The following is a 288358-nucleotide window of genomic DNA, read 5'->3' as shown; positions in this document are numbered from 1 at the left end:
AAGGTGGTGTTAGGAGAGTGAGGCTAGGAGGCAGAGGAGCTGACCAGGCCCCTATAGCACTGGGTGTTGGGTGAGGGGTGGGGGAGGCTTCTCCTCTCTTCTGGGAGCCAAGGCAGTACACAGGCGATTCATGTTGGGGGAGGAAGAAAGAGGCCAGGCATAGGGAGAGGGAGAATTCAGCTTTATCTGAAATATTTTTACTTTTTTACAAGGAAAATTATTTCATGTAGTACTTGAGTGATGAGGTAATAAAATCATCAGAAAGGAAGGGGAAAGGCAGAAGTAAGAAAGTAAAGAAAGAAAAAAGAGAAAGACTGAGGCAGAAAGAAGGAAAATCAGAAAGAATATCATTTAGTAGATTCAAGAGTATTGTAGAGCAGGTTCACTCTGGAAATATTAACTGAGCACCTATTTTGTGCATAAAGCTCTTACAGGCACGAGGGTGGAAAAACAGATAAGCTAGAAAAGACTCCCTCCTTCATGAACCTCTGTTTAATAAAGGAGGTAGAAAATAAACAAGTTAAGAAACAAATAACTTTATTCCAAATAGTGGGCAGTAAGAAAAATAAGACACTATCAGCATAAACAGAGAGAGAATGTTCACCAGTTATCTTTTGCAGTATAAAAACCAACCAGGCCCTGGTGGTCCAGTGCTTAAGAATCCTGCTTGTGATGCAGGGGTTGGTAGGATCCTCACTCAGGGGCATGCTGGGGGACAACAAAGCCCAGGTGCCACAGCAAAAGATCCTGGGTGCTGCAACTAAAACCTGAAGCAGCAAAATAAATTTAAATATATATATATGCTTCTGTTGCTAAGTCACTTCAGTCGTGTCCAACTCTGTGTGACCCCATAGACGGCAGCCCACCAGGCTCCCCCGTCCCTGGGATTCTCCAGGCAAGATCACTGGAGTGGGTTGCCATTTCCTTCTCCAATGCGTGAAAGTGAAAAGTATAAGTGAAGTCACTCAGTCGTGTCCGACTCTTAGCGACCCCACGGACTGCAGCCCACCAGGCTCCTCCATCCATGGGATTTTCCAGGCAAGAGTACTGGAGTGGGGTGCCATTTTATATATAATCTTTAAAGAGTAATCATCGTTAGGTTTTGCTCTTGACTCTCCACCTTGGGCTGGGCTCTGTGGGGACAGTGTCTCCGCTCCACTCACTGTCACCGGGGAAGCTCCCAGGTGGGCGGCTGGGTCACCCCAGGCTGTTCTCCCATGTCTGGAGATGACGCTGGTTGCAGTTGCCACCTTGACTAGGCGCATGGGCTGTAACACCTTCTCATGGCTTCTCTTCATGTCCTGAGCTTTCCCACAAAGCGGTGGGAAGGCTCCAAGAGCAAGGGACAGAGAGTGGCAGGGAGAGAAAGAGCGCGCGAGACTGACAGTGTGTTGCCCTTCCTAACGGAGCCTCAGAGCTCGTGAATGCTATTCACAGAAGCGAGGCACTAAGGTTGGCTGGTACTGGAGGAGAGAGGACTTAGTCTCCGCCTTTCTATGAGAAGAGCATCAAAGGATGTGTAGACATCACAGAGAGCCATGTGGGAGGACAGCCTCTTATACCAGATGGTTGGTAAAGGGGGTGCTCCAGAATCATCAGTCAGGGTTCTCCAGAGAGACAGAGGGAAGAGATATACATATATGTTTACATAAACATGTACATATGGGCTTCCCAGGTGGTGCTAGTGATAAAGAACCTACCGGCCGGTGCAGGAGAGATGTGGGTTCGATCCCTGGGTCAGGGAGATCCCTTGAAGGAGGGCATGGCAACCCACTCCAGTATTCTTACCTGGAGAATTCCAAGGAGAGAGGAGCCTGGTGGGCTACAGTCCATAGGGTCACAAAGAGTTGGACACAACCAAAGTGACTGCCCACACACACACACATGCATATATATGCACATAACATATAAATATATACATATTTGTATTTATCATATAGTTATATTTATTATATATACTTATATTACACATGCATACACATATATGTACATACATAGGAAGAGATATTTATTTCAAGGATTGAAAGTGAAAGAAAGTGAATTCGATCAGTTGTGTCCAACTCATTGCATAATGGCACCCCACTCCAGCACTCTTGCCTTGAAAAACCATGGATGGAGGAGCCTGGTAGGCTGTAGTCCATGGGGTCAGTAAGAGTCGGACACGACTGAGCGACTTCACTTATACTTTTCACTTTCACGCATTGGAGAAGGCAATGGCAACCCACTCCAGTGTTCTTGCCGAGAATCCCAGGGATGGAGGAGCCTGGTGGGCTGCCTTCTATGGGGTCGCACAGAGTCGGACATGACTGAAGCGACTTAGCAGCAGCAGCATTGCAACCCCATGGACTGTAGCCTGCCAGGCTCCTCAGTTCATGGGATTTTCCAGGCAAGAATACTGGAGTGGGTTGCCATTTCCTTCTCCAGGGCATCTTCCACACCCAGGGATCTAACCCGGGTCTCCTGCACTGCAGGCAGACTCTTTACCATCTGAGTTACCAGGGAAGCCTATTTCAAGGACTGGCACATGCAATTGTGCCAATTCTGCCCACTGTGGGAAGTGGCAAGTCTGAAGCCTATAGGGCAGCTGTTAGCTGGATACTTGGGCGGGCCTTGAGTACCTGGAAACCACTGGAAGATTCCGCAGGGTAGTGCCGTTCTGACTCACCCCGTGTAAAGAGGGTGTAGGTTGGAGGAGGGCGGCCCAGAGTCATCAGCTCCCAGATCAGGAGTCTGGAGGGAGCGGACGAAGGGGCACAGGGCAGGGAAGCCCGAGCTTGCCAGGCCAGATGTACAAGCAGTGTCAGCCGTGAGACAGACATGAAGACAGCAAAATGGGGCTCCTGTTCTAAGAAAGTCAGGTCTGAGATGGAAACTGCTCAACCAGCTTGAATCAGAATATCAGGAGAGTCAGGACAGGCTTGACCCACGGGCCCAGGGCTGCACTGTCTGAGCCATCTGAAAGGCTTGGCTCGGCAGGTGATGCTGAAACTATGGGGGCGGGGGAAAGTTGGGGGGTTGTTGGCTGACCCAGAAAGAGAGGAAAGAGACCACAGCGCTCTCCATGACCAGCTCCTTCCAATCATCTAGTCACAACCACCAGAGCAGGGATTTGAGGAGCTGAAAAAAGAAACAGAAAACAGATTGAGAAGAATACTTCTCTGTTCTGTCTCCCAAAAAGGCCACGAATGTGCTGAGACATGAGGTGGCCCAGGAGACAGCTGGGAGGCGGTCGACATGCATTACTTATAAGACTCCACCGAAATGTAAATTGGGGTGAGTTTATTGGCTCCCTTGGTCTTAAATGGAATCATGAAGTATTCATCGGGCCTTGCCAAGGCCTTTTCAGATCTGGAGCTCCGCGAGAAATATGTAGCATGCTAAGGTTACATTAATAAAAAATAAATAAATCCGTGTCCAGGAAACTCGTGCTTGTGCACTCTAAAACTGCCCATTCTGTAGATATTAATGTTTAATGTGTTTGTAAAAAGCAGTCGGCTTTGCCGAGCACAGCAACAAAAACATCCCGCCATCCTCCGTAGTTAACATCTCAGCGCGGCGCCTAAGTGCCCGGGTGGAGGAGTTCTGAGCAGTGTCTCACAGAGACACATTAAAAAGTTGCTTCGCTAAGAGGAAACGTGCTTGCTCACTGCTAAGGCGAGTTACATTCAAACTTTCACCCACAGCTTGCCCTTCTCAGGAGAAAGACTGAGAAGTGGATGTTCACAGAACTGAATCCATAATGACCAGACACTCTTCAAGGAAAGATCACGGCATTCAAATCAACAGAGTTTGTTTTATGGGGGGAAAAACATCTGATAAACATTCAACTTAGAGAAGCAAAAATACTTTCTGGCTTCAGGCCACTTGTACCATCCCAGGTGTTTCCTAGAAATTTCTAGAAAGAGCACAGCGATCAATCTGACCCATCGCTTTCTCAGGAAGCAAGCTGCGCATCAGAACAGCAGTGCTTGGTAGCTGTTTTGTTTTCCTCGGGATCTCAAGTCAGTGCAGAGAAATCTCTGTTTCTCCTAAAACTGATCTGCAGTCAGAAAACAGCTCCTAGCCCCACCAGCCAAACCTTAGTCTCCCCACGTGCCTCTGGGTTACTTTTCATCTGGAGGCACCACTTGGAACCAAACAGTGAAATGAGAAAGGGTTGGTGCAGAGAACAAAGCTGACCACCCAAGAACAGGAATGTATGATATACTCAAACCAAGCATCAGGCACCCCCACCTTGCCGCTCACTGTCCAGCCAACTCAGCCAGCATCTGCAAAAAAGGAATGTGGACAGCAGAACAAGGTTGTCATTCTCCTTTGCCTCCACATCCTGGCAGTCAGCCGACCCAGCAGACCCATCCCTGAAGCCTGCAGAGAGAACAGGGGTACCCTAACTGCTTGAGAAATGCTGGGAGACACTGGGAGCTCTGCTTCTTATCCTGAGGGAGGGAGCCTGGCTTACGACCCTCCCAAGGAAGCTCTGCTTGTCACAGCCTGTTTGTGGGTTGAGTTGTGTCCCCCAAAAAGACACAGTGAAGCCCCAACCCCTGGTCCTTGGTCTCACTGGTGACTTCGACTTGAGAATTAGAATAATGATGTTAATGATGGTTAATAGTATTCTCTTCATCTGATTTAACAAGGATCCTTAGCTTCCTTCAGTGTTTTAGTGCAATTGAGTATTTGAAGCTTAAACTCAGAAATTTATGTTCAAGAAATGTCTTTTCTCAAGAAGACACTAGGAACGTAACACATAGCATTAATGTGGAGCGGGCATGTGTCTGCTGTGGGATTAACGGGGGATTTCCTGCACAGGAGAGGGGAAGGTGTACAGGTGCATCAGAGCCCGAATGTCTCCCTAAAAGATGTTGAAATCCTCACCCCCAACACCTGCGAATAAAGGCAGTGCTGTGACTGTGACCTTGTTGCTGTCGTCCAGTCGCTCAGTCGTGCCTGACTGTGACCCCATGGACTTCAGCATGCCAGTGTTCCCTGTCCCTCACTAACTATCTCGAGGAGTTTGCTCAGACTCATGTCCATTGAGTCAGTGATGCCATCCAACCATCTCATCCTCTGTCGCCCCCTTCTTCTCCTGCACTTAATCTTTCCCAGTATCAGGGTCTTTTCCAATGAGTCGGCTCTTTGAATCAGGTGGCCAAAGTATTGGAGTTTCAGCATCAGTCCTACCAGTGAATAGTCAGGGTTGATTTCCTTTAGGATTGACCAGTTTGATCTCCTTGCTCTGACCTTCCTTGGGAAACAGAATCATTGTGGGTGTAATCGAGCTAAGATGATGTCATCCTGGATTTGAGTGGGCCTTACTCCAATGACTGGTGGCCTAATAAAGACAGACAGATTTGGTGGCACTCAGAAACGTGGAAAAGACCACATGAAGAGAGTGGAAGAGTTGCCATTGAGCTAGCAGAGCCAGAGAACACATAGGGCTGTGAGAGCCACCATAAGATGGAGGAGGTGTGGAAAGATATTCCTCCAGGCCCTTCAAGAAAACATGGCATGCTCACACCTTGATTTCAGATGTCTGGCCTCCAGAACAGTGAGAAAATACATGTCTGCTGTTTTAACCCTCCCAGGTTGTGGTAATTTATGCAGCAGCCAGCCCTAGGAAATGAATATACCCCAAGACACAAGGTTGTAGCAGAGTGATAAGCAATGAAAATCTTGGTGCCAGTGCTGGCAGGAACCCTGTGGTAAGAATGGGGGTGTCCACACCTGCCCCAAAGGGGCTTCCCGACAGGAATGCCCTGAAGCTGCCTACAGAATCCCACCTGGGCAGGATGTAGTCAGGGCACGACCTGTTCAGGAGAAAAGCAAACCACAAAGAGACAGCTTGGGAGATTCTTATGACATGTTCCATCAGAAAGAGATACATTTTATAAACGAGGATACCGAGGTCCCAAGAGGGGCAGTGATTGGCCCGAAGTCATACTGCTGGATCCAATGAGTCCAGGTCCAGAACTCAGGTCCTGATGCACCTGTAGACCTCCTCTCCTCCCCACACAATCCTCTGTTAACCCTACATCAGGGGCCTGCTGCTGCTGCTGCTGCTAAGTCACTTCAGTCATGTCCAACTCTGTGCGACCCACAGACAGAAGCCCACCAGGCTCCCCCGTCCTGGGATTCTCCAGGCAAGAACACTGCAGTGGGTTGCCATTTCCTTCTCCAATGCATGAAAGTTAAAAGTGAAAGTGAAGTTGCTCAGTCATGTCTGACTCTTAGCGACCCCATGGACTGCCGCCTACCAGGCTCCTCCGTCCATGGGATTTTCCAGGCAAGAGTACTGGACTTACTAGGATCCACATTAATGCTCTTCATGAATGTCGACAAAAAAAGACGCTTCTTAAACATAAATTTGAATAAAACCTTTAAACACTCCATTGCACTAAAGCACTGCAGTAGGCAAAGTGTCCATCTTAAACCAGGTAAAGGGACTATTGTTATTATCATTATAATATTCAAGTCAAAATTATCAGTAAGCCCAAGAATGCCACTTTCCTCCCATGTCCAGTTTCAAGGAAACAACCCACAGAAATTGAATCACAATTTCAGCTAAATACATATTTAATTCCTTATATATTTTTTATATTTTGCTTTGTGCAGGACTATTTACCTAGTTAATGATGAAGTGAAATCCATTGTCACCAAGTTGATGAGTTTTTTCCTTACTCAGTCTTGAAGTGCCCCCTAGTGAAATGTTTTTGTATTTAACAAGCTGAGAAACTGCTGCAAAGATTTTCATAGAGCTGAAGAGAATTTTAGAAAGAAATAGGGGCAGCAGTGGAGGTGAGGGGAATTGTTCCCTTGTTTCAAGGGGATATGAACATGATTGTTTTAAAGTCTAGTTGGCAGCCCAATTCTGTTGATATACGCTCACTCACGTGGAGTACCTGCCAGACTGGTCCCTGAGACAGGCAGATTTCACCCACAGAGATTCCACCAGAGAAATCTTGCAAGCCTGCTTGCACCTAAGCAGAGGGAACAGCCAGCCCAGTTCAACACTGGGCCCACAGAGGAGCTGGAGATTCAGCCAGTCACTCAAGCAGTTGCCATGAAACTTCTGTCAATTTTGTGCCTGAGTGATTTTAGGAAGCATCTTTCCAGGATAGGAAATCTGAGAGTTGTCCTTTGGTTATTTAAAGTCTTGCAAATTTGTATCAAAAATAGCATTTGATGGGGGTCATGCATGTGTGGAGGTGAAGATCTATGGGAACTCTGTAATAAAAAATAAAGTGTATTAGTTAAATTAAAAAAAAAACCTGCAGCACTTGGTAAAGGAAAGAAATCACTCAAAGAACTAAACATCAGAGAGGCAACTAAACATCAGCTTCATCCAATCAACAGTTTACAACCTGGCCTCTGCAACAGAGTCAGCTAGAGGGTTTTTTAAAACACTCATTCCCTATCGCCACCCTCAGAGGTTCAAATCTGATTGGTTTAGGGTGATGTAGGCATCAGTCTTCTTTCAAAAGCCTCCCCAAAGCAAGGCGATGTGCAACCAAGACTAAAGAACACTTATTGAGATGATGGCCATTGCTCAGACTCTAGATCTCACCGAGGCACCTTCTGGCTGGTGATCTGGGTTCTCTTGGGGTCCACCCAGTATAGGCAGGAGGATAGGAGAGCCTCACCATGCAGAAGGAACGGGCCTGCAGGTTCCTTGCCCCCTGGACCCTTGTAGCAAGTCAGTAAAGTAGCACCTGCTACTGGATTGGCTTCCCAGATGGCTCACGGGGTGATTCAGATCCCTACGTCCACTCAAATTATTAGTGATTTCATTAACTGAAATGTGCCACAAAGCAATGCTGCTGTGCAACCTGCACCCCAGCCAGACCATGGTGCTACTGTGGGGGCAGAGTGTCCCCTCTGGGCATGGACTTGGGCACTTGATGAGCTGGCAATACCACCAAGGAAGGCTTCTATAAAATACAGATTCCCAGGTCTGCCTCCAAGCTTCTAAATCAGTCTCCAGAGAGAGGACTGGGGAGTTTGGATTTATTAATGCTCCCTGGGTTATTCAGATGTGTTTCCATGTACAAAAGCTACTAATATATGAGAAAGTGAGTCCGAGTTTCAATTCAGGGAATTCTGAGTTCAAGCCCTAGTTTCGCCACTTAAGAACTGGGTGGCTGAGCTGAAGTTGTTGACCTCTCTGAGACACAGTCTCTCTGTCAAAGACAAATGCCTTCCCTCATAGAGATGGAGTAAGACTTAAATTTAAGAGTGTATGTAGGTATCTGCCTCCACGTGCAGTGGGGCTCAGTCAACAGCAACAGTGCGGTATCCAAGCTTCCAGTAACTCAGAATAAGACACTAGACCCACTCACCTGAGCAGAGTTACTTAACTTTTCTTAAGTTGTTTTTTCATAAAATAGGGGTAGTAAAACAACATAGTTCTTTTGAGGATTAATGAGTTAATTTATGGAGAGCAAAACTCTTGGAACTCTCCCAGGTTACAGTCAGTGCTCAGCATTGACTGAGCTCATAATAAGCTGGTTCTTATTATGTCCAGCTTCTGTATCTTTGTTCATTTAATTAACCCCATTTTTAAGGCCTAATGAACATCCCACCTCTTCTGCTCCCAGGGAGCTACAAGAAATCATCAAATGCAGTGGGATAACCTGAGACTTTGGAAGGCAGTAGTCCTGGGGGGTGGGGCGGGGGTCACAGGACCTCTTGACATCATCCAGTGGCCCCATGTGAATACACCATCCCTCCCAATAGACCAAGAAAGTGTGAACCCAAAGGTTGATGGGAAGGGACATCCAGCTGGGAAAGGGGGATGCAGGCAGACTCCTCACCTGTTGCAGAGCAAACCTGACACTTCTCCAAGTGACCTCTTTTAGGGTCAGTGACACTCATCCTTATGCCTGAGAGCAGCTCTGCATTTCCCATTGGACAGAGACGAGCAACACTGTTCTCAGACAGCTTGACACTCGTGACCCCTTTGTTTAGCCCTTGAGGGCTCCACTAGAACCTGGGCTTGTAGGAGTAAATGCTCTGGGAGAATCACTGGCTCCCGTAGGACACTGTAAAAACCTATAGGACTGTAAAACAGAGTGTTGTTTGTTGTTTAGTTGCTAAGTTGTGACGACTCTTTGCAACCCCATGGACTGTAGCCTGCCAGGCTTCTCTGTCCATGGAATTTTCCAGGCAAGAATACTGGAGTGGGTTGTCATTTCCTTCTCCAGGGGATCTTCTTGACCAAGGACTCCAACCCAAATCTCGTGCATTAGCAGGCAGATTCTTTACCACTGAGCCCACTAGGGAGCCCATCAACACAGTGACCTTAATGTAAAATATGGACTTTAGTTAATTGGCTCAACAATTGTAACAAATGTAGCACATTAATGCAGGAAGTTAATCATAGGGGAAACTGTTGGGTATGGGACAGGGAATGAGTCTGTGAGAAGTTGCTGTACTTTCTGCATAGTTTTTCTATAATCCTAAAAGTGCTCTAAGAAATAAAGTCTGAGATGGCTGGATGGCATCACCGACTCTGTGGACATGGGTTTGAGTGAGCTCCGGGAGTTGGTGATGGACAGGGAGGCCTGGCGTGCTGTGATTCATGGAGTTGCAAATAGTCGGACATGACTGAGCGACTGAACTGAACTGAACTGATAGTATGGTTGTAGAGTCTTACTTTCCAATCATAGATATATATTTGGCGAATGGTAACATGAGTTTGCGGAGAAGGCAATGGCAAGCCACTCCAGTACTCTTGCCTAGAAAATCCCATGGATGGAGGAGCCTGGTAGGCTGCAGTCCGTGGGGTCGCTAAGGGTCGGACACGATTGAGCGACTTCACTTTCACTCTTCACTTTCACACATTGGAGAAGGAAATGGCAACCCACTCCAGTGTTCTTGCCTGGAGAATCCCAGGGATGGGGGAGCCTAGTGGGCTTCCGTCTATGGGGTTACACAGAGTCGGACATGACTGAAGTGACGCAGCAGCAGCAACATGAGTTTGAGTGAACTCCGGGAGTTGGTGATGGACAGGGAGGCATGGTGTGCTGTGATTCATGGGGTCGCGGAGAGTCGGATACGACTGAGCGACTGAACTGAACTGAACTGAACTGAAAAAAAAAAAAAGTCACCCTGTGAATCTCCCTTGTGTCAACCACAAATCAGCACTTACCGTGGGCTTGCCATCTACCTCTATAGGGATTAAATCATGTGCTGCTACAGCTTCGGACCTCCAAAACCCCCTGAAGGATTTCTGGGTGGAGAGCAGAACTGTGGCACTCTGTGCTCTTGGAAAACTAGCAGGACGGGTCTTTAGATAGTCAGATATTCTCAGGAGCTGATTTTATGAGCCCAATTCTTATATCTCCTCATATCTAGAAAAGCACTAAAATCCTTCATGGTGACAATTGTTTCTCGTGACTAGCAAAAGCTTTCATGAAAGCGTCTGAAACCAGCAGAAACTTTCTACAAAAATTATGTGCTTGATTGCATATACTCCCCCTTTGCCAAAATCACATATATATTGTCCTTTCCCCACTACCTCTTTGGAGCAGTTTCTCAGAGCTATCTGAGGTGCTGGTTCCCAGGCTGCAGTCCTCATACTCATGAGTGCTAAGTTGTTTCAGTCGTGACCAAATCATTGTGACCCTATGGACCAGACCATCAGAGAAGGCAATGGCACCCCACTCCAGTACACTTGCCTGGAAAAATCCCATGGACAGAGGAACCTAGTAGGCTGCAGTCCATGGGGTCGCTAAAGTCGGACACAACTGAGCGACTTCACTTTCACTTTTCACTTTCATGCATTGGAGAAGGAAATGGCAACCCACTCCAGTGTTCTTGCCTGGAGAATCCCAGGGAATGTGGAACCTGGTGGGTTGCCATCTATGGGGTCACACAGAGTTGGACACGACTGAAGCGACTTAGCAGCAGTAGCAGGACCAGACCATGGCCCATGCACACACCAGGCTCCTCTCATATTGCCCCAGATAAACTTCTTTTTTTTTTAGTTTTTTTTTTTAATTTATTGTCTTTTTTATTGGAGGCTAATTATTTTACAATATTATTATATTGGTTGATCGAAGAATCGATGCTTTTGAACTGTGGTGTTGGAGAAAACTCTTGAGAGTCCCTTATACTGCAAGGAGATCCAACCAGTCCATTCTAAAGGAGATCAATCCTGGATGTTCATTGGAGGGACTGATGCTAAAGCTGAAACTGCAATACTTTGGCCACCTCATGCGACGAGTTGACTCACTGGAAAAGACTCTGATGCTGGGAAAGGTTGGGGGTGAGAGGAGAAGGGGACGGCGGAGAATGAGATGGCTGGATGGCATCACCAACTCTGTGGACATGAGTTTGAGTGTACTCCGGGAGTTAGTGATGGACAGGGAGGCCTGGCGTGCTGTGATTTATGGGGTCACGGAGAGTCGGACACGACTGAGCGACTGAACTGAACTGAACTGAACCATACATTGACATGAATCCGCCCGGGGTGTACATGAGTTCCCCCTCCTGAACCCCCCTCCGACCTCTCTCCTCCCTTTATCCTCCCTCTGGGTCATCCCCACACACCAGCCCCTAGCATCCTATAACATACATCGACCCTGAACTGGTGATTCATTTCACATATGACAACATACATGTTTCAATGCCATTCTCCCAAATCATCCCACCTTCACCCTCTCCCACAGAGTCCCAAAGACTGTCTTATACATCTGTGTCTCTTTTGCTGTCTCATATACAGGGTTATCATTTGCATCTTTCTAAATTCCATATATATGCGTTAGTATAGCAATTGGGGGTAGGAGGAGACGGGGACGACAGAGAATGAGGTGGCTGGATGGCATCACCGACTCGATGGACGTGAGTTTGAGTGAACTCCGGGAGTTGGTGATGGACAGGGAGGCCTGGCGTGCTGTGGTTCATGGGTCGCTAAGAGTCGGACACGACTGAGCGACTGAACTGAACTGAACTGAACTGATACTGTATTTGTGTTTTTCTTTCTGGCTTACTTCACTCTGTATAACAGGCTCCAGTTTCACCCACCTCATTAGAACTGATTCAAACGCATTCTTTTTAATGGCTGAGTAATACTACTTTGTGTATATGTACCAAAGCTTTCTTATCCATTTGTCTGCAGATGGACATCTAGGTTGCTTCCATGTCCTGGCTATTATAAACAGTGCTGCAGTGAACATTGGAGTACATGTGTCTCTTTCAATTCTGGTTTCCTCGGTGTATATGCCCAGGAGTGCGATTGCTGGATCATATGGCAGTTCTATTTCCAGTTTTTTGAGGAATCTCCACACTGTTCTCCATAGTGGCTGTACTAGTTTGCATTCCCACCAACAGTGTAAGAGGGTTCCCTTCTCTCCACACCCTCTCCACCATTTATTGCATGTAGACTTTTGGATAACAGCCATTCTGACTGGTGTGAAATGGTATCTCATTGTGGTTTTGATTTGCATTTCTCTGATTATGAGGGATGTTGAGCATTTTTTCATGTGTTTGTTAGCCATCTGTATGTCTTCTTTGGAGAAATGTCTCTTTAGTTCTTTGGCCCATGTTTTGATTGGGTCATTTATTTTTCTGGAATTGAGCTTCAGGAGCTGCTTATATATTTTGGAGATTAATCCTTTATCAGTTGTTTCATTTGCTATTATTTTCTCCCATTCTGAAGGCTGTCTTTTCACCTTACTTATAGTTTCCTTTGCTGTGCAGAAGCTTTTGATTTTAATTAGGTCCCATTCGTTTATTTTTGCTTTTATTTCCAATATTCTGGGAGGTGGGTCTTGGAGGATCCTGCTGTGATTTATGTCAGAGAGTGTTTTGCCTACGTTCTCCTCTAGGAGTTTTATAGTTTCTGGTCTTACATTTAGCTCTCTAATCCATTTTGAATTTATTTTGGTGTATGGTGTTATGAAGTGTTTTAGTTTCATTCTTTTACAAGTGGCTGACCAGTTTTCCCAGCACCACTTATTAAAGAGACTGTCTTTTCTCCATTTTATATTCTTGACTCCTTTGTCAAAGATAAGGTGTCCATAGGTGCGTGGATTTATCTCTGGGCTTTCTATTTTGTTCCATTGATCTATATTTCTGTCTTTATGCCAGTACCATACTGTCTTGATGACTGTGGCTTTGTAGTAGAGCCTGAAGTCTGGCAGGTTAATTCCCCCAGTTCCATTCTTCTTCCTCAAGATTGCTTTGGCTATTCGAGGTTTTTTGTATTTCCATACAAATTGTGAGATTATTTGTTCTAGTTCTGTGAAAAATATTGTTGGTAGCTTGATAGGGATTGCATTGAATGTATAAAGTACTTTGGGTAGTATACTCATTTTTACAATATTTATTCTTCCAATCCACCAACACGGTATATTTCTCCATCTATTAGTGTCCTCTTTGATTATTTCACTAGTGTTTTATAGTTTTCTATGTACAAGTCTTTTGTTTCCTTAGGTAGATATATTCCTAAATATTTAATTCTTTTCATTGCAACAGTGAATGGAATAGTTTCCTTAATTTCTCTTTCTATTTTCTCATTATTAGTGTATAGGAATGCAAGGGATTTCTGTGTGTTGATTTTATATCCTGCAACTTTACTGTATTCATTGATTAGCTCTGGTAGTTTTCTGGTAGAGTCTTTAGGGTTTTCTGTGTAGAGGATCATGTCATCAGCAAACAGTGAAAGTTTTACTTCTTCTTTTCCAATTTGTATTCCTTTTATGTCTTTTTCTGCTCTGATTGCTGTGGCCAAAACTTCCAGAACTATGTTGAAGAGTAATGGTGAGAGTGGGCACCCTTGTCTTGTTCCTGACTTTAGGGGAAATGCTTTCAGTTTTTCACCATTGAGGATAATGTTTGCTGTGTGTTTGTCATATATAGCTTTTATTATGTTGAGGTATGTCCCTTCTATTCCCACCTTCTGGAGGGTTTTGTTCATAAATGGATGTTGAATTTTGTCGAAGGCTTTGTCTGCATCTATTGAGATAATCATATGATTTTTATGTTTCAGTTTGTTAATGTGGTGTATTACGTTGATTGATTTGCCAATATTGAAGAATCCTCGCATTCCTGGGATAAAGTCCATTTGGTCATGATGTATGATATTCTTATGTGTTGTTGGATTCTGATTGCTAGACTTTTGTTAAGGATTTGTGCATCTATGTTCGTCAGTGATATTGGCCTATAGTTTTCTTTTTTTGTGGGGTCTTTACCAGGTTTTGGGATTAGGGTGATGGGGGCCTCATAGAATGAGTTTGGAAGTTTCCCTTCCTCAGCAATTTTCTGGAAGAGTTTGAGTAGAATAGGTGTTAGCTCTTCTCTAAATTTTTGGTAGAATTCAGCTGTGAAGCCGTCTGGACCTGGGCTTTTGTTTGCTGGAAGATTTCTGATTACAGCCTCTAGTTCCGTGCTTGTGATGGGTCTATTCAGATTTTCTATTTCTTCCTGGTTCAGTTTTGGAAAGGTGTACTTTTCTAGGAATTTGTCCATTTCTTCCAGGTTATTCATTTTATTGCCATATAATTGCTGATAGTATTCTCTAATAATCCTTTGTATTTCTGTGTTGTTGGTTGTGATTTCTCCATTTTCATTTCTAATTTTATTGATTTGGTTCTTCTCCCTTTGTTTCTTGATGAGTCTGGCTAGTGGTTTGTCAATTTTATTTACCCTCTCAAAGAACCAGTTTTTGACTTTGTTGATTTTTGCTATGGTCTCTTTTGTGTCTTTTGCATTTATCTATGCCCTAATTTTTATGATTTCTTTCCTTCTACTGACCCTAGGGTTCTTCATTTCTTTCTTTTCTAGTTGCTTTAGATGTAGAGTTAGGTTATTTAGTTGACTTTTTTCTTGTTTCTTGAGGTGTACCTGTATTGCTATGAACTTCCCCCTTAGCACTGCTTTTACAGTGTCCCAGAGGTTTTTGTGTTGTTGTGTTTTCATTTTCATTCATTTCTATGCATATTTTGATTTCTCTTTTGATTTCTCCTATGATTTGTTCATTATTCAGCAGCGTGTTGTTCAGTCTCCATATGTTGGCATTTTTAATAGTTTTCTCCTGTAATTGAGATCTAATCTTACTGCATTGTGGTCAGAAAAGATGCTTGGGATGATTTCAGTTTTTTTGAATTTACCAAGGCTAGATTTATGGCCCAGGATGTGATCTATCCTGGAAAAGGTTCCGTGTACGCTTGAGAAAAAGGTGAAATTCATTGTTTTGGGGTGAAATGTCCTATAGATATCTATTAGGTCTAACTGGTCTATTGTATCATTTAAAGTTTGTGTTTCCTTGTTAATTTTCTGTTTAGTTGATCTATCCATAGATGTAAGTGGGGTATTAAAATCTCCTACTATTATTTCATTGTTGTTAATTTCCCCTTTCATACTTGTTAGTAATTATCTTACATATGGCGGTGCTCCTATGTTGGGTGCATAAATATTTATAATTGTTATATCTTCTTCTTGGATTGATCCTTTGATCGTTATGTAGTTTCCTTCTTTGTCTCTTTTCACAGCCTTTGTTTTAAAGTCTATTTTATCTGATATGAGTATTGCTACCCCTGCTTTCTTTTGGTCTCTATTTGCATGGAATATCTTTTTCCAGCCCTTCACTTTCAGTCTGTATGTGTCCCTCGTTTTGAGGTGGGTCTCTTGTAGACAACATATATGGGGGTCTTGTTTTTGTATCCATTCAGCCAGGCTTTGTCTTTTGGTTGGGGCATTCAACCCATTTACATTTAAGGTAATTATTGATAAGTATGATCCCATAACCATTTTCTTTATTGCTTTGGGTTCAAGTTTATACACCCTTTCTGTGTTTCCTGTCTAGAGAAGATCCTTTAGCATTTGTTGGAGAGCTGGTTTGGTGATGCAGAATTCTCTCATCTTTTGCTTGTCTGTAAAGCTTTTGATTCCTCCTTCATATTTGAATGAGATCCTTGCTGGGTACAGTAATCTGGGCTGTAGGTTAGTTTCTTTCATCACTTTAAGTATGTCTTGCCATTCCCTCCTGGCCTGAAGAGTTTCTGTTGAAAGATCGGCTGTTATCCTTATGGGAATCCCCTTGTGTGTTATTTGCTGCTTTTCCCTTTTTGCTTTTAATATTTGTTCTTTGTGTTTGATCTTTGTTAATTTGATTAATATGTATCTTGGAATATTTCGCCTTGGGTTTATCCTGTTGGGGACTCTCTGGGTTTCTTGGACTTGGGTGATTATTTCTTTCCCTATGTTAGGGAAGTTTTCAACTATTATCTCCTCAAGTATTCTCTCACAGTCTTTCTTTTTGTCTTCTTCTTCTGGGACTCCTATGATTCAAATGTTGGAGTGTTTAACATTGTTCCAGAGGTCTCTAATATTGTCCTCATTTCTTTTAATTCTTTTTTCTTTTTTCTCTCTGTTTCTTATATTTCTACAATTCTATCTTCTAGCTTGCTTATCCTGTCTTCGGCCTCTGTTATTCTACTGTTTGTTCCCTCCAGAGTGTTTCTGATCTCATCTATTGCATTATTCATTGTATATTGACTCTTTTTTATTTCCTCTAAGTCCTTATTAAACCTTTCTTCCATCTTCTCAATCCTTTTCTCCAGGTTATTTATCTGTAACTCCATTTTGCTTTCAAGATTTTGAATCATTTTCACCATCAAAATTTGAAATTCTTTATCAGGTAGATTCCCTATATATTCCTCTTTTGTTTGTGTTGGTGGGCATTTATCTTGTTCCTTTACTTGCTGGGTATTTCTCTGCCTCTGCATCTTGCTTATATTGCTTTGCTTGGGGTGGCCTTTCTCTCTTCTGGCATTTGTGGAGTTCTCTTTATTATGTAGTTTCCTCACTGTGTGTGGGGCCAGATAAACTTAACTCACAACTCTCACACTGTGCTTTTTTTTTTTTTAGTTGACACTTGGAATGAAAGAAATAAAGCCTAAAACACCACAGTGAGAACCAGTCAAATGTCAGCCTGGAAAATCTAATCATCTCTGTGCCTCCCAGGCCCCATTGTGGTGACTCCTCAACCAGGCCACCAGCCCCAAGTACCAAGTTCCCAAGGTGGAGCTGCCAGCACTCCGCCCCTGCCATCAGAGCACCCGGGGCCCCTCCTTAATCACAAAGAGCTTGCTACCTTCCCTCAAAGCTCATATTCAAGTGTAAATGAACCAGCCCAGTAGAGATCCCAAGTGGGGGCTTTGATTTTTACATCCCAGCTGCTCCCAGGGCTGAAAATTATTTGCTCACAAAGGTGAATCCTTTCTCCTGGGCTGCTTCTGCCAGCAACATTCCCCTCGCCTGCTCCCTGATGAATGTGTGCAGAGGAACAGAGGCGGAAATTCTGCACGCCCCATTGGGCCAGTCACCAGGAAATCTATCCAGGGCTGATGAGAGCTACATCTGCCCACCCTGACTTAGCCAATTTGTCTGCTCTGAAAAAAAAAATTACATTGAAAAAAATGTCCAATTTTAAGGCAGAGGTTGTTTTTTTCATTACTGTGAAATATTTAGTATAAAGGGGTATTTATCACCCTTTGCTGACTGCATTCCCCTCTGTTTACTAAAAATAAGGAGCCCAATGTTCCCGTTATCCTGAAGGTGATTAAACTTGTGCTAGCAAAGCTGCACCCAAGAGTGTATCAGGGGCACAGCCAGGTGAAACGTTTATATAGTGCTCCCAACAGGCACCTTAACAAAAACAAAACAACGACCACAGATCACAATAATGAAGGAAGAAAGAAGATACTGTGGTTTAAAAAAATAATAATAAAAGCATCCTTAATGTAAAAGTTTCATTCTGTTCAGGACACCAAAAGGAATATTCCCCAGAAGTTGAACCGCCTCTTTTAACCTTTGGATTATCCTCTCACCCACTCCTTGCCCTATTCCTCTCACATAATCCTGGTGGGTACAGAGTTCCCCGCTTTTCCTCCTCAATGTGTATCTTGACAAGAAAACTCCACTGATGACCACTCCCTCTCCCCTTCTATCTCCTGGAGGAGCATAGCACCCAGCTCAGATCCTGGCCTGAGATTTGTTGCCAGAGAAAAGAAAGACGGGCATCACTAACCCCCATTCACAGAGGGCAAGGAGAGACCAGAGAAAGAGGCAGCCCACTCCAGACTGGTAGGTGACAGTTTTAATAAGCAAGGGAATTTATATAGGAGACTTGACTGGATGCCACAAGTTGAATAGATCTCAGTACCCTCCAATCAGAATTTTATCTAGAGGCCTATCTAGAGGACTTCCCTGGTGGCTCAGAGGTTAAAGCATCTGCCCACAATGCGGGAGACCTGGGTTTGATCCCTGGGTCGGGAAGATCCCCTGGAGAAGGAAATGGCAACCCACTTCAGTATTCTTGCCTGGAGAATCCTATGGACGGAGGAGCCTGGTAGGCTACAGTCCACTGGGTCTCAAAGAGTCGGACACAACTGAGTGACTTCACTTTCACTTTCAGAGGGCTTAATGGGATTCAGTCATGTGTACCAAAAAGATGGCCTCAGCATTGCTTTTCTCTCTCAAGGCTGCATCTTTGCAAAGGGCTTCCACTGTGAGAACAGTGGGCAGGAAGTACATTCCGAGGACGGGTTCAACTGGTGAGGTCCAACCTGCAATTATGTTCTCTCCATGACCTCCTCCAACACTGTAAGTGATCCAGCTGTGGTAACAACCCGGGAAAGTAACAGAGAGACAGATACAACCAAGAAGAATGATCTGACTCTCCATCCTATGATCCTGCCACAGCATGGCTCTGCGACTGCTGGCGGGGGCTTCATGGTGTGATAACCCAGCTATTGGCTGATGCGTGGAGATCAGCCTAGATTAGCAGGCAACCTCTAGCCTGTGCTTAACGGGTCTTCAGCCCTGTTCCAATTCCTTGCATACATATATGAAACGAAAGTTTCTCAATTTGCAAGGAACCTCACAACTGGGAAAGAATGTCGATGTTTATATACCGTGAATGGAAAAATGCCACTAATTGTACACTTCAGTTAAAATGCTAAATTTTTTGTTATGCATATTTTGCCACAATTTTATCTTGTTTAAGAAAACATGACATGCATTAGCTTCTAACAGCATTTGACTCCCTTCCAAGTTACTTTTTGTCCCATCATTCTTCTCCAGTCCCTTCTTTTGCCTGAGAAGAGGTATTTCTGAAGGAGAAGCAGTTGGCCTCTTACCCAGGTGCCTTTTACCCTATTCTCAGTCATCAAGCCACTAGAAAGATGAACTGGGCGAGATAAATAATCATAACAGGAACCCCTTGACTTTCTTTTTAAAATGTTTGTAACCTGCTTCTTTGTTAATATACCACGAACATTTTTCCTATCCCTTCAGTATGATCTTCAACAGCTGCATATTATTCCATTTCTAGTTACTTCATCTTCATAAGAGCACTGCAGTGAACCACACCCTATGTACACCTTTGTGCCCTCCTCCAAATATTTTCAAGGTTTTTTGTTTTGTTTTGTTTAGAATTCACAGACAGAGCCATCTCCTTTGTCCCCACCACTGTATCCCACACTGCCCTGCAACACTCCCAGGATCTCATCTTGGCTCACTCTACCCAGCAGAAGATCCTGGGAGATCTTCCCAGTATTTCTCATCAACCTGACAAGATCTTCACTGGCAAATGTATTCATTTCTTTGTGGATCTTCATTTGCAATTTTAAGCACTCATTCAGAAAGCATTTACAGAGGTTGTTCTAAGACACAGGCATTAAACCAGGGCATGGGTGAGGAAGGTAAACCCAATATTTGATCAAAGAAAAAAGGAGGAAACACCTCAGAAGAGGCTCCCTCAGCACGCTGGACAGTTCTTTCCTAAGCAATAAATTCGTCTGAGAACTGTACTTAGCTCTAACCATTTTTCCAGCTCATTCTCTTTTGAAAAGAAAACGGTAAGGGACGTGTGTTTCATGCCATGAGATAGCTGCAGGAGGTTTGTGCTTCGTTTTGCTCAGTATTAATCTCCACAGTCAAGTCGACGCTGCTTTCGCTGAGTCAGCGCCGTTCCTTTAAGTGACCTGATTCTGTAATTCCATTATTAATATTATGAAAATGGCTTTCCTCTACTCTATTTTGTGCTATCAATGGAAAACCACAGTTCCAAAATGCATTAGCCATTGCCGGCTCCGGCAAGATTATTTGCATCAATATAAACCGAGTTAATCATCGGCCTATTTGAATAATCAGTCACGTGGCCCACGCACCTGCCTGGGGCTCAGCCGCACCTCGCCCGCCCAGAGCCCGGAATTTCATTTGGGTGCTGCGTTCTCCTAAGCGCTGCAAATTTTGCTGCTCGCTATCGCCCCGACATCTTGCCATTTACTTTGCCATTTTTCCTCGCCTTCCCCTGACAGTGATGTAAGCCTGTGCCCAGCCCTGTAATCAGCAGGTCGGAGGTAGTAAATGGCATGTGTTAAAACCGATAAGAGGAAGGACAGAAAGAAACGTTCATTAGGAAAAAAAAAAAATAATAATAATGAGCTCTGAAAGAATAAATGTCAGAATAGCAAAGACACCTCTTATTTTTCACAATATTAAATTGCCGTTGGTATCTTAGGCCTTGAGGTAAATAACAGTTTACTGACTTACAATTTGCAAAACCAAAATTAAGGCAGGCGGGGATGAGAGGTGGGGAGGTGGCACATTAGATGCTAATTAGGGGCTTTTGATAGTTTTCAACCTAGGCAGCTTCCCTTTCCTGAGCCTTTCTGGATTGTCATGGATTTCCCACCAGTGATGTCGTTGGCCATTGGCAGAAAATTAGGGAGTTGGAGGCTGCTGAGGAAAAGGGAAGGAACCAAGAAATCTCTTTACAAATGCAAATCAAGTCACTTTCCTCCGGATAAAGCCACAAGACAGCACTGAGGCTGTGCAGTGAAAAGGCACAAGCCTCTCCAGTCTATCTGCCTGCCCCACCCCAGCCACAGTGCCTCCTCTTTCTTCCCTGGCAGGTGCATTCTCTAACTCTCCTTCTTCCTTCCTTTGTGAGGCTGCACCCTCTGTAATGTTCTTCCTTCCCATTTCAGATGATGTCCCTTCCTCTGACAAGCTTTCCCGGTACCTCCAAAAAGTTGTGGCATCATTTTCTTGAGGACTTTACATGTTCCCTTTGTAACATGCTTCATTCTCCTAAAATTGGTTCACCAACATTGGAAGGACTGATGCTAAAGCTGAAACTCCAATACTTTGGCCACCTCATGCGTCAAGTTGACTCACTGGAAAAGAGTCTGATGCTAGGAAGAATTGGGGGTGGGAGGAGACGGGGACGACAGAGAATGAGATGGCTGGATGGCATCACCGACTCGATGGACATGAGTTTGAGTGAACTCCAGGAGTTGGTGATGGACAGGGAGGCCTGGCGTGCTGTGATTCATGGGGTTGCAAAGAGTCGGACACGACTGAGCGACTGAACTGAACTGAACTGAACTGAATCTGTAGTAGGTTGAATGGTAGCCCCCAAAATGTTGTGTTCATGTCTTAATCTCTGGGACCTATAAATGTGACCTTATTTAGAAGAAGGGTCTCTGCAGGTATAATTAACTTAAGGAATTGGAGATGAGATCAGCCTGGATTATCCAGACGGGCCCTACATCCTATGACAAGTGTCCTTACAAGAGACACTCAGAGGAGAGACACACTAAGAGAAAAAACCAGGTGCAATCAGAGACAGGGGTGTGGCTGTAATCCAAGGGATTGTTGGAGGCTCCAGAAGCTGGAAGAGGCAAAGAAGGATTCTCCCCTAGAGTCTTTAGAGGGAGTGAAGACTGACACATTTTTTTGGACTTCTGGCCTCCAGAACTGCAAGAGAATAAATTTCTGTTGTTTTAAGTGACCATGTTTGTATTAATAGTAACTTGTTAGCACAGCCACAGGAGCAGACCATAAGCTGCCTGAGGTCAGGCCCTGTGTCCATATCACTCATCAGTCCCGACAGAGCACATACCCAGTATGTAATACAGCTCAATATATGCTTATTAAATGAGTGAGTGAATGAATTAATCAATGGACAAATGATGAAGGGCACAATAGTACAGGAAGAACTATTTTTCTTCTATACAAGCCTCCAGCTTATATCTATCTAAATACCCTATTGGAAAGGGTCCTTTGTTAGTGATGGAGACTAATCAAAGCTATGTGGCCATGTCTGAAGTACAGAAATGTAGCCAAGCATCAGAGGACTCAAAAGGAAAAAGTGGGAAACAGTCATCTCCATCTCCCATCACAGCCCCACCCACAAAGCTACTTCATCCTTCTCCCTGTAGCACAATTGTTTCTGTTTCTGCCTGGGGAAATCTGCCCACATCTCCTTCAGGGCGGTCCAGCTACCTTAAAGAGTGATCTCTTTCTCCACCCTAACTCTGTTTTCCCACGGAAGTTCTATGATGAGCCAACCTTGAATCAAATGCCCACCTTTATCAGTCAGAGGCAAGGGGCAAACATGGCTGTAAGGAGTCACCTACCTTTGCGGTTCTTAGAGCAGAGGGCCGAGCAGATAACCCAGAGGGTACCTGCTGCAGCCACCCTGAGCTTGTCCTCTACTGTCGAATGCATCTGAATGACCCAGCATCTCTGGAACTGCCACATCCTCACTGGCTGCCCGTCTTGTGAATGGACAACCAGTCAGTGCATAAGAGTGGATTTTGAAGGTCGGACCCTGCTCAGTCCTAGTGCTCCCAGATTTATATGTGTTCCCCTTGAAAAGTACTAAGAGTGAAGTCAGTCCCATGAGTATATGCCAGAGACTCAGGCTCTTGCTGAAATGATTATACTACAGGGGAAAGCCACATTAAAAAAAAAAATCCCACAGTAAGAACAAAACTACTTAGAGGCACTTATCATAATGAAGCTACATTAAATTACAACAAATAAATATCCTCTTGAAAGAACTTCTGCAGATAAAAAGCTCCAACTGGCAGAGGAAGGCCAGGAGTGTCAGCACGGGAAGAAGAAATAGTTGTCTGATTCAACGGGCTCACTTGACTGATGCTTAATCAGACTCAAGGGGAAAAGGGATGTGCCCCCATCCCTCTATTAGCCGTGAAAAAGCCCTGGTTAGGATTAGCCCATCCCAGCCCCTGATTAGTGCTACTTTGTCTCCTCTCCCCTCCTGCAACAGTAAGTAAAGCCAAGAGGAGTAAATAAAGCAGGTCAAGGAAAAGAAAACACAGACACAAGGGGAAAGGCAAACAGACTCAACCAAACAAATCAGAATGTGGTCATGAAAGAATAATATCCCTCTTCTCTCTGAGACTGGGCTTCCCTAGTAGCTCAGATGGTAAGGAATCTGCCGGCAATGCATGAGAGCCGAGTTCCATCCCCAGGTCAAAAAGATCCCCTGGAGAAGGGAATGGCTACCCATTCCAGTAGGAATTCTCTCTTGCCTAGAGAATTCCATAGGCAAGGGGCCTGGTGGGCTATAGTCCACGGGGTCTCAAAAGAGTTGGACATGACTAAGCGATTAACACTTTCACTTTTCTCTCTGAAACTGGCCTGGGATATAGAAAGTGCTCAGTGAGTCACAGTTAGTGAATTGCTGGTTCACAGCCAAGCTCCTCATTTACAAACAGAAAAGGACAGCAGCCAGCTACAAGAACAGCCCATAAGATTATTTTCTCATTGCTTCTTTCCCAAAACAATTTTGCTCATTTGTGTATGAAGATGAAGATTAACCAACTCTTGATGGACAGAGAGGTGAGATTTTTATTCCTAACCCCCATTCAGTGCTGGAATTCATAGTGATTTAGGAAAAGCACTCATGGGAAGATAACCATCTCTTTGCCAAGATCTCCAGTCTTCAACATGCAGACCCCAACAGGCCTAGGGAGAGGAGGTTCCCAAGTCCTCCCCTCTTGAAACTTAAATTTTTGTGACTGTGATAGTGTGATTTTTAATGAGATATATGTATTTGAGGCTTCTCTGGTGGCTAAGACAGTAAAGAGTCTGTCTTCAATGCAGAAGATCCAGGTTCCATCCCTGGGTCAGAAAGATTCCTTGGAGAAGGGAGTGGCAACCCACTCCAGTATTCTTACTGGAGAATTTCATGAACAGAAGAGCCTGGTGGGTTACAGTACATGGGGTGCAAAAGACTCAGACACAACTGAGTGACTAACACTTTCACTGTCTTTCCTACCAAGCCCCAAACCCTTGGAATTTCCTATGATGAGAGTAATAAACATAACTTTCTATTTGGATGCAGTGACTTTGGAAATCACCTAGACCAGGGGCTAGGTGATTGACCAACCACCTAGCAGAACCAACCACTGATTAGAGAATTGGAACTTTCAGTCCCAGTCAGACTGCTGGGGAGGCAGAGGATGAATTCAGTCACCAATGGCCAATAATTTAAAGAGCCATGGCTACACAATGAAGCCTCCGTAAAAGCCCAATAGGGTGGGGTTTCGAGAGTTTCTGGATCGGTGAACATGTGGAGATCTGGGGAGAAGGCATTAAAGCTCAGCAACCCCTCTTCATGCCTTGCACTGGGCATCTATTCCAACTAGCGGTTCCTGAATTCTATCCTTTTTTAATAAAATGCTGATCTAGCAAGTATAATGTTTCTCTGAGCTCCTTGAGCCACACTAGCAAGTTAATTGAGCCCAAGGAGGGGGTCAGAAGAACCTCTATCTATACCAGCACAACAGAAGCACAAGTGACATTGGCATCTGAAGAAGGAGCGGATGCAAGTCTTGTGGTTCTGAGTCTTAAACCTGTGGAACCTGATGCCATCTCTTCAGTGTTAGAATTTAGTTGAATTGTAGGACACCCAGCTGGTATCTGAGAATTGCTTGGTGTAAAAAAAAAAAAAAGAAGAAATCACACATTGGACTTGGGAATAAAACTTGTAGTGACCTTCCTCTAGGAAGTTTAAGTGAAGTCTTCAGAGCAGAGGAATAGTTGCTCCACTTTAGCGGAATTAAAATAGAGACAAATCCCCCAAACCTGTTCCATCTGGTTGGTGCCATTGGAGTCATGGGTTGGTGCCATTGGAGTCATGGATTGGTCAGTCGAGTTGAGCAAATTGATGAGCAGCACTGGCCAGACGTAGACATGAACTGGAAAATATGTCCATGGAAATTCACAGTCGCCCTCTGCGTCTGCACGTTCTGATCAACAGATGGAGAGCCTGGGGATAAGGCAGGTGACAACTATCCTAGGCCTTTTTACTGAAGGGTCTTGAGTGTCCAAAGATTTTGTTATCAGTGGGAGGAAAGAGGGGCCCTGTAACCAGTCCTTCCCTGGATGCTAAGAGATGACCAATCAAAAGTTAGAAGTGTCACCGCCAGTCACCAAATCCTTTTGGTCCACACCAATTTCACTGTTCTCTAACCAAGCTGCCTTCACTTCTCTTCCAGTTTTCCACTGGGAGGAACTTTTGGGTTGAACATCAGAAAATCAGTTCCTTCCCAAAACCGAAACAAGACACAAGCTAAGCTCTTGTGGCCCATCTTGTGCCCCTAGCTTGCATGTCTAGGGGGTGAGTCTGCAAGTGTGGAGACCACAAGGAGAATCACACGGTCAGGTCCCGTCCTGCCTCATTTTGCACAGATGCTCATTAGAGTTGGATGTGAAGTGCACAAAACAGGACTTTGCCATCAGTGTTTTGTCAGGCACCCTGGAAAGAGGCCCCTCACTCTGATATTTTGCACCTCAATTCCTGGGCCCCATCCATTGACAGCTTCTTTCAATTAAATCACCAAAGCGTATTACGGAGGTTCTTAACACTGAAAGAGAGAGAACCCTGAGGGAAAGAGAAACAAAACAGATATATCTTGATGGGCAAAGAAAAGAAGGACCAGAGAAAGGAGGCCAGGAGCCGTGGGAGCAGCCAGGACGAGGGGTGGGCTGATCTTATGAGTCTACCCCAAGGCAGACCGAAGGGTCTGGGTGTCAGGAGACTTCCTCTGTGCTGTGTTGAATCGAGGTCATCACATCTGGCAACCCTGGAAGGACCACCCCCCGGGGAAGAGATGTATAGAATATGAGAATTACTAGAAACCTCTGAGCCCCCATGACCTCTGTGGCGGGGAACCACGGCAGGAGGTGACTCTGCTCAGTGACTCCCATAAGGTCACTCATTCTGTTTTCCCTGCAATCCAGTGAGCAGGGCTACTGTTATCCCCACTTTAGAGACTGAAAATAGTATCAGGAGAGCTTTGCAGTTTGCAATCTCACTGATTCCGGGTGGTCAACGTCCTGTTTGACAAGAGAAGAGCACTTTCACTTTTTTGCTATCCACAATAAGAAGACAGAAAATGCTTCTAAGTGCCGTGAAAACTCTAGGCTAAGTTCCAGCAGCCACAATCCAGGACCTTGACACCAGCGTCTTCCTTTCTGACTGTGCACCAGTCCAGTCCTTTTGTCCCAGATCTCCAGTCTGATGGTAAAACCACCAAGGACTCTGTTGGCCTTCACTGCCCCAGCCTTGGCTAGGATCGCCCTGTTCTAATGTTACCTTCTGTGCCTTAGTGGCTGAGACATGGGTTATCTCGTGTCCTGACTGCTCCTGGTTCTCCTAGGACCTGATGGGAGAGACAACATTTGTAAACCCACAAATAAGAGCTATACCCTCTTCCCAGGAAAATGGAAGCTCTTTGCTTTACTGGTTCTATGATTCCTGGATAAGTTCTCTAAGTCTGTTTTCTGCAAAATGAAAATCATAATAGTATCGACCTTGTGTGATTTTTATGAATTTAAATGACAGAATGCATGTAATGCGTGCACATGCAGATAGATAATCAATATTATGTAAAAGGTGGCTACCATAATTCACCTACATTTCCAAAAATTAGGTGTTTTAAATGACCCTCTGCAGAATGAACATCTGCTCAAACGGGCTTTCTGTCTCCGTCCACCCCTGTTGCAGCTGGAATCTTCTCTCAACCAGGGCTGCTCTCATCTACACATGCGCCAATTAACGGTCCCAGAGCCCTGGCTACATAAAAAGCTAATGCCGACCTTTCAATGCATTGAAGTTGTTCTCAAGGTTATTCTGCATATTGTTGCTCCTTGTCTTTCATTTCTCTCTGAGTCCCCTCCACATTCACACATACACGCCAGCTACTTAAAAAAGAAAAAGGCTTTCAGAAGACAGTAAAAAACATTTAATGTAATCCCTGTTCTATTCTCATGATTCCTCATACAGAGAAGTATACTGGAGGAAATGTTTAAACTCATTAAAATTAAATAATGCATCGCCGTGTTACTGTATCTCTTTAATAATAAAGAGTGTCACTGTCTCTGTTTAATAGTAAAGGTTGCCCACATTTTTGTAGTTCAAGTCCTGAGATGGCAATTGCTTTGCAAGTGCCCAGCATCACCTGTGCATTCATTTTTCTCCTAGAAAGTAAGTCCTTACAATTGTTGCTTAGACCTGATTAGGATAGGGAAATGAAATGAAACTAGGATTTTAATAGGCTGGTGAGCTTAAATGTGACTCTATCAAGCACACCAAATCATTAGTAGATGTGAATGTGACTGATGGAATATTGCATCAAGAGCTGTTAAGAAAAAGGTTCCCTTGGCATGTTCATTTCTGGGAAAGCCATTCAAATTCCTCCTTCCCCATACCTCTCCTCCTCCTGGTGCTGAAATTATCCATTTCAGTACTTAATCTGTTTTCCTTCTAAGATATAGATACAGGCAGAATCATTCGTTCTATCCAACTTTTACCAGGTGTCTATGCTGTACCCAAAACTATGTCAGCCACTGGAGACACAGCAATGATGGCACCACGATGCTGCCTTAAAAGGACTCATGGTACAATGCACAGCCGCACGAGGGAAGGGCTGTAAAAGAGAGAAAGGGAATGTGGGGGCCAGAGAAAAGGAAGAGTGCTGCTGACCTGGGCTTGCTGGGAAAGCATTACAGACAGCACTTTCCAGGAGGGCTTTTAAGGTTGAGGAGTTCGCCAGGACATAAGGGGCCTTGTATGTGGGGAAAAAGAGTAGAGATTTGAAGGAAAGTGCTTAGTGATTTTGTAGAATGGCAAGCCCAACACTAAGGGTAAAAGGAGAATGTCTTGTTGGGTTTTGCATCAACAAATACAAAGGAAGCATTTTCCACAAGTAACAGAAAGACAGACCACCAGTAGCTTGAGCCATGAAGGTAATAATTGTTTACTTCACGAAACTCTGTGGGTTCTGAATGGCTCAAGGGTCATTCTGTGACTTGGTTATGTCATTAGATATAAGACCTGCTTTGAACATTCTTCTCCATCCTCAGAGCACTGGCCTTCCGCCCTGGGGCTTGTCACCCCACCATGGTGGCTGCCACAGTAGCTGATATCACATCCTCATCTGATGTCCCAAGAAGGAAGGGAGGAAAATAAAAGTTTTCCAGAACCAAGTCCCCCAGCCGACCTTGTCTTAGATCTGAAAATAGGTCATGTGCCCAATCCCACACGTAAGGGAGAATCTGAGGGTTTAGGAAAGTGAGTCTCTGGCAAAGGGAAATGGAATGGCCTTGCCTGGATTAGCCCAGTGCTGATTTATCTCTGAGGATGGGCACGTGGTCAGGTCAATAACCAATGGGGCCACATCTTTTTATTATTAATGTTTGCTGCTGCTGTTGCTAAGTCACTTCAGTCGCGTCCGACTCTGTGCAGCCCCATAGATGGCAGCCCACCAGGCTCTGCCATCCCTGGGATTCTCCAGGCAAGAACACTGGAGTGGGTTGCTATTTCCTTCTCCAGTGCATGAAAGTGAAAAGTGAAAGTGAAAGGAGGAAAATAAAAGTTTTCCAGAACCAAGTCCCCCAGCCGACCTTGTCTTAGATCTGAAAGTGAAGTTGCTCAGTTGTGTCCAACTCTTAGCGACCCCATGGACTGCAGCCTACCAGACTCCTCCGTCCATAGGATTTTCCAGGCAAGAGTACTGGAGTGGGTTGCCATTGCCTTAATGCTTGACACACACACACAAAAACAGCATCAAGAATAACAACTCATAAGCCAGCTTAAAAATGTAACTCACTGCCAACATAGCTAAATCCCCTTTACATAGTTAAATCCCACCAAGATTCCTTTGCTCCCTTCTTCCTGCCCAGGAGGCACCCTCAGTCCAGATTTTGGAGATTTTATTTATTTATATTTATTTTTTTCCTTTGCATATATATTTCTTCCTGTTCAATTAATAGAATTATGGTGTGTATTGAGCTTTCTTGTAGATATCGTCCTGCAAATATTCATTTGCAAATTGCTTTCTTTTGATCAATATTAAGTTTGTGGAATTAATCCATATTGATTCATGTAGCTCTAGTTCATTCCTTTTCACTGCTATGTGAATTCCATTATAGATGTAACACAATTTATTTCTCCTCTGCATGGACACTGGAAAGTTGCCAATATTTTGCTATTATAAATAATACTTCTATGATTTCTATTTTTCATGTCTTCTAACATACATGTGTATGTACATGCCTGCATATATGTGTGTACATATGTGTATATGTTAATTCATCTAGGATATGTATATATTGGTGTTTTTGTTGTTTAGTTGCTAAGTAGTGTCTTGATTCCTTTGAAACCCCATGGACTGTTGCCCTGCAGGCTCCACTGTCTGTGGAATTTCTCCAGCACGAATACTAGAGTGGGTTGCCATTTCCTTCTCCAGGGAATTTTCCCGATCCAGGCATTGAAACTTCATCTCCTGTTTTGCAGGCAGATTCTTTACACTGAGCCACTTGGGAAGCCATCTCGTGGTATCCTTCTGAACAATAGTGTACATGCATCTTCAGCTTATCGATGCCAGTTTCCAACAGCGTGGGTAAGAGGTCCCATCACTCCACACCCTAACAAAACTTGATCCTGTCAGACTTTGCATTTTTGCTAATCTGATGGTGTGAAACAGCATCTAATTTTAGCTTTAATTTGCATTTCCTTTATTAATAATGAAGTTAAGTATCTTCTCACATCTTTTCGTGTGTTTGTTAGCAATTGATGTTTTCACTTCAGTAAATTTTATCCTTTCTGCCTGCTTTTACTAACCTGTCTTTTTCTCTTCAATTTAGAGAAGTTCTTTATGTAATCTAGATATTAATTCTTTATATCTTCCTAACTTTTTTTAAAGGTATCTTTTGATGGACAAAAATTTTTTTGTTTTAGCACAAATTGAACTTTTCGGTTTTTTCTATGGTTTGTGAGTTTGAAATTATGAAATTCTTTTATCCATCAAGTTCATAAAGATGGTCTATTTTCTTGTAAAAGTTTTCAGACTTTTATATTTTAGTCTTTCTACAATTAAAGTTTTAGCCCATATGATGCTGGGGATGTCACTGTATTTTTCTCCATAGTAATAACCAATTGCCAATATACAATAAATAAGCTGACTGAATAGTCTCATTCTTTTCACTGAGCTGCAGAGCCAGCCAGATATGCCTGGAGTATTCTGGGCTGTCTATCCTTTGCCAGTGATCTATTTGCCTGTGCCAGTGCCACTCTGTCCTCACTGCAGCTTCATGATCTGCCTTGGGAGCTGGCAGGGAGAATCCCCCATCTTGTTCTTCACTTTCAGAGGTGTCTGCTAGCACAGCATGACGTATGGGGACACCCCATTCCCATCTGGCTCCCTCCAGCCAGTCTACACAACACCGGCTGCTGCCTGACTCTGTAAACCACTAGTAGCATCTCTCCCCTTTCAGTTTGCAAATCCAACAAAGGATGGGATGCTTTGTACTTCTTTGAACTGAAAGACTCGCTTCCCGTTTGAAGTCCCATCTGAAAACAGATGCCTCACGGACCGCCCCAAGCTCACCTCTACACCCTACCCATGCTCACCCCCCTCCTTCTTTACCTGGTAGGGTAAGAAATAACTTTTGATTGTACCTCTCCCAGGCCTCCCAGCCTGTCCAAACTTTCAGAATCAAATTTAATGTTCAGACTTTTTCCCGTTTCCTTCCACTTGTCTTGTTCAAATATCTTACCGAATTCCTAGTTTTGTTTATGTATTTCTAAGTGCCATTTTACATGCATTTATATTTATAAGTGCCTTCAAAAATATTTTATGGAAAGGTGAAATCTAATTATATGTTCTGTTTTACCGAGAAGGGGCTACTCCTTGAGGAGATGAAGCAATGAGTTCAAGAATGTGTGGTGTTATCTGGGTTAGAAGTCAAATCCTAATGTTCACGCCAATGTCCTTCTCACTTTTTCAGTCTCCTCCTTCTCTTGAGGGGTAGAGGGGGGCCTTCTGGTTCAGAGAACAAAGTGTCCAGTGGCCAATGAGGCCGACGAGGACTTTCAGGTTCCTTTTAGCTGAGGGCTATCCAAGAAACCGTGATGAAGCAGAACTTGGCTTTAAGGAACTTGACACCTAGGCTCTGTGTGCATGTGTGTGCATGTGTGAGCGTGTGAGCATATGTGTGCGTGTGTGTGTGTCCGTGTGTGTGTGCGTGTGTGCGCACCTCTGTGCGTGCATGTGCATGTGCGTGCGTGTGCGTGTGTGCGTGTGTGCGTGTGTGTGTGTGTGTGCGTGTCCGTGTGTGTGTGCATGTGTGCGCACCTCTGTGCGTGCATGTGCATGTGCGTGCATGTGCGTGTGTGCGTGTGTGCGTGTGCGTGTGTGCGTGTGCGTGTGTGCGTGTGCGTGTGTGTGTGTGTGTGTGTGTGCGTGTGCATGCTGGTATACCCACTTTTACAATTAAATGTGTATCTGAAACTGTGCAGAAATTGCGGCTTCCTTGTGCCAATTCCTTTTTAATTTCTAATCCCTCAGCACTCCCCCTAAGGCATAGAGTTTTAAAAACTGCTAAAGAAAGGGGGAGAAATCTTGACCCCAACTTAAAAGCTCTATTTGCCCAGCAGGAACCATCATTTTTCTCTTAGCACAGAAACCTAAACGAACAAGCCAGAGGCCCTATCCAGAAGGCAGAAGAAAGAATTCAGCAAGTCGTGAGTGTGTTAGCATAGGTGAGGACAGGCCCAAAGGCCAGCTCACCCAAGCTTGGGAGCGGCGGGAATATTCCACCAGAGAACAAGTGGGTCTGGCCTGGTGGGGGGTGGGCAGGGAGGGAGAGGGGCACAGTCATTCCCTCAAAGCCTGGGTGGGCCATTCTCACTCCCCTGAGCATATGCCCAGGAGGCCCTACTCACACAGGTACATAGCTCCAACCTGGCAACTCTCACACTCAAGAGAGCATCCTCACAACCACCTGGAAGGCTCTTGAAGCAGACTGTGGCCCCAGCTCAGAGTCTCTGGTTTGGTGGGCTTGGAGTGGGCCCAGGGAATTTGCACTCCTAACATGCTTGCAAGAAAGTGATGCTTCTGGAACACAAACCACCCATGGGAACCATGGCTCCACTCAATTCAATTAAACCTGAAAAGACAACTACACCGTAGGTGTCAGGCGCCGTGGGGTCAGAGAAATAAATAAGACCCAGTCTGTCCCTCCGGGATTCAGACACCTTCCCTGCCTCCTGCCAAGATGCTTCTTATGCTTTTGAAATAAATTTGTGTTTCCAAAACCAGTTATTTAAAAAGAAACACCCAGGAAGCTTGGAATATATGGACTCCTAAGTTCCTCCCAGAAAATTTGGAATTAAGAATTTGCATTTTCCAATAAGCTCCCCAGATAATTCTTATGATCATGAAAGTTTAAGATAGATTTAAGGCCTGGTTTTCCAAAATGCCCAAAAGTTCTATCATAAGACGAGTCCCAAAACCTGCTAGTGTTCCCACTTCTGTTACCCATTATCTGTCACAAGTCATTCTAAAATAAGCTGGTTCTTCCCCATAAAAGATTTCAAATAAGTAGCCCGGAAGAACAAGGAGGGTGGGGATTAGTAAAAAGCAGTGAGACCAAGGATCAGTGAAGTGTAAGTAGGCTTGGATGGAAGGCATGAGATGTTGAGAGGCATTCTGGGGTTTATGAGGTAAATTACAAAATGGCCACAACACTTGATAGCTCCTCCCACAAAAAAAGTGGGATCTATTTCTTCTCCACTTCTTGGATCTGAGCTGGCCTGTGACCTAGTTTGATCAATAGAACATGGCAGGCTTATTCTAGAATATGCCTAGAATGTGGCATGACATGGTCAAAACTACTCTGATCCTTTACAAGCCAGCAAGCCCCAGCCATAGACACAAACACCTGAGCAAGATAGGCCAGGCCAGAATTGTCCTGTGGAGTTCAATCCAAATTTCTTGCAGAATGCTGAGCCAAGTGGATGGCTATTCTCTTAAGGCACTAAGATTTTGGTGGTTTGTTATGTAGCAAAAGTTAACTGAGACAAGAAAGAGGCCAGGGGGTGTCCAGGGAACCCTAAAACTCAATTCCATCATTTGAGAATTTTGCCCTAGGCCAGATCTAAATACTGAGCCCCTGCTGTGTGATAAGACCACTTTCTGGCTTCTTCACTCCTCAGCATCCCACTCAAAATTCAGAGCTTTTCACTGAGCAGTGAACAGGAAAATTCAGATCCTTCCATTATCTCAGCTTTGCTCACTGTCCCATTGCCCTAAACAATGGGTAACAGTTGCCATTTGCCTCCACTTGCCATCTAAGAAGGCAAAGTGGGTCAGACCCCTATTCATACCCATCTGAGGAGAATCTTGACACATCCTGGAGACAATGAACCTGGAGAACGCTCTGTGCTCTGGGTATCCACAGTGAACTAATTCTTAATAAGCAAGGTAGCTGAGAAGTAGGTGGCCAGGTGATGGACGGACTACACTTAGTGATGGCATGAGAGCCTGGCAGAGGGGCTCCAGCTCTGCCTGTTCTCACTGGGAAACTTGGGACAGGTGCTTAACCTCCGTGGACCCCAGGAAGTCAGTGGCTGCATTTGGTCACCCACAAGTTTCTAAGGTTCTATAGAACAGAGGATGAAGCTCAGGTAAGAGATCTGGGCCACATTTCTGAGACAGCTCGCTTTGGGCAGGTGCAACCCATGCAGTCCACGGGACCCAAGGCTCAGAGAGCCCCCTGCTTGGTTTAATGCTCAAGTGTCACCATCTTTGGATCCTTAATGATTTTCTCTCTGAACTTGGGTTTTGTAAGTGAAGTCTGATGGGACAATGGAACATGTACATGAGCAGAGGAGTTAGACACTTCAAGTGTGTCCATCTCTCTCCCCTGCCATCACACCCCCAGATGGTGTTTAGGCTCCCTAGGAACACAGAAAGCAGGTGGCCAACAAGGGGGAATTCGGCATGATTCATGTATATAACTGGGTAAGGGGTACACTGCCAGCCCCGAGAGGTCACGCTTTCTGTTCAAACCAGAACTTGCTCCAAATGCAGCTATGAGTTCTAAGAAACAACAACCAAGGAAACTGCTGTGGGTTGAACTGTGTCCCTGCCCACAGATTCATAGTCTGGAGTCCTAATCCTCAGCACCTCAGAATGTGACTTCATTTGGAAATAGGGTCCCTGCAGCTGTAATTAGTTTAAATGAGGTCATATCGGAGTAGGACGGGCCCTACTCCAATATGACTGGCATCTTGATACAATGGGGAAATTTGGACCCTGACATGTACAGGGAAAACGGCATGTGGAGATTGGAGTCATGCTGCCACAAGCCCAGGCATGCTCCAGAAGCTGGGGAGAGATCTGGAAGAGCCTTCCCTAGAGCCTTCAGAGGAGATGGCCCTGCCAGCACCTTGATCTCAGACCTCTCCCCCTAGAGCTGTGAGATGATACATTTCTGATACATGCCATGGCATGGCAACCCAGTCCAGTAGTCCTGCCTGGAGAATGCTATGGCCTGATGGGCTACAGTCCATGAGGTCACGGAGAGTCGGACGTGACTGAGCGACTAAGTTCCTCGGTTTGTGGTTCCTTGTTAGGGCATTCCTCGCGAAGGAAACCTGAGCCCTACCATATCTTCTCTTCCTCATGTTACTCACCTTTGTTAGTCACCCACAGATGCTGAAAATGATGACACAGAAGGACAAGGAAAGAGAGCTAACTCATAATCCCTTTTCCTGTCTGTCGTCCTTCCTGACTCATCGTCAGCCAAATATAGAGTCACGGTAGAATGTGCATGAACCCAGCTGTTTAAAAACTGTTTTAAATTTCACTTCTCAGTACATGCACATTTGGTGCAGCCAAAGTGAAAATTAAAACAGTTTTAAAACAGCTGGGTTCATGCACATATACACACACATATATATTTTATATGCATATATATATATATATTTATATATGGGTACAAGCTGCAAAATATGAGTTATGTAATTTAGGTGATTATATGAGTTAAATGCTCTTATGTTTGCATTTAAAAGAGGCATTGCAAATATACAGATGAATAGTAAAAGTCCTATTAATAATTAAATTTTTAATTTGTCTTTACTTAGAACAACCTTAAAGAGCAAATACAAAATGCCATCACAAATCAAAAAACATACAGACCATGGAAGAAAGGAAAAAGTTTTATATTGTACCACTTTTAAACAGTACTTGTTTTCCACTTTTTGAAGAAAAGGACCTGCATTTTCATTTTGTGCTGGACCCTGCAAATAACATAGCTGGCTCAATTCTAGAATAAGCCAGGAACTGCAGGAAATTATGTTTCTACTTAGGTGCTCTGAACTTTTGGCTTTTTCCCAACTCCAAAATCTGGATCTTCTTGATATTATTTCTTATAATGATTCATATGCACACAGCATCCACAGATTTTACATAATCGTAGTGCTCAGTGTGCAAAAATGTCACCTTTTTAATTTCCCCATGACTGATATAAGCTTAGTTCTTGAGATGCCATTTATCACTGATGGAGAAAAAAAATTTTCCAATTCAAAGAAGCGCAGTGATTTTGGGGTTTGAACTCAATCAATTCAGGATACTGTCCCTGTAAACTTTCTCTCTCTTTCTCTCTCAGACACACACACACAACACACAACACACCTCCCCAGGGAGGGATTAAAACCTGGGAAGAAATTCCTGGCTCCATCATGAACAGTCATCCACGCTGACTGAGATGAACAGTTCCCTTTTGTCTTTACCCTTCAGTCCTCATCTGTCTATAGAAGTTGCTGAAATGTGAGGGCCTTCTCTGCCCTCTGGTCCACACAGTTCCTTCTGCATCTCTTCATGATCACAGAGAAGCACTTCCAGGTCCAGGAGGCTGCCTGCTTTCCCTCTCAAGGGCAGAGTTAAGTCGTTGTGAAAGGGAATGAACAGCCCACAAGCAAAAATACTTATCTGACTCATTACAGAAGAGGCTTGCCATCCCCTGGCCGAGACATGCTGGCCATTACTTCTACTTTCTATTTCAGCACAGTAGATATTCTTTTCTCTTGTAGGAAGTCTTCTGCCTCCTCAGGAAGCAAGTCTTAAATCCTCACTACTTTGCAAAACCCTTCAAACTTACCCAGGGTTTCAACTAAGACAGGCATTTGTCGATGTTCCCAGATGGAAATCCATCATGGCCTTAACCCTGGTGATGTTCACTCTGCTCATCCGTTACCACCAACAAGCCAGCGATCTTTATCACCTCTTTGGAAGAAAAACTGATTTTATAATACCATGAACTGGCCACGTGTATTATTTATCTATTGCTGTATAATGGATGAGTCAAAAACTTAACAGCTCAGCAAAACAAACATTGATGATATCACAGTTTCTATGCGTCAGGAACCTGGGTGTGACTAAGCTGGGTGTCTCTGCCTCAAGGTGTTTCCTGAGAATAGGGTCAATCTTTCATCAGCTGGACTGCAGTTCTCTCAAGGCTAGATTGAAAGAGGATTCACTTCCAGGCTCCCTCATGTGATGTGGCAGGCCTCTGAAGTCTGCCTTCCAGCTCACTTACAAGGGCCTCTCTACAAGGCTACCTCACGATGTAGCAGCTGGCTTCCCCCAAAGCCAGCACGCTGAAAGAAAGTAAGGGACAGCTCCCAAGATGAAAGCCACTTTCTCCAAGTGACATCTCATCACTTCTGCCATAGTCTACTCTATCTGATTTAACATGCTGCATTCCATTTAAAGTGTGGCATTAAAACCATAACATCACTCTAAGACTTATGACAAACTCTGGCTGCAAAATACCTTTTGTCAAAAATAAAACCAAAAACAAAGTTCTTAATAGCCCACTCTATCAAGACAATTGTGTCTACCACTGACTCTTAAATTCCATTCAGAAACTTGTCTGAAAGCCATTGTTCAGCAATACCTTTGCACTCCCCTCATCTCATCCTATCTCTTAAATTCCATTCAGAAACTTGTTTGAAAGCCATTATTCAGAGATATCTTAGTGCTCCCCTCATCCCCTGGAGGCAATAAATACTTTGTGACCAAAAAAAAAAAGAGAGAGAGAAAAGAAAATAGCAAAACCCAAAAAAGGAACCAAGAGGCAAACCTTGGTTATTATCCTCTAATTTTATCCTATCATACTTACTTGACAAGGCATTTGAATGTCTGAAATTTATGTTTGAGCAAAGAAATCAAGCAGATAAAATGAACAAAATGAATGGGTTCAGGCAGCTCGACATGCCATAAAAACTGCGGAGTCCCAAGGACATGACTGTGTGAGTAAAGGTTTCAGTTCAGTTCAGTTCTGTCGCTCAGTCGTGTCTGACTCTTTGCAACCCCATGAATCACAGCACTCCAGGCCTCTCTGTCCATCACCAACTCCCAGAGTTCACTCAAACTCATGTCCACAGAGTCGGTGATGCCATCCAGCCATCTCATTCTCTGTCGTCCCCTTCTCCTCCCGCCCCCAATCCCTTCCAGCATCAGAGTCTTTTCCAGTGAGTCAACTCTTCGCATGAGGTGGCCACAGTATTGAAGTTTCAGCTTTAGCACCAGTCCTTCCAATGAACACCCAGGACTGATCTCCTTTAGAATGGACTGGTTGGGATCTACATAAACATAGGCAAGTCTCTCAGGAAGAGACCACTGGCTACCATCAGCTGAAGGATATCAAAGTCACTGTTCACTTGCAGTCCATCTTTACACATGTGTATTTCCTTCTCTCTGGCTAGTCCAGGCTCCTTATTCAACTCCACATCAGCGAAAGTTTCACAACGTCCACTGTGAGATCTCAGCCATAAGATGAGATTTAAGTGGTCTTCCAGCATCAGGTAGATGAGGAAAATTTCACTTTCTTCCTTCTAAGAGTAAGTAACAATTGTTTGAAGGTTTCTTAAAAATCTAAAAATAGAGTTACCGTATGATCTAGAAGTCCCACTCTTGGACATATATCTGAAAAAGACAAAGCTCTCATTTGGAAAGATACGTGTACACCAAGGTTCACAGCGGCACTGGTTATAATAAGCCAAGACATAAAAGCAACCTAAGTGCCTATCAATAGATAAATGCAAAAAGAATATGTGTGTGGCATATATATACAATGGAATATTCAGTTCAGTTCAGTTCAGTTGCTCAGTCATGTCCAACTCTTTGCGACCCCATGAATCACAGCACGCCAGGACTCCCTGTCCATCACCAACTCCCGGAGTTCACTCAAACTCATGTCCATCGAGTAGGTGATGCCATCCAGCCATCTCATTCTCTGCTGTCCCCTTCTCCTCCCACCCCCAATCCTTCCCAGCATCAGAGTCTTTTCCAGTGAGTCAACTCATCACATGAGGTGGCCAAAGTATTGGAGTTTCAGCTTTAGCATCAGTCCTTCCAATGAACACCCAGGATTGATCTCCTTTAGAATGGACTGGTTGGATCTCCTTGCAGTCCAAGGGACTCTCAAGAGTCTTCTTCAACACCACAGTTCAAAAGCATCAATTCTTCGGCGATCAGCTTTCTTCACAGTCCAACTCTCACATCCATACATGACCACCGGAAAAACCATAGCCTTAACTAGACGGACCTTTGTTGGCAAAGTAATGTCTCTGCTTTTTAATATACTATCTAGGTTGGTCATAACAATCCTTCCAAGGAGTAAGCGTCTTTTAATTTCATGACTGCAATCAGCATCTGCAGTGATTTTGGAGCCCATTACTTAGCCATAAAAAAAATGAAATAATGTCATTTGCATCAACACAGATGGACCCAGAGATTATCATACTAAGTGAAGTTAAGTCAGGTGGAGAAAGACAAATATCATATATAACTTACACATGGAATCTAAAAAAAAAAAAATCAGATAAATAAACTTCTTTACAAAACAGAAACAGACTCACAGAGACATAGAAAACAAACTTATGCTTACCAAAGAAGAAGGAGGGGTAGGGATAAATTGGGAGTATTAGATTAACACATGCACAGTACCATATATAAAATAAACAACAAGGATTTACTGTATTGCACAGAGAACTATATTCAAATCTAATAATAATCTATAATGGAAAAGAATTGAAAAAAGAATATAGATATATACATATATATGCATAACCCAAACACTTTGCTATATACCTGAAACTAACACAATATTATAATTCAACTCTATTTCAACTTTTTTTAAAGTATTCAAAAAAGAATGTGTGTATATGTTTTAATTACTAAGTCATGTCCAACTCTTTTGCGACCCCATGGACTATAGCCCTCTTGGCTCCTTTGTCCATGGAATTTCCCTGACAAGAATAGTGAAGTGGGTTGCCATCTCCTTCTCCAGAGGATCTTCCAGTGATCGAACCCATGAGGATTCTTTATCACTGAGCCACCAGGAAAGCCCCCCCAAAAGAATAAATCACAATAAAAATAACAGCTACTGTTTACTATGCACATATTATCACTAACTTTGTTAGACACTTTACATGCATTGTCTTATTTAATTCTTATTCTCGCAACAACCTTGCCAATGAAATATTGTTATCTTTTTCTCCCCGATTGAGATAATCAGCTCAGATTAATTAATTTGTTTTCCACAGCTCATGCAGCTATACATTGGGGAGTGCAGAATTCAAACGCATATCTGAGTCCATTCTCTTCACAGTATTACCACTCAAGACGCAAACCTGGCACACACTTCTTCCTGAAGTATCAGTTATCTACAAAGAGTTAGGGGGAAATACAATTTTTATATTAAAATAGATTATTACATCTAGGGGAAATTAATATGCATTACTAAGATCAAATAAATGCCATGGGTTTGTGGGCTGGACCACACGCACAGATCTCTGGGGAGATGAGTTTCCTTTCAATTGCACTTCAAGTTTCCTCCATAAAAATGTTCAAGAAGCCCATCACCCACACCCACCCCTGCCTCCCTACAAGTAAGCAAGCAACAAGCTAAAATAGCAAGACACCAGACAAAGTTTGTCTTATTATTTTGTTTCTAACTCAGCCTTGATTCCTTGTGGGCCTCTCACAACACAGCAACTACTATACAGTGAGAATGGATGGCTGCTTTTCTCATTCCTGCACCACCCACCTTGCCTTTGAGTTTTAATACAATCCTATTGAGATCCTTTCAGAGGAATGAGATATTTTGATTTGTTTGTTGATTTCAAATGCAAATCCCTGGGAAATATCACAGCAATTGCGTTCTAATTCACCTGAGTCGATGCTTTTGCTTATTAGCAAACAATCTTTGCAACAGGAGCAAGTCGTGCAAAAGATGTAGAGATCAGGAAGCAGAGAGGCCAACAGAGATACCGTGGAAGTTACTGAGGATTCCTTGAGATGCGCTAATGAGTCATGTTTAATAGAAAAGTGAAGGGAGAAAAATGGGGCCACTTGAAGAGTACAATTCAGTAACGTAGACTCCATTAATTGAACATTTGGACCTGGCCTGAACTAACAGACAAGTGCCATTTAGACAGCAACCATGTCCCAGAGATTTGCACATCTGGACCATGTCTTTTCTTCACAGCTCTTTAGGATAAAAATTGTCATTCCCATTTTACACAAGTAAAATGAGGCAAAATGTCCAGAAAGGTCCTCAGGTCCCTGAACTAAAAAGGAATAAGAGCTTCCAGGTTGGTGCTGGGAAGGGTGGTGTACCCCAGGAGGGCATAGAAGCTCCCTCTTCCTATAAACATCTCTCCCATTTGGCTCTTCAGTTCAGTTCAGTTCTGTTCAGTCGCTCAGTCATGGCTGACTCTTTGCAACCCCATGGACTGCAGCATGCCAGGCTTTCCTGTCCATCACCAGCTAACATTTGGCTGTTACTGAATTGAATCTCTTATAATTGTTGTTGTTGTTTAGTTGATAAATTTTGTCCAGTCTTCTGTGATGCCCACAGACTATAGCCCACCAGCCTCTGTCCATGGAATTTTCCAGGCAAGAACACTGGAGTGGTTGCCATTTCCTTCTCCCGGGTTCTTCCAGACCCAGGGATTGAACCCATATCTCCTGCCTTGTAGGAGAATTTTTTATACCTCTGAGCCACAGGGAAGTCCCTTATAATACATTAGTAAACATTTATTTTTAAAAGATAGCAAAGTAGAGCTTTTGGCTGGAGTGTGGTTCCCCTGGGCCATCAGCCACAGGCATGTGCTATACCCTAGAAATGCCCTTATAGCTGTCATCACATTCTAATTCCAAATGTAACTAGAAATCTCCCCATCAAAGGTTTACACACCCTTGAATGGTCTGGGGAAGAAATTGCCTGAGTTCATAAACCTAGAAGTAGAAGGACCCTGGGGATGATTCCTAGGCACTCACGCAGAAGCTGTTATAAAGTTCACACCAGCATCTGCCCAACTCCTGCTCACAATTACCCGAGGATGAAAGCTTCTTCTTTTCATTCACTTTCCAAATCTCATTCAAGTGGTTCTGATTGGCTAAATGCAACCCAGAACCATAAGAGGACAGGAACTGTGGGGCATATAAGTCCCTACTTCTTCCTCCAAACACAGAAAAAAATAGAGGCAACAAAGATCCTGAGCTGATCACAGCCAACACAGCCGAATGCTAGTCTATGCATTGCCAACTTGTAACTCCAATTTGTATCCCTGGGAATAGTATAAGGATTTTTTAAATGGATGCCACTATTGTATTATGACTCTATTGCTGCATACAAACCACCCCAAACTTAGTGGATTAAAGCAACACTAGTGGATCATCTGGGCTCGCGAGCCCAACAATCTGGGCTGTGTACCGCTAGTCACTCTCACATGTCCGTGGTCGGCTTCTTTCCACTAAGTTGGATGGCTCTGGCTGTTGGCTGGTGGTTGGCTGGACCCACATCTCTCTCATCATCCAGCAGAAGGGCCTGGGCTGGATCCTGTGGAGACTGGCAAGTTCTAACCATGGAAATAGAAGCTGCAAAACCTCCTGATGCCCAGGCTCAGAACTGTTACAATGTCATTTGGACACATCCTATCGGCCACAGTATGTTACCAGGCCTGCCCAGACTCAAAGGCACGGAAACAGCCCCACCTACTGATGAGAAAAGCCTCAAAGTCACGTTCCAATCAGGGAGGCACACAGCCTGGAATGTGCGATTTTTACAGACATCTACTAGACTTTATCCAATAATTTGAGGATCAGGATAAATAAAGTTCAACTTGTTCTAGGCTTATGGACGCAGGCGAAGGGGAGGAAGGTGAGGTTGGGATGAAAGGAGAGAGTAGATAGTAGCATGGAAACATATTACTGTATGTAAAATAGATAACCGATGGGAATTTGCTGAATGACTCAGGGAACTCAAACCAGGGCTCTGTAACCACCTAGCAGGGTGGGAAGGGGTGGGAGAGGGGGTACATATGTATACCTATGGCTGACTCATGTTGATGTATGGCAGAAACCAACACAATATTGTAAAGCAATTATCCTTCAATTAAAAATAAATAAATTTAAACAAAACAAACAAAAACTTCAACATGTTCTTATAAACACACTAGAGTGCATTATGTGTCGTGTCCTGACAAAGCCCTTTTGGTTCTGTGTGTCATGTGAGCCTGGTGCTCTGACAATTGGCCTTGGGAACTGCCGCACTCCCACTGTGAATTCAAAGCCAGAAACAAGAATGGTACCTGTTTTTATCATTTAGGGGATAAAATGCCATAGGGCAGAACATTTTTGTGGGGAAGAATGTCTTGTTTCATAGTAGGGTTGACAGGGAAATAAAGCCCCATTTAGTGCCTCCACCTTTGGTTTCCAAACTGGAAAGACCACATCGTGTGTTCCAGCAGCTTCCCCAAGGTCATTAGTGCTTCAGAGCCAGCTGAATTGCAGGATAATAACGATTCTTTGCATTTATGGAATGCCTGGACTCTGAGGAGTGCCAAGTAATTTACAATCACTTATTAATTAATCCTCAGCCCCCACATGAGATGACGATGGGTTATTATGCGCCTTTGACAGATGTGTGAAGTGGCCAGAGGGAGCCCAAGTGACATTAAGCTTCTGCCCAAGGTCACTGTGTTGCCAGACTCCCAGATCCTGTCCCAGCTCCATCAGCCCTGCTATCCATGCTGCAAGCCTCTGCCACAGGAGCACTGGGATTCCTGGGGGCTGGTGCCAGCCATTTCAGAGAAGTCTGAGATTTTTCAGATCAGATGTGAGGATTTTGCTGCTCCATTTTGTGTGTTATGGGCTGGGGGTGGGGGTGGAGGGGGTTCGTGTTTTTCTGTTCTGTATTTGGTTTTGGTGTTGATGTGCACAGTTTTGGGTCCACCACTTAGGTGTCCAAGAAGAGTTGGTTCTAAGCACGCTGCTTCCACACTTTGTTGGGACATGTTACTTACGCAAGAGAATGCAGGTTCTCCCAGCTGAAAGGGGACACATAACAGCTCACAGAGTGTGAAAGGGGGTTTGGGAGAGGATCGGGGAGCATGCGTCATCTCTGCCAGGGCCTCATACTTTCACAGCAATGTCTAATTAGGAGATAAACACAGATTTGCTTTTCTAAACAGACTGCACTTACACTAACACTCAGAAAACCGGAGTCCACATCCCTGAGCAGATGAACACATCTGCAGAAAAAGCTGCAGCTACAGAAGAGGCTTTGAGATTAATTTCAGGCATCCTTTCCAACTTATTTTCAAAAGGATCTCTTACCTAAGTGTATGTTTTTCCACACGTATAAATGCAACCAGCCAGAGTGGGATTGTTTTGGTACAAGGAAGTGAGAACCTTGTCGCATCGAAAAAGAGCTACACAGTATGTGGAAAACTCAGAAACCGCGAGGCAAACACTCCAAGGATGAGGCACCAAGAGCCATAGCCAGCCTTCTGAGCTTTTCAAGACCAGCTGCAGTCACAGCTGGCACATGAGATTAATCAACCTGGATGACAGAAAAACCCAGGGTCATGAAGGAGTCATTAAGCATGGTGGTTTCCAGGGTCAGTTTACTGGAACAGAGCATTGTAATATCAGGAACGTTGAAGCTAGGATACAGTCAAAGTTACGCCATCTGATGGAACTCCTCCCTTCCTTCCTTTTTTTCCTTCCTTCCTTCATCAAAGGTATATTGAGCATTTCTTCTTTTTTTTTTTCATTTTACTGGAGTATAATTGATTTACAACACTGTGTTAGCTTCAAGTGTACAGCAAAGTGAATCAGTTATACATACACTTATATCCACTGTTTTAGATTCCTTGCCCATATAGATCATTACAGAGTACTGAGTTCCCTGTGCTATACAGCAGACCCTTATTAGTTATCTATTTTGTACATAGCAGTGTGCATATGTGCTTCCCGCGTGGCACAGTGGTAGAGAATCCACCTACCAATGCAGAGACACAAGGGGAGGGGTTCTTATCCTCTCTGGGGACTGGCCTGCAGTTGCTGCTGTGGTTTCCTATCAGAAAGTTCCTGCTGGATCATGCCAGCACACCTTCTTATTTTCTCTCATTTCTTTCTTCTTTTTTGTCTCTGAGTCCCGAGATTAATTTTGTGTATCTGTGTGTGACAGGTGGACATATGTCCTTACATGTGTTTTAACTAATTGCTCATTAGTGGGTGAAATTTATTATCTTCAAACCATCCTTTTCCCTCCCATCTACCCTCACCTACTGAATTCTCTTGATTTATATTCCAAAGCCATATTTGGCTGGTTCCAATCTCATCTCCATCACTGCATGGCCCTGGGTGCAAGATTTAACTTCTGAGTCTTATCCCTGCATCTGATATCTGTTTTACAGGGTCACTGTGAACAAGAAATAAAATAACTTATGTAAAGCACTTGGCACAGAGTCTACAGTAAGTTCATTGTCTTTTTACTCCCTTTTCCAACCTCCTTCCCTGTGTTCCCAGGCACTTTGCTTAAACAACTCTATTTGACTTAGGTGATGGGCTGCTTACATAAAAGTTAGTGACAACTAGTCCTTTAAATTGATGATGAATAATATAAAGAAAATGGAAATAGAATCAATATTGACTAACAAAGGTAACAAAGAAAGAAGAGGCATAGGCTTAAGGGGCTCAGAAAATGGGGATAAGACAGAAATCATAATTGATTTTCATATGCACAGTCACCAGGAAGTCAGAAACATTCATTATTTACTATCAAACTCTATAATTTATAAAACTTATGTTTTCCAAAAATATTTACAAAACATTTATCAAATCAACACAACCATATTTCAAAAGATAATCTTCCAGAAATGTACCATGCAAGAAATTCACTCTATATTTAAGGAGACAAAAGGAAATGATAGATGATAAAATAAGTTGCTATCAAGAGGGTATACAAATATGATACAAAAGAACACAAGAGAATAAACATGTGATGTTGGTAAAGGATTTGCTTGCTTTGAGTAGATCCTTGAGTAACTGCCAACATCCATCTATGTGCAAACTAATAAAATATGTACCACATAAAGTGCAAAGTTTGGCAGACATCTGTGAAATAACAGCTAGTGGATAATGAGTTAACACATCCTCTGGAGAAAACCCTATTTTTTCTGACCCATTTGTAAATGAAGGATACAAAAGAAGATTCTATAAGACGTGAAGAAAAAAATCTAGCTGTTTACCAGTACAGTCTATGACCTGGTCTATATCACCACCAAGCACAGATGCTACACAAGGCCCAGAGAAGGACTGGCCGGCCCCTAAACTGTCCATCACCCACTTCCTGGGACCAGCTGGAGCAAAACCAGAAGCAAATTCTTCAAATATCTTCCTGCTTCGAGCCCTGCTCGACACAATAATATTTCTATTATTCCAAGCTCTTAGGGAAAGAAATGTACCTTTACCTGCATTTTATTTTGAGCCAAATACACTTTGGGCAAATCAAAAAGAGATGATTATTCACTGCTCCCCCCGTCCCTCAGCAACGTCTTACAGCTTAATTAAGACAGTAACGACTCCAGGGACAGACAACATGTTTGAATTCTAAGCCAGTCCCAGATTAGCACGTTCCCTCACCAGGCAGGAATCAGGAAAAACTGAGAGCAAGCAAGCCCAGCTGAAGGTCACCACACCAGGGAAAAGTGACTCCTCTCTGATTTTAAGAGGCAGGGAAAGCATGAAGCAGCAGCTGTGGGTTCAGAGAGCTGTGTTGGTATTTGACCAGGGAGAGAGGGCTAGGCAGATTACAAATGAAGTCACACAAGCAATACACTCGGTGGGCAGTGAGAACCAAAATGGGGTGTCCTTGTTGGTGCAATGGTTGGGACACACACAAACACACACGTACACACACTCACTCACCAGAAAGTATTTCCTTTAAAGAGATGTTCACAAATGAAGAACTATGATTTTTCTTGAATAAAAGTCTAACCTCTCTGACCTTCTGCCTTGAAGGCATCGTTTGACAAATCAGAGCAAGCCCAAACCCCATCCCGGTCAGCGGTGGGCGCCAGCTTTCAGTGGGAAGCCCTTCACGCGGCTCAGAATGATGGATGCCGGCATGGGTGCAGCTCCAGGTATTAGGCCTTGCGTCAGAATCCAGAGAAGCCCCCAAACGCCCCTCGACATCTATCACTGATTACAACATCCTAAGACAAACAACAGGTTTCATTCAAATCAACTGCTCAATCGGGAGGCAGTTTTCAATTTTATTCCCAAACGAAGGTGGCTTTACTATTGTAGCTGTTAGAGGAATACAAAGTGGCCAGATTTCTGGTCCATAAAAAAGCCAGCATTAGAGTCTGGAGGAACGTGAGGTCGAGAAGAACTCTTCTGAAGATTTATGTGTCAATAAAATTAAAGCACAGATCAGGGAAACTGGACTCTTTAATATGGCTCTTCTTTAGAAATATTTGTACAAGCCTTTGAACTGAGCCCCACCATTCAGTGTTGATATCGTGCAGTGTTCTCAAAGACTTATCAAATATTAAAAACCCTATTCTGCAGAAAAACAGCACTTTACATGCTGAAAAGACAGAGTCATAGTTATGCAAACTTCCCCTTGTTTTCCACAAAATAAACTCAAGCATTTTTTTTCACCTTGTACATTCGATGAAAGAGCTTTTCCTTTGTTGCAGAATCAGTAAGACGCTGCAAATCCAGTAATTTCAACTGTGTTCATCCTGGGCTCCCCCTACAGGACATCAGCGTCTGAGCAGTTCGGGAACATAGTCCTGAGGATTGGATCGATGTCAGAAAGGATGGCACTGGTCTCTTGGGGCTTCCGGTCTCCAAAGGCTTCCAGTCTCCAGGGGCTTCCAGTCTTGCTTTGTAGGGATGCTAGACAACCACAGTGAACATCTCTGTGGTCTGAGATTATCAGTGAAAGAGTTCTGAAGAAGATAGGAATTTAGTTAAGCCCTGAAGCTCAGGGGGTATGTAGTTGGCTGTTTCCTATTTCCGTATCTCTGCATCTTCTATTCCCTCTGCCTGGAACCCACTCTTCATCTTATCTTAGAAAACACCTATTTTTTCTTGAAGGATTTCAAAATCTAAAGCTGGGGCATACTCCCACCAGCCCCACCTCTCAGCTCAGCTCTTTCCTTTCTGCTCCCTCAAGTCGTTTAGTCTTTGCAAACTCTGTCAGTTACACGGTGAGCATTTTGACAGAGAGCCAGGTTGAGCACAGGACTTCCAGACCTGGGGCAAGATGAGATTGTCCCAAGGTGGAGATGCAGACCTCACACTTCCTATAACAAGATCCCATTAGCCAAAGGCTATGGTGTTGAAAATGCATGCTGCGTGTAAAAAGTGACTTGTCTTGAAATTTTTCTTGAAACTAGAAAGGTTGTCAGAATTTTAAATGCTCCAGAGAAGGGTGAATTTTATGTGCTATAATACTGATTCCATTTACCCAGGGTTAGAGCCACTGAAAATCTGGACAAAAAGACCACATATCTCTCTTAACTCCTTCCAAACAGGTGGACTGAGGATCTGGAAGTATTTAGAGAGAGGGAAAATTCTGTTGTGGAAACAGATGTGTCCAGGAAGGCTTAGTGAAAGATGTTCAGTCTTAACTAAGGTCCGGAAGACGGAAAAGAAAGAGAGAGGGAAAGAGAAGTCAGGAAGGGTGTCTGGGAGGAGCTGGTTGTCCGGCAGGGTAGAAGCGATGCCTGAGGAGGCCAGGCCACTGTTCTGACTTTACAGGGAGGAACCCGCTCATGCTAGCAAGGGTGTTTTTGCCTGAAAGCCAAAGCTACTGATGATCTTTTCTCTAAAGATCTTCCATGGGTGCTGCCAAGTTTGATCCAAAAGCCAGACTCCAAGAAGGATGTGGAAAAGAGTGTGCCACGTAGTGGAACAAACGTAAACTCCATCATTTGGATCTAAGAGTCAAGGCATTCAGTTCAGGGCTGGGGAGGAGTCGGGAGCCATAGAAGTAAGATAGTCTATACACAACAGAGAGAGGTCACAGTGGACTCTGCACGCTGCCTATAGAATAAGCCTGCCCAGTCAGATGGGTTCCCCCTCTGTGCCATTTCCAAAGAAATCATGATAACTTCCTGGAGGCTGTGTTGCCTGGGACCCGCACTCCACACGTAGCCTGCAGAACTCCCTGGGCGCAGCCCTGCTCACCTATCTGCCTGCGTCTCCTTCCTGCCGCTGCCCTCCCCCAGCTCAGAGTGAAGAAAAACGGTCCCCAGAGTCACCTCTGTCCCTCAGTGGGGCCAATACTGGCACAGCGCTGCCCAAGACGGTCCCATCCCTGCGAGGGCTCCTGCAGGGACCGGAGGACTCATCCATCAAGGAAACTGTGACCTTCAAACACTGAACGAGAGAAGCCCTCATGGAGTTCTTCCAATTCTAACCCTTCAGGGAATAATCAAGGTGATGACAACAGAAGGGCTTAAATCCTACTCGGGTTGGTCCAAGGTGCAATTGACCAAGCTTTTACAAAAGGGAACTGCGGGGTCCCTGTGTCACGCTCAGCTGTCAAGTGGATTAACCAGGACTAAAAAGATAGCACTTTGAAAACCTGAAACCAAACCAAAGAATTAAATCAGTGAAATATTAGTTGGTTGTACTTGAAGATAAAATTAAATACTTAATATCTGTCTGTGGCATACCAAAGCAAATTACATAAAATAACTCCAATGAAATATTTAATTAGTTGCTCTGAAATGGATTTGCTCCCAAACCATTAATCTAATTAACATACACAACTTTCCTTCTGCTCCAGTCGCCTCGTTTATATATGAGGCCGACACACAGCTCACATGTATCTACTTCTGTACGTGTATATCTCTAAGAGCTTCCTCCTTGTAGTACACACTATTTTCTGCTCCTTCGCCTCCCATATTTGTGGGTAACATTCAGTATCCACAAAACAAAATAAAGAAATTGCTCCAAATGAGAAACATTTGATGTTTCCAAGTGCACAGAGAAAGGGGCTATTTTTCCAGCATGCATTGCAGATGCGGCAGCTGAATTCATGTGCACACACAAACTCTAAATGAACAGCCTGCATAATCATGACAATTACACGTTGCAATATGTTCTGTTTCTACTAATCAACCCAGGAAGCTCCAAGAGGGGGGTAAAAAAGAAGATTGTCATTTTGTTCTTTTAAATATTGTAACTTGTGGACTCTACCTGCTTACTGATAAATTTTACATCATTGGAGAAATAAATTTAGAAACAAAAATTATTCGCACTGAAAAATTAGATAATTAACATTTTGAAGGCGGCCGGAATGGGGATAGCTGAGAGAATGTCAGTACAATACTGCCATCTAGTGGCAACTAAGGGAAACTACAGTTTAATTCTTTTTTTTTCCTCAGGTTGGTTTATTGCAGAGAAATAAAATAGCCGATAAGGATAGAAAGAGGAGACTTGGGATTCTAAATAATGAGATTCCTATTTTCCAACATGACTTAGAGCAGAGCTCTCCAAAGTTTTTTCACTTCTTTGGACTCTGGGGTATTTGGGAGGTTGAAGAGAAGGCGTGATTGCTGACCTGACGAGGAGGCTGCCGCCTGGCCCTTCAGGAACCTGAAGACGTGAGTGGGAGGAAGCTTAGCAATGACTCCTCTTCCTTTTCTGTTTTTATGTTTGTTTAAGGAAATCTGAAAATTTGTATTTGTATGTGAAATTTCCAGATGTTTTTAATTTGGCAACTAAAAAAAAATTTAACTTCAGTATGAATACATGTCTGGGGTGCAACTTTGGCTCAAAGGGTAGTGAGTTTGTGACATTTGGAATGAAAGAAAAAATATTACTGGTGAATTCTGATCTAAGGAGAAAGGAAGAGAGAACTTAGGAGGTTGTTGCCAGCTTGGAAATGTATTAAAAAGGATTTGGCGGCCACACCCTGAAACTCATCAAGTAGGAAGACAGTCTAAGGTAACAGTGGCGTTCCCTCTCCAACTCTGTAATTCAAGGACTTCTGTGGCATGAAGTGAAAGTGTTATTCGCTCAGTTGTGTCCAACTCTTTGTGACCCCACGGACTGTAGCCTGCATGGCTCCTCTGTCCATGGAATTCATCAAGCAACAATACTGGAGTGGGTAACCATTCCCTTCTCCAGAGGATCTTCGCAACCCAGGGACCAAATCTGGGTCTCCTGCTTTGCAGGCAGATTCTTTACAGTCTAAGCCACTAAAGCCTGACTGTTCAGAAGAGTGTGGGGTACAGAAATGGAAAGAAGTGTTTTGAGGAGGAAGGAGTATGATAAAGGCTGCTGGAAGTCTGAACAAGATAAAGAAAGTAGGAACTTTCCTGGCAGTCCAGTGAATAGGACTTGAGGAAATACGCAGTCTCACACACGCTAATGCAATGAGCTCTTCCCCCACCGCATCACACAGGGAAAAGTGTTCATAACACTGAATCATTCCTGTGTTAGGCCAGTCTTAACCCTGGTTACAGCTGAGAAAGCTCCCCCAAGAATTGTGACCCAGGAGATGGGAGATGCCAATGGAGAGAAAGGAAGGAGAGAAAGCTTAGAGGGAAATGCCCAAGGCAGAGAGAAACTGCCAGAGAAGGAAACATGAGGCTTCTGTTTTGATACTGTTTTCAAATCATTGCAATGAGCAAAAGTCATAACTAACTACAGGCTCGGTATCAAGTAACTCAGAGAGAGTAAAACAAAAAGTGGTATACAGAGTGAGGCGAAGCTCTGCGCTGTCTCTGTTGAGCAAATGCGTGTTTGCGGGTAGCCAGCAAAACACCAGGCAAGGTGGAAGGCTGCAGTTGATTTGCGCTGTTCAGTTATCTTGTACTGAGGAGATTTATGTGTTCTGTTTTTCCTCCCAATAAATAACAGCAGGTTTACACTGTCACAAAGAGAATCATGACATATGTTTCGTAATTTGTTCCGCTGATTCCACACACGTCTGCTAACAGAGGGGTGAGAGAAGGACATTTCAGAACTGTGTTCACAAGACCCTAGGAGGAAGCAGGGGCATGCATCGTCAGGGAGGGTGAGGGGGTTCATCTCCTTTCCAATTTTCCCTCCTCTATCCTGATTTTTTTAGTCTCCTTGTTCCATCAATTTATGAAAACAAGGTGTTAAAACCTCCATTTATAACTGTGGCTTTGTCTAGTTCTTGCTTCAATTCTGTGATTTCGCTTCGTGAATTTTTAAGCTGTATTATGTGTATCTCTATATATTTAGGAGTTCTGTGCCTTCCTGATGAATTAACTCATCATTATGAAATGTCTCTATTTACATGTAACAATAATCTTTGTCCGAAAGTTTCTCTGTGTGAAACTGATATAGGCACAGCAGCTTGCTTATGCTCACTATCCAGGGAACATTATTTCCCATCCTTTTTTCACTTTCAGACTACATGCATACATATATTTAAATTGATTCATTTGTAGGTAGCATATTGTAGAGTTTTCCATTTTTGTGCAGGCAGTCTCCATCTCTTAAATGAAGAGTTTAGTCAATTCATTTTAAGTAATTAAAATGATTGGGTTTAATTCTACTATCCCGCTCTTTGTTCTCTATTTTTTGAATCCTTCTTGTTAGTTCTTATGGTTTCTCCATTTCACCTGGCTCATTCTCTGAATTAATCATATTTCAAGCATTCTGTGTGTTACTTTCCCTGAAGTTTTAGCTATATCTTGGGATGACACTGCTCATCCTTGCTAATTACATACTGCAGAGCGTTCATATTAAACCACTTCTTGTGAAATGTAAGATCCTTGCAAGAGAATAATTCCATTCCTCTCCCCTGAGCTATTAGTGTCATATATTTTATTTTACATGTGTCATAAATTCCAAAATGTACCATTACCTTTGCTTTAAAGTGCCATGTTTTTTTAATAGTTTAAAAATTGCATCTTTTGTATTTATCCACATATTTATCATTCCCACTGCTTTTTATTACTTTCAGTATATCTGAGTTTTCATCAGTATCATTTCCCTTTAGACTAAAGAACTTGCTTTAGCATTTCTTATAGTGCAGGTCTCCTGGCAAGAAATCGTCTCAGTTTTTCTTTTATTTTAAAAATTTCTCATTTCATCCTAATTTTTGAAGAGTTTTCCTTCTGGATATAGAATTCTTGGTTTGCAGAGTTTCTGCTTTCTTTCAACATTTTTTAAATGTTACCCCGTTTTCCTCTGGACTTCATTGTTTCTTATGAGAATGAGTTGTCATATGCATGATTAATCCCCTTTAAGTATTTTTTCCCTGGCCATCTTTAGATTTCCTCCTTTATCTTTGGTTTTCAAAAGAATGACTGTGATGTGGCTAAGTGTGGTTTTCTTCGTACTTGTTAGGAATTTGCTGAGCTTCTTAGATAAATTAATTACTTTTCTACCAAATTTTGGAGCTTCCCTGGTGGCTCAGATGATAAAGAGTCTGCCTGCGATGTGGGAGACCCAGGTTCGATCTCCAGGTTGGGAAGATCTCCTGGAGAAGGAAATGGCAACCCATTCCAGTATTCTTGCCTGGGAAATCCCATGAATGAAAGAGCCTGGAGGGCTACAGTCCATGGGGTCACAAAGAGTTGGACACGACTGAGCAACTAACACACACACCAAATTTTGGAAATTTTCAGGTATTGTTTCCTCGAATATTTTTTTCTGAACCATTCCCTCTCTTTCTCAGACTCTTCATGGACATTTTAATCACTCACGGATCACCGAGGATCACTGAGACTCTCCATTAGTTTCACATTCAGACTGTTTTCTTTTACATCTTTCTTCTTCAGATTGGATAATTCTACTAATCTTCCTTCAATTTCACTGTCCTTTTCTTTTGAAGTCTCCAGTCGGCTGTTAAATTCATTCACTGAACCTTTCATTTCTGATATCATGCCCTTCAGTCATAGAATTTCCATTTGGTTCTTCTGTTTTATTGTATCTATTTCTCCACTGAGATTTCACATCTGCTGACTTAGTGCATCCATCTTTTTTAAAATAAGTCTCTGAACACTTTTATAATGGTACTTTTAAAGTCCTGATCTGCTAAGTACAATATTTGGGTCATATCAAAGTCTACTTCATTGATTGCTGTTTGTCCCCTTGATCAGAGGTAACACATTGCTCACATGTCTAATAACTTTTATTGTATGTTGGACATTGTGGATGATATTTAAGGAGACTGGATTATGTTCTTTAAAGAAGGTTGGTTTTGTTCTGCAAAGCAGCTAATTATTGTGAAACTTTCTTACCCTGGCTTGGTTTTATTTTTGTTAGGATGGTTCTGTCTCATATTTATTCTTAGTCCCAGCATATGGCTTTTACTTTATTGCAGGGTTTGGCAAATGTTATCTATAAAAGCCAGGTAGTAATTAATTCTTGTGAGCAATGTATGGCCTCAGTTTCCTTTTCCTTCTTTTCCTCTTTCCTTTTCTTCCAGCTCCTGCTGCTTTTGAACAACACTTTTAAAAAATAATAATCATTCTTAGCTCATGGGGGCCACCCTAAAACATGCTGCAAGCCAGATTTGGCCATAGTTTCTGGACCCCTACTTTGGGGCATGGTCCCTTAATCCCAGCATGTGGCCTGTATTAGTTCTCACCTGAAGCCCTGCAGTACTTATTGCAGACGTTCCCTTTGGGATTGGTCAGACTTAAGTGCCTCACAGCACTGGACACCTGCTAGCTCATCACTGTCACTCTCCCCTAAGCCTCAGGAAGCCTCACCTGTGGATGTTCAGCCAAGCTCTCAGCTAAAGATCCAGAAGACACCTTTATGGTTCACATCACCTTCTCATAGACACACTGACACACTGAAGCGTCACTAACTTCCAAGCTGACACCACTCAGACAACTGCAGATGGCAGCAGGGGACTGAGTCAGGATCTCCAGGACTTTCTTTCAGTGCAGAAGCACCCACTTTGTAAAAGCAGATTGCAGACCTAACATCCAGTGCAGCAAGTATTAGTTACATGGGAGTGAATGAACTGATTGGATGAACTGTGATTATTTGTGCTGGGATATTATTTCTTAGGGCTTCCCTTGTAACTCAGTTGGTAAAGAATCTGCCTGCAATGTAGGAGTCCCCAATTCAATTCCTGGGTTGGGAAGATCCCCTGGAGAAGGAAATGGCAACCCACTCCAGTATTCTTGCCTAGAGAATCCCATGGACAGAGAAGCCTGGCAGGCTACAGTCCATGGGGTCGCAAGAGTCGGACATGAGTTAGCAATTATTTCTTACTGTGAATTGGTGTTATGTTTAATGTTCTATTTTTTGTGAGCATATGATGATATAATATTCCTCTTGATCAATGTCTAACCTTTATTTTAAATTGGGGATTAGAAAACTCTGGTCCATGGATAAATCCAGCTCACCACAGGTCAAGTCTAATCTATGTGCCATTGCTAGTATGCTATCTGTGGCTTCTTTCAGGCTGCAATGGCAGATTTGAGCACAAATTTTGTGGCAGACCCATGGCCTGCAAAACTGAAAACATTTACAGTCCAGTTCTTTATAGAAAACGTTTGCTGATCCCATTTTAGACTACGTTTTTGCAAACTGAAATGAACCACTCTTTACAACATTGTCAAAGCTGGTGAGGCAAAATGGAGCAAGGGAATCAGCAACAAAGACACACAGGGCAGGTGGATGGTTCTGGATGATGACGAGGCTTCACAGTGTGAGCAGCATTGGTGTCTGACATTCAGTAAGTAAAGGCCTGGTGTCAACCTCTCAGAAGACTTTGGGGTTGGGTGTAGGGACAGGCTGGTAAATATAGCTTCACTGAGGAATATATATGTGACACTAGATTCTCGCACATTGGTAAAGAGTATGAAGTCCTCTTTTCATAGAACAGTGCTTGACCTACCTCAGATATTCTATGTGACCCAGAAGCTGAAGACCATAAGGAAGAGAAGAGATAACCAACAGGTACCCAGCTCAGTGATGGGGCCCTTCACCACCTCATCTCACTCAGCAAGAGGGAGGGGGGCATTAGCATCCACCCCAGCTTCTCAGGTGAGCTGATAGGCTCTGGGAAGATATGCTATTTGCCCAGTATCACAGGTAGGAAATGTAAGGGCTTATACTCAGAGCTATCAAGACTCCAAATCCATTCTCATAATTTCTACAGCATCATCTCTGGAAGGATAAGGAAATAAGGGAACAGGACTCAGGAGGGGGAAAGAAGTGGGAAAAGACACTTAACAATTTCTCAAGATGTGCATTCACGCACCTTAGTTTTTCCAAAGGGGGAGGAAGTATCAAGGCAAACCCTAGAATTGCCCTTTTTATTTTTTATAAGGTTGTTCTCAATTTTTTTATTTTAATTGGAGGCTATTTTACATTTATACCTCAGCTGTATATACCAATGCCCATATGGAGATAAATGCCCATTAAGACAAAAATAATAAGAACCCATAAAGCAAACATAGACTGGAGGTAGAACGAGGAATGCAGGGCCTTTGCATCTATCGTTCCCTGTTGCCTTGCCTTCGAGGCTCCTTTCGAGGTATTTATATTCCAAGGAATGTACATACCTCACGTCCTTCATGGTATGACTCACACGCCAGGTTCCAAACACTGGTCTTCCTGAGCATCCAACTGAAAACTGCAAACAACCACCTCCGTCCTCACCTACTCATCTAACACATTACACACTTCATTTTTTGATTGTATTCCCCACTTGCATGTAACCCCGTGAGAGGGAAGACGACTTTGTCTGGTTTTCTGTTTTGCCTTTTCATTTTTGTTTTCCCTATTGCACTCCCAGTATCTAGAACGGTTCCTGGCACATGACAGAAATACGAACATTTTGTAATCATTTTATTTATTAAGCTATTTTTGGTCCGCTGGGCCTCCATTGCTGCCCGAGGGCTTTCTCCAGTTGCCAGGAGCAGGGGCTACTCTCTAGCTGTGGGAAACTCTTAACATTTTAAAATTTATCTCAAAGTCAGGCAAGTGCCCAGTGACCTGTGGCAGATGTTTCTAATTCTTTCCTTAAAATCCAACCCCCTTCTCTGTCATTAGTAGAGTTGTGTCTGAGAGCAGCAGCAGCATACCAAACATAAATAAATAGAAGTTAAACCATTCTATTCCCCAGCTTCTCTTGTGGGTGATGCTGTGAGCCACAGTCCTGGCTGATGAAGTGAAGAGCAGTGTTACTGGGCAAAGCTTCCTGAAAAGCTCTTTACAAGGTAGTGGCGTCAACAGGCATACACTGCTTAGCTTTTTCTTCCTCCTGCCTGGCGTGGACACGTGATGTGAGAGGCAATGCAGCTGCCCTGGGCCATTAGGCAGCCAGGATGGATACAGTGGAAAGAGGGAAGGAGCCTCTACGTGGACCGTCTGGACCACCTTTCTCTGGACATCCAATCCTAGGAAGGAAAACAGAGCCTCAAATTGTTGAGCCATTGCTTAGTCATGTTTTCTGTGACTTGAAGCTGAAGCATTCCGGTTAAAAACCACTAAGGTCAGAATTGGGCTTCCTAGTTTCCCCTCCTTCAAATCTAACTTTGCCGTGACCCATTTGCGGGAAAGTCAGGTGTGCCTGGCACCCACTCAGCCAACAATATGGAGATTACAATTGCTGTTTAACAAAGCAGTCAGTCGTAGCAAGAAAAACACCACCAAGCACAAGACAGTGAAAAGCTGGCTGCGTTTCCTGTACAGGCCCAGCAAAGGTTGGTTTCTCTCAAATTTTTCTAATCAGGAAAAAATTTCAGAGAGAGGAACAGAGAGATTTAAATGTGAAGTCCTTCAGTTTACAGGCTAGGAATACAATACATAGATAAGTCATTGTTCCCTGATACAGTTAGACTCATCCCCGGGATATAGTTTTAAAATGTCAATTGAATCCCTAGCGAGAATTAAAAGAAACAGCAATTCCCAAGATAGGTCCCCTCAGCATTAACTTTGAGAGAACTCCCCTAGTGCTGCTGACTTGCATGCAGGTTGAGAAACACTGCTTCAGTGGTTTCACAGTATAAAACCTGTGAAGGATTGAGTTGTGTCCTCCCTAAATTCATTTGTTGAAGGTCTAACTCCAATTGTGACTATACTTGGAGACAGAGTCTTGTTGTTCAGACACTAAGTCATGTCTGACATTTTGTGACCCCATGGACTATAGCCTGCCAGGCTCCTCTGTCCATGGGGATTCTCTGGGCAAGAATACTGGATGGAGTTGTTTGCCATTTCCTTCTCCAGGGAATCTTCCCGACCCAGGGATTGAACCTGTGTCTCCTGCATTGGTAGGCGAGTTCTTTACCACTGAGCCACCAGGGAAGTTCAAGGAGGTAATTAAGGTTCAATGAAACCACACAATGGGATCCTAACCTGATAGAACCTGAGCGCTCCCCGTCTCTCGCTCCCCTCTCTGCCTTGTGAGGACGCAGCAAGAAGGCAGCTAGCTGTCTGCAAGCCAGGAAAAGGCCTCACCAGAACCCAGCCATGCTGGTAGCTTGATCTCAGTTTCAGCATCCAGAACCATGAGAAAATCAGTTTCTGTTGTTGAAGCCCCCAGTCCATGGTGTTTTGCCACAGCAATTCCAGCTATTATAATGCAAACTTCTAACCAAAGGGAAGAAGAACCAGCCTACTCCCAAGGCTCCCCATGACTCTCCCATGGCTCTTTCTAGTCCCTATCAGTCTCCTGAATTACCCTGCTCATTCTCACCCTTGCACTTGTCTCCCTCCACTTGGAAACCAAGTTGCTAAATATTTACTAAGTATTTGATTTAGTGACAGGTGCTAAGAGGGAATATAAGGATACATAAATCAACAGTGTTTACCCCTCAAGCTATCTGGAAGCAATAGAAATGTAAAATAAATTTAAGAAGAATCATTTTCCCCACACTTAACCCTTTCAATGATTTCCCACAGTCTTGGGAGCGGGTCTACCGTCTTAAACCTGCAAGGCATTGCTCTCTCTGGGGTCTCTTGCTTCCTCATTACAACCCAACCTTCCTTCAGTTTCCTGCACACACCTGACGCTTTTCCTCCCAAGTCTTTCTATATTAGCACTGCCTGGGCCATTCAAACACTTGGATCTCCTCTTCGTCTGTTTCCTACTAACTCTGCAGGGTTAAGCACAAAATCACTTCCTTAGCAAGGCCCTCCCTGCCTTTTAATGGAGTTAAAGCTCACTTAAATACCTGTCTGGCTCTGTGACCATTTTCTTCACAGCACCAATAACAAACTAAATGTGCTAAGTCACTTCAGTCATGTCCGGCCCTTTTGCAACCCTATGGACTGCAGCCCACCAGGCTCCTCTGTCCATGGGATTCTCCAGGCAAGAATATTGGAGTGGGTTGCCGTGCTCTCCTCCAGGGGATCTTCCTGACCCAGGGACCACAAAGCCCACGTCTCTTACATCTCTTGCACTGGCAAGCAGGTTCTTTATCAATTGTGCCAGCTGGGAAGCCCCCTAATAACAAACAGGGTGATTTAAACAGCTATTTATGAATTTGTTCAACAAGCGAGGTGAAGACTATGTTTATCTTATTGTCCTGTGCTCTGCACTCAGCATAGTATAGGCTCTCACTATATACTTACTAAAAGAGTAAGATCTAATGATACAAGAGCAGGACTGGATAAGCTAAGCAACTGCACAGAGGAAACCCCTGAACAGAGCCTGAAAGGAAAGAAGCCAGCCGTTCTGACACCATCTCTTTTAGGCCTATTCAGACAGCACTCCTCATTCAGTGCAACTCACTTAGCCGTGTCCAACTTTATGACCCCATGGGCTGTAGCCCTCCAGGCTCTTCTGTCCATGGGATTCTCCAGGCAAGAATACTGGAGTGGGTTGCCATTTCCTTCTCCAGGGGATCTTCCTGACCCAGGGATAGAACCCATCTCTAAAAATACATCTCACAAAGAAAACAGACTCATTACCCCCATGCCATCTTGTTCTCTTCCTTCTTTGGAACCTGCATTATAAGACAATGGAAATACAGCCACACCATGCTCATTTGTATGAGGTAATAGTCTTGAATCGCCTTTTGATCATTAAACTTGTGAATGCCCTAACAGTCTGAAACTTGAAGGCAGCAGTGATGTCTGTTACTTATTCCCTTGTCAGGCATGTAACGTATTCACTGACTGAAGCTCCAGTCCTCGGGACTTCAAAGCAAGATAAGGCAGAGTACTGCTCTTAAGCAGTTCAGTTTATTGGGAAAAGAAATCAAGTTCCATGTATTAATAATCTGATGTGACAAACACTGGAATAAACACCAAGTTTTGGACATTCACAGAAGTGGTCTATCATGCTCAGATCGGGGTGTGTATGGAAGGCTTCCTGGAGATACCTGAGCCAAGTTAAAACTTTAGAGTTTATGGCCCAAGACAGGAGAGGACATTCCAAGCAAAAGCAGTAGCCTGGCTTTTCAGAAACCTCCATGTGGTTCTGTGTAACTGGAGGTTACACATGGCTCTGTCCTCACGAAGCCATGAGGCGAGAGAAGCAAACAGGCCCAGAAGACCAAGGTCTTTTGCTAGTTTAAGTTTGTACTTTATCGTACAGGCAACAGAGAGGCATAGAGAGATTTTAATCAGAGAAAATTCCATCCTGTGGCTTGGAAAGCTCGCCAAGTGGATGAAAGACGGTAAAGCCCTTTAAAGTTAATAAGATGAGAAATGAAGAAAGCAAGGCCCCGGGGCAGCAGAGGCATTAGCTGAGATGTTCAGGAATTAAATGAACAAGATGTGGTGATTTGACCGTAAATGCACCTTTTCTCTCCCTACTTGTCCTCTCCTTTCCCAAGGTTCCATGCCCTGGTCGTATTCCCGGGTTCATTGTCTTACCTTTACATTATAGGCCAGAGGTAACCTCTGGGTCACTGCTGCACCCAGGCTTCATCCCCCACCCACCCTCAACCAGCCCCTCTTTAATTTCCTGTCACAGTACTTTTTGACTACAGATGCACATCTTGAGTGTTAATTGAAAGCTTTTTCAAGGAGAAGCACCAAAGTTGAAGAGCTGGTATTTCAAAAACAAAACAAAAAAGCCACATTCTTATTCTAGTAACCTTTTCCAGTTCCTAAGTGATACTGCCCTTCAATCTCCCTCTGATCTATCAAATCCCAGGGACTGGACGTATGTGAGAGATTCCAGAAGTAAATGTTCTCACTCATGGGAAATTAGCCCATGTGGATACTTTAGAACTAAGATGCTCCAATTAAAGAGGTGATAAGACCTCTAACCAGAAATAGACACCAGGTATTCTCAACAGAACCACAACACTGGAATGGCTGCTATGTCACACAACTATTTGAAACTAAAATGTGGTAGCTGGAAGCAAGACAAGTTTGACTCAAGTAAGATTTTTTAGAGCCCTGCTTACAGGGGACTAGAACCTGCCAGGCCAACCAGGCAGGATGTAGGAAGGGGAGGCCGCACCCTCCTGCTGCTTTAAAGACGGGATTTGGAGGGGCCGAGCCACTGTGACTCCCGCAAACTGCACAGCTGCTCTCCGTACCTGCTTGCTCTCTCATTTTTAAAGGCAAATGAAGATACTGCAACATAAGCAGTAAAAGATCAAACATCAGGATTATGGAGACCCTGGCAGTCAAAACTCTAACTCATGAAGGAATCCTGGGCATTGCCTCAATCCTTTCTCGCAGATAAGAAATCAAGATCTGGACTGAGTCCTCCCTACAATGTCCTACCTGGGCCCACAACACACATTGTCATGTATAGGACCCTGAGGGTCAGAGACCCGTAGATAACCTCAGGAAAGCCCAATGATGGGACTGAGGCAACATCTGAAAACTGACCTGAAGCCCTCCTGGTACCAGCTGAGAAGTGTAAATCAAAACTGCAATGAGGCTATCACCTTCTACCTGTCAAAATGGCCATCATCAAAGTCGACAAATAAAACCTGCTGGAAAGGGTGTGGAGAAAACAGAACCTTTCTACACTGTTGGTGGGAATGTAAACTGGTGCAGCCACTATGGAAAACAGTATAGAGTTTCCTCAAAAAAAATGAGTTACCGAAAGATCTGATCAGGCCTACTTGAGAAATCTGGAGTGTCTTTCAACAGACCGCTGTTTTAGGGGTGAGAAGGAGGGGAGGGAAAGTCTTTTACAGTATAATCAGGCCTCTTGTGCAGGAGCTCAGTGTTTCTCTCTGGTGAACAACTTATCCCAGAATGAGCACACTCACAGCTATCACAAAGTGTTTTGCTGGGACTCAATAATTGCAAGCTCAGTTGTTGAAACTAGACTACTAGTTAGCAGAAGCCCTAAAACTAACTTGCCTTTGGACTTGGCATATTTCAGCCATAGCAAACCTCTCCATATCTTAGTAAATTAACACCATCAAATAACCCTTGATCAAATAAATACTTTTGAGTTACATAATCCCACTTCCCAACATTTGGTTTATGTTTCTATTACTGCCCTTATGTTAGGGTTTATGACCTGTCTTCCCTATTAAATATCAAGTTCCTTTAGGGGAGGTACCTGTCACATTTGCCTCGATACCTTCAGAGCTTATCATAATGTTTGGTGCATGGTAAGCAATTAGATACTTGTTGAATGACTTAAGCAGATTCTGAATGCTTTTTATCTGCTATTTGGGGGGTGGGGGACCTAGTCTCTCATTCAACACCTAAAAACAGGACAGCAGTAAGGCTAAAACTTAAAGGTAGGTTTTCTTCAGCTTACTTTTAAAAATAAACATGTAAAATGCTATTTGATAAAAAAAAAAAATTCACTGTTCTAGTAAGTAAGTAAAGAATACAAAAATAGCATTTGAAGACTGTGTAAAAGATTGAGAAAAACACTAGGACCCCAAGCACTTAATGGGCAAAGGACATGAAGAAATAATTCACTGAAATTAAAACACATGGCATAAAAAAACCTTTCCATCCACATTAGACATTATTTACCTAGTAAAAAAAAAATACTTGTTAAAATAGTGAAGTTTTAACCAAATGGTAATTCAGAAATGATGATGTGAAGTAAAAAGGCACTTGTACACTCAGATATTAGGGAAATATAAACACAGCTACATGGAGAAAGAACTTTCAGTCACCCTCAAGGTTTACATGTAAGACTCCATGTGTATACATACAAACGTATATGCATGAACATAAACTAAGTTATTATGCTTTTCTAAAAATCTGTATTCCAAGGAATGAGAATGTTCTTTAGAATTTATGTAGTATGACTTAGAAGTTAGCGTAATTCTATCATTTGCTAATGATCTTCAGCAAATAATTAATTTTCTGGACTCAGTTTCCTCATCAGTAAAATGGTGATTTTAAAAAAAGAAAAAAAAAATCATACCTACCTTAGAAGGTTAGTGTAAAAATTAAATGAGAAAATAGAGTTTAGAACAGTGCCTGGCATACAGGGTGCTCAACAAATGTTAAACGCTAGCATTCCATATATCAGAAGTCTGGAAATAGCCTAATGTTTAATAATAAAAGAATATTTTAAAAGATAATGGTAAATCAATACAACAGCATATCATACAATCGTTAAAATGTTGCTCCTGAAATCATACAATCACTAAAATGTTGCTCTTAAAGGGTTTTTACTAATGATGGAGAAATGCTTATATTAAGTGAAAAAGTATAAAGATATATAGTATGATTTCAATCATGTAAAGTATGTATCAATACATAGAAAATGATCTAGTAGAAAACATGCCAAAATATTAAAAGGATTACTTTAGGCAGTAGAATTTGACCTGCCTGGTTGTTTTTCTTCTTCATACTTTTCTATCATGAATCATTTTTTATAAGTAATAACTTTTAAAATTAGGAAAATACCATCGTTTTTATAAGCTTAAAATAAGGTTACAAATAGGTTAAGTTCAAAAATTTATACTAACATCCAACTCTTCATGTGTAAATGATGTGATATGGGATTATTGTGGCTTTCCAAAACTCAATTATCTTTTGAATTTACAAATATGGAGCACTGTACTAATGCAAAGTAAATATTACAAGAAACATGGAACAGCAGCAAGTATTCCTTGGTTAAATCTATTTATAGAAAGTGTATGAAATCTAGCACAAACTATAAATTCTCTGACTTGGCCTCCCTCTCCCACTCCCAAACATAGATTCTAGCATGTAGGTGTTTCTGATCCAGGATCTCTTGCAACCCTGAGCAGGGGCCTTGCTGGGCGTCCCTAGAGCCCTTCCTGCTCCCAGCCCGCCTCCACACTCTGCAGCTTTTACCGTTTCTAGTCATAAAACTGAAAAGTTCTCATTCCTTCTGCAGTTTTCAGAGGGAAGAACTTCTGCCTGGTTCTAAGAAGAAAGAGGATATTCCCTCCATTCTGAAGAAACTTTCCAGAACGCTTTTCAATTTTTATGCAGTTTTTCCCCTTCCTCAACAGCTTTCGGGCCTATTTTCCTCAACTCTTGACCTTTCAGGTTAACTCACCTTATAATTAGTCCAAAACACCATGTTCATTTCAGTCAAATTATTTAACTTATACCACTGTCTACTAAATATATAAATATCTGTATATATAAAAATCATTCAAGACCTTAACAGTTTTAACAACTGCATTAAAGTACACAAAATTTACAGGCGTTGTTGGGAAACTGTTCATATTCTCACTAAAGTATTTCTTTGGAGTAAATCTCAAATGCTGATTGCTTAATCAGCATTTTCATCTAAACAGGACTGAGTTGGATATTACCAGTTAGAGCCATAAAGCTGAAAAACCATTCGAGTTAATATGCACCAAACATCTACCCACACAGCATTAACCAGATCATTTGGACTGAATTTTTAAAATAATTTGTTTAAGCAGAAACTCCTCAGATATTAATGTACTTTGTCGCTCCATGTGACAATCTTCACAGTAAAAGTTACCTTTATCATATGGTATCATTTTAACAAACTTAACAAATTAATACAACACAATCTAAATGCACCATAAATTTATATTTTGTTAATCTTGATATTAGAACATTTAATACATTTCAAACTACATAAAAATATGACAATATAAAATAGAAAGAAATTTGTTGACAACTTGCTTTCAGAACATCACTATTTCTTATATTGCAATTAAGCAAGAAGACAGTTTACACAGTTCTCCAGAAAACATATAGTGTTCTTAGTGGAGTGTTATCAACAAAAATCAGCACAGTCCCACACAATAATGTCTGAGATTTATTATCTTTTCCACAGTACAAGTTTTTCGCAAACCATAAATCCTTTGCAGTTATTAAGTCTGTAAACAAGTGCCTGAATTCCCACATTCCCCCACCTCAGTATATGCTTGTGAATGTTTTAAGTCCATCAATCAAGTTTTTTAACTCTTCTACTTGTGTAAGGAATTAAAAGCCTTCTCTCTTTAAATTATTTATATTTTATCATACAGCCTGCAATGCAGAAAATCACAGTGAAAGCCCTGGGATAAACAAAACAACATGATCTTTACAGCAGGACTTGAAACTTACAATGTTAAATGCATTTAAACAAGCGTCCCATAATAAAAGCACGGGTTTTCATTTCCAGAAATCAAGTCAATTAGAAATTCTAGGTTCTACTTAAAAACCCATTTTGATCTAAAAGTGAAAACAGTCCCCTATCCATAGTCATTTTATAAATTCTATACAGTTTCACTTGCAGGGATTTTTTTCCAGTCTGGAAAACAGTAGTGCAATTAGTTTTACTATTTTAAAGTTATTTCAGTCTAGGATGTAAATAGGTCTGTGGAAAGATAAGAAGATGCTCTGGTAAACAAATAATTTTTGCAAGCCCATGCTGGCTTACTAGTCCATTAAAGCTTGTAAGTCCATAGTGGCTTTCAACAAAATGTTGTCTATACATCACTAATAACAAAGCAGAAATAAATAGGCAAAAACGACTGTAAACTGTCTCATTTCTTAATGATTTTTCAGTAATAACTGGCTTGACAAATTGATTATATAGTCATTTAAATAAGCAGACAGCAGACAGTTGCCCTTAAGGACATTCCACTATGGCATCCAGTCTGGAAAGCCTCAACGGAGTTACATTCCTAAAATTAAAACAAAAAAAAGGGGAGTGAAGGATGGGAGATAAAAGTTTAAAGATGTCACTTGAATGGAATTCCACCAAGTCAGCCAAGCCAGTTCACTTAGATTTCTTCTTAAAAAGGCTTTTAATTTTTGATGGCTTTTTGCTTTTCTCTCCATTATGGCAAAGGTCATGTGGGATGCTGCTTATCCTGGCAACACTCGGGGCTTCCTGCACTGCCTTGCTGTCGTTGCCCGCAGAGGAACATGACGTGTGGCGAGGTTTAGGCACAGGGATGCCACTGGAGAGCTGGTTCATGCTACACGATTTTTCCAGGATGCCATTGTACACTTTGCTGGCAGGACTGAAGATCATGCTCTTAGTTTCTGTCAGACCCACGCAATCAGGAGAACCCCGCGAGATGTCTGCAGTTATGGGCGAATCTCCTCGCGATGAATCCTCTAGAGAGAGCTCATCTCTTGATATTTTTCGAGGAGACAACGTTTGGTATATCTCAAGGCTTGAAGGAGGAGACTGTTTCCTTCCAATGGAAGAATTTAAGGAGTCACATTCTGAAGCTGTATCTGGCACCTCCCTGGATGGAGAGAGAGGCAAAGGTAAAATTCTGTCAGTATGTTCTTAAGGGTACCAGCAGATGTTCCAATGAATCCTAACCAAAACAACTTCCATAGTTTAAGCTATCATTCTGTATACATTTCAACAAAATTAGAAAACTGCTACTCTAAATAATATGCTTATCAAAATTCAATGTTTAATTTTTAACATAAACTATGATAAACAATCTAGAAAATGTAACTGAAGTTACAACTCCTTCAATTGTTAGAGAAATGAAAATGTTTAATTTTTACAGGCTTTTATCATTTAGCTACTTCTATGTTTTATTTTCAAGCTGAAAACTTTTCTTACGAAATCATATATTTGACATATAGTTGAAAAGACGAATTATAGTCACTGCCGCTGCCTTTATTTTTTAGTCATTAAACTGACTGAATATAGCTTCCTAAGGAAGAAAGAAAAGAATATACTAAGCTAAAATATAACCTCTCCCAAGTTTGAAAAAGAAGGGAAGAGAGCTGAGGCACACAGAGTTTGGGAGTGGATGGCAGGTGAAGGGCAATGATACAGTGCTATTTAATAAATGCTCACTTTATTCCTCTGTAATTTCCTCACTTTCTCCATAGTTGAAAGAGAATTAAAGAAGACTAGGAAAATAAAGTTTACAACCCCAAAGCCAACAAACAGTAAATGCTATTTCTTCCAAATATGCCTCAAACCGACCTCTTTCTGCCTGTCCTGCTGCCACTACCCTCCTTCCTGCCCTACCTCAAGGACTGCAGTAGCTTCCTGGCTTCCATTCTTGCTCTCCCCTCACAGTTACTTCTCTGAACAGCACGTAAAGTGGTTTTTAAAAACTCAACCAGAGCACATCATTCCTTTGCTCAAGAAACTTTCCAATGCTTCCTCACTCACTTAGGCTAGAATCTAAAGTCCTTGACAAAGTCCACTAAGACCAGGACGGTTAGGCCTTCGGCTATCCCTCTGGCTGCACGCCGTACCATTTTCAGCCTCTGCCCTGTTCCTGCCACATGCCGATCCTGTGACTCCCTCAAGGCTGCTGCTCTTACTGTTCCCTCTGCCTCATCTTTCTCCCCTCTTCTTCTCTGCCTGGCTCACTTCTCCCTGTCATTCACATCACTGCTCAAATGTTCTCTCCCCAGAGATGTCTCAAACCCCAATCACCCTATTCACAGCAGCTTTCTCTCTCCTTTTACCTTTGTTTAGCTTCCCAGAACTTATCACGACCTAAAATATTTTATATTAACTTGTTTACAGTCAGTTTCCTCAGAAGAAAAGAGACTGAACGAACACAGGGAGTCTTACTAACTTGTTTTTTCCTGGAATAGTGACAAGCTAATGGGGATATTTAACAAATAAGGGAGGAAGGGAGAGAATAATAGGGATCGTGTTATATTCATTTTCATATGTACCATCCAGGTGAGATGAACAGCACTCACTCTATGAAAGGAATGACTACGAAATGAAAAGTACAGTCAAGGTAGGGTCAGAGTAAAAAAGTAACTGGCAAAAGAAATAAGGTGACAGAAGGAAAAGAACTGAAGACAGAAAGGCAGGAACACATATGATCATAATCCACCAGATGGAACTAGGCCAGGACCTTGTCTCACCCGTCTTGGCAGCTCAAGTTTTTAGCAAGTACACAACACACAGCAAGGGCTAAATTCATATTTACAGAGTAAATGAAGTGATCATCTCTCACCTTGGATGACCTATGATTATTATCATGATTCACATTATGAGATGCATGTTTATGGCTTCTGACATGCATTTTAATATCATACTTTACATATATATTAGATTGCTAAATGTATTAGTCTTTCTATGAACTTTACACATACGTGTATGTGCAAATTGTCTACCACACCACAAGCTCTCAGAAGGCAGAAAATCTCCTTGGGAAATAAGAGATTTAAATGGTGCTTTCATTTTATACAGTTACATGTACTACATACTTTTTCAAATGCTTTTACAAGTTGATAACGGATAGTGCTAACAGGGGGCAAGAGGCTGTTCAGACAGCAAGAAATGACTCAGAAATCAATCACTGGTAAGGACTTTTCTGCAAAGCTTCTTTCTGCAGTAGATGTCCATTAATCAAATAGTGTGTGTGTGTGTGTGTGTCTGTGCGTGTGTCTGTGTGTGTGTCTTTCTGCAGTAGATGTCCATTAATCAGAGTGTATGTGTGTGTGGCTTTCTACAGTAGATGTCCATTAATCAAACAGCATGTGTGTGTGTGTGTGTGTGTGTGTGTGTGTGTGCGTGTGTGTGTCATCATTCCTAGAAGCTGTTCAGCTTCCAGAATCAGAAGCTGATTTAGTTAAAATTTTATGAATTTACTCTTTATTCTGTTATGTGGTTTGGCTGTTTTGTGTATGAAATTCTAAACTAGGTTAAAAATATTCCAAAATCTAGTCTCTAAAATCTAAATAATGTGTAAAAAGAATATTGGTCTAAGTTAGGAAACCTAGATTCCTGTCCTGGTCTGGCCATTAATCAGCTGTACAACCTTGGGCAAATCACTTAATCAGATCTCAATTTTCCTGACAAAGTAAGAGAATTTGATTAACTTCTAATATTTCTTCTAGTTCTCATATCCTAATTTCAAAACAATAATAATCTGAAGTGTTGTTTCTTCTGTATAACTTAGTCTGATTTGGAATATAGGTCCAGTTCACCTTAAAATCTCCCATTTTTTTCTACAACATATATTCTTTGGAACATTGAACTTAATTGTACATACCATTTATGTCATTTTTCTACCTTTTTTCCCCCATATTGACATGTAGTTGAATTTATGTAAATTTAATGCATGTATAACAAGACTTAAAGTAAGGTTTAAATGAGTGTGTACATGTAATAATGTGTAGAGCATAAAAGATCAGTAAATAGTAAATACTTTATTTATTATCATTTTGTAACGATTCTGGTGGTTCAACACTTAAAAGACTAAAATAGAGAAGAGGACGTTTTCTGAATCTAAATTTTTCTCGTATTTATCAGTGAGCTGTGAATTACTGACAGTGCTCTTTGAAACAAGGACTGAACATTTCCATCACTGCAAAAAATTCTAGACAAGAATTTTAATTCTAGAGTTTTCCTAACAATTTCTGTAAGGCACACAGAATTAGTTTTGTCAGTAAAGCCATCTTACTGGTGACTACCGTTACACTGCAAAGGCTAGACAAAAAAAGCGAACTATAAAGTGTCAACCAAGCAAAGCTGCAGCAAATTCTTAGTAGCAATGAGGACACAAAACTAGTTCTATCTCCTTAGGAATATGCCACACTGATCACCTGCTAATCATACATTTTACTTCTGCTAGTAAATAAAACAATGATATGTTAAAGAAAAAAAAAAAAATCACAACAGAGAGCCACTGGGCTCAAGGAAAATGTCCAGCCCATTCCCTCGGGCTTTGTTTCTCTTAGGAGAGCAGTAAGAAGTCACGCCACATAGCTATCAAGTAGCAGGATCAGAAAATATTAACAGTTTTCCTGTCACTTATTCCTCCTCCAAAAAAAGAATACGGTTTAGAAAGAGAGATCCCCAACAACACAAGGTCTCACTGGACTAGAACACACTGCCACTATATCCATTTTATAGAAAAAGAAGCTGTTGTGAATATAAGTTCCTTCTTTTAAGTTCCTAAACCTTTAGCATCTGATACTGCATGCTTACTAGCAAGTACTAGCATGCAACAGGACAAATCATTAAGTGACAACAAATATTTCAAAACCTGAGTCGTTCATATTTAATATTTCAGTATGCTCAAGCATACTGAGGTTCATGCCTTTACAGTTTACATATAAAACTGTTCATCAGACAGGTCAATTGAGTCAATTGTGTTCAATGGCCTCTAATAGTTGTATCTCAAAATATTCTAGGTCTGCAGTGGGCAGATTTCTAAGATGGTTCCCCAGTTCCCAGTCCTGGTACATACACACATCTTCTCCCAGAGAGTTATTAATCAATACTACCATAGGTGCTGCTATGAAGGGATCTTGCAGGTATAATTAAGGACCAAATCTGTTCACCTTAATATAGAGAGATTATTATTCAGGTACGCCTTTTAAATTTGGGTCTAGAGATGAGAGATAAAGGCAGAGATTCAAAGCAAAGGAGGCACAGAGGCCACACGTGGATGGCAAGGAATAGCGGGAAGCCTCTGGAAACTGAGAGCAGCCCCAGCTGAGAGCACACACAGAAACCAGCACCTCAGTCCTAGCACCACAAGGAACTAAACTCTGCCACAACCAAGTGAACTTTGATGAGGCCCTGCAAGCTCCAGGTAAGAACAAAGCCCAGCCAACACTTTTAGATTTTAGCCTTGTGAGACCCTAAGCAGAAACCTAGCCACACCAAGCTTGGACTTTAGCATGCAGAACTGACAGCCAATAAATGTGGTGTTGTTAGAAGCCATGAAGTCTACGATAATGTGTTATGCAGCAACAGAAAATTAATACCACACACCACTCCTACCCACCCATCTCCTTCCTCCCACCCACCCAGCCAAACACATCCTGTGCTTCATTCATTGCCAATACCATTGCTTTTCTGCAGAGAAGTAGATGGCCTCCTCCTCCTCTTCATTTCGATAAAGAGCAGGGCAACTTGACACTGACAGGATATCTGGATCAGGGGAAGGCAACGAGTGCTGCGTGTGCGGCGGGTGGTGGGGGTGCCGCGGGTGTGACGGATGAGGAGTGTGTGCAGGAAGCTGAGCTCGCTGAGACTGGGGGGAGGACGGCATGATGCTACGGCGGGAGCGACACAAGCTGCTGCTTCTGGCCAGTGATGCAGCAGGTTTAGCCATGGTCCCTGAAAACCAAGCAGAAACAAATGACAATGCTCATAAAATCCAGTGCTCCTTTCACGCATGCTGCACAGACACACTGAAGGAACTGGTGGTCCTGTCACCAGTGAATCTACCATTACTGAAGTAAGTAACTGTGCACTTATTACCATCCTCTTATCACCTACGATTCTCAGGACAGCTAAGAAGTGAAAAAAGGTAACAAAAATAAAAACAGGTCTAAAAAATAAACAGAAGTGAACATAAACATTTGAGGTTTAATATAATAATTGACATTACTAACCTAAAAGCTTAAGTATTTACCTATGATAACAAATCCTTACATTTAAAAATCAACATAGCATAAAGACAGCACAACTTGTTTGAACATTGAGACATTTTAAATCAAGAATCATTAAATACTGTATATACAGTCTCACTACTTTTTAGGCAAAGGTTAGATAAAAACTTGTTTCTTAAACACTGACTATTGTGGAACTAACCAGAAGTCTTAGATTACCTCCTACCTGCTCCTAATCTCAGTCTAGACCTATGCTGATTGTAGACAAACTTCCCCTACATGCTTAAATCTTCACTGAATGGGCACCTCATTTCTTTGCCTTAATGGACACATAGCTCTCCTAAGAACACCCTGCTCAAGCTGAAGCTATTCATTCTTACACAACTCCTATCTGTGGCATCAGAACATCACACTGATGTCTGTCTCATTTCCCCAATATTGTCTGTAAACTCTCACTCCTTTTATAAAAACGTGTTCTTCACTGCTCACACTATTAAGCTCACACATGAATTTCTTACCTCCACTTCACTAGGCACTTAATGTTCAGTCATTCTATCCAACCTCTCATCAACTTGAGCCATCTCATCCGTAAGACCATCACCTAAACCCATCATGGTTCTCATCTCTTCTCACCAGACATTCACCTCTATTCTACTCCACCGCCCACTCTCATGCCTTGGTCTTACTATTATTCAAAACTCCAGTTTTGAAATAGTAAGTTTAAGGTATCAGATAATCTAGACTCTGATCATATTGCTACCTTTCAAGCTCACACGTTCTGTTCCTTCCACTACCTGTCCCATTCTCGACCCTCAGCTCCATGACCCTATTCTACTGGTTGTCCCTTCTGCTGCCTTTATTTTCATCTTCTCCTCTTCCATGTCCCATCAGCACTTAAAAATAAAAGTTGAAAAAACAAACCTGAGAAACAGATAAACCACAACAGCGACAACAAAACCTCCTCTACCCGCAGACTGCTTTCAGCTGACATCTTTATTCCTTTTTACGTAAATGATTAGTGTTGCTTTCTCCTCTACTTTATCTTCATTCACTCAGGAAAGAAATGGCAAAGTGCTTCCATATGATTTCGCTGTAACTATTGTTAACAAAGTTATGATAAACTTCCTCACTGCTAAGTTCAGTAAGCATCTCCATCCTTTCTTATCACCGAATCAGCAAGTGACGCTATTAGTCTGTCCTTTCCTCGACTTCTCCAACCATCTTCTCACCTCTTCCTTTACTCACAGCTTCAAAGTTCTATTCTAGACCTTGTTCTATTCTTGTTCCACTTTTTCTTCTCAACAAATTTCATCCACTCCCATTACTTCAACTATCCTTTGCAGTCAACAGAAATCCAAATCTGTGACTCCAGCTTTCATCTTTTTTCTAAACTTCGGAACTTCACATTCACCTGCCTACTGGACATTTAAGTATTCCACAGATGTCCATACTGAGTTCAACATCTTCCTCCCAAACACACTCCTCCTTCTATGTTCTTTACCTTGGTTTAAAAAAAAAAAAATAAGCCATCACACCTCACCTAGTTATATGAATTGGACACATCAGATATTCTTGACTCTTCTTCCTTCATCATAATCTACATCCAGTTAATCATAAAGTGTTTCCAATTCTACCTCCTCAATATCTCTCACATCTGTCCACTCCCCGCTTCACTACCACTGCATTATGCTGAACTACTGTACCGCACTAATAACTGATCTTTCCTCCTCCAACTTACTCTCCATGCAGCGGCCTGCACAATCTCTTTATGATGGAAAAGGAATATGACATTTTATTGCCTAGAATACTTGATTCCCATTAATTCTAGGATTAGGATAAAGCCAAACACCTTAACATGGCTTAGAATGCCCTATTTATCTAGCCTCTAATTTGGAACTGGTGTCCCTCTTCTCTGTTATAAGAATTCTAGGAAAAGATTCTCACTTCACACTCCCATTCCTCATCTCATCTCTCCCTTGACCTATTTCAGGTTTTTGCTTAAAAAGCAGCTCCTCCAGGAACTTTCCTAGCCCCTCCAAATTTAAGGTCAGCATTTCCCCCCTTGTTCTCACATGGCAATACCACAGTGTATTTCTGCATTATAAAACTTTTCTCATTGCATCACTCTTGTTGGTCTTCCATTAGACTGAATGTTTCATGAAGGAATTAACTGTATAAAATGTTCAGCACTGTATCACAACAACCAGCACAGAGCCAGGCAAAAAAGCAGATGTACAATAAGTATTTACTGAGTGAATCAGTAAGCTGAATGAATTCAGTGAGTGAATCAAAGAACAACTTAAACAGAAGCAGCCAATGAAATAGCTTGATGGAGTAAAAAAAAAAAAAAAAGGAGGTGAAACTGAAGGGAATATTTTCATAATATTTGACTACCTCCATAATGGACTACCTCCATACAAGGCTTTTTTGAAGAACAAATTATACAATATGAAAATACTTATAATTTAATAGGCCAACAGTTAGAATTTTACTAGGAGTGATGAGAAAAGAGTGGGAAGAATTAGGGTTCCCTGCTTGCAAAAAATGAGTATTACTCACAAATATGGAAAGATATGTCTCTAAGAAAGTTAAAGAAAAAAATTAAATATATTACATGAGGAAAACTGTAAGTAATCCAATAAAGAATATAACAAGGATAAGAACCAGTGCTTGGGTCACACATGGAATTGTTTCCAACTCTACAATTCTTTTGAAAAATTTTCTTCTCACATATGTTGCCATCTCTTTCACTTACAGAAATGTACAAATCCTTCCATTAGAAGTATATACACTTAAGAGTTGAGAGTCCTTCTTCCTTGTGGCTTAATGAGGTCTACAGAAGGCTGCACTCAGTTATAATACCACAAAACTCAAGTAGGATTAAAAAGCAGTTCACTTTGACCTTGGGTAACAAACTCTTCTATACATAGGTGAGTTTGTTTAATATCTCCAGGCAATTATTAATTCTCAATGAAAGTCTACAGCCATCCCATCCTGTGATTTATCAGAGTAGTTAAGTGAAACACTTAAGTTTACTATACAGAAATTTATTTCTGAGATAATTTTTCATTCTAGTACCAGTAATTACATACAGAAGCAAAGCGGTATAATATGATGCTATTTTGCAAATTGTACTTCCTTATGGCAAAGAAGGTAAAATTCTGTTTTGAATAAGGGGGTCCCCCTACCACCAACAACCAAAAATAAGAAGTAATATATGGACTTCTGGTTCTAGCAACGTGGCAGTCAAAGATAACCTGATCACCATCCCCAACCCCTCAGCCCCTAATCACACATTTTAAATATCCTCAAATACTTCAATATGTGGAATAAAATAAAACAATAGTTTTAAGTGCATAGCTGAGTTTGAAAGGGAAGAAGAGAAAATTCTCAGATGCCAAACAGAAAGACTAAAGCCAGAGCTAACAGGCTTGTGAGTGATGTTGGGAACTGCTGTGGGAGGGGCTCAGTCTCAGTAATTTAAGGGTTTGGGTTTTAATCTGGGGTTATAAATGACGGCTAAAGCCCACATAAGGGGAGGAAAAGGAATCAAGAGTGAGTGTTCTGGATAAAAGCTGGTCCTGGAAAGGCCAACACCCTCCTCAGTGGGAGGGTGTATTGGAAAAAAAATCTGACCAATAAAGTAACTTCCTTCAATGCATGTTCTGTCCATATAGGAATCTAAAAAGGTTATGGAGGAAACATCAGTACCCTGGGTGTTCAATACTCAAACTCAGTACAAGCTGACTCATATTACCTTGGAGATCAAGTTTTTACTACCGCAAAAGTCCATGAAACTCAAATTCAAGAAGTTAAACAAACCAAAAAAAAAAGGATGGTTCTGAGTAGATGAAGCCCTTGAAACTACTGCCAGAGCAAAAGAAATCATATTGAGGAGCTCTTCACAAAGTGTTTCCCAGGAGGAAGAAAAAAAAAGCAAATCCCTTTAAGATAGTTCTTACTCCTACTCCTTACAAATGTTTCCCGGGAGGAAGAAAAAAAAAAGGCAAATCCCTTTCAGATAGTTCAGTAAAACACTTTAAAACAGGAGAAGCCATCTGCTATGCAAACTCAAGAAACAGGTGCAATAATTCATCAAGAACACCAAGTAATACAATTATCAAATAAAAGTAAAAAATAAGATGTTTAAGATCATTAAATTATAAAATAAAAACTGAAAATATGAGAAAAGGAAAAGCATTAAAAAACAAGTAGATTTTATGAAGAATCAAGAACAGAAATGAAAAGTCACTGAAATTAAAAATTCAAGCAACAGGTTAAACAAAATTAGAGCTGCAGAAAGAATAAGTAATCTTGAAGACAAATCTAAAGAAATTTCTCTGAATGCAGCACAGTTAGATAAAAAGAAAGGTTAAGAGATATGGAATATAAAATAAAATCCAACATGTAACTAGAGGCTAATATTAGTCTTATATTTCTATCCAGCTAATATTACAGTAGGAGTAAACAGAGAGAAGAAAAATAATATTCAAAGAGAAAATTACTAATAATTTTCCATAACTGAAAAGAGATATATACATCTTCAGATTCAAAAGCTTACCAAGTATCTGGGGAAAATTCTATACTTAATTATATTGCAACAGAACTATGTAATAAAAGAAAATGAAAACATTCTCTAGGCAATGAGAGAAATAAGAGATTAACTAAAAGCCTGGTTGGCTGCTGTCTATGGGGTCGCACAGAGTCGGACACGACTGAAGTGATTTAGCAGCAGCAAAAAGAAAGGAGAACAATCTACCTTAATAGAACTTCTCAGCAGTAACAATAAGGGGCCAGAAAATGCTCTCAAAATACTATGGGAGAAACAATTATTTATTTAGAGTTTGATATCCTATTAAATAACTATTCTAAAGCGAAAGTGAAAAAAAAGACAATTTCAGGCAAAGACAAAAAATTTACCACTCCCAGTCACTCCCTGAAAGAACTTTTATCAAAAAATATATTTTTAAGGAAGAAAAGGAAAGAATGAAGAAAATACAATGAACAGAGAAACACATAAGTATTTCTCAACAATGATGGAATAAAAAAATAATGATTTTTGCAGAGTATTCAAAAGAAAATATTAGACAACATTAATATATAAGATGGGGAGGGGAGTGTCTAAAATTAAAGCATCTGAAGAACCTTAGGAGAATGATAGAGAAGCTGAGAAGAGGTGAAGAAAATAGACAAAATAATATGCCAGAGATAAATCCAAATGGACCAGCAAGCAGATTAAATGTTAACTGGATTAAGTTGACCATAGCTGGCAACACAGATCCTCACAGAGAATGCACTGGAGTAACAGGTACTGCTATTTCTTATACAGACATATTCTAGAGTCTGATGATGGAAAAAACTTTAAGTAAAGAAAGAGAAAAGATTATGCTGGGGAGGAGGGAACAAGATGCAGGAGGAATAGGACGGCGAGACCACTCTCTCCCCCACAAATTCATCAAGAGAACATTTGAACGCAGAGTAAAGTCCACAAAACAACTTCTGAATGCTGGCAGAGGACACCAGGCACCCAGAAAAGCAGCCCGTTGTCTTCGAAAGGAGGTAGGAAAAAACATAAAAGATAAAAAGAGAGACAAAAGAAGTAAGGATGGAGCACCGTCCCAGGAAGGGAGGCTTTAAAAAGAGAGAAGTTTCCAAACACCAGGAAACACTCTCACTGGTGAGTCTGTGGCGAGCCTTGGAACCTCAGAGGGCCACATAACGGGCAGGAAAAAGAAAGAAAGAATTAAAACCCACAGATTACCCGCCAATGGTACCTCCCAGCGGAGAAGCAGACACCTGCATCCGCCATTGGCTGGCGAGGGCTGGGCAGGGAGGAGCCGGCTGAACTGCTTAGAGAGAGGACTGGGCTTGAATGCCATAAGAACAATCTGAGAGAACTAATTGGGGATAGCAAAGCAGACTGGGACAGCTTCCCCACGAAAAGGCGGAAAGCCCTAACCTAAGACTCTGCCAGCCCAGCTCACAGAACAAAGGACTGAACAGAGCGAGCCGGCTGTGGTCGGCCCATCCCCCATCCCCCACCAAGACAGGCAGAGAGGTCAGCCAGAGCCGGAGGGGGCAACCGTGGCCCCAGAAAGGCATTCGATACAAACTGCAGGCAGGCGTCATTGCTAATCAAGACTTCTTGGGCTCGGGCCAGTTGATATCCACCTGAGAAGGTGCGCCGGTTGTACACCCAGAAAACCGAGTGGCAGGAACTGGAAGGCAATCAGTCGCAGCGACCACGCTCGCCAAACACCTGGTCACCTGAGCTGCTAGGACCGGAGAAGGCACAAAACGCAGACCCAGCCAAGTCTGTGCCTTTGTGGAGTACCCAAAAAACTGAACTTGAGACGCTCAGACCTGGGAAGTGCATACAACCCAGCGCTGGCCTTGGACAGTTCCCGGCAGAGCAACCTAGAGCCTGTGCAGTGTAGACTGGGACAATACACACGCTGTGAGCGGGGGCAAGCCCAGTGTGGCCGAGACGCTGCGAGCACTCCCCACAGACGCGAGATATTTGTCTGCAGCGTTCCTCCCTTCCCAGAACAGGACTGAACAACTGAGCCTTAAAAAGTGTCCACCCACCCCCTAGTATCAGAGTGGATATTAGACACTGAAGAGACCAGCAAACAGAAGCTAAAACAGAGGGAACCACCTTGGAAATGACAGATAGAGAAGTCTAAAGACTACTCTAAGAATAAGACCAAAAACCAGAGGCAAGAGGCTTAAGCCTGAATCCTGAGAACACCAGAGAACTCCTGACTCCAGGGAACATTAATCGATAGGAGCTCATCAAACGCCTCCATACCTACACTAAAACCAAGCACCACCCAAAGGTCAACAAGTTCCAGAGCAAGACATACCACGCAAATTCTCCAGCAACACAGGAAAATAGCCCTGAGTTTCAATATACCGGCTGCCCAAAGTCACTCCAAACCCACTGACATCTCATAACTCATTACTGGACACTACATTGCATTCCAGAGAGAAGAAATCCAGCTCCACCCACCAGAACACTGACACAAGCTTCCCTAACCAGGGAACCTTGACAAGTCACCCGTTCAACCCCACACACAGCGAGGAAACTACATAATAAAGAGAACTCCACAAATGGCCATAAGAGGGAAAGGCCACCCCAAGCAAAGCAATATAAGCAAGATGAAGAGGCAGAGAAATACCCAGCAAGTAAAGGAACAAGATAAATGCCAAACAACACAAACAGAAGAGGAAGATATAGGGAATCTACCTGATAAAGAATTTCGAATTTTGATGGTGAAAATGATTCAAAATCTTGAAAGCAAAATGGAGTTACAGATAAATAACCTGGAGAAAAGGATTGAGAAGATGGAAGAAAGGTTTAATAAGGACTTAGAGGAAATAAAAAAGAGTCAATATACAATGAATAATGCAATAGATGAGATCAGAAACACTCTGGAGGGAACAAACAGTAGAATAACAGAGGCAGAAGACAGGATAAGCGAGCTAGAAGATAGAATTGTAGAAATAAATGAAACAGAGAGGAAAAAAGAAAAACGAATTAAAAGAAATGAGGACAATATTAGAGACCTCTGCAACAATGTTAAACACTCCAACATTCGAATGATAGGAGTCCTAGAAGAAGAAGACAAAAAGAAAGACCATGAGAGAATACGTGAGGAGATAATAGTTGAAAACTTCCCGAAAATGGGGAAAGAAATAATCACCCAAGTCCAAGAAACCCAGAGAGTCCCCAACAGGATAAACCCAAGGCGAAATACTCCAAGACACATATTAATCAAGTTAACAAAGATCAAACACAAAGAACAAATATTAAAAGCAGCAAGGGAAAAGCAGAAAATAACACACAAGGGGATTCCCATAAGGATAACAGCTCAACAGAAATTCTTCAGACCAGGAGGGAATGGCAAGACATACTTAAAGTGATGAAAGAAACTAACCTACAGCCCAGATTACTGTACCCAGCAAGGATCTCATTCAAATATGAAGGAGGAATCAAAAGCTTTACAGACAAGCAAAAGATGAGAGAATTCTGCATCACCAAACCAGCTCTCCAACAAATGCTAAAGGATCTTCTCTAGACAGGAAACATAGAAAGGGTATATAAACTCGAACCCAAAGCAATAAAGAAAATGGCAACGGGATCATACTTATCAATAATTACCTTAAACGTAAATGGGTTGAATGCCCCAACCAAAAGACAAAGCCTGGCTGAATGGATACAAAAACAAGACCCCCATATATGTTCTCTACAAGAGACCCACCTCAAAACAAGGGACACATACAGACTGAAAGTGAAGGGCTGGAAAAAGATATTCCACACAAATAGAGACCAAAAGAAAGCAGCAGTAGCAATACTCATATCAGATAAAATAGACTTTAAAACAGAGGCTGGGAAAAGAGACAAAGAAGGAAACTACATAATGATCAAAGGATCAATCCAAGAAGAAGATATAACAATTATAAATATTTATGCACCCAACATAGGAGCACCGCAATATGTAAGACAATTACTAACAAGTATGAAAGGGGAAATTAACAACAATGCAATAATAGTGGGAGATTTTAATACTCCATTTACATCTCTGGATAGATCAACTAAACAGAAAATTAACAAGGAAACACAAACTTTAAATGATACAACAGACCAGTTAGACCTAATAGATATCTATAGGACATTTCACCCCAAAACAATGAATTTCACCTTTTTCTCAAGCGCACACGGAACCTTTTCCAGGATAGATCACATCCTGGGCCATAAATCTAGCCTTGGTAAATTCAAAAAAACTGAAATCATTCCAAGCATCTTTTCTGACCACAATGCAGTAAGATTAGATCTCAATTACAGGAGAAAAACCATTAAAAATGCCAACATATGGAGGCTGAACAACACACTGCTAAATAATGAACAAATCATAGAAGAAATCATAATATGCATAGAAATGAATGAAAATGAAAACACAACAACCCAAAACCCTGGGACACTGTAAAAGCAGTGCTAAGGGGGAAGTTCATAGCAATACAGGCACACCTCAAGAAACAAGAAAAAAGTCAACTAACCCTACATCTAAAGAAACTAGAAAAGGAAGAAATGAAGAAGCCCAGGGTTAGTAGAAGGAAAGAAATTGTAAAAATTAGGGCAGAGATAAATGCAAAAGAAACAAACGAGACCATAGCAAAAATCAACAAAGCCAAAAGCTGGTTCTTTGAGAAGGTAAATAAAATTGACAAACCACTAGCCAGACTCATCAAGAAACAAAGGGAGAAGAACTAAATCAATAAAATTAGAAATGAAAATGGAGAGATCACAACCGACAACACAGAAATACAAAGGATTATTATTATCAGCAATTATATGGCAATACAATGAATAACCTGGAAGAAATGGAAAACTTCCTAGAAAAGTACACCTTTCCAAAACTGAACCAGGAAGAAATAGAAAATCTGAACAGACCCATCACAAGCACGGAACGAGAGGCTGTAATCAGAAATCTTCCAGCAAACAAAAGCCCAAGTCCAGACGGCTTCACAGCTGAATTCTACCAAAAATTTAGAGAAGAGCTAACACCTATTCTACTCAAACTCTTCCAGAAAATTGCTGAGGGAAGGAAACTTCCAAACTCATTCTATGAGGCCACCATCACCCTAATCCCAAAACCTGGTAAAGACCCCACAAAAAAAGAAGAGTACAGGCCAATATCACTGATGAACATAGATGCACAAATCCTTAACAAAATTCTAAAAATCAGAATCCAACAACACATTAAGAAGATCATACATCATGACCAAGTGGGCTTTATCCCAGGAATGCAAGGAGTCTTCAATATCCGCAAATCAATCAATGTAATACACCACATTAACAAACTGAAAAATAAAAATCATATGATTATCTCAATAGATGCAGAGAAAGTCTTCGACAAAATTCAACATCCATTTATGATCAAAACCCTCCAGAAGGTGGGAATAGAAGGGACATATCTCAACATAATAAAAACTATATATGACAAACCCACAGCAAACATTATCCTCAACGGTGAAAAAATGAAAGCGTTTCTCCTAAAGTCAGGAACAAGACAAGGGTGCCCACTCTCACCACTACTATTCAACATAGTTCTGGAAGTTTTGGCTACAGCAATCAGAGCAGAAAAAGACATAAAAGGAATACAAAGTGGAAAAGAAGTAAAGCTTTCACTGTTCGCTGATGACATGATCCTCTACACAGAAAACCCTAAAGACTCTACCAGAAAACTACCAGAGCTTATCAATGAATACAGAAAAGTTGCAGGATATAAAATCAACACACAGAAATCCCTTGCATTCCTATACACTGAGAAAATAGAAAAAGAAATTAAGGAAACTATTCCATTCTCTGTTGCAACGAAAAGAATTAAATAGTTAGGAATATATCTACCTAAGGAAACAAAAGACTTATACATAGAAAACTATAAAACACTAGTGAAAGTAATCAAAGAGGACACTAATAGATGGAGAAATATACTGTGTTCATGGATTGGAGAATAAATATTGTAAAAATGAGTATACTACCCAAAGTAATTTATACATTCAATGCAATCCCTATCAAGCTACGAACAATACTTTTCACAGAACTAGAACAAATAATCTCACAATTTGTATGGAAATACAAAAGACCTCGAATAGCCAAAGCAATCTTAAGGAAGAAAAATGGAACTGGGGGAATTAATCTGCCGGACTTCAGGCTCTACTACAAAGCCACAGTCTTCAAGACAGTATGGTACTGGCATAAAGACAGAAATATAGATCAATGGAACAAAACAGAAAGCCCAGAGATAAATCCATGCACCTATGGACACCTTATCTTTGACAAAGGAGGCAAGAATATAAAATGGAGAAAAGACAATCTCTTTAACAAGTGGTGCTGGGAAAACTGGTCAGCCACTTGTAAAAGAATGAAACTAGAACACTTCCTAACACCATACACAAAAATAAACTCAAAATGGATTAGAGAGCTAAACGTAAGACCAGAAACTATAAAACTCCTAGAGGAGAACGTAGGCAAAACACTCTCTGACATAAATCACAGCAGGATCCTCCAAGACCCACCTCCCAGAATATTGGAAATAAAAGCAAAAATAAACAAATGGGACCTAATTAAAATCAAAAGCTTCTGCACACCAAAGGAAACTATAAGCAAGGTGAAAAGACAGCCTTCAGAATGGGAGAAAATAATAGCAAATGAAGCAACTGATAAAGGATTAATCTCCAAAATATACAAGCAGCTCCTGCAGCTCAATTCCAGAAAAACAAATGACCCAATCAAAAAATGGGCCAAAGAACTAAACAGACATTTCTCCAAAGAAGACATACAGATGGCTAACAAACACATGAAAAAATGCTCAACATCCCTCATAATCAGAGAAATGCAAATCAAAACCACAATGAGATACCATTTCACACCAGTCAGAATGGCTGCTATCCAAAAGTCTACATGCAATAAATGCTGGAGAGGGTGTAGAGAGAAGGGAACCCTCTTACACTGTTGGTGGGAATGCAAACTAGTACAGCCACTATGGAGAACAGTGTGGAGATTCCTCAAAAAACTGGAAACAGAACTGCCATATGATCCAGCAATCGCACTCCTGGGTATACACACTGAGGAAACCAGAATTGAAAGAGACACATGTACTCCAATGTTTATTGCATCACTGTTTACAATAGCCAGGACATGGAAGCAACCTAGATGTCCATCTGCAGACGAATGGATAAGAAAGCTTTGGTACATATACACAATGGAGTATTACTCAGCCTTTAAAAAGAATGCATTTGAACCTGTTCTAATGAGGTGGATGAAACTAGAGCCTATTATACAGAGTGAAGTAAGCCAGAAAGAAAAACACCAATACAATATACTAACGCATATATATGGAATTTAGAAAGATGCAAATGATACCCCTGTGTACAAGACAGCAAAAGAGACACAGATGTATAAAACAGTCTTTGGGACTCTGTGGGAGAGGGTGAGGGTGGGATGGTTTGGCAGAATGGCACTGAAACATGTACATAATCATATGTGAAACGAATCGCCAGTTCAGGGTCGATGCATGTTACAGGATGCTCAGGGCTGGTGTGCAGGGATGACCCAGAGGGAGGATAAGGGGAGGAGGGAGGAGAGAGGTGGGAGGGGGGTTCAGGAAGGGGAACTCATGTACACCCGGATCAGATTCATGTCAATGTATGGCAAAACCAACCAATATAATATTATAAAATAATTAGCCTCCAATAAAATTTAAAAAAATAAAAATAAAAAAAGATTATGTTGGCAAATATTAATGAAAAGAAAGCTCTATTAGCTATTTTAATATCAAATAATACAAACTTGAAGGCAAAAAGTACTGTTAGCTGTAAAGCAGTCTCTGCATAATCATAAAAGAATAGTTAATCTTCTAAAAAGATACAGTGAACTTGTATTTACCACATAACTTGGTTCAAACTATATAAAACAGAAATGAGCAAAATCATAAGAATAAACTGATAAATATGAGAGCTCTTAACACACCTTTCTGTAACTGATAGAAAAGTAGACAAAAATGTAGGTATACAGATTTTTCATAACTAATAAGTGATTTAACTAACAATGTAGTACCTTATAAATAACAACTAAGAAAACAGTTTTCAGATACGTGTGCAAAATTTTAAATATTCAATCAAATAAATGCTAGGTTATGAACCAAGTCTCAGAAGATACCAAAGAATAAATGTTATACAGATGCAAATTTCTAACCACAATACAATTAGAAATTGATAAGTAAAGATATTTTTAAAAAACTAAGGACCAAATAAACAACAAAACAAACACACTACATTTGGAAACTGAAACATATACTCCCAGGTAATTAATCTCTCAAGGAAGAGACATGTTACAAGTTGGAAACATTTTTAAAACTAGCTGACAATCAAACTACATATATCAAAACTTGTAGGTTCAGTTACAGTGGTTCTCGGAGGGAAATCTAGAGCCATGAAATCATATATTAGCAAAATGGGAGGACTGAAAATTCATAAACCATTTTAAAAACAACTTGGCAACAACTCTTTAAGAAACGCCTTCCCAACAGACTTAGAGATTTCTAGGTGTCCACCCAGAGCAACTCTCCAAGTCAGGAAGAAGGAGACAGAGATAAGGATACTCACTGTAGTGTTGTTTGCAAGAGCATTAGAGCAGAAAGAACCTATCTTGGCAGAAAAATGGATAAACTGTAGTTTACTACTGTGTGTGTGTTCAGTCATTAAGGTGCGCCCGACTCTTTTCAAACCCAAGGACTGCAGCATGTCAGGTTTCCCTATCTTTCACTGTTTCCTGGAGTTGCTCAAACTCATGTCCATTGAGTTGGCAATGCTATCTAACCATCTCATCCTCTGTCACCCTCTTCTTTTTTGGCCTTCAATCTTTCCCAGCATCAGGGTCTTTTCCAATGAGTCAGCTCTTCGCATCAGCTGGCCAGAGTACTGGGGCTTCAGTTTCAGCATCAGCCCTTCCAGTGCATATTCAGGGTTAATTTCCTTTAGGATTGACTGGTTTGATCTCCTTAGAGTCCAAGGGACTCAAGAATTTTCTCCAGCACCATAATTTGAAAGCATCGATTCTTCAGCGCTCAGCCTTCTTTACAGTCCAACTCTCACATCTGTACATGACTACTGGAAAAACATAGCTTTGACTACACGGACTTTGTTGGCAAAGTGATGGCTCTGTTTTTTGATATGCTGCCTAGGTTTGTCATAGCTCTCCTTCCAAGGAAAAAGCATCTTTTAATTCTGTGACTGTAATCACCATCCACAGTGATTTTAGAGTCTAAGAAAATAAAATCTGTCACTGCTTCCACTTTTTCCCCCTCTATTTGCCATGAAGTGATGGGACTGGATGCCACAATCTTAGTTTATTATTACAATACATAAATAAATATACTGTGGTTAACTCATATTAAACCATTTTAGTGAATTTAATTAATCTGTATATAAACATGGAAATTCTCTGAAACATACTGGTGAGCAAAAAGTTGTGAAATGATACCTACAGCTTGATAATATTTATGTACCTTTTTAAACAACCAATTGTATCTACTGCTTACAGCTACAGCTGCATGTAATAAAAGTACAAACGGCTTTAGAAGACACACAACAACACAACAACTTTAGTAGGAAAGGGAGACAATGTATTCTCTTTTTTCAGAGAAAAAGAAAGATGAATAAAGCAAAATGTTACCTTCGTAGTAAATAAGTAATTTATTTTCAGCATTTTAAAGCATATCTGAAGAGCTTTATGGTAAGAAATTTTAAATAAATTGCTACTAAAATCCCACAATAAATATTTAGTAGATACTATAAAGGTCATAGGAAAACAACTATTACCTGTTCTCCTATCCACACAGAGCTAACCTTTGATACTATTTTCTTTTTTTATTTGTACATACTTAAACATATACAATATTATTCTGGATATGGTTTTATAATCTTTTATTTGGCACTTATACCATAGGCAGTTTTCCTTGTCATTACTTCACACTTAGACAATTTACCACACATCCATGGTACAGATTTAAAACTGCTCTAAAGGATATATAATGAAGATCCTTCATTCACCCTAGACCCTAGTACTGCTGCCAAGAGTTTATCAGGTCTAGAAATTATGCTTCTGTCACTAAACAAAGTATTACTTTTGTGCCACTGGGTGGAGACAGAGCTCTCAAAGTGTAATCTCTGGTATTCTTCAGAGATAATAAATTTCAGCATTTCTAAAACATCATACTGAATTTAAAATCAGTTCTTGTACTTTCTTATTTTTAAAAGTCCAGATTTCTCTGTATATCACAATCATAAAGAAATTATTCACATTTAGTTGTAAGTTTTGCTTTAAATGCACATGTGGATATCTTGTCCTAATCAAAAAGTACTTTAAAAAAAAAGGAAAGGAAAAATCTGGTTACTTTTAGGGTATACATATATACATACTTTTGATATTGAATAATATTTCTAAGGAAAAACTGTAACTAAAAAGCTATCATTTTCAAACAAAACCATATACTTACGAATCAGTACTGCATATGGCAATCTTAAAGGCAGCCTATGGGCACATAATTCTGATAAACACAAGTTGACAGCAGAGCTGGCCCACATCTAGATAAAACTCTGCAATCATCACTCTTCTGCAGCACTGGGCAGGTGAAATGACTGAGGTCACACACTTGCAGTATGTGAAAGCAGTGAGTACTGCACACAATCTGCCCTCTCCCCTGTTCCTCGTGTAAGAGGTTAGTGTCTCCCCATCTGCTTGTATTACCTGTCTACCATTAAACTACGTAATTAAAATCACAGATATGAACACAAACAAATAGGTCACTGACCAATAATCTGCAAATTTAGGGCTTTATTTCATAAAACTGCTTTAAAATTAGAACACTTTCTAAATCTTAACTGTTAGGAAAGCTCTAACAACTGGACAGCAATATGTGAACCGTGAACTCCCAGATGTTCAAGCAGGTTTTAGAAAAGGCAGAGGCACCAGAGATCAAATTGCCAACATCCGCTGGATCATGGAGAAAGCAAGAGAGTTCCAGAAGAGCATCTATTTCTGCTTCATTGACTATGCCAAAGCCTTTGACTGTGTGGATCACAATAAACTGTGGAAAATTCTGAAAGAGATGGGAATATCAGACCACCTGACCTGCCTCTTGAGAAACCTGTATGCAGGTCAGGAAGCAACAGTCAGAACTGGACATGGAACAACGGACTGGTTCCAAATAGGAAAAGGAGTACGTCAAGGTTGTATATTGTCACCCTGCTTATTTAACTTATATGCAGAGTACATCATGAGGAACGCTGGGCTGGAAGAAGCACAAGCTGGAATCAAGATTGCTGGGAGAAATATCAATAACCTCAGATATGCAGATGACACCACCCTTACAGCAGAAAGTGAAGAGGAACTCAAAAGCCTCTTGATGAAAGTGAAAGAGGAGAATGAAAAGGTTGGCTTGAAGCTCAGCATTCAGAAAACAAAGATCATGGCATCTGGTCCCATCACTTCACGGGAAATAGATGGAAAAACAGTGGGAAAAGTGTCAGACTTTATTTTTTTGGGCTCCAAAATCACTGCAGATGCTGACTGCAGCCATGAAATTAAAAGACGCTTACTCCCTGGAAGGAAAGTTATGACCAACCTAGATAGTATGTTAAAAAGCAGAGACATTACTTTGCCAATCAAGGTCCATCTAGTCAAGGCTATGGTTTTCCCCGTGGTCATGTATAGATGTGAGAGTTGGACTGTGAAGAAAGCTGAGCGCCAAAGAATTGATGCTTTTGAACTGTGGTGCTGGAGAAGGCTCTTGAGAGTCCCTTGTACTGCAAGGAGATCCAACCAGTCCATTCTAAAGGAGATCAATCCTGGGTGTTCATTGGAAGGACTGATGCTAAAGCTGAAACTCCAATACTTTGGCCACCTCATGTGACGAGTTGACTCACTGGAAAAGACTCTGATGCTGGGAAAGGTTGGGGGCGGGAGGAGAAGGGGACAACAGAGAATGAGATGGCTGGATGGCATCACTTGCCGGGAGCCAGCGAGGGAAATCTTACCCGTGGCAAAGGTCAACTGGGGAAGAGGCCTGACGGGCAAAGGCTAATCAGGACTCGAGGAGCCCCCTGGACTTACCTGAGCATCTACCCCAAAGAAAACTGGAATCTGACTGCTTTACTATCTTACGCCTCTTACCAAGTCCTCTAATACTTACGGGGGCTTCTCCCCAACCACCTTTTTCTGAAAACATTAATTTAGAGCTGTAGTTTAAAAGTTCTCCTCGGCTTAATAGGAGCGTTCCAATCCAAGCCCCTCTGACAGCTTTTTAACTTGCATGACAAGTTTGTCCGGGCTCTTACAACTATGAGTGTGACTGTTTATAGCCTCCCAGCCATGCAAGGACAGAAAGCCTAATATTCTAAAATACAGGAATCTGTTGAAGAAGTTAAAATCATTAGAATAGTACTAAAAAAGATTTCATTGTTGAATCAATGCTTGCTGCAAAGTTTCCCCTATCTATTCTATCCTTGCTGCTGCTGCTGCTAAGTCACTTCAGTCGTGTCCGACTCTGTGTGACCCCATAGACGGAAGCCCACCAGGCTCCCCCGTCCCTGGGATTCTCCAGGCAAGAACACTGGTAGAAATATATTAATCACATATAGAGAATATAAGTAGTAGCCTTTGATTTAACCACATCAGATCTTAAGTTGATAAATTCCTTTCTTGTAGCTCACTACACCTGTGCCTTATAGGAATGTAACTTTGTCATGTGTCTAGCACCTGACTTTAGGAAAGTCACCTTAAAAGAATATAAGCCTTTTACTAGCTAACTAACCTATTGTTAGGATAGAGGGCCACAAACTGTTAGCAGGCCCCCTGGCCAGAAGAGGATGTAAACCACCTAAAACTTTTATCACAAGACACACAAAAATAAGCCCTGATCCTGATAAGGGTCAAGACTGCTGACCCTGCGTGATTTTGGCATCACTCTATACCTCCCTTTCTCTGTACACAACTTAGGGTATAAAAGCAGCACTGGAAAATAAAGTTTCGGGCCTTGCTCACTGAAGCTTGGTCTCCCCATGTCGTTCTTTCTCTTTTTCCATCCTTTTCTCTATTCTCCTTTTTCTGGTTGAGATCCTTGGAGCACTGGGCCCTCTGAGTTTACTTATCTGCCTGGGCTTCTAAGACCCACTCGAGGGGGTGCCCTGGTGGGGTGCCTCCAGTGATTCAAGAGGGCGCCTGCGGCCTACGTAAACAGAGCAAACCCCGTGCTGGGGTTTTATTGGTTTCCAGCGTAAACCAAGGAATCATCAGCCCCTGTCTCTCTCTCTCTCTCTCTTTCTCTCTCTCTCTGACGCCGATGCCATTCATCCCGAGGATACCCTGGGCCATATCGAGGCTGGTCCCCGATAATCACTGACTCGATGGACATGAGTTTGAGTGAACTCCGGGAGTTGGTGAGGGACAGGGAGGCCTGGCATGCTGTGATTCATGGGGTCGCAAAGAGTCGGACACAACTGAGCAACTGAACTGAACTGAAGAAATATATATTTTAAATTTAACCTCTGTAACTTTGCAAAAATTCCAAATATTAATAAATTATAAAATATTAAAACTTCACCTTTCTACCAAAATGTACTCTTAACATTGTAGACATCTTCAAAGAATAGAGCGTAACAAAGCAATTATAATGAAAATTGTACATGTTAAAACCACCTCTGGGAGAAGCAGCACTTTCCAGCGACAAAAAAATATATTTTATAAACACATTTAATTTTGTTGAAAGTTGAATGGATTTAGTGCTTTATGAGTTAAATACAGCAGGATAATACTCTCACATAAAAAGAGAGAATTGGAAAAGCAAAACAAAATACTATGAAACATGCCTATTGGATGAGCAACTCAATTTAAAATAAACTGACTGGCTCAGAGTCACAGAGTTGGTTAGTAAGTTGCATAGCTAGGATTGGAACTTAGGTTTCTAAGGTCTTCCACTAATTTTTAGTTTCTTCTATAGATAATGCTATCATATAAAAAGATGTTTTGCCTCAAAGTTCAGCATTTCATTCATACAATGACTTAGCATATATGATGTGCTATTATATATGCGTACATATATATGTGTACCACACATACCTTATATAGTATTCTCAAACAGTAAACACAATGAACAAAAAGAAAAAAAAATGAAGAATTCACTAAATTTTCACTACAGATTTCAAAGCAAATGATTCATAAAAAGTATGATACAAAGTTAATTTTTAAATTGTATCACCTGTTTTTTGAACTAACCACTTACCGGGAAACTGTGACACTATTGGGGGTGTGTCTTCATCTAAATCGTCTACTCCTCCAGCTATGGGATAGGGTGGAATGGAGACTCTGGGCATCACCACCCAGCTGTGATCGCAATAAAGGGACGAGGTGAGGCTGGGGAGTCCCGAGTTATGGGCGATCTGAAAGCCACAGATCTTCTCTATCTGTTGCCAGCGAAAAAGCCGTTCTCGTAAACAAGTCGTCAACTCAGAAAGAGCTTTCCTGGAAAAGTCAATACAGGAATTACTTCTTGCATCAAAAAGTCTTTACAGGCAACTATATGAGCAGACCAAGGCAGTTAACCAATTTCCAGAAGAAATTATCCCCTCTTAGAATGAGCATAAAGGATATAATAGTACATGATTAAATGACAAAACATAAATCGTCCATAAATAACAAATTAAAATTGAAAATTGTCTATAATTACAAATTAAAACAAACTGTCTATAAATTTTATTTCTACACAATAAAAATAGACAGATAACTGCAATAAGATTCTTACTTTGCTTCCAGAATTTTGTGGTCTACCTCATCTAAGGAGGAGCTGTGTGCAACATGTAGAGTTCCAAAGACTGTGCTCCTCTTCTTTTTAATTTTCTCTGCCTAAAAGCCCAAGGAGAGAAAAATAAGCCTCAGTTTGGGGAAAAAAACACACACTAATAAGGTTTATTTTGTCTTGAATATATTAATAATTATAAAATCAATAGAGAATTATTAGCCAAGACATAGCCCTATTTTCTAAAAAAGGAAAACAGATGAGGGAGAAAGAATGCTTTTCTAAGCCAAACTTTGTTCTGGAAAATTTTCTCTTTATTTCCATGGATCAGAAAGACTTGAATCTTCTATTTAAAACTAGAAGAACATAAACTATATCCTACTGCAATGGAGGTGTTAGTGAATGCACTGAGTTTTTTATTGTTCTTTTTCACTAGAAATCAGAATAAGACTCAATAATTTCACACAATTATTAATAGTCAGACATTAATTTCTAGTAACTACTAACCTGAATCAGATATGAAGCAGCAACCTAGAGGAGAAAAGCTCTGTATAAAACATTTATGATCATGATAATAGGGATGATTTTTAAATGATACTAAAGTCATTCTGAAAGGTGTACCCTTCTCTTTAAAAAGTAACTTTACTCTGCAGCCTATGATTAGAGTCAATCTACCCACTAAGTTCCAATTCATGAAAGAATCTGTGATACTAAAAATTTTATTCAGGCCTTTATACACCAACTGGTTAATCCCTTTAGAAATGTTAGTAAGTTTTGCAATATAGTCAAGTACCTCATCCTTAGCAATAGCTAGCTGCATTTCAGCATTCTGTCTTTTTATATTGTAGTACTGGACTTCTACTTCATGTGTTAGCTGAAGCCATTTTTGAAGTGCATCTGGAACAGACCAGCTGCTTCTAAGTTCAAATTCTTTTTCCGCCTTTTTTAGAGCCATTCGAACCTGGGAGGGAGGGAGGAAAACAAAAAGAAAAGGAGGAGGAGCGGAGGAGAGGGAGGTAGAAAGAGATGCAAAGGAAAGTGGCAGAGGTTGGAGAGAAAAAGAGAAATTTCTCTCTTTTAAAAGTATATAAATTAAGTTTTTTAAAAAAAGAAATTAAGATTTTTTTTTAGTACCAGAATTAAAAGAAAAAGCAATTTGAATTATACTCCTTGTAAAATCACAGTCTAAAATGATATTTCTAACATTAAAACAAAAGTTAAAGGTTTACGTACATCTTAAACTCACTAAGCAAGGTTCTAAAAAGCCAGAGGGTGAGAGGGCGCTTACATCTCTCTTAGGTTGCAATACTGCATTTTCACATTTTATAATAGACTCAACTGAGAGACAAAAACCCAGGCATGTACCAACTGAAATGGATTACATTTTCCTCATAATGTGTTTTTTTTGTTTGTTTATGGACAGGATATGAAGAAGTATCCAAAACAGGGTGAATACTTGTCCTATTACCCCTTCTAATGTTCCCAGAAGACTCTGCTGGGAACTATATACTATAACTACACACTCATTTTTTAAGTAATTACACCATTTTAAAAAAGGTTTTCAGACATCTTCTTTATGCTAGTTATTTCTCATTGTTATGAGCACATCTGCCTCTTATAGTCTGTTTTAAATCACCTCTAGTTAATTTTTTCCTGCTTCTCACATACCAAAAAGTAGATAAATTAACGCCTGCAGACCAAATATAAATTTCAAGAAAACACACTCTAAGTGATGTTCTTGATTTTTCCAAGGGAAACTATGAATAGCTTCGGTGTCAGAACGTGTAAGTTTTTCTTCTAGTCAGCTTTTAGGGGAGCCAGACAACAAACAGAAAACTAAAATGTGAGTTTGTGAGGTGGTATTAAGTGCTAACAAAAAACCTCTTAAGGACAGTCTAAGAAAATGACACAGAGGAAGAGACAACCCATTCTAGGAATGATTCATTTAAAAACTAGCAAGAGCTGAAGCTAAGGATGTGTAAAGATACATGATGAAATTTATGAGATTATGCACACATATTCAAGACCTTCAGACAAAGTGATGAGTGAACTATGGAGCATCGTGCTTCGGGAACACCAAAACTGCAAATTTTTCCAAAGTTAAGTAAACTGAAATTTCAATCCTACACTAACGTGCAAAGAAATGTCTGATCTGATAAAATCTAATTTATTTAAATGAACCTTACATGCCAGAGTAAACTAGAATACTAGACACACATTTGTGATAAACAGAACAGCTGTCAGATACTACAAGAAAAAAAAATGTAGAAAAATATTTTTTTTAAACTTTTTCAAGTTTTCTAAAACTTTCTAAAACTCTAAAACCATCAGACAGGAAGTAAATAATTCAAAATATAGACATTAAAAGGGAAAGTAAAACAACACTTACTTACTTAAGACAAATCATAAGCAACACTTGCCTGACGCAATTAGCTATGCAATATGCTTGGGACAATACTGTGCTTAATAAGACAGCTGGCAGAGCCCTGCGGTGTCCCTGCTAATCTCTCAAGAAAGAAGCTGAGCTCAGGTCCTGTGACACAGAGTTCTATGTAACACTACAAAGTGTAGGTCACACGCCCGTCTTCTTCTAAAGCTAAAATTTCTGTAAGTTTTCATTGTCAGCTAAGTATACAGATAATCTGAACAAATTCACTCATGTTTTTCTCATTAAGATTTTCCTTAATGTTGTGTCTATAAATGTATTTCCCTCAAAGAGCTCAATAAAGAGGGAAATAGATGCAGTGAAAACTGAATAATTGATAGTTTTTACAAATGATGAATTGTTTCAAAATACAATAATTACATAATTTTTGTGTCTTAGGAATAAAACAGTAATAACTAAAAACATGGTATCACACACATACACACAAAAAAACAACCTAAGTATCTGAAAACTTGACTTCTGGACCTGACTTCATGATTTATACCTCTGTAAGCTTCAACAAGTTCTTTCCTTTCTGAAGCTTATTGTTTTGTGTGTATAACAGGGGTATTATGACTTGTCCTGATTTTAAGTTCCTTGAGACTTTAAGAACAAAATAATTTATGCATTTAAACCACACAAAATATAAAGTGGTACTATTATTCATCCAAAAGCTCTTGTTTAACGGAAATTAACAAAATATGTACCAGTTTTTCTGCCTTTTAATTTTGAGGAGTTGATTACCCATCATGTAAAATACAATAAAGCTTTAAACTATGTGGAATTGTGGATTATGTGACATAGTATGTAAATTAATTTCCCAGTTAAACTTACTTCTATAAACAAAGCTTTTAATAGCAGTATAGGAAAACATGGACTTTGGAATAAGAAACATGTAATCTTCCCTTTGCCACATAATAGCTATGTTACCTATGGCAAGTTATTTAACCTCTCTACATACACATCTCATCTATAAATAAGAATATATCTATGTACAGTGAGGATTAAAATTTATGAGCAAACCATTTGCAATGATGTACACAGCATAAAGGTTTGGCACACAGTAAGCACTCATAAAACTGTGTTTCTTATTACTATAATCATATTGGACAGAGTTCCTTTTAAATACCCAATTCTCTCCTTTAAACTTACTGACTGAGGATCTCATTAGGTTTATTAAGTTTGTGCTGGGTTGTAATATCCTGGTAATCTTAGGGTCTACCATGGAGTGCAAGGCCTCTAGGCTCCAAACCCCAGACTAGAATACTTGTGATTTAGAGGTCCTTCTTTACATGGTGTCTTTTCCTCTTTCTGAGAGACAGTCTCCATTATAACATGCTATCAGTTTATGTCTCTACAGAAGATTTCCCTCTACTGCTTTCAGATTTGTTCTTTCTTATCTGCAAAGATCAGAATAACAGTTAACAAACTTTTTAGTTTAGTACTAGGAACAAACCAAGACTTGAATTCTCATTGAGAACAGGTATGGCGTTGTCACAGAAGTAAAGAACATAAAATTAATTCTCAAACACAGGGTAATTTTGGCTACGTCTTTTTTGTGAACTCCTTGCTTCTTTACTACATTCTGTATAAAGAAGGTTCTGTCAGGTAAACAGGACCAGACTGCAAAATAAGTCTAGGAGTCATTTTAGAGAACAAAGCCCTGACAGGGAAAAGACTCAAAAGACAATGTCTAGGGTGTGAGAGAAACAGCCATTAACAAAACAGATAGCTGTATTCAGTCAGACAAGTCCTACCAAAAAGGACAATCTTGAAGGAACTAGTACCATACACTGAACATTTTTTGATGAGTTTAAGTTTAAACCGAAATGCATTCATTACTTAATTTTTATTTCATATTTAGCACTTGATTGAGAAGGCAACAGTGCATATAGCAAAGCTGGAGGCAGAATACCTAAGTTCTTGGCCCTGTCTTACAAGTCACTCTCTAAACTTGAACACACTTTCTTGTCTTCATTTTGTTCCTCAGATTCTTTATCAGTAAAGAAAGGGTCAAAGTCAGAAGAAGGAGAAGAGATTATGGAAGCAGAGCTTGGAGTGACAGGCTTTGAAGATGAAGGAAGGGGCCATGAGCCAAGAAATGCAGGCAGCCTCTAGAAGTTGGACAAGGCAAGGAAACAGATCCTCCCAGAGCCTCCGGAAGGAATGCAGCCTTGTAGACCTATTTTAGACTCTGACTGCAAGAACCCTAAGATAATAACAACGATGTGCTGTTTTAAGCCACTAAGTTTGTGGTAAATTTTTATAGCAGAATTAGAAAAAAATACACCTACCAATGAATATATTCTCCTGCAACCTCCCCACCTTCTCTGAAGGATAGTGCAATGTCTGAATTTCATCCTGAGTAAATGCACAGTAGCAGATATTGGAAAGGACACCTTTTGGACAACTTCAAAATCTGTACCACAGAATGTTCTAGAACCATTTAACAGGATTCAAATGGATGTTTAATAGAGATTATTAACATGACCAGAGAAGTTTAACACTATATATACTAATACTTTACTACTAGGTTATAGTCAGAAACTCAGACATAATACAGATGTTAAATAAACATCTTAGGTTTACTCAAGACAACATGGCATGGGCTAGGACATCATGAGTGAGTGAACATAATGCTAACTTTATCTTTAAGTTGGTTCTTTGTTTTTTGCTGTATGAACTCTGCCCAATGCTGACAATATGGACAGGTTGACCCTACTACTGACCAAGGAAGAATATATGATGGAATAAAATGTAGCAGACTGAACAAAATAAAAAAAAATCCTCAAAGGAGCAATACAAATTTCCTCACAAACACTTCTTTAAAACGTAAATACCTGTTCCAATTCCTGCTCTGCATACTGACGTCTACTCAGTTCACATTCAGCTCCCTCCCTCAGCTCTCTCAGTCGACAAGCTTCTTCCTTCGCGTAATTGATTTCATCCATCATTTTGCGCTCCAGATTTTGCTTTTCTACGGCAACATTTCTGTTTTCTTCCTGTGCCTTTTCAAGCCTTACAGAATAAACATGAAAATTCCTCACAAAAGTTTCCAAAATTTCATTATTTTAGTGAAGAATAAATATGTATCAGGCAATAATATACATGTTTTTATCAGAATTCGCAGCAATTTCTATTAATCTTAAATTTGGACAACAAAAACATCAGGTAAGCTACTAGATAGCTATTTGGTTTATCTTGGGCTAAAAACACAGAAATAGCATGGAAACACTCTTCAGGAAAAAGACTTTTAAAAAATTGATAATTATTTAAGTCATGTTTAAAATAAAATTTAACTACACATGTAATTCTACCTACATTTGATTTCCACTTGTCTTCTACACATTTATTCCCTAATGCATACCTTTTTAATAAATTTGTAATTATGACCTTTCTAAAATTGTGAAATGAAGTGTACACACAATTCCTGATAATAGGTCTAAATACAAATGCATAAGCACGTGCCCATATTACATATTCACAAACTGTATGGTCCCACATAAATAACATTTACACCCTTTTTTACCTACTCACCTCTCTTGCAAGTCCATTAGACTTTGCTCTGCAGTTTGTAGACTCTCTAAGTCTTTCATCATTTTTGCAACATGCTCTTTTGATGTCTTATTCTGCGTATAAGCAAACCAACATCCTCCAACACCAATTACTATAGAAACCGTAAGGATAAAATCCTTCATCCAGTTATGAGGAGGGCCTATAAAGAGAATTACAGATGGCAAATTAATCTCTGAGTATCACAAAATCTCAATACACATGGCCACTTAGTTTAAAAAGTAGTAGATATCTAAAAACAAAACAAAATATGAAGATGTCCCTCCCATATATAAGCCCCAGCCTTTTACAAATTTTTTCTTCAAATAATCAATGAGTTTATGATAACTACCTGATATACTAGACCTACAGGAGGCAGGGGCTTCCCCAGTGGCTCAGTGGTAAAGAATCTGCTTGCAATGCAGGAGATGCAGTTTCATTCCCTGGGTCAGGAAGGTCCCCTAGAGAAGGAAATGGCAACCCACTCCAGTATTCTTGCCTGGGAAATGCCATGGACAGAGAAGCCTGGCGGGCTATAGTCCATGGGGTCACAAAAGAGCTGGAAATGACTGAGCAACTAAACAGCAACAACAGTAACAGGGGGCAGAGATAACCCCACATGGATGCACTATGCCCCTGCTGGTACAGGAGTTGGTGAGAAAAATCCTAGGGCATTCTGAAAAAGCATAGTATCTCCAACCACATATACAGAGAATGGTCCTCTATGGGGTGAAAAGAGTCATAACGAGTATCACCATCACCAGCCCAACTCCCTTCCTTCAGACAAGTTAGGTAGTGGCCATGCTTTAATACAAAAACTGAAACCTTAATCATTCACCAGAAAGCTTTCTTCCCAAGCATGTAGCCACGTAACTAGTTAGGATTAATTAGTGATTCTCAACTGAGAGGGACATTTCCCTCCAGCAGACATTTGACAATTTTTGCTTGTCACAATTCAGGAAGTGGAAGTAGGGCTATTTGCTACTGGTATCTACTAGGTAGAGGCCTGGGATATTGCTAAACACCCAATAATGTACAAGATAATCTCCTTCCTGCTCCCACTCTGGTGATAACAAAGAATTATCTGGGAATTATACAGCCCAGAATGCAAATAGTGGCAAGGTTGAGAAACCATGGGTCAAATGATCATGACACGCCATGTTTTTGGTGGTTTATTGCCAGAGAGATCTGGGTGACTCGAAGGAAACAGGTGTCAGGGATAGAAGTAACCCCCACACTTACTTGTTTCTAAACACTTACTTATTTCTAAAGTAAGGAGTAGGGAGCCAGGGCCTATTGTCTTCAGTAATACAAAACACAAAAACCACTAGTCAAATAATTTCCTAGTTTATCTCTGAATGCAGGGGCTCAATTGAGGGATGCAGGGTAACTAATGAAACATGATGTATTATTTCTTGTAAAGAGATTATAGGTTTTCAGTGAAAAATTGCCTAGCTGCCCATACCCCTGGCAGCAAGGAGATATTTTCCATGTTTGACAAGATGAAGAGCTCCACAGAAATGAAAAGTTCTCATGCTTACAAGTCTAGGGTTCGTGTATGTTTACATAGGGTGATAAACAGCATGCTCTATGCCAGAGACCCTCAGCGCTGCATATTTTCAGAGCAGATACCCTCACCTACAGTGAAAGAGATTCTCTCTTCACTCTTTGGCAGAAGGCTAAAGTCTCAAAAGGATTTATTTTTATTCTGCATCAGGCTGAGAGGTTCAGCTCAGGCTCCAGTTCAAATATGGGACTTATTCAGGCTGAACTTGGAGAAGGAAATGGCAACCCACTCCAGTGTTCTTGCCTGGAGAATCCCAGGGACGGGGGACCCTGGTGGGCTTCTGTCTATGGGGTCACACAGAGTCGGACACGACTGAAGTGACACAGCAGCAGCAGGCTGAACTATAATCACCAGAAATAATAATAAAAAGATGGACAAGTCTCAAACTATACAATAAATACCATGAACTGGTAAGGATTTCAGTGAAAACTCCTTTACAATGTATCTCCATTCACTTGATACTGCTAAGTTTTTTTTTTTTTAAATAATCTTAATGTGGGTGTTCCAACCATAAGGTTCATTCATTCAAGTAATAATTCTAAGACAAACACATTAAAAAGGTAATGCATCATTAACTTCTAAACTGGTTTGCTTATTAATACATTTGTTTTCAACATTCTTTGAGACTAGTTTGGTTTCTTTACAAATGATAATACTGTTTGGCTTACAGAGTAGTTTGTTCTTGGATCAATAAAATAAAAATATCAAAATAAAAAAATCAATCTGTATATAGAGACAAATGCTATCGTTTAATTCCTATTTGAACCAATAATTCGCATGAAAAAACTAGAGTGAATCTCACAGAAGACAATCCCCAATAGACTCAGTTGAAAACTCAGGACAAGGAAAAGGTTAGAAAGGGTATCATCTCCATGGAATGCTTGGCATTTCAATAGTGTTCTATTTCCTAGAGTTTGTAATTCCCACCAACAGTACATTTCCACCAACTCTCATAAAGGGGGGTTCCAGCTGTTTCACCAGCTGCTCTTTTAGCCTGAGCCAAACAAGAACCACCAGTAAACTCATGGAATGCATCCAACCTCTCCAGTAACCCTTTTTTAAGCAGGGGCACCCCCAACACAGAATCATAGAAATCTACAAGCCTCTTAACTGCAAAAACTGAGGTAAACATTAGTTTCTTCATTTATAATTTGTGAAAGCCATTTTTCTAGAATTAACTTAGTTATTCTGTTTTGAAAAATAAAATTCCTCTCAAATGTGTACTCTTCAAACAATTTTCCCCCAAAGCTTTCTGAAATCTGAAATTAAATGACGTAAACAAATTAAACTTCCCTTCTGGGAAGAAAGTATTCCTGTCAAGGTAAAGAAGAAGTTTTATTTTCCTTACAAATATGACAAAGCAATTTCTTAAATGTTCTTCCTCAGAACAATAAAATAATATTCTCCACCTTGTGCTTCTGCCAGAATAATCTATTACTTTATACAGTTTCAAACAGGCCTCTAGGGCCACTGTTTTTGACTGTATCTTAAAAATCCTTTTCCTGGTAACTAATAAAGTCCAGTTAGGATTTATTATTTCATGCCATCAAGACAGTGAGAATGCACCTTTTTTAAAAAGGATTCTAGGGAATATCGAACTATAATAGCAAACATTAAAACTGCTATAGTTCTAAATCTAGAAATTTAATCAACTTACATACAGTTTTACAACTTTCTACATCAGTAACCAGCTTTGAAACTACCACATGCAGTATTTCAATGACAGAAAATCTCATTCTATAAATCTTTTAAGATAGTATTATACTCTTTTATACCTAACAGAGCATTCTTCTGGTCTACTACCTTTCTTACTTTTTCCTTCTTTAAATAACAACAGATGATCTGATTATTCTTTTTCATCATATTTTGTGCGAGAGAATACTAACGCGTTAGAGGTCCGAACAAAACCACATCCAGCGCCTTGAGCTGAAGTTTTTGTCTATGACTCCGGTCGCTGATTTTCAACTGAGAGATCATAAATGAAAATTCATGCACTGCTATCCTGTTCATTTAAAAAATACATATATATTAAAAATATTACTAGGATGACATTTAAATATTTCAGCAACATACTTAATACTTATACATATTAGTGATGATTACTTTAAGAGTTCACCCAAGTACAATTTAATACTTCATTATATGCAACAAAAACCTTTTCAGTGCAAGCTTAGCAGTGCAAATACTTCTGTATGTCAATAATTTCACTGCTATATTGATGTTTTTGTTTTCTAAGGTTTCTTTATGCTATAAATTAATGTGATTCAGAAATTAATCAAATTCAAAATATTTTATAATTACTAAATTACCTCTGGTATTTTACCATCATTCCATAAACAACAAGAAAATTGTAAGCAATTTATTTAATAACACAGCAGACTTAATCATTCTCAATTTAGATCATAGTCATTTTCTTTTTAAATATCATTTTAAAAACCTGTACCTTTACATTCTAATATTTAAACTATTTAAAAGTTCACTGAAGTCATAAATGAAAAGTAAAAAGTCATCACTGGTTGGGGGAATAAATTGAGGAATATTTGTAATAAGAAGTATAGAACCATTTTACTAGCAATGAAGAAAGTCTGCAAGGTGCCCAAAGGCTCAGGTGAAATAAGGAAATAAAACTGCTTTGTTTTGGACTTCCAATCCAAGTAGGCCAGTAGTTAAGATTTCTCATCAACCAAGTGGATTCAAAGACGAATCTTATGACACAAAGTGTAATAATAATAATAAAACTGTTAATAACAATGACAATTACAAAAATAAGCATGTATTATGTGCTGAGTACTGTGCCAAGAACTTTTCAAACCCAAAAATTCTATAATATATGTAAAATTGCTATTTTATAAATGAGGAAACTAAGGCAGTTGTAACTTGTCCAAGATGACATAACTAGTAAGAAGTAAGGTAGGGAAAGGTAGGGATTCAAGCCCAATTATCTATGATTCCAATGACTGAACTCTGAACCTTTTATTTAGGAAGATTTCAGGTTACAGAACTCCTATGAGGTTTCCACAAAACTTTAGAGAGGAAAGAACTCTAACTTTCCCTATAGAAAATGCCTGCATTCATCACCTCTGTAGGTAACCTTTTGTGTGTAAGCTCCTGTCACATCTTTAATATGACACTTACTAAAGTGCATGAAGGCAAACTGTGTCTTATCTCTTTATCCCCAAACCTAGCATGGTGCTTGGCAAAAGTAGATGCTTGATAAATGTTTATGTAATAGATAAATGAATGCATGGATGGGTGCAAGAATGAATAGCAATACTATCAGTATACAAAATTTAAGAGAGACAACGAGATGTAGTAAAAACGAAACTATAAAACAGAATTTTATGCAAAGTTCAATATGAGTCCAGAGGTGGAAGGGATTCTACCTGAGTGGGTGAGGATGTCAGGGAAGTTCACACAGGTCTGAAAGGAATGAGGAGGCATGTGTCAGGTGAAGAGAGCCTTAGTATAAGCTCTGGTAACAGAATTACAGAATATAGAAAACACAGTAAAAGGCTTAAGATAACCATGACATGAAAACTAACATAGTTTTACCTACCTACTACAGATGTAATAGTATTTTAAAGTCACAGAAAGGAAACAAAATAATGAATTACTGTAGGTATGTGTACATCTGGAATGTGTAAAACATTTTCTTATACATGCTTACAAATAGCTCTTATGTCTACAGTTACACCACAAAAAGCTTTGTGACTTAGGTAATTAATTGCTACTGCCCCTTTGAATGGATTCATCTAATTTCTATCACCATATAAAAGGGGCTTGATGAAGACTATGCCAGTTTTTCTTTCCCCTCCATTCAAAAAGGCACCAGTAGGTTGACCTGAAAGTTGAACTTCTACATTTATAAGTTTTCTTCTGTAGTAACATGTTCACTATTTTGAAAAACTTATCTTGATTAAGTGTGATGTTATCTCAACAATTCTACCAGAATTTGAGGTTATCTCTGATAAACTTCAGGATTCCCAGATGGTTCAGTGGTAAAGAATCTGCCTGCAATGCAGGAGATGCAGGTTTGATCCCTGGATCTGGAAGGTCCCCTGGAGAAGGAAATGGCAACCCACTCCAGTATTCTTACCTGGGAAAGCCCATGGACAGAGGAGCCTGATAGGCTACAGGCCATGGGGTCACAAAAGAGTTTGATATGATTTAGTGACTAAACAACTGAAAACATTTACTTCACTAAAAGAAAAAAGTGGCCATAACATTTACAGTCAAAATATTGAGCTGCCTGTTTATTTCATGCTGTTATTATATGAAGAAACTTTCCAAAGGACAACATAAGAAAAGTTGTGTAAGTCACAGGGTTAACAAATAACTTAAAAAACCCTAATCCCACCTTAATGCTCTACTATCCTGTTTTAACTTAGAAATTTGTCTTCTTTAAAAGCAAGAACTCAATTTTAATTTTTTTCTTCTTTCCAGCATCTAGTTGCACCATGAATGTAAAAAATACTCAATATGCACTTACTAATTTGACTCTTAACCCCATTAATTTCATCATTGTAGTCACGTGCGCAGTAAAATCAGAAATACTGATGCTCAGAATACATTTAAGGAGATATGAAAACTTTCAACTTAATCCAAAAAACAAACTTCTAAGTAAAAGAAGCTGTGTACTTAAATAAGATATATGCAGGCACACTGATTAGAAATATGCATATAATAATAGAAAACATAATTAAAGTCTTTTTTGATACAGAAAAAAATCTAGGTTTGAATGGAACATGAGCAATCTTGTAAGGGTCAAATTTAAGTGAAATTTCTGCAAATTTTAACATTTAAATCTTTAGTGATTATTAGGTTAACTAATGCAATTTTAAAATATAATTTAGAAAAGTAGTGGCAATTAATTCCAGACATCTAAGGGATAAACTAGCATCTTATACTTTGGTATCAGATCTATCCAGGTTCAAATACTACCTTGGGCAAAATATTTAACTTCTTTCTGACCTGGTTTCTTCAATCTATAAAATGGGAATAATAGTACATAATTTTAACCTGAAGCTTAAATGTGATAATACAAAGCATCTCTGTGTAATATACATTCAAAAATAATTACTATCTTTTACCTTTTATTTATTAAACTTTTTTTGAGATTTAACTTATTGTCACTAATATTAAGTGGTTAGTACTGTTATTAAAAGAACAACAATTAAGAGGTATCTGTACATTAATCCATTCAAATAGGTTTTCTCATATCAAATGAATAAGTTTTGTTACTTTTACCAGAGGGTCAGAGGTTGGTCCTTTGATGTTATCTAAAAAAGATATAGCTGACCTATCTTCTAATTCTCAAAATTACTTTCCCTAGGAATAATTTTTTTTAAAAGACCTGATTATTCAAGCAAGAAAAACTGATTAAAACTTACAAATTCATACCTTACAAGTATCAAAGAATGGACATATTTATAATATTTTCTTTGAGTCCTTAGCCACAGAAGTAACTTAATTGAAAAGTGACCTTATTCTCTAGGAGTAGGAAAAAAAAAAAACACTTGGATAATAAAGACCCACCTGGGAAGCGTTGTTCCTTTGACATTGTTGTCTCTAAAATTCTTCTCATATTGGGGTAGTTCAACAAATTCTATCAACCACTGAAGTGTGTCCTCAAGGGTCCAATTATGAACTACAAAAGATAAAAAGCAAAAGACTATTTTAAACACATGTGCTTTCAGAATTCATAAAAATTATATATATTTATATACATACATATACAACACTACTGTAACTTCAGAGGAAATAACGATGTTAGATTGAATTTTCAATTCAATCACTAATAAGTACTAAAATAATGTTTGGCATTATATGAGAAGCTCAAAACAATGGAGACATACCTCCTACCCTTAAGGGCTTACAATCTAGAACAGAGAGGACACATAAGCAAAAAGAGAACAAAACGTTAGCATGTTTAATTCTAAAATAAGCATCTATGCAAATTTGAACAGGATGAAATAATCTACTATTTCCCTGGCTATAAAAAAACTTACCAGATATACATTTATTCATTCTTCCTTTCATTTAACCATCCATCCACATAACATTATAAACCTTCTCAGTATCAGATTCCATTCCAGGCACTGGGAATATAGCAGTAAAGAAGATGGATAAACTCCTTGCCTTCATAAAACAAATTCTTTTGGGAGTGCGGAGGGGCAGTTAATAAAAGGAGGAAGAAAAGAGGAAGAATTTCAGATAATGATCAGCTATTACAAAAGAAATGAAAGACGTCAGGGTAAGTTTCTCTGAGGAGCTGTTACCTGATTTAAGACCCAAAAATTGCAAGAAGCCAACACTGCGATGATCTTGAAGAAAAAACAATCCAAACAGACTTAAAAGCTGGTGTAAAAACCTCACAGAATGAACCAGCTGTGTATGAGGGATAGAAAGTAGTCAGAAGGGCCAGGTTAAAAAACATTTTCAAGAATTCTGGATATCTTTTAATAAGAAAAAGGAGAAGTAAATAATCTATGCTTTTAAAATAGCACTCTCCACTGTGGAGAATGAACTGTGGGAAACAAGACTGAAAACAAAGAGAAATAAGACCAGTCCTTATCCAAGCAAAAGGAGTTATTGTCTTGGACCAAGGTTCCAATAGAGGATATAATGACAAGTGGCCAGAATCAGGACATATTCTGGGGAAAATGCTTTCAGATGTTCTGATGAAATGGGTGGAAGCTGGCAGGCAGAAGAAAGTCTAAAGAAGCACAGAGAGTGCTTCCACTAATTAAGAGAGGAAAGAGTGAGGAGCACCAGACGTGGGAGGCAAGTAGGGGCAGGTGATAGAGATCGAAAGTTCTATTTTTAGACATTATAACATGTCTAAACATTTGAAGTATATATCAGATATTTAAGCGCAGATAGACAAGAGCAGTCTGACATACAAATCTTGAACTTAGGGAAAAGTAAGGTTAGGAATAGAGACATAAATTAGGAGTCATGAGCATACAGATGGTCTTTAGACTGAATGAGATCACCCAAAAGAGCTGAAGATAGCTATTACTGGATTCTAGGAGACTGGCTCCAAATCATGAAGAAAGACAACTAACGTCTCTTCTCCTAGACACTTACTTTGAATTAAGCCCTTTATATGCATTTTTCCCTTTAAGCCCTAAAAAGAAAGAAACAAAAACGTATGAGGCACTAACATGATGATCTCCATTTTGGAGATGAGAAACTGAGAAGTTAACGGGACCAAGACAGTCAGCAGCAGAAGTGGATCTCAACCCAGGCCAACTGACCTCAGGACCTGATTCTATGCCACTGTGAGAGGGACGATAACAGTAGAGACATAAACAAGCAGTTACATACTGGAAGCAGTAAAGACGTTTCCACTTCAACAAGAACAAAGACAGGTTTATCCAAAGGAAAGGATGTGAATGTGCTGGAAAAAAGAAGAGCTCCATATTCGTCTTCACATGTAATTTGAAGATGTGGAAAAACAAAATGCTTACAGATCACAGAAAAGGCCGAAGGAGAGAGAAGAAAACAAGTGAGCAATAAAAGCATCTGGGAATCCATCTGTGATAAACCTGAGATGAGATCTTCCTGAGTATGAATTTACTTTTGTAAGCAAAGCTGGATGTTCATCATCTGCCTTTTTCATCAAATGTTCTTTAGAAGAAAAGTTTAAATAAATCAGAAACAAAATATTAACAAAAATTAACTTTTACATAACATACAACATTTGATAATTTTATACTGAGACAGAGCTTTGACAATTTTTTTAAATGATTTCTCCTTCTTGTGTTCATGCTGTTAAGACTGGGCATGTGCCTGAGGCTGCTATATCCATTTAGCCAAATAACTTAGAATAAATATCAGCCAAAGGTTCAGGCCCTGGGTGCTTTCCACTGAATTTAACACATGCAAAGTAGCTTTTTTAAAAAATTTCTTCCTATTCAAGACAAACTGCACTGAGAAGTGCCTGGTCTGAGACTCTGCCAAGAAACCGACAGCACAGCTGCACCTCACACACCCACACGAAAACTTCAGCCAAGATAACAGGATAAGATGCTGTCATATCCATGGCTGTTCATCTGATCAACAGCAAAAGCCTAAACACTCCAGTGCATCAAAATACTCTCAATTATCAATGAAACAAGACAGAAAAGAAGAAAAATCGAAGAAGAAGACATGTTTAAAGTACCCAAATTCTAGTATTATTCTATCTAATAAGTAGAGAATTACACTGGTGCTAAAGTAATTTTCTTTACAATGAATCTGTAAAACTACAAAATTCTAACAGAGCACACAGTTTGCTTTGGTGTGCGGGGGGAGGGGGGCAGGGAAGAGGAGTTCATTTCATCGTCTTCTTTTTCTCATGCTATTTGGTTTCTTTGGTAATGCCTGGTAAGTATCTTCTCAGGACCAGGACCTGTACTGTATATTAGCTTTCTCAGTACTGGTCTTTTGATTCTCAGGACAGATAATACTATGCCCTTCCTCGGGGTCTCTGCACACATGGTGTTTCCTCTTTCCTTTTCTCCTCCCCTCTGACTCACCTTTATCTATTTACTTTATTGAGCCTTCATATAGCAGTTAAAACTTTAATTCCATGGGGAACCTTCTCAAACACTGCTATATGATCATATATCACACTGTACTTTTAGGCATGGCATTTAACATAGCATTTATGATTATTTGTTTCTATGATTATTGTTTTAACGTCTGTTTATACCTCTAAAGCATAAGTTTCTTGCTCACTCTTCTATCCCTAGCACTTGGTACACAAAAGGTGCTCAACAAATTACCTACTGAATTCTCTCAAATAAATGAAGTAGAATGTGTTTGTAACTGACAACTATTATGAAAATCTTATTTTCACATTTTAGAAAGGAGATTCAAACAGAAAGAGGAACTTTTCTGCATTAAGAAATTTTTGTTGATTAAAGCGTTATTAAGAATTATCTGGAAATCAACTATCCTTCAATTTTTAAAAAGTAAATTTTAAAAAATTATCCAGTTCTTTATTATCCAAGTCTCACTGCCTCTTTCACATGCGCTGTTGCTAAACAGCATTTCCACCAGAGGGCAGACAGAGAAGGATAATGTATTCATTTTAAAATATAGATTTTTTTTTTTAATCTATCTGCAGAGCTATGGAAATGTCAGTTTCTACACTGTCAAATTCTATTGTTTCTGCTAAAAACTGCGACCACTGCTACAGGTTGTTGTCTTCGAGTGATCTGGGACAATTTATTCCAATATCAACAGAAAGAACTCTGGAATTAAAACAGACCTGATTCCAGTCCCAGCAACTCAATTTCTCAGCACAAAAAATAATGAAACTGAGCTAGACCATCTTTAAAATTCATTCAAATTCTTTGTTTTTTATTTCGTTATAATAAATAAAAGATGATGTTTAAAATACTGCTAAACTGTTAACCTAGAACAGTAGATTATAGAATAATGAGAGGGGGAAAAGTAACTCTAAGAACTTTCAGGACAGCAACAAAACTGTTCCTAACACATACTAAGTGTTTATTAAACACTGGGAGATTTGCAAAGCTTATTTCCAAAAACCACTGCAACAACTCTTTGAAGTAGGTACTTTCATCATCATACTGAACCTGTTTATGAAGGTGAAGTTCTTAATTAGCTAAAACAGACTACTAAATGGTCAAACCAGGTTTCAGAACAAGTCCATGTCTAGAATTGTTTACCACTGTAAAGTAACGTTACCTCTTTAGAGTTAGTCGCAGGGAGTTGGACACGACTGAGAGACTGAACTGACTGACTGACTGAACTGAAATGGTCCTCATAATCAAATAAGGCACTTCAAGTAGACAGTTTATACTCCACATTTTCAACCATTTATGTAGCTTTCTAGATTACAGTTGCTCTTCCTCACGCCCCTGATCACATGTACATATATCTGCCATAGGATTTATCCACGTGCTCTAATGAAATTGTCCGTGCTTGTGTTACCCTCTGGCTGATGAGTTCCTCAAGGGCAGGAACTTGCTCTACCTAACAGTGATTATTAACACCATAATGCCACATACCTTTGATTAGGATTTTACATATTAATATACACTATATTTAACATCTCCAAACCACATCTGTGAGACAGCTGTTTCTCTACAGTCTGTACAGAGAACCTTGGCCAAGAGAGGCCATGGAACTGCAATGTAGTCACACAGCGAGAATTTGAACTCTAATCTCTGACCCCAAGTTCACTGCCAATATAGGTGGCTCCTGATTTAAAAGAAGTGCTCACTATTTAACTTTAAAACTCAAAACACGTTTTCTGTGAGAAACAAAGCTTCCAGACATATAGCATTAGTAGTAATTCAAGAGTTAAACATTGCAGATGAGCAATCTGCCACGGGTAACTGTGTTAATGGAGTCAGGATTCCACTAGAGACGTCAAGTAAGCACCATGGCCTACTGAAGGCCGGCAATAGTAACACAATAGCCCAGTGGAGCGATGCCAGTTCTTCATCATGGCACTGGCTTCTAGGACTTGAAAAGGGGGCTCTACCAGCCTGAAGGGTAAGATTTCAAAGAGATTTCAGGAGATTCAGAGCTGCAGCAGGGCTCTGGACCAAACAAAGTAGTGTGAGACAGGGGAGAATGGGGACAGGATGGTGACTAGAGGCAAATCTCCAGGAGATAGGAGGGTGTGGGGGGTGCACATTTATGAATTTTTCACAGGAACACAGGCAAGAGGAGTATTCTCCTTTCCATTATCTCCCTTTGCTGCTAGCTAAAGAGCCATTTCTGTAAGGGATGAGATTTCCTGGTTCTGTACCAAAACAGCTTCCCTTTCTTCCCCTGATCCTAACTGTTGCTGTCAATCCGACCTCCACAGACTTATTTTGGACCATCACTTTAAAGAGAAAAATTATAACTGTGCTTAAGTGGAGAAAGCTTTTAGACAGCAGTACGAGCTGTAGTAATGAGGAGAATGAAGAGATAGGAAAGGCTAGAAATACCAACTGAATAAAGAAAGGAACATTCCTGTGGCCATTCAGCAAAAGTAGACTTCCAAAAAAGATGCATGAGTCATGCATAGGTACATCCTCAATTGAACAAACGAGGTTATAAGTAGAAGAAACACCAACTGAAAGTGATGTCTCCCTCGCCTGAATTTCCATAGTACTTACTATTCCTACCAAATGGCATATCACATGTGCTGCCTTATTTTGTAACTATTTGCTTAATTACATCTTATGTTCCTACCATATTGTAAGTTTCCAGCAGCTCAGCATAAAGTTGCCATTTAAGTATTAGCTGAATATATAACTGACTTTTTTCTTCCTTAAAGAACCTATTTTGTTTTTAATTGTGTCCACTTGTTATCCCATAGTTGCATGAAAGACATATGATATTGTTTTCATAATATCACATTTCAAAGTAACACTGGAGAATCCCTGACTCCAAAAGAAGATCACAGGACCTTACAACATGAAGGAACTTAGAAGGTGCCAGTTTAAAGCCATGCATTTGACATTCAGCTAAGAAATTTGTGTGCTTCCTGTCCATTCCTGCCTCAAGCAAATGTAATAGAAACAAAAACTGTGAACGAGAAACTTCAGAAGATTAAAATACATGTATTTACTTGCTCATTTTCATCTATAAAATACAATCTTATAAAACTTTTTCCAGTGGTCATGTATGGATGTAAGAGTTGGACTGTAAAGAAAGCTGAGCGCTGAAGAATGGATGCTTTTGAACTGTGGTGTTGGAGAAGACACTTGAGAGTCCCTTGGACTGCAAGGAAATCCAACCAATCCATTCTAAAGGAGATCAGCCTGGGTGTTCACTGGAAGGACTGATGCTAAAGCTGAAATTCCAATACTTTGACCACCTGATGTGAAGAGCTGACTCATTTGAAAAGACCCTGATGCTGGGAAAGATGGATGCTGGGCAGGAGGAGAAGAGGACAACAGAGGATGAGACGGTTGGATGACATCACCGATTCAATGGACATGGGTGTGGGTGGACTCCGGGAGTTGGTGATGGACAGGGAGGCCTGGCGTGCTGCAGTTCATGGGGTCACAAAGAGTCGGACACAACTGAGCGACTGAACTAAACTGAATGCACCCAGTGCACTTAGCCATATACTTGTATTAAGTTATAGGCCTAAAAATACAAAACGGCTTTGTGAAGTACCACCACATAAGTTTTCATCTGTTATATTTAATATAAGTACAAGCTGTCCTAAAAGCCTTCAAATATGATTTGTGAAATCACCTAAATTCTGTGGGTGGCGGGGTACGAATTACAAAGCATTAGTGTGCATGTACAGACATGTTAATACAGCAGCACCTAACATTTTATAAGCACTTGGCAAGTTCCAGCAACGGGGCTAAATGCTTTATGTGAACTATCTCATGAAATCCTATGAAGTAGGTTTTAGGAGTAATATTACAATCTTGGTTTACAGATCACGAAGCTGAGGCTCAGAGTACGAGTAACTTGTCTAAATTCACACACCAAGTAAGCAGTGGAGATAGGATTCAAAACAGTATCTGTTGACTTCAAAGCCCCAACTCTTCACCATTACACTCCTTGTCCTCCTCTCCTCTGCATTAATGAGAACATTTAAAAAGACAGCCAAATTCACAATCAACTGTGTCACACCTTGGATATAATATGCTTATATCTACACCATGGATATAATACATACAATACATCATTTACATTTACTCTGCATTTCATTTCTTAATACCTCTCTTACTACTTTTTTAAAGGTGCTACATTCTAAATTTATGATACCATATCTAACGTTCTTAATATTAAGAAAGCAACTGGCCTAACAGTTTCTTTTGGCAAACTAAATATTTTAGAAAAATCAATTCCTAATATCTTAATACAGTACTGTATTAAGTACAGTACAGCTAAACACCTTACAGTTACTACACACTTACTACTTTCTAATAAAGTATGAAAACTTTTTTGTAAGTATCAAAAGGTATGGTGGGAGGGTCAGGAAGGAGAAAGTAAAAACACTGTTAACGAAAGTTAACTATCCTTAAAGCTGGTTGTATGAAATGGTTAATGAAAGAAGTTCTATATTTTGAAGCTACTCAGATTAACACAACCTAAAAACTATTTGTCATTTGAAAAATATCTCAATTATTGCCATGTTTATGTGAAGTGCTAATTTCTAAAATATAGGTACAACCAGTATTTACAACTTTTCCAAAGCCTATTTCAACTAAGAATTTCAAGTTACGAAAGTCTCAGAAGTTCTTACAGTGACAGTCGTAACTTATCATGGGAATATGCAACCAACTGAAGGTTCAACATAGCAAGACTTTGGTGAAAAGCAACTTTAACTAAATGTAATATAAACATAAAAAATAACTTTCTAAAATATAAAAAATGAAAAAATTTAAAATCTTCCACACTCCATCTTAACTCAGGCGGTTTACAGACTTTGCGGTGTCCAGAGCTCAGAGTGAGATTTTAGCTGGTCAGCTGCTCAGCACCATCAAGAGAGGCTTATCTTTAGAACAGAGCCAGCATGTGAGCGCCTCGGATGCATGGTGGTCAGCGGGGCATGTCTCTGTAACATGGACTAAATTCCTGCACTATGCTATATTTGGACACCTAAGAGCCACACCCTGAACTTGGGAAGCCTAAATATCAGTAGTTGTATCAAAGAGAAATAACTACACACTTTCTCTCAAGAGCTCCTTACCTTTCATCATTCAAGAATTATATGTAATCTTTAGGCATCCTAGATCAATATTGGAAAATGTCTCAATGCTCAGAGTTCAAAAATTACTAGGGTATTGTTCTCTTCCCAACAGTGGTACAATGGACACTAAGAAAAGACTTTAATACTTTTCCTATTGTCAACTGCATTCTTATCATTTAAACAAGAGTATGCCATCAACACCTATTTTCACGAAGATAATGGAAGATAACAAAGACATATCTAAAAACAGAATCTGGAGAAACACTGAATCTCAAAGTTGTGTGACTGTTCTGAAGATTAACAAAACATATGAGGAAATAACTCTTAGGAATGGTAAAAGTGCTTCACAAATATAAATTATTATCAAAGTATAATAAATATTATTACTTAAAATAAGTTCAAGGAATCTACTTACTTTATATATCAGTCAATAAAATCAGTGGACTCAATGGCTATAAAGGAACTACATGTTTAATCAAGTTTTCCTAAATATCTCATCATGGCATCATTAAAGACATCACCTTAGGGACTGAGTGGATGAATTTCTAGTTATGTATCTTCCATTGTACACTCAGCCCTTGACCTTTTTTTTTAAACCCCAAACTGAAACTATAAAGAGTAATTCACATTAAAGGAAAATAAGTTCTTTAAGGGCAAACAATATCTCTCATTCATTTCTATATTCACAACACATTATACAATGCCAAAAATATAACGTGCAAAAAACAAATGTGGAATGGCAGATGTTTCTTAGGAACTCAATTAATACTCGCTGGGTAAGTGAGTGAATAATAAAATGATTTATTAACCAAAGCTGCCAGGAAAATGTCACCTTCGCATTCACTCTTAGAGTGGCATTTCTAGATAAAGCAACAAACTTTTCAAAAGTATGGTTAAACTTCATAAAAAGGAGAGGATAATACTTTTCAAAGAATATGTTTAACAAAAACAATTCTAAACTACAGCTTTACAAATGTTTGGTTTATTTTCTGCTAAGAGTTCAAAAGTGCTCAATTTTTTTTTCTCTCGTGGAATTTGAAAGTCTATTCAAAAGATGACCTGCACGGTTGACCTGGGATTTTTTTATTCAACAAATATTTACTGAGTGCACAGTAATTACTAGCGGGCACTAGATAAAACGTCAGTCAAGAAATTATTACTAAGACTAACGTAAAGCTTAATGTAAGAAAACGTGTTGACTTTAAGGAGTTCAAAAAATGATGAACACAAAGTCCAGTTAATAAATACTTTATTTCTAAAGAGTATTAAATCAAAGGCCAGATAAAAATTGAGCTTTCACAGTTTCATGTCACACATCTCCGAGCAAGAAGAGACCTTACATGAGAAACGTGTTAATCCTTATTTCTTCCAGAATAGAAAAATTCACCAATTCCAATGGTAAAAGCATTTTCAAGATACTGTTACTCAGGAAATTTGTTTGATATGACTCTTTCTAGTACATCTAGCATCTGAAGCAATTCACAAATTATATTAGCTGCATTTGGTATATAGCATTTTCCAATTTAGGCTTCATCTACTATATACATTACTAACACCAAAACAACTTTTAGGAAAAGTTTACTTGTTTTTTGAGTACTACTGACACAATGATTAAAATATTAAAATACTAAATGGCACCCCCATTTACAGGGGACTTTTTCAATAGCTTGAGTTATGTGATAAAAGGAAAAATGTGAATAATGTGCGTTAGTAATAAAAATAAATTCATAAAGATGGACTCCTTAACACAATGTCACTGTATAGTGCTCACTCAACTTCTCTCCAAGGTCTTTTTTTTAACTCTCAAATTGCCCAACAGTAGCTGAGTTCCATATGAGGATGAGATGATAGACTAGTAGTGGTCAGAGTCTGCATAATGAGGATATGGGAATACTAGGTCCATACAAGGCACGCTCCTGAGTGAGGTTAACAGCCCAATGGTGTCAAGAGACTGAACACGTACAGGGGAATTTAGCTAACTAGAAAATATATTGATGATAACAGAACTAGGTTTTTCATGATTGGTGAAAAGAGATAGCTTAGTTGGTAAACAATCTGCCTGCAATGCAGGAGACCCCAGTTCGATTCCTGGGTTGGGACAATCTGCTGGAGAAGGCTACCCGCTCCAGTATTCTTGGGCTTCCCTTGTGGCTCAGATGGTAAAGAATCCGCCAGCAATGTGGGAGACCTGGGTTCAATCCCCGGGTTGGGCAGATCCCCTGGAGAAGGGAAAGGCTACCCACTCCAGTATTCTGGCCTGGAGAATTCCATGGACTGTACAGTCAATGGGGTCGCAAAGAGTCAGACACAACTGAGAGATAAATAGGGCAAGAAGTCAACTAAATAAACCAGCTAGAATTAATCCAGTAGTGTTAGACTGCTATCAATGTGAACTAGTATCAGGTATCAGTGAGAACTCATGACTTTTAATGAGAGAAGTAAATATAGGGGTGTGTGTTTCTTAACTCTCGCTACTGAGAGGGCCTGGGAATAATACCGCAATCGCAATGAGAAGACCTAATGTGCAAATCTTGGTTTCTAAATACTACCTCAACTAGAAGTAACCAGAACTCCTTGGAGTAATGGTTGTTTCCAGGGGTAGAGCTAAGAAATAACAAAATAAGCCTAGAACAACTTTTTGAGCCAGAATATAAGGAAGGCTCAAAAAACTATGAAGACACACATATAAAAGAATAGAAAAGTCAGCTTGAAAGGTTTACAGCAGTCATATCTGGGGCATCAAAATAACAAGAGCAACAAACTCACTGAATAAAGTAGAAATCCAGGTGCAATGCTGATATAAATGAATAAATGCAGAAGATCAATCTTCAGATCAGTCATAGGATTTTGAGATTCACTATTTCTCCCACTTCTATTTTCAAGATATGCTTTTTATCTCCCACCATCTTCACAGGACAAGATGTCAATATACTGTTTAATTTTTCCTTACAGTAGAATGTAACTAATAAATAGAAGGAATGACAGAATTCTAAAAACTATAAATGGCAACCATCAGAGTAACAATTAATTCAGGCAAAAAACAGTCACGGATGCTAAAATCAGTGGGTGAAAAGTGATGAGGGATGTGATGTTACAAAGTCTCTAAGTTTCTCTTCACGAAAAAAAATACTAACTACAAAGGGGGAAAACGTAGCTTTACGGTTACAAAAGCAGAATAGACATTATCTTAATCAAGTGATCAAAGGTAATGCTGCATAAGACAAACTAACACCATGTGTCACTCAAAAGGATATAATGAAAGAATCATTTCTGTGACAGTCCAGCCCAAAATGCCTAACATGGATCTAATCATAGAAAACTTCAAACAAATCCTAATTTAGATACAATCTACAGAATGACACTGTTAACGATTACTGGCCAAAGACATGCAAGGCCAGCAAATACTTTGGAGTTGTTCCAGATTAAAGACGACTACAAAGTGAGGACAACTGGATATACTTGCAAACTCATTATTAGGACCAAAAGTAAAGTTGGAATGAGGGCCTCTGGGCAGTGTTTTGGTCCTGAAGATTTTCACTAAATTTGAAGTTGCTTCCAATTAAGAAAATAAAAACTGTATTAATAATCTTTCTTTTTCAATTATATAGGCACAGAATTCTAATAATTGCTAACTTCTTCATTTCTCTGTGGTTTTCTTCAAGAAAAGTATGGCAATCTTTTAACACTAACTGGTTATAGCAAATCAGTTCAGTTCAGTTCAGTTCAGTCGCTCAGTCGTGTCCGACTCTCCGCGACCCCATGAATCACAGCACGCCAGGCCTCCCTGTCCATCACCAGGTCCTTATTAGGTGTCTAGTATTGTTCTAAGCTGTATATACTGATTAACTCATTTAATCCTTAACAGAGTCTTCTACAGAGGGTAGTATTACCACCTACATTTCACAGATGGGGAAAGTTAAAGATAGAAAAGATTAATATACTTGCCCAATGGGAAAAATCTATACAAAGACTTGAATCCAGGCAATCAAGTGCCACACTTTCTTTAGAATACTGTCTGTCTAGGAAAGGATAGCTATACCTTGGAGTTTTTCAAGATATCGGTATCCAAACGGTGAGAGACCTCAGTTTTTATAAAGACTCAGAATCTTTAAAAAAGCTAATTGTTCAACATTCACTTAGTACCAGGTTGGTATTCAACATTTACTTAGTGCCAGGTTGAAAAGATCTAAGATCCTATCTTCATAGTATTGGAAAGCTTGCCATATAGATTTATGCTATTTAGAATAGAAAAAAAAAAACTAATAATAAACTACTGCAAAAATATCTTTGACACTTTTAAAACGAGATTTACTATTGATCTACTATTAAAGCACAGCTGGAATTCAGTCACGACTAAGCGACTGAACTGAACTGAAATTGAAATAACCTTTCTCTCTCTTTTTTTTTACTTTTCTAATTGTCTACTCAATAATTCCCATTTATATTTTCTTGTTCTCTTGCAATTGACTTGTTTCCAAGATCCAAACGTGCTTTCCTGTTTTAATTTTTTTTTTCAGGCCCCAGCAGTGTCACTGGGGAAAAAAGTAATTATGCTTACTTTGGTCAAACAGTGTTGGAGACAAATGAACAAGTTATTACCAAATAATTAAATTCAGAATTCTTCTTAAATTATAAATTGTCCTCTTATTCCACGTAAACAGAATACTTTATTATCTAGTAAGTAATGATAATTTATTTCAGTGGAACTGTTGACAAACCAAAACCCTAGAAGTGACCTCTAAATCCTGCCTAGTCAATCTCCTTGCAAAACAAATGAATTCTTACATTCCTGAAGACAGTACATTATCTATTTTTTAGCTTATACACGTCTTCAGTCTACACAAATGTTACTAGTAAAAAATTACACCAATTTTCTATTTCAGAGAATTCTGCTCCTTGCTTCCTATTAATATAAAGAAAAGTGAAAGACGACCACAATGACAATTTTTTGAAAAAATACTGTCCAAATTTCTCATCAGAAAATACAGAAAATGAAAACAGCATTGTAAACTAAATAAAACTTCCATTTCCTCTAGTAGCCTAAAACTCACACAAGTATTGCGTTTCTTAGAATTGATAAAAGCAGGAAAATACCCATAACTACTAATAATTTAGTAACTCTTTGTAGTTTCACAAAAGCATATCTTTCCAGACAACTCACGAAGGATGACTTTATACACTTTATATTCATTGATTCTCCAATGTTATGTCTGTTCTTTTCCCTACTGAGAAGACCTCACTTGGCAAAAACTGATGAGTAACACAACTGACAAGAACTCTAGGACATGATGAAGACACAGCATGGGAAAAGGATTCCATATTCTTAAGCTTACAGCAGCTGCAAACAGCAGGCAGTATTTTTAGATATTACTGAAGTGTGATAAATACTATTTGCCTTTAGGGTGTGTGTCATGTGCCAAGAATAATAATAATTATTACTATTATTCCTTACACTGACAAGTATCTGGAGGGCATCCCTTTCTCAAGATTTTCAAACTAACGCGGAATGGACAGCACCTACGTTTTGACACCTCAAATTCACTTCTTTGATCCTCCAATGATGCTTTTAAAAACACCTATGTTCCCTCCTGCACAGTACAGACATTTCTGGCAATCCTAGGTGAACAGTCAGGGTTTCACCTCATCAATGAAAAAACTGCTGTGCAGTAATGAAAATCTGTAACAGCCAGAAAAATTTTGGAAAGGGTAGAGGTGGAGCAAACTTTACTGATAGTGTCCAGTGTTGACAGTTATATTAGCTCATTTAATTAAAATACCAAAATGGGATTTAATAAAGCATTTACATTTGGGAAATAACATGCTCTTACCATAAAATCCAGAGTGGGAAGAAAAGAGGTCTATAAGAAAAATCCATTTGTAATCCAAAAGTTTTCGACTGAAAATGTCAAGAACGTATCAGATTTTCTGAAGGAGTAACTATATTTTGTATCTTGTGACCCATGCTGCCAGACTCCACTCACCTACTTCCGGACCTAGAATAACCTTTTAAGCTATTCTTCAATCTACTCTTGTCAAAGTCTAGCTTCTCTTGCTCATCAATCTGTTACAGCTGTTTGTCAAGTAGGTACCCCTTTTCTCTCTGCTGCCTTCTGAGACAAGACTCATAATCACCAGGGAGAGGGGGTCGGAGAAGGAAGTAATCAGAGGGCATCATTCTGGAGGTCACACTGACAGGTCTAGGTTATGGCCACGTGACCTAAAGCCAGTTACTTCCTGAAATTTTTCTAACTAGAGTAGGCAGGAAAAATTCTTTTCTCTTTTGTCATGACCCTGGGAAAAGGTAAGTCTACAACTGCCCACAGTCACAGAGTTAGCCTTTAGGAAATATAATAGGAGAAAATAAAAGCAAAATCCAGAAAGAAACAGAGAAATACAGATGACCAGAATGGATTAAGCCCCTAAATACCTATACTCTCCTTAAATAAAGATGGCTTTAATTAATTGATTTTCTTCTACATCAATTATATCTCAACTGGGTCATTCCATCAATATGTAAACCCATTTAAAATCTTTCACCTTTAAAAAAAAAAATGCCCCTCACATCATATCTATTTTCAGGTATCATAGTCCCATTTCTCTTCCCCTTCTTTTGAAAGTCAGTATTTACTGTCTTCACTTCCTCTTTTATCCACTCTAATGCGACTTTCACTTCCATCATTACAGCGCAACTGCTTTGTCAAAATCATCAACAACCTCAACCTCTACTTTGCTGACCCAATCAATGGTGGTTCTCTGTTGTGATCTTATTCAAACTTCTGGAGCATCTGACACTGACTAAGATAAAATTGCCAACATCCGCTGGATCATGGAAAAGGCAAGAGAGTTCAGGAAAAACATCTATTTCTTTTTTATTGACTATGCCAAAGCCTTTGACTGTGTGGACCACAATAAACTGTGGAAAATTCTGAAAGAGATGGGAATATCAGACCACCTGACCTGCCTCTTGAAAAACCTATATGCAGGTCAGGAAGAAACAGTTAGAACTGAACATGGAACAACAGACTGGTTCCAAATAGGAAAAGGAGTACGTCAAGGCTGTATACTGTCACCCTGCTTATTTAACTTATATGCAGAGTACATCAGGAGGAATGCTGGGTTGGAAGAAGCACAAGCTGGAAGCAAGATTGCCGGGAGAAATATCAATAACCTCAGATATGCAGATGACACCACCCTTATGGCAGAAAGTGAAAAAGAACTAAAGAATCTCTTGATGAAAGTGAAAGAGGAGAGTGAAAAGTTGGCTCAACGCTAAACATTCAGAAAACTAAGATCATGGCATCTGGTCCCATCACTTTATGGCAAATAGATGGGAAACCAGTGGAAATAGTGTCAGACTTTATTTTTGAGGGCTCCAAAATCACTACAGATGGTGATTGCAGCCATGAAATTAAAAGATGCTTACTCCTTGGAAGGAAAGTTATGACCAACCTAGGTAGCATATTAAAAAGCAGAGACATTACTTTGCCAACAAAGGTCCACCTAGTCAAGACTATGGTTTTTCCCGTGGTCATGTATGGATGTGAGAGTTGGACTGTGAAGGAAGCTGACTGCCAAAGAATTTATGCTTTTGAACTGTGGTGCTGGAGAAGACTCTTGAGAGTCCCTTGGACTGCAAGGAGATCCAACCAGTCCATTCTAAAGGAGATCAGTCCTGGGTGTTCATTGGAAGGACTGATGCTAAAGCTGAAACTGCAATACTTTGGCCACCTCATGCGACGAGTTGACTCACTGGAAAAGACTCTGATGTTGGGAGGGGTTGAGGGCAGAGGGAGAAGGGGACGACAGAGAATGAGATGGCTGGATGGCATCACCGACTCGATGGACATGAGTTTGAGTGAACTCCGGGAGTTGGTGATGGACAGGGAGGCCTGGAGTGCTGTGATTCATGGGGTCGCAGACAGTCGGACACGACTGAGCAACTGAACTGACTGACTGATGCCCTTTTTAAAAAAAATATTCCCTTCATATACTTCGGCACCCTAGATTCTCCCAGTTCCCCTCATCTCATTGGTCACTTCTCTTTCTTCTTTCCAGTATCCCTCTCTGCGTTTTGACCTCTCAGCACTCAGTTCTTCAACTCTTTGAAATGTGACCATTATTGATCCCTCAAGTGAGCCTTTTTTCAATCTTTTTTCCCCTAACTCCCTCCAAGAAATTTTAACACCACAGGTACATAAAACCTAGGCACTGCATGATCCTTAATTCCTGTCTCCAACCCCCCTCCCCCCATCAACTTCCTGAATCCAATCCAACAGCAAATCCTGTCAGCTGGTCCTTCAAACTATGTCAGAATCAGACCCCTCTGCTACCTCCCTCTACCAGGTCACTGCAAGAACCTCAGCAGACCTTTTACTTCTACTCCTCCCTGCTTCAGAGTCTAACAGCCACACAGTAACTACATAATCTTTTCAAAAGACAGATCCCACTTCACTGCTTAGCTCAAAACTCCTAAATGGAGCTAGAATTGCAGTAAGTATAATGACATTATACTTAAATCCTGAACTCTATTAGGCCCTACAAGGTCTTCTGAGATCATGCAAACCTGTTCATTACCTGTCTTCCTAAGATTGCTTCATGAAGGTAGGATATCTGTTTTGATCAATGCTCTATTTCCAAAACCCAGAACAATGCCAGTCTTCAGGAGGAATTGAATCAATTTTTAATGACTTAATGAATGGAGCAAATGGGTATGCTTTTGTCACTTGCAATAAATAACATCTTTGATGATAAGCATTCTTCCAACAAATTTCCCATTACTTGAAGTACTTTGAGTCTCTTTATCTTCTGCCACTAAAAAAAGACTTAACTAAAATATATCAACTGCTCAAACTTTAAAAGAAAGCTCTAAAGAAGAAGACACAGTATACTGTAATTTCAAGCCAATCAACAAAGCATGTTGAACAGTTATGCACAGTAATTTATGAAGCGTTTAGTCTTGTGATAAATTCAGCCTCCAATATTTAATACAGTGCAGGTTCCATTAGAAACTAGAGTGATTACTTTGAGGGGACATTCTTAAAAACCACTCAAAGAATCTAGATACAGGCCTAAAAACATATATCCACTAACTTAAAACTTAATTTTCTCTTTTTCAAAATTACACATCTAAAAGAAAATGCAGTCTAAAGTCATGGTCAGATTCATGCAATTGGGCATGCTCATTACAAAACAGATGAGAGAAATTTAAACAGCTACCAAAGCAGATCAATCTTCAACTATCTCACACTGCAATCTGGGATATGCTTGCTTACCTTTGCTAGGGTCACAGGCTCTGGATCAGTGGGTATGCAGCTAGCACACAGAAACCTATTATTATTCACTGTAGTAGAGCTGTAGCACTATCATTAAAATCCTGCCACAGAATATTTGATACTGGTCAAAACACGGAAAATAAGGATGTTAGAACTCTATATTCTTACGATATATAACTCAGAAACCAAACAAACGAATAAGCATATTTTAAAGGTATGAATTTCTTGGATCTTCCCTCTCTAATTATTCATCCTCTCATCTTCCCTTCTCCCAGCCCAGCCCACCTCCATCCCCTTCCAAAAAGTTCAACGCATTGTTTTAAGAGAACTGTCACTCATATTCTTCATAGGAAGTAATTCTATAAAGGATTTGAAAATGGCTAGTGACACTGCCATCTAGCCATGGAAAACTATTCTGTCAACAGGTTTCTTGCCTGTTTTACACTAAATTCATTTTTCATTAACCTGTCTTTTCAAACCATAAACCAACATAATTACAAATAAAGAAATACTGACACATTACATTAAGATGTAATAAGGTATAGATTGTTGCTTGCTTATATAATTGTCAAGATTATAATATTTATAATAAAATTTGGGGAATAAAAAAGATGTAATAAGGTGTAATAGCAACTTCTAACTCTTACATTAATACATAGTGGTAGTACTTTTTGAACAAAATCCTTGTTGAATTAAAAAACTTTTTAAATGTTCAACTTTTTAACATGTCAGTAAAGTACTTCCTTTTTTCTTTAAGCGTAATCAGATCTACCAGTTTCTTAAGAAAGCCCTTTACCTGATCAAACTACATTCAGTTTCCTCCATTTTTTCACCTACGCCTTAAATAAGAAGTTACTCATTTTTCTATTTCATATCTACTTATTCTTATAAATCAGTTTTTATTGTGGCAAAATATGCATAACATAAAATTTACCATTTTATCCATTTTAAGTGTATAGATCAATGGTATTAAGTATTCATATTGTTGTACAACCATCACCACCATCCACTCCAGAACTCTCATCTTGAAAAACTTAAACTCTGTACCCATTAACCAATAATTCCCCATTCCCCTAGCCCCCAGCAACTACTACACTACTCTCTTTGATTTTGACTACTCTGGGTACCTCATGTAAGCAGAATCGTACTGTATTTGCTTTTCTGTGACTGAGTTATTTCACTTAGTATAATGTCTTCAAGGTTCACCCATGTTGCAACATTTGTCAGAATTTCCATACTTTTTAAGGCTGAATAGTATTTCACTGTATACCACATTTTGTTTATCCATTTATCTGTTGATAACCATTCGGGCTGCTCCATTCACACCTTTTTTAAGATTTATTTTGTGTGCAAATGTGAGTCAATTCCCCATACCAATGTTTAAATTGCTATCTGTAGGTTAATGACTGTCTTCTCGCCATATTTAACGGCTTTTTTCCAATATATCACACTTCTCTATTTAGTACTACTGGCCACTTTTCATCTCCTCTCTCTATCCCCCAGAGAGAAGAAATTACTTACAAAGATTCATATAATGTAAAGACATAAAATATGAAGGACATCAATGAACTAGAGAAATAAAGTGAAACTAAGAGGATACAAACTGAAGAGGATACACAAAATATACATGAGGACCCTTTAGAGTCGCAAAAAGTTGACAAGGAAATGAAATCACTGAAAGCATTCACAAAATAAGCACAAATCATCTCCTCATAAGTACAACTGTTCTCATTACAGAGAACTAAAAAAAGATTCTTCATGAGGGCTCTCAGCATACATATCCTTTGGTGGCAGAGGCAGACTATGCCCTCAACTATAAAACCATCTGTCACTTTCTGAAAACTCTCCTCTACAGACTTTCAAGAAACTGTACCTTCCTGATTCATCTCTCATGTCTTGATGGCCATTACTTATTTCATTAGCTACTCATCTGTTTTGTCTTATTAGCAGTATTCCCAAGGAGCTATTCTCTTTCCTTTTCCTTCTCTCAGTGAACTTTTAATTCATATGACTGAAATTATGATACCTTTATATGAGTGAATCACAACTCTCCATCATTAATTCTGTTCTGAAACACAGCCCTTAAGCAGCCATAAGTTCCTAGTGATAAATACCTGTTTGACACGTTTTTTTTTAGCTGATTAAATGGTAAGAAAATTGATAATGGAAGCAAATACTAAATTTCCTTCAATGCAACTGACATTTGCTGTTTCATTTTGACAGACTGATCTAGACTCTTTTTCTCAATCATGAAATATTTTAATTTCAAATGTGAATTTTCAATCCTTTTTGTACATCTTCTTCTATGAAGATACATAGAAATATAATGACCTCTAGTTTAATAACTTAAGTATGCAGCTGATTTTAAACAATTTGAATCAAAAGTTTCTAAATGATCCATCATTTTCAACTTCCTGGAAGAATTAATACTGATACAAAGAGAAAGAGAAACAGAAGACTAGTAAAATGTTAGAAGAATGTCTATTAAGGACCTCTTATTGAAGAGCACCCTAACTAGATGAGAAAGTTAGACAATTAACATAATTGTACTTAGTACTCTATTTCAATAGCATAGCCATTCATAGTGTAAAGATTTTTAAGTATAAGACATAAGTACTATATGATTTATCCTGTGTTTTATCATACATTCCCTCTGAAACATATTTATATATGTAATATATGTATGTACATATGTTCCAGAATTACAGAAATGTTTAGAATTTTTAGAAATAAGTCATGTTCATATTCAAGTTGAAATGGTTATCTAGTATCTTTGAAATCTTTATTTTCTCTGTATTTATAATTTGCATTATTTCTAATACAGTTGCTTCTAAATTGCTAATATTCACTGGAATTGAAAAAGAGACCCAAGTAAACATAAGACTTGCTTGAAAAAAGATTTTGTAAAACTAGCCACCTTTGAAGAAGAAAATACTATTACCAACTAACAAGTTCTGTATCCAAAAGGGCAGGAACAAAACATCTGTTCCACCTAAAGCAGAATTTGACATAGTCAATCTCCCAAAATCATATAATTTTAACAACCAGAACTTGAACCAGAGTCCCTCCTACCCACCCCTTTCCCAAAAGATTAGTAAAGCAAAATTTAACACACATCCATATGGAACTGGTTCCCAACTGGTGGGGTAAGGAAAGAAAGAACAATAAGATGTTCAAGAAAGCCTACTGTTTTCTAGATAGTCCATCACAGTGAAAAGTGGACAGCCCTTATTTTTACCTTCTGCAGAAGGTTCTGTTACTGTACTCCAAACGTGAGGTATCCCTTGAGTCTGTGAACATAGCAGAGGAGAAATGTAGAATAATTCAGGTATATAAAAAACCATAATAAGGCAAATTCACAAACAATTTTAGAATAGTACCGCCTTAAATGATAAGAAAAGCTCTGCTGCATGATGAATATATAAAAGTTCATTATTTGAGAAAAAAATGAAGCTCACAATATATCTAATTCACATATTCACGCAGAAAAGAAACGATCAAGCTTTCTAAAGCCCAGCATACAGAGAGATGTAATAAGCAGTGGGTCTCTGCAACTTATATTAAGATGTGGTCTCTATTTCAGAACAAAACCAAGAAAGAATGATAAAGGAACAAAGAGCTGTCTCAAAGTCAAGTATCTGCTATAGATTAAAAAGTCATAATTCATCCTAGCAAACTAGCAAATGCAATGACTGAGTCTCCAGAAGTCAAGTATCCTGAAGTAAAAGAGAGAGTTTCAACAAGAAAAGAGAAAGAGAAGACAACTAAAATAATTAAAACCAAAATAGTTAGCCCTGAAAGAGATCTGAAATTCAGGGAACAGAGACTGAAATACTAACACAGGATAAGATTAAGAAACATTAGCAACTTATTGTGAGTGCTCTGAACTCATTTGGATAAGTACACAATACAAAGAAACCTATTTGATTATAAAAGAATAAAAACACACTTTATATGAAGTATAAAAATCAATTTTGATTAATACAAAACTGTTTTTGCAAAATGATAAAGTAATTTACACACTGATCAAGTAATATTTATGCTAGTCTTATAAAAAAAGCCCATGTTAACACACTTGAATGTTGGTTGATAGAATAAATGAACAATATGCTTGTCTTACCTACTCTCTACATAAAAGAAACTTTGACTATAAAAGACTTTTGCTAGTGGTGCAAATAATGACATTTGTCATTCTGAAACTAGACTCTACCTCAAGAACAGGCCTTCCTTTGTATAAACCACTTTCTGTGGGCTATGAAAACCCAGTACCTCTATAGACAGGTAACAACAACTTCTCCTAGAACTAAAAGTATGATATAAAAGTTGTAGTGTTAAACACCTGGATTAATACAACAGATAAGCATTTGAAGCATATTAAGAGTCTTATGTTTTTAAAATGTGCTGTATTAATTACAAATATCCTGACCGCTATTAATCCAGCAGAGTGCCTCCCACTGAAAGAGTGACAAAAGATAAAAGATAAATGCCCCTTTATATGCAACTAACTCCTCAGGCCTTACCTGACTTCTGCAGGCAGACCAACATACTTCTTTTTCTATTAACTCACAGTGCCTACTGCCTATCCTGATTATAGACTACTGTAGTAGCACATCTTTTAATTACTTGTCAATAGAACTTTCTCCAATAGCAGACTGTAGGCAGGTGGAGGACTGAAAACATATTCTTCACCTGTGTATCTTCAGAACCTGTGTATTATCATTCCTCCCACTCAAATCCACATTAAACTCAAAGCAGGGTTTCTTGACTATAGTGAATTTATTGCCCTAAAACTCTTCTATATTATATGACTTTCTAAAACAAGAAGCTGTAACAGCTCCTAATTAGTGCAATGATGTTAAAAAGGTTAAAATATTGTAAACATTGCCAACTCGTAATTTCTAGAATAATATCCTTCTTTGCTATTGAGATCAGGCACATATCAAACATCCTTAATACAGTGCTCCACGTAATCAGTATCATTTAGTAAGTGATGCTGCCCCCAACTCAGAAACGTTAATCTCCAGTGTCCTGTGTATGTGTTGTGCTCACACTTATCTTAGTCTCTGAGCACGTGCTAGGTGGCAGGCACTATTCTAAGCACTTTACATTTACAAATTCATTTCATCTTCAACATTCTGATGCAGTAGACGGCCTTACCCATATCTAACAGATGACAAAACCAAGACACAGAAAGGTTAAGCACAACATGTTAACAGCAAAAGACAAATATTAAAACAGTGATTTATTCTATCTCATACACTAAAAAATTACATTTCTGACTTAAAAACTGTGCTTATTTGAGGGATTTAGGACTCATGTCGGGAATTACAAGCACTCATTTTAATGTGCTAACCTGTATGTATATCCCTCTTTTTCTCAATTCTAGGAGAATTTTATCTTTCAAAATCTTGTTAAAGAGTCATCCCCTAATGAAGACTTCGTCATAATAAATCTATCCATTCTTTTAAAGTCCCACAATAGAACCACTCACCTACTATTTAATCAAATCTTCTTGTATTGTTGTTTAACGTTTCATCTGTGCACAGGTAACAATATTGTAAACTTCGGGAAGAAAAAGGCCTTATCTTATGCTTGTACCCTGCCATAGTGACTGCTATGCATACCGTAAACATACAATATTGAGTTGATGGATCCCACAGATATAACTGGCTACCTTATTATCCATAAGGCCTACATTTTGAGTTCCTCTGCTGATAATGTCAAACAATATGCATTGATTGCTTTACATTTTATTTCACTCCAGTCTCATTGTAACCAATAGCATACACATGAAAAAGCAATTTTACTGACATTTAGAGATCCATTTGTACTTTTACACCCAGAAAAAAATCCTTAGGAATATCAAGGATCTACATAAAGAAAGAGTTAAGATCCTCCTTACTTTTAAAAATTTAACACCCATCATCAGGAATTCTTTTCCTTTATATTTTCTTCATTGACATTTTTGCTTTCCTAAACAGAAGGAAAATGCTCTTGTTCATTTCTCTCTAGCTAGATTTTGGACACACTTTAAAACATACATTATTAAAGGCTGACATCTTTCATTCTCTCCAGCAATTTCAGATTCTTTAAATTCCTAATCAAAAAAACAACAATAATAAACCTTCAGTAAAATTTCCAAATGTCTATTCAATGTGTAAAGAGCAAAATTATACAATGACCTTATGTAAGTAAGACCATACTGAACATGAACAGGATGGAAAGATTACCTCATGGTTGTCACATGTTAAAATAACTATTTAACCCAGTGAGTTATTTTTAAAAACAGTATATTACTTAATCAGTTTTATATCTACCATGAGTCCCTAGATCTCATACATAATCAATAATTTTCTATATATATTTTCCTTCATTAGGTATCTGGCTGCTATCTAATTGCTGCATTCATTAGTTTTAACAACTGACCCAGTTTATCAAAATCTGTCTGAAATCTAGTATTAGTTTTTTAAATGGCTTTTATTTATATCGGACTTTTGCCATGTGCAAGCTAACCAAGGATTCTCTACACAGACACACACACAAGTACATTCAGGTCACACTGAAAGTTTTCTATATGAGATCAGTATCAATTTTGGAGGAACACAATTCTACATTTTCCCCCATCTGACAACATTCCATAAAGATCTTAGCTACATTTCACCACCCATAGAATTGTACACTAAAATGGTGAGTTTTTAGCCTAATATATCTGTTCATTTTACTGATGAATATTATGAGACTGAAGCCAAAATCTTAAAAAACTTTAAAGAGAGCTGAACATTTTTGTTCATTCAGCATTATTACAAAGGTAAGTAAGTCAGCACTTACTAAGTGCCTATCAGGTGTTGCCAGGAAGTATGCCAGGCACTTTTACTGCTACTGCTAAGTCACTTCAGTCGTGTCCGACTCTGTGCGACACCACAGATGGAAGTCCACCAGGCTCCCCCATCCCTGGGATTCTCCAGGCAAGAACACCGGAGTGGGTTGCCATTTCCTCCTCCAATGTGTGAAAGTGAAAAGTGAAAGTGAAGTCGCTCAGTACTGTCCGACTAGTAGCGACCCCATGGACTGTAGCCCACCAGGCTCCTCTGTCCATGGGATTTTCTAGGCAAGAGTACTGGAGTGGTTTGCCATTGCTTTCTAGAGATCCATTTTACAAGTGCATTTTAAAATGTGCCAGATGTCTTAATGTTTATAAACAGAAGGGCTGTGATGTAAATTTGTACAGCTTGAAAACCAACACACCACCTTAAGCAGGCTACCTCCACTTCCAGCAAATTTTCAGGTAATTGAAGGAGGAGCTATAAGGCAGCTACCATATATGGTCTACCTCCTTATTGCCTAGGGCTTCCCTGATAGCTCAGCTGGTAAAGAATCTACCTGCAATGCAGCAGACCCCAGTTCAATTCCTGGGTTGGGAAGATCCACTAGAGAAGGGAAAGGCTACTCACTCCAATTCTTGGGCTTCCCTTATGGCTCAGCTGATAAAGAATCCACCTGCAATGCAGGAGAACTGGGTTCGATCCCTGGGTTGGGAAGATCCCCTGGAGAAGGGAAAGACTATCCACTCCAGTGTTCTGGCCTGGAGAATTCCATGGACTGTATAGTACATGGGGTCACAAAGAGTCAGACACGACTGAGTGACTTTCACTTTCCTTACTCCCTTCCAGAACTCCCGGCCAATCCTCACAGCTGATTGCAAACACCCTCTTCTGGGTATAATTCTATCAGAGTTCATTCGTCCTTCCAATGAGCTACCATACACTATCACCATATGTTGTAATTATTTCTTCACTTTGTTTTTTCCACTCAGCTACTTACTTCTAATATTAATAGCTCAGAATGCATTTAACTTATCTTTAATACTCAGGATCCACTGCCTGCTCAACAAAAAATAGATACAACCTATTAGGCTACACTGCTTCTGTAACATGAATTAGCTTACCTGCAACTGATCAAAAGATATCATGTTAACATAAAAGTCATACCATCTCACAGGTGACTTTTCCTCACATGTTATCATTTTACACCACCAAGTAACAGGAACTGGATACAAAGTATAAAGACAGAACAACAAAGCTATGAAAATGATGTCTGTTTGCCATTCCTTCTTCCTCTTAGCTCAGCCTGGCCACGGTCTCTTAGAAATGCTTGTTGTTTAGTTCTCATCTTTGCATACATTGCCTTTAACGTCATTATTTAGCAAGTTCAACCCTATCTAATACTCCTTTTATTAAGTTACCTTTATGTATTATTAAAGGTAAAGTTCTATAATGAGCACAGTATTTACTGGTTTGAAATTCAACACCTCTTTTTTTCACCTGTGCTAGTATTTTTATTAGCACTGTTAGTGCTCTGATTACAAAGCTACATAGGTTTTGAGTAGTTGGCTCCAACCCCAATTTTCTTCCATAAATTCCAAATATTAAGTATAATAATTGAATAACATAAGTTTTCCAGGAATGCATATATTTCATTACAATAGAAATGCCTGTACTCAAAGTATGAACTGAATTACTGAGCATCCAGCGCTCATCAGACATTATACACTCATTCATTAAACAGATCTTTACTGAATATCAAAGCAAATAAGGCACTGTTCTAGGCCTTGAAGACACAAGGATGGGCACAGGTATGACTGTCTGTGTGTATGTCCATGTGCGTGTGCATGTGTGTGTGTATCTGTATTCATATTCAACTAAACAAACTTAAGTTACATATTATTGCATTCTAGTCACTTTATCAGCAGTTTCCAAAACTTTTCAGAAGAATTACTTCTTGTTTCCCAAAAGAAATCTTTAAGAGAAACAAAATATACCAGATAAAAGCTGAACCCTACACATTTAGCATGCCCTGTCCCCCGAGATGCCTCCAGGAAACCAGGAGCTTGTCAGGTTATGATTAAAATCACTGACTTAGGAACAATTCTCTGCCTTTTACATGAGCACTTTAATAAATGGAAATAGTCACACACGGTCAAATCAACTAAGAGAAATGACACTGAGAAAATCAATTAGGTCACTACAGAACTTCAAATAAACGTTTCTTTCATTTAGCTCCTCTCTCTTCCCTCCCACGCAGCTGTTGCAGTAGGAGCCTAAGACTCTTCCTCCCAAACGCTAAGCCCTAAGAGAGACTGGAGTTCAGAGAAAAAGCAGCATGGAGTAGATAATTTAGGACAACTCTTTGAAGAGTTAAGGGGAAAATCTTCACACCAACATGATGATAAAAACTCAGGGCATGGAAATTAAGTTGAAAGCCTAGGGAAAGAAAGATTTAAGAGGCTATTCAAAACTTAAAAAGATCTTCCAACTAAAACCAAACAGACATTTCTCATTTCTCACAAAAGATCCCTCACTAGGGTAAGAAATCAAAATAGGGTTTAGGGACAGAACCCCATCAAATCTGGGACACAATAATAAACAAAAATAGACCAAGATACCCCTTTTCTCTGAGGCTAACTTTTTTGGGGGCAGGGGAGAGAAGGAAAAGGAAAAGCAAAACAAAGTAATTATATCTTGGAAGCTGATACATGATGGGGGTGGTGGAGAAAGTCTGAAGCTACGGAAGAGGGATCAACAAGGGTACAAGAGACAATGGAGGTTGTGGACTGCAATTTGCTGTTTTAAATAAAGTGGTCAGGATGGAGCTTAAGGAGAGAATAGCCCAAAAAAACAGGTAATCAGGAGGACATCTGCATTCCTGCAGCAAGGAGTCCATCTAGGACAGAGCCCAGTGAGAGTGAGATGGACAGGACGAAAAATGAAAAGAGGGTCTAGGATAGGACAGATCACTGAACTTTAGAGGTCTTCCTACAGACTTTAGCTTTTCCAGTCAAAGATGGAGAAGCACTATACAGTCAGCAAAAATAAGACCAGGAGATGACTGTGGCTCAGATCATGAACTCCTTATTGCCAAATTCAGACTTAAATTGAAGAAAGTAGGGAAAACCACTAGACCATTCAGGTATGACCTAAATCAAATCCCTTATGATTATACAGTGGAAGTGAGAAATAGATTCCAGGGATTAGATATGATAGCCAGAATGCCTGAAGAACTATGGATGGACATTCATGACACTGTACAGGAGGCAGTTATCAAGACCATCCCCAAGAAAAAGAAATGCAAAAAGGCAAAACAGTTGTCTGATGAGGCCTTACAAATAGCTGAGAAAAGAAGAGAAGCTAAAGGCAAAGAAGAAAAGGAAAAATATACCCACTTGAATGCAGAATTTCAAAGAACAGCAAGGAGAGATAAGAAAGCCTTCCTCAGTGATCAATGCAAAGAAATAGAGGAAAACAATAGAATGGGAAAAACTAGAGATCTCTTCAAGAAAATTAGAGACACCAAGGGAACATTTCATGCAAAGGGGCACAATAAAGGACAGAAATGGTATGGACCTAACAGAAACAGAAGATATTAGGAAGAGGCAGCAAGAATACACAGAAGTACTATACAAAAAAGATCTTCATGATCCAGATAGCCACAATGGTGTGATCATTTACCTAGAGCCAGACATCCTGGAATGTGAAGTCAAGTGGGCCTTAGGATCACTACAAAGCTAGTGGTGGTGATGGAATTCTAGTTGAGCTATTTCAAATCCTAAAAGATGATGCTGTGAAAGTGCTACACTCAATACTCCAGAAAATCTGGAAAACTCAGCAGTGGCCACAGCACTGGAAAAGGTCAGTTTTCATTCCAATCCCAAAGAAAGGCAATGCCAAAGAATGTTCAAACTACCACACATTTGCACTCATCTCACACGCTAGCAAAGTAATGCTCAAAACTCTCCAAGCCAGACTTCAACAGTACATAAACCATGAACATCCAGATGTTCAAACTGAATTTAGAAAAGGCAGAGGAACCAGAGATCAAATTGCCAACATACTTTGCATCATAGAAAAAGCAAGAGTTCCAGAAAAACATCTACTTTTGCTGTATTGACTACGCCAAAGCCTTTGAATGTGTGGATCACAACAAACCGTAGAACATTCTGAAAGAGATGGGAATACCAGACCACCTGACCTGCCTCCTGAGAAATCTGTATGCAGGTCAAGAAGCAACAGTTAGAACTGGACATGGAACAAGAGACTGCTTCCAAATCAGGAAAGAAGTACGTCAAGGCTGTATATTGTCACTCTGCTTATTTAACTTATCTGAAGAGTACATCATGTGAAATGCCGGGCTGGATGAAGTACAAGCTGGAATCAAGATTGCCAGGGGAAATATCAATAACCTCAGATATGCAGATGACACCACCCTTATGGCAGAAAGCGAAGAAGAACTAAAGAGTCTCTTGATGAAAGTGAAAGAGGAGAGTGAAAAAGTTGGCTTAAAGCTCCAACATTCAGAAAACATCTTAGTTTTTTAAGATGTTTTCTTAGTTTTTTCATGATCTTACATGGCATCTGGTCCCATCATTTCATGGCAAATAGATGGGGAAACAATGGAAACAGTGAGAGATGTTATTTTTTTGGGCTCCAAAATCACTGCAGATGGGTGACTGCAGCCATTAAAAGACACTTGCTCCTTGGAAGAAAAGGTATCACCAACCTAGACAGCATATTAAAAAGCAGAGACATTACTTTACCAACAAAGGTCCAATCTAGTCAAAGCTATGGTTTTTCCAGTAGTCATGTATGGTTTTTCCATGAGAGTTGGACTATAAAGAAAGCTGAGTGCCAAGAACTGATGCTTTTGAACTGTGGTGCTGGAGAAGACTCTTGAGAGTCCCTTGGACTGCAAGGAGAACCAACCAGTCCATCCTAAAGGAAATGAGTTCTGAATATTCATTGGAAGGACTGATGCTGAAGCTGAAACTCCAATACTTTGGCCACCTGATGCAAAGAACAGACTCACTGGAAAAGAACCTGATGCAGGGAAAGACTGAAGGCGGGAGGAGAAGGGGACGAAAGAGGATGAAACGGTTGGATGGCTTCACCAATGCGACGGACATGAGTCTGAGTAGGCTCCAGGAGTTGGTGATGGACAGGGAAGCCTGTTGTGCTGTGGTCCATGGGGTCGCAGAGTCAGACACGACTGAGCAACTGAACTGAACTGACTGAGCCATTACAGGATATTGAGCAAATCTGATTTATATAGTAAGTAGACTACTCTCGGAGAAGGCAATGGCAAGCCACTCCAGTACTCTTGCCTAGAAAATCCCATGGATGGAGGAGCCTGGTAGGCTGCAGTCTGTGGGGTCGCTAAGGATCAGATGCAACTGACTGACCTCACTTTCACTTTTCACTTTCACACATTGGAGAAGGAAATGGCAACCCATTCCAGTGTTCTTGCCTGGAGAATCCCAAGGACGGGGGAGCCTGGTGGGCTTCCGTCTATGGGGTCACACAGAGTCAGACACGATTGAAGTGACTTAGCAGCAGTAGCAGCAGCAGCAGCAGACTACTCTACAAGTGAAGAACAGACTACCACAGAACACAAGCATCCACAAGGAGACGCTTAAGGACCTACCTATCAGAAAATTAGCGTGATATCTCGGAGAAGGCAATGGCAACCCACTCCAGTACTCTTGTCTGGAAAATCCCATGGACAGAGGAGCCTGGTAGGCTGCAGTCCATGGGGTCACTAAGAGTCGGACACGACTGAGCAACTTCACTTTCACTTTTCACTTTCATGCACCGGAGAAGGAAATGGCAACCCACTCCAGTGTTCCTGCCTGGAGAATCCCAGGGACCAGGGAGCCTGATGGGCTGCCGTCTATGGGGTCACACAGAGTCAGACACAACTGAAGTGACTTAGCAGCAGCAGCATAATATCTAGGAACGAGATGGGGGCTGAACCATGGTGAGAGCACAACAGGTGGTGAGAAGTGGTCAAGGTTTTTTCCTTCCTTCAAATACAGTTAAGTGGGCTCCAATCAACTGACCACAAACTCCAAATCTAAAAGATACTAGTAGCAATCGACTCCATAATGGATCACCATGTCCTTTACTAATATCTAGGTACTACTGAGATATCTCATATAAATTGATTAAATCTTACTTAGTTTGACCATTCTAGCACTTTCGCCCATGAAATTTATACTCATTTATTCCTTCCTGGTGGCTCAGATGGTAAAAAAAAAAAAAAAAATCCTCCTGCAATTCGGGAGACCTGGATTCAACCCTGGGTCAAGAAGATCCCCACTCCAGTATTCGTGCCTGGAAAATTCCATGGACAGAGGAGCCTGGTGGGCTACAGTCCACGGGGTTGCAAAGAGTAAGACACAACTCAGCAACTAACATTTTCGCTTTCATTCCTATTCCTACATAAGTTTGTATTACTTTAAAATGGCATGCGGAAGGGGAATGGAGACAAACTTTTTTTTTTAATCTATGTATCTTTCATTGAGGTCAACAGAATTTTTTCCCTTCTTTCATTTTCTTCTTCCCAGAGTATTTCATCAGAATTATTTTTAAAAATTGAAAAGAAAAATGTAAGCAACTCTGCTTAAGCATTAATAAAAATATGAAGTACTGATGGAAATAGTTTCCTGTATTTTCTGTTTTCCAAATGCTACCACTGACAGTCTAATAAACTTCATAATTTCTTCATATTCCTACTTGGCAATTTGTCCTAGAGTCTTTTAAATTTCATTTCACTGTTCAAACTTGAACAGAAAAGTATAAACTACAATATAATTGTGATTTGATAAGTGAATAAAAACATTATAAAAAAAGACATTTTATTCAACTATGTTACCAAAAAAAAAAAAAAACTTGGAAGACTTTTTTTATAAAGTAGCTTTCCAATACTAGAGATCTAGTTGAAATTTTATGTCACACATCTTTTCTGCTCTAAACAATTACTATCCAGAAGACAGTTTGAGGACTTACGTGTAGAGAAAGGAATAAAATATAAATTACACTTTACCAAGCAACTGTTAGAAGACTTCATAAAGAGTTTATTTAAGAAAAAGGTTAAAAGTTCTGTGCCTTCTAAAAACTTTAGGAACTGTCCTCCATAACTAAAAGGAAAACTTTGTGATCCATATGTTTATATGACGAACCTTTTATAATAACGCCATTTAATAGATGAAACAACACTCTAAAATTTTAAGCTCTCAGAAATGTATTATCTTTTTATTCTAGTATAAGGTGTCAATTATCTGAAAACAGGCTGGCCCTTAAGAAATCCAAGAAAAATGAAAATCATATTTCAAAACCAATAATTTATTAAAATATGAACATCCTCACAGAAATATGATTTAGATTTTTTTGTAAATCATATGTTAAAAATGGGTGAACAGTGCAGAAAAGCACCTGAGAGCTCCAGATCACTAAAACAGCCTTACCTTCTGATGTTTTCCACTGTTTCCATAAATCCTCAACAGTTATGTGCTTATCTTCTCTGTGCAGATGGCTGTGTTTATTAGTGGCATCTTTATATTTCATATCTTCTCTGATAAACTATAAAAAAGAAAACATTAAGTATACTTAAATGAAAACAAAAAATATAAGCAAATCTTCTCACACATTAATAAAAATCCTGAGCATTGATAGAATAGTTTTCTATATTTCTCTATAAACAGAAAAAAGTAAAATTTGAAGTCCAGCAATTGGTAATTTTCTGATAACAACTGGCATACTTTTGGTGTTTTACATTCATATTATTCTCAAATGCTTATCAAATTTACATAATAAGATATCTTCTAATTATAACAACAGCAACAGCAGTTAAAGTACGTATTTAATGCTCATTATTTATCAGGTGGGCTTCCCTTGGTAGCTCAGCTGGTAAAGAACCTGCCTGCAATGCAGGAAACCCCGGTTTGATTCCTAAGTCAGGAATATTCCCTGGAGAAGGGACAGGTTGCCCACTCCAGTATTCTTATGCTTGTCTGGTGGCTCAAACAGTAAAGAATCCACCTGCAAGGTGGAAGACCTGGGTTTGATCCCTGGGTTGGGAAGATCCTCCGTGAAGGAGGACATGGCAACCCACTCCAGTGTTCTTGCCTGGAGAATTCCATGGAGAGAGGAGCCTGGAGGGCTACAGACCATGGGGTCACAAACAATCAGACATAACTGAGCGACTAAGCACACACATTTATCAGGTACTGCTATATGTTACATAATAAACATGTCACATCAACACACACACACACACAGAGTCTTTTAACTATTTAACTTCATGATGGTTCTGTAAGCAAAGTATCAAGTATCACTATTTTATAGGTGAAGAAACCAAGACCCAAAGAGGTTAAGTATTTCCAACGTTGAAAAAAGAACATGAGAGTTGAGATTCCAGCCCAAGCAGTTTGGTTATGCTCAACAGTATAATATGCTGCCTCAATCTGACCAAATACTTAGTGACAGGGATATTTCATAACACAGTAAAAAGCCTGAATCACTACATCATATTTTTGTTCTTCTACATTTTAATTCATTTCTTTTAGTTGAAAGACATTCAATTACAGCATTTAGAACTAAAGTATTTTACAAAACTGAAGTAGACCCCCCTATTAATCTTACTTTAAAATATATAGTAAGAAAACACTAAAATTTTCTTTGCTAAAAACCAACCTAGTCTGTATTGCCTCATTATATAAAATTCTTCAATTGCCCCCCACTGTCTACCAAATAAAAAGCAACCTTTAATGAATTATGTACTACCTTCCCAATCTTGTTTCTGACCATCTTTTAGGCCTCATCTCTTGACAATTTCCATATATAAACCCATTACTCTACGTATGCAAGAAGAAAAGTTTTTATAGATTATTATGCTTTTTTCTATCTCAATATTTCTGATTTTTCTTGTTTGGTATTGTTTACTTGGCATCTTTATTGATTTTTTCCTGATTCTAAAATTATAAGGTCATACAAAAGATTATTTAAGAAATCCATAATGCAGAAAGTGGAAATCTCTTACAGCCCCAAACCACAGAGGCATATTTTTATGACTCTGGTGAAAGAGGAGAGTGAAAAGGCTGGCTTAAAACTCAACATTCAAAATACTAAGATCAAGTCATCTGGTCCCATCACTTCATGGCAAATAGATGGGGAAAAAGTGAAAACAGGGACAAACCAAAATCACTGCGGATGGTGACTGCAGCCATGAAATTTAAAAAAAAGCTTGCTCCTTGGAAGAAAAGCCATGAAAAACCTGGACTGCCTATTAAAAAGCAGCAACACCACTTTGCCGACAAAGGTCCATATAATCAAAGCTATAGTTTTTCAAGTAGTTATGTATGATTATGAGAGTTGGACCATAAAGAAGGCCTAGTGCCAAAGAATTGGTCCTTCTGAATTCTGGTGCTGGAGAAGACTCTTGAGATTCCCTTGAACAGCAAGAAGATCAAACCAGTCGATCCTAAAAGGAAATCAACCCTGAATATTCACTGGAAGAACTGTTGCTAAAACTGAAGCTCCAATACTCTGGAAACCTGATGTGAGGAGCAGGAAAAGACCCTGGGTCATTGGAAAAGACCCTGATGCTGGGAATGACTGAGAGCAAGAGGAGAAGGGCGCAGCAGAGGATGAGATGGTTGGATTGCATCACTCAATGGACATGAATTTGAGCACACTCCAGGAGATAATGAAGGACAGGGAAGCCTGGCATGCTGCAGTCCGTGGTGTCACAGAGAGTCAGACAGGACTGACAGAATGAACAACGTACTGACAGTGAATATCACCTTCCGACGAAAGGCCAACATTTGGTTTTGAGTAGAACTGTTCTCTACTGAAACTACAAAAGAAAAGTTAACAGCTATATAATATAGAGAAAATCATTTCACTTTTCTGAGCTAAATAACCTTGGGTGTAAAATGAGGAAACAAAGTTTTAGGAAAATAAAAACCACTAATCAACATGTGGTCAGCATACTAGTATCAGTCAGCAAATTGATAGCTGAATACAATACACAAAGAAATGGAGAAATTTCAGAATTTAGAATCCATTATAGCAATTATACAATGTGTTCAAAGAATCCTACCCAATGGTGTGGCAAATGGACTTACTAGATAGGCCCTAACCACAATGAATTGGCAACAAAAAATCTGGTCTCTCACCACAGGTTAGTACTAATCTAGATAATCTGGAAAGCACTATTCTAGAAGGTCCACTCTAGCACTTGTATATTCTATTGTTCTAAACAGTGCCTTACTCTCTTTTTTCTAAATGCTCCTTTAAAAAAAAAAAAAAGTTATTTTTAAAGCGACCTGCCTCATTGTCTCTACTTCTCTTGTCTGTTTCTATTTCCTATTTCCGTCCATCCCACTTCCTCTTCCTGACATTTTCAGAATCCTGTAGATATACCTGCAAAAATCACTGCTGCTGAGATGCTCAGAAACCATCCCTATCTTGAAAGAGATCCAAGAGCTAGAGAGAAATTCTAGACTGAAAAGTATGATGATTGACATGGCAGAGAGGAAGCCAGACTTGGAAATGGTCCAGTCAGTTGGAACAAATGGCAACTGTTTCATTTATGTGATACATTAAAAAAACAATGTTCTAGGAAATTATTCTTACCACATGAACACAGAGAACCCAGAAAAAAAAAAAAAAATAGTTCAGTGGCTTTAGGATCAATACACTTCAGAAAATAAAGCTATTTACCATATATAAACTAGATGTGACATTCCGAATACTAAACTATTTTAGAAAACCTAAAATGAGTGTATCTACCAAAATGGGTGCTTAACAAAATAAAATAAAGGGATCAAAATGCAATTGGACTGATGCTAAAGCTGAAACTCCAATACTTTGGCCACCTCATGAGACGAGTTGACTCACTGGAAAAGACTCTGATGCTGGGAGGGATTGGGGGTGGGAGGAGACGGGGACGACAGAGCATGAGATGGCTGGATGGCATCACCGACTCGATGGACATGAGTTTGAGTGAACTCCGGGAGTTGGTGATGGACAGGGAGGCCTGGCTTGCTGTGATTCATGGGGCCGCAAAGAGTCGGACAGGACTGAGCGACTGAAGTGAACTGATCTGGAGTAAAAGAACTATCTGGCTCCTAAATTGGGCAAAAACTGAATAAACAACACTGAATTATGTTTTCTCTGGAATTATCATTCAAACATTAATATATATTTCTGCTTTAAAATATGACCTTCAGGATAACACAGAAATATACTCATATAACAAAAGTATATTCTACATTTCATATATCGTCAACATTTTGATCATGAAAGATGATGAGAAAGCACTATATTTAGAATTACTTTATGTTGACACTAAGTTGGAAAATATTTAAACCAAATATACTACAAACCAACAGTTTCCAATAAACTCCTCGATATCCTAGAGAGGAGAAGACAATTCTGACTATTCACACTTTTCTAAAACTTCACAGAAAACTGCATATTTTCAAAATGGGGGACACTAGAAGAAAAAATTTTTAAAGAGTCACCAATAAGTGAAAATACATGTTGCTGTTTAGTTGCTAAATCGTGTTCAACTCTTTTGTGATCCCATGGACTGCATCCTGATGGTCTCCTCTGTCTGTGGAATATCCCAGGCAAGAATACTGGATGGGTGCCATTTCCAACTCCAGGGGATCTTCTAGACCCAAGTATTGAACCAAAGTCTCCTGCATTAGCAGGCGGATTCTTTACCATTGAGCCACCAGGGAGGTACTTCTTATTCAGGAAGATCAGTAAATTAAGAAATCTGAAAATAGAATTTGAAAACTTATGAAGTAAATCCTCAAATAACATATAGCAAATAATGTAGAGTTTCTTGGTACACCTATTCAATTATGTAAACCTACTTCAGGAAAGTCTGCATTGACAATACAAATAAAGGAGCGCTCAACAAATAAATGACTCAAATATTCTTTTCAAGAACATTTATAAGATGATTCTATTATATAAATCCTTCTAGTATATACCATTGAAGAAATTATATATGCAGTTGCAGGAAGCTATCTTTTCTTTTTTACTTTTTATTTTGAAATATTTTCAAAAACTTCAAAACAAACAAAAAGCTTTCCCCTACACACAACTTAATTACTTAGTAATAAGTTGTGGGCATGTTGTCCCATTACAATTGAATAATTCAGCATGTTTTCCTATAAACATGATTTCATCCTATATAGTATTGGTATGACCATATAAATTAGAAAATTAATACTGATACTCTCTATTTTGTACTATCTAATTCACAGAACACATTCCATATGTGCTGTTGTCCCAATGAAAATCTTTGCAGCTAAAGGATTCAATCTAGGACCATGTGTTATATTTAGTCCACATGTCCCTCCGCATCACACCTAGTCACTAAGTCTAGTCAGACTCTTTTGTAACTCCATGGACAGTAGCCCACCAGGCTGCTCTGTCCATGGGAACTCCAAGCAAGAATTCTGTATTAGGTTGCCCTTTCCTCCTTCAGGGGATCTTCCCAATCCTGCTTCACCTGTATTGGCAGGTAGATTCTTTACCACTGAGCCACCTGGGAAGCCCCACACATCCTTTCGTCTTCTTCAATTTAAAACAATTCATCAATCTTTCCTTGACTTTCACAATCTAAAAGAAAGCCATCTTTTAAAAAACTTGTTCCTAAAACATATTTATTATTTTGCATTTTATATTTGTATTTGTGAAGTTGTTTTACTTTTTATCACTTCATTTACTTTTTATGATGTGTTTATTGCATCTGTATTGATATTTATATGTGTGTAGTTAGTTTTATGATACTGCTTTAATAAAATCCAATAAGTACTAGTATAGACATATTTTGTGGCACTAATCTTCCCCTGAGAACTATCTACCAATGGTTGTGTAGACAGATCCCTGACTGTGTCCTGTCCACTCACCCGTCCTTAAATCTATCACCCCCACCACAGATAGGTGATCAAAGGATGGACACTTGACCCTGAAGAAAATAATCCAGGGCCTGACCAGGATGGCAGAATTCTATCTCACAAGAAACTATAAATCTGATCATGAAAAGTTGCATAACTTGGCCAAGGTTCTGCATTTTTAAGGTGGTAAAGACACTTGTGTTGAAGGTATCATTTTAGGAACAGTCAAGGTGAGCCAGGTGGTAAGGAGAAAGAAGGAAACCAAAATGCAGAGAGAGAAAGAAAATGATGAAGAGATGGGACTGAACACAGAGACAGAAAGAAATAGTGCCAGGACTGCCTCAGTGTCTCAGGAGGCGTGGGCTACACAACTCTGGCCCTGATTTCTATGACATACAATGACAGATCTGTGTTTTCTCTTTTATTTTTAAATGCACCACTTAAAGGTCTCAAACCCCAGAAGAGGAGATTTACCATCACAGTTAAGCACTCAAGACTCTCAAAGTTGGCAGACTATATTCAAAATCTGGCTCTACTACTTATGTTCTCTTTGATCTCAAATTTCTCCTCTATACAGTGAGGAAAACAAAACTGCCCATTATACACAGCTATGAAAATGAATAAATTAAAAAGGCATTCATAGTGCACAGAAGCATTAGACAATAAAAATATTTTTGACCCAAAATGACTGGTTTTTATATGTCAATGTTATTACTGTTGTTTAAAGCCTAAACAAATGAGTTTCATCCTGACTATATGTTAGGATTTGGGGGAATTCAGACATTTATGAGGAAAAGACTGCCCAATGCTATTTATTTTTAATTGAAGGATAATTGCTTTACAATGTTGTGTTGGTTTCTGCCATACATCAACAGGAACTAGCCACAGGTATACATACATGCCCTCCCTCTTGAACCTCCCTCCCACCTCCTATCCAAGACCAGAACTCTTAAAGTCTGATCTCAGATATTCTAAAATAAAATATACAACCTACAGGTGAAGAGGAAAACCATAGTTTTTTCAAAACAATGTAAGCAGAGACTTCCCCAAATGATACCTGTCATGAAAACAACCGTGTCCAAGGTCTGATATGTATCAGCCAAAGCAGATTCATTCCTTGAAAAAAAAAAAAATTCCAGGGTCTTCCTGTCTTGAAAATAATACTAATATAGCTTAGAATAATGTCTCTATACAGTCCATGGTATTCTCCAGGCCAGAATACTGGAGTGGGTAGCCTTTCCCTTCATGCTAATTAAGCATGAGCTGCCTATGTTTCTCTCTTCTTCCCCAAACTGTGAAAGCAAACAGCACAGTGAATGACAGCACACCCTGGGTCCGCAGAGCACACAGGTTTCCCAAAGCTACTATTTGTTCTTTGACCTCAGTAAGCTACTTTATCCTCTGTGCTCTTGCTTCCTCATCAGCAAATGGGAGTAAAAGTCATACACCAAAGGGTCATGAAATTAATTTATTTCATATGAAGTGCAAACAGTACCTGGCATATAGTAAACACTCAACAATGTCAGCCATTTATAGTACTGAAGACAGAACCTGTTTTAAAAACTGATCTTATTATCTAAGATGGATGATGACACTGATATAAAGACACAAGAGAACACAGGCAAAGTGGAATATGTTGTCATGCGACTAAGAATTTTTTTAAAAGGTAAATTATGCAACATCTGAAAAAATTTCTTCAGATCCTAAATTCAAAAATTTAAATTCTAGGCTAATGAAAACTGCAAGTTGACCTGGAAGAGTCTCCATTTTACACAAGAATAACTTTACACTTTGGCTCCACCTCCCACCACAGTAACTCCCTGCAGTGTTGCTATAGTACCATTTCAGCCCTTAATCCCATTCCCTGAGCTTCCAACATCAAAAATCTACCCATAAATTCCCAGTTTACCAATGGTGACCTCCTTAGGATTTTGTTCTCTGAACAACTCCAGGGTTCAATTGAGCTGCACAATTACTGTCAACACCATTTAACCTAGATCACAGCCTTTTTAAAGATAATTGTAGAACTTAACCATTATTTATGATACTGGTGCATTATTTATGATACAACTGACTGATCAGTTAATAGAGAAATGACAGACAGACAGAGCCAAACAAGTAATTTACAAAGAAACTTGTGAAACCCAATGTTTTTGTGAATGAAGTCGGTCTGCCATTTGTTTTACAAAACCAATGCATGACCTGTATCTTGGTTACTCTTCAGTATTATTATTGATTATAATCCAAAAATCTCTAATGAAATTATTTATGCATGATTTTATCAGTCTGTCCACTAGTTTAAAAAAAAGAAAAGGCATTGTACTATCATTTAAAACATTAAAATAGGGTCCAAATGACTTACCTTTTGGATCCTCATTTAGGAAATAAAAGGTAAAAATTATTTCACAAATTATAACGATTTAAAAAAGAAAAGAGGACAGCTTTACAAATATATGGTGAAAATTTATTGCTTTCACTGGAGTTAAAACAGGTATTGTGGCAACTAGATCACCAAAGCCAAGTTTTGGCCTTCATTTCCTCTGTCAATATCTACCATTAGGATATGGTCTCAGATTCCAGAACTCTGTACACCCAAAAAGCTACTTAAATGTCTTTCTGTCATCATGAATTTGTGTGTGTCCAATATTCATAAGACCACAAAAATTAAACTTTTATCCAATCAGCATAAAATCAATAATACGAAAGGCCAGTCAATCAAATTTAACATAAATATGTGAATTTCACTTTAAGTAGTGAGAAGCATTTAAGATGTAACAAACAAAAAATATCATTCTGTTTTTACTGGCTAAAATTTAGTAAGTCAGAATTTATGTTCCAGCCAAGATGAAATGATACAGACCAGATTTACCATCCTTTCCCCAAACAACTAAAAAATAAGACAAAACATAAAAAACAACAGCTTTCAGGACACTGAACATTAGGCAACAAAGTACAGTGATCTCTGAGAGATAAGAAACAAAGTACACCTTACAGTTGCCCTAAATTAGTTCCTGGAGAAAACTTCCAGAAAAAGGTACAGGAAAAGAGAACCCAGGCAGAGACTAGCGGTTCTGAGTTGAAGAGATGGAAGTAGAAAGTTGGGGAGACTAAGGGAAGCTAGAGAATATGGGTTCTAAGTACCAGAGAAGAGTGAGCTGCAGAGAAGAGAGAAGCCTGGATATCTCAAAAGAGTGCCTTGAGTCTCCAGCTGACTACTAATCAGCTCATGCATGCAAGGAAAAAAGACATGCAAAAGAATCAGAGAAAACAATCCCTAAAGATTATGCAGGGCAAGGAATGGTGCTTGTTCCAACAAGACAGAGTAGAAAACCATAACATGTGAGTCACCACGTAGGATACTAAGCGTGCCTCAGTACTGGGAAATAGTAACCCTACACTAAACACCACATTGGTCCTGTCTAAAGCTCAGAGTTTGGTCACTCAGTTGTGTCCAGCTGTTTGCGACCCCAGGACTGCAGCACGCCAGGCTTCCCTGTCCATCACCAACTCCCGGAGCTTGCTCAAACTCATGTCCATGAGTGGTGATGCCATCTAACCATCTCAATCTTTAATTGGATTAAAGATTTACTGAGCATGGCCCTGCCTATCAGAACAAGACCCAGTTTCCCCCACATCAGTCTCTCCCGTCAGGAAGCTTCCATAAACCTCTTATCCTTATCAGTGAGAAGGCAGACAGGATGAAAACCACAATCACAGAAAACTAATCAAACTGATCACATGGACGACAGCCTTGTCTAACTCAATGAAACTGTGAGCCATGCCGTGTAGGGCCACCCAAGATGGGACGGGTCATGATGGAGAGTTCTGACAGAACGTGGTCCACTGGAGAAGTGGCAAACCACTTCAGTATTCTTGCCTCGAGAGCCCCATGAACAGTATGAACTGTGGTATTGGAGAAGACTCTAGAGAATCCCTTGGATTGCAAGGAGATCAAACCAGTTAATCCTAAAGGAAATCAGTACTGAATATTCATTGGAAGGACTGACGCTGAAAGCAGCTTAAAAGTGCCAGCAAAAGGGATTAAACTGTTTCCAAGTAATTTCAACCTGACCTAGAACAAAGCTTAAGAACATTTACAGGAATAAACAGGAACAGCGTTAAGTGTTAGTAGCTCAGTCATGTCTGACTCATTGTGACCCATGGACTGTAGCTCACCAGACTCCTCTGCCCATGGAATCCTCCATGCAAGAACACTGGAGTGGATTGCCATTCCCTTCTCCAAGGGATCTTCCCCACTCAGGGACTGAATCCAGGTCTCCCTCATTATAGACAGATTCTTTACCATCTGAGCCACCAGAGAAGCCCATAAATAGGAATACTCAGACCCAAAAAGGTAAAATCTACAATGTCTAGCATCCAATGAGTAACTATCAGTCATGCAAAGATACAGAAAATTAAAACCCAAATTAGGATAAAAATCAATCAAAACCAATCCAAACATGGCACGGAGAATTAGTAAACAAAGATATTAAAATAGTCATTTCAGATATATTCTATATATTCAAAGTTAAGGTATATATTAAACACGTTAATGGAGACATGAAAAATTAAAGTTCTTTTTTAAAGGCCCAAATCAAAATTCTAAACATTAAAACTATGATGAAGGAAATGAATAATCTCACACTAAATGAAATTAATGATAGATTAAACATGACACAGACTATATCAGCAAACGTATAACAATAAACATCAGAAACGACGCAAACTGGATAATGAGCTGTGGGACCACCTCAAGCAGCTACAACTCAGGTATAACTGGAGTCCCCAAGGAGCCAAGAAGGAGGAACAAAAAAGTTTATTTGAAGAAATGATGGTCCTAATTGTTCCAATTCTTACTAATACTATGAACCTACACATTCCCTAAGATCAGTGAACCTCAAGACAAGGGACACAAACTACACCAATCCATATCATAGTCAAATAGTTTAAAATCAGGGATAAACAGAGTATCTTAAAAACAACCAGAGAAGGGAAAAAAGGGCACATTAAGTACAACTGGGGAACAGAGAAAAGGAGGACAGCAGATTTTTCATCAGACGCAAAGAATCCAGAGAACACTTCAGTAGCATATTTGAAGTAAGGAGAAAAAAAAATTCTTAACCTAAAATTCTCACCTAGCAAAACCATCTTTCAAAAATGAAGGCAAAATAAAAACATTTTCAAATATACAAATACCAAAAGAGCTTCTTCCTGTACCATCAGAAATGTTTTTAAAGCCCTATAAGCAGAAGAAAAATATCACCAGCTGAAAATCAAAATCTTCATAAAGGAATAAAGATTGTTGGAAATGTAACTACATGGGAAAATACGTGCAATGTATTGTAGGTCAACTTTACCTCAATAAAGCTGCTGGCTGGAAAAAAACATAGTCTACAGTACATAAAGGAAATGGCACATTCACGCAACTGTTAAAAAAGAGTAAAAACTAGTACAACCTTTTCGGAGGATAATTTTAGCAAAACAATTAAAATGTTAAATGGTAATTGCTTTCATCCCAGAATTTCCACTTTTCAGGAAAGGTAAGAACTTTCATTACAATACTGTTACCAATAATAAAAATTTGAAAATACCCTAACTGTCAACAGTTAGAATTGTTACACAAATTATGATACTACCATGTCAAAACTTAAAATGAGGCATATTTATTAATTAAAAAAGCAGTTTACATTTAATAAATCTGATATTTAATAAAATTATACCACTGAGTATGATTTCCTCGTATATTTTTATGCTGACTAGAAGCTATATATTGAATACATTAAAAAATAAAATTAAAACAAATCAATCAGAGCTTCTGATTACATTTTCATAGTATCTCTTAACTCCTATCCTGATGCAGAAAGGTGTTAACCTAGATTCACCAAGGCAGTGTTTGATAATTCCCAAGAACACCACAATTAAATTAGGCATTCCCAGAATCTTATTGAGGTTAAAATTCTCATATGTTTATTAACCATTGTATTTATTTTATGAAATATTATATACTGAATTTACAACTGGGAATATGTACTGGACTCCTCTCTCATAAAACAAAGAAAGAGAGACTGGGATAAACCTCCTCACTCTTGATATTACCATGGGAGGATACACAAAGTTTGGAGCTACACATCACTGAGCCCATGAACTAACCATGATACCATTTGGTCCGAGACTTATGGAAATTTTGAATACTAAACACCGACTTTGAAAGCTACTTTAATTCAGGTATTGAGTAACTCGAGGCTACATCACCCTAAAATATACAGTCCTCAAATAAAAAAACTTCTGTAGCTTGCAGGTCCATATTACCCAAAGTCTAGACTCATTTAATGACCAATAATAAGCAAAGGTGGCTTCTGACACAGGAAATAAAGCAAGAGACAAATAGGGAATTGGGTGTATCCGTTCATTTCAGTCGCTCAATCGTGTCTGACTCTGGGACCCCATGAACTGCAGCACGCCAGGCCTCCCTGTCCATCACCAACTCCCGGAGTCCACCCAAACTCAAGTCCATCAAGTCAGTGATGCCATCCAACCATTTCATCCTCTGTCATCCCCTTCTCCTCCTGCCCCCAATCTTTCCCAGCATCAGGGTCTTTTCAAATTAGTCAGCTCTTCACATCAGGTGGTCAAAGTATTGCAGTTTCAGCTTCAACATCAGTCCTACCAATGAACACCCAGGACTGATCTCCTTTAGGATGGACTGGTTGGATCTCCTTGCAGTCCAAGGGACTCTCAACAGTCTTCTCCAGCACCACAGTTCAAAAGCATCAATTCTTCTGCGCTCAACTTTCTTTATAATCCAACTCTCACATCCATACATGACCACAGGAAAAACCATAGCCCTGACTAGACGGACCTTTGTTGACAAAGTAATGTCTCTGGTTTTTAATACACTATCCAGGTTGGTCATAACCTTCCTTCCAAGGAAGGATTTCTTTTAATTTCATGGCTGCAATCACCATTTGCAGTGATTTTGAAGCCCCCAAAAAATAAAGTCTGACACTGTTTCCTCATCTATTTGCCATGAAGTGATGGGACCAGATGCCATGATCTTTGTTTTCTGAATGCTGAGCTTTAAGCCAACTTTTTCACTCTCCTTTTTCACTTTCATCAAGAGGCTCTTTAGTTCTTCTTCACTTTCTGCCATAAGGGTGGTGTCATCTGCATATCTGAGGTTATTGATATTTCTCCCGGCAATCTTGATTCCAGCTTGTGCTTCCTCCAGCCCAGCGTTTCTCATGATGTACTCTGCATATAAGTTAAACAAGCACGGTGATAATATACAGCCTTGATGTACTCCCTTTCCTATCTGGAACCAGTCTGTTGTTCCATGTCCAGTTCTGACTGCTGCTTCCTGACCTGCATATAGGTTTCTCAAGAGGCAGGTCAGGTGGTCTGGTATTCCCATCTCTTTCAGAATGTTCCACAGTTTATTGTGATCCACACAGTCAAAGGCTTTGGCATAGTCAATGAAGCAGAAATAGATGTTTTTCTGGAACTCTCTTGCTTTTTCCATGATCCAGCGGATGCTGGCAATTTGATCTCTGGTGCCTCTGCCTTTTCTAAAACCTGCTTGTGCATCTGGAAGTTCACGGTTCACATATTGCTGAAGCCTGGCTTGGAGAATTTTGAGCATGACTTTACTAGTGTGAGACAAGTGCCACTGTGCATTAGTTTGAGCATTCTTTGGCATTGCCTTTCTTTGGGACTGGAATGAAAACTGACCTTTGCCAGTACTGTGGCCACTGCTGAGTTTTCCAAATTTGCTGGGATATTGAGTGCAGCACTTTTACAGCATCAACTTTTGGAATTCCATCACCTCCACTAGCTTTATTCATAGTGATGCTTCCTAAGGCCCACTTGACTTCACATTCCAGGATGTCTGGCTCTAAAGAACCACAAAATTAAACTGATAAACTGACTTCATAAACTGATTATCCAACCACATTTTACTGTATCTCAATATTCTTTTAATTAAGAGACATGAAGCCATCCAAAATCTATTTCAGCTTTGGGGGAACTCGTGGATGCTAAGTCACTTCAGTTGTGTCCAACTCTTTGCGACCCTATGGAATGTAGCCTGCCAGGCTCCTCTGTCAATGGGATTCTCCAGGCAAGAATACTGGGGTGGGTTACCATGTCCTCCCCCAGGGGACCTTCCCGAACCAGGGATCGAACCTGGCGTCTCTTAGTCTCTTGCACTGGCAAGCGGGTTCTATACCATTAGTGCCATCTGAGAAGGGCTTATTTCCATATTAGAGTTAGATAAAAGGAAAAAAGAGGAGTGCAGAGAAGTGCAAATACACAGAAGTGCGCACGCATACACACATACAAGCATGCCAGGCAATCACAGCAGCAAACAGTGAGAGACCTTCCTAAGGAAAAAAAAAATCTAGAGATAAAAGTCAGTGCTATAAACTGAACAGTTCCTTCCATCTAATATTCTTTCTCCCTTGTCAAACTTAAAAACCTAGTTTTAATCAGACTAATTAAGGGAACTGACAGGTTCTTAGTCATAAGTTCTAGTGACTTCTGCTAAGTATTCATCTATATTTTCTTTTAATTTCAGAATGGTTTCACTTTTATTAAATTTTTTAATTTATTTTTGATGTAAGGTGAAAAGTTAGAATCTAGTTTTATTTTTCTCTAAATCTTAGTTATCCAAGTATAACTGACTGAAATAACTTTAATATCCCCAATGATCTACAATGCTACCTTTATATAATGCAAACAGATATCAGTATTTTCACACTGTTCAACTAATCATACACACAGTTGTATTTCTGATACACTTAGTCTATTAAATGCATTACCTGTTTCATTCTAATACTAATACTAGAAAAATGATGTTTTTTGCATGTGTGACTTATAATAATGATATCAGAGACAAATGCAACTATTTTATACATGGCTCCTGGCACAAAATTGATGTCACTGTAGCTTTTAAAATCTGCCATGGATTCCAATTAAAATAGTATTAGTAGTACTACATTAGTACATGATTTTTTTTAAGACTTTATTTTTTGGAACAGTTTAAGGTTCACAGAAAATTTACCAGAAAAGTATAGAGTTTCCAAATAACCTCTGCCCCTATGGTACATGCTTTTAAAATATATATATATATTTATTTTCAATTATTTCTTTGGCTGCCCTGGGTCTTAGTTGTAGTACATGGGATTTTCGATCTTCATTGCAGCATTTGGGATTATTAGTTGCTATATGTAAACTCTTAGTTCCAGCATGTGGGATCTAGTTCCCTGAACACGGATCAAACCTGCGCCCCCTGCACTGGGATCACGGACTCTTAGCCACTGGATCACGGACTCTTAGCCACTGGATCACCAGGGGAGTCCCAGTACATGCTTTTTTTTATTTAAACATTCTCCATACATTGTTAAGATTTAAAAATCTATACTGAGCCATATTACAAATCAGTACATATGCACACACATGCATAGAGTTAACAGAGTCTGAAAGTGAAAGTCACTCAGTTGTGTCTGACTCTCTGCAACCCCAAGAACTATACAGTCCATGGAATTCTCCAGGCCAAAATACTGGAGCGGGTAGCCTTTCCCTTCTCCAGGGGATCAGCCCAACCCAGGGATCAAACCCAGGTCTCCAACATTGCAGGCGGATTCTTTACAAGGGAAAATACTATTTAGGTTAATCAATGAGAAAAACATATTCAGTGATTGTTACTTACAAACAATGTCCTGTTACTTTTATTAAGAAACTGTTTTCACTAGTTACTGGGAAAAATTACTACACAAAAGTAAAAATAAACTTTCAGAATACTAATTTGAGCTCTTCAGTGTATTATCACTCTTAAATAGAGTATAAAGTAATATATTTTAATGAACACAGAAATTTTAATTTGCATTAAGATAAAATACCATGAAAACACAATGCAAACAATTATTCACAGAAAAATTTATTGAGTATCTATTATGAACTGGACTTTGTTCTGAGTGGTGAGAACATAGAAGTTTGAAACCACCAAAAATTCCTACCCTCAAAGAATATACTTCCTAGCATGTGGAACCCAGAAATAAATAGATAAATTTAAAAGTATACTGTTACTTGAAACAAGGTTGACTTTTTAAGAAGAGAATAAAAATACGTAACTATTTACTTATTATTTTTAAAAAATTAGAGGAAAAATAAACCATAAAGTCAGGGGGGTTACCTCTAAAGGAAATGGAAGAAAAATGATATATGACACAGAGATAGAAGCTATACTTTTTGCATAAACTTTGTTTTACAGATAGGACTGTAGAATCAAATAAATGTCTTTTATAATTATTAAAAAATGAATTTTAAAATGTAAACCCTAAAATCACAAGTAAAATAAAACAAATGAATCTGTTATATCTAGTTAGTAGCATAACAACATAGGAACTATCTTCCAATGATTTTAATCATGTATCTCCGGTGGGATGTACCTTATGGACAAAAACAAGAATTAAAAGAGAAAGGATTTAAACTGCTTTTAGTAATCACATCTTGGAGTTAATATTAGTACTATTATCCTGAGACTGGTGGGTACCTACTGCAGAATAATTCTAGTGAGTAATTATACTGGTATTAAGCACAAAGAGTTTCAATGGGATTACAGGGGTAAAATCAATAAAGTTAAATAAAAATCCCGTAGTACTAAATTTGAATCTTAAGTCTCAGGCTAAATTCATAGTATCACCTTTAGTTTAAAAAAAAAAAAAACAATAAAATGTTTCTTACTCTGTCCACTGAAAGAACATTTAGGAACGATGACTAACAGCACTGCTAGCACCTTAACTATTGTCTGTCAGAAATTGTTTTCCAATAAAAGCAATCAAGTCCCCTAAAGAAATGGCTAAAGAAAGTGGAACTCTGGAACCAGCTATGTACAAGCAGAGTCTGGAACAACTTATTACAGCAGAAAACAAGAAACCTATCAAAGTCTATTTGTGCACGTGTGCTAAGTCACTTCAGTCAATCCAATTCTGTGCAACCCTATGGACTGTAGTCCCCTCTGTCCATGGGATTCTTCAGGCAAGAATATTGAATAAGTTGTTGTGCCCGCATCCAGGAGATCTTCCCAATCCAGGGATAGAACCTATGCCTGTTATGTACAATCTGCATTGGCAGACAGGTTCTTTACCACTTGTGCCACCTGGGAAGGCTACTCAGGTTGGGGCAAAAAGACCCAGTGCAAGCTTAAATAAGCTTCAGATATTTATAAGGTCAAATATTTGCAAAATTTAAACAATAAAACAGATGATAACAATAATAACAGCCTGAAATTCATTTAAATCTATGAGTTCATGACACTACACACACACATACATGCACACACATACACACACATACTTCTCTTTTATCTCCTTTGGAGAACTCTTGGAAAATACCTCGTTATTTTTAAAATCTATAAATAAGAGGGAAGAATCAAGGATTTATCCATCCTTTTCCACATAAACAGGAATTCCAATAACTGATATACTGAAATTTTTCTCTAAAGAAGTATTCCAGCTAGCAAGAAAGGAGAATGGCATTAAAATATCAGCATTCTGCAGCCCATAATAGGTTAATGGATCTCAGATATGAACAGTAATAGTGAAAAAAAATCACATAACATTAAAGATGATACAAATTTTGGGAGGTCAATCAATCCTTCTTATCAGTTCAGTCAGTTGCTCAGTCATGTCCGACCCCATGAATCACAGCACACCAGGCCTCCCTGTCCATCACCAACTCCCGGAGTTCACTCAAACTCATGTCCATCGAGTCGGTGATGCCATCCAGCCATCTCATTCTCTGTCGTCCCCTTCTCCTCCTGCCCCCTAATCCCTCCCAGCATCAGCGTCTTTTCCAGTGAGTCAACTCGTCGCATGAGGTGGCCAAAGTATTGCAGTTTCAGCTTTAGCATCAGTCCTTCCAATGAATACCCAGGATTGATCTCCTTTTGAATGGACTGGTTGGATCTCCTTGCGGTACAAGGGACTCTCAAGAGTCTTCTCCAGCACCACAGTTCAAAAGCATCAATTCTTCGGCGATCAGCTTTCTTCACAGTCCAACTCTCACATCCATACATGACCACTGGAAAAACCATAGCCTTGACTAGACGGACCTTGGTTGGCAAAGTAATGTCTCTGCTTTTTAATATGCTGTCTAGGTTGGTCATAACTTTCCTTCCAAGGAGCAAGCGTCTATTAATTTCATGGCTGCAATCAGCATCTGCAGTGATTTTGGAGCCCCAAAAAATAAGTCTGACACTGTTTCCCCATCGATTTCCCATGAAGTGATGGGACCTGATGCCATGATCTTTGTTTTCTGAATGTTGAGCTTCAAGCCAACCTTTTCACTCTCCTCTTTCACTTTCATCAAGAGGCTTCTTAGTTCCTCTTCACTTTCTGCCATAAGGGTGGTATCATATATACTGCTTAAACAATAATTTCATTGTAGGAATGAAGACAACTGAGAAAAGATCTGAGTCAAGCCGAAAATCAGTAATAAATTTTGAACAACTGAAGTCTAAGAAATGCTGGGCCAGATGACTCACAAGTTAGAATCAAGACTGCCGGGAGAAACATCAACAACCTCAGATATGCAGATGATATCACTTTAATGGCAGAAAGTGAAGAGAAACTAAAGAGCCTCTTGATGAAGGTGAAAGAGGAGAGTGAAAAAGTTGGCTTAAAACTCAACATTCAAAAAACTAAGATCATGGCATCTGGTCCTATCATTTTATGGCAAATTGATGAGGAGAAAGTAGAAACAGTGTCAGATTTCATTTTCTTTGGCTCCAAAATCATTGGGGACAGAGTCTGCAGTCACGAAATTAAAATACGCTTGCTCCTTGGAAGAACAGCTATGATAAACCTAGACAGTGTATTATTAAAAAGCAGAGACATCACTTTGCTGACAAAGGTCTGTATAGTCAAAGCTATGATTTTTTCAGTAGTCACGTATGGATGTGAGGGTTGGACCATAAAGAAGGCTGAGTGCTGAAGAATTGATGCTTTCCAGTTGTGGTGGTACAGAAGACTCTTGAGAGTCTCCTTGGACAGCAAGGAGATCAAACCAGTCAATCCTAAAGGAAATCGACCCTGAATATTTAATTGGAAGGACTGTGGCTGAAGCTGAAGCTCCAATCCTTGTGCCACTTGGTGCCAACAACTGATTCATCAGAAAAGACCCTGATGCTGGGAAAGATTGAGGGCAACAGGAGAAGGGGACGACAGAGGATAAGATGGTTGCATGGCATTACTGATTCAATGGACGTGAGTTTGAGCAAACTCAGGGAGATAGTGAAGGACAGGGAATTCTGTCATGCTGCAGTTCATGAGGTCACAAAGAGTCAGACACAACTTAGCAACTGAACAACAACTTAAGTCTGAATGTACTACTAGACATCCAAATAAAGGTATTGATGCAGTTGGATATATAAAACCAGACCTTAGGATACCAATCAGTAGAAGGTATTTGAAAGCCTTGAAATGAGGAAGTAAGTATACTTTACCACCAAGGAGGTAAGTATAAACAGACAAAGAGGTTCAAACACCAAGTTCAGAGCACTCCAACATTAGGCAGTCAGGGAGATGAGAAAATCAGCAAAGAAAGTGAAAAGAAGCAACTAATGTAGAAGGAAATAAGAAAAGTGTGGCTTCATGGAAGCAAATGAAAATTTCATGTTTAAAAAGGAAAGCATGTTTAACTATATCATGATACCAAAAAGTTATGTAACGATTGACAACTGATCACCGCATAGCAATATAGACATCTCTGGTGAGCAAGAGGCTAAGTTCAAGAAACAACAAGATGAGAGAAATACTACACAAGTCCTTTCACGGGATCTTGTTGTAAAGGAAGGAGAGAGTAATTGAGCAGTAACCAAAGGGAAAAGTAGAGTCAAGAGAAGTTTTTATTTTCCTGTGGTTATAAGGTGGGAAAATAACGGCAGGTTTGAGTCAGATGAGAAAAGTCCAGTAGAAAATGGAAAATATGGTTCTTGAAGAAGAGAGAAAAATGCTGAAGTGACAAAGAGTAGATGAGATTGACAGCCTAAGTGCACGAATTCCATTTTTGCCAGGAGCACAAACAGTGAATCCACAGTAATAGGAGAGATATAGAGTTCGTGAATACAGGTGGATGAACCCTCCCCCGATGTTATGTGGTCGTTGACAAGAGAGGAAAAATCTTCCCTACCTGAATTCTAATATCTTTGGTTAGTCACTGAATCGCCAGAATGAGATTCAAATATACTGCAAAGTGTGGGAAATAAACTAGCAATGGGGAGTTAAAAGAAAATTACTGGCCAATTACACTTAATAGATTTAAAGCAGCACAAAGATTTCTTGTCTTCTACAACAGAAAATGAGAGTTTCAAAATTTGAGAATCAAAATGTTCTATATCTCACATGGGGTGGTAAATACAAGGGTGTACTTTTGTTGTTACTGCTCAGTCACTAAGTTGTGTCCGCTCTTTGGGACCCCATGAACTGCAGCATGCCAGGCCTCCATTTCCCTCAGCATCTCCCACAGCTCACCCAAGTGTGTGTCCATTGCATCAGTGATGCCATCCAACCATCTCATAATCTGCCACCCTCTTCTCTTTTTGCCTTCAATCTTTCCCAGCATCAGAATCTTTTCCAATGAATCAGCTGTTTGCATGAGGTGGCCAAAGCACTGGAGCTTCAGCTTCAGCATCAGTCCTTCCAATGAACATTCAGGGTTGATTTTCCTTAATATTGACGGCTTTGGCTCCTTGCTATCCAAGGGACTTGCAAGAAGAGTCTTATCCAGCACCACAATTTGAAAGCATCAATTCTTTAGCACTCAGCCTTCTTTATGATCCAACTCACACATCTGTACATGACTAGTGGAAAGACCACAGCTCTGACTCTATGGACCTTTGTGGGAAAAGTGATGTCTTTGCTTTTTAATACACTATCAAGATTTGTCATGGGCTTCCCTGGTAGCTCAGCTGGTAAAGAATCCACCTGCAATGAAGGAGACCCCGATTCAATTCCTGGGTCAAGAAGATCCCCTGGAGAAGGGATAGGCTAACCACTCCAGTATTCTTGGGCTTCCCTGGTGGCTCAGAGAGTAAAGAATTCACCTGTAAATCAGGAGGCCTGGGTCCAATCCCTGAGTTGGGAAGATTCCCTGGAGGAGAGCATGGCAACCCACTCCAGTATTCTTGTCTGGAGAATCTCCATGGACAGAGGAGTCGAGTAGACTACAGTTCATGGGGCTGCAGAGAGTCTGACATGACTGAGCGACTAAGCACCCACACATTAGGTTTGTCACAGCCTTCCTTCCAAGAAGCAAGCATCTTCTAATTCCATGGCTGCAGTCAACATTTGCAGTGATTTTGGAGCCCAAGAAAAGAAAATCTGTCACTGCTTCCACTTTTTCCCCTTCTATTTTCCATGAAGTGATGGGACCAGATGCCATGATCTTAGTTTTTAGAATGCTGAGTTCTAAGCTAGCATTTTCATTCTCCTCCTTCACCCTCATCAAAAGGCTCTTTATTTCCTCTTCACTCTCTGCTGTTAGAGCAGTATCATCTGTATATCTGAGGCTGCTGCTATTTCTCCCAGCAATCTTGATTCTAATTTGCACCCAGCCAGGCATTTCACATGATGTACTCTACATATAAATTAAATAAACAGTGACAATATACAGTCTTGTCTTACTCCTTTCCCAATCTTGAGCCAGTCAGTAGTTTCATGTAAGGTTCTAACTGTTGCTTCTTGACCCACATATAGGCTTCTCAGGAGACAGGCAAGATGGTCTGGTATTCCCATCTCTAAGAATTTTCCACAGTTTGTTTTGATCCACATAGTCAAAGGTTTTATCATAGTCAATGAAACAGAAGTAGATGTTTTTCTGGAATTCCCTTGCTTTCTCTATGATCTAACAAATGTTGACAATTTGATTTCTGGTTCCTCTGCCTTTTCTAAATCCAGCTTGTACATGTGGAAGTTCTTGGTTCACATACTGATGAAGTCTAGCTTGAAGGATTTTGAGCATTATCTTGCTAGCATGTGAAATGAGTGCAATTGTATGGTAGTTTGAACATTCTTTGGCATTGCCCTTCTTTGGAATTAGGATGAAAACTGACCTTTATCCAGTCCTGTGGCCACTGCTGGGTTTTCCAAATCTGCTGACATATTGAGTGCAGCACTTTAACACCATCATCTTTTAGTATTTTAAACAGCTCAGGTGGAATTCCATCACCTCCACTAGTTTTATTGGTAGTAATGCTTCCTAAGGCCCACTTGAATTCACACTCCAGGATGTATGGCTCTAGGTGAGTGACCACACCATCATGGTTATCCGGGTCATCACACATTTGTCAAAAATCATCAAAGTGCATATTTAAAATCTCTGCATTGAATGGAATGTAAAACATACCTCAAATATTTAAACCATCAAGAATGTTAGGAAACTCATTGTCTTATATTTATATGTACAGTTTTACTCACTTAGAAGATTTAAATGTACTGCTGATATCTCAGGATCATTAAGAAAACCAACCTTTAAGAGATTTCATTAATTTGCAATATATTAAAATTTTTAAACATCTTTTTTTTTTATCATTTGTGGTTTTCAACTGTAGAAAAGAGAGTAGAGGAAGAGGTAAAAATATTTCCATCAGTGAGACTCAGGGTCATAACTGTAATCCATTTCTTTTGACGAATACAATCCTATACTAGTACTCAGAGAATGCTGGGTTTTGGGCATCCTTTTATAGCCTACAGGAGGAGTTCAATTTTCCTCAACACACAGATGCTAAGTAACTAATATGGGACAGGTAAAACACAAGAAGAGTTGACTGAAAGAAGGAAATAAAATGAAAATAAGGGTCAAGCTAAACTATAAGCCAACAAACACCCCAAGGGAAAAACACAGTGCAATGAAAGGGATTACTCTGGCTTAGAAAACGGACAGGAAAAAATACAAAAAAAGGAAAAAAGAAAAAAAACAGGAAAGACTTTATATGGACTAAGTCCTATTTCAGCTAAATCTTAAAATTAATCTTAAGAAACTGGATATAATTTGACATGCAAAATGGAACGAGAGGACGTCCCTGGCGGTCCAGTGGTTAAGACTCTTGTGCTGTCAATGCAGGAGGCATGGATTCGATCCCTGACCAGAGAAATAAGATTTCACATGCCACGTAGTGCAGCCAAAAGATTAAAACAAACAAAAAAATGGAACAAGAAGAGACTGAAAAATCATGAGTGAAGTGCCTTGTAAGCATAAGAATACAGGATGTGTACAGACAGCTGTCTGTCAACAGTTCACTTTGGCAAGAGTAAAGAGTGTGTAAAGAAGTTGCATGGCAAATGGTAAGGAGAAAAGGGTAGATTATGAACAGACTGCAAAAGATCTTGAACACTATGCATCACCTAGGTCATAATCTTAAGTGCTAAAAGACTCCAGCTTTCTTCAAAAAGAATTAAATTGCACCAATTATTTTGTAGGTCCACAACTAAGGGAAAGATTTGTGGATTTCTAGGCTTGTTGCCATGGAGAAGGCAATGGCAAGCCACTCCAGTACTCTTGCCTAGAAAATCCCATGGATGGAGGAGCCTGGTAGGCTGCAGTCCGTGCGGTCGCTAAGGTTCGGACATGACTGAGCGACTTCACTTTCACTTTTCACTTTCACACATTGGAGAAAGAAATGGCAACCCACTCCAGTGTTCTTGCTTGAGGAATCCCAGGGATGGGGGAGCCTGGTGGGCTTCCGTCTATGGGGTCACACAGAGTCAGACACGACTGAAGTGACTTAGCAGCAGCAGGCCTGGCTGGCTACAGGTAGACTACGGGTTCTTAATTTTTCTGTATCAGCTTCCCCACTCTATGAACTAACTAAAATTTCAACCTCTAAATTCCTTCTTTGGGGAAGATAAATATGAGTAGGCCATCATAAGACTTAAACAAAGCCTGTAAGAACCACCTGCCCTAGGGCGACCTAACAATTCAAAGTCTTTCACCTTATTTGTACATGAACAAGACAAGCAAGCCCTGGAAATGCTCGTGAAAGACCAAGGCGATAAACACAGGCCTATTGCCTATTATAGCACAGAATTCAATGCAATTGTCTGTGCCTCTCCCAACTGCCTTAAGGCTACAGCTGCAGCAGTAAAGTCAGTACAAGCCTCAGATTTAATCCGAGGAAATGATATTTACTTACAAACTCCACATGCTGTCCAAAGTCTTCTTAATTCTGAATTGATTCAGCATTTCTCTGCAAGCAGTCTAACCATTTACAAGTGCCTTTTGCTTTCATCACCTAATCTGCATCTTAAATGCTGCAGTGTTATTAATTCTGCTTCATTACTACCCTTGCCTGATAAGAGTGAACCCCATGACGATGAGATAATAACATCCCATTTTGTGACAGCAATTTATGAGATGCCCCTTTGATTAACCTTGATCTAATTTTGTTTGTTGATAGATCATACTGTAAAAATGAAAGTGGGAATTTCCCAGCTGGCTATGCTACTACTACTTGATACGAACTACTTGAGAGGAGAAACCTCCCACAAGCTAAATCAGTCCAACAAGCAGAGCTCCAGGACCTTACCAGAAAAACACAAATTACCAGGAAGACAAGTTACTAATATTTATACTGACAGCTGGTGTGCCTTTAGGGTCATCTATGATTTGCGGATGTTATAGAAACAAAGGGGTTTTCTTATATCCACTAAGACTTCAATCAAAAATGGACAACAAGTAGATGACCTTCTTGTTACTGTTGTCTTACCTTCTAAATTGTATCAGAATTGAGGCTCACACTAAAAGGCCTAAACCTAGCTATTGGGGAAATGTCCTGGCTGATTTTCATGTTCAGGCAGCAGCAAGGTCTATAAAGGTCACGGTACATGTGGATAAAGTCCATTCTGTTTTTGCAAAAACTGACCACGTGCTGCTGTATTTCTGCCATCCTGATGTCCTTGCAACATAGAAACAATCTGTTCCTAAATAGGAGAAACCACAATGGGAAATAATGGTTACAAATTGAATGACTAGTTGGGGCTATGGAAACCCAACCAAGAACCAAAGCTGCTTGGTTCTTCCTGATTCCCTGGCGAACCCCATCTTTTGGTTTTTACATCCCTTTACCAACCATGGTACAATTATGATGACTCAAATTATGAATAAACATGCATGAGGACAGTTCTATAAAACTGTGAAAACAGTTTACCACCAGTGTCGGACCTATCAGGTCCACTCCTGGGAAACTGCCACCTTGAATGACTTATCAGTATGTTTTTGTTAGTGTATGTATGTTTTTCTGATGACTTGAAGCCTTCCTTAGCCACAAGGAAAATGTCCTCACAGTAGAAGAGAAACTGTTAGAAAACATGTGCCCCACTTGAGTCTACCTCCCACAACCTCCAGTGATCAAGGAACTCACTTCACTAGGCAAATTATACAACCCTTAACAAAAAACACTGCAAAACTCACTGAAACTACTGGTCTCCTTTGGCCTAAGGTCTTGGTCAGGGTCTGCTGTTGTACTCCTTTTAGGAAACAAACTACTCCATATAAACTATTGGTATACAACTTTTTGATCCCTTTATCACATGCTAATATGACTACCTACTACATTTATGCTAAAGCCTATTATCAACAGGTTAAAAAAGCTTTCCCAGATTCCAATTTAAAGGACCCTGTAGGTCATAGTCTGGAGCCTGATGACTGGGTATTCTGGAAATATCAGAGGAAGACAACACCTGAGCCCCACTGGAAGGGACCTTACCAAGTGCTTCTGAGCACTGACACTACAGTGAAACTAGAAAGCAGGAAAACTCAGGTACACCTTTCACGGCTGGAGGCTCCACCTGACATAAGGTCCTGTACAAGCACTTGGAGATCTACAAATCAAACTGACCAGTTAGAGAAGTTGCCAACATCAAGGTAGACTATTTCCATCCAAGCTGCTGGGTCAAGACTTCATACTTTACTGAACATGAAAGCCTTTCTTATTCTCTTTCTTTTCTTTACTCTGGTACTGGTCTGGAAAGATAAAGCCATCATCCATATCTCCCAAGCCACTGCTAAGAGAGGTAACCTTTCAGACTGCTGAATTTTATATCAAAAAACTCCAATTTGTCCATGATGCTAGAGACGCCCTCATCCTCCCAATTTTCTTTCTATTCCCAATGTCAACATAAACTACAAAAAAGGAAAGAAGGATGGGAGGAAGGAAGGAGGGAAGAAGGGAGGGAACGAACAAACTACAATCAAACCTCCTGGAAGTCAGAGTCCAAATTTTATAGCCAGAACATCCATGGCCCTGTTCTAACTTTTCTCCAATTATAACTGTACTTTCTCAATTAGACACAAATACCTAAACAAATCACAGTACATTTGCACCTGCATGTTCTTAGGATCATTTAAACAGGACCTACTCTCAATCACAGAAAAAAAACTTACCAGCAGCACCCATATTTGCAAGGAATTTAGAACTTTTTTTTTTTTTTTTTAATTTCAGGCTGAGATTTACTTCTCAAATTCACTGAAAACCTAACTGACCCATGGCTTGGAACAGACAAATCCAACCATGCCAGCTAATGGATCCATTAACAGTACCACTTTCACAGGAGTAGTCTGTACCTTGACAGGATTTATCTTTGTCAGTGGTGGTTATCATTCTCCTTGGACTTATGAATGCCTATATGACTGGCACATAACTTAGCAATGCCTCTTAGGTGATATAACTGCAGCCCTAACCGACCATAGTCAAAGTGAAATACCTCACTGGTCAACTCCCCTGAATTTATATCAACAAGTTACAAGGAATCTAACAAGAAGCATTCATGATCCAGGATTTGCTTCCTTTGGCAGGTCCCTACTTCCTTCCTTGGTTAGAAAGTGAAAGCGAAGTTGCTTAGTCGTGTCCAACTCTTTGCGACACCATGGACTGTAGTCTATCAGGCTCCTCTGTCCATGGGATTTTCCAGGCAATAGTACTGGAGTGGGTTGCCATTTCCTTCCCCAGAGGACCTTCCTGACCCAGGGATCAAACCCGGGTCTCCCTCATTGTAGACAGACGCTTTACCATCTGAGCCACCTTGGTTAGAAGTGAGTACAAAACTGAGGCTCTGATCAGGAACCTCTCTTTACTCTTGAAGATACTATAGAATCTGCTGCAAAAGCAACAGGTGTCCAACAAAAATCCTTAACTCTCTAGCCAAAGTTGTTCATGGTAATGGGATAGCCCTTGGCTATCTTTTAGCTGAGCAAGAAGGTGCCTGTGCTGTGGCTAACACCACCTGCTGAACCTGGGTTAACACTCCTGGGGGAGCTGCAACTCAACAATATAAGATCACTGAACAAGCCGCTCAGCTTAACGAAGTGACTCTTTCAACCGAGTCTGTCTTTGACTTATTTGAATTTGAGTGGTTTGGGTCTTGGGGACCATGGCTTCAAAACGAACTCCAGATATTAAGAATTATCCTTATAATAACCATAGAGTCTCCCTGGTATGCTGCATTCTCGCAAAAGCTTTAAGTGAATGTTCATAGCGGCTGCTAAGTCGCTTCAGTCGTGTCCGACTCTGTGCAACCCCATAGACGGCAGTCCACCAGGCTCCCCCGTCCCTGGGATTCTCCAGGCAAGAGTACTGGAGTGGCTTGCCGTTGCCTTCTCATAGCTACTAACTACTAAACAAGTGCTCTCCCTAAGACTGGAATATCAGAAAAGGAATGAAGAGAATGACCAACTTAAAAAATGTGAACCTGAAGTCATGACCTGTCCACATCACACAGAAGGTCAGCAAAAACTGCAAGAACTTCAGGCAGTAGCTGGCAGGGACACTAAAACCTTAAATCTTGATTACATCGCTCAGGCAGAAGGTCTTATCAAAAGGGGAGAACTGTTAAAAACAAAGACAACAGGCCTTTGGGCATTTTTCTATTACTTTTTCTTAGAGTTAAATGATTTTTCTCTCTCTCTATTCTTTAGAAATAATGTAGTTTAACCATATTTTCTGTATTAACTTAATACTCCCTGACCCTTTCACTGCTTTTTAGTTACTTTTTTTAGTAGTAAGTTTCCTGGCTTTCCCTCATTTTCATATGTGAAGAATTCAGTCTAAATTCTCCCATGGACCTATCCAGTGTTCAGCCTGCTATGCAGAAAGGAGCAGAACAAAGATGCGGATTGGTTGTGTCAAGATCACTTTCCTTTAAAAGGGAACAGTAGGAGTCTGTCAGACAGCTTACCTCGGTAGTGCTGACCAGGTGATTCCTGACTGAATTAAGATTCCATTCCTGGGAGAGGGTGAAACTGTAATTAAGTATTGTCTTGGTTTAGTGATGTGGGGCTTAGCGTAAGTGACTCCATTATCCAACACTGGATAGGTCCACAGGAGAATTTAGACTGCATTCTTCACATATAAAAATGAGGGAAAGCCAGGAAACTTACTACTAAAAAAATTAACTAAAAAGCAATGAAACGGTCAGCGAGTATTAAGTTAATACAGAAAATATTGTTAAACTACATTATTTCCAAAGAATAGAGAGAGAGAGAGAGAAATCACCTAACTCTAAGAAAAAGTAATAGGAAAATGCCCAAGTCTCTGCCATGTTACTAGAAAACAAATTATACCATGTAATAGGACTTAAGATGATAAACAAAACTGAAATAGATGCAATCAAGCTTTACTAACAGAACAAACCTTGGCACAAACTTAGATCAATTTAACAACAACTTAGTAAAGGAGCAAAACAAAGATAAAGCTGAGCAGTAAAACAGGAAACTGTGATAAGACACACAGTGAGGTAACTACACTGCCCCGTTCGCTGGGACACTCCTCACTCACAACTGCTGTCCTCGTGTAATTACTAATATGACCTCCTTTCACTCTGAAAAGTATTCCAGTTTGGATGATGAATCATATGGTCATCCTGTCCATAATCACAACAAACAGCAGACAGAGTTAATGTTCCAGTAAAGGTACAATTGTATCTAATCCATTTGTGAAATGGGAATAAATAGGTTCTGTACCCACTGGAACTCAGAGATCTTTTACAATAATGTGATGGGTGGTAAACTCTCAAAAAAAAAAAAAATTTACATAAATGCGGTGCCATGCTGCGATCCAGCGAGTGCCCAGGAAAGGAGGGGGACGAGAGAGCAGGACTGGCAGTACAGGCGGGCTGGAACTGAAGGAGCACAGATGAAGGTCCTGCTGCACACGCCCACGCTGCTGCCCCCTTCCAGTCTGGAACAGTACTCAACACGAAACCCTTGCCAAGGCATTTTAACAATTAACCAACGGGAACGAGAAGTCAATTAAAATGCAGAATTATCATTTGGTATGACTAAGGATACTAAAGCAGATATTATTTGGAGGAAAAGGCTAAAATATTTACCAGCTGAAGCAGGAGTTGTGGGAACTCCAAGAAAGAGACAAAAATTTCAAAAGTTTCAACACCATGAAATAATTCAGAAGTTTTGTGGTCTTTATATACAGATCTCATGCCACAAATTATTAATTCCCAGTTGCATGTAAGAGCATTTATTTGCCATTTGAAACCCACCTTTCCACAGAAATTGTTGTTGTATTTAAGGTCCTACAACAAAAATCTAATATTCAATCTATATATAACTGAACTACATAGGACCAATGGTATTCTCAAATGACCTGTGACTAAGGAATCATCAAGAAGAGGGAACCTACTATAATAAATCAGAGATGGAAGGGGTAGAGGTGAGACAGTCTGGATGGTTACAAAAGAGAAAGTCTTCTGGTTTCTATGGCACTTGTTTTGAAAGAGGAGGTTCGTGAATTGAAACATTCTACGAGAGTCAGTTCTTATCAACTATCATAAAAAGATAACAGCAGCAGCTGGTAAATTGCAAAAGCAAGAGACAGAAGAAGTCTAGTAGATAGGTAACATTAATATAATGGTCAAGAAAATATATAACAGCCCAAGTACTCAAGTAAACACATGCTGCAGCAGGATAGAAAATTTAGAACCTAAGAAACATTCTAATTATATTTATATAACTGTAAAATGAGACTTTTTAAAAGATGTGTCCAAATAATTTATACAATGATTCATAACTATTCTAAAGAACCACCTTACTTTTACAAAAGCAAAGAATCTCCCCAAAAAACACACACAGCCCTGTTTCATAGTAACCACAGGTCTGTAACTTCTGTAAGGTGGAATGTGGCCGAAGTGAAATCACAAAGTTCAGGGACCAAGACTACCACAGCAGCCAACTACAATGCCTGATATTATAAAAACTGTTACAAAACCACAGTGCAAAAACTGTCAGGATTTATTAAGTACAGAGTGCGCATCAGAATCATGGAAGAACATGTTAAAACAGATTTCTGGGCTCTATCCCCAAGTTTCTGATCCAGTAGGGCTACGATGGGGCCTGTAATTTTGCATTTCTAACAAGCTCCTGCTTATCCTGGGACACCCTTCAATCTATTCCTTACAGCAACCTTTCAAAAAGATAAAAAATGTTTTCACCCACTTCTCTCCCTTGAGGCCTGCAGATCCGGCTGCAGTGACCCTGTTTCCTGAGGGTTCACTGCCTTTATTTCCTCACTCTGCAGGCTAAACGCGAAGTAGAAGAGTGCCCCAACCTCATTTCTGCCTTGTTTCCAAAACATGTCTATAGCCTCCAAATTATTTCGAATAGCAAGCTATAGGTGGAGCTTTCCAGGTGGCACTAGTGCTAAAGAACCCACCAGCCAATGCAGGGGATGTAAGAGAAGTGGGTTTGATCCCTGAGTTCAAAAGATCCCCTGGAGAATCCCATGGATGGGGTGTCTGGAAAGCTACAGTCCATCGGGTCGCAAAATTTCGGACACAACTGAAGCAACTCAGCAAGCACATGACACCAGCTATAGGAACATGAGAACAGAGGAGAGATGAGGCAAAATCACAAACATATTTGGTACTTAACAGATTTTGATGTGTCACAAGGTATCAAAAACAGTGCATAAACTGATACAGCCACTATGGAGAACAGTACAGAGATTTCTTTAAAAAGTTAGGAATGAAACTACCAGATGATCCAGCAGCAATCCCACTACTGGGCATATACCCTAAGGAAACCATAACTCAAAAAGACACATGCACCCCAATGTTCATTGCAGCACTATCTGCAATAGCTAGGACATGGAAGCAACCTAGATGTTGCCAGATGAATGGATAAAGAAGTTGTGGTTCAGTTCAGTTCAGTCGCTCAGTCGTGTCCGACTATTTACAACTCCATGAACCGCAACACACCAGGCCTCCCTGTCCATCACTAACTCCTGGAGCATACCCAAACTCACGTCCATTGAGTCAGTGATGCCATCCAACCATCTCATCCTCTGTCGTCCCCTTCTCCTCCTGCCCCCAATCTTTCCCAGCATCAGGGTCTTTTCAAATGAATCAGCTCTTCGCATCAGGTGGCCAAAGTATTGGAATTTCAGCTTCAACATCAGTCCTACCAATGAATACCCAGGACTGATCTCCTTCAGGATGGACTGGTTGGATCTCCTTGCAGTCCGAGGGATTCTCAGGAGTCTCTCCAACACCACAGTTCAAAAGCATCAATTCTTCGGTGCTCAGTTTTCTTTATAGTCCAACTCTCACATCCATATATGACTACTTGAAAAACAATAGCCTTAACTAGATGGACCTTTGTTGACAAAGTTATGTCTCTGCTTTTGAATATGCTATCTAGGTTGGTCATAACTTTCCTTACAAGGAGTAAGAGTCTTTAATTTCATGGCTGCAATCACCATCTGCAGTGATTTTGGAGCCCAAAAACATAAAGCCAGCCACTATTTCCACTGTTTCCCCATCTATTTGCCATGAAGTAAATAGGACCAGATGCCATGATCTTCGTTTTCTGAATGTTGAGCTTTAAGCCAAGCTTTTCACTTTGCTCTTTCACTTTCATCAAGAGGCTCTTTAGTTCTTCTTCACTTTCTGCCATAAGGGTGGTGTCATCTGCATATCTGAGGTTATTGATATTTCTCCCTGCAATCTTGATTCCAGCTTGTGCTTCCTCCAGCCCAGCGTTCCTCATGATGTACTCTGCATATAAGTTAAATAAGCAGGGTAACAATATACAGCCTTGATGTACTCCTTTTCCTATCTGGAACCAGCCTCTTGTTCCATGTCCAGTTCTAACTGTTGCTTCCTGACCTGCATACAGGTTTCTCAAGAGGCAGGTCAGGTGGTCTGGTATTCCCATCTCTTGAAGAATTTTCCACAGTTTATTGTGATCCACACAGTCAAAGGCTTTGGCATAGTCAATAAAGCACAAATAGACGTTTCTCTGAAACTCTCTTGCTTTTTCGATGATCCAGCAGATGTTGGCAATTTCATCTCTGGTGCCTCTGCCTTTTCTAAAACCAGCTTGAACATCTACATATACACAATGAAATAGTACTCAACTATAAAAAGGAATGCATTTGAGTCGGTTCTAATGAAGTGGATGAACCTAGAGCCTATCATACAAAGTGAAGTAAGTCAGAAAGAGAAAGACAAATATCCTGTATTAATGTATATATATGGAATATAGAAAGATGACACTGATGAACCTATCTATAGTGCATCAATAGAGATGCAGACATAGAGAATAGACTTTTGGACACAGTGAAGCAGAGAGATGGTGGGACGATTTGAGAGAGTAGCACTGAAACATATATATCACCATACGTAAAGCAGATGGTCAGTGGAAATGTGCTGTGTGGGAACCCAAAGCCCATGCCCCGTGACCACCTAGAGGGGTAGGATGGGGAGGGAGGTGGAAGGGAAGTTTAAGAGGGAGAAGACATATGTAAACCTATGGCTGATTCATGTTGATGTATGGCAGAAATCATCACAATACTGTAATTATCTTCCAATTTAAAATAAAATTTAAAAACAATACTGTGCATAAACCCCAACAGATGACTTCCTCCTGATAAGAGAAGGGTATTTCTTGCACAGACTCCTCTTCAAAGGTGTTCAAAATCATTACTTCTTTTGTGATCTCTACAGATCAATAATAGACACATGACAAGTAAAAATTCAATTTAAAAATTAAAAGAATTTGCATCTAAAATGAAAAATCATAAATTTACAAAAAGCATACTGTTCAAAGGAAATAAAGTATAGATTTTAATCACTGATTCACTCATCAAAACAATATCTAAATTTTCTGCCTCAGTCATCCCCTGCCTTTTTCTAAATTAGTATAAAGAGTGTGACCTCTTCATTCTTACAATGAAGTGAAGTGAAAGTCGCTCTGTCGTGTCCAACTCTTTGCGACTCCATGGACTATACAGTCCACGGAATTCTCCAGGCCAGAATATTGGAGTGGGTAGACTATCCCTTCTCCCTAACCCTAACCCAGGTCTCCCACATTGCAGGTGGATTCTTTACCAGCTGAGCCACAAGGGAAGCCCAGCCACAATATAATTTCTTTTTTATTTATTTTTTATTGGAGGCTAATTATTTTACAATATTATATTGGTTGGTTTTGCCATACATTGACATGAATCCACACCGGGTGTACATGAGTTCCCCCTCCTGAACCTCCCTCTCACCTCCCTCCTCCCTCCCTTCATCCTCCCTCTGAGTGATCCCCGCACACGTGCCCCGAGCATCCTGTAGTATGCATCAACCCTGAACTGGTGATTCGTTTCACATATGACAACATACATGTTTCAATGCCATTCTCCCAAATCATCCCACCCTCACCCTCTCCCACAGAGTCCAAAAGACTGTTCTATACATCTGTGTCTCTTTTGCTGTCTCGTATACAGGGTTATCATTTCCATCTTTCTAAATTCCATATATATGCATTAGTATACTGTACTGGTGTTTTTCCTTCTGGCTTACTTCACTCTGTATAATAGGCTCCAGTTTCATCCACCTCATTAGAACTGGTTCAAATGCATTCTTTTTAATGGCTGAGTAATACTCCATTGTGTATATGTACCACAGCTTTCTTATCCATTCGTCTGCAGATGGACATCTAGGTTGCTTCCATGTCCTGGCTATTATAAACAGTGCTGCAATGAACACTGGAGTACATGTGTCTCTTTCAATTCTGGTTTCCTTGGTGTGTATGCCCAGGGGTATCATAGTATCAGAGCTAACTTCAGTCATAAGAAACAGGACAGTCACCATAAGAATATCAGTAACTGATGTGGCTATATAGTAAAGAGACCTGTACACAATGAACAGTGGAGAATTAGAGACAAACATTAGCATTATTAGTGTTCAGGAACTTGCTTTTGTGAAACATTCTCACAGTTTCTGGTTCTTACAAAAATGGAGTGAAGCCTATGTGACTGATAACAGACATTGCTTTACAAATCATTACTGCAGTGGTCTCCAAATTTGGTTGCCCAGATGCCAAAGGGATATAAAATCTAATCCACTTTAAAGGGAGAAAATATTAGAGCTTCCATTTGTATTTAATCTTATATCATTTTTAAGTTATATTTTTGTAAACATTTTAAAAACATAACACTGACATATTAGCATGTATGTATATACTTCTCAGTCACTAAAACATGTCCAACTCTTGTGACCTCACGGACTATATATAGCCCACCAGACTCCCCTGTCTATGGAATTTCCTCAGCAAGAATATACTAGAGTGTGTTGTCATTTCCTTCTCCAGGGGATCTTCCTGACCCAGGGATCGATTCCGCATCCCCTGCACTGGCAAGTGGATTCTTTACCATTGAGTCACCAGGGAAGCTCCTATATGTATATACTGTATAGTAAAAATATTTTTATACACATACTACTTATATACAGCTATTTATTTATAAATTGTATCAGGGAGGGCTTGATGATGGAGATTAATGATATACATTAACACAGAAAGGCAACACAGACTAGAAATCAAGAACATGGGTTCAGTCTGTTTTATCACTTTTAAGTCAGTGGCCCTGGGCATTTGCCAGATCTCCCTAAATGGAATTCCTTGTCGGCAAATAGATAATTATTGAATATTCTTAGCTCCTCGGGTTGCTAGGAGGAGTCCATACCAGAGTGTGTGTAAAGTGCTTACAATTGTGGAAGAAAGTAAATACTAAATAAATGTTTTCTATTAATTTAGTATATAAATCCACAAATAGAAGCTTGGGAATTCCTACAGTAATAAAAGCAAATTAGCTATTTCCCAGTTTTTCCATAGAAAACGCTTTTTCTATGGAATAACTATTCATGTTCTCCACTACTCTAGTTGTATGCTTATTGCTACTATTTTCCAGAAAGAACTAAAGCCTATTTTTATGGCATCAAGTCTTTAAATAATTGAACTATGAAAAATCTCAGCATACAGGAAAATGCTTCAATAATTATAATTTAACAGCAAGAATTGTTTCGCACCTACTCTCTTCAGTTTACTCTGTCCCACCTGTCCTTTTGGGTGAATGCCAAGTGATCCTTCAGTCAAATTATGTGTACTTGTACATTTGTGCAGGTAAAGCACTACTCAATAGATCATTTTAATCAAATTTAACGTGCTCTAAAATGTTCAGTTCAGTTCAGTCGCTCAGTCATGTCCGACTCTTTGCGACCCCATGAATCACAGAACGCCAGGCCTCCCTGTCCATCACCAACTTCCGGAGTTCACTCAAACTCACGTCCATCGTGTCAGTGATGACATCCATCTTATCCTCTGTCATCCCCTTCTCCTCCTGCCCCCAATCCCTCCCAGCATCAGAGTCTTTTCCAGTGAGTCAACTCTTCGCATAAGGTGGTAAAAGTATTGGAGTTTCAGCTTTAGCATCAGTCCCTCCAATGAACACCCAGGACCGATTTCCTTTAGGATGGACTGGTTGGATCTCCTTGCAGTCCAAGGGACTCTCAAGAGTCTTCTCCAACACCACAGTTCCTCGTATCCTATTACAAAGATGGGCTTCCCTTGGTGGTTCAGACGGTGAAGAATCTGCCTGCAATGCAGGCAACCAGAGTTCAATCCTTGGGTCAGAAAGATCCCCTGGAGAAGGGAATGGCAACCCACTACAGTATTCTTGCCTGGAGAATCCCATGGACAGAGAAGCTGTCAAGTTACAGTCCATGGGGTTGCAAAGAGTCAGACACAATTGTGAGCCTAGCACACACATTACAAAGATAAACATGAAAAGTCTTATTGTGGGTCACTTATAAAACGAAGCCTTTCGAAGGAAGTTATATATCTTTATTGTTTTTATAATCCTGTGGCTTGAGAAGTTCCTATCAAATATCTCCAGTTAGCAGAAAACAAAAGCAAACCATGGTAAGCAGCCTCTAACGCGGCTCATAATAATCCCCTCATCCTCTTATTTGTGCTCCAATGTAACTGCCTCCCCCGAGGATCAGCTGGGCCTAGGGCCTCATTTTAGACAAACAGAACACAGCAAAAAAGGGATGAAACATCACTTCCAAGATTTGGTTAGAAAAAAACTTTGACTTCCATGTTGTCCGCTCTTCCAGCTTCCTTCTCTGTCCCTACCCTACACTCGCCCTGCCCCTTCAGCTCCCTCTCACTCACAGAGGGAAACCCACTGCCCTATGGAGACAGCTATGTGACAGAGAACATCTCCAACCAATGACCAGTGAGGAACTGGGGGGTCAACAGCCACATAAGTCGGCCTTGAAGTGGATCCTCCCCAAATCAGGCCTTGAGATGACCACAACATCACCTGACATCTTTTTGCTTTATTTCTGTTTTATTCCTGCCACACCACTCAGCATGCAGGATCTCAGTTCCCTGACCAGAGATCAAACATGTGACCCCAGGATTGGGAGCATGAAGTCTTAACCACTGGACCTCCAGGAAGTACACCAGCTGACATCTTAACTGCAGCTTATGAAAGGCTCAGAGTCAGGAAACCCAGCTAAACTATACCTGGATTTCTGATGCATGGAAACTGTGAGATGGTAAAACCATGAGTGACTTAGTAAACCATTAAGTTGGGGAGACTTTATTAAATAATAGAAAATAATATATAAGTTGAAATTTTAACTTAGAAAACTTAAGAAGAATGCATCCAGTTATTCCTTCAGAAGACCTTCCCTGGTGGCTCAGTGGTAAAGAATTTGCCTGCCAATGAAGGAGATGCAGGTTCAATCCCTGGGTCAGGAAGACCCTCTAGAGAAGGAAATGGCAACCGACTCCAGTATTCCTGTCTGGGAAATCCCATGGACAGAGCAGCCTGGAGGACTACAGTACATGGGGTCGCAAGTGTCACACACAACTTAGCAACTAAACAACACCAACAACAACATTCCTTTAGGATCAGTCCTCCATGAAATTCAAAACTCAGTGATCCTTTTTAAAAATGTATTATCTACTATTTTTTTCTGACCCTACTTTTACCTGTTTTCTTAGGTTACTCTGCTTGTTTCAGATAGATCTGTGTGGTTAAAACTAAGTCTTCTGAGAGGGGTACAGATAAATGATGACAAAAGTGTTTTTCAGGTAGAATAGCTAAGAAAAACTGAAATACAAGGTACAATCAGATTTTTCACAGAAATGTATATGTATATATAAATTTATATATATATAAATTATTTATATTTATATACATATAAAACCAACTCAAGAACAAAAACAAACTATTCAAAATTACATGAATGAAAGGAAGAATAGATAAAAAGGAAGAGAAAGAAAAAGGGAAAAAAAACTTTTTAAAATATAAAAGAAAAAGGAGGAAAAGTAAAAACAGAAAACAAAGTTCATATACACCAGAAATTTAATAAAATTTCCAGCCACTTAGTAGGCAATTAGATCAGATCAGATCAGTCGCTCAGTAGTGTCCGACTCTCCGCGACCCCATGAATCACAGCACGCCAGGCCTCCCTGTCCATCACCAACTCCCGGAGTTCACTCAAACTCATGTCCACAGAGTCGGTGATGCCATCCAGCCATCTCATTCTCCGTCGTCCCCTTCTCCTCCCGCCCCCAACCTTTCCCAGCATCAGAGTCTTTTCCAGTGAGTCAACTCATCACATGAGGTGGCCAAAGTATTGCAGCTTCAGCTTTAGCATCAGTCCCTCCAATGAACATCCAGGATTGATCTCCTCTAAAATGGACTGGTTGGATCTCCTTGCAGTATAAGGGACTCTCAAGAGTCTTCTCCAACACCACAGTTCAAAAGCATCGATTCTTCGGCGATCAGCCTTCTTCACAGTCCAACTCTCACATCCATACATGACCACGGGAAAAACCACTGCCTTGACTAGTAGGCAATAATAATGTCAATTCTCACTCCCTGCTACTGCTGAGCTCAGGGCCACAAAACCATTCAATAATTTCATTTAAATTATCTGTTAATCAAGTACCTTCGCTGTCCAAAGTATCTTCAGTATTAACAGAACACACAAACTTAACTGTAATCAACACGTCAACCTAAGCAGGTCACAAATTCAGCACATACTGACACCTAGTCTCCTTGATCTTGAGTCAGAAGACAATGACCTAAACAGCAAAAGACATACAACCTGTTCCTAATCTAAAACATCCCCAGTCCTCCAATTTCAGTTTTAGAACAGCTCTGGAAAATTGCCAGATATTTATTCTCTCGTCCAAGCACTGCATACAGTATACACTTTAAGTATTACCTTCTTAATGAGTTCTGCCATGACATCCTATTTAAAGCTACAGCTATAGCTATCCATTATGTACCTGTCTGATCCCCCTTCCCCTGCTTAGTTTGTTTAGTCTGCCTTCCCAGAAGCCCCATTTGAATGTTATCAAGTGCTTGAAGATTTATATAATTTTGTCTGTTTTGTTCCTGATGTATTCCAAGGTCTACTTGAGTATCTGGCATATAGCAGATACCCAATATAGCTCAATATCAAATGAATGAATAAACTAGAAAAGAAAATGCTTTCTCATATGATCAAAAACAAAGGGCATGTGAGAAAAAAATTAAGCTTCCAATCAGCATTTTCAAATGCTAAATATTACGCTAAACTTTTTTTTTTTTAAAGCAATATTGTTAGTCTTTTAAGGAACCTGCATACTGTTCTCCAAAGTGGCTGCACCAATTTATATCCCCACTAACTCGGAACCACTGAGCGACTTCACTTTCACTTTCATACACTGGAGAAGGAAATGGCAACCCACTCCAGTGCTCTTGCCTGGAGAATCCCAGGGATGGCGGAACCTGGTGGGCTGCCGTCTATGGGGTCGCACGGAGTCGGACATGACTGAAGTGACACAGCAGCAGCAGTAGCAACAGTGTAGAAGAGTTTCTTTTTCTCCACACCTCCAGGATTTATTGTAGATTTTTTAATAACTGGCACTCTGATCAGTGTGAAGTGATACCTCATTGTAGTTTTGATATGCATTTCTCTTAAAATTAGAGAATTCCCTTCTCCAGGAATAATTAGTGATTTGGGGCATTTTTTCATGTGTCTGCTGGTCATCTGCATGTCTTCTTTGATGAAATGTCTGTTTAGGTCTTCTGCCCATTTTTGATTATTTTTTTTTATACTTAGCTGCACAGAGCTACCATATGACCCCGCAATCACACTCGTAGGCATATATCTGGAGAAAACCATAATTTGAAAGGATATATGCACACCGATGTTCACTGCAGCACTATTTACAATAGCCAGCATATGGAAGCAAATTACATGCCCATCAATAGAGAAATGGATAAAGAAGATGTGGTACATACATAATAATGGAATATTACTTAGCCATAAAAAGGAATGAAAATACTGCCATTTGCAGAGACATGGATGGACCTAGAGATTGTCATACAGAGTGAAGTCAGAAAAACAAATACTGTATAATATTGCTTATATATGGAATCTAGAAAAATGGTACAGATGAAAAAAAGCAGAAACAGAGTCACCAATGTAGAGAACAAACTCACAGTTATCCAGAAGGGAAGGGGGAAATGGGACAAACTGGGAGACAGGGACCGACATATATACACTACTATGTATAAAATAGGCTTCCCAGGTAGCTCAGATGGTAAAGAATCGGCCCACGGTGCAGGAGACCCAGGTTCAATCCCTGGGTTGGGAAGATACCCTGGAGAAGGGAATGGCAACCCACTCCAGTATTCTTGCCTGGAGAATTCCATGGACAGAGGAGCCTGGCAGTCCATGGGTTGCAGAGTCGGACACAACTGAGCAACTAAAACACACACGTGTAAAATAATAACCAATGAGGACCTACTGTATCGTATAGCACTAAGAACTCTATTCAATTATCTGTGGTGACCTAAATGGGAAGGAAATCAAAAAAAGAGTGGATATATGTACACACATAACTGACTCATTCTGTTGTACGGCAGAACTAACACAATACCATAAAGAAACTATACTATGGTAAAAAGTTTTTAATTCAAAATACTTTTAAAAGCAACACTTTGATTCAAAAAAATCACAAGAAATTTAGTATTTTAAAATTGCTGAGTAAGGTGCCCTAAGAAACTCAGGAAGTTTCCTAATGATGCCTACTGGAGACCTATAATAGTATTAATATTAACTTTAAAAAAGAGACACTGAAGAAATACAAATCAAGACACAGCTGTAATGAACTGAAGACACCAAACTGGTCCAAACACTCAGAATTAAAAACCCATTCCTTAACACTTGCAATACATTATAGTCTCTAAGATCAGTCCTGTCCAACAGAAATAAATTGTGAGTTAAAATTTCCTAGGAGTCACATTAAAAAGTAAAAAGAAACAAGTAAAACAAATTTTGTATTTCATGTAACTCAGTGTGCATGTACATAATATAACCATTTCAAACAGGTAATCAAGATTTCAAAGTTTAAATATTTATTTATATTTAAATATATATCTATATAAATCTTCCAAATTTGAAGTACATTTTACACATATAACACACTTCAATTTTAAGTGCTCAATACACAAACGTACTAGTAGCTACCATATTGTACAATGGATTTCTAGATTCTTTTGGGTACTATTAAAACACAGAAGCACGCTATATTTGCTTTTAAATATCAATATTAAAATAAACACAAAAGAGAAAGATATCATCTTCTATTTTAAACATTAAAGGTTAACTATCATACTAATAGAACTCTAGGTTCTTTAAATGTAAGCTTTGTTTTATAGTTTTTATTTTCATTACAAAATATTTGGAATTCCATTAAAATTTAAAAGACTGAATAAGAATTCCACTGAAGTATAAATTATACAGCCATGCATGCTTACTTTGTTTGGCACAGTGATAATGATAACACCTCACACGCTGGAGCACTTAATAATATCTGATGATGAGGTAAAAAGATTAAAATAACTTATAATTCCAGAAACTATTATGCAGTCAAATACATTCAAATAGGCTGTCAATTATCTGCATAAGCTTACTTAATACCTGCCTATATATAACACACTATTTGAACAGATCTTTCCCATTGAATGCACTTTTAATAATTAAATAATATGAGTTTTTGCTGCTTTTTCATATTTAAATATATTTATAATTGTGACAGAATACCAAATATATTTGTTCTTCATCCTGGTTCCTGGCATAGAGCTCTTAAAACTCTTGGAACCTCCTCAGCGATAGTGTTCTTTTCTCCTCTGATCACACCTGAGTTAATACTAATGAGATGAGTAAGAGTCGGGCCTCCAGGCAGCCTCAAGATGGAGCTGGTCACCAAAAAGACCACGTGATTAGAGAATTGGAAATTTTAGTACCACTCACCTGACCTCTGGGAAAACTGAGCTCTGAAAAAACTCCTGAACTTAGAGATTCAGAGAGCCAGTGAACACATCATGGGGGGGAGGTGCTGGGAAGGTGGCATGCCCAGAGAGGGCATGAAAGCCTCATGCCCCTTCTATCAAACCCTGTCCTGTACATCTCTTCCATTTGGCTATTCCAGAGTTGTATTCTTTTTAATAAACCAGTAAACATTGGTAAAGTGTTCTGAGTTCTGTGAGCCACTGAAGCAAATTTTCTTTTTTTATTGAAGTACAGATGATAAACATATTATCTAACTTACAGGTATACAATAGTGACTAACAATTTTTAAAGGCCCTAGTCTACTTATAGTTATTACAAAATATTGGCTATATTCCCTGTGTTGTACAATATATCCTTGTAGCTTAATAGTTTTTACCTCTTAATACCCTATACCCACTATATTGCCCCTCCCAGCACTTCCCTCTCCCCACTGGTAACCACAGTTTGCTCTTAATATTGTGACTCTACTTCTTTTTTGTATTATTCACTAACTTGTTGTATGTTTAGATTTCACAGGTCAGCAGTATACAGTATTTGTCTTTCTCGGTCTGACTTATTTCACTTAACAGCATAATACCCTCAAAGTCCATCCATGTTGCTGCAAACAGTAAAACTTCACTCTCTTTATGGCTAAGTCATCTTCTATTGTACACCACATCTTCTTTACCCATTCATCTACTGGTGGATGCTTAGGCTGCTTCCATATCTTGGCAACTTTAAATAATGCTGCTATGAACCTGTGGTGCATGTATGTTTTGAATTCATGTTTTCATTTTATTCAGATACATACCCAGCAAATTTTCAAAACTGAGGAAAGAGCCATGGGAATCTCAGATTCAAAGCCAGTCGGTTAAAGTTCATAAACATAACCAGAGATTTGTGGCTGGCATCTGAAGTAAGGGCAGTATAATGGGACTGAGTCCTTCAACTCATAGGATTTGATACTATCTCCAGGTAGAGAGTGTCAGAATTGAATTCCTGGAAATGCAATTGGGTGTTAGAAAACTGAAAAACTTCTTGCTGTCAGAAAACACACCAGAGTAATAATATTTATACCCTGATATGTCAATTAATAATAAGACTAATTTTATTATGTAGATTTTTAATATTAAAAAATTTAACCATTTTTAGGCTCAAAATGAACCAATCTTAATTTATAACTTCTGAAATGTAGCTATCTAAAACTATTCTAGCTTTAAAAAGTGAAAGTGCACTCTGATCTTTTTTGAAACATTTTATAATACCAAAACTTTCCAAATTAACCACATATGCTCTTCCAGTCCTGCCTCTAACTCTTCCCAAAATAATCCCTCTGAAATAATATACTTTTTAACCTAAAACAATGTTAAACAATGATTAGTTCCTCAGTAATACCAAAAATCAGAGGAAAACAGCACCATTAGTGTAATAACTTAAAATTATAACCTTTCAACACAGTACAAGGTTTAGTGTTAAAAGTTATTTCCAATTTAATTGATAGACTGAATTATCAAAGTGAGCAAGGCACTCATCTACTTAACACTAGACACTCTGAGCTGACATGGAGTTTGATTAAACTAATACTGTAAATGATTATGAAAATGTGTAACAATATTTTCAGGAAATCTATTCAGTCCAGAGAATATAATTTCCTTTACAAAGCGTATCAAATATATGAACATAAAATGTTATTTATTCCATAATTCATATGGATAGTAATAATTTATGGAGTAAATAAAACTTATGCTAGAATACTGATCTTCAAGATCCTAAGTAAATATACTGGACGAAATAAACCATTTAGACAATCTTGAGAGGATTAGAATGAACAATTTATCACTAATAATCTAGAGCATTACTTTTAAATGCTTTACTAAGAAACTAAAAGTAGTTTTATAGCTTGATTTTGTTGTATATATTATGTGTCTTTGTAGTGGAAGAGAGAAAAAAATGGTGATGATGCTGAGAGAATGAATTACTCAGTATAATAAAGTGACCCTTAATAAATGACAACTACTTTGTTACATTCCAGTAAGTAAAACTAACAATCCATCAACTTCATTTCATTTACTCTACTTTTTGACCAATACATTTACATACTTCAAATACTTCTTAAGTTGAGAAAAATGTAAAACAGGACTATCCTGTCATCTGTAGTTCTAAAAGTGAACAAATAAATTTGACTATTTTGAACTGAAGCCATGATTTTGGTATTACTGGAACTGAGCTCAATTAAAAATGATTTAAACCCAATGAGAAGAGATTATTATCTCAGTAAGCAGAAATCAGTTGATGCAGAGACAGTCAAAAAAAAAGACTTTAAAGAGTTAATATCTGATCTAATAAGTACTAAGAAATCACTGTTAAACTTCTAAGCTAGAGAAAAACATTCCCAAAGTGATATGCATGATGAATAGAGTAGAAAAATGTAGAAGTGATAATCTACCCATAAAATAATAAATAACCTAGATTAAAATGGAACAATAACTAGAACAGTCAGGGGAAAAGGCAGTGGGTGGGGGGCGGGGGAAGAGAAGGAATTAATTCTAAGAACACAAAATTTCATTTATAGCAGGGGTTGACACACTACAGCCTGACTTGTTTTTGTGCAAAGTTTTATTGAAACACAGCCATGACCATTATTCTATATACTGTCAGTGGCTGCTTGGCACTACAATGGGAATGACGAGCAGATACAACAGAGATTACATGGCCCACAAACATCTAAAATATTTATTAGCTAGCCTATATTAGTTTCCTAGGGCTGCAGTAATAAAGTACCATAAACTGAACGGCTTAAAATAACAGAAATTTATTCTTTCTCAGGTCTGGAGGCTATAAATCTGAAATCAAGTGTTAGCAGGGCCATGCTCTCTGAAAGGCTCTAGGGGACAACCTGTTTGATGCCTTTCTCTTGGTTTCTGGGGTCATCAGCAATCTTTGTCATTCCTTGACTTGTAACTTCTTAACTCCAATCTCTGCCTCCACTGTCACATGATAATGTTCCCCCCACATCTGCCTTTCCATGTGGTTTTCTCCTCTCTTACAAAGACACCAGCCATACTAGGTTAAGGACCCATCCTACTCCATTATCAGTTCAGTTAAGTTCAGTCACTCAGTCGTGTCCGACTTTCCGCGACCCCATGAATCACAGCACGACAGGCCTCCCTGTCCATCACCAACTCCTTATATGCTCCTCTTAAATAACTACATCTGAAAGAAACCCATTTCCAGATAAGGTCACACTATGAGGTTCTGGGGGTTAGGACTTCAAAATATTTAGGGAGTGGGATACATTTCAACCCTTAACCTGGTCCTTTACATTAAAGTCTGCCAACTCCTGACTTAGAAGACTTTAAAAAAAGGAGAAATAGGTCCACAAATACCGTTGAGGGATTTCAAAGAGAAGATCTTGGATTTTGTTTTAGACAAACTAAGCTGAACAAGAGTCCTCAAAAGACATCAGGCAGAAAGCCATACGTGTAGGTTAGAAACTGGATTGACTTAGAGATGGAGGAAATAAGAGTAACCTAAAAACAGATGAGGAGTTTCAAGGTAAATGCTTTATGAAAGTACTGAAAGTGTTAGTCGCTCAGTCGTATCCAACTCTTTGCGACCCCATGGACTGAAGACCCCCAGGCTCCTCTGTGAATTGAATTCTCCAGGCAAGAACATTGGAGTGGGTTGCCATTTCTTTCTCCAGGGGATCTTCTTGACCCAGGGATCGAAACCAGGTCTCCTGCACTGGAGGCATATTCTTTACCATTTAAGCCACAGGGATACAGCAGGTCAAAAATTGATATTTAGAGAATGCTACTGTTCATTGGAAGGACTGATGCTAAAGCTGAAACTGCAATACTTTGGCCACCTCATGCGACGAGTTGACTCACTGGAAAAGACTCTGATGCTGGGAAAGGTTGAGGGCAGGAGGAGAAGGGGACGACAGAGAATGAGATGGCTGGATGGCATCACCGACTCTGTGGACATGAGTTTGAGTGAACTCCGGGAGTTGGTGATGGACAGGGAGGCCTGGCATGCTGTGATTCATGGGGTCGTGGAGAGTCGGACACGACTGAGCCACTGAACTGAACTGAACTGAACTGTTACATAACAATGTGATTAGACAACAGTATGATGAGAAGATGTCACTGTTATACAACATTAGATAATAATGTAGAAAAAATGTAATTTAGTATTATATAAACTAAAAGAGAAGCAGGGTCAACAGTAACAAATACAACAAAAAGGTTGAACAGACCTAAAAGATGACCAGGAAATTTGGTAAGAATGAGACCATAATCAAATAAAGAAAACAATTTCTATGAAGAAAACTAAAAGGGACACCAGACCAGGGGTAAGGTGAGAATCCTTAAAAAATAAAGCATTATTTATTTGTACAGTGGTTACAGTAGACTATGACACTGGTGACCCAATAAACCACATATACTGGCATTCATATTTTCATATAATCCTCTCCCACACAGACTCTGAATTCAGCCAATTAACTTGCTTTAAGCCAATTTGATATTAACAGGTATTGGCAAGCAGGGGTATGATAAGCACTTTCACATGGGAACTTGTTTTCTTGGAACACTGCCACCTGGAAGGCCAGTTGTCATGCTATGAGGAAGTTTGAGCTAGACCCCTGAATGATGACAGGTTGCTGCTGCTGCTGCTGCTAAGTCACTTCAGTCGTGTCCGACTCTGTGTGACCCCATAGACGGAAGCCCACCAGGCTCCCCCGTCCCTGGGATTCTCCAGGCAAGAACACTGGAGTGGGTTGCCATTTCCTTCTCCAATGTGTGAAAGTGGAAAGTGAAAAGTGAAAGTGAAGTCGCTCAGTCGTGTCCGACCCTTAGCGACCCCACGGACTGCAGCCTACCAGGCTCCTCCATCCATGGGATTTTCTAGGCAATAGTACTGGAGTGGCTTGCCATTGCCTTCTCCGGATGACAGGTTAGTAATTGCCAAATAGAGACACTGAAGGGAAAAAAGTCATTTGAGATATTTCAGCCCAAAAGAGGTCACAACTGAATACAACTGCCACCGTGACCCTGAGCCATAACTACAGGAACAGAAAACATACCCAGCAAAGGCCAGTCAACCCAGAGAACCAGGACATATAACAAATTGTTGTTGTTTAAGACGACAAATGTGGTGGCGGTTTATAAAACAGCAATAAGTGACATAGAACAGAATGTATGTTTGAGAAACGCAAGTACATGAGGCCAAGGATTCTTATAAAACTGGGAAGACCTGCATATGCATGAAAAAAAGAAAAAAAAACATGCTGAAGACAAAGGGTAAAATTAAAACGTAAAGAAAAACACTAAAGACAAGGAAAATGGAGTTGAGTCATATAAGGAATAATGGGAAAATTCAAGACTATACACTTGGTCACACTGTTACAAGAGAATATCCGTGAAAAAGAGTCTCCACCTACTTCATCACTTTCATCTACTTCGATTCCACCATCTTTGTCATCATCCATTTGCTTATGTATTGTTTGAAGAGCTTCCAGACTAAATCTATCTTCCTCTGTGAAGCATGGTGGACTCAGTGACATGCATGGATCTGAAATAAAACAAAGGGCAATTACTAACCTGCCACCCCAAAACACAGGCTACAGTCAGGAGAGTTGAATTTCAAACAAAACCAACAAATTAAATTTCAGACCAAGTCAAACTAAGATGCTTTAAGAATTCTATCTAGTAGGGTATTTTTCACATCAAAAGTATAATATATGAACATATTGACTAAAAATAAATAAACCAACTTAATTGATATCAAACTACAACAAGTACTAAATTCAAGTTGTCCACATTCTTCCACATCTTCAATCATCTTCTTCTTATTCAACTCATTATATTTGTAAATTAACCCCCCCCAAAAAAAACAGATAAACTCCCTCCTCAAAAACTAAAAAAAAAAAAAAAAAAAATTACAGAGCACAAGGGGGTTTTTTGGTATAGTCCAGTTTAAAATGTAAGTCCTTAGGGCAACATCACAAAGAATACAAGAAAAAGAAATGTAGAATACCGACATGCTCCTTAGAAATGTCTTTATCATTTTTCTAACATTCTAAAAGTCCATCATATGACTCTCTAAATGTGTAACTTCTTAGATTCAACAAGGAAAAACTGAATTTTTAAAAACCTTGTTCTTCATATTTCTCTTAATATAAATTTACTGCCTAAATAATTTTGTATGGAAATGAGTGAATCCTCCCATGTAGATTGTAAAAAATAAGAATTTAGAGAGAATATGTAATTTTTCATGACTTAAAATGAGATTAATAAAAACTACCTCTTGCTGACCTCATATAGTAAACAGTCTATACACCAAAATGGAAAAGTACTGTCACAACTTCACTCACACCCAATCTGGCTGACTGGTAGACTGACAAATTCCAAGAACTGATTTATACCAAGTCACTAAAATAGTAAAATAATATCCTTTTAAAATGTCATCGAATTCACATGTATTTCCACAAATAGTGTGGTCTTAAAGTCAAAGCTATGGTTTTTCCAGTAGTCATGTATGGATGTGACAGTTGGACCATAAAGAAGGCTGAAAGCCAAAGAACTGATGCTTTTGAATTGTAGTGCTGGAGAAGATTCCTGAGAATCTCTTGGACTGCAAGGAGATCACACCAGTCAATCCTAAAGGAAATCAACCCTGAATATTCACTGGAAGGACTCTTGCTGAAACTGAAGCTCCAATACTGGCCAATTTTATGTAAAAAGCTGACTCACTGGAAAAGACCTAGATGAAGGGAAAGATTCAAGGCAAAAGAAGAAAGGGGTGGCAGAGGATAAGATGATTAGATAGCATCACTGACTCAATGGACATGAATCCGAGCAAACTCTGGGAGATAGTGAAAGAACGAAGAACCCGGTGTGCTGCAGTCCATGAGCTTGCAGAAAGTCAGGCATGACTTAGTGACTGAACAACAACAACAGTTTAAAATCGTTATCAACAACAGTTAAAAACCCAGTTTATCATCTGGTCTTATTACAAATTAACTGACTGTGGACAAATCACTTGTCCTTGTGTCTTAGTTACATTTCCTCTAAAATAAAACAAGTAGACTAGATATTTACTAAGCTCTATTGCAGTTATGATGGCCTGCTGCTGCTGCTCAGTCGTATCAGTCGTGTCCGACTCTGTGTGACCCCATAGACGGCAGCCCAACAGGTTCCCCCGTCCCTGGGATTCTCCAGGCAAGGACACTGGAGTGGGTTGCCATTTCCTTCTCCAATGCATGAAAGTGAAAAGTGAAAGTGAAGTCGCTCAGTCGTGTCAGACTCTTAGCGACTCCATGGACTACAGCCTACCAGGCTCCCCCGTCCATGGGATTTTCCAGGCAAGAGTATTGGAGCGGGTGTCTTTGCCTTCTCCATAATGGCCTAAGAGTATCTAATTCTGCACTGAGGAAAAAAAATAAGAAAAAAAGTCAGTCCTGGAGATTAACTTCCTTTAAAAACAAAACAATTTAAGCCTCTAACACCTACATGTTCTACTTACAGACCATTTTGGCAATTTAACAGTTTTAATAGTTTTAAATCAAAACCTAATTTTCATTCCTTTAGTCTTGAAAGAGAAGGAAACAGAAAAGCCTATAAAAATAAAAAAATGAAATTATAAGTTACGTGACATAAATGTGTAAATATTTAAAACTCTGATTAACATTTGCTAAAAATCTAAGAACTTATAAAAACAATGGTCAATTATAATGCCTAATTCACAAAACATCCAGATCCTGAGATACCCACAACTTTTCCTGAATTGATGCAAAATAAAATATAAGCTCTCAGGTATCACAACAACATATGGCATAAAGAAGATTATGTGTACAATGTGTTACTGCCTCTCACAGACATATTTTTATACATATTTTATTTTGCAAATAAGCATATGAAGTGAAAGTTTATTATAACTAGCACATAAGGAAAGGGTCAGCATCACTCACTCTGATTAAAAAGGCTTTGTTGTTAAACTATCTAAGCAGTCAACAGTGAGGAAGGTAGAAATGTTAAAAAGCAGAGAAAAGGAGGAAGTCTTATAATCTGTAAAAAAAAACTCATATGTAAAAATTGTATTTTTTAACTTAAATTAATAAAACACTATCTTTCAGAATCTACCTCTGAATTTAACTTCTTCATGAAGTATTTCATAAAAACCAACTCCTGAGTACTTCTTTCTCTGAACGCCATTCCATCCATTCAACAAATATCTACTGAGCACTACCGTGTCAGGCATTGGAAATAGCAGTGAACAACAGAGAGAAAAATTTCTCATAAAACTTTCATTCTCGTGGAGGAGATGCTGCTGCTACTGCTAAGTCACTTCAGTCGTGTCCGACTCTGTGTGACCCCATAGACGGAAGCCCACCAGGCTCCCCCGTCCCTGGGATTCTCCAGGCAAGAACACTGGAGTGGGTTGCCATTTCCTTCTCCAATGTGTGAAAGTGAAAAGTGAAGTCGCACAGTCGTGTCCGACCCTTAGCGACCCCACGGACTGCAGCCTACCAGGCTCCTCCATCCATGCAATTTTCTAGGCAAGAGTACTGGAGTGGCTTGCCATTGCCTTCTCCGAGGCAATGTGGAGGAGATGAGCACAAGATACATAAGCAAAATGAATAGCATGTTAGGAGTGGAAAATATTAAGGGGAAACAGAACAAACAGCAGATAATGAAATGACACAGAATTTGAAATTCTCAACTATATCTTTATTCTCAAATCATTCTTTAATGTTGTACCAGAATGGCCGAGCAGTTAAGGCACTGGACTTAAGATCCAATGGATTTATATCCTCATGGGTTCAAACCCCACTTCGGGTACAACAGGTCCTGCTTTTGGCTTCCCTGATAGTTCAGTTGGCAAAAAATCCGCCTGCAATGTGGGAGACCTGGGTTTGATTCCTGAGTTGGGAAGATCCCCTGGAGAAGGGAAAGGCTACCCACTCCAGTATTCTGGCCTGGAGAATTCCATGGACTGTACAGTCAGTGGGGTCACAAAGAGTCAGACACGACTGAGCGACTTTCACTTTAACCTCTAATTGCTTAATGTGATTTTGTCCATATGACTAAGCTTATGAAAAGGGCAGGGGCCATGTTCTTCCATTTCGCACATGCTCATAATACCCACAACTTAGTTGGACACATTCTGGACCTCTGTAAATTCCGCTACTTCATACATTAACCAAATCACAAAGTTCTAGTCTTCCGTACTGTGCAAACCACTGGCCAGCATTAGAAATTAAAGAGATAATAAGAATATCCTGTACTTGAAAAAGCTCACAGGCTAGGGAGCAAAAAGGCATGCTGTTGGCACTGAGTACATTAATCGCAGAGTGCTGTGACAGCATGGAGGGATGGCACCTACCCAGCCTGGGAAAGAAGGGGCAGAACTTTTCTAGAGGTAAACATGGGGAGTTTTAAAGAACTGTATTGATTAAATGCATGCATCATATAGTCAGTGGCATGAAAAGAACACGAAACACTCAGAGAAATGCAACTGGTTGATATGGCTGGCACAAATTACATTCAGAGGAAAAAAATAAACAAGAGATCAAATAGGACACTGGTAAAAAGGGATAAAAACTCTAAAAGTAGTTTTTCCATACTAAGGAATTTGGATTTTTTATCCTGAAAACTATGAGAAGCCCACTAGGGATTTCAAGGAGAAGACCAACAAAATCAGATTCATATAGAGAGTTTGTTCTGGTGACAGTGGAAGACAAATGGAGACAAGACTGGGAGGCACAATCATCAGAAGTGCTGCAGAAATCCTGGCAGCACTCAACAGCCCGTGTTCCCAAGGAATGGGAAGGTAAATGACGAAGACTGCTCTCAGGTTTGGTGTTTTGCCATGAGCAGAAGGAAAGGAAAGACAGGAGCTGAGGATACGGCAAGAATATCCTTCATTTCTCCATATGAAATTCTGTTTCCGTTTGGTACAGTGTCTTATGGCCTTTGAATTCTAACTTAGATGAGTTGTGAATTCTGAACTCTATTACCTGTTCCAGAAAAACATCTATTTCTGCTTAATTGACTATGCTAAAGCCTTTGACTATGTGGATCACAATAAACTGTGGAAAATTCTGAAAGAGATGAGAACACCAGACCACCTGACCTGTCTCTTGAGAAACCTGTATGCAGGTCAGGAAGCAACAGTTAAAACTGGATATGGAACAACAGACTAGTTCCAAATAGGAAAAGGAGTACATCAAGGCTGTATACTGTCACCCTGCTTATTTAACTTATATGCAAAATGCATGAGCCACTTCATTTTCACTTTTCACTTTCATTCACTGGAAGAGGAAATGGCAACCCACTCCAGTATTCTTGCCTGGAGAATCCCAGGGACACGGGAGCCTGGTGGGCTGCCGTCTATGGGGTCGCACAGAGTCAGACAATACTGAAGTGACTTAGCAGCAGCAGCAGCAAAATATATCAAGAGAAACGCTGGGCTGGAAGAAGCACAAGCTGGAATCAAGACTGCTGGGAGAAATATCAATAACCTCAGATATGCAGATGACACCACCCTTATGGCAGAAAGTGAAGAGGAACTCAAAAGCCTCTTGATGAAAGTGAAAGAGGAGAGTGAAAAAGGTGGCTTAAAGCTCAACATTCAGAAAACTAAAATCATGGCATCTGGTCTCATCAGTTCATGGCAAATAGATGGGGAAACAGCGGAAACAGTGTCAGACTATTTTTGGGGGGCTCCAAAGTCACCGCAGATGGTGATTGCAGCCATGAAATTAAAAGACGCTTACTCCTTGGAAGGAAAGTTACAACCAACCTAGATAGCATATTGAAAAGGAGAGACTACTTTGCCAACAAAGGTCCGTCTAGCCAGTAGTTATGTATGGATGTGAGAGTTGGACTATAAAGAAAGGTGAGCACCGAAGAATTGATGCTTTTGAATTGTGGTGTTGGAGAAGACTCTTGAGAGTCCCTTGGACTGCAAGGAGATCCAACCAGTCCATCCTAAAGGAGATCAGTCCTGGGTGTTCATTGGAAGGACTGATGTTGAAACTGAAACTCCAATACTTTGGTCACCTGATGCAAAGAGCTGACTCACTGGAAAAGACCCTGATGCTGGGAAAGATTGCGGGCAGGAGGAGAAGGGGACAACAGAGGATGAGATGGTTGGATGGCATCACTGACTCAACGGACATGAGTTTGGGTAAACTCTGGGAGTTGGTGATGGACAGGGAGGCCTGGCATGCTGCAGTTCACAGGGTCGCAAAGAATCGGACACAACTGAGTGACTGAACTGAACTGAACCTGTTCCAAGGTCTTTTTCATTTTTTTCTCAGTTGTTTTTCCTTCTAGGTTAATTCAGCACAACTGACCATTTTAACGCAAAGTAGGTGATCTAAATTTCTTTTAAAATATACAAACTGGTATAAAAGGACTATGCATATAATGAATCAGGATTAACAGACAAATTTCAAAGACAACTGCTAAAATACCAAAATCTGTCTCCTTTGCCAACATCATACAGACATCTACCTTAGCTACCCAAAATGCACCATGTACTCTACAACCAGTTTCTCACTTAAACAAAAATCACTTGTTCATTTACACATGATAAGGAGTGCCTGTGCAAACATCCACCGAAAATACTCCCTTTAGTGCCCTCGTGTGTGTGCATTTTAAGTCGCTTCAGTCGTGTCCGACTCTTTGCAACCCTATGGACTGTAGCCTGCCAGGATTCTCTGTCCATGGGATTCTCCAGGCAAGAATACTGGAGTGGGTTGCCATTTCCTTCTCCATGGGATCTTCTCGACCCAGAAAATGATCCTGTGTCTGTCTCCGGCACTGGCAGGCAGTTTCTTTACCACCAGCACCACATGGGAAGCTTTCAGTGCCCTCATCTTGTGTTAAATGCAACATGAAGTAATGTATCTTTTTAGCATTATTATGCTGAGCATTCCTTTCTCTTCTCTGGATCAAGAACAGCACATTCCAGTGAGAAAAAAATAAAAAAGAAATCAGGTGAAAGAGAGAAAGACTTAACCAACCAAAGTCAGCAATCAACACCATTGTTAAGTTCTATCTTGCTTTCCTTTACCCAAACAAATGCTCAGTCTGATTCTGCAGAAATAATTAATGAATTAAAATGCTTTCACCTAATAAGAAACATCTAATGTATTCTAGAAGCCAATGCTATTTTATGTACGTAATGTAATCCCTACAACGCTGTGTGAAGAACATATTCATTTTTCAGATGAGGAAATGAGACTTATGAGTAACCTGATAAAGATTACACCCCTAGAAATGACAGACTTGGGATTCACACCAGTCTTCAAGACTCAGGTTTGAGTGTCAGTATAATGAATATACATACATCAGTGTTACCAGTGTCAGAGAAGAATAAGGAATCGCTATCATAGATAATGCCCAAACCTGGCTGAGAAGCAGAGGAAATAAGAAGCACAACTGTGTCCCATGGAAGAGGATCATTAGACACCTCATGAATTACAGACACAATCTAAAATACGGCCTACCCTTCTTAGCTTTCCTCTCCTTTTGATAATAACATACCTTTAAGTCACACTCCCCTTGAATAAACCTTTACTATACTACCACAGTGATAGACATATATTCAAAGTTTGAAAATGAAACTGTTAGTTGCTCAGTCGTGTCTTGACTCTGCTATCCCATGGACTGTGGCCCGCCAGGCTCCTCTGTCCACAGAACTCTCCAGGCAAGAACACTGGAGTTGGTTGCCATCCCATTCTCCAGATGATCTGTCTGACGCAGGGATCAAACCCGGGTCTCCCACACTGCAGGTAGATTCTTTACTGTTTGAGCCACCAGGGAAGAACTGAAAGCTTAAACATATATAAATATGAGAAGCCAAATAAACTTCTGAATTTAAGTTATTCACCTGGAAAAATATATAAATGCCAGGCTTCAGGTTAGAAGCCAGGTATATAAAGGGTAAAAACAAAGTTAAACATGGCAAATGGAATGACAGACATGTAATAAATATTTAATGGCAGCAAAACTTCGAAAGTAGTCCTGCACAGCGAGAAAAAGATTTGAGAAGAAAGTGATATTCACACTGAATCTTGAAAGATGAGCAAGTGTTCTCTAGGAAGACATCAATAGGCAAGAACATAAGCTGCTAATAGTTATTATATAACAAACTAATGATGACAATAACTATCAATTATGGCGTGTCTATTATCACATAAATCTATATGTTATATATTATACATTTCACTTTGCCTATAAAACAGGCACTATTATTACCATTTGACAAGATAATTAAGACAGAAGACTGACATTATCAATGAAGGCCAGATTATGGAGGGATCTACAGATTACTATAAAGTGCCAAAAAGGGGAAAAAATACTAATAGATTACTCACTGAAACCCCCTATTTGCAGTTTCCCCAATCTGCAAAGCTCTTTTTCCCAAGTACACCCATTGCTGGTAACTCTTTTCATTCCAGCACAAATGTTTCTCCTCAGAGGTCATCTTCTTTCCTCATCTAAAATATTCCTTGCCTTTTCTATTTGCTATGTTTTTCTTCACAGCACTTAATCACAGTGCATATATTATGTATTTATTTTCTTACTGTCCACTCGTCCACTATCATGCAATCATGAGATTATAAGCACTGCTCTTCCTTGAGTCCCTAGAACAGGGTCTGGCACATAGTAAGCACTCAAAAAATGTGTTCACTGAATTACTTACCTAACTGGTTTCCAATACAAATGTTTGGAAGAGAAAAACTTTTCATGAAATTACTTGGCTGATAAGAAAACTAAGATGTAGAAACTGACAATAAAAATCCCTTACCTCTTTACGACACCAACGTTAACTCTAAGCAGTGAGTTGAAATCTATTAATATTACTCCTCCTCTCATGAAAACTATTCAGTAGCCTCCAAGAGCCTTAAGTATGAAGTCTTATCTATCTACTGTCAAAGACAGCTGTATAAATACTTAATGAACAAAATATATAACACATTATTAAAAAATTAATGGAAGGAGAACTTTAAAATATTTAAGATTCAAGGCTCTAAAACTTGAGCAGTAAAGATAAAATTTCATGAAGGCAAGGCCTAAGCTTGTTTTTACTGATTGTTGTTTTAGTCACTCAGTCATGTCCAACTCTTTGCGACCGCATGGTTCCTCTGTCCATGGGATCTCCCAGGCAAGAATACTGGAGAGGGTTGCCATTTCCTTCTCCAGGGGATCTTCCCAACTTAGTGATCAAACCCATGTCCCCTGCACTGGCAGACAGACTCCTTAGCACTGAGCCACCAGAGAAGCCCCATTTTATTGATTACATTACTATTATATGTTAGATGTATATTATTACTATACAGTGTGTGCATGCTCAGTTGCTTCAGTCGTGTCTGACTCCGCGATCCTATGGACTGTAGCCCACCAGACTCTTCTGTCCATCGAATTCTCCTGGCGAGAATATTGGAGTAGGTTGCCATGCCTTCCTCCAGGGGATCAGCACTCCTAATAAATAATTATGCCTGACTGATTTTTACATGCAAGCAATTGCATTTTTGGTGGTATTATGAAAAAGAAATTGGATTTTAATAAGCAGGGTTTTAAAAAAAGAGAAAACAACAAACCCAAAGAGGAAGTAAGATAAGATCTGGGACCTACAAAGAGCAGTCTGCTGGGACTGGCTCAGCAGAGAGTGCTACTCCGGGCTCCTCCCTGTTCACCTCTCCCCAGATGCCGCCTCTGGCCTTCACTAGAGTCGGGCAGGGACGTCAGTCCCACATTACAAGGAACTGTCCTCTGCTAGACAACACTCCTCCCTGAAAGGAGGAAGGAAACACTAGCAAGTGGAGAAGCAGTAGGATGTGAACCTAGTGGCCTGGGGCTATTAGTCAGTGAATGACAAGGAACCGAGAATTAAAATTAAAAAAAAAATAGAATATTCAAGAAGCTACTGATAAGTTTTAAGTGGCTGGGAAAGGTTGAAGGTGGGAGGAGAAGGGGACGACAGAGGGTGAGGTAGTTGGATGGCACCACCAACTCAATGGACACGAGCTTGAGTAAACTCCGGTGATGGACAGGGAGGCCTGGCGTACTGCAGTCCACGGGGTCACAAAGAGCTGGACACGACTGAGACTGAACTGAACTGTGACTTGCTGGTAACTGTAACAGAGATAAGTCACAATTTATATTTCATGTAGAGCTTTCAAGTTTAAAAAATGCTTTCCTATATAGTCAGTTTCATCTTAGTTTACAGAGGAAAACTACAGTCTCAGTTAACATGCGTGTCACCACCGAACGCCTATTCCAACTGCAGGCAGGAAGTAAGAGAACATAAAGCACAATCGCAGCAGTTGGTCGGATGGAAAAGGTCAGACTCAAGTGACACCTGAGATGCAGTCAGAGAAAGGAGGCAACTATGACTGACATTTCTGAACTACGAGTCTAGGTAAAACAAAGGTCCACCTCTATTTGGCGGAGTGTAACCAAACAACATAGTCACAAAATGCATCAAAAGTGATTTCATTAAGCCTTTGCTAGAGACCAATATTTATGCCATATTCTTTTTTTGTCCCAGTCAATTGATACAGGCAGGGATACAGTTCAGAAACGTAAGAAAATAAGAACTTAAGAAATAAATGAACCTGAAAAAGCAAATCCAGTCTTTAAAGCTAGTTTCCCTCCTATAAAACCTTTAAGGTCAGCAATTTCATAACAACCAAGAAGGAGAGCCAGCTGACTTTTAATCACAAACCAATGACTGAAGCCCACTAACAACGTCTAACATCATATACAGCCAAGAACTTGACTTACCACACTGGTGACTATTTATGAGTCTCATGATTAGGATTTTCTTAATTATTACCACTGAGAAAAAAATTTTAAACAAATATTGCTCATACTTAGTACTTTCATTAATGGTTCAAGCCATTTATCAAATCAAATACTGCAATCTGAGTATTTTGAGATATCTTCTCTAAAATCTTCAGAGATTACCATTTGGTGTCATTTTCCAATAAACCAACAATCTTATTCAAATTCAAAAAGAAAGTGAATAATGACTTCTTTCTTTTTTGATATCCTCTTTAAGGCAGAGTCTATTTTCCCAGTGTCAAGCATATAACCAAAACATGCCATATAGGAGGATTAATTTATTTTTTTGAGAAACATCCATTGATATTATCAAATTACGACTTAAGTGTTATACTGCACAGAAAATAAAGGGCCTGTTCTTTGAAATCTCTCCTGACTAATGACTGGAGCTCTGAATGACTTTGTTGACAAAGTAGTAGTCTGACTCTTGTAAAGAGAAAAAACTTTCCCCAATCTGTTAGCTAAAAATTTCCCTTAAAATCTGCTAAGTCCAAAAATACCTTCCAAATGTTTTAAAACAAACTATTGGATACAAACTCAGTTACTTAGGTCCATTGTCACTTTCCAGGGACATCTTTCAATTTACCATCTCTGATTATTTCACTCCCACTTATTCCCCCGCCCACACAAAACATGTTGTCCTTGTCACCTCAAGAAGTTCCCACTAATCTTAAAGGTAGGAGACAGAAGGTAATCCCCTCTGCCTCAAAACTCTTAATATGCAAATCACTTACCAAACATTCTTCAATCCAAAAATATCTACACTTATATTCATGGTTAACCAATATGTTCCTTTGATTTTAAAATATTAATATTAATAAATATTAATAAATGAGCAGGAGTATTTATACAGCTGTATTTATCTCTACATTCACTGACCGCTGCCTAATTTTTCCAATTGTATTTTATACTATAACCTCCTAGAAAGCAATACTATGTCTGTACATGACATTGTTGGATCTGTCACATGCAGGAAAATACTGCTGACTAGGTGGAAAAAACAGAAGAAAACTGGTGCATGTATGCACTTATTTACTGACTCCTGGTTTCCCAGGATGCTATGAACACTAATGATGATTAGCAATATTCTGTGCATAGAGCAATGGAATAGCTTTGCTTATTTTTGTTTGTTTTGGAGGGAAGAAAATGGTAACTCCAAATTACAAACAGAACACTGTGCATGTACTTTATGCCACTAATTCATATTCTTAAAATGGCTAAAATGGTAAATTTGATGTTATATATATTTTACAATTTTTTAAAAAGCTATGAGCAAAACAAGTAGCAAACAAAGACTATTAAAACCATTCTGCCTATATCAACACTTGGGGAAATAAAGAACATTACTGGTACTGCCAGGCACTGATCTAAGAGCATGACATTGTCTCAATTCTTTCTCAGCACAAGAAATCAACAACAGTAAGAAACTAAAAACAGTATTCCAATTTTACCGATGAGAAAGGTTGAGCATTCTATAGGGGAAAAAATAACTTTCAATTCATTCTCATTCTGCCACTTATTATACAACCTCAGGAAACTTATTTAACTTCTTTTGCGTTAACTACTTCATCTATAAAATGGGAATAACAGTATATTTACAAAGTTGTTGTTAGGATTAAATGATATATCAAAAACAAAACATCTAACACAGTGTTGGCACATACTTAGAACTTCACAAACCACACTCAATAGATACCTTTTATTATTATCCAGAAAGGTAAAGTGCCCATTGAAAGTAAACAGCACAGCAGGAATTCAATGCCAAGTCTCTTGCAATCTAAGTGTACTCTTCCTATTATACTGCTATTACCTTAACAGGTAGCAAAAACATTAGTTTTTAATTAGACTTAACTCTGAATATCTTTTGCCTGATCCCAAAACCAAATACACCCTAAAATATAAAATGAGAAGATAAAGAAGGACTAGAGTATTTGTTGGATAACTTACATGCCAGTTGCTTGGCTTGGCTAAGCAACTTCTCTCTACTTCTAAGAACTTCTACTTCTCTCAACAACCCTACCAAGTTGGAAACATACTAGAGCTTCTCACGATGAATTAGCCAAGACTCTCATACATAAAATAATTTACCCCCAGATCAAAAGTTTTAATCATTTTGCTGAAATTCAACCTAGATCTGTCCAAATCCAAAGAACTTAATTTTTCCCTATATCCCACAATCTGTCCAAAGAAAAAGACTTCACCATTTTAAAAACACCCAAAAAGAATATTTTGTGCAATATTCTCATCACCTGAAACATAACAAGCACTCAGTAAGTATATACCGAATGAGTGAATCAATACAGAAAGTTAATCAGTGGTCATGGGTTAAGCTGGCTTATATTTATATTTGCCTAACTTTTAATTACACTAGAAAACTTTCTCTTTTATATGGAACAATCATATCAACAAAGTATGACCAAACCACCAAATGTGACAAGAAACTGAGCACTTTAGCTGACATCAACTTGACTCTTACAAGTGCTAAGGGTCAAAAACTCTAAAGTCATTCTTGACGACACTCATACACATCACATCTGACCTCAAGAAACCTGTTGGTTCTCCCTCTGAAACATTATGTAGACTCTGACCTATTCAGGGTCACCATCTCTTGCATGGATTACTGTGCCTCATCTTTAATGTCTTCTCTCTCCTCCTGTTATAGCTAAATCCACGGACACCCACTATAACCACCCCTCTGTAAACACCCTCACCTCCTTCTCTATTATCTCACTTGGTTAGCCAGGCCAAAATCTTGATAAAAATCTAATTCTCCTCCTACTGTACCTCTATACCCATGCATCTAAACAAGGCTGATCATGATGCCTGAAATTCATAACCACAGACTTCAATGGCACCCTAATGTTGCCAGGTAATCATACTGTAACTATCTGGTCTATTCACTCTCCCAGTCTATTTCACACCTTCTTGATCCTCAACCCTTAATGTCTTATCCTCATCCTTCTTCATGGCAATGACTCTGTTTCTCATGCTGCACTGAAAAAAAAATTTTTAATGAAGCAATTAAAAGAGATTTTCCATAAACTCTCATGACCAATCAACCCCCCAGTGTCTGCACATCATACTGTGCCTCTGATCTACTGACACAGATGAATTATCCAACTTTCTATATAATGTTAACCTCTACCCTTGTGAACTAAATCTCACCCCACTGAACTCCTCAATAGCACTACTCCAAGTATTCTTAAGTATTCCTTAACATTTTAACATTTTGTTCTCAGCAGATCACTAGCATCAGAATATAAACATCCTTTTCTCTCATTCTTAAAAAAAAAAAAAAAGACAAAATACTTTTAATTTCACTTCACTACTGTAAAGAAAGCTGCTGCTACTGCTGCTAAGTCACTTCAGTCGTGTCTGACTCTGTGTGACCCCACAGACGGAAGCCCACCAGGCTCCCCCATCCTTGGGATTCTCCAGGCAAGAACACTGGAGTGGGTTGCCATTTCCTTCTCCAATGTGTGAAAGTGAAAAGTGAAAGTGAGGTCACTCAGTCCTGTCCGACCCTTAGCGACCCCACAGACTGCAGCCTACCAGGCTCCTCCATCCATGGGATTTTCTAAGCAAGAGTACTGGAGTGGCTTGTCATTGCCTTCTCCAGTGAAGAAAGCTGAGCACCAAAGAATTGATGCTTTTGAATTGTGGTGTTAGAGAAGACTCTTGACAGTCCCTTGGACTGCAAGGAGATCCAACCCGTCCATCCTAAAGGAGATCAGTCCTCAGTGTACATTGGAAGGACTGATGCTGAGACTGAAACTCCAATACTTTGGCCACCTCATGCGAACAGTTGACTCACTGGAAAAGACTCTGATGCTGGGAGGGATTGGGGGCAGGAGGAGAAGGGGACGACAGAGGATGAGATGGCTGGATGGCATCACCTACTCGATGCACACGAGTTTGGGTGAACTCTGGGAGTTGGTGATGGACAGGGAGGCCTGGCATGTTGCAATTCATGGAGTCACAAAGAGTCAAACATGACTGAGCAACTGAACTGAACTGAATTGAACTCATCTTTCAGAAAATCTCCTCGAAAACACTGTTAATTTACCATCTCTAATTTCTCTCCTCCCTTTCTGTGAAAATACACTCCAACCAAAATAATCTTGAGAAAGAACAGATCTGGAAGAGTCAAGTTTCTTGACTTCAGACTATACTACAAAGCTACAGTAATCAAAACAGTATATGGTACTGGCACAAAAAACACATACAGATCAACAAAACTCAATAGAGACTCCAGAAATAAACCTTATGGTCAACTGATCTCCAACAAAGGAAGGAAGCAAAAATATACAATTGAGAAGACAGTCTCTCAAATGAGTGATGCCAGCAAAACTGGATAGCTATATCTAAAATCAAGTAATCAGAACATTCACCAATCCATATACAAAAGTACACTGAAAATGGATTAAAGACCAAAACATAAGACCAGATACAGATACTATAAAACTCCTAGAGGAAAACATAGGTGAAACACTCTTTGACATATATCACAGCAATATTTTTTTGGATCTGTCTCCATAAAGCAAAGGAAATAAATGCAAAAATAAACAAATGAGACCTAATTAAACTTAAAAGCCTTTGCATAGCAAAGGAAACCATCAACAAAAAGACAACCTACCAAATGGGAGAAAATATTTGTGAATGATATGACCAATAAGGGATTAATATCCAACATATATAAAAAGCTCATATAGCCCAACATCAAAAAGAAACTCAATGAAAAAATGTACAGAAGAAAACAGACATTTTTTCAAAGAGGAAATGTAGACGGCCAACAGGCAGGCACATCAAAAAGTGTTCACCATCAGTAATCATCAGAGAAATGCAAATTAAATACACAATGAGATTATCACATCATACCTATCAGAATGGCTATCATCAATAAGAACACAAATAACAAATATTGGAGAATATGTGGAGAAAAAAGAACCCTCATATACTGTTGGTGGGAACATAAACCAGTGCAGGCCAGCATGAAAAACAGGAGGGAAGTTTCTTAAAAAATTAGAAACACAACTACCATTTGACCCAGCAATTTTGCTCTTGGGTATATATCTCCCTCAAAAAGAAAAAAACATCAGAATACTAATTCAAAAAGATATACGCACCTCAATGTTCAAAGCAGCATTACTTATAATTGCCAATATATGGAAGCAACCTGAGGATCCACCAACAAAAGATATGGTATATACATACAATGGAATACTACTCAGTTATTAAAAAAAGAATGAAATTTTGCAGCAATTTGGATACACTTGAAGATTATTATACTGAGTGAAATAAGTCAGAAAGAAAAAGATAAATACTGTAAGATACCACTTACATGGGAAATCTAAAAAATACAACTAGTGAATATAACAAAAAATAAAAAGGAAGCAGACTCACAGATAGAGAAAGCAAACTAGTGCTTGGTGGAGAGGGGCAATATATCTGTGGAGAAATGGGAGATTCAAACTGCTGAGTGTAAGATAGGATCAAGGATGTACCGAGTTGGCCAGTAAGTTCATTCAGGTTTTTCCATAAGATGTAATGAAAACCCCAAACAAACTTTTTGGCCAACCCAATACTGTGCATCAGAGGAAACATAGCTAATAGTTAGGAGTAACTGAAAATGGAAAGTAACCTTTAAAAATTGAATTTAAAAAATGTTTTAAAATACATTCCAGTCAGGTTTGTGCTCTTACCACTTCACCTAAACGGTCCTGGTCAAAATCATCAGTGATCTTACATTATTAAATTTGATAGTCAACTCTCAGTTCTCATATTACTTGGCCTATCAGTAAGTATCTGCCACAGCTGATCAGTCTCTTCTTTTTCCACATTTCAGGACAACATAGTATTGTTGTTCTCCTCCTCACGGACTGCTTTTTCTGTCTTCTCTTCCATAGGGCAAAAGAAATTTGGGGGGATGATGGCTATGTAAATTATCTTGACTGTGGCAAAGATTTATACATATATACTAACTGTGGCAAAGTATATATACATATACTAACACTTTGCCAACTGTACACTTTTAATAGAAACCATTTATTATACGTCAATTATACCTCAAAAAAAAAACCTGTCAGCCTTCACATACTATTCCTGGTCTCTAAGACTGCTCAGAGATCATGACAACAGGATTATTAAAGTTGTTTTTAGACCCTAGAATGAAAATATCCTGGCCACTGAGAACAGTTAGTTCCTTTCTCATCCTATTCTCTCAAAATAACTTGGATCTACCATTTTCAATCAAATTACTTTCCTAACAAAAGAGAGAGTCAAATGGGTGGTGAAGACTTTGACTCTCTATTATCATCCATTATGATTACAAGATCAGAAATAATGTGCTACTTGCCTTATTTTTCTCCAAACATTCAAAATGTCTTTTATTAATCTTAGCAGGGTCTGCAATCCTCAGCTAAATTTGGCCTTTAAGAACTATGAAGATGGTTGACAGAGATCTGTGCCACTTTCTTATTTACTGTCAGTTATGTGTCCTATTTTCTATCTTTCCATAATTTTATATCCCTGTCTCAACTAACATTAACCTGTATCGAGTATTTTAATAAATACTACCAATAAGTAATTAAATAAATAAGTAAATAGTACTTAAAACATGAAAAGAAACATATACATTAAAATATTTTACAAAAAATCCAATATGTGGGGGGGGGGGACATGTAAAACTGTCAGAGACAGCAATACTTCACGGAAATTAAATATTCAAGAAACCACTCTAGTTACGCCACAACTTCAAAAGTTCAGCAAACTCAACAGCAGTGAGAAACTTGTGGAGACACGGGTGGGATGGTGTCAGATTTACGTTTGGAATAGAACATTCAAGTAGCTCCAGTATGTGAATGTAAGGACAACCGATTAGAGGCAGAGAGACAAGTTATTTTATTATCCCAAGCCACAAGGTCTAAACTAAGGTTGTGCTAATAAGGTGAGATAGAATGAGGCAGATTACAAAAATATTTAAAAGATAAACTTCATTAATTCCTAGAGCTTTCATTTAATTCCACTGTGGTATGCAGTCTCCATTAAATAAAAGACTTTATTGACTATCAAGCATAAAGATAACGATGAATCATTTTCCTCTGTACTTCATAATTTTACAGAAAGACACATCTAGATGAATAAACTAAATTTCTGAATGATTAGAGACTAAAAACTAAGCTCATATAAACCTTTTTTTTTTTTTGGCACAGTTAACAACAGGAAGACTGTTCTGACAGAAAATCTAAGAAAACTCCACCACATGACAGATTGGAACACTGCAACAGGTCCCTTGCACTTCAGGATATGAAGAAAGGACAAGATGCAGGGTGGCATCAAATAAGTAGAATCTGGCTTAGAAGGATATGATGTCAAAAAGATGGACAATTATTGCATTCTTCCTGCCTACAGACCTCAGTCAGATATTTCTAAGAAATGATCTAGAAGGGAATAAAGAAGCCATTCATAAAATAATACTGATCACTTTAAGTAATGTGAGCTTTGCTTCCTGAAATGACTGTGTATATTCTATACTGAAAAGTCTTATTTACACTATTACCATAATCCAGGCATAAATTCAGCTTTCATCCAAAGAAACAGCTTTGTCACTAAAAGACTATTTCTATCCTAAACGTAGCTATACTCTTAACAATTTAGACCAAGGCTCTTTGCAAACTAGCAATCTGAAGATTGCAGAACTGGGTCAGTTTTCTAAACACAAACTTTTAGCTCTATTTTTGACACATGGTGAGGGGGGTAGTGGAATAAGTGTGAACAACAATTGTATGTCATCGGACTATCAAAAGCTCAAATCCATCTGTAAAGCAATTATCTTTCAATAAAAAATAATTTTTAAAAAAAAACCTCAAATCCTGTTTCAGCCTCTCTACCTCTCCATCACCGCCATCAGAGAGAACCTCACTGCTTCGCCCCACAGCCTTCCTGTAATGGTCTCCCTATCTCCAGGACCACCACGCTACAAATGTATCCCCCTTTATGGTAACCACATCTTTAGGATAAGATGATGGCCACATCTTCCCCTCCTGTTGAAATCCTTCAGTACTTCCCAGTCTCCCATAGAGTAAAGCTCAATCTCCACAACACGAAATACAAGACACATTCTGAACCCTTAAGAATCTCTTCACTAGTGATTAACTTCCTCTATAAAGACTTCCTAGTTGACTTCGTAACAGGTACTTCCTATTCTTCATTCTTACAGCGTTTTTATACATAACTATTATAATTATAGTGGTCCCATCACTTCATGGGAAATAGATGGGAAAACAGTGGAAACAGTATCAGACTTTATTTTTGGGGGCTCCAAAATCACTGCACATGCTGATTGCAGCCATGAAATTAAAAGATGCTTACTCCTTGGAAGGAAAGTTATGACCAACCTAGATAGTATATTAAAAAGCAGAGACATTACTTTGCCAACAAAGGTCCGTCTAGTCAAGGCTATGGTTTTTCCAGTGGTCATGTATGGATTTGAGTGTTGGACTGTGAAGAAAGCTGAGCGCCGAAGAATTGATGCTTTTGAACTGTGGTGCTGGAGAAGACTCTTGCGAGTCCCTTGGACTGCAAGGAGATCCAACCAGTCCATTCTAAAGGAGATCAGTCCTGGGTGTTCATTGGAAGGACTGATGCTAAAGCTGAAACTCCAATACTTTGGCCACCTCATGCGACGAGCTGACTCACTGGCAAAGAGTCTGATGCTGGGAAGGATTGGGGGCAGGAGGAGAAGGGGATGACAGAGAATGAGATGGCTGGATGGCATCAGAACTTGATGGACATGAGTTTGAGTGAACTCTGGGAGTTGGTGATGGACAGGGAGGCCTGGCGTGCTGTGATTCATGGGGTCGCAAAGAGTCGGACACGACTGAGCGACTGAACTGAACTGATTGTAATTACAAGTAGTAGTCTACCTATCAACGCAAAATTTCCTAAATAATCACAGTATCTTCAACTCCAGCATCAGACGTAAGCCATAATTTCAATTTTATCACAGTAACCATGTAACATTCAGCAAACCTCAACATCTCTGGTTCTTAGTTTCCCTAGCTGCAAAATTAGCATAAAATACTCATCCTCATGACTTCTTACAAGTAGCATTGAAAAATATAAGTAAAAAGCAATACTTCACTTTGGTAAACTTGGAGAACTACAGTGCAACTAACAACACTCATAAAACCTAAAAAGAAATTCACATTTATTACATAAAGGAACTAAACCTTCTCTGTGGAGGTATAAGCACTACCTTTGTGATAAGATGTATGTAATGAGTTTTATTTTAATAAAATGTCTTGTTTTTCAGAACAAAGAAGTCACAAGCTGTGTTAAATGTCACCTTCAACTTTAAATCAAAGTTACTTTAAACAAAATTACCATTAATTTTATATAAATCCTTATTAACTCCTCAGGGCTTTCCTAGTGGCTCAGACAATAAAGAATCTGCCTGCAATGTGGGAGACTTGGGTTCGATCCCTGGGTCAGAAAGATCCCCTGGAGAAGAAAATGGCAACCCACTCCAGCATTCTTGCCTGGTGAATTCCATGGTCAAGGGAGACTGGCAGGCTACCATCCATAGGGTTGCAAAGAGTCAGACACAACTAAGCAACTATACCTAACTCCTCAGAGAAATTTCTATTCATACAAAAGCAACACAGCCTCAGTTTCTAGAAAATTTTTACTCAAAATAACTATTAACAAATCTAGCATGTAATTCATTTAAAATATGGGTCACATATTTTTTACAAGACATTTGGGATTTTAAAGTTGCCTTAGCAAACCTGGGCTCCTCCCATTAATAAGTCCCCGTATGCTTCATCATTTCACAAGTAATAAGCTTCCTGGGAAAGAAGGGGTAAAAAAGAAAGGAAAGAGGAAATTCTCAAACAAGAACAGATAGCAAGAACTGGAAATAATAATTAGCAACTGAAATATGTGCTGTACTAATGAAGGAGAGGGGTTTCCCAAGTGGCGCTAGTGGTAAAGAACCTGGCTGCCAATGCAGGAGACATAAGAGACATGAGTTCGATCCCTGGGTCAGGAAGATGCCCTGGAGGAGAGCATGGTAACCCACTCCAGTATTCTTGCCTGGAGAACCCAAGGACAGAGAAGCCTGACTACAGGGCTACAGTTCACAGGGTTGCAAACAGTCCGACACAACTGAAGCAACTTAGCATGCATGCACAATGGGGCAAGAGGAGGGTAAGCTGGAGGAATGGAGAGCAGACTGGTCTGGGGTTTTCAGTTACTGTAGCAGTGAGAGAGAAGGAGGAAAAAGCTCCCATAAACAGGATGCTGTTGTTGTTGTTTAGTTGGTAAGTCGTGTCTCTTTTGTGACCCTATGGACTAGAGCCCACCAGGCTCCTCTGTCCATGGAATTTCCCCACCAAGAATACTGGAGTGGATTACCATTACATCTTCCAGGGGATCTTCCCAACCCAGAGATGGAATCCATGTCTCCTGCATTGGCAGATGGATTCTTTACCATTAAGCGTGTTCATTGGAGGGACTGATGCTGAAGCTGAAACTGGAATACTTTGGCCACCTCATGCGAAGAGTTGACTCACTGGAAAAGACTCTGATGCTGGGAAGGATTGGGGGCGGGAGAAGAAGGGGATGACCGAGAATGAGATGGCTGGATGGCATCACCGACTCTGTGGACATGAGTTTGAGTGAGCTCCGGGAGCTGGTGATGGACAGGGAGGCCTGGCGTTCTGTGATTCATGGGGTCGCAGAGAGTCGGACACGACTGAGCGACTAAACTGAACTGAACAAGGGAAGCCCACAAACAGGATACAATGTACAGAATCTTCAAAGCTCAAACAATAACAACTCTTCCCACTATCCGTTTCAACTTAAATTTGAAGGAAACAATTTTCTTCAAGACTGGTTTAGTGAGGGGCTTTCCAGGTGGAGCTAGTGGTAAAGAACCCACCTACCAATGCAGGAGATGTAAGAGACACAGGTTCAATCCCTGGGTTGGGAAGATCCCCTGAAGGAGGGCACAGTAACCCACTCCAGTATTTTTGCCTAGAGAACCCCATTGACAGGGGAGCTTGGTGGGCTACAGTCCGTGGGGTTGCAAAGAGTTGGACGTGACTAAAGCAACTTAGCACAAGCACATTTAGTGAGAATAAAGAATCAAGTAGACAAATTAGATTTCAAGAAACTATCTCTTATGAACACAATTGATTTGAAAGTCATGTTAAACATAAGGTAAAATTTTACTAAAATTATTCTGAAGTAATGGTTTTTTAAGTAAAATTTCAACTGAATTTCAAGTACAAAGTTATGCAGCAACCACTCAGAGCTTTACTTCTTACTGAATTACATCAATTTTAATCCCTGAAAAGTGTAACAAGGTTCTCTTTGTCTAAACTGTGGTGGAAAAAAAAAAAAGATCAATAACTTCTCTGAAGCAGTTTTAATTACTGGTAACTTAAGAAACTGAAGTCTTAACATTCCTTTTCCTCCCTAATATCACGTGTACTTTTCTACCTGACCTCTTAGGAATGATACAGTCATCTATGCGCCTAAAGAAGTCTGTCTCTCTCAAGTACCCAGTATTTAATTTGAAGGAAGACAAAATAGGAGAAGCCAGTAATTTGGAAAACAGGAAAACCAGGCCATGCAGAGAGCTCTATACATCCTCTAGGAGCTTCTATTATCTAAAAAATTGAGGGATTCAACCAGATCTCAAAGGTTACTTTTTTAACCAAAATCACACAAAGACAGTGCACACAAAAATGAAAAGTACACACCAATATCACTAACGAACAAAGATACAAAAATCCTCAACAAAATACTAGCAAACTGAAACCAACAATACATTAAAAGCATCATACCACCATCAAGTGGGATTTATCCCAGAGATGCAAGGATTTTTCAATAACTGAAGATTATCAATGTAATACACCACATTAACAAACTTAAGAATAAAAACCTCATGATCAACTCAATAGACACAGAAAGTTTCTGACAAAATTCAACATCCATTTATGATTTAAAAAAAAAAAAACTTTTCAAAAAGCAGGCATGGAAGGAACATGTCTCAATATAATCAAGACTATATATGACAAACACAGCTAACAACATACTCATTGTGAAAAGCTGAAAGCATTTCCTCTAAGATCTAGAATAAGACAGAGATGCCCACTTTCACCACTTTTATTCAACATAATATTGGACTTTTATTCAACATAATACTGGAAGTCTTAGCCACAGTGGTCAGAAAAGAAAAAGAAATAAAAGAAATCCAAATTAGAAGGAAAGAAGTAAAATCATCACTGTTTGCAGATGACATGAAAAGTAGAAAATCCTAAAACCAACACCAAAAAACTACTAGAGCTCATCAATGAATTTAGTAAAGTTGCAAGGTACAAAATTAATATACAGAAATCTTACATTTCTTAACACTAACAAAATACTATCAGAAGAGAAATTAAGGAAACAAACCCATCAAAAAGAATAAACTATCTAGGAATAAAGCTACCTAAGAAGGTAAAGGACTTCCTTGGTGGCTCAGATGGTAAAGCATCTGCCTACAATGCGGGAGACCCGGGTTCAATCCCTGGGTTGGGAAGATCTCCTGCAGAAGGAATTGGCAACCCACTCCAGTATTCTTGCCTGGAAAATCCCATGGACAGAGGAGCCTGGTAGGCTATTATCCGTGGGGTTGCAAAGAGTCGGACATGGCTGAGCGACTTCACTTTCACTTTCAAGAAGGTAAAAGACTTATACTCAGAAAACTGTAAGACAATGATGAAAGAAAATGAAGACAAGACAAAGAGCAGGAAAAATATACCATGTTCATGGACTGAAAGAAATAATATTGTTAAAATGATGATATTATCCAAAGCAATCTACAGATTCAATGCCATCTCTATTAAAATATCAAGGGCATTTTTCACAGAACTAGAACATATACTTTTAAAAACTATATGGACACACAAAAGACCCCAAATAGCCAAAACAATCTTGAGAAAGAAGAACAGAGCTGGAAGAACCATGCTCCCTGACTTCAGATTATACTACAAAGCTACAGTAATCAAAACAGTATGATACCGATACAAAAACCGACATAGAAGATAAGTGAAACAGAATAGAGAGCCCAGAAATAAACTCAGAGAGTCAAGAATATACAACATATAAAAGACAGTCTCTCCAATAAATGATGCTGGGAAAACTGGACAGCTACATGTAAAAGAATGAAATTAGAACATTTTGTAACACTACACACAAAAATAAACTCAAAATGGATTAAAGACCTACTTGTAAGACAAAACCATAAAACTGCTAGAAGAAAACATAGATGGAATACTCTATGACATAAATCACAGCAATAATTTTTGGTTCTGTCTCCTAAAGGAAAAGAAATAAAACCAAAATAATCAAACGAGATGTAACTAAATTTAAAAGTTTTTGCCCAGCAAGGGAAACCATTGACAAAACGAAAAGACAACCAGCTTAAAGGGAGAAAATAATTGCAAGTGATATTACCAATAAGGGAGTTAATATTAAAAATGTATAAACAGCTCAAACAACTCAATATAAAAAAATAAAACAACCCAAATGAAAAATGAGCAGAATCTAATAGACATTTTTCCAAAGAGGAAATGCAAATGGTCAAAAGGCACATGAAAAGATGTTCACCACCAGTAAAACTCAGAAAATGTAAATTAAAATCATAATGAGATATCACCACACACCTGTCAGAAGGCCTGTCATCAAAAAGAACACAAATAACAAATGCTGGTGAAAATGTGGAGGAAAAGAAACTCTCTCACACTGTTGGTGGGAATGTAAACTGGAGCAGCCACTGTGGAAAACAGTATGGAAGTTTCTCTAAAAACTAAATATAGAACTACCATTTGACCCAGCAATTCCATTACTGTGTATATATCCAAACAAACAACAACAAAAAATCAGAACACTAATTCAAAAAAATACATGCACCCCAATGTTCACAGCAGCATTTATACAATTTTCAAGATATGTAAGTAACAAGCGTTCATCAACAGATGAAAGGATAATGAAGATATGGTATGTGTGTATACACACACCCATATATATACAAACAAAATGGAATAATACTCAGCTATAAAAAAGAGTGAAATGGATGGACTTGGAGGGTATTATGCTGAGTTAAATAAGTCATACAGAGAAAAACAAATACTATATGATACCACTTCTGTGTGGAATTTTAAAATACAACAAGCTAGCAAATATAGCAAAAAGAAACAGACTCACAGTTATAAAGAACAAACAGTAGTTACCAGTGGGAATAAGAAGGTGGTAAGGCCAAGACAGGGGTAGGGGATTAAGCAGTACAAACTATAATGCATTAAATAAATAAGCTACAAGGATATATTGTACAACACAGGGGAAAAAGCCAGTATTCCACAATAACTATTAAGTGGAGTGTCAGAGAAAGCAATGGCAAGCCACTCCAGTAATGTTGCCTGGAAAATCCCATGGATGGAGGAGCCTGGTAGACTGCAGTCCGTGGGGTCGCTAAGGGTCGGACACGACTGAGTGACTTCACTTTCACTTTTCACTTTCACACACTGGAGAAGGAAATGGCAACCCACTCCAGTGTTCTTGTCTGGAGAATCCCACAGACGGAGGACCCTGGTGGGCTTCTGTCTGTGGGGTCACACAGAGTCGGACACGACTGAAGTGACGCAGCAGCAGCAGCATTAAGTGGAGTGTAACCTTTAAGAATGTGAATCACTATGTTGCACACCTATAACATACAATATTGTACATGAACTATACCTCAGTAAAAAGTTTCCTTCTCACGTCTCTCTTTGAACATATTATCTATATCCATGATCTTCTAAACTTTTCATATATATATATATATAGTGTATGGTTATAAAGCACTTCTCAGTTTTTCCTCATAAGTAGATACTTGTTTTACAAATGAGAAATCTGAAGCCCCAAAAGTAAGAGATATACTCAATGACTGTAAGTAGCAGAGGAAGAAGCTGAAGTTAGATATCTAGCTCAAAGTCCTCTAAAGATTCCTTGAAGATTCATTATTTAGAAAGCTTATAAATTTAAGAAGCTTAAAACACAAATCTAAACTGTATTAAAGCATAATATACTAGATAATCAATTGTAATGCAATTTTATTTAATATAACTGCTACTTACAGACAAAAAGCATGCAAGCAATACCTCAAAAAAGAGACAAAATAGCTCATCTCAAACCATTCAGTAAAAAATACTAATCAAAGAATGTTGAATCTAAAAAAAGAATCTTTAAAAATGAAAAAAACTTATCAGAACTAGACCCAGAGACAAAATAAACAAACATGTTTATCAAAGGTGAAAGGGGGAACAGATAAAGCAAGGGTTTGGGATTAACATATACACACTACTACATATAAAATAGATAACCATTAAAGACATACTTTCGTGTGTGTGTGTTTAACTGAATCACTTTGCTATACATCTGGTGGGGTTCAGATGGAGTCGGTCCATGGGGTCGCAAAGAGTTGGACACAACTGAGCAACTAACACTTTCACTTTCAAACATCTGAAACTAACACATGTAGATCATCTATACCACAATTTAAATAAATATATAACTGGAGTATAAACCACCAGGCTTCTCTGTCCATGAGATATCCCAGGCAAGAATACTGGAGCGGGTTGCCACTTCCTTCTCCAGGGGATGTTCCAACCCAGGGATCAAACCCACAACTCCTGTACTGCAGGCAGACTCTACCACTGACACAACCAGGGAAGCTAAATAAATACATATATACATAAAAAAATGAAAGTGAAAATCGCTCAGTCGTGTCCAACTCTTTGCGACCCCATGGACCACAGCACGCCAGGCCTCCCTGTCCATCACCAACTCCTGGAGTCCACCCAAATCCATGTCTATTGAGTCGGTGTTGCCATCCAAGCATCTCATCCTCTGCTGTCCCGTTCTCCTCCTGCCTTCAATCTTTCCCAGCATTAGGGTCTTTTCCAATGAGTCAGCTCTTCACATCAGGTGGCCAAAGTACTGGAGTTTCAGTTTCAACATCAGTCCTTCCAATGAACACTGAGGACTGATCTCCTTTAGGATGGACGGGTTGGATCTCCTTGCAGTCCAAGGGACTCTCAAGAGTCTTCTCCAACACTACAGTTCAAAAGCATCAATTCTTCAGCGCTCACCTTTCTTTATAGTCCAACTCTCACATTCATATATGACTACTAGAAAAACCATAGCCTTGACTAGACGGACCTTTGTTGGCAAAGTAATGTGTCTGCTTTTTGATACGCTGTCTGGTCCCATCACTTCATGGGAAATAGATGGAAAAACAGTGGAAACAGTGTCAGACTTTATTTTTTTGGGCTCCAAAATCACTGCAGATGCTGATTGCAGCCATGAAATTAAAAGACGCTTGCTCCTTGGAAGGAAAGTTATGACCAACCTTGATAGTATATTAAAAAGCAGAGACATTACTTTGCCAACCAAGGTCCGTCTAGTCAAGGCAATGGTTTTTCCCGTGGTCATGTATGGATGTGAGAGTTGGACTGTGAAGAAAGCTGATCGCCGAAGAATCGATGCTTTTGAACTGTGGTGTTGGAGAAGACTCTTGAGAGTCCCTTATACTGCAAGGAGATCCAACCAGTCCATTCTAAAGGAGATCAATCCTGGGTGTTCATTGGAGGGACTGATGCTAAAGCTGAAACTGCAATACTTTGGCCACCTCATGCGACGAGTTGACTCACTGGAAAAGACTCTGATGCTGGGAAAGGTTGGGGGCGGGAGGAGAAGGGGACGACGGAGAATGAGATGGCTGGATGCCATCACCGACTCTGTGGACATGAGTTTGAGTGTACTCCGGGAGTTGGTGATGGACAGGGAGGCCTGGCGTGCTGTGATTCATGGGGTCACGGAGAGTCGGACACGACTGAGCGACTGAACTGAACTGAACTGAACTGAACTAGGTTGGTCATACCTTTTCTTCCAAGGAGTAAGCGTCTTTTAATTTCATGGCTGCAATCACCATCTGCAGTGATTTTGGAGCCGCCTAAAATAAAGTCTGCCACTGTTTCCACTGTTTCTCCATCTATTAGGCATGAAGTGATGGGACCAGATGCCATGATCTTTGTTTTCTGAATGTTGAGCTTCAAGCCAACCTTTTCACTCTCCTCTTTCACTTTCATCAAGAGGTTTTTTAGTTCCTCTTCACTTTCTGCCATAAGGGTGGTGTCATCTGCATATCTGAGGTTATTGATATTTCTCCTGGCAATCTTGATGCCAGCTTGTGCTTCTTCCAGCCCAGCGTTTCTCATGATGTACTCTGCATATAAGTTAAATAAGCAGGGTGATAATATACAGCCTTGACGTACTCCCTTTCCTATTTGGAACCTGTTGTTCCATGTCCAGTTCTAACTGCTGCTTCTTGACCTGCATACAGGTTTCTCAAGAGACAGGTCAGGTGGTCTGGTATTTCCCATCTCTTTCAGAATTTCCCACACTTTATTGTGATCCACACAAAGGCTTTGGCATAGTCAATAAAGCAGAAATAGATGTTTTTCTGGAACTCTCTTGCTTTTTCAATGATCCAGCAGATGTTGGCAATTTGATCTCTGGTGCCTCTGCCTTTTCTAAATCCACTTTGAACATCTGGAAGTTAACAGTTCACGTATTGCTGAAGCCTGCCTTGGAGAATTTTGAGCATGACTTTACTAGCGTGTGAGATGAGTGCAATTGTGCAGTAGTTTGAGCATTCTTTGGCATTGCCTTTCTTTGGGATTGGAATGAAAACTGACCTTTGCCAGTCCTGTGGCCACTGCTGAGTTTTCCAAATTCGCTGGGATACTGAGTGCAGCACTTTCACAGCAACATCTTTTAGGATTTGAAATAGCTCAACTGGAATTCCATCACCTCCACTAGCTTTATTCGTATGATGCTTCCTAAGGCCCACTTGACTTCACATTCCAGGATGTCAGGCTCTAAGTGAGTGATCACACCACTGTGATTATCTGGGTCATGAAGATCTTTTTTGTACAGTTCTTCAGTGTATTCTTGCCACCTCTTCTTAATATCTTCTTCTTCTGTTAGATACCCCATGTCCAAGGTCTGTAGCGGCAGCTGTGAGGAGATACCCCACATTCAAGATAAGAAGCAGTGGCTGTGCTTTGCTGGAGCATCGTTAAGAGATACCCTACATCCAAGGTAAGAGAATCCCCAGTAAGACGGCAGGCACTGAGAGTGGGCATCAGAGGGCAGGCAGACTGAAACCACAATAGCAGAAAACTAACTAATCTAATCACATGGACCACAGCCTTGTCTAACTCAACGAAACTAAGCTATGCCATGTAGGGCCACCCAAGACGGACCAGTCATGGTGGAGAGTTCTGACAAAATGTGGTCCACTGGAGGTTGAACATTCATGAAAATCAATTAATATAATTAACATTAGCAGATTAAAGGCAGAAAACTCATAGAATCACAAATACAGTAAAACATTTCATAAAATCAGACACTAGTACATGATAGAATGAATAGGTATATAAGGGAACATCCTCAATGTGATAAAGAATCTACAGCAAAACACATTCTTAATAATAAAATATTCAAAATGTTGCCCCTGATATAAGGAATAACAGAAGGGTTATATTCTCCATTTCTATTCAAACAATAAGAGTACTATACTACCACTGTAAGGAACAAAAAATGGTATAAAGATGTGAAAAGCAGAATAAAAAACTTGTAATTATAAATCTAAAAATAAATTTAAATGAACAAGAATTTAGCAAGGTTACTGGATTAAAAGTTTCAGTGTACAAAAATCAATCACACTTCTAAACATCTATGGTTAGAAAGTGAAATTTTAAAGAAAATGATGGGAAGGGAAACACCTCATTGGTGTCTTCTGTAGATGACTTGGACAACAAGTCATTACTCTGAGAACTGATAATTAAAGAGGAGTGGGGGGAATTGAGCATTTTCGTACTACCTTTCCTCTATGAAATACTTCATGAAAATCAAAAAGTTGATATAAGTTCTCAACAATCCAGCAAACAAATGCAAAAACAACCGAATTGGAAAATCATTACTTTGTAACCCCAAATGAAATACTGGCAAGAGTCCTCAATGGAAGCCATAACCATTAAGTAAAGATAAATGAGAAATGCTTAAATGGAGGCCTGAGGCTGACAAAGCCTGAACTGATCGAACTTAGCAGTCTGAAAAGCTGAACAATCAAATGTTACGTGCCTTGTGATGTGATGCAATGGGGAGTATGCCACAGCCCTGTGAAGTACTCTTGTCTAAAAATTTGAACCTGTATCTAACGAAGACACTAAATTTTACTGTCGGTTTAGAGGAAACTGGGATAGGACAAAGAGAAAGAAATCAGCCAAATCCAAACTGGTCTAGAAGACAAATGACCCATCTTCTCCAACAAATCAAATGCTTGAGGGAAAAAAAAGCAAGGAGAGTGATCAACAAAGAATACGTAACTTAATGATCTTACTTGAATTCTGCTTCAGACTCACCATTTTTAAAAATATATTTTTGAAACAGAAAATGTAAACATGGACTAAGTATTAGGTATTAGATATATATTACTGATATATCCTAAGTATATACTATTAATATATACTATTACTAATATATAGTAGGTGTACACTAATACAATTAGGTATTAGTATTAGATACTAAGGATACAAGTGAGATGACATGAAACTTACCTATCTGATTTGCTTTGAAATATTAAAAAGAACAAAGTGCAATAACTGCTGAAACTCGGTAATAGGGATTCATTATACTACTGTCTCACCTTTATTTGAAAAGGTCCACAGTGAAAAATAACCAAAATCCAGTTAGAAAACAAGCAAAGACAGGAACATAGAGATTGCAGATAAACACATGAAAAGATGTTGAACCCTATTAGCAATCAGAAAAAGGCAAATTAAAATCACAGTGGGATAACACCGTACATCTATTAGGACGCTCAAAATAAAAAATACCAGTAGAACTAAATACTGGCAAGGACGCAGAGAAACTGCATCACTTATCCTTTGCTGCTGAGAATGTAAAACTGTACTCTGGAAATCAGTCTGGTAGTTTCTTTAAAAGTTAAACACATACTTGCCATATAGTCCATCAACTGCATTCCTAGACACTTATTCCAGAGAACAAAAACATATTTATACAAAATCCTGAACAGAAATATTTGTAGGAACTTGATTTGTTAACAGGGCCAAAGTGGAAACACGTATTTCATTTAATGGGTATGAATGGCTAAAGAAGCTGTGGTATATCCACACAGTGGAATACTACTCAGCCATTAAAAAAGAAATCAACTATTGATACATTCAGCAATTTGAATGAACTTTAAGAGCATTATGCTGAGTGAAGAGCATCAACCTCAGGAAATTACATAATCTAAATTTTCATTTATATAACATTCTTTTAATGACAAAAGTATAGAAGTGGAGAACAGAACAGCTGCCAGGGATTCAGAAGTAATGTGTTACTGTTTGCCTAGAGCACAAGGAAACTCCTTTCTGATGACAGAGCAGTTCTGTGTCTTGAATGAGATCGTTATTATATAATTATATTGTATCATTATACATATAATTATGCACAAAGACATACCAAAATTTTAAATTTTAAAAATTCATGACATAAAAACTGGTGAAACCAGAGTAAAGTCTATAGTCTATTTATTCATACTATGCCAGTATTAATTTCCTGAGTTTGATAATGTACTGTATTTATGTAAGGTATCACCACTGGGGAAATCTTTCAATTTTTAGATTGGAAGATTCAGTTTATCAGAATGGATACAGAGAACCTCTTTGTAAAAAGCTTGCAACTTGAGTCTATAGTTAGTTCAAAATAAAAGCACATTTTTAAAAAAGCTTTATGTGTGAACATAAATCATGTGTGAACAACAATCAAGGTATCATTTAATATGAGAAACTGGAAAGTTCTTGTATGAGTCAGACTGTGACAGGCATAATTCTAAGCTGTCTCCCTGGTGTATCAGTTCAGTTCAGTTCAGTCACTCAGTTGTGTCTGACTCTCTGTGACCCCATGAACCACAGCACGCCAGGCTTCCCTGTCCATCACCAACTCCCGGAGTTCACTCAAACTCATGTCCATCGAGTCAGTGATGCCATCCAGCCATCTCATCTCTGTCGTCCCCTTCTCCTCCTGCCCTCAATCTTTCCCAGCATCAAGGTCTTTTCCAATGAGTCAGCTCTTCGCATCAGGTGGCCAAACTATTGGAGTTTCAGCCTCAACATCAGTCCTTCCAATGAACACCCAGGACTGATCTCCTTTAGGATGGACTGGTTGGAATAATCTACTTCTCTCGAATGTGAGGAATTATGAATATAATGAGATATCCCTAGTGTGATTTGTTATATTACCTTGCAGAAAAGATTTTGTAGATGGCTTTAAGGTTAAGTCAATCAGTTGACTTTTACTTCACTTTAAAAGAGATTTTATCCAGGGTGGGAGTAACCTCATCACGTTAAAAAGGCCCATTAAAAAAAAAAAGTCAAAAAGACACAACATGTAAAAAAAGATTGACCTAGAAGGAGCAAACCATCATGCTGTGGAGAGAATAACAAAGGGCCAAAAGACATCAGGAGATTAAGATCCTTGGTACTATAACCACAAGGACCTGAATTCTGCCAACACTGAATGAGCCTGGAAGAGGACTCCAAGCTCCAGGTGAGAATGTGGCCCAACGAACACCTTGATTTTAACCTTGGGAGACTGAGCAGACTCCAGTTAACTGACGCCAAGATACCTGACCAGTAGAAACTCTAAGATAATAAATTCACGTTTTAAGTAGATGAGTTTGTAGTAATGTACTATGCAGCAATACAGATAATACACTGAGTTTGACAATTATTCCTCAAAAATGCTTAAAAAGACTATTACTTTGAGGAGTGGATAAAGCCTAAAATAGACTCACTTTTTCAAACTAATTCAAAATCTGTCTGAACCTTAGGCCCTCATGTTCTAGCTGAAAGTTTCATAAGAAGAAATTATCCAAGGAGTTACTTAGTTGGGATTACAACTTCAGTTGACCCTCATAAACAACAGAGCAAGATGGAGACTTTAAACTGAAATTTCAAATTTGGTTAAATTTGGTTAGAGTCAAGTTTCTGTTTTTTCACATTTTTCATACATAAAGGGTTTCCAAAACCCAATTTAAGGCCTAACTCTTGCCTTTTCCTACCCATGCTAAAAAATTTCAGGAAAAGAGAAAATTTACAAGTTCATGCTTCTTGAGGTACAAAAACAACCAATTCAAGACAACCATAAATCCATAATATTTGCTATCCTAAAGCATGAGAACTGACAATTCCATTTTTAAAATAGATACTAGAATATTTTTTTTAAATGGGGAGAATGAAACAAAGTACCTAGGAATAATTACAACAACATGTAAGACCTCTAAGGAAAAAATTTTTAAAGCTTTATGAGAGCCATTAAAATAGACAGAGATATATACCAAAATTTCAGATTGGAAGACTCAATGTTGTAAAGATGTCAACTGTCTCCAAATCAATTTGAAAGCATCAATGCAATTCCAGTCAAAACCCAATAGCTTTTTTTCCCCCCTAGAGCTGAACAAGCTGATTATAAAATGCATATGAATATGCAAAATGACAATGAATAGCCAGTTTGGGGGAAAAACATGCGAAAACCTGCTATACTTAAGATGACAGTAACTTAAAAAACTGTATTGTCAAAGTAACAGACAAACAAATCAGTGGAAGAAATAAAGAGCTCAGAAACAGATCCACACACATATAGACAGTTGATATATGGCAGAATGAGCAATGCAAATTGGTGAGGAAAACTGAAACTTGTAAAATAAATGATTCTGGAATTGGCTGAGGATCTATATACAGGAGGAAAAAAAAAGGAAATCAGACTGGATTCTCACAAAATACACAAAAATCAATTCTTGGCAAATTAAAATCCTCAACTGAAATACAAATTACACAGCTTTGAAAAGATAATGTAAGATTATATATCAGAGTGAGCAAGAATTTCCTAACTAAGACACAAAAAGCACTTAACAATAAAAGAAAAGCCCAGTTAATTTGACAATACTAACTATAAGAACTAATATTAAGCCCACCATAAGTAAATAGACAAGCCATAAACTGAAAAGAAATACTGCAATTGTAACCAAAGGATAGAAATACAAAGAATTACAAAATAGTTTGTAACAAAGGATAGAAATATAAAGAATTCCAAAAACATTATTAAAAAAAAAAAAAACCCAGTAGAAAAAAATAGAAGACCTGAATAGACAATCTCCAAAAGAAGAAATTGAAATAACCGGTAATATGAAATAATGCTTAATTTTTCTGGTGTCTTAGACAGTAAAGGACTGTGAAGAAAGCTGATCGCTGAAGAATTGATGCTTTTGAACTGTGGTGCTGGAGAAGACTCTTGAGAGTCCCTTGGACTGCAAGGAGATCCAACCAGTCCATTCTAAAGGAGATCAGTCCTGGGTGTTCATTGGAAGGACTGATGCTAAAGCTGAAACTCCAATACTTTGGCCACCTCATGCGACAAGTTGACTCACTGGTAAAGACTCTGATGCTGGGAGGGATTGGGGGCGGGAGAAGGGAACAACAGAGAATGAGATGGCTGGATGGCATCACCAACTCGATGGACATGAGTCTGAGTGAACTCCGGGAGTTGGTGATGGACAGGGAGGCCTGGCGTGCTATGATTCATGGGGTCGCAAAGAGTTGTACATGACTGAGCAACTGAACTGAACTGAGACAGTAAAGAATCTGCCTGTAATGCAGAAGACCTGGGTTCTATCCCTGAGTCAAGAAGTTCCCCTGGAGAAGGAAATGACAACCCACTCCAGTATTTTTGCCTGGAGAATTCATGAACAGAGGAGCCTGGTGAGCAACCATCCACGGGGTCACAAAGAGTCAGATAGGACTGAGCAACTACTTACTCAACAGTAATGAACAAATTAAATACACAAAAAGATACCATTTTTCACATCCACCCCAGAAACTCTTTTAAATATAATACCAATATTGGCGATGCTGGGAAAATAAACTAACATTTCTCTTTTGGCAAATAATTAGGTATTAACAAGTAAAGATGATATTATCTGACCCAGCAAACTAACTCCTTGATTACATCACCCTGAGAAACTCACATAGATGTAAATAAGAGGATATTCACAGAAGCACTGTTCACAAAAGGGCAAAAACTGGAAAGAAAAAATTTTCATTAAAAAAATTAAACGGTGGAGTATTCACACCTGGAATATAATACGGAAATAAAACGAAGTTACATACCATAAAATGAACAAAATATACTTCTCAGCACTGGCAAGAGAGACAAAAGGTACATGATTCTATAAATACATACTTCAAGACAAAACTAAGTAATATCGCTTAACAAAAGGAAGAAAATTATTACCATGGAAGTCATGTGTACATGTGTGTGCACATACATACTTGTTCTGTTTCTCTAAAGAACCCTATCTGATACTGACTTGGGTATCAAAAGTAGTTCTAGAACAACAGATGCTTAAACATGAGTTTTCTGAATTTGTTCTGGGGTTTATGAAATTGGTTCTCTACTCTGATTAAATTTAAAGGCACTAATGACTCCATTTCCAGTAGACAGGCAAAGAAGGCACTGCCAATCCATAGCGTGACACAGCAAAAGAGAAGCACAGAAAAAGATATATAACCACTGGATACTCTTAATCAAATACTTACAGAAATCAAGGTTCCAGGTGAACATGCAATTGATACCTTACAACACGAGTCAAACTAAAAATTACAATGAGATTAGTGGGTGACTCCTGTGCTGGGAAAAGTGGGGAAGTAAAAGGATAAGCTCAGCACTGAACATGCCTAGCTCAAATGCTATATAAATGACCTGAAAGTTTCTTGTCTTCCCTGAAAGAAACCCTTATCTACTGAAGCCTCAGAGCTAAGATTTTGGTAAACCAAACCCAGAATCATCTGGTGAGTGGCTGAATTCCAACACAAATTGAATTCTTGACCTCACAAGATACTGTCTTTTAAAGGGCACTGGGTAGGAAGAAATGGGGCCTTGCAAACTAGAGTGAGAACATGTACACAAATCTCAATGAAGCTGGGGACACTCAACCCCTAAATTTTGCTGGGTGTTCTTTACTATAAGACACAAACCCTTGACAGAGGTGAATACTGGTCTGCATGAAGACTCTGTAGTAACTTCTCCTTAGGTAGGTGCCTTGCCAGACACAGCTAATTCTCTTCAGGATCTACACAGACCCTTTCCTTCCAGACCCAAAAGTCCCAACTGGCCCTGAAAGGTGTGATACAAACAGTGACCCTGATGTCTACACCGCTAGTGAAGTGAGGCCGCTCAGTCGTGTCTGACTCTTTGCGACCCCGTGGACTGTAGCCCACCAGGTTCCTCTGTCCATGGGATTCTCCAGGCAAGAATACTGGAGTGGGTTGCCATTTCCTTCAATTCAAAAGAACAGCATGAGTTTTCCAATTTATACAGATAAAAACCTGAGTAATACGTGTGGGGTTTAATATTATGGATGTGGGATAATATGGACAAAACAAAATTGGATGAGGAGAGTTTGTAGTTATGAGAAAAACCAAAATGGATATTCTAGATTCAATATTGTACTTCAAGGGGCTGGTTAGAAAAGGCTCTGGGTCAACGGGATAAAACATGTGCCAAAAGGCAGTATACACTAAAAGAACTTGAAATGCCTGGACTGCCTCAGTATAATATGGTTCGGTTCAGTTCAGTTCAGGTTACTCAGTTGCGTCTGACTCTTTGCAATTCCATGAATCGCAGCACGCCAGGCCTCCCTGTCCATCACCAACTCTGAGAGGCCACCCAAACCCATGTCCATTGAGTCATCCCCTTCTCCTCCTGCCCTCAATCTTTCCCAGCATCAGAGTCTTTTCAAGTGAGTCAGCTCTTCGCATCAGGTGACCAAAGTATTGGAGTTTCAGCTTTAGATCAGTCCTTACAATGAACACCCAGGATTGATCTCCTTTAGAATGGACTGGTTGGATCTCCTTGCAGTCCAAGGGACTCTCAAGAGTCTTCTCCAGCACCACATTTCAAAAGCATCAATTCTTCGGCAATCAGCTTTCTACACAGTCCAACTCTCACATCCATACATGACCACTGGAAAAACCATAGCCTTGACTAGACAGACCTTTGCTGGCAATGTCTCAGGTTTTTTAATACGCTATCTAGGTTGGTCATAACTTTCCTTCCAAGGAGTAAGCATCTTTTGATTTCATGGCTGCAATCACCATCAACAGTGATTTTGGAGCCGCCTAAAATAAAATCTGCCACTGTTTCCACTGTTTCTCCATCTATTTGCCATGAAGTGATGGGACCAGATGCCATGATCTTAGTTTTCTGAATGTTGAGCTTCAAGCCACCTTTTTCACTCTCCTCTTTCACTTTCATCAAGAGGCTCTTTAGTTCTTCTTCACTTTCTGCCATAAGGGTGGTGTCATCTGCATATCTGAGGTTATTGATATTTCTCCTGGCAATCTTGATGCCAGCTTGTGCTTCTTCCAGCCCAGCGTTTCTCATGATGTACTCTGCATATAAGTTAAATAAGCAGGGTGACAATATACAGCCTTAATGGACTCTTTTTCCTATTTGGAACCAGTCTGTTGTTCCATGCCCAGTTCTAACTGTAGCTTCCTGACCTGCATACAGATTTCTCAAGAGGCAGGTCAGGTGGTCTGGTATTCCCATCTCTTTCAGAATTTTCCACAGTTTATTGTGATCCACACAGTCAAAGGCTTTGGCATAATCAATAAAGCAGACACAGATGTTTTTCTGGAACTCTCTTGCTTTTTCGATGTTCCAATGGATGTTGGCAATTTGATCTCTGGTTCCCCTGCCTTTTCTAAATACAGCTTGAACATCTGTAAGTTCACAGTTCACGTGTTGCTGAAGCCTGGCTTGGAGAATTTTAAGCATCACTTTACTAGCATGTTGAGAAGAGTACTACTGTGTGGTGGTTTGAGCATTCTTTGGCATTGCCTTTCTTTGGGATTGGAATGAAGACTGACCTTTTCCAGTTCTGTGGCCACTGCTGAGTTTTCCAAATTTGCTGGCATATTGAGTGCAACACTTTCACAGCATCATCTTTCAGGATTTGAAATAGCTCAACTGGTAGAATAATAATAATATGGTAGAATACCAGTATAATGTAGAATGTAGCATTCAAAGGCTTTGAGAACCTGAGACATTTAAAATGGTTTACCATATAAAACATGCTGAACCACCCCAGGATATTCCAGAAGACATATCTTTCAGGACAACTGTCAGAAATAAATGTGTGAGGTGAGCCTCAACATCAATAAAGAACTCCATGGTTGCTCTTCTCTGCAGGTCAGAAATTATAGTGGGAACTGCTACCACTGAACTGGGCTCCCCGAATGCAATGGACAAAAATGGATCCTGGGAGGCAGGGGCCTCTAGAGTATTTAATCACCAAAGACAAAGTGGTCTTGGTTACCACAATGCACAGCAGGGTGAAAACAATCAGAATAGTCTGACTCAGAAAACTGTTTAAGGCATTTGCCAGTTGATCATGGTACCTCTAAAAGAGAAACAGATCAGCAGTCTACTAAATTCTTAGTTGATCTATATGTGCAAAAGAGTTCTAGGTCAAGTGAACACAAGACTAACTTGAATTACCAAAACAGAGTCAAGGCCCTCCCAGCTTACAGACTTAGAACCTCTTGGCTGAAGGGGAGAATAGGTCCCCTTGAGGAAAAACCTTCCTACACAGCAAAAATTTCATTCTATTTATCTTTTTCCCAGCCATTCCCAAATGGATCCACAGCCTTTTAGCAAGATGACTATGCACTGGGATAAGAACAAAGAAAAGGAAAGAAGAAAGAAGGCAAAGGGAATTCCAGCTTAAAGAAAATTAAAAAAAGAAAACTCAAAAACTTCTTATTTATCACTTGTTAACTCTTTAAAAATTACCCCAATGGTTTATAAGGGCTTCCTCAGTGGCTCAGTGGTAAAGAATCCGCCTGCCAATGCAGGAGACACCGGCTCAATCCTTGATCCAGGAAGATTTCCTAGAGAAAGAAATGGCAACCTCCAGTTCTCTTGCCTGGGAAATCCCATGGAGCCTGGCAGGCTACAATCCATTGTATCACAAGAGTCAAATACAACTTAGAGACTAAACAACAGCAATGGCTTATACAGAAAAAAGAGGCAATAACCACTTGGAGGACTATTATTAGTACTACCAGACACAGTTATGCACTTCATATTCTTGGAAGAAGGCACTGTGTTCCCCATTTCACAGGTGTATAAGAAGGGCCCAGCATACCGTGCAAGTCTAATAAGCAGAAGAACCAAGATTCTAATTCATACTGGCCTGACTGCAAAGCCTGGATACTTACCATAGACTATAATTACTGAAACAGGCATATGTGTGAATTTTTAAGTGTATTCATGACATAACGAATACAGTTTGCAACAGATAAGTGAACCACGAACCAAATAACAAGCAACTAATAGAGTGAACAAGCAAAATGATATTGAGCATTTACTTAGTACATTTCTCTCTCTACCACCTTTTCAGAATTGAAAAAAGCTCCAATTATACAATCAAGCAAATTAACTTCAGGTTAGGTAGCAGAGACAATGATGTAAGTTCAAGAGAATTTAAAAGATCATCCAAATCAAGAAAGAAAGTCAAAAACCTAATTAACTACCAAAGGAATACTGGTTAAAGTATGGATAAATAAAAGAGATGAGGTATTTGTAATTACACCACCGCAGAAGAGGAAAGCTAAAAATCAGAAACAACAGAAATGAAAGCAAGATCAACAAAAAGAGTAACAGGAAACAACGATAATAGACGATGTTTTAAAGGGATCAAGGACACGGAGAGCAGTAAAAAGAAAAAAAAAAAGATTTGGCTTGGTATTAATGCTAATATACAACATTTGAAAAACTACAAAGTTTGTTTCAATCTCTTAACTCCTTCAATTATGTAATATAGCATAAGCTTTTATGTTTTTACATCACAGTGTTTATGTTACATGAACTTGATTTTCAGGGCCAGAGAACAGAAAGGCTTTCACTGCATTTAGTATCTGCATACAGAACCACCTATAGCACACCCCACCAACTCCACAGCTAGCACTGGAGCTCCACCACTCCCTCCCAGATGGACTAAAGCCTCCTAACTGGTCTCCCTGCTCCCTGAGACTAGGATCTTCTACAGTCTCATCTCAATGAAGTAACTAAAGGGATCCTTTTAAGACACACGTTAGACCATGTCACAACTTTCCTCAAATCCTGCAGTGGTCCCCATCTCAGAGAAAAACCAACACCCCTACATCAATCTATAAGATTCAACATTCTAGATTCATCTACCTCTCCAACTTAATCTCTTACTCCTCTCTCTATATCTCACTCCACCCACCAGTCCTCTCCTTGGAAGTTTCTGCAACATCCAAAAACACTCCATCCACTTCAGGGCCCATGGTACCTCCTGTTCCCTCCACCTAAGTAAGATTCACATCACTCTGTCCCTCTCTTCCCTCTTTTCAAATGTCACCCAAGCTTTCTCTGACCACTGTATACAAAACAGCAAATACACTCAGACTTTGCCCTGGCATTCTTCATTCCCTGTACTTAATTTTTCTCCAAAGAATTTATTACTGCCTGACTTAATACTTAGTTTTCAACAGTCAGAAAACTAAAACCATGGCATCTGGTCCCATCACTTCATGGCAAATAGATGGGGAAATAACAGAAACAGTGAGAGACTTTATTTTTCTGGGCTCCAAAATCACTGCAGACAGTGACCGCAACCATGAAATTAAAAGACGCTTGCTCCTTGGAAGAAAAGCTATGACCAACCTAGACAGCTTATTAAAAAGCAGAGACATTACTTTGCCAACAAAAGTCTGTCTAGTCAAAGCTATGCTTTTTCCAGTAGTCATGTATGGATGTGAGAGTTGGAAGGTGAAGAAAGCTGAGTGCCAAAGAACAGATGCTTTTGAACTGTGGTGTTGGAGAAGACTCTTGAGAGTCCCTTGGACTGCAAGGAGATCCAACCAGTCCATCCTAAAGGAAATCAGTCCTGAATATTCACTGGAAGGACTGATGCTGAAGGTGAAACTCACATACTTTGGCCACCTGATGTGAAGAACTGACTCACTGGAAAAGACCCTGATGCTGGGAGGGATTGGGGGCAGGAGGAGAAGGGGATGACAGAGGATGAGATGGTTGGATGGCATCACTGACTCAATGGACTTGAGTTTAAGTAAGCTCCGGGAATTGGTAATAGACAGGGAAGCCTGGCATGCTGCAGTCTATGGGGTCACAAAGAGCCAGACACAACTGAGCAACTGAACTGAACTGAACTGACTTAATACACACTTGTTTGTCTACTTCTTTAATATGTCTTAAGCTCATTGTTTTGTACTGTTCTCTTCTATTGATTGTTCTAGAGCCTAGAACAAAGTCTATAAATGCTCAATAAATATATGTTGATTTAACACATTAGCCTTAAACTAAAATTTAAAACAATCTTCTCAACCATGTGAATATGCTGTTAGGTAATAAAAGCTTTAAGCAGGAAAATGTGATATACTTTTCTAGTTCTCCTTCCACTCTTCTTACCGATTTGGTTTCACAATGAACACAAAAAGAAAGCGAATGTTCCACATGTCGTATTTTTCTTCTTTTCCACTTAACCACAAATTATGAGCTTTCAGTGTCCCAACTTCCTTATTTGTCAAATAAGAGGAACTGGCCCACGGTAATCAGTTTCGAAAACTCTAGCATCTAAAAATCAGGTATGAAGCAAAGTTCACATGAATTTTTCAATAAATTATCATGAAATCAGTACTTAGGATAAGTCAACACTGTAATATATATATGTTATATATATGCACACCCTATCTATAATCTGAGGTAATAATTTTAGCTACATTCTCATCATGCAAGTAACAGTGAACCTTACAAATTTTGCATTTCTCTGCTCCTGAACTCCTTAGTCTTATAAGCAGAATTACATGAAAGATTCCTTCTGACTTCACCTAGGCAAAACACAGATAAACCTGAAAAACTACAAATACATCCTCAGAAATGAAAAAGATATCACAAATATCACACGTTGAAAACTACAGCCTTTACTCAAAGGAGGATCCCTTACACTACCAACCGTTACGACAACTCAAGTTTTCAGACACCCATCTTCCAGCCTTTGCTGTTGTTCAGTCGCTAAGTCACGTTCGACTCTTTGCAACTTCATGGACTGTTAACTCCTCTGTCCGCTACTCCCAGAGTTTGCTCAGATTCAGGTTTCTCCTAACTCCCAGAATTTGCTCAGATTCAGGTCCACTGAGTCAGTGATGCTATCTAACCATCTCACCTTCTGCCATTCCTTTCTCCTTTTGCGTTCCAACCTAAGCAGCTAACAACAAAAATTTATATACAGCTATACAATTAATAAACTGTGATATAATCACATTTTGATAGGTCTACCTTTATTTTACATTCAAAAACAGGAAATCTATCCTGCAGTACTAAATTAATGACAGTAGCAGTTAACCACAGGCAGAGGCAGACAGTGACTATATGGGGACATGAGGGACATGAGTGAGGCAGCATTGTGCTTTCTTGTTCTAGGTACTGCTAATATGGGAGCATTCACTCTGTGAAATCACTTTTGAATATCACTTTGTGTAGTGATTTTGTGTCATTTTCTGTACTGTTCTACTTTAGTAAAAAGCTTATGAAGAAATAAATACTACAGCAGTTCAAAGTCATGAAAGATAAAGTTGAACGAATCTATACAAATCAACAGTCCTGAAAAATACCTGTGCTTCTGCATGCGCACTAACAATGTGCCCATTAATTTACATTCAGTACAAGGCAGAGAAGTAACAAATTTGAAAAATAATCTGCTTCCAAAACATTTGAAATAAAATATGCTTATAATTCAAGAGTTCAAGTGCAATTAATTATTCAAGAATCAAAAGAGGACTGATTAAGGGTAGGAGTGCTGTTGGTAGAATCCTGTCTCTACCATTTACCAGCCCTAAGAATGTTTTCTTTGTTATTTGTTTCTTTATATCTGTGCTGGATCTTCACTGCTGTTTGGGCTTTTCTCCAGTTGGAGTGAGTGGGGGCTACTCTCTAATTGCGGTGCGCAGGCTTCTCTTGCTGTGGAGCACAGACTCCAGAGTGTGTGGGCTTCAGCAGTTGCGGCTCCCAGGCTCCAAAGCACAAGCTAGTAGTTGTGGCACACGGGCTTAGTTGCTCCGTTACATGTGGGATTTTCCCTGACCAGGGATCGAAGCCCTGGCTTCTACATTTGCCAGCAAATTCTTTGCTACTGAGCCACCAGGGAAGCTCTATGAATGTCTTCCTAACCTCTCTGGGCCTCCATTACGTCACCTGTGAAATAGAGCTCTACCCTCGCAATCCTGTGGTAAAGACTAAATGAAGTACCCCATGTAGAGCATTCAGAACTACACCTGACACACAGTACATACTCAATAAATCCTGGCTTTTCACTTGAGTGGCATACTTAATCTTCCAATGATGCTAAACAAACAGGGTGTTTCCACCACAGTCAAATGACAGATGGGGGCTAGAATACAACAAAAAGCCCCTTCTTAAAATAACATGCACTGTACTCTTTCTAAAAAGCTGTGATTAGTTGTGTCCGACTCTTTGCAACCCAAATGGACTATAGCCCGCCAGGCTCCTCTGTCCATGTGGATTCTCTAGGCAAGAATACTAGAGTGGGTTACCATTTCTTTCTCCAGGGGATCTTCCCAACCCAGGGATTGAACCCAGGTCTCCTGCATTGCAGGCAGATTCTTTACCACCTGAGCCACCAGGGAAGCCCAAGAATACTGGAGTGGGTAGCCTATGCCTTCTCCAGGGGATCTTCCCGACCTAGGAATCAAACCGGGGTCTTCTGCATTGCAAGCAGATTCTTTACCAGTTGAGCCACCAGTGAAGCCCTTCTAGAACACAGGATCATTAACTATTAGCTTTCCTTGTATTTGAGTTTCCTAAAGAAGCTGGGATAGTAGCAACAAATTACACTCCAGTCCCATCCCAGTACTTTTTTAATCCTCTACTCCAAACAGCTTTAAGAATTAAATAAACCATTTAGAGCACTGTATCATCACAGAAAGAAACAGCAGGAATTACACACTGAGGAAACCAGAACTGAAAGAGACACGTGTACTCCAATGTTCATTGCAGCACTGTTTATAATAGCCAGGACATGGAAGCAACCTAGATGTCCATCTGCAGACGAATGGATAAGAAAGCTTTGGTACATATACACAGTGGAGTATTACTCAGCCATTAAAAAGAGTGCATTTGAATCAGTTCTAATGAGGTGGATGAAACTGGAGCCTATTATACAGAGTGAAGTAAGCCAGAAAGAAAAACAATACAGTATACTAACGAATATATATGGAATTTAGAAAGATGTTAACGGTAACTCTGTATGCAAGACAGCAAAAGAGACACAGATGTATAGAACACAGTCTTTTGGACTCTGGGAGAGGGTGAGGGTGGGATGATTTGGGAGAATGGCACTGAAACATGTATATTATCATATGTGAAACGAATCGCCAGTCCAGGTTCGATGCATGATACAGGATGCTCGGGGCTGGTGTACTGGGATGAAGCAGAGGGATGGGATGGGGAGGGCTGTGGAAGGGGGATTCAGGATGGGAAACACGTGTACACCCGGGGCAGATTCATGTCAATGTATGGCAAAACCAATACAATACTGTAATTAGCCTCCAATTAAAATAAATAAATTTATATTAAAAAAAGGAATTTAAAGTAATACTAACAGCTAACACTTTTATAAGTCACTATGTGGCAAACACTATGTCAAACATTTTTCCTATATTGCTCTCATTCATTCAAAACAATTCCACTAAATAAAACGGCACAAGACCATTTTACCTTTATTCATCCTAATTAAAACTGCCAAGGAGATCCAACCAGTCCATTCTAAAGGAGATCAGTCCTGGATGTTCACTGGAAGGACTGATGCTAAAGCTGAAGCTCCAATACTTTGGCCACCTCATGCGACGAGTTGACTCACTGGAAAAGACTCTGATGCTGGGAGGGATTGGGGGCGGGAGGAGAAGGGGACGACCGAGAATGAGATGGCTGGATGGCATCACCGACTCCATGGACATGAGTTTGAGTGAACTCCGGGAGTTGGTGATGGACAGGGAGGCCTGGCGTGCTGTGATTCATGGGGTCACGGAGAGTCGGACACGACTAAGTGACTGAAGTCCGTTTTATTTCATAGCCCATGTTATTACATTTATTTCCTTCACTTTACTCTCACAATTTTTTTTCTCACAAGTCTTTATATACACCTGTTAATCACAGTGTCTCATAGTTATATCCACTCTTCCTCACTAGGTTATAAATACCTCAACTCCCCATTCTCAGGGCTTTCCTGGTGGCTCAGTTGTAAAGAATTCACCTGAAATGCAGGAGACATGGATTCAGTTCCTGGGTCGGGATGATCCCCTGGAGAAGGGATAGCCTACAAACTCCAGTATTGGGCTCCCCTGGTGGCTCAGCTGGTAAAGAATCCACTTGGGTTCAATCCCTGGGTTGGGAAGATCCCCTGGAGAAGGGAAAGGCTACCAACTCCAGTATTCTGGCCTGGAGAATTCTATGGACTGTGTAGTCCACGGGGTTGCAAAGAGTCGGACACGAGTGAGTGACTTCCACGTTCCCTTTCCCCATTCCCAGAGCTGGTACACAGAACAGTCCAAGCAAGGGACTGGGGGGTGCTCTCCAGGAACTGTCTCATTACAAGGTGAGAAGCTGTAACTCTTAAGCCCAACTGCATGTGAGTGAACTCCACAGCAGCATCTTTTCTTCCAGAGGAATATAAAGAACTCAGGTATCTCATCCCATTATCCCAATCCCACTGGAGATACAGTAAGGCTTCTGGTTCACTCAGAGGGCAATCCATTTGCCAATTGTTAGTTCAGGTGACAATCTGATAATCCTATTTTAACAACTACTTTTCAGAGAATAAGATAAATCCTGAGGATCCATCTGATGGGCATCCAATATGAAATTACCAACATCCTATCAAAAGACACAATCATGCAGATTTTTATGACTCACCGTAAGGCAACAGTATTCCAGTATCCCACATGCTGCTTGCTTTCTTCAATTATAAAAAGAGCATTATTTGATAAAACATTTACGTCTTCTTCCAAAAAAATTAACAAACGTAGCAGGAAGTTTTCATTTTAAATTAAAGTTTAAAATTTTTTTCATACCCTATTTTAATTATACAGTTCTATTTCCACTACAGTTTGGTTACAGAGAACAAACCTGTTCAAGAGTTTTGCTCACCACAACGTAACTTACTGCATATGTTCGGAATCTGAAACAACGTCTTAACACATGCTCATACAGCTCACACCTGTGTTTGAACAATATGGTCTTCCCAGACATCGTGACAATCCCTCTATTTCCCAAGGGAAAAAAAACAACTATTTACTGAATGCCATAACATACTACACAGCACAGGAATATACATGCTATGTGTGTGTAAAATTTAATCCTTAATGTGACCTTAAGATAGAAATCATCATCTCCTTTTCTCCCCAAGAAAGAAACTGAGGCAGAGAAACTTCAAATCAGTAAATGGGACACAAAAAAATGCAGGTTTACATTACTGTAAAGGCTAGTTTTTCCTTTATTCCAAGCCTGTCTTCCCTTCCTACCCTCCCTGGTTCTCACTCTGCAATTTTCTCTGATCACCAGTTCCCATCGTGGAAGAGACACACAGTTCCCAGACTTACATATTATACTTCAAGCCATAAAAAGAGATGAATAACACAAACTTCAGACTAGCTATGCAATTAGGTACTATGGACATTACCATCTGAAGAAGAGTCAACCATCAAGGAGAACTTGCAACAGAAAGTAAAGGCAATCAACATTTATAATATTCATGGTAACTTACTGGTAAGAAATTTAAGTTGTTAAATTCAAGAAATTCAAGAAACTAAGTTGCTGGATTAAATGTGAATTAAGAGAGGGAAAAAACTACCAACAGCTGAAACGTCAACAAAATTGGAGAAAAGAAGCATAAATAATCTATGGAAAGCTCAGCCTTTTTAACATCACACTGTTACAAAAATCACAATAATGGAATGTCAGCAAAGAATCAAGCCTCATCCTCTCATTAGTTTAAGGTAAGAGATCTGCTGTCAGGACCATTCTAATCCCCCCCAGCCCTCACAAGGGACAAAGTGTTAAACAATACACTGTGGGGGAACATTCAAACTCTAATAATTATATAAATGAAACATGATATTTCACCCAAAATAGCAAAGATTCTTTTTCACTGTAAACACCAATCAGTTCAATTCAGTTCAGTCACTCAGTTGTGTCCGACTCTTTGGGACCCCATGGACTGCAGCACGCCAGGCTTCCCTGTCCATCACCAACTCCTGGAGCTTACTCAAACTCATGTCCATAGAGTCAGTGATGCCATCCAACCATCTCATCCTCTGTCGACCCCTTCTCCTCCTGCCTTCAATCTTTCCCAGCATCAGGGTCTTTTCCAATGAGTCAGTTCTTCGCATCAGGTAGCCAAAGTAGTGGAGTTTCAGAAAACACCAATGGGCACTCAAAAACACAATCCTTCCAAAATGCAATTTGGCAGTATATATGCATTAGGCAAAAACATGCCGGTAATTACTGCCAGTAATATATATTTTTAAAATCTTAAAACATTCATACCTTTTAATCTAATAGCATGCCTTTGGGAACTCACCCTTAATACCCAAAATGCCAAAACGCTTTATGCACATAAATGTTTGTAACAATATTTTTAATTGAAAAACTGAAGAGTCTATTTAAAAATGGGAAACTATCCAACAATAAGAACAAGCAAATATATCTTCCATTTCATTTAACAGTTAGGAAAAGCTCAGAATATGTTAGACTTTTAAAAGCAAGATACAAAATTGCATCTAGAAGAACTGCAACTATACATATACAGTAACTCTGTATATTTAAAAAGAACAATAACAAAGTGGTTCTGAGGGTGAAATTTATTTCTTTGTCTGTATTTTCCAAGTTCATAATAAAAAAAAACTGTATGAAAGAATGAAAACTGAGATAACACAGCACCCATTTTAAGTACCATAAGATCTAAACAGAAAGGAAATCATTTCTGAATGTTTAAATTAACATATACAGTTAAAAAATACATTACACATTTCCTTTAGCTTAATTCTACTTTGGCTTTCTAGCTTCAGAAAGGGAAAAGATCAAAATACAGAAAAAGACTTATGCACAAAAGGCATGAATCAAGACATTCATCTTCCAAAAAGTTTTATAGATTACCAAAAAGTTTTATAGATTATAGTGTCTAAGTAGTACTAGACACTACTTAGGATACAAATAAGACAGACAAGGGTCCAATTCTTTAGCAACTTACATTTCTATGGGCAAGTACAGATCGCAAGTTAATAAATATATTAAGATATAATTTCTAGTCATAAGTGTATCAAACTATTAAGTGATTTGTGTATATACTGAAGAGAGGAAGGAAACAGGCTGATCCTACAGGTGGTCACCGAAAAAGACACAAAACAAAATACTAAAGTCAGCCTTGCAAAAAGCTTATGAGTCCAGGTTGGATGCATGATACAGGGTGCTCAGGGCTGGTGCACTGGGATGACCCTGGGGAATGGGATAGGGAGGGGGTTTCAGGATGGGGAACACATGTGCGCCCGTGGCTGACTGTCAATGTATGGCAAAAACCACTACAATACTGTAAAGTAATTAGCCTCCAATTAAAATAAATTAATTTTTTAAAAAAAGCTGATGAGGAACAGGCAGAAAACCTCAAGTGCAAAGACTTAGAAACAGGGAAAGAGTTTGGCATATTTAGCAGCAGAAAGGAAATCAGAACAAGCAGGGATTTGCAGACCAGGGTAAAAAGTTGATATTTTATTGTAGTTACAAAGGAAAGCCACTGAAATGGGAAGGAAATTATCTTATGTGCATTTTTACAGGCTTCAGAGAGGAGAAACTGTCGAAGGTTAACAGCAATAACAAGAAGTTAGGAAGCTACTGCAGGAATCCCAGTGAGGGGTAATGGTGGCCTGGACTAGAGTGATGGCAATGAGAATAGAGAAAAGTAGAGAAACTCAAAACATATGTGGGTAGTTAGAACCCATAGTATTACTGACAGATGGTCAGGATGTGGGAAATGAAAAATCAGAACAATCAAGTACAGCTCCTAGAAGTCTGGCTGAATCATGATTTACAAAACTAAAACTTACAGCGTGTTTCTAATAGAGGAAGAGTTAAGTATATTATGAAAGAATCTATCAGATAAACATTACTAATGTTTGTGGAAGGTTTGCTTTCTCTTACTATCCAGAAGCAGTAGGCATGATTCTTAACTATCTGAGCCTTCAGTTTCCTAAAATTAATTACTCAATATTTCCTCAAATAATTACTACTACTACAAAAAAAAAACCTCAAATAATTACTATGACAAAAAAAAAACTACCGCTGTTATAGAATTGTTGGAAGAAGTAAATGTGAACCTATAAAAAGCACTTAACACAATGACTCTGCTCAATAAGTTAAAGTTGCCAGAAGTCACAGTAACGAGTCTGCACCCAGAATATAGAAGGCAGTCAATAAATATTTTATAGATAAACAGACAGGCAGATAAAAGAAATGGGGAAATAGGAATTAAAACCCAGGTCATCTGACTCAAACTCTACAAAACCATACACTCTATACCACAGGTGAGCAATGAAGAATAAAACCTGTAACAACTGTCAGATTGTGAAATCAACTAAGAAGAATGGATGGAATCCTCATTAGACTTTTTGGTACCAATTACACAACAGTCCAAGGTCCGAAGGGCTAAGTGTAATACACAGACAACTGGGTTAACTATAGAATAACTGGCAATTTCTGAATCACAAAATTAACTGAAACACTTCCTGGCTTTTCAGTAAGTATCTTACTTCAGTAATGTTGATGACTCAACCTGAAGACACTGCAGAGGAAGCACAAGACTAGGAATTCAGTTAGACCACGGGGGTCTGGGCAGCAAAAAATTATCACTAGAAGTCAGGACATAGAAAGGGAAGACAAGTGAGTACCAGGATAAGAGAACAGAATCCAAAACCTGGAAGGAAAGAATTAGCAAAGATACATATACCAAAAACCACTATTAGTCAGAGTCTGAGAGATAAGCATAGACAGGGAGAAGTAGGTAACTACCAGTAGGATAGTTGAGAAATCCTCCCATCCCCAGGGTCTAGGCAGATTCACTGCTCCTAAGAGAAGGCAGAAGTAAAATCCCACTACCTTAGGAGAAAGACAAGAAACCCACTTGGTGCAGGATCCCATGCTGCAACTAAGCAGTAAGCTACCACTAGGCAAAGGCAGGAAGCTCTCTCTAGCCTAAGTACTCCCTCAGACACAAGGCAGAGTTTAGCTTCCACTAGGAGAAAAGGGAGGAGAAGGCAATGGCAAGCCACTCCAGTACTCTTGTCTAGAAAATCCCGTGGATGGAGGAGCCTGGTAGGCTGCAGTCCCTGGGGTCGCTAAGGGTCGGACACGACTGAGCGACTTCACTTTCACTTTTCACTTTCACACATTGGAGAAGGAAATGGCCACCCACTCCAGTGTTCTTGCCTGGAGAATCCCAGGGACGGGGGAGCCTGGTGGGCTCCCGTCTATGGGGTCACACAGAGTCGGACACGACTGAAGTGACTTAGCAGCAGCAGCAGCAGGAGAAAGGGGAGAAGACTTAGAACGACCCACTGCCAAGGCCCAGGCTCACAGCCCTACCTAAAGCTGAAGGGACCTCAGGAGAATCAAGAATTCCTCCATTCCTACCGCAAACCCAGCACACACACACAGAGGGCCCCCTCTACAGCACAGTCGTGCTGCAGACAGTTGCCAGTGAAGCAGGAACATTATTCAGGCCATGCAGAACACCAAGTAACAGCAATATTCCACGGGGGAAATTCCAGGTCTGCGGCGCACTGAAGGTGACATTAGAAACAGAAAGCCACACCCAGCTCAACTAGTGACACAAACTACCATATAGTCTACTATAACTTAAAAGCTACAGAAGGAAATTCTGAACCCTTCCTTATAATGAAAAGATGATAAACAGAAATTCAAGGTGTTCAAGACAGTCGCTCAGTCGCGCCCGACTCTCTGCGACCCCATGGACTGTAGCCTACAAGGCTCCTCCGTTCATGCAATTTTCCAGGCCTCCAGGGGATCTTCCCAACCCAGGGATTGAACCCGGGTCTCCAGCACTATAGGCAGACGCTTTACCATCTGAGGCACCGGGGGAGACACTTTTCTGAATTACTAAGTCAGAACATGCAATGACCCTTTACTATGGCATTTTCTCTCAGCAAACATAAATACTAATAGACTCTGATGTGTCTATTGATCCTCACTTCAAAGCCCACTTTTCCCGTAAGATTTTAGTTCTTCAATTTCAAATTGTGCTAGAGTTAAGACTTTTCAGGACCATCTTCAGCATCATTAGAAAAGAATTATCTATAAACATACCATGTCTTGCTTTGGAATTTGTATTTAACAAAAAACAGCTGCTGTTTATCTGGAAATCTTAAAAAAGTGACTAAAGACAAAAAAAGACATCTTTTATTTCCTAAGCAGAGTCTATTCCCATGTTGTTTCATTATAAATTAGAGGTCCTAGAATATAACAATTTTTTATCCCTTTATTAATCTAGAATATGAAGAAAAAAGTCCTAATTACTAACAGTTCAATATTCAAGGCTTATGATGAATATATCATAACCACCAGTCACCTACCTGAAAACAAATTTTTAGACTTCAAAATGTAAAACTAAATTTTAATACACTATAAAAGCGAGTTGATAATTTTATAAACAAGTTTAAAAAACTTCAGAGATTTTCATATGTGTTTCGACTAAATTCAGAGGGCCAACATATCTACATGTTTCTAGGGGTTAAAAGTTTTAAAAAGTAAATTTTTTTAAATACACGTTAAGAATTTTTGTTTTGGTTATTTTTAAGATTTTACAAATGGTAACAAACATACAAATACAAAAAAACAAAGTTTAACGCAAGCTTAAAAAAAAAAAGAAGATATATAAATAAACTCCAAGAGCTGCAAATAAAAACACAAAAATTGACAAAGATAGGCTCAGAAAAGTGGATGCCCTAGGCTTACACACAGTTGGCACTACCCAGAAAGAGGCTCCCAAAGAGGCATCAAGACTGAAGTTAAGCACACACCTTTAAACAAGGCAGACGCATGAGCTGAGGGCAGGAGCAGGCACCCGGAGAGCAACTGGGGGCATGTCGGCCAGAGGAGGCAGCATCAAGTGAGGGCTGGACTGGAGCAGGAGGAAGCAGAGGGATGGGAGGGTAGGGAGAGCAGAGGACAATGAGAAACAACAGGTCCCATAAAGAAATATTATATGGCATATGGCAAAAAAAAAAAAACCACAGAACCAGGAATTAATAGATTTTGAATTCCAGTTCTAGATCTATTATATTAGAGTTGACTTTAGAAAACATATATTTATATATGCTTTGCATAAAACTCGAAGAGATTTATTATGACTTGTATAACTGATATTATAAATGAGCACAAATAGAATCAATGTGCCAGCCAGCTTCAGTTACAAAAGATTGTGGAAACCAGTGAACATTGGGATCAGTGGCAATCATAAAATGACGAAAGTGTCAATCTGTTCAAAGATCAGATACTGTACATAGCAAAACTACATGACAAGTGAAATCATGAGACCAGAGACTTCATTTGTTTACTTTCTATACTCCTCTGGCATGTAAAACATGTCTAGCAGTTTGAAGTAGGCATTCAAACATCTGCTGAATACACTCCCCAACTAAGTAACACACTGTAAGTCCCTGCCGAATGCTTACTGACTTTACTACTCTTAATTTCATATTAATCAGCACTTTTCAAAAGGTTTTAAAGTCTGTAAGGTTATAAACTGAATAAATTCCAATCTTTTTAATAACCACATCATTTTAATTTCCCTAAGATCCCGTGGAGAAGGAAATGGTAACCCACACCAGTATTCTTGCCTGGAGAATCCCATGGACAGAGAAGCCTGGTAGGCTACAGTCCACGGGGTTGCAAAGAGTCGGACATGACTGAGAGACTGAAAGGAACGGAACGGAAACACTTTCAAAAAGATGTGAAATTATCAATTAAAGAGTTCAAGAGTTAAGACAACTGAGTAACATTAATTATAACTGCTCAGTTTTTAAAAGTGAAAAGCAAAGTTAATCCTGTTAACATTTTTCCACTAGAAGTTACAGACACAAATAAAGATGTGCTATAATTCTGCCCAAAAATACTTGATACACAAAACTTTTCAATATCAATAAATACATGGTAGATCAGATGTCAATGATTAAATCATGCAGTATTCCAAACTATGCATATATTTTAAAGTGCCAGACCACAATGTAAAGTGATATTTATAAACCATAAATAACTATACAGATGTAAAGAATCAACTATAACAGATTACAAAGACAAAGCTTCAAGTCAAAAAGCATTTACAAGACTATGATACAACTTTTAAGAGAAAGATACCATAACAGATGCCTCTCAACTGAGTAAAAAAGAAAAACCACTGTAACACAATGTAAGTAGACAGATATTATCTGCAAGAATTGCAATAAGAAGGCTATAAAGAATCTGGTAAGAAAGTTTCAAGGTAGAAGAAGTCATGTCTTCAAATTGATGATGACTCTGAAAATACTTTATGACTAAAGAAACACAGAAGAGCAAGAACCACGTCAATTTTTGCCTGTATCTCTGACTTTTAAAACAGTGCGCTGAACACAGAATATTGTAATATTTACTGATTGAATAAAACATTTAGAATGGACCTTGAGAGTGAGAGGACACTCTAGCATAAGGGAAACATGTAAGGAAAAGAATAAAGGAGGAAATAAGATGTGTTTCAAAGAACAAGAATTAGCCTAATTTTGGTGGAGTATATTTATAATGTGCAAAAGATCAGGAGCAGTTTGTGTCCACTATGAATTTCAAAACAAGTTTAAATTTAATTTGGTATAACCAAAAAATAATAAGTTTTATGAATGAAACTAGAATATAAGAGAATATAAGATGAGTTATTATTGACTCCTCTAATACAAATGATTTAGTTCAGAACCACTGTGGGAGCAATAAGAATGAAAGGAGTGGGAGAAAGGTGAAATCTAATTCTAAGAATTTGAGTTTGGCTGATCAAAAAACAGTAGTATAATTAAAGGAAATACAAAGTCCAAAACACAATGGTGGGGGTGGGAGGAAGAATCACGTAAAGAAAATGACATTTGTTGAGAACGTATTCCTTGTATTTATTTAGTCTTCAAACAACTCTGTGAGATAGTTATACTCCCATTTTACAAGTGGAGCAAAGAGGTCAAGAGGCTTCCCCAAAACTCACAAAGCTAATCACTTATGTGTCACTCCCTCTCTTCTTCCTTCCTAAGACAACCTCCATTTTGTTCAAATATGGGCCAGCAATGTGATCAGGAAGGTGGGCCACTCCCCTAGCCCTGGGACAATGAATCCTGATTGTTCTAAACAAGGGAAATCCTATTTCCATTGTCCAATAACCCAGGCCTGACCTATGAGGCATGAGAAGAAATACATTGAGGGCTCTGGGAAACTTTTCTACCTGCATTAGCATTTCGGATGTCATTAGGAACCTTGAAGCTACCAATCTAACAGTTATCCCTGCTTTCCAATCTATCAGCAAGTCAAATGAATTCTAGGTTCAAAATATCTCGTCAACCCTTTTCCCCTATCATCCTAGTCCAGGCCTTTATTAACTTTCAACTGGACTCTAATAATTACTCTCCTAGTCAATCTCCCTGTCAAACTCTTGCTCCCAACAATTCATTCCCCAAAGAGCAGCCAAAGAAATCTTTAAAATATAAATCATGGAGCAACTGAACACACGCTTTGCTGCTGGGATTGAAAAATGGTACAATCACATAAAAAAAGAGTACAAAAGAAAGGAAACCACCATAGAAAAAAAAAGTTTAGTTTTCTCAAAACACTTATACACACACTCACACATCCAAAAAAATTGAAACCAGAGTCTCAAAGAGGTATTTGCATACCCACATTCACAGCAGCACTATTCACAATAGCCAAGAGGTAAAACCAGCAGATGAAAGGATATTTTAAAAAATGCAGCTGAAGGCTTCTCTGGTTAAGAATTCACCTTGCAATGCAAGGGACACCAGTTCTATCCCTAACCCAGGAAGATCCTACACGCGACAGAGCAAGTACGCCCACAAGCCGCCAACTACTGATGCCACACACTGTAGCTACTGAAGCCCAGGCACATACAGCCCGTGCTCCCCAACAAGAGAAGCACGCACACCACGGTGAAGAGTAGCCCCGCTGGCCACATCTAGAGAAAGCCCATGTGCAGCAATGAGGACCCATCCACAGCCAAAAAATAAAATAAACCTCTTTTTAAAGTGCAGTATAAACATACACTGGAATATTATTCAGCCTTCAGATGGAAGGAAATTCTGTATTATATACAAAAAGGACGAACTGTGAGGACCCTATGCTAAGCGACATACGCTAGTCACAGTAAGACAAATACTACATAATTCCACTTACAGGGCCTATCTAAAGTAGTCAAATTCACAGAAATAAGGTGGAACGGTAGTAAATATACTTAACACTTCTGAACTATACACTTAAAAATGTACACTTAAGATGACAAATTTTATGTTAAGCATTCTTTTCACAATATAAAAAACACACACATCAGGCCAAACAAAAATAAAGCCTATCACTTAACTCTTCTCCTTAAAATGCTTCAGCTGCTTCCTATCACCCACTGATAAACTTCAAACAGGTCTATGAGGCTCTGTACCATCTGGTCCTTCTTGCTTATACAGCCAGATCACGTGCTACTCTCCTCCTCCCTTCAAGATGCTCAGTCAAAATAATATTCTCTCACTTCTTCCAGACAATTCAGATTCTTTCTTGCCTCAAGCTGTTCATCCATTCTATTGCCCCTGTGCAGAATGCTCATCCCTAACCCTTCACAGTCTTGGCTCTCCATTATCCTTCAGATGTCATCTTAAATGTGACCTTCTCAGAAGCCTTCCCTAACCAGCTTGCTGCTGCTACTGCTAAGTCGCGTCAGTCGGGTCCAACTCTGTGCGGCCCCATAGATGGCAGCTCACCAGGTTCCCCTGTCCCTGGGATTCTCCAGGCAAGAACACTGGAGTGGCTTGCCATTTCCTTCTCCAATGCATCAAGGTGAAAAGTGAAAGTGAAGTCTCTCAGTTGTGTCCAACTCTTCGCGACCCCATGGACTGCAGCCTACCAGGCCCCTCCGTCCATGGGATTTTCCAGGCAAGAGTACTGGAGTGGGGTGCATTGCCTTCACCATCCCTAACCAGCTTACCTTATTTAATAGGTGTCCCCACACCATCCACATTATTTTCTGTCTTCTGTCTCTTTCACTCCTTGATGGCATTTCTAATTAACTATTTTTTTCCCTATCTTCCCAAACAAAATTCAGGCTCCATCAGGACAAGGACCTCATCAATCTTGTTCATCATTATGTCCCTAATATTTATCATATGCCTGTTATATACTCAACATTTAAATACTTATTAATTCCTAACCCTAACCCTCCATCGGGACAAGGACCTCATCAGTCTTTTTCATCATTATGTCCCTAATATTCATCATATGCCTGTTATATACTTAACACTTAAATACTTATTAATCCCTAACCCTAACATTTAAACATTTAAATACTTATTAAATACTTATTAATTAAAACTCAAAAACTTTGACTGTGTAGGTCACAATAAACTGGAAAACTTTTCATTAAGAAAAAAATCATTCTATGAGCCTGTTATTAAATATACACAAATATACATACAGATCTTTAAAAGGCTTTTACTGATGCTACAATTATTATTTCTAGTTACTGAGGTAAATACATTAACTATAATTTTCAACATGCTCTAATATAATATATCTTTACACTCAGAAATTTAAGATTTTTAAGACTGATATTTCAGCTGTTACATGTTTCAGATCTTTTAATTATATAAAATGAAAGTATAGAACAACTCAAGCTAACAATACAACCAACTTCTTAAAAATACCATAGTACTCCTCAATCTCTATCTATACTGAGTTTTCTATTTCTACAAAGTTTTAACTAATCTCAGGCCATGAAGGACAGGAAGCCTGGCATGCTTCAGTTCACGGTGTCGCAGAGTTAGACATGACTTAGCGACGGAAGAACAACAGGCCATTAATGGTTGCTGAGATTACAGAAGGGACTCACTACATCTTCTTACTTTCCTAAATGTATGTAAAACATCTTAACAATATGTAATAATCACTGCACACTTCTACAACTTTCCTACATCTCTATCTGTAGAGATCAACAATAACTCAACAATAACTGGACACTTACACTTGCCATACTCTAACCACTCTTCTACACATATTAACTCATTTGTACTTTAAAACCCATTTTAGAGATAAGGAAATTTAGGTACTAATAGGTTAAATCATCTACCCTAAGTTACAATACCACTGTCAGTCTGGGACTCAACCCCAGGAAATCATGCTGTAGTCTAGAGACTAGGCTCTTAACTACTCTTCACAAAAGCTGGAACTGACTTATGGCCCAAATAAAAATTCAAGATATAAAATGTTATGTTTATTAAAAATTACATTTCATCCTTAAAGAACGGCCATGAAAACAAAGCACAAACAGGAATTACCCACTTATTGAGAATACCAATTTTTTTTAAAGTTCTTTGTCTTAAGCCCCAGAAATGTACATTTTAAATGAGCATTTTTAAGAGCTCAGAATATTTAATAGCAAAACTTTAAGGAAGGAAAAATTGGTTATTTACCAAAGATAACACCAAAGCCTTTGACTGTGTAGATCACAATAAACTGGAAAACTTTTCAAGAGATGGGAATACCAGACCACCTGACCTGCCTCCTGAGAAATCTGTATGCAGGTCAGGAAGCAACAGTTAGGACTGGACATGGAACAACAGACTGGTTCCAAATAGGAAAAGGAGTACGTCAAGGCTGTATATTGTCACTGTTTATTTAACTTACATGCAGAGTACATCATGCGAAATGCCGGGCTGGATGAAGCACAAGCTGGAATCAAGATTTCCAGGAGAAATATCGATAACCTCAGATATGCAGGTGACATGACCGTTATGGCAGAAAGTGAAGAAGAACTAAAGAGCCTCCTGATGAAAGTGAAAGAGGAGAATGAAAAAGTTGGCTTAAAACTCAACGTTCAGAAAACTAAGATCATGGCATCCGGTCCCCTCACTTCATGGGAAATAGATGGAGAAACAGTGGAAACAGTGACAGACTTTATTTTGGGGGGCTCCAAAATCACTGCAGATGGTGACTGCAGCCATGAAATTAAAAGACGCTTACTCCTTGGAAGGAAAGTTATGACCAACCTAGACAGCATATTAAAAAGCAGAGACATTACTTGACCAACAAAGGTCCATTTAGTCAAAGCTATGATTTTTTCCAGTAGTCATGTATGGAAGAGAGTTGCACTATAAACAAAGCTGAACACCAAAGAATGGATGCTTTCCAACTGTGGTGTTGGAGAAGACTCTTGAGAGTTCCTTGGACCACAAGGAGATCTAACTAGTCTATCCTGAAAGAAATCAGTCCCAAATATTCATTGGAAGGACTACTGCTGAAGCTGAAACTCCAATACTTTTGCCACCTGATGCAAAGAACCAACTCAATGGAAAAGACCCCGATGCTGAGAAAGATTGATGGCAGGAGGAGAAGGGAGAAGGGGAGCAATAGAGGATGAGATGGTTGGATGGCATTAGCAACGCAATGGATATGAGTTTGAGTAGGCTCCAGGAGTTGGTGATGGACAGGGAAGCCTGGCGTGCTGCAGTTCATGGGGTTGCAAAGAGCTGGACGCGACTGAGCGACTGACCCGAACTGAACCAAAGAAAAATGAAGAAGGAATTTATAAAATTCCTTGAACAATAAAGATCTAGAATTTAACATTAATCAGAAAGTTTAATTCTGCTACTTCTCCAGCCTCATTTTCTAATTCACTTCCAATCACTCCCTGGGCTTTATCACAAAAATCCTTGACACTGGAAGATTTTTAATGTATAAACTATTTGAGAGCAATCCTAAATCTCTCCATTATGTGGAATAATTATCATAGAGAAGATAATAATTTCACAAGGCTTCTGTAAAGTTTAAGTGAGATAAAATACACAAATGCCAGGTAAAATTTAAATCTCACATTCAAATACAAATGTTGATACACTACAAGCTGGCTCACAACTGACTCAGCCATCTTGGGTATCTGGTAATTCACAATCTCCATGTAGCATTCTCAAATGCCAATGTCCATGACCAGAGTCATTTCCCACTCCACTCAGCTTATGCCTCTCACACTACTGTAAATTTCCCTATCTGGTAAACTCTCGTATGTTCTCAGTAAGGATACACCTCTACTGTGGAGAAGCAGGAACATCTTCATTAATAACCCACCTCACCAAATCAAAGTTAGGAACTCCATCTTTGTAATTCTATTAAATATAGTACATAGCCTAATGTTCAAATACCTCCATCACAATGGAGCATCACCTCTTCAGTGGGTATATCCCCTCCTGGAAAAACAGGAAGGACTGATAGCTTATTAATCCTTGGTGAGTGGCACACAAAATTCACTGAAGTTTTTTGTTTGCTAGCATTTTTCAGTTTCTTTGTTAATAAAGGATAAAAGTAACACAAAAAAGAGTAAACAAAAAAGAACGTTTAGTTATATAACTTTTCCCAAAGAAAGGGGAGACTTATTCTTAATACTGCAAATGTTTAACAAGTACCTATAACAAATATTCTAATATTTTTAATAAATGCAGGCATGCTACTAAATAAGCTACTATGTATAGTTATTTCATTTTAAAAAAACAAATACACAGACATCTGTTGCATTTCTACAGACTAACAAGACACTATCAGAAACAGAAATTAAGGAGGCAATCCCATTCACAATAACATCAAAAAAATAAAATACCTGGGATGAAATCTACCTGTGGAGGTAAAAGACCTGTACTTAAAAAACTGTAAGAGACAGATGAAAGAAAACTGAAGACAACACAAACAAATGGTAAGATACACTGTGTTCATGGATTAGATTAGATGAATTAATACTATTAAAATGACAGTACTACCCAAGGCAATCTACAAATTCACTGCAATCTCTATCAAGACATAGAATTAGAACAAGTAGTTTTAAAATGTGTATGGAAACATAAAAGATCCCCAATAGCCAAAATAATCTTGAGAAAGAACAGAGCTAGAGGAATCTGACTTCAGACTATACTACAGAGCTATAGTAACCAAAACAGTATGGTACTGGCATTAAAAAACAGACACATAGATCAACAAAACAGAACTGGGAGTCCGGAAATAAATCCACACACTTATGTTCAATCTACAACAAAGGAAGTGAGAATATGCAACAGAGAAAAGACAGTCTCTACAATAGAGATGCTAGGAAAACCCGACAGCTACAAGTAAAAAGACTGAAATCGGAACATTCCCTAACACCATATACAAAATAAATTCAAAATAGATTAATGATCAAAGTGTATGACCAGAAACCATAAAACTCCTAGAAGAATGTGACATAAATTATAGCAATAATTTCTGGCTCTGTCCTCTAAAGCAAAAGAAATAAAACCAAAAATAATCAAATGGTTCCAAATTAAACTTAAAAGCTTTTGCCCAGAAAAGGAAACCATCAACAAAATAAAAAGACAACCTACTAAATCAGAGAAAATATCTGCAAATGCTATGACCAATAACGGGTGAACATCCAATATAAACAGCTCATAAAACTCAATATCAAGAAAGCAAACAACCCAATTAAAAAATAGGCAGAAGACCTGAATAGACATTCTTCCAGAAGACAGGCAGATGGCCAATGGGCATATGACAAGATCCTCAACATCATTAATCATCAGAGAAATGCAAATTAAAGCTATAATTAGATATCACCTCATTATGAATGAGGTATCTATTAAGAATGGCTATCATCAATCAAAAAGAATACAAATAACAAATGCTGGCAAGGATGTGGAGAAAGGGAACCCTCTTACACTGTCGGTGGGAATGCACACTGGTGCGGGTACTATGGAAAACAGTATGGAGATTTTTCAGAAACTAAAACTAGAACTACCATATGATCTAGGAATTTCACACCTATATACATTAAAAAAAAAAAATTAATTCAAACAGATATATCCACCCCAATGTTCACAGCAGCATTATTTACAACTGTCAAGATATGAAGCAACTTAAGTGTCCACCAACAGATGAATGAATAGATGCGGCATGTATACACACACACACACACACACACACACACACATACATACATACATACATACTGGAATACTACTCAGCCATAAAAAGAACAAAATTTTGCCACTTAGAGGGTATTATGCTAAGTGAGGTAAGTCAGACAGAGAAAGACAAATACTGTATGGTATCACTTATTTGTGCAATTTTAAAAAAACAAAACTAGTGAATATTATGAAAAAAAAACAGACTCACAGATATAGAGAACTAATGGTTACCAATGGGGAGACAGAAGTGGGAAGGGGCAAGAAAGGGGTGAGGAATTAAGAGGTACACACTACTATGCATAAAATAAATAAGATACAAGGATACAAAGGGAATATAGCCAATATTTTACAATAACTATAAATGGAGTATAACCTTTAAAAAATTGTGAATCACTGTGCTGCACACCTGAAACTTATATACTATTGTACATCCATACCTCAATTTTTAAGAATGATAGAACATTTATAACATTTTTTAAAATTATGCAACACTCTGGCAATTTTCAAGTTTACATTGATTTTGCAACAACAGAAATGGTCAAATTTTATATCCCCAGTTCTTTGTATCATGTCTGGCACAAAACAGTCACTTAAAAATGTTCAAAACTTAAGTGAACACACACATTCACTGAAGTCTGACTTTCTCATTTTTAGCCTCTATGGGATTTTTTAGAATCCATTTTGACAGAATTAGAACCAAACACTGGATGCATAGCACAGGTGTATTTTAAAAAGCAAATTCAAGAAACAGCAAAGGAGGGAAGTTCCTGGCAGTCCAGCGGTTAAGACATCGTGCTTCCAAGGCAGGGGAGACAGGTACCATTCCTCACCAGGGATCTAGGATCCTATACTCACAGCAGCCAGGAAACAGCAAAACATAACCTATACCACAGTTGAACAAAGATTTTGAGTAGTTTTTCTGTTTTCTTTTTTTAATTTGGTACCCAGAAACACAAGAGGAAACATGAAGGATTGACACCATCTGAAGTTGTGTGACAAAGTAGAAACAGCTGAAGATGACAGACAGCAGGAAAACATAGGGAAAATAATCTATCTGTCATGAATGGAAAAGTTAAAAGATTTGTTGCTGGAGAATAGGAATAAAAAAGGAGGGGAACTAAGATTATCTATTACTCAACATCATATATTTTTGAAAGGAAAGAAAAACAACAGTGTAAAGAAAACATGAGTGCAATAACATGTACATTGTGAATAGCAGGGGAAAAAAATCAAATCAGGATTTTAAAAACCTTTTTCAATTACTGAGAATCACTTAAAAAACAATTATAAATCACCTTCATTAATGGGGGGTGGTTTCTCAGTATTTTTTAATTACACAAATAAGATATTCATTTCAAATAGTTTTATATTTTAATTTTATTTAATTCTGTAAAATGTCTTCAACATTTTCAGCTCCATATAACGTCACATTTAGGAAAATCAAAGAGAGGTACAGAAAGTGAAAATGACTAGAGGAAAAAAGTAAATTGAAAATTACAGAAGCTAAGATCCAGAGCACACAAAAACACAAATTCATTAGAAAGAAATACTGGGACAGATACAGGCACTGGTTTTGAAATGAATCAGTCCAAGCAAACTTTGTCAAACTCTAGCTCCCTGGTCCTGGGGTGGGGAAGTTGCCACTATCTTAAGAAAACACTGAAAAGGCACTGTTCTACAACTAATCTTAGCCTTAATCCTAAAAGTTGTTTCACTCCAGACCAGATGGCTGATGAAGCCTAGCAGAAAAGGAAATTCCTCTCAGGACCGCAACTATGATAACTGTGCAGTATCACCTCAAGGGCCAAATGAAATAAAGCCAAAAGTCAAATCAATCATTGGCTTGGGGTTCCCCACCCCCAATTTAGAACTTTCCTAGTAATGCAGTTCTCTGAGGAGGAAATGTTCAGCTCCACCAGAGGAACACAGGACTGGGCACACAGACTTAGTAGAGAACCACCCTTAAATCTGCAACAGTGAAACCAGTCAAGAATAGCTGCTGAAGGTAGGATTAGCAAGTGTCAAGAAGGATTGAATATCTAATACCTACTAATATAAAGATCTGGAAGAATATGGAAAAAAACAAATCATTTAGATTTAGCATGTGATCAAATGTGTAATTCACACAACGAAACTCAAAAGTTAATTCTGAAACAATATGTCAGCCTTCTGAGGCACTGTTATTCATTCAAAGAAGGGTGGGGGGAGGTTCAAGTCTGAAGCACTGTAATGTTAGTTCAATCTATAAATTATCCTATGTTAAGGAATAGACATTCCAATCATATACAAAAATGATGTTATATTTAAAAGGCATGTTTGAAATAAAGACGACCCTCTACAACCAAGTGTTTCTTCTTGCCTACCTTTCAAGGACTTGTACCAATTTAAATCATTCTACAAGCTCTAGGAGTTTAAAGATTAAAGGTAACTTTCATTTCTCAGACTTCCTATAAATAGATTCCTTTCTAATCTAACATTAAATTTTATAAAATTTCCTTTAAACGTTTTCACAGTCACTGCATCATTTAAACTCTCAAGACCTCCACTTCTATATAGCTTACTAATTGGCCTCTTTATTTATCTCTCTTATCTCCCCACTTTCATCCACCCATACTTCGCTTTTCAAACACTGAGGTCATGTTACTCCCATGTTTAAAAACCACAGGGCTTCTCAACCCGACAGGATGATAGATTTAGAACTCAGTTCATGAACAAAACATTCTGAAAGTTCAAGATACATTTTTAAGCCTTTTGTTCAACCTTAAAATTTATAATAAACCTATTGTTTCCATAACCTACACGTTTAGTACTGCTAAATGTTTTAAACTACTATTAAATATTTAACGTTTTGTTTTCAAAATATTAGTAAAATGAATATACCAAGAAAATGTATCAAAACTTCCCTGTGGCTTTCCATACTCCCCAGTACATGGCTGCATACCCCAGTTTTAGATGTCTTGACATTTCAATAGCCAGGGAATAAACTAGAGAATATTAAGTGAAAGTGGCTCAGTCGTGTCCAACTCTTTGTGACCCCACGGACTATACAGTCCATGGAACTCTCCAGGCCAGAATACTGGAGTGGGTAGCCTTTCCGTTCTCCAGGGGATCTTCCCAACCCAGGGATCAAACCCAGTCTCCTGTATTGCAGATGGGTTTTTTACCAGCTCAGCCACAAGGGAAGCCCAAGAATACCTGAATGGGTAACCTTTCCCTTCTTCAGTGGATCTTCCTGACTCCAGAATCAAACTGGTGTCTCCTGCATTGCAGGGGGATTCTTTACCAACTGAGTTATCAGGGAAGCCCTGACATCGGGAATATTAAAGTTCTTGATAATTTGGCAAACCTTCTTTCTCCCTGCATTTCTACTATTCTACATACACCCTATCAGTATTAGTCACTCACTCGCATCTGACTCTGCGATTCCATGGACTGTAGCCCACCAGGCTCCTCTGTCCATGGGATTTTTCAGGCAAAAATACTGGAATGCGTTGCCATTTCCTCCTCCAGGGGATCTTCCTCACCCAGGACTGGGTCTCCGGCATCACAGGCAGATTCTTTACTGTCTGAGTCATGCTTAAACATTAAAGAAAACTATTTCACTTATTATTCTTGTATACACCTCCCTCTTGAAAGCCTTTTCACTCATCTCCACAAGAAGTCCTATCCATAATACATCAAGGTCAAGCTCAAATCCAACCCTCCTCCAAGGCACAGTCTCCAGTAGCCTTACTTTCTCTAACATTTTGAGTCTGTTACAGTTAATCACAGTCTATTATTATGTCTACTTGAGTATATAATGATGCATACAACATACCAATTAAGAAACAAAGCTTTGGAGTCAGAAAAACCCACATCAATGTGTATCTCAGCTACTGTGATCATGGACAAGTTACTTAAGATCATCCTGCTTCAATTTTCTCATCTTTTATTTGAAGAAAGCAATTATCTAACAGAATTAATTTCACAATCAAAAACAGTGATATACATAAAGCACTTAGCAAAATACTGACCACCAAATAATAGTATTATTCCCAATGGGCAAACCCACATTTTACTCTCTTTTCTGTTTTCCCATTCCTACTATGTGGTGGGCTTCCCTGGTGACTCAGTGGTAAAGAATCCACCTGCCGATGCAGGAGACGCAGGTTCAATTCCTGGGTCAGGAAGATTCCCTGGAGAAGGAAATGGCAATACACTCCAATATTCTTGCCTGAGAAATGCCATTAATAGAGAAGCCTGGAGGGATACAGTCCACGGAGCTGCAGAAGAGCTGGACACGACTTAGCGACTATGTGGTATTCTGCATACGCTTGATAATTGGTTGATGAAATCTGATCAATTCAGAAGTAATCTCTCAGGCATTTCTTAATCAGGTAAGGTCCAAATTCTGGCAAAAATCAAAAATGGCTTGCTAATCAGCTAATCTTATTATTAGTTGTTAATTTTAACATTAGCTTATTGAGTTTATACTTTAGCTACCATATACATATACAATGGTGGGTGTTCACTGGAAGGACTGATGCTAAAGCTGCAACTGCAATACTTTGGCCACCTCATGTGACGAGCTGACTCACTGGAAAAGACTCTGATGCTGGGAGGTGTTGGGGGCAGGAGGAGAGAGAAGGGGACGACAGAGAATGAGATGGCTGGATGGCATCATCGACTTGACGGACATGAGTTTGAGTGAACTCCGGGAGTTGGTGATGGACAGGGAGGCCTGGCGTGCTGTGATTCATGAGCGACTGAACTGAACTGAACCATATACACAAATAAAATGTTCCACGCTGCATCATTATCAATGAGCAGGGCAATATCTAAAATGCTTGATATAGTTACTCAAAAGTCTTAACTAATCTAAAAACATTAGCATGTATCCAGTCACAAAGCAAGCCTTTAACAAATTAAACAATTTCTGTGTGGATCCTCCTACTGTTAAAATTAAGCTACATCCTGAACTAACTTTTCTAGCTGGCCCTCTGAGTTTTTCCTGTGCCAGGGGATTCCCAACAGAGACCAATCAGTTCTGCCACAGTATTCTCAAAGAGCATCAAGGGATGTAGTGTTTCCAGACCAATGAGATTACTACCAATTCTTAAATGGTCAGAATACACTAGATCAAAGGGATATGAGTATATTCTTTAATTCTGCAATCAGGAAAAAGAAAAAAACAACCTAGGGCTAAGGCCAAAGACTAGTCAAGAAAGGAATTGGTAAATGTTAACTATGGGAAAGGAAAAAAGGATACAGCAGAAGAGCTGGCCGTCAAAAGGTGGTTTCATGAAATCCTATGCTAAAGCCAAAAAGAGTAACTTCAGGAAAGGAGTAAAAACATTTTCTATTACTATGTGAGCTACACTATGAATTTAACTGCTGTCACAATGAAACCACTGACACGTGTACGTTCACAAAATATTACTCTGATGCTGGGAAAGGTTGGGGGCGGGAGGAGAAGGGGACGACCGAGAATGAGATGGCTGGATGGCATCACCGACTCTGTGGACATGAGTTTGAGTGAACTCCGGGAGTTCGTGATGGATAGGGAGGCCTGGCGTGCTGCGATTCATGGGGTCGCGGAGAGTTGGACACGACTGAGCAACTGAACTGAACATATATATATATATACACACACTACACTCGAGCCAACTGCTAATTTTCAAAAAAGTGACAGCATTTGCTCCCTCCTCCTTAGGGAGGCAAGGTGAAAAAAGTGAAGTTTAACATTTTCCCAAAGACAGTCATGCTCATGTGAAATATTTTCATCGAAGTGGAAGTCCTACAACATAGATATGTTGAACACTAGAAAGTAGTAGTGGCTCTTCTAAATGGCATTATACTTTAAAAAAAGAATACTTTAAATTTTCAATGAAATGTTAATACTTCCAAAAGACATGTTTAAAAATATGAATTTTATATTTTTAGTAGTATGCCAAACTAGTGAAAAGTATTACAGTTAAAACCTTTATATAAACACTAAAATGGGTTACATTAATTCATAAAAGAATGATAGAAGCATATACTTTTAAAGACAAAATTTGTTTTAAAAGACTCTGAAAATGTTCTAATAATTCAATTGTTCTGCATATTTTGCCAGAATAATTGTGTTCCATATACATGCAATATGTTTATGTATGTACATTATGCACACACAAACATACATATATGTATGTACATATATGTATATGCCCTCTGTCAATGCCCTTTCATAAACTGTTCCTCAGGGACCATATCTGGATGAGATCAATCACTTAGACTTGATTGCGATCAAGTCATTGACTGTCAATCTGTTAGGCAAAAGAGAAAAAAACATGATGTTTTAAATTATTCAAGCACTGCTTTAGATTATAATCAACAAGTGCATCCCTAACTTGCTTTAAATTTCAAAATTGCTTTCAAAGAACCCTAAGTATATACCCAGTTATTATTAAGTTAAAATTATTATTAATATCTGATATACATATACACATATATAACTTAAACCCTTACTACAAAGCATTGTAAACATTTAATGGTTCACACTAAATCCTAAAAAGGTAATATAAAAAAAGAAAAGAAATATTAACGCATATATATGGAATTTAGAAAAATGGTAACCTGAACCCTGTATAAGAGACTGCAAAAGAGACATAGGCATTTAGAACAGTCTTTGGGACTCTGTGGGAGAGGGTGAAGGTGGAATGATTGGGGAGAATGGAATTGTAGCATGTATATTATCATAAGTGACCAGTCCAGGTTCGACGCATAAATTTTCCTCTGTTCATTTCTTTGCAAAAAAAAAATAAAAATAAAAATAATAATAATAATAATAAAAAAAATATTCTTACAACAATGGGTCTGTTTATCCTGATGATCTGACATAGTCTTTCTCTTTCAAGGGCTTCCCCAGTGGCTCAGCATTAAAGAATCCGCTTGCAAAGCAGGAGATGGGGGTTCGATCCCTGGGTCGGGAAGATCCTCTGGAGGAGGAAATGGCAACCCATTCCAGTACTTCTGCTTGGAAAATTCCATGGACAGCAGAGCCTGGTGGGCTACAGTCTATGGGGCTGCAAAGAGTCTGACAAAACTGAAGCAACTGAGCACACATGCACACACACTCTCGAACGCCTGCTTGCTCAAAACTAAGCATGCAATAGATGACTGAAAGGCAACTTAAAATACACTAAACCTCTAAAGTAAAACTCCTGAGAGGAAAACTTCAGTGGAAGAGAATGCTCTCTAGATTCTACTAGTAAGAGAAAAACTCATGGTGTTGCTAAAGGTAAGTATTTAAAATACTCATCTGAAGAGGAAAAGAAAATAGTGACTCTGATTGTCATTTTCAGATCTACTAAGAATTCATGGTTAAATGACATCATTAATACAGAGTCAGACAGAGTAATTGTCTCCAAATTCTTACAAGAATTTTCCACTTTCAAAAGTCACATAAAACTCAGTTTTATTACTGAAACTCTCTACTCCATTTCTATCCATTAATACCGACTAGATTATGATAATGCTGTATTCTTTTGGTTCAGTCTATGGTTCTACTTCCTGAAGTGTACAATAGCAATAATTATGTTCTGAGTTTAGCACAACATTTACAAACGGAAACCATAAAAGTCAACACTATTCATACAATCAGAAGAATAGAAAGGAGACCCATACAGACCATATAAATCAATGAAATTTTCAATATTCTCTAACCTTCTTGTGGACTTTCAATTTACCTTTACCCAGCTACCAGTTCTGTTGACTGTATTTACATACTTATTAAAATGACAATTTAACTTGTGCATTGTGTAGTTTATCTTAAAGTTTAAACAGAAATGCCCAACTTTTCAAAATTAGTATTCTAACAAAGGGAAAAATATTAAAAACAAATTTCTGGGTTAATATTATTTTAGTACACTTACTTTAAAGCACTACCACTCAAACTCATTTTGTGTGATATATCATACTTTTCATCCAATACAAATCACCTTGCCTTTTTCACAATGCCATAAATAACTCAGAGGAACTTAAGTCTTCAAAAGGAAGGATTATTAACTGCTTACTAAAATTAAATCCCATCTTAAGTAATTTTCCTGATGTAATCTACATGACACACAAGGTTAGCCGTTAATTCTAAATTTTCTGAATCACGTGCCTCTCTACCAACTACATATTGATAAAACAGTAGTCAATTATTTATTAACCAAACTTTTCTACTCAAGAAAGCAAGAGTCACACTCCTATAGCTTCTAGAAACCCAAGGAATTTCACCCCCTCCCTTCCTGCATGAGGCATTAAAACTCCACATTCTAGTTTTATCTTGCTACCTTCTTAATGATTACTATAAGACTATTCAAGCATAAAAGTATCCAATCTATTCTCTCACTCAAACTCCATTACACTCCTAATACTGACCATTCTGTAATCTTTTTATCAAAATCATGGAGATCTGATGTTTCAAGTTCCATTTAAAGGGCCTGAAAAGTTTTAGGGTAAATCAAGTTAAATATTCCGATCATTATGTTTCATAAAACTTCCAAAGAGCTTGGAAAGTTTACCAACACCCTCCTCTCTAGAATAGTAAACATCCTGTCATGGAACCCAGAGAATTGCTGCTTTGCTCTGAACTCTACCTCCTGAGCACCACACACAGCAGCTGTTAGTAACTTTCAAACGCCTGTTCGACTATCTCTATGGTTAAATTAATGATGGGTCATACTGTTACACTTGACTGTTTCCTTTTTAGTCCTGCAATATAGAAAACCTACAAATTACTTTTAAAAATAAAGTTCACAAAAAAACACGCTGACTTTAATGCCATTACTTTTCCAAAAGAAATCATTTCAAGATCCTTACATCATTACTTAAACCACAATCTATCAGTAGCACACGACAACGGAAAGCTTTAAAGGATTTAATTTTCTCTCTCACCTTCCCATACGTGTTCGCAAATTTCAAGAACGTTCCATATTTCTAAAAGGTGCTATTGCAGTCTGTAAAGACTATGCTGCTCAAATACAAGCACCGAATATCCTACACTAGTAAATTTTCGCTATCTTGCTAGTTAGCTGCTGAGCTCTCTGCACCCTTTGCACCGTGATGATCCCACCAGCAAATACGATCTATCCATCCTTTAAAGCGGTCTTCCTCCCACTCCTCAAAAAGGGAAAAAAAAGAAAGAAATCCACATTAGACTAGAGGTTTGCCATACCAACAAGGAACCACTAATACCAGTAGGTATTATGGCTCTCAAAGAATCCGCTCTAGCAGTCTCCCCTGGGACATTTTGCTCAGCGGGGCTTTGAACCGGTGAGACTCGCTGCCAGCTGCCTTTGCAAAAGCAGCACCAGAGGCGGACTCCATACCGCATTGCTGCTGCTGACTACTACTAGCAGATTCAAAAAAAATCAGCCCAGTACCCTGTAGACCCTGCTGGCTCTTTCTGCAGCAAGGAAGAGAAACCACTGCATTGCTCAGCGTGGAACACCGGGGAGCAGACTTAAGGGCGGGGAAGCGAATGCCGTCGAGAGGCTCTGGCGAGGGCGGGGTGTCAAGGGGGAGAGGGAAGGCATCCGGGGTGCAGGAGACCGCGACCAAGCAGCGACCAGGGCGCCGGCGCCCGGGCATCACGCACTGACCCGGGCCGTCGAACTGCAGGCGTCGGGGAGCGGCGCGGGCCCCTCCCGAAGACCGGGGTCCCGCAGTGCCCGGCAGAGCCCCGCCCGCCGCCCCCCGGGCCCTCACCTGTCACGAGCACCGAGCCGTCGCCCGCCGCCGCCGCCGCCGCGGCAGGGGCAGGGGAGGCGGCGGCCGCGGCAGAGCCCGCCGCCCGCCGTCCGCGGAGGTGTCTGGGCACCAGCTCGCATCCGTCCGCCGCGCCGGCCAGCAGCAGCCCGAGCAGCAGCACCGGAGCCCAGAGCCGCAGCCGCAGCCAGCCCGAGGCCGCGCCGGACGTCGTGGCGGGATGAAGACGAGGAGGAGGAGGAGCGGGGGCGAAGCGCGGCGGCGCCCCGGCCGCCCGCCACTCGCCCGCTTCGAGAAGCGCCGCCGCCGCCGCCTGGGACTCCTCGGGCCGCCCCCGCCACCCCAGACGCGGGCTCCTGCCGGGCGCCAGTCTGGTCCCGTCGGCACCGGCGGCCTCTGGAGCTGGGGTCCCGGCTGCGTTCATTGGTTCCGGTTATTTAAAAAAAAAAAAAAGGTGAGGAGCAAAAAGGTACGGCGTCTTCAGGCCGCGCGCGACAGCCGCGCTGCTGCGGCAGCGAGACCGGGATCCGCTGCTCTGGCGCCTCCAAACAGCAGTCCCAGCGCCCGCGCCGCCGCCGCCGCCGCCGCCGCGGCGCATCCCCCCGCCCCCTCCGGCCCGCGCCCGCCGTAGTACCACGCTCGGCCCGGACGCCTCCTCCCCTCACAGATTCGCTCGGATACCAGTCCCCCGCCTCCTTCAGCTGCTCTGCTGCGCAGGCGCGGAGCGGCTGCACTGGGCCTGCGCGGCCCCCGAGCCCCGCCCCCGGGGCGTTCCAGGGAGGAAGAGGGCCGCCGAGTGGTTTCCAAGGCTTTCGCAGAGCCGCGAAGATTGGGAGTGTGGAGAAAGACCGGCTTGTCCTCCTCCTCCATTCACGCCCCCACCGCGACTGAGACGGCAGGGGACTGGGAGCGGGAACCAAGGAGGCGAGGAGCCGAGTACCAACATCCCAAATCGTTTGCGCGGGTTTTCGCCGAGCAGACGGCAGACAAATAATTGCGTGGGTCAGAAAACCTTGTAATCCGAAACTGCGGCGTCTCCAGTATTTTGGTACAGGTGGAGCTTACAGGAGGCTAGCAATGTGGAAGTCGAGGTCATCGCCTTTTACTTACTAAAGCTCTTGCTAAGTACTAGTCTGCCAGGGAATATCTGAGCGCTTTACAAATTTACACATTGTAAATACAAAATTTAAATGGTGGTATCGTTTTCATGCCCATTTTACAAAAGAGGAAACTAAGGCTCAGAAATGTTCCCAATTAACACAGCTAATAAATGGGAGAAAGGGCCGGATTTAGCGCTGAATGTAAATATTGAAAAGGATTTGGTCTAGCCTCTGACTCTGCTGTGCTCAAACATTACCTGAACTCATCGCCTCCCTAACCGCACCCCACTCCATGGAGTCTTTGCTGTCAGTTGAATAGACTAACAGAAAAACGGTGTTTCAGATTTTTTTGGCTTCTCCTACCTCAAACGAAGCACGAGACACACACACATGCACTCTCTCCCCCCGCAGACACCCCACTCTCTCCCAGCTCCCCCAACTCTCTCTCCCCTCCTCCCCGCCCCACTCTCCCCTCCGCGCCCGGCCAGCACCCTTCCCCCATCCCTACGGCACGAAGTTGTTTGATTTGCAGATGAGGTTCTTAAGCACAAAGGTCTTTTTTGGTATTGGGTTTCCGTTGTTGGGTTGGGGGTTTTATTGGTTTATTTATTTTCTCAATCAAGAAGATTCTCAAATTACACAGTCTCCCAAAGAATTTCTTGGGCAGCCTGAACATGAATTTCACTGTGGAAGGGCAGATGCACACTTAAAAAAGGAATTAAGAATTTCTTTGAGGCTAATCAATTTATCAACAATGATTTCTTGACAGACTTCTTGGGAACATGGTGTTTAGGTGCCAGTTCTTTATAGGGCAACAGGGAGATTATATTTCCCCTGCTGAAAGACACAGCAGTCAAGTCACATACTTGCTGAATGTCCTCCAAAAGGAGATAGTTCTGCTACAGGGCCAGCAAAATACAGACCTAACAGGCTTGTTTCCTGCTCTTCAGAAGGCAACGTTTCATTCATTATTAACTGAGTGCCTAGCGTGTGCTCAGTAGAGGAAATGCAAGGCGGAAAAAGTCAAAGTTAGTATTCAGATGTAAGAAAGAAAACACCGTTCCTGCCTGGGGAATCTTACAGTCTTGCTTAGGAGATAAAATTTATGCCCATTAAACAATGAAAGGTTAAGACAAGGTAGTAATCAGTTGTTAAATTGGGCAGAGCAAGCTGTTCCAGCAATAACAGCAGTATGAAATCACGAACAAATTAACAAATCACTGGGTCCAAGCTTCTTTTAAACAAAGATGATAAGGGCTTTTTCCTGTCTTTAAAAATAGATATTGGCACTGAGATGGTACTAGATTTGGAGTTATGATTGTTTATTCCTCTTACTGGAGCCACAGAAGAGTTATGGAGCTAGAAAACCTGCAAGTGTTAAAGAGACCTCTCTGAGGCAGATCAGAGTTCAGCAAGAAACCCTCCATCTCCTGTTATTTTTGTGATGGGTACCAAAGTTCCCCACTGTTACATGGGTGGCTGGTATGCATCTTCTGGATGAACAGAGGAATAGTTATCACTATGTATCTAGCATAAATCTAGGTACAGAAAAGAGTCCACTGCTTTGGAAGAATCTCTAGAATTACAGATGCTATAATTTGCAAGCCAAATGTAAACACACAAGGTTTCAGTTGAGGCAATTGTTTCCTTTTCTTCTCAGGTTTCCGGTTCCACCTCCAAATTTATGCTTTCCCTTTTTCCTTCAGTTCAGTTCAGTCGCCCAGTCGTATCCGACTCTTTGCGACCCCCTGCTGCTGCTGCTGCTAAGTCACTTCAGTCGTGTCCGACTCTGGGTGACCCCATAGACAGAAGCCCACCAGGCTCCCCCCGTCCCTGGGATTCTCCAAGCAAGAACACTGGAGTGGTTGCGACCCCTACTTCCAGCCAAATTCTATCCAAAATCCACTGTGACCCCTTAACCCTGACACCTAACTATTCCTACAGCCTGATTTATACCTTTTAACGTCCAAACCTCACGATTTACCACTTATTTACAGAATGTCTTTCTTGTCTAATTATCACCTATTCATGACTTCCAACTGTCTAATAGGCAGCAGGTGAGCTTTGGAGACAAACCTGGTGGAAAGAGCAACTCCATGAGTTTTCAGCTGTGCGACCTATAGACAACTTTATCTGTCCAAGGTTTCCAGAAGGGAAACTGGGGAGTAATGTAATAAAGCCTGCCCCGCAGTCGTTGGTAACAAGAGGCTGAAATAACAGGTCAGCTTTCGCGCGGTGCGGGCACACAGGTACAGAGTCATCCCGAAGGAGCACTATCCCCAGGATCTGGGCGTGAATCTGAGCGTGTTCCTGGCTTAGAAAAATCGCATCGCACCTTTGCAGAATAGTTTGATTTCATCTTCCGACAAATCCCTAACTCTGTAGTGCGCGTCCAGCACAGACGCACACTAGGATCCGTCCACTCGGCCCTTCCCCATCACAGAAGCAAACCCGCCCTTCTCAAGAGTTCGGCTCCAACCGCAGCTCCTTTTCCTCTGCCCTCTTCCCCCGCAGCCAGGACAACCCGCGACACGCCACGCGCTCCGACCCGGAGAACCAGATCTAGTCCCTCGCGCGAGGCCGGCAGCGCGCCTGCGCCGCCCGGCAGCCTGGCGCATGCCCGCTGTCTCCTGCCGGTTTTCCCCAGGTGCTCGCGCTCTCAGGCTCCCGCGGTTCCGGGACGCCGCGCGCCTGATCGCTCGGCTTCCGGCTCCCACGCCGTGGGCCGCGCGACCCGGCAGCCGGCCGCCCCGCGATGACGTTCCGATGCGGGCAGGCTGTGGGTGGGCGTGGAGCGAGAACAGAGATGGAGGTGGAGAAGCGGGGCGCTCCAGCCTGTCGTTCACCCAGCGGGGCTTAGTCTTGCGACTCATTCCACGCACGGAATTTCTCTCGTCCGCCTGTGAGCTGGATTTCTCAGCTTCCATTCCCTGTCCCTGGAATATGGGACTGACTGAACATCATCCGAGAGCTCGCTTCATTTGCTCATCCAGGTTAAGCCCCTCAGAGAAATTCAAAGAGTTTCCGTTGGTGGCAGCCCTTTTGCATAACAACTCTTTTTATGTTTTCCCACCGACTGCCCACACTAGCTTGCAAGGGAATCGATGTCCTGAGAACTTTGGAAACATGTCCAAAGTGATACTGCTTATGTGATGGCCCCAGGATCTGAACAGTGAAGCCTCCGCATATACACATGGGCTTCCAATTGATCAATAAATTAAAGCACTATAAAAAAAGGGAGGTAACTAGTTAGCAAGATCCTTTGTTTCTAAAGTCAATAAGTCCAATAAGTCAATAAGGCATGGAGTAGTACTCAACCAGTTCAGTGAAGGTGGTAAACCTTATTACATCTTTCTCCTTGAGTGGAGGAAGGAAGCCTCCTAAAAGGTGTCAAGCATCCAGAGTAGAAAAATCAAAAACTAAGAACTGTTAATTTATTAACATATTTTTTTAAAGCCACCCATCAGAGCAAAGGGACGACAGAGAACGAGATGGTTGGATGGCATCACTGACATGAGTTTGCATAAACTCCGGGAGTTGGTGATGGACAGGGAGGGCTGGCCTGCTGCAGTCCATGGGGTCGCAAAGAGTCGGACACGACTGAGCGACTGAACGGAACTGAATCAGAGCAAGAGCAAGTCAGCTTTCCCCACCAAAGTCCCAGGAGTCAGCGGGCTCTGGAGTCATTTTTTATTAAAGACGTTTGCTCTGTTGCTGCTTAATTTGAGGCGCTACATGAATAATAATGATCACATAGTATCTGATAGATACAAAAGCAGTAGGAGTGCTGATAGGTCCTGAAAAAAAGAGGAATAGAATTGTGATGGAGATAAAAGAGGATATATTCACAATTGAAACTGATGAGAATGAGTATGCTTCATTTGCACACAGATGACTCCTTGGATAGCACTGACAATTCTGAAGTGAAAAGCAAATCACGCAACAGGTAAAACATGATATGCCTATACTCTTGACAGCAGGAGACTGGGAAAGTGATTGATGGAATGGAAAAACCTTGAAGTATAATCCAAGAGATAAGCTTCTAAGTCAGATGCTTACTAACCTAATCTGAAGTTAGTTAAGACCAACTATTGGCTCTAGAACTAAAGTTTAAGATGGTAAAATTTGTGTTTTGGGGCAAAATGTGGTTCCATAGGCTCAAAGCACTAATCAAATGTTCAAAATATCTGTAGGCACAAAGCTGCTAAACAGTTCCTCTTTATACTTGAAGAGGTTATCTAGGAGGGAATTGCCTACCCTCAATGTCGAAGTATATGAAACATGTCTCCTTTAGAAAGAGACACTATTGTAATTCCCTGGTAATCCAGTGGTTGACTCCTTGCTCTTGCTGCAGGGGGCATGGGTTCAATCCCTGGTTGGGGAACTAAGATCCTGCTTGCCACATGGAGTGGCCAGAAAAAAAGAAAGAGATGCTGCCATTGGACATATATGAACAAGGATGAGAAAAGTAGACATCATCTTTTAAAGTTTCAAAGGGTTGCCCATCTCCCTTTCCTCTGGTGGAAAATTCATCTGGAGACTGGAAATGTAAACCCCTTCATGTTAAGTTTGAATGAATTAAAGCCATGACCGTAAGTATAGCCATTTGGAATCTAAACACTTTGTAAAGAGAGAAGCTCCTGTATCTTGGTTCCAGGAAAGCCAGGTCCTTGCTGGAGGCTTCTATGAGCTATGATGTCTTTAAGAATATGAATTCTGGAGTTTACATAACCATTTACTAACTGTGCGGCTTTGACCAATTTACTAAACACCTTAATCTCAGTTTCCTCTTTTGTAAAAGAAAAAAAATTCGTAATGCTAGTACCTAGACAGAGCTGTTGAGAGATAAAAATGGTTGTAAAGGTGCCTGGTGCATAATTAGCTGTTATTATCTAGGCCAGTGATCCCCAACTTTTTTGGCACCAGGGACCTGTTTTGAGGAAGACAGTTTTTCCTCAAACCAGGGTGGGAGGATGGTTGGGGATGACTCAATCACATTACATTTATTGTGCTCCTCCAAGAATCCAACGCCACTGTTGATCTAAAAGGAGGAGTAGTTCAGGCAGGAATAAGAGGGATGGGGTACAGCTGTAAATACAGATGAAGCTTGCTCACATGCTGCTGCCTACCTCCTGTTGTGCAGCCTGGTTCCTAACAGGCCACAGACCACTACCAGTCCGTGATCTAAGCCCTTAAGGGTGATCTAGGCCCTTAAGGATGTTAAGGATAAGAGCTTGTTTTCACTTGAATTGTGCAAAAGAGGAACATGGAAAGAAAGAACACAAGAAACATATATGAGAGCACATACCACAAAAGTAAACACATAACAATCTTTACAAGGCCTATGCCTGAGAAGATGTTCAATGGTGATATTTGAATCCTGGTTGTCTAGAAACAGAACCTGAGGTAAGGGCTTATATAACAGTTCCTTAGGCAGTGCAACCCCAGGAAAGCAAGAGTGAGGGGAAAGGGGAATTGAGGCAGGCAAGGAGGTTAAAAAAAAAAAAGAAAGATGACCAAGGTGATGAACTGAGATGGCCACAAAGAGGTCTGGCTGATCAGTCTAATGTGATTTCTCCACGGCAGACCTGGGAGACCACAATGTTTTAGAACGGAGGAGGAGAGAACAGTGGAGCTCCCTTTGGGCACAGGTTACTGCAGGAGCTGTGGACTGCCCCGTACTTCTGAATCATGCCTCCTGCCTCCCCAAGAAGCTCTAGGGAAGTGAGACTCTGAACAGCAGTGGCATTATCCATGCATGAGCTGAGCCGGCAAGTGAATGAGAGCCAATAGCACTCCCCAGCTGTCCACCCGCAGCCTGCAGCTTCCAGCAGTGCCTACCACCACTGTAGCAACAGAGAAGTTCCAGGAAAAAAGGCTGGGATTTCAAGGTATTAAGTAAAACGTTACCAAGTCATGTCCGAAAGCAACATGAGGAACCTGAACAAGCAGAGCAGTAGCGTATCTTGGCCACTATCACCATGGCAGCTACAGATTTCAACAAGCCTCCTTCCAAGGAAGACTGAAACATCCCTTTTGCAACCTAGAAGAGTGCTCTATAGTGGAGTCATGTTACTGGATGGTAAGCATAGCATCAAACAGAAGACTTTAGCCAAGCAAGGAGGCACATAACCTGGATTAGACATAATAGTAATAGCAGAGACATAGGAGGACTAGGCTTAAAAGGCAATATGAACTAACAGAAGCCCTTCATGATTCATGCATCAAACACTGAATTTATTTTAGGGGTTAGATGATAAATTAGGTGCTAGAATCAAAGATGAATAAAATAATCCTTAGGTCCAGGACTGAGGGAGCTCACAGTCACATAGCAGCAATAAAAAATAGATATTTCGCTCATTTATTCATGCTTTGTTAACTGTTTAATAATATCTGCCATCATTAAATACTGGTTCTACAATATCTGGTCTGGCTAAAACTTCCAAGAAAACAATTTTTTTTTAAAGTTCTTCACTCCAAAAAATTAATATCAAGTGAGCTTATGAATGATCTCTTACTTCACATAATACAACTGCCAGGAACTGGAAAATTAGGCATTTGTTGAATGTTTTACTGTTTACACAAAGGTGTTCCAGAATGTGTTTGCAATCAGGTGAGTGGAATGATAAAAGCCGAGTTTGGGAACAAGCCGCCTGACATGGAAAAGAATGAAAACAGCCTGAGACGTGGAGGTTCAGATTATGGAGGAACACGTTCTCATAGCATTATTGCAAATCCAGAAGGAAGAAGATGAGAGTTCAGTGTTATCTCTCTAAACAGGACAAATTAGTACTGTTTGTCCAAAATTTATTGAGACCTTGAAATATAAGAGGAAAAACACACCTCATGGGAATTATGTTCTAGCTGGGGAAGCTGACAATATGTGAGATAAATAAGTACATGTTCAGTGTTAGATGCTAATAAGTAATAAAGATGGAGGGGAAAAGTGAAAGATTTTTTAGCGAAGTCTCAAACAACATGAAATAATCACACAGATATCTGGGGAGAGAGGATCCTGAAGCAGGAAAGTTTGAGCGAAAACAATACATGTGGCTTGTTCCAGGAATAATAAGGCATAACTGTGGTAGAGTGGGCTTCCCAGGTGGCTCGGTGGCAAAGGATCCACCTGCCAATGCAGGAGACACAGGAGATGCAGATGCAATTCCTGTGTTGGGAAGATCCTCAGGAAATGGAAGTGGCAACCCACTCTAGTATTCTTGCCTGGGAAATCCCATGGACAGATGAGTCTGGCATGCTACAGTCCATAGAATTGCAAAGAATTGGACATGTCTGAGCATGCATGCATGCACACACAGTTGTGGTAGAGTAGAATAGGGAGAGAATAGTAGAAGATGTAAAAGAAGTAACAGGAGCCAGAAAATGCAAGGTCTCTCAGGTCATAGTAAGAATTTTAGCTTTTCCCTGTGAATGAGTTCAGAAATGAGTGGAAGGTTTTGAATAGCATGAAGAGATCCAACATACATTTTTATAGGATCACTCCAGTTGCTTCGTGGCAAGAGCAGGAACAATAGTTTGGAGTCTCTTGCAACAACCCAGACAATAGGTGATGGCAGTTTGGGCCAGAACAGAGGCAGACATGGTGGTAAAAATGGTGAAATTCTTGGTACATTTTGAAATTAGAATCAGCTGGCATTATTGAACCAACTGAAAATAATGTGTGACAACAAAGTCAAAGATAACACTGACATTTCTGCCTTAAGCGATGAGAAGAGTAGAGTTGTCATCAGCCACGATGGTGAAGACTATTTGAAGATCAGGTGGTATGTGTTGGAAAAGATAAGGAGCTCAGTTTTGGATCGGTTCAATTTGAGATGCTACTAGGTATCTCAATACAAACACCAAAGAGCAGTTGGATATACAGGCCTGGATTTCAGAGATCTACCTTTAGTGGTCATCAGCACATAGGCTGACTATAAAACAGTGAGATTATCCACACACACTTTACCAAAATACATCCATCCTGTCTTTTTTGTGTATGTGCATTAAACAGGTACAAATCAAAGAAAAATTACTTATTGCAGCAAGGAACTCATTTATAGTCTGTACTGCCCTTAGAAGCTGTATGAAATAAGTACTAAATAACTGCAAAGACTTTGTTAAATTAATGGCCAAATGGTCCAAAGTGAGCTTATTAAAGAAAATTCAGCAAATGAGGTTTATATTCTTGCACCACTCACCCAAAGTTTGAAATGCCAAGGAGTATATTTCACAATAAAAGAAAAAGTCTTTGAAACTAATCAATCCTAGAATCAGTCTACTCTGACTGTCATTGTGAAAATAAATATGTTTCTGTGTTTGTTCACTTGGGCTACCATAACAAAGTACCACATGCTGGCTTAAAAAAACAGAAATATGAGTTCTGGGAAAGAATTCTCAGAGTTCTAGAAGTCCAAAACCAAGGTGTCAGTAGGGATGGTTCATTTTGAGGACTGTGACAGAAAGATCTGGCCAGTCCTCTCTCCTTGACTTGTGGATGGACATTTTCTCCTAATGTCTCTTCGTGTTGCCTTCTGTCTATGCATATCTGTCTCCAAATATCCCCCTTTTATAAGGACACCAGTTATACTGGATTAGAGCCCATCCTATAACCTCACTTTAACCTGATGATCTCTGTAAAGACTTATCTCCAAATAACGTCACATTCTGAGGTCCTGGGGGTTAGGACTCTTATGGACTAGGAGGAGGACACAGTTCAACCAAATGCAGTGACTATTAACATAATACACCTAGGTTTCAATACTATCTTGAAGTTTAAATAAGTCCAGTATCTGATACAGTAACTGGCATATAGTAGGCTATCAAATATTGTCAGGTAACAGAAAATACAGTTTGGCAAACAATATTGACCTAAGTACAGTCCCTTAAACACACACATCCATACTATTAACATAGTACAGATTTCCTTGGTGGTTCAGTGGCAAAGAATCCTCCTGCCAATGCAGGAGACACAGGTTCAAACCCTGGGTTGGGAAGATCCCCTGGAGAAGGAAATGGCAACCCACTCCAGTGTTCTTACCTGGAGAATCCCATGGACAGAGGAAACTGGCAGGCTGAAGTCATGAGGTCGCAAAGATTCAGACACTACTAAAAAACAAACAGCAATTAGCATAGTACCAGACATGAGCTCGGAGAAGGCAATGGCAAGCCACTCCAGTACTCTTGCCTAGAAAATCCCATGGATGGAGGAGCCTGGTAGGCTGCAGTCCGTGGGGTTGCTATGGGTCGGATACGACTGAGCGACTTCACTTTCACACATTGGAGAAGGAAATGGCAACCCACTCCAGTGTTCTTGCCTGGAGAATCCCAGGGACGGGGGAGCCTGGTGGGCTTCGGTTTGTGGGGTCACACAGAGTCGGACACGACTGAAGTGACTTAGCAGCAGCAGCAGACATGAGCTGGCTTTAAAATAATGAAAATGTCACTCTCCTTCAGAGCTAACCAATAGTTGCAGCTATAAGTGTGTTAGGTTATCGTAAAACTTGGAAAATGATTTAGAAGCCCACCCAACAAGAGAACTTTAATTTTTCTGTGCAGTCATTAAGCTCTTTCATTTGCAAAGGGCCTTAACTTTGTCACCATATTTGTATTAACTGATTACTAATGCCAGTCACTGTGCCCCTAGCTGAGTATCAGAGATTAAAAAGATAGACTGCCTGCTACAAAGAAACTTCCTATCTAATGATGGAGACATATGAATAAAGATTTATAGTAAAAAGTGATAACAGGGGTAAAAATGTAGTAATAGGTGTAAGAAGAGAATGCTGTGTAACCACAGTCCAATCAGGGCACTAAAAAAAGACAACAGAGGGACAATTGTCCTACAGGAGACAACAATTGAGATGATTTTGAAGGTCGAGAAGCTGTTACCATACCATCTAAGGGTAACAAGACGAAAAGGAAGAAGACATTCCAAACGGAAGTACTAGCAGCTAAGTAAAATCTTCGTTACAGGAGAGTAAATATGCACTCTTTGGAGAAGCATTTCACTCAACATTAGCATGTAAATAACTGAATAATAGATCTTGACATCATGATGCCGCTGATCCATGATGCGCATGCGCACACACACATATGCGTATTTTAACATTGAGCAATTTGGGAAGTTCTTAGAATACCACATTTTACATGGAAAGATCTAAACCTAAAAGTTTATTTCTGCCTAATAAGCAGTGAAAACCACAGTCATGTACACCCACTGGAGCAGAAATGGGTGGGAGAAGATCTTTAGAAAAGCTAGCAGCTTATCATTGCAAAGTAAAAGAAGTAATAATGGCAATAAGACTTCTGAGAATTTGATGAGCAGTGTTATTCCTTGGCTGCCAGGAAGCTCAAAGCGAAATGTGCTGCGAAATTTCAGTAATCATATAGAAACTTAAATCTATGTAACAGCTTGCTGTTTCCCCTCAGCTTTTATTCCTCTGTTCTGTGAAAATTGTGATTTTATACATATACAGAGTGCCTAGAGCTCAGTGCGTAGAACGCTTCTCTAGCTATATTCATTCTTTAATAATTTCATCTAGTCTCATAGCTTTAAATGCCATCATATTTTATTGAATCCCAAATTTCTCCAGCTCAGAGCTGTCTTGTGAACTCGAGACTCATACTGACATCTCCACCTGGATCTCTAGTTAGCGTCTCCAGTCCACATGTTCAAAACCCACGCTCCTGACATTCTCCCCAGTCCTGCTTCTCTCTAGTCCCAGCTCAGAAAGTAACTGAGATCCTTCCTCACACTCCCACACCTAAGCACTCAGTAAGCCCTGCTGACCCTGCCAATTTCTCATCACCTCTACAGTTATCACTCTGGTCCAAGCAATCACCACCTCTTGCCTGGATTATTGCAACCAACTCTTAACTGGCTTCCTTGCTTTGCCGATGCTCTCCTAAAGTCTATTCTTGACACATCTGCCAGAGATCATATTATTTCTCTCCTTAAAACTCTCAAAGAGACAATTTTGCTTGGAGTAAAGACAATTAATGACTGACAGGTCCCAGCGTGATTTGGCCCCAATTGCATCTCTGCCCTCATTTCCTTTTGCCTTCCTCCTGATTCAATCTGCATAAGACTTTCAGTTCCCTCACTCCTTCTGGAACAAACTAAGTATAACATGCTTCAGGCTTTTGCATTTGCTTTTCCTTCTGCCTGGAATGTTCTTTTAACAAATGTCCTCAATGGTTGTTCCCTCATCTGTCTCCTTCAACTCCTTGCATATACGTCCCCTTCTCAGCCAGGCCTTCCGGGACCACTCAGTTTAAAATTGCAACCCTCACATCCACCCACAGGCACTTTTGAACTTCCTTGCCTGCATCAGTTCTCTATAGCCCTTATATACTGTATATTGTATGTACTTAGAATATTGTCAGTCTCTCCCTTGTAAGTTCCATTAGAATAGGCATTTTATCTCCTGAACCTAAAAAAGTGCCTGGTAGAGTAAATGTTCCAGTAATATTTGGTGAATATTAAATGATCTAATGACTGAACTTAGAGATCTGGGCAAGAATTTCTGCCAAAGATTTAAAAAAATGGGGAGAAGGTATCACTGAGGCTAATTACTCAGAGAACATGTACAGCATGAGAAGAACAAATGATTGAAATCAGTCTTAGGAACAGGTAGGAAAAAGGTGCAGGGAAAGAGCCTGAAAACCAATAGCAAGAATGTGGAAGAACCAGGAAAACAGTGAGCAGCAAATTGTAGACATAGTTTCAGAAAGAGTGATTAGCAGCCAGTGTAGCAGAAAGATAAGTAAGAGTGGCCATAAAAAGTGTCCACAAAAATTGCTTAGATCATCTTACATCATATATCCAACTCCAGATGGATAAAACGTTGAATGAAAAAAATCAGTGAAGAAATGTGGTCTTGATGGGGAAGACTTCTCTAAGCTTAAAATAAATTATATAATTTACAAATGTACTAAATGATTAATTTGACTACAATAAAATAAAAAATATTTTCAATATCAAAAACAAGCCTAATCAAAATGAAAATGCTAAATAAATTGAGAAAATATATACAGTAAATTTGACATTGGGGAATATTTTTAAATTTAAAAACTTCTTCCAGTTAGAAAAATCTTAAGACGATAATGTATATATATAAATATATGGGTGAAAAACATGAACAGATATTTCACAAAAGTGGAAGTATAAACAATTTAAAATGCTCTACTTGACCAACAAATGGAGAAATATCAATTAAAACAACGCTAAGACATTTTTATTCTATTAATTAACAAAGTTTTAAAATATTATGGCAACTAAGCTGTGAAAAAAATTACTTATATACTATCAATGGACCTAACCAGGTATAATTTATTTTAGAATGAAATTTAAAAAGAAAATGAGATATACACAATAGCCAAAAGGTAGAAGCAATCCAAGTGTCCATCAATAGATGAAGGAATAAACAAAATATGGTATATATACACAATGAATTATTATTTTGCTTTAAAAAGGAAATTTGATACTGCTAAATTGTGAATTACTTTGCCAACAAAGGTCCATCTAGTCAAGGCTATGGTTTTTCCAGTAGTCATGTATGGATGTGAGAGTTGGACTATAAAGAAAGCTGAGCGCTGAAGAATTGATGCTTTTGAGCTGTGGTGTTGGAGAAGACTCTTGAGAGTCCCTTGGACGGCAAGGAGATCTAACTAGTCCATCCTAAAGGAGATCAGTCCTGGGTGTTCATTGGAAGGACTGATGTTGAAGCTGAAACTCCAATACTCTGGACACCTGATGCGAAGAGCTGACTCATTGGAAAAGATCCTGATGCTGGGAAAGATTGAGGGCAGGAGGAGAAGGGGACGACAGAGGATGAGATGGTTGGATGGCATCACCGACCCAAAAGACATGGGTTTGGGTGGACTGCGGGGGTTGGTGATGGACAGGGAGGCCTGGCATGCTCCAGTTCATGGGGTCGCAAAGAGTCGGACACGACTGAGCAACTGAACTGAACTGAACTGATATTATGAATGAATTTTGAAAACATTATGCTAAGTGAAATAAGCCAGACATAAAAGGACAAATATTATATGATTCCACGTATATGAAGTACCTAGAATAGTCAGATTCACAGAGTCAGAAAGCAGAACGGTGCTTACCATTCTGGGGAGTGTCTGGGGAGAAAGGAGTGGGAGGTTATCAGTTTATGAGTAGTTTCAGTTTGAGATGATGAAAAGCTCTGGAAATGGTTAGTGATGATGGTTGTACAACACTGTCCATGTATCTAATACCACTGAACTGTACATTTAGAAGTAGTTAAAATGATGTTTAACATATGCATTTTACCACAAAAAGCTGAACATATATATACGAGACCCTGATAGGAAATGGTGTGATATAATAAGTGAAAAAAAGCAGAATAAAACTTGCATATACAGTTTGACTTGGACTATGCAAAAACAAAGATTCTTGTTATGTGAGATAATGAATTCCCCTATTGTTTAAGTCAATCAACTCAGGGGCTTTTTATGACACCTGAAAGCATTCCAGCAGATCTTTACACCCACACAAGAACTTTACTCATCTAGAATTCCTCATGCTTTCCCAGAACTTGTTAAAGAGTGATGTGGAAAGTAAAAAAAGTAATGGTACCATTAATAAAAGTTACCTACCAGCAAGGGAGAAAACTGAAAAAAATACCTAAACAAAGCACAAAAAAGTAAATGTAGTATCATAAAAACACAGCTGGTTGTAGAGTTTAAGGCAGGATCAGACAGTTTTATAGACTTCATAACTTTTTAAGCTATTCTTATAATAATGGATATTTGTAATAATGATCCTGAGTCATCCATAACGCTGCCTAATGTGTATAATATGTTCTGTTTGAGAAGATGGTGCATTATATAACACAGTTTAGAAGGATTTTCATTAAGATGTTTAAAACACTGAAACTTTTGGGGGTAAACTGAAATTAAATTATTTTGGGAAACTCAGCTGGAACTTCTCATTTCCCCAATATTGTTAAAGAGAAAAGAAAATTTATTTTATTTGACAATTTAAAATTCTTGTTTTTATGTTGGAAATTGGATTTTCCTAAAATCTGGAGTGCCTAATGATCACTTGAGATGGTGAAGAGGGCTTGTTAAAAAGGCAGTATTCTCAATTCCTTCCTCTGAAGATTCTAATTTAGCAAGTCTAGGATGGGACCTAAGTATTGGCATTTTTAACAGACACTTCAGATGATGTGGTCTGGACATCCTGAAGCAGTGGAATCAAGCTATGAATACTTAGCTTAGGAATTACTAGTGAGTTCTCCACTTTGTCAGGCCTCCAGCTCAGAACATATCAATGCTTGCTGCTCTGCACAGGAAGAGGTAGAGAACCTCACTTGTTAGATTAAAGGAAACTACTAACCTACCCAGAGTAACTGGCTGCATTTTTTAAGGCAGTTGAGGATCACACTTGCATTCCCTTTAATTAAGCTTTTATAATTTTGGGTTTTGCTAACTAAAGTATAGCTGATGTACAATATTATATAAGTTACAAGTATACAATATATTGATTCACAATTTTAAAGATTATATTCCACTTATAGTTACTATAAAATATTGGCTATATTCCCTGTGTTGTATAATATTTTTATAGCTTATTTTATACAACATAGTTTGTACTTCTTAACCCCCTACCCCTATATTGCCTTTCCCCACTACCTTCTTCCTACTGGGAACTATTAGTTTGTTTTCTATATCTGTGAATCTATTTCATTGTTGCTTTATTCTCTAGTTTGTGGTTTTTTGGTTTTTTTTTTTTTTTGATTCCACATATAAGTGACATCAGGCTTCCTAGGTGGCTCAGTGGTAAAGAATCCACCTGCCGATGCAGGAGACACAGGAGATGTGGGTTTGATCCCTGGGTCAGGAAGATACACTGGAGAAAAAAATGGCCACCCACTCCACTATTCTTGCCTGGAAAGTTCCATGGACAGAGGAGCCTGGTGGGCTACAGTCCATGGGGTCGCAGAGTCAGACATGAACGAGCAACTGAGCACATATGCACACGTAAGTGATATCATACAGTACTTGTCTTTCTCTGACTTATTTCACTTAGCACAACACCCTCCAAGTCCATGCATGTTGCTGCAAATGGCAAAATGTCCTACTTTTTATGGTTAAGTAGTATTCCATTGTGTATATATATATATACACCACATATTCTTTAGCCATTGATCAGTCGATGGACACTGAAGTTGCTTCCTATCTGGACAATTGTAAATAATGCTGCTGTGAGCACTGAGCACCATGTATCTTTTCAAATTAGTGTGTTTTTTTTTTCAGATATATATATATATATATATACACACACATAGATATATATATATATATATATATACACACACATAGATATAGATATATAGATATATATATCCAGGAGTAGAATTGCTGGGTCAAATGATGCTTTTATTTTTAGTGTTTTCAGAAACAGCCATACTGTTTTCCATAGTGGCTTTACCAATTTACATTCCCACCAACAGTGTACAAGGGTTACCTTTTCTCTGCACCCTTATAACAATAACAACAATTGTTATTTCTGTTTTGTTTTGTTTTTTTTTTAAGGATACCCATTCTGATAGGGTACAGATGTATGCAGAGTACATCATGAGAAATGCCAGGCTGGATAAATCACAAGCTGGAATCAAGATTGCTGGGAGAAATATCAATGAACTCAGATATGTAGATAATATCACTCTAATGGCCTAAAACAAAGAGGAACTAAAGAGCCTCTTGATGAGGGTGAAAAAGTAGAATGAAAAAGCAAGCTTAAAGCTCAACATTCAAAAAACTAAGATCATGGCATCTGGTCCTATCACTTCATGGCAAATAGATGGGGAAGACTGTAGAAACAGTGACAGATTTTATTTTCTTGGGCTCCAAAATCACTGTGAATGGTGACTGCAGCCATGAAATTAAAAGGTACTTGCTCCTTGGAAGAAAAGCTATGACCAACCCAGACAGCATATTAAAAAGCAGCGACATCATTTTGTCAACAAAGGTCCATATAGTCAAAGCTATGGTTTTTCCAGTAGTCATGTATAGATGCGAGAGTTGGACCATAAAGAAGACTTAGCACCAAAGAACTGATTCTTCCAAACTACGATGCTGGAAAGACTCTTGAGAGTCCCTTGGCAAGGAGATCATACCAGTCAATCCTTAAGGAAGTAAACCCTGAAGGACTGATGCTGAAGCTGAAGCTCCAATATTTTGGCCATCTGATGCAAAGAACTGACTCATCTGGGGGGACCCTGATGCTGGGAAGGGTTGAGGGCAGGAGGGGTGGGGACGACAGAGGATGGGATGGTTGGATGGCATCACTGACTCAGTGAATATGAGTTTGAATAAACTCTAGGAGTTGGTGATGGATGGGAAGTCCTAATGTGCTGAGGTCCATGGGGTCGTGGAGAGTTGGACATGCTTGAGCGATTGAACTGAACTGAACTTATATGAAGAGCCGACTCATTGGAAAAGACCCTGATGCTGGGAAAGACTGAGGGCAAGAGGAGAAGGGGGCAACAGAGGATGAGATGGTTGGGTGGTATCATTGACTCAAGGGACATGAGTTTGAGCAAACTCCTGGAGGTAGAGAAGGACAGGAAAGCCTGATGTGCTGCAGTCCATGGGATCACAAAGATACACAACTTAGTGACTGAATACCAACATTCTGATAGGTGTGAAGTGATATATCATTGTGGTTTTATTTGCATTTCCCAGGTGATTAGTAATATTGATCACATGATTTTCTTTTTAACGTTAAAAAACTCTCACTCTGCTATTACTAAAGTTTAAAGTTTGAGTTAACAACAGACCTTGTCCCAGAGTTCTTAGCTAATGTTGATGAAAATGTAATAGGTGTTAGCAATGGTCTTTGGTGTCAGTACATTTTATCATAGTGTTTTCACTGGAATGCTTTTGCACCATATCACTTTTCCCTAATTCCTTAATCCTAACATCTGGATTTGTAAAACACTCAGTAAGACTACATACTGAATATAGAGAAGGCTTGATCAAATACTATGACAAAATGTCTGGGGAGACATGAATTTACTTGTACATGGCATTGATATTTTTTCCTTGTGTGGACTTTGAATAAGCATGAAGCTTTAAGTGTCACGATACCAATTATGAGATGAATATAAAATAGTCAAACTCTTAGAAACAGAGAGTAGAATGAAGTTTGCCAGAGAAACGGAGGTATTAGCCAAAGGGTATAAAGTTTCATTTATACAAGATGAATCAGTCCTAGAGACCTCCTGTACAGCATAACACCTAGGGTTAACAATGTTAAACTCCATATTTCAAATTTTGCTGAGAAGGTAGATCTTATATCTAGTGTTCTCATCACATAGTAATATCTACAACAACAGTAATAAATACTTTTCAAGGTAAGGGACATGTTAATGGACAGATCACAGGGATGGTTTTATGGAGATATGCATTCCTGCTCAGTCGCTTCAGTCATGTCCGACTCTCTGTGAACCTATGGATGGTAGCCTGCCAGGCTCCTCTGTCCATGGGATTCTCCAGGCAAGAATACTGGAGTAGGTTGCCGTGCTCTTCACCATCACAGATATATACTTATCTCCAAACCCATCAAGTTGTATACATTAATTATGTACAGCTTTCTCTATATTAAAATTTTTAAAATGTCATATTAACATGATATGCTTTCCAAAAAATTTAATACAGGAATTATTTTATTACTCATCAATTTTCATTATGTAATGCCCATCACTTCACAGCAAATAGATGGGGAAACAATGGAAACAGTGACAGACTTTATTTTCTTGGGCTCCAAAATCACTGCAGGTGGTGACTATAGCCATGAAATTAAAAGACACTTGCTCCTTGGAAGAAAAGCTGTGACAAACTTAGACAACATATTAAAAAGCAGAAACTATTACTTTACCAACAAACGTCCGTCTAGTCAAAGCTATGGTTTTTCTAGTAGTCATGTGTGGATGTGAGCGTTGGACCATAAAGAAGGCTGAACACTGAACAATTGATGTTTTTGAACTGTGGTGTTGGAGAAGACTCTTGAGAGTCCCTTGGACTGCAAGGAGATCAAATCAATCAATCCTAAAGGAAATCAGTCCTGAATATCCATTGGAAGGACTGATGCTGAAGCTGAAACTCCAATACTTTGGCCACCTCATGCAAAGAACTGACTCACTAGAAAAGAGTCTGATGCTGGGAAAGATTGAAGGCAGGAGGAGAAGGGGGGCGACAGAGGATGAGATGATTGGATGGCATCACCAACTTGACCAACATGAGTTTGAGCAAGCTCAGGGAGTCAGTGATGGCCAGGGAAGTTTGGCATGCTGTAGTCCATGGGGTCGCAAGGAGTCGGATACCACTGAGTGACTAAACTGAACTGAATGCTTCTGCAAGTAACAATTTTTTTTCCTGCTTTTTTGCTTTTTCTTCTTCATGACAAGTCTGTGTTTTAAATGAACCTTTAGCTATGCAGATATGGGGTCTGTCTCCGTCTTCTGTCCACCGAGGCCCAGGTATTCGTAGAGAATAGCTTTAAAGATTCTGTTTTTTCTGGCGCCCATAAATTCTGTCGTATTTTTCCTGCACTTTCTAGTCATTTACTGAGAGTGTCCAATATACTATGCCAGACATAAAAAGTATGTGTGTGTGTGTGTGTGTGTGTGTGTGTGTGTGTGTGTGCATGCTCAGTTGTGTCCAACTCTTTCTGATCCCACGGACTATAGCCCACCAGGCTCCTTTGTCCATGGAATTTTCCAGGCAAGAATACTGGAGTCGGTTGCCATTTTCTACTCCAGGTGATCTTCCCAACCCAGGTACAGAACCTGGGTCTCTTGCATCTCCTACATTGGCAAGTAAATTCTTTATCACTAGCACCACTTGGGAATTTAGAGGTAAATAAATATATCCTGTCTTTGGCTTGCTCCCACTCCAGTAAGGGAGACAGATATATATGCACACATAATCATAATATAGCATAATAAATGTAAAAGCAGGCTATAGGATTACAGAAAAAGGAATGACTGATTCTTGCTGGATGGTTATGAAAAGGCTTCTTGGAGAGGGTGATATGTGATCTGGGTTTTGAGCCAGAATTAAACAGATATTGTGGGCAGCATGTACCATATGTAGGCACAGAGACATGAGAGGGAATGGAATGTTTGGTTGAACTGATAGAACTTGATGACCAATGGGATATTGGAAACTGAGAGAAAAGAGAGAATTTTAAATGCTTCTAAGATTTTATTCATTCTTTTAACAGTTTTAGGACTTCCCTGGTGGTGCAGTGGATAAGAATCCACCTGCCAACCCCTGGTCTGGGAAGATTCCACATGCTGCAGAGCAACTAAGCCCATGCACCAGACCTATCAAGCCCTTTTACCTAGACCCTATGCTCTGCTACAAGAGAAGCCACCAAAATGGGAAGCCTGCATACCCCAACAAAGAGTAGACCCTGCTCGCCACAACTAGAGTCCATGCCCAAAGAAATGAAGACCCAGCCCAGCCAAAATAAATAAATAAATACATCCAAAAAGTTTTATTACCTCCTCTGTTATAAGAGAATGAGTGGATGATATTTCATTAACAGAAAAAGGAAATGTAAGGGGAGAAGCAGTTTAAGGGAATGAGATCAGATGAGAATATGTTGAATCTGAGTTGCTTGCAAAACCTGCAGGTGCACTGACCAATTGTGCCCTCAGAAATGTGGCTCTCAGAGGAGGAGGGGTGCCCAGGCTGAAGACACAGGACAGCAAATGAAGGCCTGGACAGGACCAGATTTACGGTTTGTGGGGCCTGGTGAAAATGAAAATATGGGCCTCCTTGTTCACAAAGCAGGGAAAGGGTGCCATTAAAGTTATTAAATAAACTTGTACTAAAACACAAAGCATTTTCTTTTTTCCAGTGTCTTAGCATGTCATGGTGGTTTTTATTTGCTATTTAATGTTCTTCTAAATAAAAAAAAATTTTAATCATTGGAATGAATTTTACCATTCATCTTTATATTGTGCAATGCCAGTTCTAAATATAGATATCAGAATGTTTAGCTTACATGAAATCAGTGAAATTATGCAATTTATATTTCTGGCTGGACCCTGGAGGGTGCCTCAAGCTGCTCAGAAAAAAATAAATACTAGCCAGATTCAGGAAAGTTAAGAAGAAAAGGTTCCCCCAGCACAGTGTGGGCCCTAAGGATCTGGAGGTACTTGAAGGGTAAGTTCAGTGCCTCAAAGGTCCTGGGGATTCCGCCTTGGGACTGGAAAGTTCTGCGTCATGGCTACCATAGTCCCCTTCCCACCAGAGGACCCTCCCATCCCCCTGCTTAAAGGCCATACCTCAACAGGGAGCTGGGAAATCAAGTCAGGCATCACCCATTTCCACAGACCAACCCACGGCAGAGAGGCAACCCCACGGGTGCCACGGCCTTTGTGTCAGGATATGCTGGGCATTTGAATTACGGATGGCGAGAGGTTGGCTCTGGCCCGTCACCCACTGAAGGAGCTGCAGGGTTGTCAACCTGAGGTGGGCAGAGCCACCAGGCAGGCTGTACCCCTGAGATGCCACTGGTTGTGACCCCAACCCTCTTACACCTGTGCTCAGATCCCTGCCAGGGCAGAGGGCAGTAGCGGTCTGGGGAGAAAGGGAGGAAGAGGAGAGCAGGCAGGACCCAGGGTGCAAGGGTAGGGAGCCGGTGGCCAGGAACTCTTCCTAGGGAGGCTGAGGAGGAGAGAAGGCACCTAAACTGAGATGCCAAGCCCTCAGCACAAGCTCCCGTTGTCCCATCAGACTTCACTCCCAAACACAAATTCAAAAACGGCATAAGATTCTCAAGAGAGCGGTATGAAACCCCAAGTGGGGGACTCTTTGCAACTATACTATTAATAATTACAAACCTGTAGAGCCAGCCCTAGGCCTGTGGTATCACCCAAGAGGATAAGAAAATAGAAGAGAGCCAAGAAGGAAGACTGGGGAGCCCTGACATGAGAGAATAGGTGAAAATCAGACACAGAAACGAAAGTGGAAACAAGGCAGAGACAAACAAGGAGAGAGAGGTAAGCGCAGATGCCAAGGGCAGCAGAGGACCATCTCCAGTGGAGGCTTCTCCCGGGAGGTCTACTGATATGGTTGCTTGTTCCACACTCATTTTTAAATTTTGAGCCAATATTTGGAAATGGGAAGCATTCTCACAACAAACAAGTTTTTCTTTAACAAACTTAGAGCTTTAACAACACCGTGATTACACTCCACCATAGCCAAAATCAATCAACGAAGAGCTGAACCGCCCTCCAGGGAATCACTGGGCTCTACCTGTGCAGCCTTGCCAGGACCCACTTCCCCCAACCAATCACCGTGGGCTCTGAGATCAGAACCTCGGCTCCCACAGCCTGTCCAATCTGCAGAAAGGTCAAGTAGGAGGGGGCCTAAAAATGGGTCACTGGATTCGGCAAGTAGGAAACCGCTAGTGACATCTGCATCAGAACAGTCTGAATGGGGCCATGGGATGGGAGCCAGATGGCAGTGGGTTGTGAAGTGAATGGGAGGTGATGAAGTTGAGTCAGCAAGGCTAAGAACTCATTTTTCAAGCACTTTTCTTTTGTGTGTCATAAAGGAGGGTGATAGAAAAGTGGTTTGAACCCACCCAGCTCTCTATACCCCTCCCTCGTCCTCCTTCCCACACACTCTATATCTAAATAAAGAAGGAAAGCAACATGACATGAAGCAAGATCTCTGTTTGAAATTTTACACTTGGGGGGGAAAAAAATCACTTCAAGACCATAAATGGAAATTAACTGAGATTTCACTGCTCAGTGTTAAAATGTCATCCTCAAAGATACCAATCGTGAGTATTTATTGCTTCATATTGACAATTAGAAAAAATAAAATTAGGCCATTTGAGACGAAGGCAGAGGTTGTTTTTTCTTAAGTTACTTTACAATATTTTATCCCATGGCAACATAGTGTTGTATGGAAAAACCTGATTTTCTTTTTAATATGGCAGGACAACGCAGCGTCTAACATTTAGGCACTGCTTAAAAAATCTAGAAAACTATTTGATAGCCCTGTATTAAAAATGAAAAAAAACAAACAAGTAAACTACTCAAATCTTAAGCTGTTATGTAGAATAAGCAACATTCTCCCTTTCAATTGTTGAATAAACTAATCTTAAAATAAATGATGACATCTGTTTCCACCTACTGCACCATTGTTGGGATATTTTGCAGGCTTGTTTTTCCATACAGAATGAGTCTTAGAGGCTGATATTTTACCATGAACTAGTTAGGTTTGGATTTAGTGGGTTCTACATTTTATGAAAGGTCTAACTTGGGCAAGTATACTTTACCCCCAAAGCGGAATTTACCAGAATCATGAGGGTTGAATACCTCTGGCTCAGTGTTACTGGAGATGCTCTGATTTGTTAATGGACTTGTGCGAGGTGATTTATGTCAAGTTTTGGAATCCTTGCAAAGTAATCAGATTTTAACCTTGGCTTCCACTAGTCTCAAAATACAGGAAGCCTGCTCACTCCCTCCGTGGCCTCCTCTCACCAAGTATTTAGAGTGTATTCTTCAGAGTTCAGCCGGGTCTTGTACACAGGCAGCTTTCGGCAATTAAAAGTGTGTGTTGATGAGATTTTTGTGACTTTGAGTGGATGTCAAGTACATGAGACAAGCTACAGTTTATTCAAAAAACAAAGGAGGGGAGGGAGAGCTGCATAATTCTTCTGTTTGTTGTTTATGAAGTTGTGGAAGGCAACCAGTCTTTATTTAATAAACTATTAGTTATCTTTAGGGAAAACTCCTAAGCATAATTTTAAGGGTCATTAAACCTGTATGCAGGTCAGGAAGCAACAGTTAGAACTGGACATGGAACAACAGACTGGTTCCAAATAGGAAAAGGAGTACGTCAAGGTTGTATATTGTCACCTTACTTATTTAACTTATATGCAGAGTACATCATGAGGAACGCTGGGCTGGAAGAAGCACAAGCTGGAATCAAGATTGCTGGGAGAAATATCAATAACCTCAGATATGCAGATGACACTACCCTTATGGCAGAAAGTGAAGAGGAACTCAAAAGCCTCTTGATGAAAGTGAAAGAGGAGAGTGAAAAGGTTGGCTTGAAGCTCAACATTCAGAAAACAAAGATCATGGCATCTGGTCCCATCACTTCATGGGAAATAGATGGAAAAACAGTGGAAACAGTGTCAGACTTTATTTTTCTGGGCTCCAAAATCACTGCGGATGCTGATTGCAGCCATGAAATTAAAAGACGCTTGCTCCTTGGAAGGAAAGTTATGACCAACCTGGATGGTATGTTGAAAAGCAGAGACATTACTTTGCCAACCAAGGTCCGTCTAGTCAAGGCAATGGTTTTTCCCATGGTCATGTATGGATGTGAGAGTTGGACTGTGAAGAAGGCTGATCGCCGAAGAATCGATGCTTTTGAACTGTGGTGTTGGAGAAGACTCTTGAGAGTCCCTTATACTGCAAGGAGATCCAACCAGTCCATTCTAAGGGAGATCAATCCTGGATGTTCATTGGAGGGACTGATGCTAAAGCTGAAACTCCAATACTTTGGCCACCTCATGCGACGAGCTGACTCACTGGAAAAGACTCTGATGCTGGGAAAGGTTGGGGGCGGGAGGAGAAGGGGACGACGGAGAATGAGATGGCTGGATGGCATCACGAACTCTGTGGACATGGGTTTGAGTGTACTCCGGGAGTTGGTGATGGACAGGGAGGCCTGGCGTGCTGTGATTCATGGGGTCGCGGAGAGTCGGACACGACTGAGTGACTGAACTGAACTGAATCTACAGCTTTGAGCACCATTCTTTGATGCTAATAAATAGCTTTGGTGGTGGTGATTTAGTCGCTAAGTTGTGTCTGACTCTTCCGACTCCATGGACTATAGCCTGCTAGGCTCCTCTGTCCATGGGATTCTCCAGACAAGAATACTGGAGTGGGTTGCCATTTCCCTCTCCAGGGGATCTTTCCGACCTGAGTCTTCTGCATTGCATGCAGATTCTTTACCAACTGAGCTATGAGGGAAGCCCAATAAATAGCTTTGGCCTCCACAATAAACTGATACTATCTACATGAAGTCCAAAGTTGAAAGTCAGCAAGCTGGCTTTGTATGCATAATTCCTACAGTTGACCCATCCTAGACTTGGATGAAGGTGGTGTGGGGAGCTGTGGGCAAGGGGCTGAGGTGTGAGAGAGAATGGTTTCGTGGTAGACAGAGAAAATGGATGCAGAAGGGGTAGGAGGATGGTAAATATGCATTCTCACTGTCTGACTTCCCCATCGTTCAACCACTCTCGCCATTAGAAGTGGGCTTTCCCAGTGGCTCAGTGATAAAGAATCCACCTGAAAGGAAGGAGCCGCAGGAGATGCGGTTTTGATCTCTGGGTTGGGAAGATCCTCTGGAGCAGGGCATGGCAGCCCACTCCAGTATTCTTGCCTGGAGAATCCCACGGACAGAGAAGCTGGTGGGCTACAGTCCATGGGGTTGCAGAGAGTGGGACGTGACTGAATCAACTTAGCATGCACACAGCCATTAGAAATCTAGATTCTGTCCCTGCAACATCACTCAAACTGACATGTGCAAATCCCAAGGATTTTTCTTCAACCTTTATGCTTTTCAACACTTTGCAGGAGGTGACAGTCTCGGCAAGTCCCATTTTTCATCCCGCCTTCTTTCTTGACTTGCGTGGCACAGAACTGCCTTGGTCCTCCTGCCATCGACATGCCAACTACTTCCCAACCTCGCTTCTCTCATATCCAACACTTAATTCTCCTGCCCACCTGCCCACAGGCATCCTTGTGGGGCTGGCTTCTCCACTCTCATCTGTAGTGATCTCATCCAGCATTAGGGTTTTGATTCTCTCTTCTGTGCAAATGACTATCGAGTCCTGTCATGTAAACCCAACCTCTTTGTCAAGCTGTAGACTAAGATCAACAAGCAGTATAATGGAAAAGCAAGGAAACTGGAATTGAAACCAAATGCGACCACAGGTGAAAACTCAAACTGCTTTACAGATGCCAGTTGTCATTTTCTGCCTTCCACAGCTTCCCAGTCACTTTAATTCTGTCTTCTTGACTCACCTAATACCTCCCCTTTTCTCTTAATTAAATAGGGGTAAATTGTGGTGCCATTTGGTTTTTCCTCTCTCGTTCACCTCATCCAACAAAGCCTCACAGCCTCTAAATACTATTTAGTAATACTAATAGCATTTAGAGGATGCCAGTTTTTGCATTCTTTCCTTCTTTCCAACTCATCCCACCCACCACTAAGCAGAACAGTCGTCTCATGTCCATCTCCAATCAGAGCACTTGACTCAAAGCCTCAGTGAATCTCCTTGTTCACCAGACCCAGTGCAGACATTTCTACCAGTATCTGAGTTCTTCTACACCATAGGCTTTGTATGCCTCTGTGGCTTTTCTCCTTGCCATTCTCCCGTTTAATCACTATACCTCAGCCAAAAGAAGTGAAAGTCGCTCAGTCGTGTCTGACTCTTTATGACTCCATGGACTATACAGTCCATGGAATTCTCCAGGCCAGAATACTGGAGTGGGGAGCCGTTCCCTTCTCCAGGGGATTTTCCCAACCCAGGGATCGAACCCAGGTCTCCCGCATTGCAGGCAGATTCTTTACCGGCTGAGCCACCAGGGAAGCCCCAAAGTACTGGAGTGGGTATCCTATCCCTTCTCTAGCGGATCTTCCCAACCCAGGAATCAAACCAGTGTCTCCTGCATTACAGGTGGATTCTTTATCAGCTGAGCTATACCTCAGCCAAACTGGACTATTTTGTGTTCTCCAAAAGTTCCTCCAAATTCTTCCAACTCTGGACTTTTGCTCATGGCAATCGCTTCCAAAAGAATACCTTTCTGTCTTCACCTTTATTCTGATTTTTCGACAATATTGGTCTGGATCTGGACAGGAGAATGGAGACTACTCTGCTGCTGCTGCTGCTAAGTCACTTCAGTCGTATCCGACTCTGTGTGACCCCATAGACGGAAGTCCACCAGGCTCCCCCGTCCCTGGGATTCTCCAGGCAAGAACACTGGAGTGGGTTGCCATTTCCTTCCCCAATGTGTGAAAGTGAAAAGTGAAAGTGAAGTCGCTCAGTCGTGTCCGACCCTTAGCCACCCCACGGACTGCAGCCCACCAGGCTCCTCCATCCATGGGACTTTCCAGGCAAGAGCACTGGAGTGGCTTGCCATTGCCTTCTCCAGGAGACTACTCTAGGTGTTTCAAACACAAGGAATTTTAATACAGGGAATTGGTTGCAAAAATGCTGAAAGTGATAGAAGAGCAAAAGTTGAGGTGGGGGAAGCTGAAGGAATGAAAGAGAAGCCACAACTAGGCACCGTTGGTCTAAACCCCTCAGTCCACACCTGCTGCTGTGCTGCTTGTCAGTTTTGGGTTTGCCAAAGGGGTGCTGCCTGGACCAGTATGGAACTGCTGAAATGATGCTGCTGTCGTCTGGGCTGTCACAGTCTGGACCCCCATCCCTGCAGTGACCCCAGCAACCACCTCACTCTCAGATCCAGAGCAGGACTCCTCTCTCTCCTGCCTTTGGATTCCCTTCTGGGCTCTGCTCACAAGAGAGTCTAGGAAATATAATTTTCAGGCACTCAAACTTACCTCTCCAGAGCAGAATGGGGCTGTGAGACCACAGGCAGTAACTGGACAAGAGCCCGTGCAAACTCCATGCATTTCCTAAAGGAGTTCTTAATGCCTACCTCCCTGCCCCTTCACCATCCCTAGCTAAAAGAAACACTCCCTCTTCTGAATCTTGTCTGCATTGTATTTGTATTGAGTCTTTGACTCAATTTAAAGTGTATATACTGAGAAACCACTTTGTGCCAGGCACCATGCAAGGTGAAGAAGATACAGCTATGAGTAGGACAGCCTGCACTTTGGTTGCCTTGAAGCTCCATGGAATGTAACGTCTCACTGGGGAGACACACCATTAAATCTGCACTTAGCATACAATGTGGGCTTTCCTGATGACTCAGTTGGCAAAGAATCTGCATGCAATGCAGGAGACCCTGGGGTTGATTCCTGGGTCGGGAAGATCCCCTGGAGAAGGGAAAGGCTACCCAGTCCAGTATTCTGGCCTGGAGAATTTCATGGACTGTATAATCCATGGGGGTCACAAAGAGTTGGGCACGACTGAGCGACTTTCACTTCACTATCATACAGTGTAACTTGATGAGCACTAAGATAGGGGAAGTTCAAGTGTGGGAGCCCACACAAGAATGTTGTTTCAAGCAAACTGGAAGGGTCAGGAAATGCTTCTAGAGGAAGCCTAAGTTTGAAGCCAAAGAGGTAGGGGTCAGAGGAAAAGGCATTTGATAGAAAGAAACTCACATACAAAGGTCCAGAGGTGAGAGAGTGGACTGCGAGTGAAAGAACCAGTGTGTAGACAGAGTGGACGGCACAGATTCTGAAGTGGAGAATGGAAAAGAGGGGAATGGGGAAAGACGGCGCTGGAGGAGGCAACAAACGTCATCAGGGAAGGCCTATCAAGCCACGTTCTAGAATCTGGATTTTATCTTAAAAGACAACGGGAAACCATTATGGTGGTATTCATTTTAGGAAGTTTGTATGGAAGTAACATGCCTGCAGAAGTTCCGTTATCCATGGCAGATTTTATGGCACAGGCCACCTTTACCAACTGCCTCAACTGTCTTAAGATGCTTTATAGACATTTGATCTCTAAAACACTCCTCTTTGCTTGAGATTAAAATCTCACGTTGTCTGCTACCCATTGGATGTTTTCATTTATCTGATACTCTGGAAAAGGCAGAAACAGAGACCCCATATATATGTAGGGACACAAATCAAGTCAGTGTTTGGGAGGGGCTGGGACTCCGCAGAGGGGTTGACTACAAAGGGCACAAGAGAATATTTTATGGTGATGGAAATCCTGTTTCCTGATTGTATGTGTTTGTCAAAACTCACAGAATTGTACTCTCAAGAGGGTGATTTAACTGCTTGTAAATTATGCTTTAACAAGCTTAACTTAAAAAATCTTTCCTTCCTGCTGACTCTTGCACCTGCATTGCACCCCTAATTTCTCTCTTGTACCCTCTCCTACTTTGGCATGTGTGAAGTCTGGCTACTCATGTCAGCTTAATTCTGTTACTGGGCAGTGTATTGTAAAAATCAGGCTTCCCTGGTGGCTCAGACAATAAAGAATCCGCCTGCAATGTGGGAGACCTGGGTTCGATCCCTGTGTTGGGAAGGTCCCCTGGAGAAGGGCATGGCAACCCACTCCAGTATTCTGGCCTAGAGAATTCCCATGGACAGAGGAACCTGTCAGGCTACAGTCCATTGGGTTGCAAAGAGTCAGACACGGCCGAGAGACTAAGCACAGCACAGCATTGTAAAATCATCCCTTGCTTATCTCTTTGTGTGTTTGCAACTGCTGTTTGTGCCTGCAGACAGTGGGCCGCGCTTACGTACATTTTGGCTGTTTTTCCTGTAGGTCAGTTAGCACTCACTCGTTCTGAGGGAGTCTGTTTTCCAGAGAGAGTGATTTCAGTTTTGATGGGCTCTGTGATGGTCTTTGGATTGACTTGTCTCTGATTCATTTGGTGCCCATTCCGGCCCTTTCCCTTAACCTCTTAGCTCATTTGTTCAAACCTCACAATCTGCACAAACCTGTGCAGATATGAAATGTTCTAAACAGACAGCATGCAAAGCTAGATATTAAACAGGAAGATAAAATGACTCATTATTTTGAATGCAGAAAGTAAAAAGAGGTCCAGGGTTTCTGTCATCTTGCTTTAGAAATGAAAGAAACTGCAGACTTTGGGAGCATCACAAGGATTTCTTTTCTCCCCTGTTGGACAAGCAGCAGCCTGAAGCCTGGCAGGCACTGCCAGCTTGCGTTTGTGATGCCAAAAGCCTGTGATACTAAAGGATATCAGGTTTCTAGAAAAAACAGATGTCTACCTGTGGAGGATCAGGGAGGGATTTCCCACCTGGAGTGAAGCCTGAGGGTAAAAGGATTATTTTACTGTCATCATTTGCCAAAAATATAACTTCCTTGAGGTGCATGGAGACAAATCATGGTTTAAAGAATCCAGTTTTATTTTTGTCTTACTGCAATCCATGGGGTCATGAAGAGTCAGACACAACTAAGCGACTTCACTTTCACTTTTTGCTTTCATGCATTGGAGAAGGAAGTGGCAACCCACTCCAGTGTTCTTGCCTGGAGAATCCCAGGGACGGGGGAGCCTGGTGGGCTGCCATCTATGGGGTCGTACAGAGTTGGACACGACTAAAGCGACTTAGCAGCAGCATGCCCTGGAAAAATCAGGTGTGTCTAAATCTTTTGGTCTTTTTAAGCTATGTCTTTTATATATCTTATTTTTTAATTGAAGTGTAGTTCATGTACAATGTTATATTGGTTTCAGTTGTCCAATGTGATGGTTCAATATTTTTATAGATTCTACTCTATTTAAAGTTTTAATAAAATATTAACTATATTCCCTGTGCCATACAATATATCCTTGTAGCTTCTTTATTTTATACACAGTAATTTGTACCTTTTAATCCCCTACCGCTATCTTGTTCCTCCCCTCTTCCCACTCCTCACTGGTAATCAGTAGTTTGTTTTCTATATCTGGAAGTCCATTTCTATTTTGTTATATTCATTCATTTGTTTTGTGTTTTAGATTCCACACATAAGTGATATCATGTACACTACTATGTATGACTTATTTCACTTAGCAAAATAATTTCCAGATCCTTCTGCATTGTTGCAAATGGCAAAATTTCATTCTTTTTTCTGATTGTGTGTGTGTGTATATATAGCTTCTTTATCCATTTATCTCTTATAGCTCCTTTTAGTTTTTTGAAGAACTTCCATACTGTTTTGCACAGAGGCTGCACCAATTTACATTCCCACAAACAGTGTATGAGGGTTCCCTTTTCTTCACACCCTCATTAACATTTGTTATCTGAGCTCTTTTTGATAACAGTTAGGAGGCATGTCGTGAGGCATGAGGTGATATCTCATTGTGGTTTTGATATGCATTTCTCTGATAGTTAATGATGTTGAGCATCTTTTCATAAGCCTGGATTTCCCACATGGGCTAGTGGTAAAGCCAATGCAGGAGACACAAGAGATACGAGTTTGATCCCTGGGTCAAAAGATCCCCTGGAGAAGGAAATGGCAACCCACTCCAGTATTCATGCTTGGGAAATCCCATGGACTTAGAGCTTGGTGGGCTACAGTCCACGGGGTTGCAAAGAGTCAGACACAACTGAAGTGACTTAGCATGTACGCATGCATGAGTTTTTTATATATTTTGGATATTAACCCCTTATTGGTCATGCAAATATTTCCCCCCACTCGGTAGGTTGTCTTTTTGTTTTGTTGATGGTGGCATGTGGAGTTATGGATTTAATTGTCAGATGTTTAATGTAATGCATGGTTTGCCTGACTTGCAGAATAACTTGTTGAAATTACTTTCATTCCAATGCAATAATCAATATAATAATATAATCAGACTTTTCATTTTTTGCAAAGCAGCTTGACATTGGTATATATCATAAACCTGGCAAATATGTGAGCCTTATTATTTTTATTCAATAGCATCTTTAAACCTTTAAGATAGGGATCAGCAAACTGCTGCTATGGGCCAGATCTGGTCCACCACTTGTTTTTGTAAGTAAAGTTTTACTGAAACATCACCACTTCCATTTGTATACGTGTTGTCTATGGCTGCTTTCCACAAAGCAGCGCAACTGAGTAGCACAAAGTGGCAGAGACCATAAGGCCCCCAAAAGCTGAAAGCATTCACTACTGACTCTTTACAGAAATTGGACCACCTCTGTTCTTAGAAATATCATTTCCCAGAGTCAGGTTCAGAATCCTCCTTAGTCCTGTACTCAGGCCTTACTTTTGAAGTGAAGAATGAAAAGGTCACATCTGTGTTGTGATCAACTCTCTCAAGAATGAAAATATTTTGTTTTGAATAAAGAATGAGAGCAAAGCTAATAAAAATCACTGCTTGTTTTTCTAGAAAATATCTTAGGCAAAGTTTCCAGTTGGCCCTCTTTGTGACATATAAAATTTATGATTGTCTTTTCATTTATGTGTTTTCCAGAACATTCAGTAGTAAATAACTTAAAACATCTTATCAGAAAAAGCAATCATTCTTAAACTTTTGGGGGGTTACTGATATTTTGGGAACCAGCAAAGACCTAAAGTACCTCTCTTCAGGGCTAAAAATGGGCAAATGCATACAGACTCTGTGTTTAACCTCAAGAAGTTACAGAGGTCTGAAGTCTACCTGTACAGTCCAGGTAAATTACTCCTTTACTGACCAATGAGTCTTGACAGGCAGAACTTCAGGCATAAGCAGGTTTGAGGAGGGGTATGTGAAGGCTCTTGGGCAGTCCCAACATTAATGGAAAATCACACCTCATAGGCAGTTACTTTGTTTTATGAAACTAAAACCTTAAAGGGTTTTTAAGCTGCAGATACTAGAATCTGAATGCTTCTACTCTGTGATCTGAGGTACAAACAAAAAACTTTGTGAGCCCCTGAATTGCAGAAGTTGCAGTTTGGTGGTTAGGGAATCCCCAGTAATAGAAGGCAACTGCAGAAGTCAGAGGTGATAAACATCCCAGAAATATGCAAACACTGCACAGTTCTGAGAGTTGCACGTGGGTCCCATGCTTACCTGCAAAGGCCTGTCTCTCTCTTATCTCTTTCAGTTTTGTCTACCCATTAGCATACCGGGGAAGTCAGCTTGGCAGAAACATCTAAGCAGAGGTAGGATGTCACATACACTTAAAGAAATCAGAATAACTGGATGATAATCACCAAGTTAAAGATGGGAGACGGAAACCCTCCTGTGAAGTCTCCACTGGCATGAGACCCACACTGATCAGGAGTCCTGGTCAAACACAGGGTGTTCATCATTTGCATATAGGCTTTGTTTATTCACAGAGGGAACAGAGCAGGTGATTTGCAAGTACCTGCTAAGTTGAGTAAATAGTTATGTGATCTTCCCCATTGAATATGTGAGATTGAGTGCTTTTATGATAGGGTCTACTTCTTACAGAAACCTCTTTTGTGGATGGTGGACACCTGAGGTTGGGAAGCCATAACTTCCTTGGGATGGAACAACTCACATCCTCCCCGGAGTCCAGCTTCCAGATGGTTCCTGTAGGGTTTTATGAGTGTGGTAGGGGTGCAGAAGGAATTGCCAAAGATTAGCTATAACCACCCATAGAGCCCTATTATACTTGTGTCAGGTTACATTGTTCGCTAGAGTAATTCTGGGAGAGTGAAACTTCACCAACTGGGTAGCTAGCTTTGCTGTTTGTCCACAGGCATCTCAAAATGCTCAGGTTTTAGTCCCAGTGAAGTAACAATCAACAAACAACAAACATACCTGAGGCCAAAAAACTTGCTCCTTGAATGCTTGTTGATCATTGTTTAACCTCAACACTTTTTCTGGTAAACCATAATTGTTTCCACAGGTATGTGATCAGTTTATCCTTTTTTCTGTGTGAAAGGAAAAAACTTGGGGTGCTCCCCATCTGCAAGTTGCAGCATCCTTTCCCCTCTACCACTCCCTCTTTCCTTCCTCTCCCCCTCTCCTGAACTAAGAATTAAAGAAAGTGGGCATTGACTTTAGCTTCGAGGTTGGAGGTTGCTGAGTTGCCTCAGGCAAATCCTTTAACCCTGTTGGGTTTATTTCTTCAGCTATAAAAAGAGAGCTTAGAAGGAGATGGTTTCTAAATTCCCTCCTATTATAGCTCTGAAATGTGATTTTGTGATTGTTTTGGAATACCTTGGGACAGTCAAAGAAATCTTTGATTCCCATAGCGGGAACAAAGTATCTCAGAAAGAACATGGTCTGTGTATTATTAAACAACTGAATTGCAGTAAGGTTTTTCCCATTAAGACATTTGGTGCAGGCAAGCATTTTATAATAAACTTCCCATGAGCTCATTTAAAGCTCCATTAAAAAGCAAACATATTTTTTTTTTTTTTAAGTGAGCTCCTTCTAATTACCTGTTATTAGAGCTTCATGTTTGCTTCCAATCGTGAATTCTGGGCATCTCTGGATGCCCAGGCAAACGTTGCTCTCAAAAAAGGTAATTAGTTTGATAAACATTGTACATACAATGGCTAAAGTGTATTAAGTAAATGGATTTGTTCTAATCTCCCTTCCTGAGCTCTTCCCACTTTCCTGCATCACAGTCTCTATCATTTAAAACAGTAATATAAAAGCTAACATTTACACAGTGCTTGCTAATTGCCAAACACTATTCTAAGGGCTAACGCTAAACACAGCACTTACAATATTCTAAGTATTCTACATTTGTTAATTTAGCAAACTCTCCCTACAATCCTATGAGGTGACACTCACTCAGTTGTATCTAACTCTTTGTGTCCCCATGGCCTATACAGTCCGCGGAATTCTCTAGACCAGAATACTGGAGTGGGTAACCTTTTCCTTCTCCAGGGGATCTTCCCAACCCACAGATGGAACCCAGGACTCCCGCATTGCAGGCGGCTTCTTTGCCAGTTGAGCCACAAGGGAAGGCCATTCTATGAGGTACATACTTTTATTATTCATATTTAACAACAAGGAAACTGAAGCACAGAGCACTTTAGTAACTTGTCACACAGCTAATAAGTGGCAAAAGCAGGATTTGAAGGTGGTAGGACTCCAGAGCTCAGACTCTTAACTACTTTAGCAGTGTATTGCACTTGGGCATGCGTGAATTTGGGAAGCAGTGCTTTATAATAGAAGTTTTAAAAATGTCATTTCATCTAGTATTTTATCATCCAAACAAAGGCTAATCTAGAGATGATTTGGAATGACAAAGTGGTTCCTATTAAATCATCTTTCAGTATAAAGGCAACAGCTCCAAGATTGTATGAAATAGGTAAAGATGTTTCAGTACTTTCTTTTTGTCTCTAATCCCACTAGTTCGGAAATTTTGTGAATTTCTGAAAAAACAAAACAAAAATCCACCAGAAAGAGTCTACTTTAAACTGAGCTAGGGTTCACAGGTCAGGTTCCTTCCATTTAAGGCAGTTGAAGCTACAGTCTTGGAAGCCGAAGTTTATTTCCCCAGGTGATGTACATTATGTCTCCCCCAGAAGTAATAAAATAATGGGTATCCTTTGTGTTTACACATATAGCCCATGGATCCTCTGCTGAGCTCATTTTAGAGAGGAGGAAACCGAGGCTGAGAGGACTTGATATCTCTCCTGGGACCACACACAATGCAAGTCAGAGCTGAGGTATTCGGAGTTATGGTGTTGAGGAGTTTCCATCTTACCCTTTAAACTCACAGTCATCAGAGCTTCTGCCATACTAGTTCTTGGAGGAGCCGGTGCAAAGTTCTTTGTTTTACAAATTTTCAGATGTGGATTTGTCAGATGGCCTCTATCCATCTCAAAGCCCAGTGAAGTGGTCCCTTCCTCAAAACACATTTGCTTGGATTTAGGGCTGGATAGGTGGGTGCCAGCCTAGTGTTTTTGACCCAGATGATGGGTTTAGTGAATAAGATGAGAGATCATTTAAATAGTAATACATTTAAAGCTGAGTGTCTTAAGTAAACGGAAAAATAAACTGTGTTCAATTTTTGTATTTATCATGTATTATGATGGAATTTGTGATCAGGAGTAAAAGAAAGGTTATGGAACAGTAACCCCCATTGGTTCACCAGA

At 39.8% G+C, this 288358-nt stretch overlaps 1 protein-coding gene across 2 annotated transcripts; it reads right to left on the bottom strand.

Moving 5' to 3' along the window:
• Window positions 1-64370: 64370 nt before the first annotated feature.
• STIM2 (stromal interaction molecule 2) lies at window positions 64371-252956 on the bottom strand. Of its 2 annotated transcripts, XM_055434195.2 has the most exons (13): window positions 252533-252956; window positions 181844-181974; window positions 135272-135386; window positions 103567-103678; window positions 99918-100033; window positions 96450-96627; window positions 95753-95930; window positions 91281-91448; window positions 90995-91018; window positions 90494-90594; window positions 89975-90213; window positions 70581-70854; window positions 64371-66031 (listed from the first exon to the last, which is right to left on the bottom strand). In XM_055434195.2, exons 1-13 carry the CDS (start codon window positions 252954-252956, stop codon window positions 65554-65556), a joined length of 2538 nt encoding a protein of 845 aa, XP_055290170.1. In that variant the 3' UTR covers window positions 64371-65553. The 2 variants fall into 2 exon arrangements, with proteins under 2 accessions (XP_055290170.1, XP_055290171.1); XM_055434196.2 differs by lacking the exon at window positions 90995-91018.
• Window positions 252957-288358: the final 35402 nt, after the last annotated feature.

Source organism: Moschus berezovskii, chromosome 5, assembly GCF_049115385.1.
Source record: "Moschus berezovskii isolate FMDL1 chromosome 5, NW_MosBer_1.0, whole genome shotgun sequence".
In the NCBI taxonomy this organism is placed as follows: Eukaryota; Metazoa; Chordata; class Mammalia; order Artiodactyla; family Moschidae; genus Moschus; species Moschus berezovskii.
Note: the sequence above shows the minus strand (reverse complement) of the source record. Positions and strands in the feature narration are given on the sequence as shown.

Bases quoted from the DNA above. Each gene is read 5' to 3' on its own strand.
- STIM2 (XM_055434195.2), bottom strand. From the start codon at position 252,956: ATGAACGCAGCCGGGACCCCAGCTCCAGAGGCCGCCGGTGCCGACGGG. The intron at 181,975-252,532 runs GTGAGGGCCCGG...GTTTTATTTCAG, and splicing joins CGGCTCGGTGCTCGTGACAG to ATCCATGCATGTCACTGAGT. The intron at 95,931-96,449 runs GTGAGTAGGTAA...TTATTCTGTAAG, and splicing joins CTAATGGACTTGCAAGAGAG to GCTTGAAAAGGCACAGGAAG.